The 236,300-nt window shown below is 44.0% G+C and overlaps 3 protein-coding genes and 2 long non-coding RNA genes across 10 annotated transcripts; 4 read left to right on the top strand and 1 right to left on the bottom strand.

The window, feature by feature from the left end:
• The first annotated feature begins 44,064 nt into the window (after positions 1-44,064).
• Positions 44,065-77,022, top strand: HIF1A (hypoxia inducible factor 1 subunit alpha). 4 transcript variants are annotated; one of them, XM_042799038.1, is made up of 15 exons: positions 44,067-44,377; positions 59,524-59,714; positions 60,658-60,803; positions 60,905-60,989; positions 63,807-63,919; positions 64,906-65,108; positions 66,517-66,623; positions 66,807-66,954; positions 67,874-68,088; positions 68,274-68,554; positions 69,080-69,202; positions 69,431-69,825; positions 70,668-70,776; positions 73,627-73,753; positions 73,906-77,022. In XM_042799038.1, the coding sequence occupies exons 1-15, from the start codon at positions 44,343-44,345 to the stop codon at positions 74,055-74,057; spliced, it is 2,430 nt and encodes an 809-aa protein (XP_042654972.1). In that variant the 5' UTR covers positions 44,067-44,342; the 3' UTR covers positions 74,058-77,022. The 4 variants fall into 4 exon arrangements, 3 of the variants coding, with proteins under 3 accessions (XP_042654972.1, XP_032852241.1, XP_032852239.1); XM_032996350.2 differs by lacking the exon at positions 44,067-44,377 and adding an exon at positions 45,614-45,783; XM_032996348.2 differs by lacking the exon at positions 44,067-44,377 and adding an exon at positions 50,068-50,099.
• A 3,180-nt stretch (positions 77,023-80,202) lies between these two features.
• LOC122154008 lies at positions 80,203-82,074 on the bottom strand. The gene is made up of 2 exons (XR_006165880.1): positions 81,732-82,074; positions 80,203-81,199 (listed from the first exon to the last, which is right to left on the bottom strand). It is a non-coding gene; the product is annotated as an uncharacterized LOC122154008 (long non-coding RNA).
• A 111-nt stretch (positions 82,075-82,185) lies between these two features.
• SNAPC1 (small nuclear RNA activating complex polypeptide 1) lies at positions 82,186-93,265 on the top strand. Of its 3 annotated transcripts, none has more exons than XM_032996395.2 (10): positions 82,194-82,380; positions 83,034-83,193; positions 84,390-84,530; positions 85,009-85,113; positions 86,093-86,251; positions 86,697-86,771; positions 87,410-87,472; positions 88,355-88,496; positions 90,659-90,742; positions 92,625-93,265. In XM_032996395.2, the coding sequence occupies exons 1-10, from the start codon at positions 82,253-82,255 to the stop codon at positions 92,654-92,656; spliced, it is 1,089 nt and encodes a 362-aa protein (XP_032852286.2). In that variant the 5' UTR covers positions 82,194-82,252; the 3' UTR covers positions 92,657-93,265. The 3 variants fall into 3 exon arrangements, with proteins under 3 accessions (XP_032852287.2, XP_032852286.2, XP_032852285.2); XM_032996394.2 differs by having other exon boundaries at positions 82,195-82,380; positions 92,622-93,265; XM_032996396.2 differs by lacking the exon at positions 83,034-83,193 and having other exon boundaries at positions 82,186-82,380; positions 92,622-93,265.
• Positions 93,266-97,763: 4,498 nt separating this feature from the next.
• On the top strand, positions 97,764-215,649 carry SYT16 (synaptotagmin 16). Its single transcript, XM_042799099.1, is given in 8 exon segments — positions 97,764-97,826; positions 156,515-156,633; positions 156,635-156,692; positions 181,381-181,593; positions 189,149-189,405; positions 193,372-193,815; positions 194,905-195,094; positions 206,854-215,649. Coding segments are annotated over 8 exon segments (1,608 nt in total). The 5' UTR covers positions 97,764-97,813; the 3' UTR covers positions 207,168-215,649.
• Positions 215,650-221,972: 6,323 nt separating this feature from the next.
• LOC116962470 lies at positions 221,973-229,723 on the top strand. The gene is made up of 4 exons (XR_004407632.2): positions 221,973-222,154; positions 223,424-223,549; positions 229,126-229,242; positions 229,332-229,723. It is a non-coding gene; the product is annotated as an uncharacterized LOC116962470 (long non-coding RNA).
• The last annotated feature ends 6,577 nt before the right edge of the window (positions 229,724-236,300 follow it).

Below are 236,300 nucleotides of genomic sequence, written 5' to 3' on the forward strand. Positions count from 1 at the left end.
GGATTTATAAACTCTTGCAAAGCTGCTTATGCTTGTATAGTGCTAGTGACATGCTTTAACTTGAGAGAAGGGTGAGGTACAGCAGAGAGGGACACTTCTGCACAGACCTTGCACCACTCTGGAGGTGACGTCAGGGAGCATAAGCCTTTGTCAAGGAAATCACACAGGTACAACCCCCATTACAGCACAGACCCACCAGTATTTACGCGCTCACCTTCTGTGAGACCAAGATAAAAACAAGAAATCAAAGCTGAGATCCACATACAAGTGATACCACTTCCCACCCAAGCCCTCTCTACTTGGCTGAGTGCCTTTTACTTCTACCCCTAAACCATCCACTGAACTGTTTGGCAGGTGGGGCAGAAGTCCAGTTACCCTTGGACTCTTCTTGCATTTGTGCTTGTGTATTATGCCAGTTCTCCCTCTTTCTTCCCTGCATCTTCTCTTTCAAGTAAGCACAGCTTCATCCGCTGGTCTTCCCTCCCTTCCAGGGACATCTTCTGGCCACATCTCAGCCGGTCAGCCTCTTGTCTCTTTGCTAGTCCACAGATACCCAGCTCCTTCAAAGTGGGGCAAGAGAGAAGGAAAGACAGCTTGTATAGTGTAACTGGGAGAAGGAAGAGCAGATATCCAGAAAAATGATCCAAGAACCAGTCATGCTGGCTAGCTTGAATTGCTTTCCCATATAGGAAGAAATGGTACAGGGATGAGTGCATTTGCATGAAGGTGCAACTGTGGCATCTTATTCACATGTGAATTAAGAGGAGTGTTCACCTGTCTGGTGCAGACCTGACCCTAGGCGACTCCTGGCTCAGTTTCCCACCTGGTTTCCCAGCGTTATGACTGCAGCAGTGCTCACTTGCTGGGGGGGTAAGTGCAGTGATGCTGGCCACTGAGAGTGGGAGCACCAAAACTGTCTATGAATTTTGTGTTGACAGCTTTTTGACTCTCCCACTGTCAAGAATTATGAATGACCTCTCCTTCCCGGGAGATCAGTGCAGAAGAGCGGTAAGTGATACACCTTTTTGCCAGCATGTTTGTATCATCCCAGTGTTTCACTGCTTGTGTTATTCCTTGGGCTCTGGAGAGCTGCTGGAATCTTTCCTGCTGGAGAGGGTAGTGCCATAGTGTTGCCTTCAGCATCAAAATGTGATCCTGTCTCCATGGCCCCAGGATCCAAGCAGCTTTGCTTACACCACTGACAGTATGAAGAATGTGCAGCAGTCACCTCTGGAGACCTTTACTGGGGTAGCAAAACCCACCGGTCTGTGTCCTGCAAGCTTGGAGAATGGAAACTAAGACACCTCTGAGACGCTCTGTTAGGATTTTTGTGAACTGTAAATCAGAAAGCTTGTAGATCTCTGGAAGGTATAGAATGGTGTCTAGGGCCACCCTGGGGAGCAGGAAAAGCTCCTGCCCTGGCCAGCCAGTACCTGCTTCGGCCCAGGGCTTGTTCGCTTGGTGGGGCAGGGATCAAATATCAAAGGGAGATTCTTCCCCAGTTTCACTTTTCATTGCCAGCTCCACTTTTCATTGATTTCAAGTGGCGTCAGGGTCACTCCACCCTACCATCACCCTCGCTGCAAAGCACGTGTGCAGATCTGTGTTTGGACTAGAAGCCTAATGTTCTGCTATAAAGTAATTTTCTTGATTTTCACAATTTCACCTGGATCTTGCTTCATAATTTAGGTCAGCTCTTCCTCTCCATTGCCTGCCTGGAACTTGCATATCTACGTAATGATTTCAGCCACTCAAGTCAGCAGATCCTGAGTCAGCCACGTTTGGCTGGGCTCCCTGAACTCTCCCTTCCTTTTTATGAAGAACTGCCGTTTTGATCCTGTTCCCCCCAGACTCTGTCAGTGACATGGATGAATATCAGCTCATTAAAAAGTATCTATGGAATAGCATTGCTTTTGAAAAAGTTGAATCAGTGTTTACACCGTCATTGAATATGTAAAGAAATATTGATTTTTATTTTTATTTTTTTTTAACAAATCAGAGATACAAAAAAAGAGTTTTTCTATGAGCTAGCCTGCCAGCTCTTTTGGTTTCATTGCTTGCCTGAGTGGATTCAAGATGGTTTTAGTCTATTAATTTGGTCCTGGCTTTAGGAGTATATTAAGCTGGCAGCTTTGGGTTTGTAAGGTTTAAAAGCATAAAATGCTTGTATTTGCTCCAGTGTGAAAACTGGCAATAGAGCAAATTATAATTAGTTCCCTTTGCACTGCTTTTGGTGCTTGCATGAAAAGGGGAGGTCCCTTTGATGTCTCTAAATTTGTGTTCTGTGCAATCCTTTCAATTTCAAAGAGGTTCATGAAATTTAGCTATAAAATTCAGTGGCCTACATCTCATTGAAGGCCTTTGAAAGTTGAGGGTGAGAAGCAGATGGTCTAGAATGAATAGATGAAAATCATCTTGCACCTACTCAAGCTGGCTGTGCTGCCAAAAACATCATTTTTAATACCACTGCTTGATAGGCAATGGAAAAAAAAAATCTCATAGACTCCAAGTGCCTAAGGGATTTTAATGTAAAAAATGCAATTCTAGCTGCTGGATGAAGATGCTTTGAATGCATTCTCAAAGACTGGCGCAGGTTTCTTACTCCTTGTGAAGTCCTAAATGGTTTGCAACAGTATTTTCCCTTGAAGCTGCATGCTACTCCTGCAGAAGTTGCTGTTTCGCCAGTTAGATGTGAGAGAGGTTCCAGTGGCTGTGGTATGAGGACTTGATTAGCAATACCCAGAGCCAGGAGAAATGAAGGGGAAAACGTGCCTGGGATCATCTGCTCTGTCCCCTGGCCAGAAAGTAAAGAGCCATTCGCTGCTGCGTGCTCTCTGTTGTTTTTTTCAGCTGGTCAAGTGTGTAGTCAGGAGGTTTCTGATCCTCCCCAAGGAGATCATTTCACAGCTTTTACAACTCTTGCTGTTAAGTAAATTTCCTGATATTTGGAAATGACGTGAATGAGATGAAAATCTGTCTTATCATGCCATTAGGATTCTCATTGGAAGCTGCAAGTCAGGGTTTGTATTACTAAATATATACAGGGCTGCCAAACCGAAGCATTCAGAAATGATGAGTCAGGTTGTCTGAAAATCATAGCTCACTCTGAAATCAAGAGCTTTCCAAGATAATAAATGTCAAAGTCTTTTTTTTTTTTTTTTTTTTTTTTTTTTTTAACATCTGGATTATGAATATTTCATATTCCGACTTGCACTTCTTCTCCACATCAATAGAAGCTAGAATGTGTAATTATAATTTTTTCAGATGAAAGCTGGGGTCTGTGAATTGATGTGAAGCCAGCCTTGGAGGAAAATGCCAAGCACCAAGACATGGGTGATAAAACTGCAAGAACAGAGGGCATGGGTTTTATGTATTTTTTCACCTCTTCCTATTCTTTATGTATAGTCACCACAGTGTGGTCCCTTGCCTCCCTGTCTCAAAACCCACGTTACAGGGCACGCAGCATACAGGAGGCACAGGAGTGAAGAAAGAGAGGAGGAAGGCTGGGGAAGGCATTTATGCACTGTATAGTCACTGTGCGTAGGGCTTGTTCAGCAGCATTTCTGAACTTGTGCATCAGTCCTTGCACAAGCCTGTCACCTTTTGCCTTCTGCAGCCCGTGCTGCCGTTCCCTGCCCGTCCTGCCGTCCCCTGGGCACAGCACTCTGCATCGCCCCTCGGGCCGCTGCCGTCTGGAAGTGTCCTGCTGGCAGATCCAGGCCTGTAGGCAGAACATGAGGTCAAAAAGCATGGAAGAACGACAAGTTGTGTTGGCAGTTGGCTACCTGGGTGTCTTCGGGTCCTGAACGAGATGGCGGGGACTCCAGTGTAGCCAGTGTCCCAGTGACGTCCTATATGCCTGGAAGTTGTGGGAGAAGGTCAGGCTATCTCCCCTCTTGCATCTTGTATTAGAAGCTAGAAAAGAGAGGGGACAGGAGGGTGTCCTCTAAGAAATGGGGTCACAACTCTGGGCCGTGACCAAGAGGGCACAGTGTATTTTAGAAATGCCTAAGGACACTTGTAGGCAACTAGTGAAGACATGAGAAAGTTGCCCTTTCATCCCTGCTCTTATCCACACTGGTTGCGGCAGATGCCTTTGGCTCAGTGAGGGTGGTTTGATCGAGGAGACTTGGGGACCCCAGACCTTGGGCATGATGGGAGTTAGAAGCTGTTGTAGCAAAAGGGTGCTGGGCAGAATTGCCCAGGAACATCCCCAAACTCTTTCGTCACAAGAAGGAAGCTTGAAACGAGCTTGGGTCAGACAGAGACAGAGGCTTTGCTGTGTGGGATCCCACTGGGAATATGTCAATGTGAAGGTTTTAGCCCTGAAACAGTTTTAACTTGCCTGTAGTGTCAGCTCTTCTGCTCCAGCTCTGACCTCCCACGGCTGTTGTTGGCAACAGGTCTTATAAAAGTGGAGATGAGAGATTTTAGCAGTGAGTTCAGGATTGCTCAAAACTAGTGACTCAGTTCCTCCAGTGCTTCCTTCCCCGCTCCTTCAAATGAGGGGTTTATTCATCACCTTGTTTCTCATTTCCAAACGTTTAACGTGGTCTGGGGTCAAAGCCTCAGTTTTTCTACAACAGTGAGAAATAGAACAGTTCCCTCTTAAATGAAACCTGTTTCACCTTCATCTCAGTTGATTCCAGGAACAAGATCTCAAAATATTCAAACCACTGCAACAACAGCACACCACCACCATAGTCACTATACATGCCAAGGTAGAAGAACATTGCAAGAGTTGTCAGTAAAGGCATTTTTGGTGACTAGCCAATGTGTGCTGTGGTTGGACTGGGAGTGAGAAGCAATTTTAAATATCTTATCTGCCTCTAGACTCAGACAAGAAGCAGTTCCAGGCCTCCTAGTCATTACGGGCCTGTCTACTGCCCAGAGATACTGTCTTTCATTCTCTTCCCAAATGCAGAGTCTAGAAGAAAAAGGGTGTTAAGAACCCTTATTAGAGTTTGGTGCTAACCACAGATTTCTTCTGAACTGAGACATAATGTCATGTTCACCCTAAGAACTGGGTCATCGGGTTTGCAAATGCCAACAAGACTCTGGGCGATGTCTCCTCTAGCTTCTGGGATGTTGGTGTCTCCCAAACTTGAAGTGAAGGCTGGACCATCAGTAGTTCAATCCTTCTGACTCGAGGCTGGAGGGCAGTATTACGGCTGAGTAAGTATTTCACCTGGAGCTGAGTCACCATTATTTTTAAGCTGTGTGAAGACACTCTGAGGCTTGGTCTTAAGTATTGTTATCTGATAGACATATCTGAACATGTTGCTCTCCTTGGGGCAACCCTTCTGTTTGCCGCTTCTCAGGCCCTTTATTCTTGCTCATCGCTAACCCTTTCTCCAAGGGGAAGGCTGGATGGTGGTTTTGTTCAGCTCAGTGCTCCTGCTGCTTCCCTGGACAGTGGAGAAAACCTGCCTTCAACTGCCTAAGGAAACTGGTCAGGTGAGCCATATGTCACAGGTTAATGTTTCCTTTCAAATGTTAATCTCAGTAGTTTAAAACTCAAATTTAACTGGAGTTAAAAAGGCAAGCGTGACCTTTAAACCTGCTCAGCTAGGCCTGGACTTTAGCAAAATCCTTCTACTTGTGGGAACCTTCATCACCAGGCTTCACCAGGGCTCCCTGCAGACCCATGAAAATTGCCATGTAGAGCCCGCATCTAAATTACACCCTGGCAATTGAAGGCTGTCTCTTGTTTTTGCTTCTAATGAGCAAGAATTTCCCCTGCCAGCTCAGGATGCCTTCTCTAATCTGTTACCCTCACTCCTTTAATTTTCCTTGCACTGCAACAACTTACCATGGCCCACGGCAGGCATTTCCCTCGCGCACAAGGAGGGGAGCTGTGCTGGTGCTGATCGGGTGAAGTTGTTGTAACCCAAAATGAAGCTGTCTCTCAGCTATTCTGGTGGAGCCTGGTAATTTGAGATGGAAAACCCCAAAACTGCAATCACCGCCTGGGACACTTGAGTGGAAAATGACAAAATTACAACATGGCTCATCTCCCCGTGGTGAATGTGTCTGTGTATAAACCTATTGGCGTTGGTCTGGGACAGCAAACACGACTGTAAAGGTATCTGGGCCTTTGTTTTGGCTCTGTAGCCTCTATATTGGGTTAAACATAGAGGAAGCGAAGCACCCATGACTCTGCTAACAACAGAGGGTTGTTAGACCTGGGTGATCCTCTGTTCCTCTTGGGCAAAAAGCCAACAACTTCTTCTTCTGTCCCATTTAGTCAGGCCCAGGCAGAGGGACTGGGCGGGATGGATGGATGCTCCCTCCTCCCAACAGGAAGGGACATGCGTCCTGGGCCAGAGGGAGGTCTCCAGGGGGCCTGGAGATGGTGGCCAAATTCTGGGGTGACCTCATGTAGGTGTTTCTCGGTTTTGGTGGAGCACAAGTGTATTGTAGGGACTCCTGAGGTCTGACAAATGGCTTAGGAACCCCCAGCAGCAACCGGAGTTCAACATGGGGCAGCTGGCCCTTGGCATCCTGCTTTGGAGACTGGTTCCTAGGCAGACACAAGGCATGAACAAGGAGGTGCCTGGAGTTTCACTCCCAGACCTGGAGTGAAAGCCTACATGCAGCGAGCTTATGAGTGCTCAGCTGGGCTGGACGATACCCATGAGGTCACTTGGGGACTTTGCCTTACTCCTCCACCCACCTGTGTTCTCAGGCCAGGGCCACAGTGAGCAGCTCCTAGGGGAGTGGACTCTGCCTGATGTGCAGGACCCTGCAGCTGGGCATGGTGACGGCAGGAAAAGGCACCCCATCCAGCTGGTTGCTGGAATCAGGAAACTTCTTTTAGACAGTATCTAGCAGTTGACACCTAAGCTGTTGTTTGTGCCAAGACCTTCCCCTGCTCCTTGCTCCCAGCCTCTCCTGCTGGGCACTGCTGCCCGTGAGTCGGTTGTTGGTGGGGCAATGACCACAGGCAGCAGGAGCCCTGCACTGATTTAGGGTCATCAGAAAAAGCTCACACAGGCAACACCTGCGTTTCTAAATCTTGGTGTCTGCATAGAAGCAGGATTCTGCATCTTATTTTTATTATCATCATAAAGTGAATCCCGCAGCTTTCAGAGATAGGGTACAAGATAAGGCTCCAACAAACCCAAGTAGACAAGTTATTTTCTTTTAATTGCTGTTATAGGGCAGTAGAAATGAAAAATCCTGTGTCCAAGGGTATACACGCCCTCATCCCTTGATTAGATGCATATAATGAGATGGAAAGCTAATCTATCATATTTAGAATCAGTCAATTAGAGGGTTAGGGCTGTAGATGCATTTAGCTTTAGCATTAGGGAGATATTTAAACCGCATGCTGTACTTAGTCATTACCATGCTAAGTGATAGGAGATGCGGGTCATCCTATATATGGGCCGTAGTAATCAGCTTGAAGTATTACTAATTAAGCCTTTTCACCTTTGGGCTCCCTTCCATGCCACCATGCATAAAATGGGCCGTTGAGGTCACGGTGAAATGCTCTTTAAAACCCAACACCCACTGCTTATTGTGGAGTGGAGAGTGATTCGGCCTTCCAGTTCAGCCTCTGCTGCGTGGAGAGAGTTGTAAACAAACAGCTCGTTCTCTTTACCAGATGTTTTGCTGCTTAGTTACCAGCAAAATAAGCAGTGGCAGATGCTAGCCAGGCACTGCTAGCCCTTCGCTCGCCTGGCTGCCGGCCTGCCTGGCGTTGTTTGAAGCCCATGGACCATCCAGGTGAATAAACCACGTCAAAGTGAGTGCGGCTCTGGCATCTCCCTCCTGGCGATCCTCACTCTCGTTTTTGAAGTCCGTGAAAGCTGCAAATGCTGTAGCTACTCTGGAAAGCAGCTTGCACAATTAGGTGGAAGGTCAAAAATAGAAAAGCCCACAAAGGAAGGCCTCAGAAATCGTGGGTGCAATGCAGCGATGCCAAGCGATGGCTTCGCTACCTCCCTGCGCACCCCGTGAGACACAGCTGGGTGCCTGAGGTCCTCGGCTGGCTCTGGTACCGGCTGGTTCACCACAGGAGGTCATGGACTCTCTGAGGCCAAAATCTCTTGATTTTTATATGAAGGGTGTTTGCAGCTGATTGTAGGACTCTGCTGTGTCAGGCTGGTGGCAGAGCCCCAGGCCACCCCACTGCAGGTGACCAGGAGAACGGAGAGCTTTGCAATGCCTCCCAGCCCAGGAGAAAGGCAGCAGGTGGCTGTGGAGAAGGAGGTGCAGCATCTCTGGGTGCTCTCCAGCCCAAGAGCAGCTACTGTTTTGGACCAGCTTCTCTCTCACAGTGTTGCTGAGGCATTCCTGGCAGCACCCGGGCCCCACTTTGCTGAGAAACAACCGTCCCGCCCTGCCCTTAAACCTTCACCTCTCCATCCTTTCCTCAGAGGCTAATTGCTCCACTTCTGCCTTTGTTTCTGGTCTCCCAGGAATCTGAGTAAAATTGTCTCGCTTGCAATAGATAAAGCTGAATATGTGCCCATAACAACCCTTTCCAGGCACTTGAAAACCCATCAACCCCATCCCTCTGGGGCAAGTCTTTGCAAGCTGGCAGGAGCTGGTACACAGGTCTTAGAGGAGGTTGCTCCCTCTTTGTCTCAGGAGAACACCAGGAATGGGTGCTGCTCACCAGGAACTGGGAGAAGTCTCGGCTTTGGCATAGCCTGGGACCAGGAAATGATGCAAAATGTTGGGTATTTTCTGGGACACAGGGCAAGCGTTGCCCCAGCTCCTCTGGGCTGGCTGGGGCCAGCTGGCGAAGATGCCCCAGGTGAAGCTGCCAAGTTTGGGGCTGATGGAGACCTGCTCCAGGGAGGTGGAGCGAGGATGATGCAATGGGCCGTGGCTCTTGCACCGCCAAGGAGCCCAGGCAGCTGGTTGGGGCTGGGGCACGAGCGGGGAAAGTGGCCGTGGTGGCTGGAGCAGGCGCTGGGCGATTCCGGGGCGGTGTGCGGCATGGCAGCAGCTCTTCACCAAGCTCGGGGGGGGCTGCCAGAGCTATTGGTGTTCTTGGCAGGTCCCCCGTGCTTCTCTATCTGTCTTCGCATGGGCAATGGACTCTAGATGGAGTACAACATCTTGTTCTATAGGCAATTTAGCAGCAAGCGCCTGTGGCGAGAAGCCTGTGGCAAACATTTTGTGTTTTCCCCGTGTGCAGAGCAGTGCGTTGGTAACACGTACCCAGACTCGCACCGTGTCCCACTTATTGCTCTCCCTCTTCGCTGGCAAAGCCGCTGGAGGTGGCTGGGGAGGCTTGGAAGGGGTGGGAAGCACAGGGCTGGAGCCGCAGTGACGAACGCAGCCGCAAAGCAGCACGGTGCACTGCCAGCCGCAGGAACTGCAGTTGGCCGTGGCTGCCGTAACCCAGATGATATTTGACTTGTGTTGACGGGAAAGCTCAAATGGTCAGGCAACAGCGAGGCCGTGCATTTTTGTCTCATGAGCTGTGCTCTCCAGGGGGGGTAAAATCCTCTGCTTGCTTTTTTTTTTTTTTTTTCCCCTACTCCTTAGCCGGCGACTGCAGGTCTTGTAGGGACTTTCTGTCTCCCGCTAATCTGGTTAGCAAGTCAGGTCCAGCTGCATCTCAGCACTCCCAGGTTGGTCAATCACTGGACAGGTCTTTGCAAATCCACATTAAGTCATGCCAGTCCGTGGGCATGTCTCAGTATCTATATGATTTTTGTATTGTCTTGTTTATCCTCCTCCCTCTCCTTTTGTGTTTTTGCTCAACTGTGATCTTCCAGTGGCATTTTGGCTCCATGTTTGGGGAGGAGTAGCATTGTACCAAGGAGCAAGTATAAATGCGTTCCCTGAAAAATCGAATTTAACACTATTTGTGCCTTAATTTTGGTTTGGGGGGGGGGTTATTTTGTTGTTCATTTACCCAGCTTGCCAAGCTACTCCTGTGCTCCGTCAGCACCGGGAGCTGGTGTAAATAAGCACAGCTCTGCCCGTCTGGGTAGGGACGTGTCCGCCGTGGGTTTGCATCGTATGAGCAGAGTTTTGAAACGCCAGCTTTGGTGATGCCGTGGCTGGGAGCCCCTTCCACCGCTGGCTGGGAGAGCGGACACTGCCCCTTGCTCCGCACCACAGTGGGGCTGGAGATGCTCACCTTTCCCCGTGAAGGGGGATAGGCACGCTCAGCCCAGGGAGTTATTCCCACTCCTGTTGCTGCGGCCGAGCAGCTTCCAGCCCCGCCGCAGCACCTCCCCGATGGGCTCTCCCAGCCGCCCGCACTGGCCCGGGGGGTGCAGGGAGCGTGGAAAGGAACCTGTGCAATCAGGGAACCTGCTCAATCTCCGCCGTGGTGTGGTGTGGGGATCCAAACGATCCACCATCATTTTTTTTTGTTGCCGTTTTGGCTGTTGCCCCTGTCCTGAACTTTGCTGGTGTTCCAGAGGCACCAGAGGTGTCCCGCCAGCCTTCCTCCAAGCCATGGCCCAGCTGCGATAGCCAAGAACAAAGGGGCTGAGGGTGTGGTGGTTCCACACATCAAGACCCCCAGCTGTGTCTCTGCTCAGGAAGATGAAGATTTCTTTGGCAGCTGGGTATTGTGAAACAATGGCTCTGCTGCAAGAGAGTGGGTGGAGCCAACAGGAAGCACACTTGTGTTTTATATATGGGGTGAGAGCCTGAATTTTCAGAAGCAAACTTTGGGTCATGGTTTTGGGAGGTGTTGGGGTTGGGTTGTTTTTTTTTTTCCTGTTTCCTTTCTTCCACTGCAGCTCTAGGTCTCATTCAAGGGGTCTGAATTTCTGAATGGGGGGTGCTTAGCATGGGCTCCAAGCCTGTATTCGTGGCGAAAGCAATAGAAACCCACCTGTAACCTCAAGCACCGTTGGATTTTCAAAGCCTAAGCCCAGCAAAGCCCTATGTGGAGCATTATGTGACACCTCCCAGTGTCTCCCCAGGGAAAAGAACAAGGTAGCCCTCTCCTAACTACCTGCTGCAGGGATTTGGGGGGAAAATAAAAGGCAATAGCCAGGCTGGGCACCGACCCAGCTGCCAAGCCCAGAGCCGAGGTGGTGTGAGCATTGTGGAGACTGGCACAGTGAAGTGAGGGCTAAAGGCAGACCTCCCTCATGTGAGCTAATATCACAGGCTTCGGGGACATTTAGTTGCCACTTGGCTATCTGCCCCCGTTCCAAGGCTTGGCTAGGAGGGGATTATGTTTCTTGAAACGTCTCCCGGTGCGGTAACGTGGGTAGCTAGCAGGATTTGTCTACCGGGACACGCAGCGACCAACCCGGCTGTTTGTCCTGGCCTCCCGCCCCGGCGGCCGGTGCCGAGCGCTGCTGCCATCCCTGCGGGGCAGGGACCCGCGCTTGCCGCAGGGGGAGGCACCTTTGCAGCTGAAGGAAGCCCAGAAGCCGTTTTTTTTGGGGGTCCCTGCTACAAAAGCTGAGCAGATGCTGCGGCGAAGGGGGGGGAACCACCCGCTCGCTGCATTTGCTACTTCACTTCATCCAAGGCCGTTGCAGCCAGCATGCCAAACATTGCAGGTAGTATACTTTATTGCTTCCTTGATCAGCTGCTGCTGAATCACTATTTGTTCTGACTACAAGGCCCTTCTTATCAGGGCTTTTTACTACTTTCCCCCTCTATTTCCTCCTTCCCAGCACACCGTGGTTCCTCTCCTGACCCACCGGGCATTTCCAAGCTTTGTTTGCAAACCACTGGGGTTTCCATCCTGGCCCTGTTAGCCGGGCAGGCTCGGCATCCCCACCGCCTTCCCGAGGTGTGTGTCAGAGCTGGCTGAGGGCTCTGCTTCACCATCTCGGGGATTTAGCTGCAGCATCCAGCATGTTTCTGGCTCCTGCCCACCCGCCCCGTGTGCTGGCATTGCCGCCCCCCTGTTGCTCTGCTCCTTCTTGCCCTTGGTTTGCAGATCCAAGCTACTAGCACAAAACGCCGGTGATCCCAGTGGCATCGCCTTGCTGACTGGGAGGCCAGCAGCCGAGCTCTGCCCAGTGCAGAGCCAGCGCCTTTGGCATCGCGGCGGGCAGGCGGCAGGGCAGCAAGGGCTCGGGCAAAATCCACCCTCCGGCGTGAGTCACAGCCCTCTGCATCCGCTGAGTCAGCTCGGCCTCTTCAACACCCCCGTCTGCTTGGACTGGCAAGTCAATCACTGCCAGCTAGAGTTGCCCAAGAAGCCAAGGATGGGTGCGGACAGGAGGCTGCAGAATATATGCGTTTTCCCCAGTTAAGTCTCTCCTGGGACATTTCAGGCCTCTGCAGCGTCCTGGCTGCTCCGCGGCGTGCTCTGCTAGCAAAATGTACCTGGGGTGTGAGGTGAGAGCATCCCAGAGGCTCAACCCTCCCTGAGAGGAGCCCAAACCCCATGCGTGTGAACATGCCCGGTGTCTCATTCTTCTTCCTTCCACAGGGCAAGAGGGTTGGGGTCCATGGGAGCACGATTCATGACTGCCCGCCTCAGGATGGGGGGCCTCCCCCTGCCCCCCCCCCCCCCAACAGGAGCGTGCCCAAATTTCAGCTGTGACCCCAACCCAGGCGAAACCACACAGGGAGTTCCCAGCCGCCCTTGGGGGTACGCGGCGGCCGTACGCTGGCGAGGCTGCTGTGCAGAGCAGGCACTTCCAGAGCCGCGGTCGCGCCCCTGCAGCATCCAAGAGCTGCCCTCTGGGTCTGGAGGGGTGAAACTCTTCCCCCTCCTGCCCCACACCATCTTGTTGGCTGCCTTACACAGCCCCTTTTTCTCCTCCCTGCCATCAGGGAGCCTGAGCAAGGTGAGGCTGCCTCCCTGCCAGCATCACTTTACTGTGTATTTATGCTGCAGCTGATTAGAGCTCTGAGCTGAGGCAATTATGGGGTGCAGGGTGTATAAATAGGAGGTGCTGGGGTGTCGCAGGTTGGGGAGAGGAGCTGCCCAACCTTGTCAGAGAGTATTTGGGCGTGTTTTGGGGGCTTGCTTCTGCCTTTTTCACACTGCCTCACACCCAGCCTGAGCCGCTGGGTCACCTTCATGGCCCAGTGATTTCCAGTAGTGGTTTGTGGTGGCCAGCACTGGACTTGAGGGATTTTTTGTGTCCCTGACTTAGCGGTGTCTTCCCTCCCTGGCAAGGATGCTTGAAGCTGCTGGAGAGCCTGGCCCTCCTTGTGTAGGCATCCAGGCAAAAGTGGACTATGGAAAACCATGGCCGAGTGGGCTTTGCTCTTAGAGTTTAAGAGTTCACTCTGATTTTATTTTCAAGGACTTTTTCTCAAATTGCAATAGTGAACTAATAAAAGATAGAGAAGGAAAGGCGACCCCAGCCCAGCGCCAGGGCACTGAGCATCCCTCTCACATCTCAGGGATTTTTTTTCTTTTTGATTTTTTATTTTTTCTTTTGGTTTTATTTGGATTTTTCTTTCTTTTCTCCTCACAGGTCAGCTGTCTGTGTGCTGTGCTGGCTTCCATCTGGATGAATCCAGCTTTTCTTACTGCTGCCCCACCTTCCTATCTCCTGGAGCTAGAGAGCAGTTGAGACATGGTATTCATGTGCATATACATGTTGTATATGAAGAGATTCTCTATTAATCTTAAACGTGCTTTGATCAGAAAAGTAATAACTTGCTGGCATGAATTATTTTACAAATTTTGCTTTTGTGGAGAGAAGCTCGTTGGCTTGATCTTTTCCTTCCTAACAGAAACAAGTTATATCTGACAAACTAAACTTGCTGCTTTCACTCACAAAGCAGTAATTTACTCTTCAAGCAGTGGCATCACAACTTATCATCCCTGCAGCACCATTTATTCACCAGCGCAGCCAGCCAGGAGGATAACGTGGGGTGCAAGCAATGGGGTTACTATCTACTCTGCATGGTCTGGCATGACTTTCCCCTTCTTGGTATATTTTAGGACACATAAACTAGAGGGGAAATGTTTTTCTTCATGTGAGGAAATTCAAGTCACCACAAGACCAAGTTTAGCCCACAGAGTAGCAGCTATAGCTCCCAGTAGATCCAGTGGAAAATAGTTGTAGCCCAGCAAATTCCACTTTGGCCCATACAGCTGCGAAGCCATAAAACACTTGGATATTTCCCTGCACAAAGCTCCTTGTAAAGGCTTCCTGCAGCCTTGACTCCTCGCCAGCCCAGCCTCCAAGGCTGCCTGAGCCCAACACGGACCTTCCAAAGAAAATCCTGTCAAAACCTCCCCAGTTTCTCTGGTTTGTGTTTTGTGCAGCACTCTGATGTGAAAATATTGATTCTGGACTTTAAGGCAGCTGCTTTGTATATTTGACCAATTCAGTGGTACCAAAGTTTGGCCTGAATTGTTCTTGTCTGGTTCCTTTTTTATCTTTTTAACGCAGCCTTAAAAGCACAGTAGGTATTGACATTAGGAAGAGCCAAATATAACAATGATGCAGCATAAATCCTATGACCAGCCAATATTGTCCATCTCAGCTACATGGAGATTTATTTTTTTTTTCCTTTTACCCTCCAGATTGTATTTAAAATGGAAAATTTTTAAAGGCCACTTCAGGAGAATTTTAAGCATTTATGCAGAAACACGGAAAAGCCAGGCTGAACTGTTTGCTGACTGAAAAAAATGCAAAAACCCAAGGAGTGTTTGCAGTTCCACGGTGTTTCTGCAGGCAATCTGGGAGGTGCTGAGCTCTGCTCAAACTGGAGCCAGTTGCTCTCCCCAATGCTGAAGAAGCTTTGCCCCAGGCCAGGATCCTTCTTCACCCCTCGGTGCCGATGCACTGCTGCTACATCTGTGGCCAACAATGAGGGGTTTGGTACAGAGGCTTCAAAAACACAGGCCTAAATTCCTGCTAGTGTGAATTAACACTCTGTGAGCATCGGCCCCTCTCTAGCAAGGCATAACTCATCCCGTGGCAGGGGCTCAGCTCCAGCCCCAGCTCCAGCTATTGCTTTGTCTTCTTCCAGGATCATTACAAAGGGCACGTCCTGGTCTCTGTTATCTCGTAGGGACCAAGGGCTTGATGCTGCCCAGCACTGTCAGGCGGCGGTTTTCTGTCTGTGCCCAAAGGTTTCAGAGGACCGGGGTGTAACAGGCCAGCCGGGAGGCTGGGGAACCGCATCCATGCTTTGCATCTCTGACAACAACCCTTACCTGCTTTAATTGTACTGTCTGCTTCCTTTCTTCCCAGCCTTGCAATCAGCAAATGAAGGCAAGTGAAAGGCATAATCAGCTGCGTGTGGCTTTATAGTCTTCTGCTCTGCCTTTCGGGCTGGCTGCAGCTTGGCAGCCACGCACGGGGAGTCGGGAGCCTGCTCTGCACCCTCACCACCTCGGCCTTTCGCAGGGTCTGATCCAGCCAGGGCACGGTTTCACTCCCAAGGCCCCCACAAGACTCAGGTATTTTTAATAGTCTCATTATATCCACTAACAACTTGAAGAAAGAAGACTCAAAGCATGCTGGTCACAGATGGACCTGCCCATGAATTTCTGTGCCTTGTTTTTTTTCAGCAATTTCTGCGAGAGCAAACCTTTCTAAGGAGTTGAAGCTGAACAGGTTTGTTACAAGGAGCTGAAATGCATCCCTTGCTCGCTCTTCTCTAGGCCCCAGTCATAACTCTTTTCTGTTTGATTAACATCATCTCAGTTCGTGCCTGTGCCTGCTCCGCCTGTGATTTGGGTGTTTGGAGGTGGTCTGGCCCCATCCCCTGCACCCCACGCTCCCTGGCCCGGTGCACCCTCCTGCCAAGCAGCCCTGAGAGGGACTCTGGTGATGAACTCTTTTGGCAAAGCTGCATATGATCCCACCTGCAGCTCCAAAGCCCTGCAGCAAAGAGATCTGTGCACCAAAACCCACTTTGCCCTCACTCGGCGGTGTCCGAGAGAGGTGCCATGCTGAGCCAAGATGAAAATTTAACCCTTGCATGAGGGAGCATCAAAACTACATTTTCTTTAACTTGGAAGTGGTTTGGTGTCTCTGAACCAAAACCTTTCCAGAACTTGGTCCCACTTGAAACTGAGCATGTTGTGTAAATTTTCCTAACAACTGGGTGCCCATGCTGACCCAAGGGCAACTCCCACTGTTGCATCTCCCACCATGGCTCTGCACTGATAAAGGAGACTCACTGCACGAGGGCAGATGAAGAGCCAGGGTGCATTTTCTCTTCTAGCTCTCCATGCGCCATATCAGCACAGGCCAGCCCATAATTTTGCAGCCAGCCTTGAGGACAAGGCATCTGCAGCGCCTGGCACGGGGTCCGGCTGGGGACTGAACATCACCTCTCCCTGGAGCGGGACTGCAAGTGTCTGGGCAGCACGGGAAGGCAGCCTGACCTGCCCCCGCCCCAGCTCCATGCCTGCTTGATGTTAGAGGAAAAAATTATTGTCCCTTGCCACCTGCAGCCTGCTCTTATCTCCACTTGCCAGCATCCTGTCCCCTTACTTGGTCCAAGTCTTTTTAAAAGGCCAAAAGGCAAAGTGGGAGGAAAAAGGGTGGGGGATTTCCTCCTGGGCATGGCTCGGTGACGCCGCGGGTTGAGCGCCCGAGTGTGGCTATTTTGGACACAAAGCAGACAGAGCGAGCCGTAAAGGGGTGGCCCCTTTTGGTGACAGGGCCAGGTATGCCTGGGCCCAGCAAGGGGCCCTGGGGATGCCTCTGCTGCCATCAGTGGGGTCCGTGGGGGCGTGCTGGAGCTGGGGTTGATGTGGGGGCTGTGCTGTCCCCCTCACCAATTTTAGATCCGTGAAATCCAAAAACTTTCTGGATCACATCCCAGTGTCTTAAGCAGCATTGCAGGAGGGCAGGACCGAGGAGTTACCGAAGGCGGATAGTAGGCTTCCTGTTGAGCCCAGTGGCAGCTTCGTGGAGAAGCTGGTGGGTCTTGTGAGGCTGCACCTCACCTCTGCATTTGGGGAAGAAGGAGGGAAAAAGATCCAGCGTTCTGTTTTCAGCCTCTTTGGCTTTCTCACAGAGTGAAAAACACTCAAAGTGTGGGGGAGAGGGAAGGAAAATCTTGTATAAGTGAGACGCATCGCGTGGCCTCCGAAGCTGGGAGCTGTTGTCTCAGTCGCGTGGGAAGCTGCTGGTGCAGCAGGACTGGGTCTGATGCACACCGGGCGGCTTTGCAAGCGTCCTCAGGAGCATCACGGGACACCTTTACTCTCTCCAGTTCATCTTAAAAGGCGAGGAGCTGATGGGAACCTGCCTAGCATGGCTCTTCACAAGCAGCGGGACGGTGCGCCGTGAGCAGCCTGGCATGGCTGCAGCTCAGCGCAGGTATCACACTAGGTTTAGCTCATGCAGGGGCAGAGGGGGAAACCTGCACTTCAGATAACCCAGCAAGACTAAAGCAAGATCAGCTGAGAAAATCATCCCGGCTTTCAACTGCTGCCAGTCCCAGCAAAAAACAGAGATAGAGCAGTCCCAGCTCAGACAAAACAGCTCGCTGGGCTTTGTTGCTGGCTTTTGCCTGCCTGTGGGTGGTTTTCCACAAGGCTGGCTCCCCGCTCCCTGTAAAGCTGTGCAAAACTTGCATATGGCCTCAAAACATGAAGGGGTGAGCTAAGAACCAGAGCTCAAAGGTCTCTGAAACTCAAAGCAAAGGTGAGGGCTGTTCCTGACCCCACATGGGGATTCATCTTCCTGGGGGCTACATGAATACCCTGAAAAAAATGAAAGCAGGGAAAAAAATCTTCAAATTGAAGAGCTTTTGGAGCAATCCCAGGGGCTCCGAGTTAGTTGCTTGGGACAGAGGAGCAGGAGAGGGCTAGAGAGGACTTAGAAGAGAGGCAAAAAATGAAACTCATCACAGTATTTGAAGTTATTCATTCCTTGTCTGAGTTAGTGCTCTTGATGGGTGTCTTCCTTATGGCATTTGGTGACAGGAAGTGTGGAGCTTGTTTAGGCTGTCAGTCTATCCCAGAAGTTTATTTTTATCTGAGATGGCTTGTGACAGTGCAATGGTGTTGCAACACTACAGTTCTTGTTTGTGGTTTCCCTGTACTGTGGTGCTGGAGTAAGTGATGACTTCTGGCAGGGGCTCATTGTGCTAGAAAATAGAGAGATGTTGCAAGAGATGGTTCCCTCCCAAAGAGGCAGCATCTAAGAGAAAAGACCTGCTAAAGCAGAAAGGAGCTGGCCTGGTGTGCAGCCTGCTGCGAAGCAATGCTGCTGGCGATCCAGGTCTTTGTTCCAGCCCCACAGACTCGCTGTGGCACGAGCCATCGACCCCAACCCCAGCACTGCCACGTGCTGCCCAAGTGACCTGTGGACCTTCTCCTTCAAGGGGATGGTGATGAGGGGCTCCTGCCAAGGGTTCTGCCTCCTTCCAGTTCTCCTTCCAGCCTTGCTGTTTCTTGCAACCACTGCAGGGCTTGCAGAACTGCTTAGCTTTCCCCTCCATCCCCTCCATAAGCATGAACCACACTTCTGAAATAGTTGTTCTAACTCCAGCAGTGTCATCATGACCATTTGAAGTGGCAGCGAGGGAGCCAACACAGGATCAGGGAGGAGACAAAGATGAGCTCTGAGGGCCGAAAGGAAATCTAAACCTACAACTCAACACTGTAACTAAATTTGTCTGCAAAAAGCAGACTCCATAGTCCAGCTTCTTACCTGGTGTAAGATATGAAACGTCAAAGGAATAAGGATCTGGCCTTCTTGGTTACTCTCCCTTTGCTTGCATGTGCTTTATGCCCTTGTAAGTCCATTAACTCCTTTGCAGGGCAATACAGAGCAGAATGAGGTGCCTGATCCGCCTCTTTTTAGGCAACACAACCTGAGATTATAGCTGTGCTAGCTTGGTACGCCGCGCTGTAAATCCCTACATGTTGGTTCCCTGTCTCCTCCTCAAGTTTTATAGGATGCTGACAGCTTTCTGCTTGTTTTATGATTTCATGGCAGTTGCTCGACACATCAATATGAGAATTAATTAATCTTGGCTACAGGGTAGGCAGCAGCTTCGGCAGCCCAAGAGCAAACAAGGTCAGGATTTCAGCAACAGCCAATTTAGAGAACTTGCTGGGGCTCAAGCAGAGCAGCCTCGTCTCTCTGATTTTTATTTGGATCACTGCTCTCTTGCCTTGTTTGCAAGTTCTGTCCTGTCGGCGAGGCCAGTGTAAAGCCTAACCCAGGAGACTATGGCAGATGACTCTGCTCCATACAGGGAGCGAGGATTAGGACAGGGGCAGTGTCTGGCTCGCATACAGTCACTACACAACAACTATTGACTTGAAATCCCTTTGCTGATGTCCCAACTTCCATTTGATGATGTTAAAAGGTCAGAAGGAAAATTAGAGCTTTTTTGCCCTAATCCCTTTAAGTGCTAAATTCATGGAAAGCAATTGAACCAACAATTTAGATTAAGTCAATAGCTTCAGATGATGGAGAAACTCTGATCCTCAAAGGATGCCTGAATGAAATGCGGCTTTTCAGAATGAGATTGGAATTGCCCTTGGCCTCCTGTTACAAAGATCCTCCCCGTTGGCTCGGTAAGTGAATAATCCAAGACTACCATGCTTATTGCAGTGCTCAGCTCTGCAACATGCCCTTAGATCATACCGAAAGACTCCGAGTGGTAACAATAAATACAGGGAAAAAGAAAGATCTGTGTCAGACTGGCTCCAAATTAATCTGTTTCCCAAACAAATCGCTACTGCTACTAGTGAATGGCATTTATCAAGTTGGTGCTGGTCTTTACAGTCCTTGGTAGGGCTGAAATACCCTTTTTTTTTTTGGCTTTTTCTCCTCCCTGTCTAGCCTTTTTCCAAACTTTCTCTGGGCCTTCAGGCTGCAGAGTGAGGATGCCCTGATGGAAAGGAGGGATGCCCTCCCTCCTCGGGAAGGAGCCCAGCGAGTACAAAGCATGCCAAGGTGGCAGATGCAAAGGCAAACCCAGAAAAGGGCTTGAGGGCAGTTTGGCTCCTTTCTCCCCTGACCCCCAGTCCCAGACCCTGCCCCAGCTGAACACCCGCAGTGCAAGCAGGCAATGATCCAGCAGGCTGTGAGATGGTAGATAGGATCTTGTACAGTTTAGCTGGGTTTTAGCCAGCTTGTTTCCTTGGTGCCTCTGTTGATAGAAGGGCTTTTACTGCACATACAAGCCTTAGCAGAGACAAAACTCATGTCTCCTCTTTTAATAAGAGAATTGACAGATATGATGCTGTCAGCAAAATATATTTTCCATGTATGGCTCTGGGTAAGGAAAAGAGCCCGTCACTTTAGCTATGCTTAACAAGCAAGCGGAAGGCTTGGGGACATGCTCCCCACTGCAGGGAACAGCCAGCCAGTCTGCGTGGGGGCTGGATGTCGAGGGAGATGCCTGGCTGTACCCCTAAAACCAGAGCACCCCTAAGGGCTAAGCTGATGACATGTCCCGTTAGCTTTCCGGAGCGGTGCCAGTGCCACGGGCTCCCTGGCCGGGCCACCTCTGCCCACCCGGCTAGAGTAGAAGGCACGGGGCTGGAGAGGTGGCTTCTCCAAAGCCCTGCTCAGGGCTGGAGAGGAAACCATGCAAAGAGAAAACCATCCTGGACTTTCACACCCAGCCTGAGGGGTGGTAGGTAGTGGTGTGTGGATTTCTGTGGCACAACCCCTACAAAGCGATCGTTTTACTGTTTTTATTCCTATGTGAGATGACCCTTTGTAATCTAAACAACAACAGCTAGCCGTCCTGGTAAAGGAGAAAAACCATCTTATTAGTAGCAGTGACATGTTAAATTCCCACATACTGCTCTCGAAGGGCAGTTCCAGTCATCCTTCTATCCCAACCTCTTGGTTTCAATTTTCATTTTTTTTTTTCTTGAGTTTTAGATTTTCCTAAAAAATTTCATGTCCTGAAAACAGTTCTGAGAAACATGTTTTCCATGACTGTTTCTTTCAGAAATGTTATTACTGGCCTGGGATAATTCTTATACAATAAGATTGAGTTTCTCTTGCTGGAAAATTCAGACACTACAAATTTTTAATATCAAAACCCAAACAAGTAATAACAAGTAATTTCCTAAGAATTTACACAATCTGTCATTGGTAGTCTTTCATGGGAAAATGCTTCATTCCAGTATGTGTGTCTATTTTTAAGGAAACTAATGGCAAATGGGGTGAAAGGAAAAGCACACAGGATAATTACAAATCCCCACTTATCAACCTGCTTCTAATCATTCTTTGGAGTGGTAGGTAAACATGCAAAACACTGAACCACTCTGTATTTTTATGCTGCTTTGAAGTGTGAGTTCCAAAGAAATTTTAACTCGCAGCACTTTGGCATTTCCATAACTGACTAGTGCCGGTGTCTTTGGGTGGCAGCCACCATTTGGCTTTCCAGAATGAAGTCCGAAACAAATTACCTAGTTGGAGATACCATGTCCTTAATCAAGAGAAGAGCTGGGCAAAGGAGGGCACTGTCCAAGTCTTGCCGGGCAGGTCCCACCTCTGACCTTCTCGTGAGCTATGGGATATTCCCACCATGCAGCCCCCAGTGATCCAGGGTGGCATCTTTGGAGCACAAACAGGTTCTTGTTTTTCAGAAGGGGATCTGAGGTCCTTGAAGCTTTTCAGAGGTGATTTTTCAGGGATGCCTTAGTCGGGGTATGCTCCCTGCTTCAGCCAAGCACGTGCGTTTCACACTCCCCCTTTTCTTCTGGCTGCGGCACATAATCTTGTATAAATCTTCGTGGTGGTGTGGCAACAAGAGGTGCTGGGTGGCTACACTCAGGAGCCTCTGCCATCAGCAGATGCAGGTGTTGGCAAGTGCAGGCGGGCTTCTAAAAATATCCTGCGTGCTTTATTCTTGTTTCAAAGGCCATTAAATATTTCTGTGAGAGTCTTTTTCATCTTCAGCATGGAGAACTGCCTAATACTCCCACGCATCCTTTATAATCCCCTGAATCTCAAGTTATTCCAAATGGGAGTATCTGGGCTGTAGATCTGTGCAACAAAACCTTTAGAGCTGTGCAGCAGCACCAAGTAATAGGGGCAACAAACCTGAATTTCTTCTCATTTCAGCTGTCCTTACAACATTGTAACTCGACTGAGTGCAGGCTGTGGGTTTACTTCCCATATTTGTAAAGAGCACAATCAAATCCAATTACTCTTCCCATAAGCATAATCCACACACGCGACTTTTCAATGCAGAATGTTTAGGTCTGCTTCATAAATAGCAATGAAGTGTCACGAGGAAGTATCAGCTCACCCACAGGCACCGTAACAAATCCAACTTAGAACTGTGCGAAAACAGGAAAGATCAAGAGCCAGCCTTAAAAGCAAAAGCATGTTACTTTCCTCTTGCTCTGTGTCTGCTGCTGTGTTTCCAGTGTGTGTGCTCTGTCATTCCTTGCAGCCTGGGTGTTTTAGTCATCCGAATGTGTTTGCTTAGGCACCAACATTAGTGTCAAACGCACTTAATGTAAAGGAAACTTCCCAGGAGTGCACCAGTCACTGCCAGAGCAATCAGTCTTGCGTTGGGTGCGTATACACCGTGTGGCATTTACTACTGTGGGCTGGATAATGAATTACCCACAGTCTCTGAGTGCAGCTCATATGTTCACTTCCCACCAGTGAAAAGCTGCTGTGCCCCATATTGGATGCCTGTGGGTTCTCCGCCACTCACATCAGCCTCTGATGACAACAAATCTGAACTGAAATTGGAAATATTTCTTCTCAGATGATGCTGCTATCTCGTTTCCAGCTGATGATTCAAACCAGTATCACTGAAGCTGTGATATAGTGCGCCCACCCTGGTCCCTGTTCATGAGAAATCATGTTTCCCATCAGGCTAATTAGGGCTGAGTAATTACAGGTGAGGTTTGGCCACTGGGAGCCCCTGGCAGACCCTTTCCCAGCCCCTGGCAAACACTCTGCCCTGCTGCCTCTGGGGCTGGCTGGCGTTCCCCTTGTGCCCTTTTCTTTTTCAATGCAGGCAGCTGGGTTTGGAAGCGTGGCTTTAAAACACCCTCTCCTGAGCCTACCTGCAGGTTTTGGGGGCGGAGGATTTAGTCAAGAGCCTTCCCGTGTGACCCCATCTTTTAGTAAGCAACAGAAAGACTTTGTGTTTGGGCTCTCCTTAGGCAAATTAAGAGAGACCTGGCTTGCTCACTGCTTTAAGAAGCCCTTTTTCCTTCATGATTTGTTTGCTGCTTTGATTATTTTTTTTTTTTCTCAATTTTCTCTGTCTTTGATGTAAAGGAAACAGTTATGAGGAATTTGAACTGTGGAGGTGAAGAAGTAATTGGAGATTACATTTAAATCTGCTGCTGGAGTTCTGCGGGCAACTCTTAGAGTAATTTTTGGTTTCTAATCTCTTCTTTGTAGCAGAAAATGAGCTTTCTAGGGATTCCTGGCAATCACATCTTGCCAGGGATGGGGGAATCCTCTCTGTGTCCATCTGGTACCTATCAGGAGATGCTGCTTCCCTGTCATTCACCTTCTACAGATCAGCTCTGCCTGAAAGGTGCCTCCAGAGCAGCCTTCCTACCATGCATGCTCCCTTCCCTCAGGGCAAATACTCATTAGCTGTAAAAAGAAAAATACAATAATAATATTAATATATATATATTAAAAAAAAAAAAAAAAAGAAACAAAACAACAACATTTATGTAGCTCAAGTGTTGTGGTTTTTTTTTTCTCTTTTTACAGGTGCCAGTGCCAGAACCTTACACCTGGAAATATCCAGAGCTAATTCATCTTTATAGATGCCAGAGTCGTCCTCATAGCAGCTGAATCAGAAATTTGTTTCCCTGCCCCTGTGTTGTACCTGCGTGTGGTGTTTCTGGGCACTTCAGAGCCCAGCAGTGACTGGCTGCGACTCGCAGGGCGCAGTGGATGTGGAGGGTGGAGGATCCCAGGCCTGCGCGGGGGCTTTTCAGGAGCTTTCCGGAGGGAGCGGGGAAGCGGCGAGGCTGGTTTGCTCTTCCCACATGGCAATTTACTGTAACGCAAGGCAAGTCGCCTCATACACTATCATCAAAGTAGTGGTGTTTGTTCCAGGGGATTTTTGGGGAGGATTTGCCTAAGGCTGGTGCCTGAGCTGGAGAGGCTATTAATTAGCGTAAACAATATTGACTTTCAGCCTCTTTTAAGAAACTGAGGATCATTTTAAAGAGACAGATCCTTCAAAGGGCCTTGTGCCCTCACCATGCCAGGAGGGTCCGAGCCAGCCTGGCTCATCCCATCCTGGGCTGCACCTCCCGCTCTGAGGAGGATTTAACATTGCCACTACAAATCTGTAGTTTTGGGACTAGGGGAACTGAATTTCATTCCATGTGTAGATCTGAGAAAGAGGGAGATGACCACCAACAGTAACTTGTGATGTGAATTTTGCGAGTACTATTTAAACCCCAAATCCCAGGATTCTTCATCCTGTAGAGGGGTGCAAGCTCCCACTTCCCCGGCCAGCTGCCTGGGTTGAAGGCAGTGGTTTTATGCTGCCAGGGAGCAGAATTTGGAGTATTTGGGTGCAGAGAGAATTTCTGCAGTGGCTGTGTCTGTCACCGTGTGCTTTGGCAGCTGAACTGCAAAGCTCCTCATAAGGCACACCGTCAGGTTTCCTGGCATGGTGCAATTACCCAGACCCTTGGCATTTTGCAGCCCTTAGAAAAGGTTTCTTGCTCAGGGCTTTGTTAGTGTTTGATGTTTTAAAAACATTAAGCAGACACTACTCTCCTAATCCTGCCAGACTTGCAATGAAGCAGATATGTAATCCTTCATGGGTATTAAATTTAATAGCAATAAAGTATATTTAGGAATTACATTGTCAAGATGCCTGCCTAAGCAGAGGAAAATATTCTTAATTTAAACTTCTTCAGAAACCCATTTCCAGTTGTTATTGCCTGTGAAAGTCTCTACTGCATGGGTGTGAAGGAAGATGAGAAAAATCAGCAACAGGCAGTCTGAGATCACTTTTTTCTGGACACCTGTGGGAGAAACATGTCCCTGTAATATGTGACCATATTCACATGTGTGCACATACATCTATACAACTGCTTTTTTTTTATGCATATCAGCAGATGCAGATGTATTCGGGGCACCCCTGTGCATAGGGAAAAGCCCCGAGATGCATTATACATATTCATGCCAGCTGAAGGATCTGGGGGGTGCAGGAGGGAAGTGTGCTTGGGGCTAGGAGGGGGAGGAGGTGGGAGCCCTGCTACAGGCAGGATCAGCCAGCTCTGTAAGCCATCCCTACAGAGGTATGAGCAACAGACAAGGGGGGGGAATTGAATAAGGAATGGGGAGCACACCCCTGAGGAGGGGAGCAGCAAGGAAAAGTCCCCAAGCCCCTGGTTTTGGATCCCCTTCTAAGTCAGGAACTGTATCTTGGATTTGCTTGGGGTTTGGCCCAAACGTGGGGGCAAGCAGCTAGGTGTCCCAGCTGAAAAGCAGGTTTCTCAGCTGAGTAAACAGCTGAGTTAACTACCTAATTTAACAATAATTGTAGCAAGTGGTTAAAAGCTTTAACTCGGTCTGCACCATTGACATGAAATGGATGAAAGGTCCTTTTCTGACCCCCAGGACTGTGGCCAGGAGCACCAGTGCAGGCCAGGGCTGAGGTGGAGCTGCTGCGGTGGTGGTACCCAAGGCATGGGTCAGGATAGGGGGTGGTCCTACAGAAAAAGGCTTGTGTGAGACTTCAGGTCAAAAAAAAAAAAAAAAAACAAAAACCCAAAAAGAGGAGGAAAACCTCAGCTACCCTGGCCATGAGCTACGCAGCAGGATGTGGTGGGAAAAACACAGAATGGTTGTTTCAGATGCTGAGCGACTTCTCTCCGAGCAGCAATTCCCATCCTCCTCCCACCAACCATGGCTCAAGGCACCACGAGTCAGGAGTGGAGAAACACTTCAGAGGTGAGACCTGCTGAAATCCAGCTCATCTAGAGCCTGTAGCTTCCTATCAGGTCATCGCACAAGAAATCCTGTCTGACACGACTGCCCCCTCTCCACCTCCACCCACTGCCCCCCCCCAGCCCGCCTGGTAGTCAGGCAAACACAAGGTTTTGCTGTGGTTTACATGAAAACTTTTTCCATCTGACAAAATGAACCCTGTGGTATCACCCAGACCCATCTATCAGTCAGCACAGGAACTGTCTGAGGCCACAGGCTAATTAAGAAGTCTTTAAATACTTTCCACCAGCAATATGATAGAGTGCTGACTCTCAAGATGAGGAAACCTGGAGAAAGGTGACAGGGTTTTCCATGCCACCACCCTCTCCTTTCCTCTCCTACAATCAGCTAGCGGCGGCTGCCTTCCCAGGAAAGCTGTTTAATGCTGAGGCAGTGCTGGAAGATGCACTTTCCCTATCAAATGCACTGATCATCCCCCCCCCAGGGGCTCTGGATGCTGCAGAGGGGACCGCTGCCAGCACGGGGCTCACCCGATTGGGGTCAGAGGCAGCTCAGCCCCTGCATCTCCGTGGGGTTTATTCGCACCCGACCTGTGCCCGGCCAGCGTGGGCATCTCCTGCCTGCCGGGTCTCAGCAGGCTGAGCCTGCTCGAACACAAGCTCCGCATGGAGAGCCGGGGCAAGAGCTGGAGTTTGCAAGTGTTTCCCCTCAAAAACCCGGCAAAGCGGGTGGGAAATCCTCTCCCACACCCCGGGGCTGAAGCAGGGGGGTCAGGCCCAGCACTGAAATGAGTTTCAGTTTGATCTTGATCAGAAGAGGGCAGGAGGAGCCTCAGCCAACGTGGCCCCTGTTGCTCTTAACCTCAGATGACCCCATGTAAAATACCGATTGTTAAAGCCCTGCAGCTGCAGGAACCAATGGCTGCTGGCAACTTTCCTCCCTACCGACCCCCATAAAAGTCCTCCGGAAAGATTCTGGGGTCCCAGTGAGGAGTTTTCGTGCCTTAGGTTGGAGCATTGGATGTATAATTGGTCTTTTGCTGTAAAATAATATGTTATGGGGACAAATCTTTGCAGGATTTGCAGGTCCCTCGTCATCTTTCAGGCATGTGCTGGAAAACCATCACCTAGATAATGATGCTGGGTCCTTTTTAAAGCAACACAGGTATTGTATTTCCTACATAAAATACATACCTCTCAGAAATCATTCAGTCTATACAGTTTGACATTAGCTAAAACCTGTGAGATAAACGTCTTTTGGATGGAGAATTTGAGTTGAATTCCACAGTGAAATAAGGAGATTGAAGTCTCCTAAACTTGTTTTTTTACAGAGTTAGAAATGTATGATAAAAGGCACATATTTATGTGGCTGAGTCACCCCTTGCAAACAGAGTGTCACATTAATGTTTGCCTAGAAACACCTTGCCTTGGAGCAGCCAGCCTTGACCCTTTCAGACAGCATGAAAAAAAAATATATAATTTCAGTGGCTTTTCATACTGTCCTACCAACTGCCAGAAGCTGCTTGAGGCAAGGACATAAACAGAAATATGTATTATGTCCTTGATTACCTCTTAAAAGGCAAAATGGACTTTTTAACAAATTAGAGAGGTTGGCTGATCATGGACTACTATGTGATGGATGCTGTGTACCTGCTGACTGATGAAGGCTGTAAATCTGCTCCTGATGGAACAGCACTGATTTCATGGGCTGAGGATTGGGACCATCAAATTTATGTTAGTGTGACTTTTGACTCCCAGTTATGTCCCGGGGAGTGAGGGAGAAGAAAACTTACCCGAGAAAAGGCGGCTGCTCGCCTCCATGTCTGTGGCAGCACAATGTTGGCCTCTTAATTTCCTACTGATTAAACTGTAGGAAAACAAAATCTGCTTTGCCTAGAGCGATTTGGCTTCTGCTCAAAAGCTTTCTCATCAAAATGAAATATCATTTGCTGTGAAACCGTTAGCAGGAGAATAAATGTAGTTATAAAAGCGGTTATTTGTAAAACGCAAGCGGGGAGCAGCAAAATGCTGTAATTTAGGGCGAAATCTCCGCAAGAGCTCTGCAGGGCAAAACTTCTTATAAAGGCTATGTTTCCTCAGGATTGTCTAGTTAGTGGGTTTGCTTGGCTGCCCATCCTGCAGATACAGAAGCATTTTCTTTGCTAACATCTCTCTTGGCTTGTCTAAAGGATGAGCTGGTTGGCGTGGGGCTGGCCGGAACCTCCAGTTTGACATCGGTGTCCCCAGGCACAAAGGTGTGGTTGGTGGCATCTTGTTGGGAAGCACAGGGGCAAGAAATGGTGGCGTAGCCTCTCAAACACCCATGTACTGTCATCAGCGGGGCCTGAAGCTGGGCACTGAAGTGTTAGTGAAAGAAGCAACCTATATAATCCCATATAATGCAGAGTAAATAGCAGGTTGTTTTAGTCCTGGGAAGTAGCCACAAGAGGGAGATGTGATTGGATGTATCAAATCTATGTCTGTAATAGGCAGAAATATTAAGGAATTGAATATTAATTCAGAGATCACTAGAAGCCCAGAAAGAAATTTCACTGCAGGAGCACGCAGTTTTGGGTTGACCAAGTACCTGATCTGAATTTATGAAGTACTTTTACAATAGCAAAATTCTTCATGATGATTTTTTTCCTTAAAATCTCCTTAGTCCTAAAGAAAAACTGTGGGTTTTTTGAATATTGCCTGAATTACATTAATAATTTTGAGTGAAAAAAGGAAAATGTCAACTTTGCCAAAACCCTAACAAAACAAGGGGTCATATTTTCATTTCAGGTTGATTTAAAATAAATTTTTGATCAGTGAACCAAAAAAAATCCCCCATTCAGAGAGCACAGCTGTAATTATCTCACCCTTAAGTGCAGACTGACCGGGTGATGTTGAGGCATTTCGGAGTGTGTTGTGGAGATGACTTGACTCTGCAACCTGCAGTCTGTGCTTTAGGTTTAAACAAAATGTTTCCTGAAAGATAACAGTCTATCACCTCTTCCCTGTCATAGAATAATTTCTACTAAAAATAAACATTTTATTTCTCCTCTTATTTTTTCCCCTGGCCCCTACAAACCCAGACTCTAATATTAAGAGCCCTCTGGGGCTAAAGATTTAGAAAGAATGGTCAGTGCTGTGGATGCTCCCTTTAAAATCATCTCTATGCCTTTTAAATCATCTGACTCTGGACTGTCATCATAACAATGGGGAAAAAAGCAGCATTTTTTTCTCCTCTTAGTGCTGTTTCTGTTACGTAACTGCTAACACAGTATCTGGCTCATCCAGCCCATCGGTCCTTGGGGCTTTTAGACCTAGTTACACATAAACAGACTAACATCCATCTGAAAGTCATCTCGGGCACAGAGAAATGATCCTTTTGCCTCCCTAAAATAACAATCCTTTTCTGCAGAGCACTGAATAACTGTTTGGCAAAGCAAGTGCCAGGTTGGTGCTTAGATTAAACTACTTAGATCGACTAACACAGTTGTGCAAGCATAGAAAATACCCAGTCAAGTAAATTACATCATCCAGGGAAAGGCTATTCTAAAGAAAGCACGCTTTATAAGCCCGAGCAAAATCCTGCTCGGTTAAACATTTACATATATTTACAAGCAGGAGTAGAAGCTCATTTCTTCCCTTGTGAAAAACAATATGGGATCTTTGAAGTTTTGGCTAATAGAAAACCTTCTGACTAAATTAATCACTGGCCAAGATCCAGAATGAATTAAAAACACATTATATTTTTTCTCACGTTAGTAGTACTAAGTAGGTAAAGCCCCCAGCCCAGAAGAAAGGAGATCAAGGTGTTGCATAGCATTGCATATAAGAAATGGCAAGGCCTGGGCTAAAATTGTTTTTGAAATGTTGCATTGCTTCTACTGTCAGATTGTCTTTCTAACAACTCCCATCAGTTGATGCTTCAGTCCCTGCAGTCTTAAATATGAGAGGAAAAAAACTGAACTTTGAGGGGAGGAGGGAATTTAGAGCCCCTAACCACATCTGGATTTAAATGCTTAAATCCTGATGGCTTGGTTTTTATTCTTAGTGAAAGATCTGTTGTCAGTGGTGAGACCTGAAAACAGCTGATGGTGCAGCGCTTGGCTGCAAGAAGCTCTCAGGTTCGATCTGAAAGCATTCACCAGAGGAACTCTTCAGGTTCTAGCAAAATGAAAGATGGGATCAAAACATAAGGTTTTGTCTTACGACGGGGCCTGGGCTCTTGTCGTCATCCCCAGTTGCAGCATGGAGGTGAGCTCTCACAGCATCCCGCTCAGGTGTGCCGTTGGGAATGACCTCCCAGCCGGCGAGCACCACAGCGGCCCCAAAAAAGAGGGAAAACTGCCACCACGAATGTGGAAGGGTAGCAGAAAGCGCTGGAGACAGACCAGATCTTGGGGTCTCTGCTACATTCCCTGGACCAGAGCCCATTCCAGCCTCCCAGACCCCTTGCTGGCAAACCCCAGCATAACAAGGCAGCGTGCCGGAACGGAGCGGCGGTTGTGCAATAACAGCCAAACACAACACACAGCCAGGGCCACGGCGGGTCAAGCTTCGTGCACAGACCCCTGACCCCAGCCTCGGCGGCTGCACCGTGCCTCTGTTTTGGTTTTGCTTTTGCAGAAAGTACTGCGTCATACCAGGAGCTCTGCGTTGGCTTCCTGAGGTTTTCTTGAAAGCTCTCCTCTAGCAAAGCTCCTTGCCTCGGTTTGAGCTTTAGATTACAGTTTGGGCCCAAATATGCAAGTGTGTCACAGGGGAAATTCCCACCGAATGGAATAGAAGTATATAATGTGGTTGGAGTAAGACTATATTTAAACTTGTTGGCTTTTTTTTTTTTTTTTTTTAGCCCTGGTTGAACTTCAGCTTGATAGAAAATTAGATTTAGGTTAGAATTATTCTTTCTTTCTTTCTATTCTTCCTTCCAAATTCACCTGATCAAGCCCTCTTCAGTTTTAAGAACACCTAGATACTCCATTTATATTGATTTTATTTTGGAATAACTTTTGTTTGATACCTTTTCCTCCCATCCCTTTTCATCCTCTTTTATCCTGTGGTCTTGATTCACTTTAGCTTAAACTCACATGAAATAAGATCAGCCACATTAGTAACAAAACATGATAAAATCTCTGCAAGTGTAATTGAGCCTTTTAGGATTTTATCTGTCTGATTGTGTTACCAGAAGGACTATTAAGCTAATGTGAATTTTAAAACTATGTATTGTATATTATATATTGGTTTCTACAGTGTATGCACGTGATCAACTGGGAGCTAGATGAATGATTCATCATTATAAGACTTAATATTGCTCAAGAATTGAACAGGACAGCATAAATCAGGTTCTTCACACTGATTGCCCTGCCCTGGCCTGCTTCTCTCCAGCTCTCCTCTGGATCCTCCTTCCCGCTTACGCACTGGTTTGATTTCCCAGCTACTCTCAGATCTAACTTCATACCAGCACTGCAGATAATCACGTCTATCCAATGTGTAAGTACAACCATATACGTGTCTTTGCAGGGTGACGGTCATAATATCATGTACATATTATTATGTGTTTCATACAAGAGTCCTTCTGTTTACAAGAATGAGGAAAGTCCTTAATAAGTGTTATTACTACTAGTAGTATTTAGTGACAGTCTTGTCACTGGCATAAGTGTTCCTGTGTAAGTGTATATGAAATGCACATTTAAAATCCTCAGTCTATTTTCTCTATGCTGGAAATGAGCTGATAAATGATTGCAGGCTGTTGGGATTATAATGTGAATTGACATTTGAAAAAAAAAGTTCCAGCTCCATCTGTTTGGGTTACATAACTCGTGATCTCAAGCAATCTCAGAGGCAGGATTTTCTGCATAAATAGTACAATTTCCAGTAAGGAGATTAAGGCTTCTTTGCTGGGAAAGGAAGAAATTACCAGAAAAGCTGTCATTTCAATGAATAGAAATAAATCATGTTCCAAAATACACAGGAAGACAAATTTATGTCATTGAGTCCCTTTGCCCCAGATGCTCCCTCCCCACCTGTCACAGAGAGCAGTATTTTGCCACAAAATACCATTCATCTTTTAAACAGTTATGAAGTGTGGTCAGCTATATTTTCTACATATGTTAACTCTTTTAAAAATCAGTGCTACTATTAATATTGTACATTTTTACAGTTTTAATCCTAGTGCCTTTTTTTAATATCCGGTGGCTTTCCATAAGTGCTGGACTTCACTAAATCCAGGCATTGGGAAAAATATATTCCATGAGTATAAACAGAGGCACTCAGAGCAGCTACTATATGGCAGCCTGGCAGCAGATCCTGCTGTGTGTGATGGAGAGAAAATCTCTCCCCCAGCGGCTGACAGCGCCGTCTCTGTGCTCCGTGAAAACACGTGAGTTTTTAATTTAAAAAAACACCTTTATTTTTTTGGTGTGATTGAGGAGAAAACTCCATGTTTGGGCTGTTTCTGCAGACAGACAGGCAAGTGTTTCTGCAGACAGACTTACCACACGTCACATCCTCCAGAGGCAAAAGATCCCATTAAAAAGCTGTTTGCCAAAAACATTTATTAAAGCAACCCGCAAGGCCAGCTTTCCTGATGGCAGTGATGGCAGCGCAGCTCCAAAACCAGCAGTGCATAGCGAGCAGCTCCTGGATACCTGCCCCAACACAAATTCTCTTTTCTAGAGAAGAAAACCAAGGGGACCCCACCTGGGAAAGCCCCAGCTCACGCTCGGGCTCTGCGCGGGACTGGGAGGTCACTTCCCCAGCGCTGCCCGGACCTCTGCCAGGCTGCGGGCTTTCACCTGGCTCTCTCCAGTGCTGTCCCCGTTTCCACCCCTGATTTATGTTTTATTGCCTGCTGCAGCTCTTGTGTGTACCCAGACCCCTCTGGGCTGTGATAGGAGTTTCTCATCTTTTACATTTAAGGTAACGTTTTGGCACCGGTCGAGCTATGGCTCCTCAGCAGATCCCTCCTTCCTCCCCCCGGTGTCTTTTCCTTGGAAAGCCGGGCAAGTCTGGTATGTGGTTAACAGGAAATATTGTGCTGGTAGGTCCCATTTTATTGCTTGTGCATTACTATCCCTCTGCTGAAACCACTTCATGCCTGAGTCATGTGTTTACCATCCCTGTGCTCCCTGAACACTTCCATCCTATTACACGTCCCCCGCATGGTTTAGGAGCTCGGGGACCTCCAAGGGCAGTTCAGCAGGATGTCCCAGGAAAGCTTCCCTTTTCCCAGTCTTGTCTCTTTCCTTTTCCACCAAAACAGTGTGTAAACAAGCAAGGGGGCCCTCACCCTGCTCTCACACAGGTCTCCAGGACTTTAAAATGACTCTATATCTCCTTATTTCACTACAGGGAAATGAACTTGGCCGTGCTGATATACAGAAGAAATGGAGCAGCAAAGGGGGAACGGCTTGCCTGGAAGCTCGTGTGTTCATCAGCACTGGCAGACCGACTCAAACTTAACATGCTTTGGAGAAGCGTCCCGTTTTGTACCCGGGGAACTGCTGTTTATGGCCTGCCACAGCAAAACGTCACAGATGTTACTTGGGAGAGCATAGATTATTTGTGTGTGGGAGGGGTTACAGGGTCAGCACCTACTCACTGCCCATCCTTCCCTCTGCCACATGTATCCCCTCGACTTGGCAGCGAGAGAGTCCCCGCTCTGCCCGGGTTATCACACCTGGTTCTCTCCCCAGGCACTGCAGACAATGGCCTCCCAAAAAAACACATTTGCCTCAGCTTCACAAAAACCCCACTCCAAATTGCTGTACACCCAGCGAGGTAAATGGAGACGCAGGTTTCCACGACTGGTCCCTATATTCCTGGAGATACGGTGAATATTGAAGGGGAAAGCCCAGGGTTTCCCTGCCCTGCCGGGCTCTGCAGGCAGCATGAGTGCCTGCACAGGTGCTGCAGCAAGCACTAACCGGGGAGTTGCAATATGCCATCACATGTATGATGGACTATGAATGCTTTCCATCATCCGCAATGAGAAAGGACAACTTCTGGCTGGGTCAAGCGGAGAAGAAAGCAGTTGCTGGGGCAGGAGCTGCCTGGGAGCAGGGAACAAGGACAGCCACCTGAACCTGGCCCCATTTAACACCACACACCCTGCGGAGGCTGCAGTCATTTTGTAAAGGTCAAAATCGTGTTATAACGGGCCGTGAACTCTGACGTCGTTTCAGAGTGACTGATCGATATTCCTGGCATGGGAAAGCAGCCAGCAATGAATGAGGCAGAGTCCCACTGTCACGGCCAGGCTTGGCAGCACCGTGTGGCTTGTATGCAAGTTTATAATATGGAGTTGCTAATGTATGTATGCTTTAATTGCTATTTAGCAATGAGGCATTTGGGAGGAGTTGCCCAGGCAGGAGATCTTAGAGAGGGCCAACAGGAGAGATACTAATCAATGAGATGATTGACTTTCTCTGGTCAGCTGTGTTAGCTAACTCCAGGAAATTATATTTTCCTCACACCCCTCCTGTGAGCCTGCAAGAGCTTGGCCTGATTTCACTGACACCTAGCACTTCAAAGCTGGCCACATCCAATCTCAGGAAGCATACCTGTGTCTGACACAGGCCATAACCCTGTGACCAGCATCTGGTCAGCAGCATTTTTTAGGTGAGCATGCATATGCACCAATTAAGTACTTGTACTGAGATGTGCAGTTTTATAATTTACTTTAAAAAATAAATGGGTTGTGTTGTCTCAGATATGATAGACAGAACTTACTCTTTCCAAGGGGCTGCAGTAGCAATTTCTTTACCATCGTACGCAGCGGAGGCTGCAGGGCGCTCACACACGCTACAGAAACTCTGAGGTCATGCGGAAACTTTTTAAATTAATGAGGTCTCCTGGACATAAGATGACTATGTTTTGCAAAATAAACATTGCTTCTGGGTAGTTTTCAGCTCATTTAAGTCATTTTCAGCCCATTTTTTAAGACAAGTTTGCTTTACAGGGTAAAATAATAAAAGTTGCATGATGCAAGCTACTTGTGTTTTCCTGATGGGGTGAAAACATGTGAGGGACTTTTTGTCTGTAAAAGATCCCTGCTAGGAAGATTGGTGGTTACTGCACAGATCTGTGAATTTGGAAACTTGGGATGTACCCCTGAGAAACTGACTGGCTGCCTACGTGATCTTGAGGAGGCAAGGAGTTGACCTTTGGATTGAGCCAAGCCTGTGTGTCTGCATTTTGAGGGAAGAGGGGGTGTATTCTGTTGAGCTTTATCATTGTGGCTATGCTTCTCTGTTTCCAGTTTTCCACTGAGGAGCTGCACAGTTGGAGCAGCCTGCCTGTCCCTGCCCTTCCTGCAGCCTGACGCGCTGGGGGCACCTCGCACAGACTCTGCTCTGCCCCCCCCGGCACGTACCCGCGGGGAGGCAGGATCACAGCCCTAAGAGGGGCTGCTCAGTCAGGGAGGCTGGCTATAGAGGAGCCTGAGATGTCACCGAGGTGTTTCCTTCCCCCTAACTCTGTCCCTGGCAGTCCTTTTTCTGTCTGTCTGAGCCTCAGGGATGCTTGGCAGGTGGGTGAGGGTGAGGTGCTCTGGACATAGACTGTGCGTTCCTGCCCAATAAATTATAGTGATACATACGCCTCTAACAGCTACTGAGATTCTTTGGCTTGTGAATTCTTCAGCCCAGTTCACCTCGATAATGTCTCCTATGGATCTTGGTACCTAAGGGGTTGATTTTTGTTTTCAAGCTTAAATCAATTTTAAACCCTGCAAAAGTGTTCCTATTACACCAGAATGGATTCTTCTCCAGAAACTATGCTCTATTCTGCCAATTAGATTTCTTTTGCTACTGCTTTGGGAGGAGATGATTTAATGTTCAGCCACTAGTCCTATCAATAAACCATGAGCTGCTGTATTTAGGCCTATGCTTGCTTTTACTTGGAGGAGATTTCGTGCAGTACTGTCTTCTCTCAGTTTTGTGTAGCTGTTCTAGTATTATAAATAAGTAGTAGTGATGCTATTGCTATAGTCCTGTTGCATTTTTTTTTTTAAATAAATGCAGCAACCATGAAATAGTGATGAAATTTAACTGGTTTCTGACTTTGCTGTCTAGTTTTTTTGGTGAGGTATTTTGTTCGTGATGAACTGAGGGCTTCTCATCTGTCTAGAAATGAAAAGTACATCTATGAACTAAATTTTTTTCTCCTTTCCAAGACAACAGAAAAAAGATTAGCTTGTGTGTATATCTCTCGTATCTCTCTGTTGGGTGCATGAATACCTATATGTACTAAAGGCTTGCACTGAGCAAAAGCTGGCAGCATAAACAAATTTTCATTTGGTTTTGAAAATGGTGAGGTCTGTGGTCATTCTTATCTAGATCCAGTTCCTATGAGATCTTTGTTTCCCACGCTCATGAGTTGCCTCTTATTGATAAACAGTTTCATTACATGTGATCTCAGATAGCAAAGAGAGGTTTGATGCACCAACTTTGTCATTATGGTTCTGAATTTTGCTTACTCAGTTCCTTGGCAAATTCCTTCCATCCTGTGTTGACATCTTTTGACAGAGGAACCCAGGGTTTTCCTGGTCTCTAAAATGCTGTGCTTATTACTTCTTACCTTAATCTGCCAGGATTGCCAAATTCTTCACTAACAATATTGGAATGCTCCCAGTCCATTCTATGCCTCAGCTATTTATTTGTGGTTTTTTTTTTTTTTTTTTTTGATTTTTCCCACCTGCCAAAGTGCCCTGATGACCCAGCACTTGTGGTCCTTGTTTCACCACCCTGCACTTCACCTTTCCTGCACTCCACAGTGTCTCCAGCTAAAGTCCTTGGGAATGAAGAGTTTGAACCAAGAAACAGCTTGGAAGCGATCAGAGGGGACGTTGGTCTCTGTTACTGCTGGCTGAGGCGGGTAGCACTGAGGAGAAGACACTGGGCAGAGTGCTCAGATGCTGCTTTGTGGTCAGATACCCTGGAGCTGTTCAGTCGCTGCCTTCCCTCAGCTCTTGCTTGGTCTTTGTGTTCCGTGACGGGAGTTTCTGCAGTTCTCCTGGAAAGTACCTATTATCCCATTCGTAAGTGGAGAACTCAGTCTCCCTTCCAAAGAACCAGATCCACAAACTATTTATGCATTTAAGTCCCACTGATTTTTATCTCGGTTACCTGAATATCTTTGCGTATCTGGACCTAAGTGTTTTGTCTGTGGTCAAGCAGGAAGTCTATGGTAAGCAGAGAAGTTAAAATACAACCCAAGCTAAAGCTGTAACTACTTGTGCCATTCTTCCCCTCACTGGGATTTTTTTGGGGCAGGAGAATATCTCAATTTGCTGTGACTAACAGCAGTATTTTGCCTTTGCATTTTAATATTTGGCTTTAAAATAAAAACCCGTATCACTGCTGCAAATGATGCCTATTGATTAGCCTCTCATAAACTGGAGAGCTCATTTCAGCTGGCATTGCCATGGCTGGAAGCCAATACTGCAATTGATCATTTAATTAACTGGAAGAAAATTAAAGGAACTGTAATCTGTGTCTCAGCTCTGTTGTTATCAAGCTGGCAAAGTGCTTACTTCTGCCTAGAGCAACAATCAGTTCCTTGACCCTGCAACTCAGAAATAGTGATTTAGGCATCCCCCCTCACCTACCTACCTGGCTTTCTGCAAGGCAGGAAGCCATGCGACCCCGTCCTTCCTTCTTCTGCCTGTGGATCCCAGACTCTGCGGTACCTGACACCTCTCACAGCTGGCTGGAACAGCTAAACTCACGTCTTCTCACTGCATCTGTGAGGGCTGTGGTTCTAGCTTAATGGGTGGAAAAACTGAGTCTGGAAAAAAAAATGGATCTACTATACAAGTAATTTTTTAGAAGCTGAAATGAGAACATGGGAGCTCTTGAGTTTACTTGAATATCAACATTTCCTTAAAGGGATTACAATACTGATTTTCATTTTGCTATTTCAAATAAGTAAGAAAGAACAGTGTGTTTGATTGAGAAATTACTGGTCCTGAACATATGGTGAGCTCTTAAAATTTTGACTTAAACAAGCAACTTGAGTGGTTTGTGAACACAGAGAGGGGAAAAAAAAAAGATATAAGAATCCATTGTTTTAACGATTGTGTTGCCATATCAAAAGAAGAAAGACAGCTGCTTCCAACTTGTCTTTGCATGCCCAAGTAATATATTAATTACCTCATTCCCCCATAAATGCCTACAGTCCTCTAAAAGGCATGTTAAAACAGACATAGTTATTAAAGCTTGCACTGCATTTTCTAATGTGTTGTGGGACAACAAACAAACAAACAAATAAAACCTCAAGTCCTTTGTGTTTCAGCGAGATCCAAGTTGGGGAAATGTTAGGTAGAAACACTTAAGAAACTGTATCATTAGAAAGAAAGTGTGGTTTAATGTCAAAACAGGGAAAAAAAAAAAAGAAAAAAACCAAAACCCAGAATTTGAAACAGTTCTCAATTTTGGATCAGGTGAAATAGTTTGGTCCCCTTTACATTTTAACTACAAGTGAAGTCCATTCAATTTCATCTTTGGATTTATTTCCAAATCTTTCTTGCTCTGTGTGAGAAACTCGTGGTCCAGTCTGTAAAATAACAAAGGGCTTGGTAGGAGGGACGAGAAGGATCAAAAAAAAGGAAAAAGAAACCTCTTTCAGAACATTCCTGCGGGTCATAACTAGCTGTAGAAGTCAGAAATCTGCATGAAATTGAAACCACGTCTCCTTCTGAGAAACGCATTTTCCCTCTGCTCTGGGTTATAACTTATGCAAAGAGTGTCGCACGGTTCACGCTGCATCTGCTGACTGGTTGTCTGGTTTCCCTTACGTGTCCTCAGAGCATTTCACTTGTGTTTATAGTACCTTCAAAAGGGAAGCTGGGCAGAGAAGAAAGTAAAACTAGCCTGGTAGGTATGAGGTATTACAGGCTGATTGGCATATTGGGAGTGTCTTGCTGGCTCCAGAGATGTAGGTTAAGAACACTTTGCTGGTCACAAGCAAAACCAGCCGGTGGCCTGCTTACTGGTGTGACGACAGACTGTGCTGCGCTGGTCACCGTGGCCTCACGAGAAGGTCGTGCTTGGGATGTGTGAGCAGTGGCAAGGGGGAGGAAAAGGAAGTGTTTGTGTCTCCATCTGACACAGGAAGACCGATGGCCATGAAAACAGCGCTTGGTATGCTCAGGAGTGCTCAGGACCAAGATGAGGAGCACCAAACCTGCTGCTCAGTCAATCCTGCACCCTCCAAACGCGGCAAACCTGTGCCCAAATCTCTCTTCTGTCTGGTTTGGAGAGAGGATTTATACCCAGCTCCCTCAGGTCCACAAGTGTCTCTGTAAACAGCAGTTAGGGGGCTAAAGTGCAACAGCTCCCAGAAAAGAGATGAGCTTTGCCCAAGTGGGTGCCAAATCCTGGTCTGAGCTGGACAGGACAGAGATTGAACAAGCATCTCCGACCTCCAAGACAGCACTTTGACTACTCTTTCCAAGCCCCATTGCTGTGCCTTGCTGCAGGGCGGAGTTACCAGCTGAGGATCCTGTGAAGAGAGAAATATCTTGAAGGCCCAAAACTGGACCTGGCCTTGGCAAGGCCGTGGGTCGAAGCGGCACTCCTTTTTCCAGTGTTTCCATTGTGGTTATCTCAGTCACTCCCTCCTCAACCGGTTTCTGAGGCTCCTGCTCAGATCCCCAGATCCCCGGTGCACTGCATGGGGAGCTGGACTCCACGCCCGTCACGCAGTCAGCTCCTCCACTCGGCACTGTGGCAAAGGATTGCAGCACTGAAGTCCAAAAGCCTTTCTCTAAGTGATTGGGTAGAGTCCAGTGGGAGGCCTGGAACCAAACCCTGGCTCCCCGAGTCTTCGTTCAGGGCTTTGACCACAAACCCATCTTTTCTGTAAGGACAGTTTTAAAGTTCCGTCCTGCTTTTTGTCCACATCAGGAAAACTACCACACAGTTGGCAATATCTGCTCAGCAGTGGCCTGGGCTTGGCAAGATGCAGCCAACTGGTGAAACTATATGGCGTAGCCTGCTGAGCGCCTGCTTGCCTTACGCTTTCATCTGGCAAATTCCTTTCACGGGTAGAAAAATCCTTCCCCCAAATCTAATTATGCTGAATTGGACATAGTGCTTTTACTATACTGCAGAATTTGTTATCCACATTGCTGTATGTCTCTGTGCAGAAATCACAGTCAAGACAGTATTTCCAAATGTCTAAATGGGCACTGAGTCAAGCACACTTTAGGAGATGGTCATAGTTTAAAAAATGTGGATTGTGCAAATGCAAAAAAGAAAAATAAATAAGATCCTGGAACAAGAAGGAGAGAAGTACTAAGGTTAAAAAAGATCAGAGGAAAGAACAATTGCCAAAGAGAGATTGACTCCCATCACGTACCCTGTTTCAGAAAATATTTCATGTTTGAGAAACAGCAGCATTAGGCTTTCACCACCAATGTTTTGGTTTGAATTAGATTCAAATTTCAGTTCGTCTTTCTATTGTGAAAGGAGTTGACTACCAGAGATCTCAGATTCTTGCATTGTTAAGCATAGTAAGTCATAGTAACGAGCATTAGATCATTGGCAGCTTGTGTAGCAGAGCCACAGGTCTGCACAGTGTTAGAGACCTCGTGGCACTTCTCTTTCAAGTAAATGCTCCCACAGGGGTGCTGTGGGTAAGGCAGGTTTTGTGGTCAAGTATCGATAGACCCTTCATTATAGCACCATACTTATTTATTGAATAAGTGACTATTAATTTCCTAAGCGTAAGGGGCTGTACTAAGAAGCAAATGCCCAGGAATGCCAGTGCTGCAGGCGGGTTGTTACAGTGACATCCCACGTGTTGTGAGCCGCCAACTCAAGAGAGATAAATGGAGGGAGTCCTCACTTCTCTTCAACACCCTCCACCTGGTAAGTCCATGCTCAGAAATGGTAAGTGTTCTTTGGAGGGAAGATGCCTGAGACAATTAAGCTCCTGATCTCCTTCCCACTGAAATCGGCAGAAGTTTTACCAGTCGTTACTGATGGGGATGCATTTGGGTACCGAGAGTTAAAGCGTTCAGAGCCCATCATGGTGAGATCTGACCCATCAGCAAACGGATCTGAAGCCACAGGCGGGAGCATAGCTCACACCTTCACATTGATTTGTTCTGCTGCCGAATCCCTGCCACTGTCCTCACCAAGCTGTTTGCTGACTCATCACCTTGTTCATTTGCCCTAATTAGTCATAAGCAAACACTATTTCATTCAGGTAGTTCTTTTAACGTAAGTTGGAGCATGAACTTAGCACAACAATAAAGGTCAAGAAAAGTGATTAAGGCACTATATACTGTAATAAGTTTCTGTTATCAGCCACTGGCAAAGCAGGAAAGAAAATGTATATGCAGAATTCCAGTGGAGTGAAGCAAAAGTCAAATAAGGGGGAGGATGTGTGTTGGGGAAAGCGTTTGCTTAACTTCTCTCTAGAGATGCTGTAGTGTGAAATGTTTAACTGCAGAACAAGTTTCCACTAACCTCCTCCTGAAACACAGTTGGGTTTTGAAGTAGTATTCTTTATTATGAGATTGGGGTAAGCACGTTTGGCATGAAAGCAATGTGTCTAATAAGGAGACCACAACACTTACTCACAGCTCCTCAGCCAGTTCATGCTGGGAAGTCTGACATCTTTGAACAATCAACTTGAGCAGTGTCAGTAATTTGTAGACCGAGATTTTTCTGCGGTGTCTTTTACTCAGGGATTGATAACATATCTCAAGCCTTTGTGCCTGAATGCTTTAAAATGATCAGACCCTAGTGTGAGAATAGTCAACGAGGAACCCTTTTGATGTATTGCAGAGTATGTGAATTTGGATAATGGTAATAATGGTGCACAAGTGGATCTGAAGACCTCCATGGGCACCGAAATTGTCATTCAAAGGAGTGACAGCTGTAGGATTGAAAATAAGAGTTTACTGGGTAGGATAAGCTGGGTTCTGCAGTGTTACAGCTAGGCATCCCTGGTCTGGACTGCATTGGTGTTACTTGGTCTTTGGAGGGGGTGTGAGCACTGGGGATGCAGTAAAAGTGCAAAAGAGGCTTTCACTTCTGAGTGAACCGGGAACCGTTTCATCCTCACACTCAGGTTAGAGAAGATGCAATGGCTGCTCCGAGTGGCACTGGCCTCCTCTGAGGCATGGGAAGTACCTCTGGCAGCACCACTTCACTACTGAAACGCCCCTGATGTGTTTCCCATGGCAGGAGCTCCCATGGAGAAGGCAGCACAAAGCTGGGTATGTCATTTCTGCACCTGGTAGAAGATCTCCCTATTTCACCACGGAAATTTGTTAGAGGCTGTTATGGTGACTCCGTGGCTGCACTAAAATAATGCATGGCTGCCATGCACGAGTGAATTTCTTTCTATGTTTAAACTGCCTATACCTCATTTTGAAAGATGAAGCTGGCCATGAGCTCTTGTATGGGGCTTCTTGGTAGTTATGCAAGAGTTTGAGTCCTGCTTTGATTAATTGTCTTCTTGAGGCTCCAGTGAGCACAGAACAACAGAAATATCAGGAGTCCACAAGCACACTGCTGTGGGCTACCCTGTTGTCACATCTCATAAGCTAAGTAAAGCTGGGCTTTGTCAGTGTTTGGATGAGAAACCTTAAAGGAATAAAAGGAGTCTCTAGCACCTGTGCCTCTTCTGTATATCTGACTGCTGCAGGCAGAAGCAATTCATTTCATATAGAAACTCCTTGTGATTTCAATCAAATGTCATGGTCACTGATTTTTCTTCAAAAGAAATTAAAAAAAAAAAAAAAAAATAACCAACCAAAACCACAAGACACCCATGGTTGTATGCAAAAACGACTGCTCATTACCTGGCAGTTTGGACCCCGCCACAGAAATTTTCGGAAGGCGCAGTACTGAACCGACATCACTCTGCCCTGCAGGTGTTTCTTACATCACATGCCCACACAGCAGCGCAAGGATGTCTCTTGTGCCTGTCAGAGCTGCTTTTTTTGAAGGTATCGTTACCTCCGAGCTGCAAACCGAGTAGTCTCATACGGGTCAGCTCCATACGATCACTTCAAGTCCTTGCTGGAGGAAGCCCACGAGATGTAAAGGAACCCGTGAGCGCTGTGGGGTCCCTCCACCTGCAGCTACACCCTTCCCGCCTCCCCACGGTGCTCTGACACATACCACTAAGGGTACATAGCTAAGACCACTGTAGACCCTTTAATTTTAAACGCGCGGGCTCTGGCCCCGATTTCCCTCCCTCGGCACTTCCACGGCTGCGGCCTGGCTCCCGATCCGAGGGGCCCACTCGAGAGCGCCTGCGTGGCCGTGTCCAACGCCAGGCCCCCCGGGAAGGTTACAGGCCCTCCCTCCCTTGTCCAGCTCACTCGTGAGGAGCCTCCAGGGCCACCCACGGCCGCGGGGTGCCCCGGATCGCTGAGGGCAGCAGCGCCCACGGCGCGGGGGGGGCGGCCGCGCCCTGAGGGGAGCGATAGCGGGACCCGCCCCGCCGCCCGCTGGCTCCCCCTGGCGGCCGCGGCTGGAGCCGGGGCAGCAGCGCCGGGGAACGCCGCTGTGGGGCCGCGCTGGTCCTAGCGCCGCCCGCCCGCCCCCGGGGGCACGGCGAGGGACCGGGGCGCTCTCCCCAACCGCGCCCCGGCGGAGCCCGCGGTGCGGCGGCGGGCGGGGAGACGGTGCTGGGACCGGCGCTTGGCCGGCGGCGCTCGGGCCCGTCTGGGTGTGGAGGGAGGGAAGACAGCGGGCAGCACTCCCGTCCAGCCTCCCGGCTCTGCCTTTGCGCGGTGGGGGGGGAGCGTTTGAAGTTGTAGAAGTTGCGCGCAACTCGCTGCGCGTTGTCCTTCTGGCCCGACCGGCGGTGCGGTTGCCCATTTCTCTTAATTAATATGGGGGTTTGAACGCTTTAATTGAAAATGTCCTTTTTGGGGGACACACACACACGACTAAGGATCCTTTGGGAAAGTGAGAGGAGTCACGCCTTGAAAAAAGTTCAATGCAATTAAAAAAAAAAAAAAAAGAAGGAAAAAACCCAAAACAATCTCCACCCGATATCCCCGTAAAGGCGCAGCCGTGCCGGCAGGCTCTCGGGGCCGGCGGGCTCCTTTTTAGCGATTTTTGAGCGCTCGGCACCGGCGTGAAACCCGCCCAGCGACCCTGGCTGAGGGGACGCCGGCCGCTCGGCGGGCCGCGGCCGAGGGTCCGGGGCCGCCGGCGGGGCCGGTCCGGGCGGCGGCGGTCCCGCCCCGCACACAGCGCCACACGTGAGGCGCCGGCCCCCTCCCAGCTGAGCGCTCAGCTGACCCCGCCGGCCGAGGGGCCGGGCCGCGCCGCCGCTCCTCACTGGCGCAGCGCGGGGTCCGGGCCGGCCGCGCCCGCCCCCGCCGCCGCCTCCTCCTCCTCCTCCTCCTCCTCGGCGCCCAGCCCACCGCCGCCGCTGCGCCCTTCGCCGCCCGCACCTCCCCGCAGCCTGCCCCGATGCTCTGAGCCCGCGCGGCCCCAGACCCGGCCCCTTTTCCCGGCCGCGCCGCCATCTCCCCGCGCCCCGTTGGCGGCCATTGGAGCCGCCCGCCTCGCAGCTCGGGCAGCCGGCGGGAGGACCCGCTCAGCCCGCCGCCATGGAGAGCCCCGGCGGCGTCACCGACAAGAAGAGGTACCGCCGGCCGACACCGCGGCCTCCCGCCCGCGGTGCCGGAGCTGCCCGCCCGCCCGCCACCCCCCCCCCCCCCCCGCTCGGCCCGGGGGCCGCCTCCCCCCCTCAGCCCGGTGCCGCCGGCGCCGTCCCCCGCTTTGTTACCGCTGCCCCCTCCCCGTCCTCCGTCCCCCGCTTTCCCTCCCTGCGCTCCCCCAGCCCGCGGAGCGCTTCGCTCTTTCATTCCTCCTCCTCCTCCTCCTCCTCCTCCTCCCCGCCGTCCACGTCGCCATTTTGTCGGCGGGGGGAGCGGGGCCGGGGCTCCGCCGCCGGGGTGAGGGGGTCGCTCCCTGCGGTGCGGCGGGAGCTGTCCCGCCGGCCTGGCGCGGCGTGGCGTGGCGCTCGGGTCCGCGGGTGGGAGCGCGCTGCGTGTTTTTTGTTTTTTTTTTTTTTTTTTTTCCCCCGTGGGTCACGGTTGTGTGTGGGCCCCGCTCCTGCTCCCCGCGCCTTCGCCCGTTGCGCCCGGGCGGCCTGCGGGCCGAAAGCGGGTTAAGCGGGTTGGGGGGGGGATGATGAGGGGAGCCGGGGGGGGGGGGGGGGGGGGGATGAGGGGAGCCGGGGGGGGGGTGATGAGGGGAGCGGTGGGGGGGGATGATGAGGGGAGCCGGGGGGGGGGGGGGGATGATGAGGGGAGCCGGGGGGGGGGGTGATGAGGGGAGCCGGGGGGGGGGGGGGATGATGAGGGGAGCCGGGGGGGGGGGGTGATGAGGGGAGCCGGGGGGGGGGGGGGGAAGAAGCGGGTGGCCTGGGCCGAGCAGCGGCGGTGCCGGGGAGCGACTCGGGGTCTGTGGGGCGGGGGGGGGGGGGGGGGGGGGCGCTGCCTTTGCCTCTGAAAACGAGCGGGTAGGAATTGATTGAGCTTTATTCCAGGCGGTCACCGAACCTGTGGTGGTCTGGTTTTGTGCAGAAAAGGGCCGCTTTGGAGTCTGGAAATATTAAGCTTAAAAATAATAATAAAAAAAAAAAAATACCAAACCCCTCCAAAACCCACGACGGTGGGGGGCGGGGGGGGGGGGAAGGCGGGGAGGATGGCGGCTGGACAATGTGAGTTGAGGAGTATGAATAATTCACCAAGGGTTGTTAGCTCAAATTAGGAGGGGGAAATAAAAGCCTTAAAAGCCTTTGTTGCGCGGTGAAGTTAGGGAGTTTGAGTATTTGGGTGACCAGATTTCTGCGTTGGTGCTTCATCGGTGCGCTTTGTGGAGGGATTAATTGCCATAATCGCCATCTGCAGAAGACGCCGTTTGTTTATATTGATACCTTTTTTTGAGTTTGTTTTTTTTTTTTCTTTTTTTTGAGATGGATTTTTGCTGCTGTTGTATTGGAGGGTCATCTGAGTAGGTTAAATGCAATAAGTATTAAAGCATGTAAGTTGTGTTGGAAAGGAGACAAGCTGGCTTTTAAAATGGATGGTGAGCTTTGTGTTGAGCTGGGAGTGTGGAGTGCCGGGTTGGTGAGCAGGGAGCATTTCACCTCTAGGACAGCAGCATCTTGCAGGTGATGGGGAGTTGTTAGGGCAGTGTGGGGTGGGGGAGAGGCAGTTCTTAATCTAATGAAATCTGTGCAGAGGGGCACCTGGGGCTGGCACCCAGTCTATAACCTTTGTTTTTTCTACTCAAAGCTAATGGCTATTGAGAAGCCCGGGAGAAAATGGAGAAAATGTTGCAACAGAAATGATTATTCTGTGCTTTGCTCTGCTGCTCTAATTTAGTGGCAGGTCTACAAGAGGGAGTTTGAAACTTCAGTTGTTCTGTCTTGCTGGTTTCTGGGTTTGTGGTTTTTTTTTTTTTTTTTTTTCTTCTCCCTTGAGTGTTTGTTATTTTTTACTTACCATTCTGTCCCACTTGGGTACTTTTTTTGCAATTTCCTTATCCTGGATGTAATCTGCTTTCTTCTGAATGTAAGAATCAGTATGCAAAGCTTATCCTTCCTTCCTAAAGGCAGGGCTTAAGACAGAGAATTTGTTGTTTTCTGTTTCCTGTAGGCTGAGTTCAAAGTTGGGAATGTTTCTTATAAAACAGTAAGGAATATTCAGATTAATTCTGTTGTAGGGTTTTAATCGAAAACATAAAGCTGTATCTGTGGTACGCTCATCCTGGGGGCTGTGAATATGCAGTTGAGCAAAGATGGCTAAGCAAAAAAGGAAGGATATGAGCTCACCAGAGAACTTATTGAAAATCTCAAGCATTTCTCAAGAACCTGGATTGGTTTAGAAGGGTTTAGGTTTGGTGTTATCCATGTTCAGAATACCTTTAAGGGAGAAGAAATTCCAGTCCTCTTCTTTGATGATAAAGCTTTGGTTGATTGTATATATAGTACACCTCAATTTTGGCCTGTGTTAAGATCCTTTAATTCCTTGTCTTCCCCTGTGCTTGTATTTGAATAGTGTTTAGCTCTTGATAGTTAAAGTGAAGCTTGTTTACTTAATTATGTGCTGTGAGATGCAGAAATTATGGACCAAGTGTGTGTCTCGGTCTTACATAAATTAAATTTAGTCATAATAGTAACTGGAAGTATGGATTCGTTTACTGGCTTGTTGAATCCATTCTCTGATGTAGTCCTATGCCTCTCATATACATAGAGGGGTCCAGATTCCATAAGAAACCAAGTATCAGCAGCATGATTAGGTATTGAGCTGTTTGGGTTTTAGGTATTCTTCAGTACTTGTATCACTTTCATGTGCTTGGGGGTTTTCCCCCATGTGCTACAAGGAGTGAGTTTATTTCAGTGCATGGGGTGGGTAAAACAGCGTTGTTAGGAACTTTGCTTGCTTATTGACTCTCATTTGATTAAAATTTAAGGCTTTTGTTGAGAAGTATGCTGTTTTTTCTCAATATTCTTTTAACAAACTCTAGTACACGGATGGCTGATGCTATGAAAAGTTTTTCCCCAGGTCTGTGGTGTGACATCTCACTACTAGCAGAGTAATTCTTGCACTATTTTAACTAAATGAGCCATTTAGGGTTACTGTTTACTTTGGTAGTGGCTTGCAGCTGGTAAATATACAAGAAAAATGGGTCTTTGATTGTTTTAAGTCCTTATGTGTAGTATCAAGTATGTATTTTTAATGATACAGTTGCTAATTAAAAATGAGAAGTGGAAGGTTTTTAAACAGTGATTTCTTGAGTGTTCATTCTGAGTCTTAAGATTGTATAAAACAGTGGAATTTATTATCCTGAATTGAGTGCCTGGCAGAAAAACTTCAGGTATTCAGTTTCTCAGAGTTGGGCTTTGAAACTTCTCATTTAGGGTCTAAGGGGATGATTTGAAAGACCAGGGGTTTGCTGCTGGATCTCTGCTGCTGAGGTCCAGCTCCAAAATCAGTTTGGGAAACGTAGGTCCCATGCTGCTGGCTCTGAGGTGCAGTGGTTGCTGCTGTTTTTTCTTAAACCTGTGTGAGGTCTTTGGGATTGTACATGTCATTGATTTTTGTCTGCTAACTTCTTTCAATACTGGTGGAACTGAACCACCATTACTAAAGTCGAAAACGAGTACAAAACCCTTTTGTATATACTCCTAACTGTACCTCTCTGCGTTGTAAGAAGAGGAGAAATCCTTCAGTAAATATCCTGTAGAGTCTCTCCACAGGTATGGGGAGGGAAAAGTGGTTTTTGGTTTACAGAATGGTGTTTTTACTGCTTTCTGGATTGTTTGCCTTGCCATAGGGCTCACCTGGTGGTAGCGCTTGTATTGTCTATTCTTTGCCATGTTCTCAAGCATGAAACAGTTTTGAATTCCCTCAATAAAGGTGATCAGAAATTAATTTCCAGTGCCCTGCTAAGGGTGAAGGCAACAACATAGTGATAAGGTCCTTATTCCTTGTTATCAAGTCACTGAAAATCAGGAAAGAATAGCTGTGGAGGATTTGCCTGATGCAGATATTTTGCTCTGTTGGTGCTTTGGTTTCCTTTTATCAGTGGAGGTCTGAGTATTTGTCAGTATGTTGATGGAAGCAGTGGGAGAGTTTTCCAGTTTTTGTTTACAGTCATGCTTGCTTTGCCCTTTTAAAACCTAGTATCTCTAGTCTGCAGCCTGGGTCTCTTCGTTATCATGCCTAAAATGCCAACAACTGCTCCACACTTAGCGGAGAGGTCTAGTGTAGATGTGATCAGATGGTCCAGGTTGTCAGCTGGTCTGTAATAGGGTGATGGGATGGTAAGACATTTTTATTTCAAGTGCTTTCAAGCTTTTTTAGCAATTCTGCTTTCTAGAGAACCATTCTTCCTTTCTGGTGTCTCTGGAGGCACGTTCTGGACCACTTTTGGGGATGGGCACACAAATGTAGCTGCATACTGTTATCAGCAACTTAAGTCTGACAATTAAGTCAACTATTGGTTTAAAGTTGGAGGTGTGAAGTGGGTAATCCATTTTACTCCCTCATTTAATTATCCCCATTTTCTGGGATTTAGGTTAGGCTAAGATCATGCTAAAGCATGTCCTTTGTAAGCCTGGAGAAGCATAGTTGTGTGCTGTGTTCCTTCTGCCACTAGAGGAGAGGCCAGAAAAGACCATCCTGCTATCATATGTAAGACCTTGGTCAGAAATGTAACAGTGTGGATTTACTTAGAGGTGCTTGCTTCCTCCTCTGCGCACTGTGAAAGCAACCATAGACCTTTGTTCCCCCCTATCCTTGAACTCTATAATGTGTCGAGTTTATAAGGCTGTTTCCAGGATTCTGATTGCTGATGAAGTGGGGAGGAAAAAAAAAAGTAAATATTAATAACCCTAGCAAATGTCAGCAGTGTTTCAGTATAAGCCCAAACCCTTCTGAAGTTCTTAGGAAAGTGAATGTTCACTTCGGTGTGCTTCTGACCTGAAAGCCTCGAAGACTCTTGCTGAGTCTATGTAACACAGTGAATTGAATTCTTGAGTGTGTCCATGTTGTTCAATAGTAATATTGCACCAATTTATGTTAGGAAATGGGATTTCAAGTAGGCTCACGTGAGGTTTTTTGGTATTAAAGGGGACAGTGAAGGAAAGAAATGGCTGATCTTTGAGGATCTTTCTTCTTTTTGCACCACAGAAGAGTATTTGGCAGTATTATTGCAATTTATTCTTGAAGAGCTTGGTGCTACGATATGCCAACAAAATAATTCTTACGTGATTGTAGAGTATGCATTGTTAAGTAAACCCAGGAGGGAAGTACTGCATGGTTCAGTGGTGGTATATGAGAGCATCTAGATTTTCCTGATGATACTGCTCTTTCAAGGAGATGCAAATACCGATCTGATTACAAGATATATTATTTAAAAAACAAACAGCTTCAAAACAAAAACAAATCTTGCAAGAACCTTAGCAAGAGGGTGCAGTAACCTGTTTCTAGCAAGCTGATGTCCAAAAGGAAGGAATGTTCCAGATTACAAGTCATCAGCTCAAGTGTTCCTTTTATCTTCACATACACAGTTATATAGGCAGGTGTTTACATGCCTCAAAAAAACCACCTAGGTAATGCATGGAAAGAACTTGGACCATAATCATCTTTTCATGTTATAACAGCCCTTCCTCTTTTGAATTTGAGAAAGTTTGAGCATTTTGAGCCTCTCCTGAGAAACTTCCTTTGTATTAGAGCAGGCAGAAGAGCATTCAGGAGAATCTGAGTTTTCCACTGAGTACTGCTCTGAAACAGGAAACGCTTGGGAGGTTTATGACATTGGGGAACTACAAAAATGGCCCAGGAGAAAAGGTGAGCCTTTGTACTTTAATGACTGAAAATTCAGGAAAGATACAGGTTTCCGAATTACCATTGGATATGAAGGCTATTAAGGTTTTCCTCTACTGAGATCTCTGCTATATAGCTTAGAATAAAAGTCTCTCTGAAAATTAAGCTCTGAAGTTATTAGAAACATGAACATGAATTCAAGTGAATATATGCCAGCATATGTCTTTTTTTAAATACAGTTTATGTAGGTGACGAACACTTTAGGGTTCTTTGATGTGGAGCCATAGCCTCAGCTGAAGCTACGCCTGTTCCTGCCAGCCTGGGGGGTTTGGTCCAAGATCTCAGAATAAGTGCATTGATAAAGAGGAGTTTGATCATATGCATGATCTGTCATTTCTTTCTGTTGAAGCCTGATAATATCAGGACTTTTACAAAAATGTGGCCTTTTGAAATGTTGAGATCTTTTAGTACTAAGACATTTGAAATGGCTCTGCTGCGCTTGAGAACTGGTGCTTCAAGATGATCCATTAGTTGTTCCTTAAAGATCCAATACATAATAAACTTTGTGTGTGTAAGGAGAGACACTGTGCAGCTTCTGTTTAATTTGGTGTTGTGTGAATGAGTGCTCTTTAAGCGTTCTGAGGAAGAATATTACAGCAGACCTTGTAACTCACTACATAAAAATAGAGCCTGAAGTTCAAGTGAAGAATTGAAGAAACTGAATCAGCAGCACTGAACTGTGCTATTATATTTACATCAGTGGAAGGTTTTACCAAGTAACTTTAACCTTTTCAACTCAATTTGTAATAACCCTGGAAGTGTTACTTGAAAAAGGTGACCCATTTTGTTTACCAGAATGAGTCATTTCACTGTCAATCCTGAACCAGATTGGTGTTACTTTATGAAAATTCTTGCATTTCAAGAAGCAAAACGATTTGACGCCAACGCTCCCATTTTTGTGAAGTTATTTCATGCTGCTCGCAAGTGAGAATAGTAAAAGGACTGTTATGCTAGAAAGGGAGTTACTAGAGGATTACCTCCTTACATTCTACCCCTGCTCACATCCATTGGAAGGAGATGAGAATGTGCTCCAAGGAACAGAAGACTTGAGTAATCCACATCAAATACAAAGGCTGCAGCCTCTGCTAGCTGAGCTAAAGAATTGAGAAGCTCAGTATGGTTTAGCTGAGCATAGGAGTATTTGCTCAGTTCTTCAGAAAGGACTTTTTCCTTGCACCCTACTCAATCTACTGGATGTTGAGCTGACATTGCTGCAGGCTTTTTGTCCTAGCTATTGTTGTAAGTGTTTTTCTTGATGGCTTAGTCAATCTGTTTGTTCTTTATTCATACAGAAAAATAAAATTTTCTGTCTTTTGTTTTTTTAGTTCTTAAAACCTTTGATCACAAAATACCCTCTTAACTGAAAGCAGTTGAAGAATGTGAGGTGAAGGGACAAGAGCTTGGAAGGAAGCAGGGAGACAGAATGTCCAGCCCATAGTCTGGAAAACCTGAACGCAATGATGTATAATAAATGATACATTTTAAAGCCATGATTTAGACTACAATTAGTTACTTTAGCAGGAGTCCGCATCTGTCCGAAGGTAGACCAGTTCGTAGCTAAAACATTGTTAACTGAGAGCCTGACAGATACCGGGGGGATATGTTTTGCATCTTTTTCGGGAGTTTGGTAGAAGGAAAAGCAGGAGGGCTGGAGGGAGGGGAGCACTTGGTGGCTAGTTCTGTCAAGCCCATGTCCAGATATCTCTTTTGAATAGCTGTGGTTTTTCTGTAATAATAAACACAATTTAACCACCCTGTATCTTTCATCCTGAAGGGCAGAGCAGAGCTATTTAAAAGAAAAAAAAAGAGTAATGCTGTATTGTAGGAAATAGCCAAATAACCCAGTTGAAAAAAGTTAGAATTTTCTTACAAACAACCACTGTATGCCATGTGGTTATTTTGAAACAGTAGGTTACTGTGCAAAGGTATAATATCAGTGGGTTATACTGTATAGTAAGACAGCAGAATTACTTCACCACGTCCTGAAATAGAAATACTAATTTTGGAAGCTTTTACCTTTTTACACTTTCTAAGTGGGGAGGGAGGTGGGGTTTCAGGTCAGTTCAAGGCCAAATCAGGTGACGGATAATCTTGGCAGTGTGGTCCTGTGCTGGCTTCAGAAGTTTCAGGCTCTGCTGCTGGCTCTTACGTGCCATGATTTACCTGTCTGTGAAATGGCTGTTTATACAGACTTCATGGTCTTGATAGTAAGACTTTACTTTGTAAGTTAACATGTAGCTCAGTGGACTCTCTTCTCGCTACCTCTCCCCACTATCATTTTGCAAACGGCAGTGGGTTTCAGTGTTCACTCAGGCCGATTGTGCTGCTGCAGCTAATTCAGTCTGAACTGCCTGCTTGCTCTCTTAATTTGTTAGGGTTTTTTCAGTTAGAGTGTTTTTTAGTGGTAGTCAGGTTAGTAGTAAACGCCTGTTACTACCCTCATGTACAGAAAATGGTTTAAATTGCTGTGTTAGAAGGTAATATACAAAGGAGTGAATTTTAGTAGTTTACATACAGAGGTGTTGTCTCTGGATATTATGCTAGTTTCTGCAGTTGAATCTCTCAAGTCTTTCCGACTGTATGTAAGAAATTTCTGATTTCCTGAGTTGGATTACTGGGCTGTAGTGGTTGTTAATTCATAATGACCAAGGTTTTCTTCTAGAAAATCACATGCTCGTGATTACACATGAGATTCAGGTGTGGGTGTTATTTTTGTTCCTCACAAGAACTCTCTACATAAACTATAAAATAAGGAGAATTGATAAAATTGGTCATAATGTTGAAAACAATCATACTTAAAGCAAATCACGTCAAAGCATGAAGAGACAAAGCTGTAACCCCGATTTAATTGTGAACTGGTAGCTGAGAGATTGCACTAATTCTGTAATGCAGCTATATAGAAGGAAGGAGCACCTCTCCTAACCAGTTTGGAAAAAGTAAAATTAGTGGAGAATTTGCAAATATATTACAGTTCTCAGAAAGCCTGACTATTCAACAGAAAATTCAGACTTTGCAGTAAGTGTTTGGGAGCGCAGTCTGAAATACTTTTTCCCCCACTATTGGGAGGAGTGTTTGGATACCAGAAACAAGTAGCCCCGTAAGCTGGCGCATGAGATGAAGCTGGTCCTCTGGCCCTTTCCTTCCCCACTCCATTGCCTGGGTTTTCTCATCTTTAAACAGCAAAGATTGGGGCTCCCTTGCAAGACCAATTGTAGTAGTGACCCTACTTGTAACCTATTTTATTGTTTGCCTGCTGGGCGATGGACAGTCTGGGCTGCTAGTCAGGCCAGACAAGTATGTTACTGCTGGGCTGGGAGGTGAGAGGGAATGGGGCTTTTGGGGCTGCCTGCGACTTGGGGCAGTGTTTGTGTGGGTCTGTCTCAGGACTTGATAGTGTTAACACTACACCTCTGTTGCCCCTAGCTGACCAACTTCAATTAAAAAGTGTTTTTAAGGGGATAAGGGGGCTCACTAACATGTTCTCCATCTATGCTAGGTGGAAGATGAGGGAGTTTTGGGTTGGTTGTTTTGGTTTTGTTTTTCTTTGGAAGAACGCTTGCGTCATTAGCTCACCATATATTTCAATAATTGGAATAGATTGAGCAGTGTTCTCTTACACTATAAACCCGTTTTTCATATGAAGTTGTCTTTAGGGAAGTTGAATCACACTATTTTAGTTTCTCTGTGCTCAGCACTGGGCTTGCCTGGAACTTCTTTCCATGGAAGAATAATTCAAGTATCATGGTTTTGTACAAAACAAAGATCTAACAAACAGTGAAGAAAAATGAATGGCTGCATATTCAGCACTGTCAAAAGAGCAGAGCTCTGTTGTAACACCCTCTGGCAGGCTGTGCCTTTTCAGTGAGCTTGTGTCTGGTTGGTATTTTCTTGGTGTGCTGTTGTGCTGTGGGTGAGAGCGGTTGGCATGGACGTGCCGAGCGTTAGAGCTCTTCAGATGGTCCATGTGAACACAGCTACTTACACTGGTGTAATGGTACCAGCGTTAGGGTGTTCTGCTGGGGTATGACTGCAAAGTGGGAGTTGCACCTCTGTCCCATACAGCTGTACTGGCAGAAATACCTGCTTTAGGCTAGGCATGAAAAGACAACCAAGTTTGTACCAACCGCAGGAATGAGTTCAACTTTAAAAGCTAAATACAAGGCCACTTAGAGGTCTACTTTCTAAGTTCCAATACTATCATGATCACATACTGTTAATTTATTGCTGTACTGTAATAGCTTTATTTTTTTTTTTATTTTTTGAATAATAAAGAAAAATTGAAGCTGTGTTATCGTGGATATGGTCTTTGTGACTCCATTTTTAAGCCAGATATTTCCCATACTAGTTTTACAGTCTGAGCAGGGCTTGTATCTAACACTGAAGTATTATATGTGATTCTTGTACTGTGGCAAATGATGGGGATGAATGACAGAACTGAAAACTAGTTAAAGCTCAATAATGAGATGTTACCAGATTTGAGAAGTGTTATTCATTTGGACTAAATTGTTTCCACATAGTATACTTCTATGAAACTTCAAGAACAGATACCATGATAAATACAAAGCCACTCAATTGTAGAAAACAATTCTAGAGAAAAGGGTGAATTACTATCAGAAGATGGTTGTATTTTTTTTAGTGTTTTCAAAACCTGGATCAAGAAAGATGAGCATGGATTAATTAATACATGCACAATAGCTATTTTACATGGGTATTAAAAACACCTATAGGGCAAAATCTACCTGATTAGAGAAACAGTAAGTTAGAATGGGAGAAAGGCTAGAAAATAGATAACAGTAAAAAAACATACAGGAAACCCCCTGAATTCTTGTGTTAATCTAATATTGTGTACACAATGTAAAAGTTTTCTTAACGCTGGGTGGTGATTTAGAAAGCTGGAAGGATACAAAGTTGACATGCTACATGTTTTAAAATATGTCCACTGACCATTTTTAATCTAGTTATTTTTAGCTGAAATTTATCAGTTACTGATGATATTTTCCAGGGATCTTTTTGGTGGTGTTTGCTGGTAGTAAATAATCAGGAACAAGTCAGATTTAAATGTGGCTATTGATTCGTTTTATACTTAGGGAGATGAAAACTGTGAGCTGTATTTAGACAATTGGGAAATCACTTGTAGAAATATGCAATGGTGGGCGAAGGGGTCTAGGATGATATGGGGAAAAATACATTGAGATGCTCTGGCCCACATGGTTCATATGACCATAATGACAGGAGCTGTGCATTCGAGTGGAGAGGCTGTGTTAACATCTGCAACTGGTGTGTGGGGATTGCTGCTGGCGTGCTTGGTTCTGAAGGCTGTTGGGCCAATTCTTGCTTGCTGTAAAACTTCATTTATATTCACCTTGCTGTATATTAAAGCCTTTTTGATTTGAGGTAGTGAGTGGGAGCCTGGGTAATATCCTTCAGCCAAGCTCTCTGTTCAGCTGCAGTGAATCCCGATGGTGAAATACCTTTTTGATCTGGCTTTCTAACTTGAATACCTTTTGGAACTCTGATGTTTATTCAGCTATTACGTGTAAATATCTCTTACGTATAACAAGTGCCTAATACTGGGTTTAACGCTGTCAGTGAAACACTTCTTGCTGTGAGCTGTGATGCATAACCTCCTTTGGATTGTGCTCTACTTCTGTATTCTGGTGATAGAAATACAAAATGGAAATGAATGTCTGGCACTGAAATTGTGCAGGAAAGATCATACCTGAAAATGCATGCAATTTCCTGTGTAGCACTGGCATTTCTGATATTTTCATTGCATGTATAATCCGCCCTTCAGCTGAGATTTTCTTCTGAGTCTTTAGGTGTTTGTCTTTCATGCAGGACTGATAGCAGAAGGTTGCAATGAGTCTCTTAAGTTTGGCGGTTCCTGTTTCTGCAGAATGGTATTTCTGTTCTGAAGACCATGAGATTTATGCATGGACAGTTCTGAAAATCTGTCTAAATGATGCAATTTATTTAAGCTGATCTTAAGGTAGTTCATGTCTTGCTGTTTAAAGCCCTCTTCCTTGAGTTTACTTTTTTTCTCTAGGTGAGAGAGGGACCACTTAGGAAATATATTTTCTTTACAGGAATTCAGCATACTTCAATTGACTGCACAGACATTTGTGGGCAGCTACATATCCCGATTGTGTGTTTTTTCTTTTACTTTATGCAACTGTAAGTAACAAAGCTTAGAGTAGCTGTAATGGTAAAGGATTTTATTTTGGGGGGGCTTTTTTTTTATTTGGTGGCATCCTATGTTGAGGCAACTCTGACTTCACTTGGTAATTAAACCTCATTTGTGAAAGACCTTTTCCCTATTAATTTGATCCATTAAAGAAATGCTCTTTGAAGCTAGTAGTTAATCTTACTATTTAAATTGCTGCGTTTTACTCAGATTGGTTACAGCTTAGTTTTAAGCAGCAGCTAAAAATAGCAAACTGTTGTGCTGTATAGTTTAAGTATCTATCTATAGTAGCAGCCTTTCTAGAAAGGAAATACCTGGTAAGAGGGAGAAGAGACTGTTGCTTGGACAGCACCAGTTGGTACCAACTTTGCACTTTTCCTTGAGTTTTGCCCACTACAAAGTCAGGCAGCGCTCCAGCAGGCAGCACTTGATTCTCTTACTCCAGGATTAATTTTTAACAGAAGCACTATGAGCTCGATTTGAGTAGTGTTTCAGTCAGTAATTAGTAATTCAATGGTTGTGAGAACTTTTGACTGTTCATGTTGAAGTGTGCTAAAACCAGGCAAAAATCTAGATACTAGCTGAAATATTTTCCAGAACATTAGGCTTTCAGAAAGAAAATACAAGGAAAGGGCCCGAAATCACAACTTGTGAGGTTAGCATATATTTTCATCTCTTATCCTCTATATGTCCTTTGTGATTCACACAAGCCTGACAGACTTGAAGTGCATGGCATCATTGCCAAAGCATGGGGTTTCTAACTTGGTGTCTGCAGTTTTAAAGGAAGCTGTGACAAAACTGCAGGCATCTAGGCAAATGGACAGTGATGACTTCCAGTAATTACGCCTCGAATTTCTATTGTAGGACAAACTTTCTGTGGGTGAAGGGATCTCGAATGAGTAGCTAACAAAGAAAAATCAGAGGTATAAAGGTGAATCTGTCTAAGGCACCATGATTACTTGTATTACCTTTGTCAGTGAAATCTGTGGTCCAAGAAAGAGGACAAGGAGAATCTGGCTGTTTTTTTCACCTCCACACTTAGTTTTCCACCAAGTGAAAAGTTACTTTAGGCCTGTCTTCAGTAAGAAATGTTTAATTAGTTAGATTATATAGATAAAATATGCTTTTGGTATTGTTGAAGGTCAGACTTCTTGTAGTGGCTGATTCCGGATATACCTGTATGTCAGGAGCCTCGAGCTTCTCAGACCAAGATATCCATGACTAGAGCAGGAATATCTGTTGTCACAGGGAAACTGAATGTGAAGAAATCTGTGAGATGGGAAATATTATCAGATATTTTAGGCAACATGTCTGAGGAACATGAACTTATATTCACAGAAATCAATAAACTACTATATGTCTGGAATTTTTTAAACTGTAATACCCACAAGTTAGTTTTCCAAAGTTCCCCATTGCTATTACGTTGATTTATTAATGTTTCTTATTACATAGAAATAGTATTTCTGTGATTTAGTAGCCTGAATTTGCCACCAAATGAGAAAACATAATCCTCTCTTATAAAATTTACGACTCTGAAAATCAAGCTTCTAGTGCTTCCTTCTGCTGGCAGTGGCACAGGGTAGGAGGAGAGGATGGTGGGGCTGGGGATGCTGTACAGTTTTATGAAGCTGGAAAAAATGAAGGTAATCATAGAGATTCTGATGGCTTGCTTTGTCTTTATCGCAGCTTACTAAACTTCTTTTGTCTTTCAAGCCATTCATGCTTCCAATGTCAGTCTTAATAGTATTGTTGCTTGCATGTTTCTGCACAAACTAAGCAGGTTTTTGGCTATTAAGGGTAACACATCAGGTAAAGGACTGAAGAAGTGTTCCTTTTGAGTATGTATTTGACTGCTTACATTGAATCAGGTTCATTATTTTCCTGGCAATATCAGCTTGTGAATTGCTTTCCTCTGTTATTTGTGATACCTCTTGCAAGATGCATGCTAATTAAAAGGTGCTTTTGCACAGATCCGCAGACTTAGAAATGTGAATTTAGCGGTGGTAGTGTGTGTGACTTAAGTCTAGTGAAATTTGAAAAAAGTAATTCCTAAACTGTTAGTAGTAAATAATGCAGTGGTTTATTTTCTGTCTTTTTCAATTAGTGACACTTAATCTCTTTATGGTAACATTAAAAGGCATACAACTTTGAATTCTAAAAGCGGTGTTTATAGGCATGTGTTTATTTTACAACTTTCATGTAAGTCAGTGGAAAAAAGGGATCTTACAGATTAGTGCACCTGCCTTTGTATCACAGGTGTATGCAAAGTCAAGATAGGGTGCCTTCAGAAGACACAAAAGTATAAAAAGAAAAAATGGACAACAATACCATATGGTTTTGTGTTGCACATTTAACTGCAGTGGCATGATTTCCGTGGGGACCACAGCAGCATTGAGTTTTTGTTCAAATGTAAGAAAAATTTGGAGCTCCTGTCTCAAAATGCTTAGTTCAGAACTCATGGGACAGATGAACAAGACAAATGTGAACTGGTTTGGCTACTGGTGTGGTTACTGGGAAAAGGGAGAATTATCCATGTTATTGACTGACAGAGGGTCTCAGTTGTTAATGTGCTTGCTCTTCCTTTACTTCATGTGTCCTGGGGGAGGCAAGTTTAGTGGAGGCAATGGGAGAAGCATGAGGCAACTTCTTAACAGCTGGAGTTTTCCATTGTAGGGGAGAGTGTGGAAGAGGCTATACTGGAGAGAGCGAACTGGGAAAGGGACTTTTTGGATCACTTGAGAAGCAGGACACCTTATGCTAAATCAATATCCTTGCTTATCTGACCCATTAGATGGGATTTGTAAGGATGGTAAAAAGGGAATAACTTGGAGAATATACGTGATAGTACCGGAGCATTGAGCTGGAAATAACTTATGTGGTAGTATTTGAATGGACTTAAGGGGTTAGGAAAGAGGGGGGAAACAGGATTTGGAGGCTGGAGAGGCAGCAGTCAAGGTACAAGATAAGAACTTCAGGAATGGTTCCGAGTATGTAGATGTCTGAAGAACTGATCTTGTTGGAAGACTCTGTGGGTTTGAATTTAGTTCTGGCAGGACTCTATACACAGAATTATATTTACACTTTGAGATTTTAAATTACTCAACTTTGATAACTGGTTAATTGGCTACTGGGCAGCTTAGTTTCAAATTTAACTTGCACAGAGAACTCTGTTTCCTGTATTAACGCCAAACTTTGTTTACATAGGATTAGCTCAGAACGCAGAAAAGAGAAGTCGAGAGATGCAGCCCGGTGCCGAAGGAGCAAGGAATCGGAAGTATTCTATGAGCTTGCTCATCAGCTGCCCCTGCCCCACACCGTGAGCGCACACCTGGACAAGGCATCCATTATGAGACTGACCATCAGCTACTTGCGCATGAGAAAGCTGCTAGATGCTGGTAAGCATAGCAGAATCTGGAAAAAGGGGCTGGAGGTATATTGAGGAAGAAGCTATTTCTCAAACCTATCAGCAGTTGAATAAATAGTTGCATCCTTTCTATGGAAAAGTGGAAGGCCTTACAGTAGGAATAGGCTGTTGGTGATGGCACAGGAAAAACATGGCCACTGTTCAATGGACTTTGTTTTTCCCTTTCTAATCTGATGACCATAGTTGGCACATCACGCCTGTAGTGCTGTTTTCAGTCTCATTTTCCCCTTCTCCTACAGTCACTTTCTTTCATTTAACCCTCTTTTCCCCCTAGAGTTATTTGTTCCAACTGTTTTACTAAACTGTAGGTGGTTGGTGCAAGTCTGGCTTAGCTAACTGTAGGTGTTTCTCCTTAATGTAAACTGCAGTGAATTTTTTTGTAATGTCTACTCCACTGAAGGCGGAGTTATCTGAGGATATGTCTGTCTCTGCAGTTACACCTACCCAGGCAACTGCAGGAGTATCTGAGTTATATAGATACTGGTTCATAAGCTAGCATGCCATGGATGCTGTACTGGTTATTTGTACTCATGCATGCCTACCTGTACTGTATGGAGAAGTGACTTTGGTAGTCGTACTCTGAAATGTCTCCTAGGAAGCCCCTGAGAAAAGTTTGCAATGCCTTTTTGAGATAAATAATAGTACTTTTGCTACATAGACATTTTCCTTGAAGGGGAAGGTTTACTGGTTTATACATAAAAGCACAGAGCGTTAACCTCACTGATTTTTCTGTGATTTGTGATACCATTAATAGAGCTTGAAGAATTTACTTGATCACTTATCTAAGTGAATTATACTGGTTTGGAACAGTCCTGCAAGATTGACTCCTTGCAGACTGGTGCCAGAAGTCACTCCTGATGGTAAGTGAAGAATGGCTAAAGTTTACTTAAATGAAAATGTGTGGCTGCTTGTAGGTGAGCTGGAGACAGAAGCCAAAATGGAGAAGGAACTGAACTGTTTCTACTTGAAAGCTCTTGATGGATTTGTCATGGTTCTGTCCGAAGATGGGGACATGATTTACATGTCTGAAAATGTGAACAAGTGTATGGGACTCACTCAGGTGAAACACTGACATTTCCTAAGACTCTTTCAGATCTGTAAAAGTTGTTACATTTTTATATGTGTAAAGTTAGACACCCATATACCTCTTATTTTTTGCAGTTTGAGTTGACGGGGCACAGTGTATTTGATTTCACTCATCCATGTGACCATGAAGAGCTGAGAGAAATGCTTACACACAGAAATGGTGAGAAGAAAGAAAAAGTCAATTTCATTTACTTATCGATAGTTCCTGTTGGCATTAGTACAGTTGGCTATCTGCCAGAAAAAGGTGTTGAGAGAACAAACTAGTTTGTTTTGCTGCTTAAATCTCAAAATAAACCTTGTTCAGAGATACTAACAACAGAAATAACCAGAATGTTTTGGCAATATAATTGTAGGAGACATGAGACTTCACTAGTACTCTTTAAAACAAAATTAATGACTAAAATGGAGTTATTGAGGGTTGAAAAAATTGGTGCGCCTACAGGAATAAAATTAGAGGTAGGTTGAATGAGAATGATCTTAAGCAATTTCTGTAGAAGGATATGGAGAAGTTAAATTGGTGCATTTGTCTTGGTCTGGGCTTGCCTTTACAGGGCAACCTAAAACCATATGCTTGCTTCCAGAAATCTCTGGTGGTATACTTAGGACACAAAAAAGATACTATATTTAGGACACTGAAAAACTAATCAGGGAATACTTGGACAGTCCCAAAAAGGACTTTGGTACTGATGCTTCTCTGCACCTTTTAATTGGTGCATGAAATTGGTATCTTTTCACAGATTTCTAACTCTTTTCTCTGTCCGAAGGAGTAGAACACTGTGTTCACATGTTCCGTACGCTTTTGAATTTAACAAATGCCCATGAATTACTGCTTTTATGTCTTCTGAAGGTTTCTTAATGACTATAAAGACTTGGCAGCTTGCATGCCTCCAAACAAATCTTCTTTACTCGGTTGTTAGAAATCTAAAATCTGACCTCTTAATTCCTGTTTCATCAAACAAGGGTTATATGGACTCTGAATCTAGATAGTGATAAATTACCAAGCCTGACCCCTGCTTTTGTGTAGCACTGTAAATCAGAAGTCTTTTATGTTGTCATTCTATTTAATTCAGTGGAAGAGACCAGATATACCATAGCGTTAAGGGCCCCAACTTTGATATTGTAAGCATTTTCTAAACTTGTCTGCCCCTAGTATTGAATTAAGTTTCTAAGGCTAAATTAGACTTGTCCCCTTACCCCTTTTGGAATACTGTAATGCATGTGGGGAAACAGCTTCACTAAAGCAGTGTAAAAAAAACCTGGTCTTGTTGCAAAACCTTATTGTTAAAAATGTCATTTTACAGAGTTACATGCAAACCAACTCGAGCGTGTCTAAATTGACCAGACTGGAATAAGATGTCTAGAAAGGATTATTACAAAATCTGTTTTGCAAATGAAGTTGGCAGACAAAAGTCTAAATGACAGTAATAATAGTACATTTTTATATTTATTGGTACTCCTAGGTTTCATTCTACTGCAGCTCTTACATCAGTGGAATTATTTTGGTTTTGAATTAATTACTCCTCTTTGGGATTGTACTGGTGCAAATGAATGTAAATGTGATTGGCAGAAACTGAGCTGCATTCTGATTTTATGAAGTTGATTTTTAAAAGCTTTCAAAGCTGGTGATTTTGAAAATAATGTCAAATACTGAATCAGACTTGAGAAAGTTGCTCCATCTTTTACAGTTGCTGCTTAAAGCAGAGCTGTAAGGAATTGGTAACAATAATGTTGTGTGATCTTCAACTATGAATTTCTAGATTGGTTTAACTCTTTCTAAAACATACTGAATTAGTTAAGTTTTGGTGGCTGCTTTGAACTCTGCTTTATTTTCTTTTTTCCTCCCTTCCTTTTCTGAGGATATTTTAATGTGGCATAAAATAGGCTTGTCATCATTAGTCTTTGCCTCTGCTAGAAGCAATAGACAATGTAGCATAGGGGCTTTAATGTTTTTCTAATAAGTTTTGTCAAACTCTAGTACCTGCAGTGCAAGCCACTGTGAAGAATTTCATAGCTACTATTGTCTGTGGAGGATGAGAGCAAATTATTGTATAAACTTGTATCAGAAATAAGCCCACATGTTCTAAACTTCCACTGTCTGCCATGATTCGCTCCTCACTCCTTAGCATGCCTCGGCAAACTCTGTCTTCCACTGCTCCTTGTCCTAGGTGCTTTATTTCCTTATTCCACAGTGAGCTGCTTGCAGCTCTCCTGATAGGATCAGTTTGCATTTTCTTTGCCCAGAATAGCCTAGCTAGTAATGGACTCTGAAAAGTTCTCCCCTGTAAAGGCAAAAACTTAGTCTGCTGTTAGCAAGTAAGACTTAAAAATGAGTGCCACTAATATTGATTTATATTAGGATTTCTTGACTTTTTTTTTTCCCCCTAAGAATGCTAATAATGTGTTTTAAAAACTTGGTCCCTGTTTAAGAGTGTAAAGCATTGTGGAAATATTGGGATACATGAAAACAGCAGAGTTGTTAATTCTGAATTAAAAAACTTAAAATACTGCAGTTCTGAAAAGCTACAGGCTCAAAACGTTTCATTTGAACCTCCCTCCAGCAAGTTACTGATGCATTTTAGTGGACACCAATTCAGCAGTACTTCTCATTCTGCAGGTGCTTTTCTTGTCCTCTGTCATAATTTAAAATATATTAAATTTTCAAGCAGTTTGTCTCCCCACCCCTTTTTCCTGAAATCTGGGAGTGTGGAGTTGGCTACAAAATGATACTAATCTTAAAACACTGAACCTTCATTTTTTTTGCCTACCTCACAACAAAACTAATTTTGAAAAGTGTTATTGTCAAAATTTAAGTTTTTATCAGTCCTTTTAATTTATTTTTTGGATCTTCCCCTCGTCTTAGCGTTCTATAAGATGTGGGGTTTTTTGGTGTTTGTTTTTTGTTTGGTTTTGTTTTTTTTAATGCCTTTGGAAGATGATCCATGAGCTTAAGAATTGGTTTACTATTTGCTTTTGCTAGGTCCTGTGAAAAAGGGCAAAGAGCAAAACACGGAGCGCAGCTTTTTTCTCAGAATGAAGTGTACACTGACTAGCAGGGGAAGAACAGTGAATATTAAGTCGGCTACATGGAAGGTAACTAATGCAAAGGAATATTTACGTAGTTTGGCAGCTTCCTCTTCAGATGTCATAACACTGTATTTCAACATTTTTACTTCGTGTAACGAGCTTGAGTTTTAATAAGTACTTAACTAATTTAATGACTGTGCTTCAATATGCTGAATTTTAATGCTGAATACCTCACGGAGGTAGCTGAAACAATTTTTTAAAATTAGATTTTCAAAACTTTTAATGAATTCTCAGTTTTAAATTATAGAGGTTATTTACTTACTAAAAATTATAATTAGTAAATGTGTTTGCATAAAGCCTCCTCTGAGGGAAAAAATACTCAACACCACTTATGCTGATACCTGATTTCTTTTGATTTCACACTGTAAATCTGACAGTTGAGGTCTCTGAAGGACTTCAATATTGTTCTTTCTGAAGCTGCTGGCTATCCCTTTTGTAACAGTTGGAACAAAAAGAGCTCAGCCTGATAACTTTCTGCAGTGAATGCACTTTCTCCTCTGGACAAAAAGTAACCTTTTACTGTATTGAGTGGTATTATGCTCACAATTCTCTCTTAAAACTCAAATTTAATTATTCTGGTTCAAACAATTTCTTCCTTTGTGGCTAACTGTGAACAATTTCTACTTATGAATGGTTAAAAAACAAAAAACAAAAACACAAAACAACAACAACAAAAAACCACCACAAAATGCAAGACTTGAAGGTTGATATTTGATCTCTAACATTGCTTCTGCAGAAGATCTGAAATGGAGGTTGCCATAACTTTCAAATTTAAATAGTAAGGTATCTTTTGGTGAGCGAATTGCTTATCAGTGTGTTGTCATTAAGGTAACTTTTCAAAGAACAGCAGTTCACAGAAATGCCTAGTGTTGCTTCAGCCAGTGCCTGAGGGGGAAGCGTTGGCAGCCTGTGTATTTGTCACAGTCTGCGCTGCGTGAGGAGAAGTGCTGCTCTCCTTTAGCCATCCTTTTTAAAATATAACTTTCCCACAGGTACTTCACTGCACTGGACACATTCGTGTATACGACACATGTGGTAATCAAACTCACTGTGGCTACAAAAAGCCTCCCATGACGTGTCTGGTGTTGATCTGTGAACCTATTCCACATCCATCAAACATTGAGGTCCCCTTGGACAGTAAAACGTTCCTCAGTCGTCACAGTCTTGATATGAAATTTTCCTATTGTGATGAAAGGTAATACATATTTTGTACTTTGAAAAAGAATTAATTTGTAGGATTTGCAGGGTTGGTATGCGCTGACTAATGTTGGCCTTCTACATTTATGTAGTCTTACTCATTAGCTTGATTCCTCTGCACAGTGGAATCATTGGTAGAATACTTTGGCTTTTACAAACTGATCAGGATGCCTTATTTAAAAGCCAGATTTTTAAATCAAAGGAGGGTGCAGGGTTATTACTTTGGAATAAATCCTTTGCCTGCAGTTAACTGCCTGTTCAAACTGGTCTTTAGTGTAGTGGCAGCGGATAAGTTGAAATTAGATTTTTCTGGATGCTGAAAAAGCAGGAAGGATTTAGGTTTGTCAAATACGGTGGTGCGTTTTAGTAACTGAGAAAAATGTGTGTGTAATACTTGTCAGATGCATTTTATTGCTACCATTTCCCCCCTCTCCCTTCCTCAAGAGATCAGTGTCTGCTTTGTCCAGTCCAAAAAAACCCCAGAAGTTCAGCTGTACTTTTAATGCAGTACATCTGCTGTTGAAAGAGATTTTGTGTTCTGGGACAAATCATGGAAGTAGTTGAATACATAAGACTGCTTTGACTATGCTTTGGAAACTTAGCTTGACAAATATGAAAAACAGAAGTGAAGGAAATCATTGGCCTGAGATTTTTTTTGTTGCTTAGGGTTTTTTGTTTGGGTTTTTAAATGTTTTTAATTGGGTATTATTTGTTACTGCCTGTTTCCTTTTCTTTATAACAAAAACCTACTTCTAATTAGTTGCTGCAGTTAGATGCAGAGAGATGCTAGGGCAGGTTATTTTCTGTCCTCTGCAGTAACTACCTTTCTAGGACTGATGGTGTCACCATAAAAGGGACTGACTTGGTCACATTCTGCATGTGGAATAGGGCAAAATGAAAGGGTTCCCCCGGTTAGCACTGCCCTCTAGGGGCTGAAGAAAATACTGTTTTCTTGAAAAGCTGGCAGTGGTTGGGTGGGAAGAATAAATCTGATTCCTACTTAATTGCAGGTTTAAAACTGTTGAAGCATGTCTTTGTTATTAAATTCTCATATTTGTGTAAGATGGATATGCTAGTCCATAAGTAGCTGGTCTACCTTTAAGCAAAAAAAAAAAAAAAAAAAGTCTAGAAAGCAGGGATTTACTTAATCCTATCTACCACAGGACATGATTTATAGATCTTCAGTGAGAAGTAAAATCCTATGCCTGCTGAAATTTCTTTAAAAATGAAGCATTAAAAATAGCAATTTATTTCAAAATGAAAACTCTCAGTAAACCAAAATTGCTGCTAGTGAGTATGGAAGTGACTCTTAGGATTTTTCTAGATGTGCAGGAATCCAAATGCTCTAGTATTTCTGCTAGTCCACATCTGCTTTTACTTAGCAATTTTTTTCCCTTGTTTTAAAGAATTACAGAGTTGATGGGGTATGAGCCAGAGGAACTTCTGGGTCGCTCAATCTATGAGTACTATCATGCACTGGATTCTGATCATCTCACCAAAACACACCACGACAGTAAGTGAAAAGATGTATTTAAAGCCCTCCAACTACAAGAGATGAGATACAGCACCAGGGGAAAGCAGCAGAAGAACAAGGGCTTTCTTTTAATTACAGATAGGAATCTATAGCGAATACTTATCTTAAATGGTTTCTGTTTTTTCTGCCTGTAATTAAAGCTGGTATCCTTTCTGCTTTTAGTGTTCACAAAAGGGCAGGTGACAACAGGACAGTACAGAATGCTTGCTAAACAAGGTGGCTACGTCTGGGTTGAAACTCAAGCAACTGTTATATACAACACTAAGAATTCTCAGCCACAGTGTATAGTGTGCGTAAACTATGTGTTGAGGTAAGTTGAGTGGACGTTGCTGTTCTTTTGTCATCATTTTTATTGAAGACAAAGTCAGGTTTTGATGGCACTACATCTTTTTTTCAGCTTGCTGAGACTGTGATCCCTTGTTGAATATGTTGTGATGTTACTGTTTCCCACCAATGAAATTTTGCTTAGAATACAACTCCTAATCCTAGGACTGGCAGTATTTGAAAACAAAACACTTGTTTGATCTGGTGATGTCAGTAGGAAGATCTCCACAAGTGAAAGCGGGCCAGCCTCTTCTGTACTATTGCAATGGAAGCATTTGAGAATTGGTGTGCATTCTAGACAACTCTCTAATCTCTGTCCGCAGTTAATGTCACTCATAACTGTTAGTCAGGGAGTCAGGGCAGCAGTAATGGTGTCTGTCTTAATCCCGTTTATCGCTTTCTTCCTTTTAATTTTTCTTTCACTTGAAAGCCTCAACTGGAGGCAGACTTGTTAACTGTTTTTCTGCAACTGTATAATAGTCCTAAACTATTTTTTTCAAAACTTTAGTGAATGTACCAGTATCAATCCATCAACATATTGCACATTAATTTAAAACAAACGTGTTTTAGGAAATAGCAACTTTCTTGTTTACCTTACTTTCTCAATGTTTTCAGAAAAGCATGTTTATTTTTGTTACTGTTTTTGATGGCACCACAATTAGTGCTTGTTTTGCCTATTACATTTGAGGAAAGAATGAGTAAGAAGAAAAGAATCCTTAAAGCTCCTATCCTTGTAATTTTGTGGTGTGTATAGTGTTTCGAGTTTTTTGTTTGTTTGTTCTTTGTGTTTTGTTTTGGTTTTTTTTTTTTGTTTTTTTTTTTTTTTTTTAACTTACGAAACTGTTAAGCTTGAATTTATTCCTGTAGCTGTTCTTTTAACAGTTATCTTCCTCTCTGTCTGACAGTGGAATTGTTCAGAAAGACTTGATTTTTTCCCTTGGACAAACTGAGTGCATGTTGAAACCAGTGGAGTCTCCTGATATGACCAAAATATTCAGCAAAGATGACCTGGATGATACCAACAGCCTGTTTGAAAAACTTAAACAGGAACCAGATGCTTTAACTGTGCTGGCCCCAGCAGCTGGAGACACAATTATCTCTCTAGATTTCAGCAGTAATGGTGGGTGTGCGATTAAATTGGAGAGCACGCTAGTTAGTAAAGTTAGTATTTTACAATAAATTTCAAAAAATAAGATCCCACTATCACTTGTCTAGTGGTATTTCAGCCGCTGTTTAAATTTAATGAGGTCCATAGACACGCACAGTATTGTTACTTAGGTTGATGGTTTCTTTTAATTTTTATAGAGTCTGATGAACAACAATGTGATGAAGTTCCTTTGTATAACGATGTAATGCTCCCCTCATCCAGTGAGAAATTGCAGAATATAAATATGGCAATGTCCCCACTACCTGCCTCTGAAACTACAAAGCCACTTCGTAGCAGTGCTGATCCTGCACTCAATAGAGAAGTTGTATCAAAGCTGGAGCCAAACACAGAGCCACTCGAACTTTCTTTTACCATGCCTCAGGTGCAGGAGCGACCAACCAGCCCTTCTGATGCAAGTACCAGCCAGAGTTCACCTGAGGTTAGTTATGCAATTTGGATATGCTGTCATTAAAATGTATGTGCTGTTGGGGCATGTGGGGAAATCTAGTTAAGGATGCAGTAGAGACAGGAATTGAAAACTATTTCTGTGTTGTGACCTAAGCTCCTCCTATGATCCTGAGGAGAAACACAAATTTTCATACATATTTTCATTAAAGTGAGTCTTGCAAATGCATGCAATACCACTCAATAGAAATATGAAGAGCTTGGGACTGGTCTCTGAACCATTCTTTTCTAGAAAGACAGCTTCTCTAACAGCTTCTCTAAACAGCAAATAGTTCCAATAAATTACTGTAGAGGCTACTTCCAGATTCCAACTAATCATGTGCTTCCCAAGTGGGGTAGATCTGAATCTATGCTGGTAAATGTGTTTTCCCATTATAATGTTGTGCGACTATAGTTTGGAATTAGTTTTTACATTAGAACATTTTTCAGAGAATCTGTAGATACAATACAAATGATGTACTGACAGAAAGTTAAAACTGTGCTCAAAATGTTTTCACAGCCCAGTAGTCCCAATGACTACTGCTTTGATGTGGATAATGATATGGCTAATGAATTCAAACTGGAATTAGTGGAGAAACTCTTTGCAATAGATACAGAAGCAAAAAATCCATTCTCCACTCAGGTAATGTATATTAACTTAAAATTCTGTATCATCTTAATACTTATTTTCAATGCGCTTCTCTTTCTTAGAATGTCTTCAGGAACTTCCTCTTATGTAACATTTTCATTACAATAAATTGCAAAAAAAACATTGTAAGGATTTGGTAAAAAGAACAGCCTTAATGAAGCCATGAAATTGTAGCTGAGATGTTCTTACATATTACAATTTTTTGCCTCTCATCTCTTCCAGGAAACTGATTTAGATCTGGAGATGTTGGCTCCTTACATCCCAATGGATGATGATTTCCAGTTGCGATCCTTTGATCAGCTATCTCCTCTGGAAAGCAGTTCTTCTGGCTCTCAAAACGCAGCCACCATTACCATATTTCAGCAGACTCAGACACCGTCAAGTACTGCTGATGAAATAAAACCAGTGACAGAACATGTGGATGATGTGAAGACGCTAATTGTTCCTTCATCTCCTGTCCACATAATGAATGAAACGAGTAGTGCCCCAGCATCCCCTTACGGCGGGAACAGGAGTCGAACTGCGTCTCCGGTCAGAGCAGGAAAAGGAACATTGGATCAGACGGAAAAATCTTGTCCAGGAGCGCCCAGTTTGCTAACAGTCACTCTGAATAAAAGGTATTTTTAAAAGTGAAGCTTAAGCCCTAGTATCTGTTAAAGAAATAAGATAAAATATACTTTTAAACACTGTCCACTATTGTACGTTGTCTTCGGCATTCTACTTCAAAGTAGAAATTGATACACTTAAATTTGGACATTTCAAACAAGGTCGCTTTTTTATAGCAAGCTTCCCTAAAATTAATTTTGCAGTAGCTTTTACATAAACATCTTATGTCATAGGCAGCTACAACATGCAAACCATGTTCGTAATTTTGTTCCACTCTTGTATCTGACATGTAGCTTTTTAAAAAGAATGCAGTAGGCAATTTACAAGTACCCACACAATATTTCTGGTGCTTTTCTTGTCCACTTTCTTACGAGGTAAGAGGCGACTACGCAGTCTTGGTGCTACATTTATTGCTTTTAGAATGAGCCGTATTTCATAATAATGGACTGTGGCATATGTAATAGATGTTTAACATGATAAAAAACTCTACAAAATCAAACATCAGACTTTTGGTACGTAGAAGATTATATATACGTAGAAATACTCAGAATAGACTTTTCCTCACCCTTCCCTACCTTCTTTCTGTTGAAAGTGAATTGCTGAACTTTTATGCTTTTTTTTTTTTTTCTCCAAAGACTTTAAAATTTTTAACTCATTCTGAGCTTCACAGCAAGATTAAAAGCTAACATTTGCTATGCTCATAGACCATGATTGTTGAAATAAGTCAATTATGAAAGAAAAGTAGTATAGTTCATAAACTCAGTACTGTGATATTGTATATAAGTGTCCACAAAAGAAGAATGGCTTAAGGATAGCTGGAAACGTCTTAACAGCCTGAATCAATTTTTCTTAGATCTACTGCAATGGATGAAGAACTAAATCCAAAGATGCTAGCTTTGCATAATGCTCAGAGAAAACGAAAAATGGAACATGATGGTTCACTTTTTCAGGCAGTTGGAATTGTGAGTTTTGTTTTACCGTTTTCAAATATTCACTTTTAACCTTGCAATTTCTGAAATGAGGCATCAGTGCAGACTCCTGAGGTTAGCTGTTGGTATGCAGTGGAATCTTAGGGTCGGAGATAATTGTTCTATCGTGAAATTCCCACATATATTCAGATACTCCTATTTTAGTTCTTTTACTGTTGGTTGTTTCAAGAGTGCCTTCTGTACCCAAGCACATTTCTTGATTAGGTAGAAGATACTCTTTTGTGAACATATATGTTCTTCAGTAAATATGCACACGTGTAAGACACACCACATTTAAATCTGTAATTGCCATATTTATTTTACTTTTGATTTCAAACTCAGTTTTCATATTTGTCAATACTGGACACAGTGTTCTTATGCTGCTATCTATGCTTTCATTTTTTAAATTGAGTCTGAGATTCTTCTATTTGATCAGATAAGACCATCTGAACCATAAGGGAATAAAATTCATATAACCTCAGATATGTATATTACTACCACTTTAATTTCATGCACACTCTCTCTAGTATTAGTGTGTGTGATCTGAGTGTGTTGTTATCTGTCCTACCTATTCAAAAGAAACTTTTTAGGTATTCTTAAACTTCTGTCACTTAATTTGGGCTATCCAGATTGTTACTTTCTACACGGGTACTTTGGCTCCATAATCTTTGTCTCTTACTGTCAGTTCTTAGTAGTTGGAAATCTTGAGCTTTGCCGTTACATACTGTTCTCTCTCTTCTTGCCTTCATTGCAGATTCCCACTTCTCTTGAAAGTTTTGCACGGTTAGTTCTTAGTTCCTCTACTGCAATGTAGCCTTTAAGGTTCTTTTGTTTCTCTAGTGGTCCATCTCCTAGGTATAGTCATCTATCATGTCTTACAGTTCAGGATTATTTTTCCTCTGAACTGTGAACTATTCCTGTATTTGCATTCTGATTTGGGCATGAGACAAATCACTGTAATTTGTCTTTATCATTGCTCTCCTCTAGAAGAGCTGAGAGCTTGTGTATATCCATTTTTTTTCTGAGGCAAGTAAACTTTATTTAAAAAAAGAAAAAATCATACTTATGCCATTGTTTTCATTCGCTAAATGCTTTGCACTTTCATGCATGTTGCTCTGTTGCTTTCAGTAGCCCTGTAAGAATTCACAGCTCTGCAATAAATTTTACTGCCTTCCATGCCTTTTTCTCATGGGATGGTTCTACAGCTGTTCATATAGTGTTGCTGATAAATACCCAAAGTAGTGTGGGATGTCATTAAATACACAGAACACAAGCAGTTCTGTATTAACTGCTGTCATCGTGTTCAGACTTCTATACATAAGGCCATTTTAATACTTATAGGTTTAAACTTCATCCCTTGCTAAGCCTTTTTCTTTTTTCTGTATCTGACAAAAGTGTTATTTTGACGGTTTCTGCAGTCAGAAGCTGAATTTTCAATGTAGCTGGGTCTTACTGACATTATTTCAAGCAAGTGCTTTTGTTGTTTGGCTTCTTTCTCCACAGTGGATTTCTGAGAGGATGAACTAGGCTTTGCACATGCACAGAAGAAAAAGGATGTTAAACCCAGGTTTATAATACATGGTATTCTGAGATTGTGCAAAAACTTGCCACAGCTGCTTAGCTGTAAGGAACCAGGACTTACTTTGCAAAGAGTAAAAATAAGTTAAAACCAAAGTAAAGTACTGCTTTAGTTTTCTAGGAAATAAGAGGATGAGACAAGGGCAAGATGTGTTTTAGTAAGATTGTGAAATAATGACACAAATCATTACATTGAAAAAGATAGGAGCCATGTCTTTCTTAATATGAAGGTCTGTATTGCATTCACAGTAACAGGAAAAAATAAAAAAAAAGAAAAACAAAACAACAAAACCCTAAACCAACAAACCCCCAAAACACCAACCAAACCAAAACCAACCTAGCAACAATGTAGGTGATTGACCTTACTATGAAATGCAGCTTCTAAATTTGGGTTGTTTTAACTATAACTTCTGTTACGCAACTGTCCTTTTGACTTGCATGGATGTTCTATAACCTGAAAATGTATGTTCTTTACTATTTTCAGTGCTCAGGGTAACGTCAGTGTTCTGAAATACCTTTTCCCCTTTTTGCAGCAGTCAGTACTACTAACAAGACAAAACTTTGCAGATTTAACTGTATTTGCTAGCAAACTTGATACTAAGATGGTGTTTCTTCCTTCCATCCCATCTGTTTCAGTGGCAGCTTCTTCTTACTTATCCTAATTATATGGAGCCCTTAGGAGCTTTCTAATCTCCATATCTTCTATGCTGCTGTCAAAACAATATGCTTAGGAGCCGTATCTGCAATAGAATGGCTTAGGACTGCATTCCCTGCAAGACTTGGGTCAGATGGCTTGGTGGCAATAACTGGAATGCCAGCAGAATTTACATCTTAAATTTAGATAGAATCAACCTCCTGAGGTTCCTGGGTCTCCTGTCTACACTATTAATTCCAATGCAGAAAACCATTAGAGACTTCAGTGAAAACCTGATGCTTACTCACCCAAGAGCAGTGGTAATTAAATGGGTGTGTATGTGTACACGTACATGCTAACCTTGAGCATGGTAACTGATGATAACCAGGATTTAGTAATTGTTTTCTGTAAGGGAAGGTCTTGAAATCTGATTCAATTTTTTTTTAAAATAATTTTCAAGGCCAGTGTACTTGGAAATATATTTCTCCACAAGATCTGAATGAAGTCCACTTTAAATTATAACAACGCCTACATTAGTGATTAGTGACAGGAACTGTTGGTTTGGAAGAGGGATGAGGAGGGCTAGAAAGATACGGTATTCAATAAAGAAGATTTATTTTCTGTCTTTCTAGGGGTCTTTATTCCAGCAGACAGGTGACCGTGGAGGAAATACATCACTTGCTTGGAAGCGTGTAAAGGGATGCAAAACAAATGGTCATAATGGAGTAGAGCAGAAGACAATCATTCTTCTATCAACTGGTTAGTATCTTTTAATATGTGGAGGGGGACTGCGTGAAAGGGAACTGAGTGACAAAAACAGAGCCAAACTTACCTCCTTTATGAACAATTTTGGATGAAAGGTTAAGCATGGTGAATAAAGTACACTTTTTCTCCTTCCCCTCCTTCTTTAGACATAGCAAGTAAACTTCTAGGGCAGTCGATGGATGAAAGTGGACTACCCCAACTCACGAGTTACGATTGCGAAGTAAACGCTCCCATACAAGGCAACAGAAACCTGCTACAGGGTGAAGAATTGCTCAGAGCTCTGGATCAAGTTAACTGAGCTTTCACAATACTTGTTCCTTTTTTGGACACTGGTGAATCATCACCTAAAGCAGTCTATTTATATTTTCTATATCTGATTTTAGAAGCCTGGCTACAGTACTGCACTAATTCAGTTAGTTCAGTTTTGATCCCCTTTCTACTTATTTTGACAGTCTTTTTAATATGTTCTTTATGTAACAATAACTCAAACTACAGTGCATTTTTATAATTCTTTGGTACATACACTTTTAAGTCCATTACATTTAAAACACACTTGCAGTAGCAGCTTTGAAATATGCACCTGATTTTAAAAAAATATTTATTTTTTGGCTGGGGAGTTAGTCACCAAAACTTACCATTAGTAAAATGCCAACACAGGAAAAACTGGGAATACTTTCATCCTGCTCTTCATAGGTAGGTGGAAGACTTGTGCTCTCTTACTCTTTATGTTCAAATAAGTTTTTTATTTTAATAGCTTTTGTAAGAACAACAATGCTTTGCAGCAGTGCATTGTAGCCACAATCGCACAATATATTTTCTTAAAAAATACCAGCAGTTCCTCATGCAATATATTCTGCATTTATAAAAACTAGTTTTTAAGAAGAATCTTCTTTTGTTCGCCTATTAAATCATGTTTAAACCTGGATCATGTCATTATTTTAGTCACGTTGTAATATAAATCGTTCTTAAATGCTGTCTTATGCTTTTGACTTAAATGAGTGTGGTTAGTCAAAGGAAAGGCTTTATCTGGAAAGGGCTAGCAGCATTTCATTTGGATAAGTTCTCAATTTAGAGAGAGATTGATGTTCTTAAAGTAGTCACTTTGCCAGCTTAAAAAAAAAAAAAAAATCCCTGCCTGTAGTTGTTGAAGTTAATGCTAATATTGTGTATGATCTTAAATCTAAATGTTCAGCTTACCCTGTGTGGTATAGGTGATATTTCAAGCAGATTGTAAAACATCTTGCATTGTTAGCAAAGTTTTATCTAGTACATCATTGAGTTGCTCAATATTTTGATGTTTTGGTTTTATGCACCTTGTTGCTATTAACATCCATATGTTTTCATGTAGATTTCAGTAACTTGAATATATTTAGAAGCCTTTTTATTTAGAAATATATAGTTGTCACAAACATCTTATTTTCCTATATGTACTGTACAAAACCTTCATTCACTCATTCTTTTGCTCTTTGTGGTTGGATCTAACACTAACTGTATTGTTTTCTTACATCAATAAACTATATGTGGACCAGGCCCCCCTGGGGAGTGTGTTATCTGAGAGAAATGAGATAATTTATATTTTTGTTAGTGGTTATTGTTCATCCGTGTTCCCTTTTTAACTTAGAGTTGATTGGAAATCACTGCTTCTTTATTTTGATTGTAACATCTCTGCATTAATTATTTGAGCCTATTCAGTACTGAAGTCTCCTAGACAGTGTTGTACTACTGCTCGCCAAAGATGTTAAACTTTTGAATCTGTTGTCACACCAGTTAGCAAACTTGAAAGTGAGAAGACAGCACATTTGTGTTACTTCAGAGTGGGAAGATTCTTCCTTATGAACAGCTTAAAGGTTTGTCTCTGGAAGCTTTATCAAGGTAACACTGGAAAGCAGGAAAAAGTAAAATTCATAGGAGTGATCAATTAAAGATGGATTTTTAATCACAAAACTGCATGATTAAAAAATTAACCTGGTACTTGATGATAAAGCTTGTTCTACATCCTTGTGCTGTTGACTCAGTAACTTTGACTACGTGACTCTTCTCATTTTGCTGTCATAAAACAAAATGCTACTGATATAACCTTGTAATGTGTAAATATGGGCAAAATATTCTGTGCATTCTTCAAACTATTTTTAAAAAACCTATCTCCATGTAAGAAGTTAACTGTGGAGTGTCAGAAGATTTATTCTGGTTTTATTTTGGAGACTTCATTTTCATTAGACTTGAGCGTTTTGAAATCAGTATAATGGTACATAAGCTTAATGTGTTTTCCAAAATTACTGTTTCACTGAAATGAGCACTTTTCAAACTGACACAACTGTATTAAACTAAATGGAGACTATTGGCTATCATCTGAAAAAAAAAAAAAAAAAAGGCACTGGTAACAGAAAGCAGTTGCATACTTCTTAAAGTTTGAGTAGAAGTTGCACGAAGAGAGGAGCCTGTGTAGGTGTATTAAGCTAGAGTTGAAGCTCATGCAGAGAACATTTTGACCATATACACCTGTTACTATTAAAGATTTTTAGTGCAGCCTTTACGTGTGCAGAGTTTATAAAGTTCTCTGGATAAAAGCAGCAGAGCTACTGAATGCCTGCTGTGTGAGGTCTCGTGGATGGCATTCTTTCCATGGCATCTCTCTCTGTCAGCAGTTAGAAGGTTTAATAGTGAAGTTGCTAAAGGCTTAAGCAAAGCACCAGCTGTTAGGGGTATCCCTTAAGCTTAGCTCTGCATGGATTGACCTGATACTTTGCTGAGATAGTGAGGAGAGTCTTGCAGACTTGTGAAGGTGTTCTGCTTTTCTCACTGCCCAGGCAAGCTCTGAGCTGGCCTGGCAGGTCATCCCGTTTTATCTTCATACCATCTTGTTTGATGTTGTTCTGCTATTCTCTTGACCTTATTTTGGAGGAGCCTGACCTATTTGGATCTGCCAGTTCCTCTTCAGTGTACTTTAAGAGGGCAGTAAATTTTCATAGAGAAAAATCTATATTAAAAAGAGGAGGAAAATTTAAGTGACCCACATCATTTCTGGTTATGAGCCTGCTGGAATCATCTCTGGTCTTAATGACAGCAGCTGTGGATTTAAATGAGCTATGTTTCATCTAAGAATCTTCCCAGCTGTTGTTCTTGATTATACATAATAACAAGGCATAGCATTTTGTTTGCTGTCCTGGTAAAAGTGACTGAAACAAGCAATTAATGGAATGAACTGCAGTAGCTGTATTGATTTACTCTAGGGGAGAAAAAAACCCAAACCAAAACCCCAACCACCAAGCCTCCTAGAGACACTGAACAAAGCATGGGAAACTAACAGTAGTTGCTCTGGCCTTTAGAGCTTTGCTAAATGCAGGTGTGAGTTTGCAAAATCTACAGTTAGGCCTTTTAGGTGCCTTTTTTTTTTTTTTTGTTTTACTTTTTTTTTAAAAAAAAAAAAACCAAAACCCTAGGAATATACAGCCTGATTCTAAACCTACTTTGGAGGACAAGATTCTAGAATACATTACTTCCTAAACATTTTCTTAGTGATTTTGAATAATTTATTTTCTGACTTGCTACCTTTTAAAATGTTGAGCTACTACACTAGAGCACTTATTCTGTGCCAGTAGTAAAGAAGAAACTAGATAGTGTTTCCTTCTGTATCTGAACCATGCTAGATCGTGTGGAGATGATAAATTGAGAATAACAGAGGTAGCTTCCAGAAGGTTATTGTAACTACAGCAGTAGTCAAGCCATGCCCTCTTCATGGCATTAGCACAACTACTAGTTTTACATATGGATTCTAATTGATGTTTTTATCAACAGCAATAATGGTTTTGTTAAAAGGTAAAGGAATTTTTAAACTAGTATTTATGATGACATCATTCATTCCTTTACCTAAAAGTAGTTTTAAGTAACTACAGCTGTAGATCCCAAGAAGTCACTTAAGCCTGCTGTCCACTAACTTGATCTCAGATGTAATATCCTGAGTAAATTAAGGTGTCCTGGATCCAAAGTACGCCTTTCTGCCATACATTGCTCCCGTCTAGTGAGATAGGCTTGAACTATTTTGACCTTTGAAAACCTTGGGGTGAAACAGTAGTAAATTGCTTCTAAGTTTCCTTTCCTGAGCAATTACTGAGTACAGATTAAGGTCAGAAAGAACAATTGAATCTTTAAACATAACACTAGTGACAAGCTAAAGGGTCAGAGCTTATTTTGGATGAATTAATTGGCTCTGCTTCCAGTGAAATACAACTGTAGGATCAAAAATGTCCAATGATTACAGGTTAAACTAATGCATATTTAGTAGTAATTTTTCTTTCTTTAAAAAGCTGTTCAATTAGCTACTGTTGTTTAGCTGTGTCAAGGTAGGAAGGTGGGCTGTTTCACCTGTATCTGCTGGCAAGCTTTCTCCCCTGCGAACCTGCTGAATAAACCGTTTCCTTTGACAAGCAGTGCTGTGGAAGCTGGGAGCTGTGAGTACCCTGCCACTGCTGCCCAGGCTGGACAAGCCCAAGGTCAAACGTCTGTCCTCATCCCCGCTGACTAGCTGCTACTGAACAGAGCACACATCTCACACAAATGTCACTGCACTTAGGCACATTATTCAAACCATAATTGTCCAGCATGAAAGTCAACATTTCAGAGGCCAGGACTACTTTGTAGGAAGACCGTTTGAGTTGGGTACCCAGCTTTCATTAAAAATACCATTAGCAATTAGGCACTTGACTCTCTGGAATTAATTTTGGAGAACTGTGATTTATTTTTTTAATCTAAATTCTAGAAATGTGTTGTCATTTTCCTTCTGCTTCCCTGTTTACCTTGAGGAAGTCTTGCCAAGTTACCAAAAAGTTAAAGAGTTTGCTACTGGATTTATACAGTATGGTAGATTTTGTGAATAATAGCAGTATTCTCTCATTAAGAAGTGGTATATTTTAATGGAATTCTTTTTTTGGAACCAAGTACAACGTATTGCAATTGATATTTCTCTTGAAACATTTTGACATACTTGTGACTGTATTTCTTTTTGATTGTGTAACAGTATAAAATTCAATAAAAGAGAGGGTTTGTTTCTAATTTGTGTCATCTGTGATCTTTCTCTTCATCTGTTATCCCTGTTCATAGAATGGTTGGGGTTGGAAGGGACCTTAAAAACCATCTAGTCCCACCCCCTGCCCTGGGCAGGTCCCCCTTCCCCCAGCCCAGGGGGCTCCCAGCCCCGTCCAACCTGGCCTTGAACCCTTCCAGGGAGGGGGCAGCCACAGCTGCTCTGGGCACCCGGGGCCAGCGCCTCACCATTCTCACAGGGAAGAAAGTGTTCTGAAAGATGGAGATGGCAGGAGGTAAAAGCACTTTTTAGTGAACTAAATAACCGTGATGCAGCATAACTAAAATGCCCTACGTGTTTGAGGTCTAACTTGCCTACTACTGAAGTCAGAAACTTCGTCACCAAGCATGGGTGTGTTCTATTTTTCAAAAGTATGTATAAATTCTGTCTTGCATTTTTACAGCTGAAGCCTGTTCACCTTAGACATGATAGTTATCTCCCCTGCCTTAAGTAGACTACATGCATGAACAAAAGAGGTTAAGCATACAATTTAACAAGACAGATATTAGAGATGGTGTAGGTTTTCCTGCGGAGAGCTAAACTGAGAAGAGAGCAACAGACAGGGAGCCAGAACATTTATGAAAACTCTGAGTAATCACAAGAAGAATGCCCTTTGTAAGAAAACAGAAACTAGTTTGGATCCAAGATGACATCTCCAGGTGATTTCAGTTGCTCTCAGTACATGCAAATAACTTGACAAGAACTTGTGACTTGCTGTCTTGTTGAATCAATACCACTTCCTATTGCACAGATTAAAAGTCTTTTGCAATGTTTTTGGTTGGTTGGGAAGTCTGAAAGCAGAAGGCATGTGCAAGTGCTGTCGCAGTAGAGTATGATCCTGTTATTTGGCATTAGTGATAGGTTTTTACGTACAGAAGTTTGGATGTGGTATTTAATAAAACATATCCATTATTTATTTTAATGAAAATCCATTAAAACATGATTTATTTTCATGTTTTCAATTTGAAAATGTGTTCTAATACAATAATGCAAGCTATTAAAAAAAAAAAAGTTGTGCCATGTGCAACTGGTTATTTATGCAGGATAAATGGCTTTTTAACTTTCAACTTACAAGTTAGGAATTAATAGGGCAAACAAGACTTCATCTTTTTGTTTAGGAGTTAAATAAGAATACAAAGAAGATACAGTAACCAGCATATAACCAGCATATTCTTTACATCGTCCAATTACCTTTTTTGTTTTTACTTTGGAAGGCATTCAAATATACTAGTGAAAAATCTGACAGAACACTAGACGAAAACACACAATTTATCAAGAAGAGTAGAGTATTAATTAGCCTAAAATTTGACACTGTATTTAATTGTATACACCCCAGAAGGGGAATTTTACAAAAGAGACCCTCTTGCTTTTTTGTTTTTATTCCTCTGCATTTTCATTCTTTACACTGTAGCCAAACTTTCTGCAAGGAAAGACTTAGCACAGGTTAACATATGGGCACATCAGCCTCATCCTCACCACATCTTACGTCATCTTACATAATGTAAGTATCATGACATGCAGCTCCATCTGCCTTGTCAAAAAAAAAAAAAAAAATTTCCATCTAGCGTTCTTGAAACATCATCTCTGAGAAATCTCAACACTCACTGCATGCCTAAAATCCCCAAATCAGAAGAAAGACACTCAGGCTTTACAAACTCGGCATCACTCCAGAGCCAAGCTCCTCCACTCCTTTTAAATTAAGGGAGAACTCCTGTAACCAAGTAGGGCTTGGCTTGACCTGTAAGTAATGATGAACTTGCTCGTCCTTTGAATCCTTAAGTCCATTGGCGGGGAGGGGGATGTACTTTATAACCGTTTCCCAAGAGCACTGGCATTCTCTTTCAAAATCAGTACAATCTGTTGAAGACAGGGTCACGTACAGGATGAACACAGTCACTGCCCTATGTCTCTAAACAGGAATCCATATGATAAATAAAAATGTCCTGTCTTTACAGGAAAAAAAAAAAAGGCCAAACCAAACCCCAGCAGGTGCAGCTCTCCCCCTGCAGCTGCTAAAACCTGTCCAGTTCATATGCAACAGCTCTGCTAATGGTCCTGTTCCTATAACCAACGACGGCGGTGGTCAGTGGTGGTTAAAGACAACAGCTGTTTGGCTGATGGCCGTTCATTTCCTACTCATCTATAAAGGCTGCTAAAGGTTGGATTCCAGCAACCTTTTGGGGAAATATAATAAATATGGAAAGATGCTTTTGTGCCTGAAGCATTGTGGAAGCTGGTGCCATTGTAGGAGCTGATAGCTTGAAGCGCCTAGCTTTAAGGAGTGAACTTTTGATCGATTAGTTGATGCTAATGGTGAATTGGAGAACATCACGGTACGGGAGCCAGAATTTAAAATCCATCTTGTAGCGCGTGATTATTTGAGAAAGCGGAATGTGAATGTTTAACCCGGTCACAGTGCAAAACTCCTGCAGGTTTCAATATCCTAAAGGCAGCACCCAACGCACCACCCCATGCGTATGCGCTATGCTTTTTCTCCCTGCCGTTTTTTACCTGTCAAGGTTGCTCCAGCGCAGGGGCAATCTCCCCCCCCCAAGCCGAATTCACAGCTCCCCCCCCCTCTCATCCCTCGGATGCCGAGGAATTCGGGCGCTCTCCTGCCAGCCCCGGGGGCCAGCGCGGGCGCTGCTGCCGCCCAGCCCCGCTCCCACCTGCCCCCAGCCCGGCTCCGCTCCAGCCCCGCCCGCAGAGGCGATTCCCCCCGCTCCCGCGGGGGCTGGTCGCGGCAACGACGCCCCCCGAAGCCCCGTCCCTAAATCCCCTGGGGAACTGCTGCGGGGCTTCCCGGGAGAAGGCGGCACCAAACCGCCGCCCGCCCGACAAGGCCTCGCCGCTGCTCGCCCGCCTGCCCCGGTACCGCAGGTCCGTACTCACTGAGGGCGCGGGGCTTTCTCCGTCGCCAGCGCTGCTCTTCCCCAGCCGCCTCGGCAGCCGCTCGCCCCTACGGGCCGGTCCCCGCCGCCGAGGCCGCGCCCACCCCCCCCCCCCCCCCGCTACGTGCGGCTCGGCAGCCGCGGCCCCCTCCCCGCCCGCCTACGTGTGGCCGCGCACGCGGGGCTCGGAGGGGACGGCGGCCGCGCTCCCTCAGGCGGGAAGAAAGGGCCGCCTCGCCGAGGGGGGCTTCTTGCGGGGAACACCGGCGGCCTCGAGCTCCCCGCGGCTGCCGCCCCTTTCCCACCCAAACCCCCGCCCCTCCTTCCCCCCCAGGGCCAGCCGAAGGGGCACGGCGGGAGGCGGGACAGGCGGCGGCCCCCCGGGGCGGGCGGAGCCAGCTCCCGTCCCCGCGGAGGCGGCGCCCGCCTGAGGGAAGCCCCGCCGCACCTCCCGGCCGCGGCGAGCGCGCATGCGCGGGGGGGGGAAGAGAGCGGTGTGGGGGGGAGCTCGGTGCCGGCGGGATGAGCTCGGTGCCCGGGCTGCAGGCCGACTGCGAGGAGCTGCTCGGCGCCTTCCAGCAGGCCGACACCGTCCGCTTCGAGCGCTTCGCCGAGCTGTGGCGGGAGCGCCGCTTCCACACCATCTTCTAGTGAGTGAGGAGCCCTGCCCGCCTCCTCCTCCGCGGCCTGCCCGCTGCCAGCCGCCATTAGCGGCCCCGGCTCCGGCCGCCCTTTCTCGCCTCTCTGCGCGGAGCTCAGCGGCTGAGTCTCGCCTCAGGGAGTCGGGCATCCCCCTCCCAAAGCCCTCAGCTCCCCCTCCGCTGAGCTTGCCCCTTCGTAGTGCGGGGGAACCTTCCAGGGGGCTGTTGGGGAGCCGCGTTTCCTTTCAGGCGTAGCGGTCGGGAAGGGCTTGCCTGGCTGGTGTGTAGGTAAACGGCAATGAAGCGTCAGTCCCTGTGTGATACTGAGAAGCAGATATCAGTTCAGTTTATTTTGTGCATTAGTAATGCATGTGACTTTAATACTAGTGCTTTAGGGAGTTTGATGCAATGCTCACGTTGTGAGATAGAAATATGATTGGGGGGTATTTAATTTTTAACTTTATGTTTAATTTGATACAAGGAATTACATGCAGTGTTGTGTGAGAGCTTAAGGTCTGGCCGTCTTTGAAAATGTCCCAAAACTTGAGCTTTGTGGTAATATGTTTTAAAATACCTAAAACTTGTTTCTGCATTATGGACTTTCTAAAGCCTTCACTTTCATAGTTACTTGCTTTAACATGCTTCTTTTTTGTTTACTTTAGTGGTAAAATAAGAGCTTTGGAGAGGAATAAGCTCACAAAGAAGACTTTAGAACTGGCACAGCAGTACTTCCTGCCCCCCTACGCTTTCCAAATTAGAGTTGGTGCTCTGTACCTTTTGTATGGGCTGTATAATACACAGGTTTGCCAGCCAAAACAAAAGGTAATTGTTCTTGAGGTTTTATTGTCAGGTCATACTAGATGTAAGATATATGGTGTAACTGTCTACTTTGTCAGCATAAATGGGTAGGACATTTTCTCTCGCTGTCTTAAAATAAATATACTTAGAACCAGATGGTCCCTTTAGAAAAGGTCACCTTTCAAGTACCTTTGGATTTGAGAACTTACATGGTGGTGACTAAAGTATTGTGTATACCTCCTAAATTGTAGCTGTGATCTCAGAAGCCTAGTTTGCCAGATAGGAATCTCTTCTCTATTTAAAAACAAAGATGGCAAGCTTTCAAGATGGGAACAGTGAATGTGCTCATCAGCTCTGTGGAGAGCTCCATTACAGCCTCAGTTGTTCCTTAGAATATCAACAGAATGAAGACTGGCTTAATTATTTCCAGTTCCTGTTAACCAGAAGCAGAAGTGGAATTTGTAAATAGGTTGAAAGGACAAATGCCTGAATAAAATGTCTCTTTGCTGCTTCTAGGACAGGAGATCAGTATGTAAAGTCGTTGGAAACTCGCTACAAGGAGAAGTGTTTTACTTGGAAACTGTGATGTATTGAGTCCATATGCACAATTGAGTCCAAATTCTTTAAATAAGAAACTGAAGTATTCTACAATGATGCAATTACATCTCATATCTGAACTTCAAAGAAGTCAATACGTTTTACGGAGATGAATTTAGGAAATTTTGAAACTACTGCTATATAGCAACTGTTAGAGAGTCCAGGAATTATTAAAGAAGCTAATTTGGGTAGAGAGAATGAAGTGGACAGAGTACATGGAGAGGAAGGAAAGCAAGGAGCTAGGGATACTTTTATGAGCATTTCACTGACAACAAATCATGGTACAATTATTATTTCCTAATCATCTAGTGAGTGAGTGAGTGTCTCCTAGGTGTGTATTGTTTCCATCATCTTGAAATGTGAAGAGTTAACTTTTTCAAATGTCAGAGAAAGCAACTGCAGTGAGAATATTTAACACAACACTATAATAAGCTTATCTGAATAAAATTTTGATAGTAGTAACTTGTTATAGTAGGATCCTTTCTGTAGTTCTGTGATCACGTCACATGTTACACCCTAGACATCCAAGAACTGCGTGTAGTATAACATGATCACAGTAGTCAGCTGAATTAATTTTGTTGAAATATGCAGGTCAGGATGACAATATACAACTTTTGTTGCAGATCAGAATTGCGCTCAAAGATTGGCCTGAAATCCAGAGATTTCAACAGGATCTGATAGACTCCCAGCATTATGACGCAGCATTCATATTTAGGACACTGCGACTTGCCAGAGCATTCCATTTCACAGCAATGCCAAAGCTGGTGAGTTATTACATTAATGATTTGCCATTTTTAATAAAATATCTTCAGCTTTCAATAGCTGACAGTTCAACAGCACTCATGTATTTAGTTTAGCTTTGGGGCTGTGTTGAAATGTAGTAAGTCTTGTTCTGTGTATCTAGGTACGTGATGTAAAGCTTCAAGAATATTTGAATGTGTCATGCTTCTCACTTGAAAATATTTTTTTGAGTATCTAATGTTCTTATTAGGTTTGAGATGACTTATAATTTCTAGAAATGTCATCCTCTTGAATCTGAGTGCTGGATTAAATTCTTGACTAGGGAGTAATTTTTTTTAAATGCTGACTGAGCACTCGACAGTAAAGCTGCATGGTATTGTTGATGAGATGGTTTTATGCTTTTTGGCATCTCTTGATGGTTGGGTATGCAGTAAGAATTTTCAAGAGGGGGTGTCATTTTTAGTTTGCTTTTAGGTTACAAATCATTGTTTCCTGCTATAGCTAAACTACCGAACTAAGAAGGTGATTCAGGAAAATGAATTTAAAGAAGAATTTAAGGACCCAAGTAACAGAGTAAACAGCCTCATCACTAATGATGTATTGGAGGTACAGTAACTTTTAAACTACAGATTAATCATGTTTTTTTTTGTTGCTTTGTTTTATTTCTTCTGTTGTCCAAGGGCTAGAACTTATCTAATGAGCACAGTCTTGTCCTTTGTAAATCTTATGGAATGCAGACTAGGGTAATCGTCCATCCCAGCAATTTTACCGAATGCTCAAAACCACTGCATTTATTATGGAAGATTTGTGGTACCATTCTCAATGCTGAAATATGCTCTAATGTTTTGTGATTTTGCCTCAGTAAGATGTAAAAGGGGAAGGGTATAAATAGTTAATTGTCACTAAGATAGAGAAAGGGGAAGCGTGTTTGTTTTGATCTGTCTGCAGGTTGCAGCTGGAAGCTTGATACTTGAGGTAATACTGAATTTGGTTATCTGCAAGTTTATAGCCTTCTCTAACCTTTATTTCTCCTTTTAAAACTTGGTTTTGTTTAATATATAATACATTTTATAAAAAATAGGGAATTTAAGCTGGGTATAGGTTCTTGTATTACTTGTTATGATGCTTTGTTTACAGGTTTTTCCAGGTGCTGTTACCAAATAGGTATCATCAGTAAGGTTCACTACAGTGGTACAAAAATCAGTAATCTGTGAAATGTCGGGGTGAGAAGACCTGCTTCCTCAAAAGGAGGAATTAAAATGTTGTCTCCAAAGAGATGAAAATAGACCACCATATCAGAATGAGACCTCTGTGAACACTGATCCTGAATATCACTGAAACTTCCTTCTTAGTTTAAATAATTCAAGATACTCTTTCTTTTTTTTGCTTATTTAGTGGACTGATGTGACAGTGCTAGGTAGCATTATTGCTAGGCTCCCTAAACCTGAACTGATCTAAACACTCCTGCTAGTTCCATGGTCTCCTTAGAGTGGTTTGTATAACCCTGGTTTTGTTCATTGAGGACCAGTCTTGTTTTACTGCTGGAATCTGTTTTTCCTGAGAAGAGTATCTTTTTCTATTTTAGGAACTGATGAATATTCATGACCACTATCAGAAAATGAAGTGTGTCATTTCAGCGGACAAATCCCAGCCAGACAAGGCGCTGAGCTTGATAAAAGATGAATTTGTAGTTACTCTTAAAGACATAACTTTAGAACATCAGGAATGGCAGCAGAACCGAATGGTAGGTGAAAACACCACCTGTGCTCTGGCAACTTAACAGGTTGTGTGAACGTGCCAGAACTGTCTGTCTTTGGGTAACTATCTCTGAACATACTTTTTAAATATCAGATGTAAGTAGAAGGAACTGTAACACTGAAGATATGGAATGAGTTAAAACCCCAGGCAGAGTTATGGTGGGGGGGGAGGGCTGTGGACTTGTATGTGGTACTGCCTCTGTGATAATGTAAATGATTGTTGAGAGGTAAGCCCTGGAAGATGTGACTTTTGGGCAGTATTAGAATGACCATATGAAACACCTCTGTAACATTTATTCTTGGATCAAGGAAAGGCTGTAGTTTAAGATTGATGAGGAAAATGGGCATATGTATAAATATTTGTTTTTCACAATTCTTGGATTTTAGCTGCCTTGCATGTGACAGACATTTAAAAGATGTTTTATTTTTCAGAAATTATTCCTAAATGCTCAAGAAACTAATGAAGTATCGAGCAATAAGGAAGAAGGGACTTTGCTAGAATCAGAGGTAAGAAAAATTAATTAGTTTGCTACATTGCGCAGGCCAAATCTGTTAGTTTTTTGGCTTCTGATCACCGGCTAAGCAGGGCATGTCAGGGCTTGATAGTGTCAAAGTAGGTTCCAGGAATAGCTAGTGGGGCTAGTTGGTTGTTGTTTGGTTTGTTGGTTTTGGTTTTAAATCACATTGTTTTCTGTTAAGCTGTGAGCATTCACTGCTGTGATAGGTTTTTGATGCTTGTAATAAAAAGTCTCTTTCAGGTAAGGAGGAGAAAGAGCTGTATTTCCTTGGCCAGACTCCTTTAGGTTCCTCCTGGAGTTTCAACTAAATGCAATATCTGTTTTTTATGCTACAAAATGATTTCATGTGGTTCTTACCTGCTTATTTCAACTTTGAATTTGAGTAGGATGTGAAGTTTCAAATTTTACTTTTCTCCTGGGCTTTGTTACAGTGAAGGTAACAAAAATTATGGTCTGTTTTGTGAAGTGACGGTTTGGTGGCATTCTAATTATATAGGACTAATTCTAATTCTAGAAATACAGCTGTAGTGGGATACTGCTCATGTGATTCTCTGATGCGATATTTAATTTCAAGACTGCTATAATAGAATATGAAGACTTTTTCTGACGTATTTTTTTTCTTTGCAGGGTTCTGAAAGAGCAAATGCATTGGCTAGAATCAAATACAGGTCTTACTCTGCAGTTGTTGAGGTAGGTATAAAATTAGATGATAGGGATGTATTTATTTTTAAAGAACAGTTTTAAGTACCAGTTTAATGTAAATGCTGGGTTGGAAGGGAATGAGTTAAAATTGCATTCAGTAATCAGTGGAGATATGGTCTATGCTTGGGGGATTTTAATTGATAAGGTAACTTTTAATGTCTGTGTTCTGCTTAAGTAGATGGAGTAAAAATACTTGTGAGTGTAATTGCTCAAATTCCTTGAAGCTTAGGTATTGGAATTTCTGAAGAGGCTTATGAAAATGATCTTGAGGGGTTTAAAGTCAGTTGTTTCTCGAAAACATTGTTTCAATAACTGCTACTTTAAAAATATTGTTGATTTGTCTTTTTCATAGCAGGCCTCTGAGAAACATCAAAAACTTTCCTTGTTTATTAAAATCTCTTACTGAAAAATGCATTATTAAATGAAACAGAGCTCTGGAATGTATAACAGTCCAGAATTTTGAATATGCAGTGATAAAGTGTTCTAGGCATCTGAGGAAAATATGAAAGTAAGGAGGCTTTATGGTTCACCAGTTTTCGGAAGTGTTCCTTTTGGTTGCACACGGTCGTGTGTGGCATGATGTAGGTTGATACCAAACAGAGAATGGTTTGAAAATAGATGAGTGTTTCATTACCTGAATTTTAAGTGATATACCCATTACGTCATAGAAAAATGTTGTCCTGTTAAAACTGAAGAACAGTAACTAGTGGGAATCCTCTCTCCCTCCTCTTACATCCCTTCTCCACCCTGACATGAAAGTTGATACTTTGGTCCTTGCTGATCTGTAAAGTACTGGATGTCATAGAGTAATATCTGGCTATGGAAGTTTAGCTTTTTTTTGTATCATTCGTGTGTATGTTTGGGTTCTAGGCTTCTAAATCGAGAAGACATCGTCAAGTAAAATTAGAATCTTCTGAATCAGGATCAAATTACGGGAAATCTCCAAGCCGAAGTAAAAAAAACAGTAGGAGACCACAGCCAGGAAGGGGAAGAGATTCTTTGGAAGTCAAAGGTATTTTTCCATTGCATTTGTGAACCTGGAGAGACTGCAGAAGTTTATCCATTGCTTTGCAAGCTGATACAGTTAGGTTAAATTTTACTGTTGATCAGTGGAGGAAGAAGTTCAAAGAAATGTTCTGTGATGCCACTGTCGTAATTTAATCTTTTTGTGTGTTTTTCATGGACTGGTGAAGTAGAAAGACAACCTGAGTGCATGCAGTTTATTGTTAGTCTGAAATCTCATACATTGTCCTGCTAATTTTTCTCTGAAAAGGCATGACCTTGGAAAAGCATGTCCTGTGTGGCAGTGGCCTAATTTTTCCTATTGTCATAAAACAAACACACTGGAGATTAGGATATGCGTCTGTTTCTTTTCTGACAGATAGCTTCTCCATTTGAAGCTATCTTTTTGATGAAAGTCAGCCTATCTGATGGTTTTGGTGGTTAATTCTATCTTCATGAACTCCAAAGTAAACCTTGCCTTTTTCTATTCCGTTCCTGAGCTCTTGAAGGAATATCCTCTAATATTTCTGAAGAGAAAATGATATTGATGTCAATGACGATGATTGCTTTGTAAAACCTTAATCTCAGTGTTGCAGTTACTACGTTATCACAGTTCTAGATTTGTGTAGTTTATAGCTAGACTTAACTTCCCTTGTTGACAGGAGGGGTTTTTTATACACCTCTGACTTGTTTTTTGTGGTTCTGTTCGGTAATTGTTTTATTTCTCCTGAGCATTATAACTTTAGGAATAAAAACAATTTTAAGGGGCAAACTTTTCTTTCTTTGAAATGCACCCTAGAAGGAAGTACTTTTAACTGCTTGTACTTGATATCCTTCTGGTTTATCTGTACTGATACAAGAAGCATTGAGATGCCCCTATATGTGGTCCATGAAGGCCCTTGGTTAATGTAGTCAGAAAGACTTCCAAATTTTAACAAGAGATATTATGAAATATTAAATGCAAATGCCTGTAATCTCCCCTTGAATACCGTGGAGAAGATAAAATTTTGTGCATGAGAAGAATGGCTGCCTACAGAGCAACATTGCCTGTAGGGAGAAAAAGTACAAGCAGAATGTAATGGAGTAAGTGAGGATATGGTGAACATTTTTAGAAGTAAGGAAATTGGACTAGGGACTCCCTTCTGCCTCAGACCAGAAGTTTTTTCAAAAAGATTTACTTACCTGATCCAAAGCTGCTAAATTAATACCTTTTAAATTTCTTTTATTTGTCAAATTTGTTGAAAGTATGATGCTGAGACCAACAACTTAAAGGATTAGCTATTTATATGGATTCTTGTTGTATGGTGTTATCATTTATGTTAATACATTCTGAAAGAGATCAAGTCTCAGAACTTGAGGACTGACTCATTTTGATGTGAGATAAGACTGGGGCTGAGGGTACTTAGCTAGATCAAAAGAGGAGGTGAGGAAGGAGAGAGAGATTGGCTATCTCTTTCAGATCTCTGCCAGAGAGATTCTGTCTAGTGTTGCTGATCTTTGGCATATCTGAACGTAAATCAAGTGATTGATTTACCTATTTTACAGTCGTAGCATTTATGTCATCTGGATTAGTGCAGTTTTGCTTTCTAGGTATTTGCGCATCCCTGTTTATGCATCATTTTTTTGTCTTCCAAGACTTTCTTTAGATCTCTGTCTCCCAGTTCTGAAAACATAGGAAAATACTTTTCTTAAGGAAATCATCTTTCTGATATCCAACTTTTAAACTGATAGAAGTTGCTCTGCCATTTAAGTTTTTTTTCATTTACTTATTATATATTAAAGGTTAAGTGAAATTGAACAGCAAAATAGTTTTGAATGAACTTTGAAGACAGGGATTGTGTTTCAAAGTTTCAGACTGTTTTCTGACTTCCTTAGCTTCTGCTAGAAAATAAGGAATAAGGCCATTTTGAATTATCTCTGGATTGATTTGGTGATTAATATGCTTTAATCTTGTAGTGTCAATTACTTGTTATTGTAGGTTTCTTTAGTGAGCCATATGAAGGTACTGTGGAATGTAGGTGTTTATCAACAGCCTTTGACTAGAAAGTCAAGAGAGCAAGGGAACAATCCTTTTAACTGCTGGACCTGAGATGCAGAAGAGAAAAAAACCAACCAACCAAACAAACAAAAAAACCCCAAACCTGATAGTTTTCCATAAAAATCTATTCACAGGTGAAATGCAAGTGGCAAAAGAAACTGTTACTCGGCATATTGGGATGCCTATAATCACAGAAGAGGAGAACTCAGATGAAGGAGGTACAATGAAATTCTAACAAACCAGTGACTTGTGTTTTAATAGCTCTCTACTATGATGTATTTTTCTGAAATGAAAGCTGATATTTTGGACCATGTGTTGCTGCCTTGCAAAAGCTAGATTAGTTTTTAGTGTGTAAATTGTCACATGAAAATTGAAGCTTTGATTTGAGACTTTGTTACAAGCACACATGTGGTGGCAAAATCCTGAGTCATGTTTTTCTGCATATATTTCATTATAGTGTGTTCAGAGTTAAGACTGGTCCAGTTAAAAGGAGACTTACTCTTCTACAGTACAAATCTGGCTTGAAGAGTTCCAAGTTCAGGGAACAGTGATTATTTTTTTTTTTTTTTTTTGATCATTCTCCCACTTGGAGAAGATACCTGTTCCAGTTGCTCTGGGAACTTAGGTAACCTGTGCTCGAGGTCAGATTAGTCCTTGCTGCCCTCACCTTTGTGGAAGTGAGGGGATACAGAAGTTTCCCCTCTAGCCTTAGTTTTAGCTGGGCAGTTCTTCAAGGATTAAGTTCCAGTATACGTGTACAGTAATAGTGTCCTCTGCTGTATTACAAGTTGTCTGACATAGTTGGGGTAGGATTCTGGGAACTGCAGCAGAAGAGTGGATGACTTTGCTATCACTCACGTTCCTGAAAATAATGTAATTTTTATTTGGATGCAGTGGTAAAGCAGGTTTCTCAAAGCTGATGATGGCATTGCTCTACAGATGCATCAAATGGATGTAGTACAAATTGAGATGTTAGATGATCTTGAACTGCTCTACAACTCAGAAGCTTCAGGGTCTGTTTTCAATATTGCTTGAGGAGAGCATAAGCACCATGGAACAGACACTGTACAAAGAAAAGAATCCTATTTATCTTGAGGTACCTTATTTAGCTGTGCTCTGGGAAGAGCCCAGGGTCCTGCTTTGCTGTCATGTCTCAAACATGGGTAGCATTCCTGGGAAGAGGATCTGGCCAGCTAAAGGCACAGTTTCCACTGGCAGTTCTAGCTAGTCTAAGACGGATGGCAGGCAGACCTGATAGACCAGAGGTATTGCTTCTTAATCTGAAAGGGTAGGATTTAATTAGGTTGCTTAAAGGGGGACCAAAGGGTTAAGTACAACTTCTGGAAAGCTTTAATGACATTGATGAGTGAGAGGAGTGTATTTTTTTCAGTTAATTTACAATCCAAAATTGTACGTAACTGAAGGATATTTCATACAAGGGAGCATAATAACTATTCAAATACATTTGTAGTAGTAGCATGTTTATATTTGCTCTTTTTAAAAGTAAAAGAGTATCTTGCAGTACTGAAATTAGATTACATTCTCTGATCACCTCAGTTGTAAACAATGTGAATTTGTTCAATTTTAAATGGTCAGATTGAAGGCACAATGGTACATTTAATACTGTACTTTATTTACTTTTCCTTCAAGTTGTTGCAGACAAAAGGTTTCTTTCTAAATCAGGGCCATTCTCCATTTCTCAGAATTTGCCAGCAAATTCTGAAACATTAAAAATATCCAGAAGCAATCTCCTCAGGTATTTTGTGCTTAATTTTGTGAGTATTCCATTGTCAAATTCATAATGAAATCTTAAAGGTGTTCCTGAGGAGCAGAAAGCTCTCAAGATTGAATAAGATTTGAAGTATAGTATTTTGTTCATCAATGGAATTTTAATTGATGTTTTGAATTACAGTGTGCTGTAGAATCTAGAAAGATTTTTCTCTTGTTTAAAACCGTGGGGAGAGGGATTGGGAGGGGATCTCAAGAGCTCATCTAATTTACTTCCTTTGCTAGGCAGAATTAATTCTACTTTAATCATTCCCATGAGGTAAGATAGATTGAAAAGCTTGTCAGAAAAATCTCTTTATTTCCTTTCAGAAGTATCTCTCCCCAAGAGGAAAAGAAGATGTTAGAGGACCCTGTTGGAGAAGCACTCATGTTAATTTTTATGTCAAAATGTAAATGCCAGAGGTAACACAAAGTACTTGTTTTGGATGCCTTTGAATGTACAAGAAGTGGTGTCAGGGACCAGAACTACAGGTGATGCTGTAGTACTGGTAGTGACTGGTATACCTTAGCTGTCTCATGGTGCCTTTATTCACCTAGTGACTGCTTCTTGGGGGAGACAAAGTGCGTCATTTGAGATGGAAAGAGAAGATGGTTGCTTGTTGTATTTAGCTTGTACAATGTGAGTTATCACGTGGAACTTATGTCAATCTGCAATGATGGTTTTAGCTGAAACTGTTGAAAGAACAGCTCACACAATATTTGTCCATATGGGATATGTTTGTAATCTTTTATCTCTGAACATAAAATTAAGGTTACTGACTGTTGAAAATTAGTACAATAAATTATTTTTCACAGTTTACTTGATCCATTTTATGGCGTGTAACTTCAGCAATGTTTATCATGGTTTGATCCCACAGGTGTGGGAAATTAACTTTGTGATAAGCCTTTTATTGTACTCTGTCTCCAGCAGATCTGGAATAATTGTATATTCAAATGAAGAAATGTGAAGTGCATTTATTAATTCTGCAGATGACTCTCAGCTGTACAATAGCAGGACTGGAATTCAAAATGATCTTTATAAATTAGAGAGGAGTGGAAGAAGTGGGTGTGGAGGTAAACAAAGCTCAGTACTGAGAACAGGTACAGGATGGGGAAGTGATTGCTAGGCAACAGTACTGCAGAAAAAGCAAACAGCCTGGGAATCATAAGTTGGAGTATTTTCTGTAAACAATAACAAGCACTAGAATTTGTCATTCAGCCCTAAAAGTCTATAGCCTTAAATACCCCCATCTGACACAGCAATTCAAGAAGAATGTGGATAGTTACTGTCATTATTTTCTCCAGCTGATCATAGCCATACTGTCAGGAAAGGCCAAAGGAGTTGAGGTGTTCTCTCCTACAAGAAGAAATATAAAAGTATAAATTGGAAATATTTTGAATATAAAAGGGACCTAAATTGAGTGATTTTGTTTGGTAGTATGACTTGTAAAAGCCAAAGGAATTGAAGTGCCCTTTCCTAGAAGAAAAAACACTAAGTGGAAATATAAATGATTTGACTACAAAAGGGGCCTGTGTAAATGTGTTGGTTGGTAAGGAGGAGTGGGCCTAAATGACAAACAGGTTGATCACTGGAAAAGCTAATAATTAAGCACTAGTGTTGCACTCAACCTTGTAAATGGGAAAAGAGGAAACACTTTACAGTAAAGTTTTGGCTTTATTATGAACTGAACAATTGAATATTCAGTTAAATAACCAAAATCTTTACAGTCTAATCCAGAAGTCATTATTAGTCCAGATCTAAGCATTACAAAAAAATAATACTTCTATACAGAAAAAAATCTCTATAGTGGTAATAATATAGTTAAATTTATCATACATGCACTTCATTTCTATCCCTTTTCCTGGTTTAACCTTCATAGCACTTCTGGTCCTAAGGTTGTTGGCCTTAGTCTGTGGCTAGCACATGCCATAGATGTGGTCTGTTTAAAAAGGTTCCTCTGTAGTTAAAAAGGTTTTGGAGGTGTCGCTTCTGTAAGTTTTGAACAGTTTGATTTTAATTGTTTTTTTCTGACAAAAATGATGCTTGTGCTTTTCTGTTACCAGCACAAACTCATTGTCCCTCTATGCATTTCTGCTCCTAATTTTGATGAGCAGATATGAGACAGAGAGACTTCTCAATGAAAACTTAACCAGACTTTTTTTGCTCAGTGTTTTCTGCTTGTCTTGATGTGATTAGGATCCTGTTGGTAATACCGCATTTGTCAGTTTTGTCAATTCCAGCTGCTGCTTTGGGTGTGGGTACGCAGGCTTATGGAGAAGCTTTCTGGGATCCTCACATGGCAGGGGATGGTTAGCAGTGTAGGTGTAACAGGGGAGCAATTTGGAAATGAGCTGCAGTGGAGTACTTGAATCTCTTCTTGGGAAATTCCTGGCTGGCTAAGAAAGATATAGATGAAGAAGGAGAGTTCTTTCTAGCAGATATTGGGACTACAGCTTTAAATTCATCATTTCTTATGAGTGTCTTCACTTAGGGAGTTGCTTAAGGATGAACTTTACAGCACCAATCCTCTTCTGCTATTTCTAGGCACCAAAGTTAAGGCACGTTTTCCAGCTACAGGGTATTGGGTTCTTCCCTTGAAGGGAAACCTGAAAGTTACCTCTTTTTCTGTTTCCTTCCAACTTGCAGGTATCTTTCTCAGGGAAGATAAAGATTAAACACAGCTACAAAAGCTTATTTTTCATTTTCTCGACAGGCTATTTTCAACTAAATTATTATTCCATATATATGGCATAAGTTTAAGATATTTAAGTTTACTTTAACATATTTAAGGAATATATTTAGTATTGTACCTTGAAGTGGTACTTTTTCATAATGTGACCATCTTTTTTTGCCTGTCCTTGTATATTTGAACCATCCCAAGAGCTGAGTAGGAGAATTTTTCAGAATTTTTGATATTCAGTGACATGAGTTGTGCCTGGACTTGCTTTGGAAAATTGTTTGCAAATCCACATCGGAAGCATGCCAAAGCTTGAGTAGGCACAAAGATGGGTGCATTTAACTGTTATTTTAATATTGTAATTATGAAAACAAGTGTTCTTTGTTTATAAAATTATGTAGATGTAAAATGGAAGTTAGGCTTAAGAATAGACTTAGAGCTGCTGACTCTACACAGTGGTAATATTTCAAAACAGTAATTGTGAGAATGTAAAGGCAGCTGTAAGCAAAGTTTTATAATACTGGTGTAATATTAAAAAAAAAAAAATCTCTTGCTGCAGTCTGATGGGCAATTACAGGCTTTTAAAAACAGGAGAGGGACTTCCTAAAATGCTTCACTGAAGCAAGGAGCTGTCATTAAACAAAGCCCCAACCTACCCCCACCCCTGCTGACAACAGTAACTAGACTTCCAAGGATATTGTTTTCTAGTATCTAAGTTCTCACCTGGTTATAGCCTCATCTAATACAGCAGCCCAAGGCTGCAAGGAAACTTTGTTGCTGTAACAGCATTCTAACTTCCAGCTGACCTGGTGGATGGGAGTGAGGCAATGTGAAGTATGTATCTTGATGTTGTGATAGTTTTCAGAAGTAAGTTAGAGAAATATGGTTCAGCTAAAACTTCTTGAAGATGGATATACAGCTGACTGAAGAACTACATTCATACAATAGTAATCACCATTTCTTTGGCCAAGCTAAAGGATCCTCGGAGGGGAGGTTTGAGCTAGTGCTATGAAGTGTTTACAAGTATAATGTGGGTGAGAAAAGCAGAATAAACTTAAAACACTTAAATGTAACATCAGTTTAGAAACTGTTTACATGGAAGACATTTTCCTGTATAATTTTTATTCTTATAATGGGAGAAATCAACAAGGTCTAATTAAGTAATGGTAAGTGCAAAAGGCTGCAGTTGGGAGGACAGATTAAATGCAAATACCAGCTTGGGAGTGCTTGTGTAAGCAGCTGTTCTCAATCTGGAGATTTTTGCATCGCTGAAGGTGGATCGGCAATATGGGGGTGATGTGAAAAACTCCAAATGCCATGGATGGCAGCGGTGATCAGTGTTTAGTTTGGGGAGGATGTAGACATCACCTCTAGAATAACTAGATAATTCTAAAAAAGGGGACAAGAACAAAACAGATTTGTAAGAGTTTAGTCTGGAAAAGAAAGGGTTTGAGAGTGAATAGAACAGTCTTCCTGGTAACAGTCTCTACAGTTTTGTAATATGTGTTTATGCAAATAGTGATTAATTGTTCTCCATGTTCACCAAGGCAGAGCTACACAATTTGCAGCAACATGAATTTACTTAAGAGATTTTTTTCAGTTAAGTAAACAGTTTGGCCTTATAACAAACAGCAGAATCACTTTTACTATAGGAGTTCAAAACAGTGTTGGAAAACATTAGTGATGAGGTAGACCTAATCCTGCTTTGGAGGCAGGAATTGGACTAGATGATACCTTGAGGTTTATTCTAGTATTATACTTACATGTTTTACATAAGAGGAGCCTATACAGAGAGTTTATATTCTCTCATCACACATGCATAACAAGTTCTTCAAATGACAGATACTTTATCCCTTCTTCTCTGGAATGTTCATTCTACTTCTAGAGTTGCCTATTCACATTTTACAAATCTGCCCTGTGGACCTGTCTTCCTCACCCCATTTTTTATCTTTGTCCTCAAAACAAACAAAGCCTGGTAACGGAATACTTCCCTCTTCCATCTGTATGCAACCCAGTACTTGGAAAAGGGACTGCAAGGACTTTATCAGCTGCAAGGGGTTGAGACTCTGTCTTGGTCCTGGTACTTCAGGGCTTGGGTCAGTCTTTTCTATGCTGGAGTTTGGCTGCGATAGAAACACAGGCAACGCAAAATTATGTTACACCACCTTGAGCTTTCTGTAACAGACACCAAACTGCTTGCTCTTTAGTCATAGAAATGTAAACTTGGATATGGAAAATAAAGATGGACATAAGGGCCAGCCATCAGCTATTAAGTGTTAGGAGAGAGGGGGAGTAATTTATTTGTTTAGAAGAGATGAAAAGTGTGGTAGCATTTAAATCTTAGAGACAGGCTCAGTGCAAGCTGTTCTGTCTCCTCCACCTTAGCTTGGACAGAGGGCTGCGTCTTGACCCAGGCCACCTGAGCGCGGGTGGGGCTGGCTGTGGTATTTTACACGCCCCTAACAGGTCAGGGGAGCCCCGAAAAGAGGGGGCACGGCATTTCGGACGACGGGGTGAAACTACGGATTTTTTTTTTTTTTTTTTTTTTTTTTTTTTTTTCCCTGGGAAATGTCACAGATTCCCGCCTGCGCAGCCGGCGTGTGCCGCCTTTCGCGCCTTCCCCCCCCGCCTGACCCGCGGGCCGCAGGCTCCCGGGGGCAAGAAGGCAGAGCTGTTCCTTCCCGCACCCCCCCCCCCCTTCCCCTTCCCGAGGTGGGCAGGCGCCGTGCGGGGCAGCGCGCCCCCTCCCCGCTGGCGGCGGCGGCCCGGGCCGCCTCCCCGCGCTCCGCGGGGCTCCGCCGCCATCGGGCAGCGAGCGCGGGAGGCCGGGCCGCCGCCGCGGCCATGGCGACGGACGGTGAGTGCGGGCGGGGGCGGCCTCCCCGGGGGAGGGGGCTCAGGCACCGGCTGCCGGCCGCGCCCGGCGCTGAGGGCGAGGGGCTGAGGGTGACGGGGGGGGGTGGGGGTGAAACCGGGCCCTGCCCCTGCGAGCGGCGGGGAGCGGGGGCCGGGTGGGCGGGAAAAGGGGCTCGGCGGGGTGTCTGCCCTTCGCCCTAGGGGGGCCCGGCTGCCCCCCCCCCCCCATCGCTCCTCCGGGGTCGCACGGGGGATGCTGGTGCTGGGTGTGCCCCTCCGCACGGGGAGAGAGGGGCAGGTGCACGCGGACGCGAATTTTAGGGGGAATAAAGGGATAGGAAAGCCTGCTCTTAAGATATTAACGAAGAGCGGGTGTTCTCGTAATTATGGGAGACTTGTCTGCGTCTGAGAGACTTGGAGTCGCTGGGTTTTCTGGCCACGCTACAATACAAATGATTTTAGGGGTGATCGCTTTCTGTGTTTTGATTGATCAGGTTGTTGCCCGATGACACGTACCACCCCGTCTTAGGTCTTGGCCGCGGTAGTGGTGCTGCTGCACGGAGGGCAGGTATTTATTTCTCTTGATATTTCAGATCACAGCGGCAGTGGGTTAAAACCTTAATTGCTACTGTTAGCCACAGTCATGGCAGGCTCCTCCAGATTTACTATAGAAACACCAACATCAACGCTTATTGAAGATTGCTGGGTTGATTTTGCTACATCTTTTGCCAGTTTGGTGGAAATTAATCACGTGAACCTTCAAGAGATGTCAGGATGGCACATAGTTTATAATCCCTCAGGAACAAAATTCTAGGTTTGAGCTTTTCAAAAAGGTTGGACTTAATGGGACTCTAACTTCTCTTTTCCTTTCGTCATTTGCTGATGTTCACTTGTGTTTGCTGACATAGTTTTCTTTCAAGGCTGTGTCCCTAAGGAGGGGTCTTCTCAGGCAAGGCCCAGGCTGATGTGATGTGGAGTTGTTCAGTGCTTCAAGGTGGCCTTAGGAGAACTAAGAACTGATCTTGTTTTTCAGAGTAGTAGTGCACTTTTACCTAGCAGAATCTGTCCTTTTATTAGTTACATCCTCAAAGCAGAGATCCACAGGCAGTGATAGTGCTCAGTACATAACTGAATTATCATTAGTTTATATTTTATAGCATTTTACAAATTAATATAAATATTGTGGGTTGGCTTCTCACCTCTGTTCCTGCTGCACAAATATGAACTGGCTAATTGTACAATATTTAATTAATTAGACGTTCTTCTGACCCAAAAGTCAGCAGAGCTATTGCTTTGTTCCTTAAACAAAACCAGCTCTGTCTCCTCCAAATACTTACGGGAGTTATCTATTGTTTAATGTACCTCTTCTTCTCAGTCTTTGGGCTGAGGTAGTCGGTGAGCACCTGGTTAAGATGTGGGGACAGCTGAGCTCCTACCACTCCAACCCTGTGCTCTTGGTTTTGGGTGTATGGGGCACTTGGATCAGGCGTGTGGACAGGCTCTCCCAGCCTGGGATTACTGCAGGAGTGAGAAGAGCACCGAGTAAGACTTCATTTCGTAGGTTGTAGCTTTTGAGATCAGACCTGATCACCCACAATGTTGGTGTTCTTTCAAGTCAAGGAGAATTCAAGGAATATTTTTCTAGAATTTTAACTTAGTTACATTATGTTCTTTTTTCTCTTATTGTGAGGAGATTGAACTAAGGACATTGAGCAAACAGCATGTTAAGCAGTTACTTACGGTGGTGTAAATTGATTCCTCATAAGCCTAACAAATACGAGGGATGGAATTCACCATGAAGTATGATCAGTGCATTGGTCACTGCAATGGTGGAATGTGGATACAGTGATTTCAGCGTAAGAAGGCAGCCTGGAGATGTATGCATTGTCTTACGGTTCAGCTGCTGAAGCTTTGGTGTGGATCATCATCTTCCAACCTACTTTTAGTTGAGTTTTTCTTGAGAAAGTTGGAAATGTTTGTGCTTCGTTGATTGATGTTCCTTGTGGTTCCTTCCATGTGTTGCTGTCCTGGGGCTGCCACTGCTTCTGACTGGAGCCGCAGTGAGACCCAAGCTAATAAACCCTGCTAAACTCATCTGACTTAGTCCAGAGCCACTGGAGTATCTTGCACTGCCTATTGTTTTGTGTGCCAGTCCAGATTTGACAAACTTATTTTTTTCTGCCCTGCTCTATGTCTCAGCCTTAGTTGTCTTGTGGAGCTGAGATACTTGCTCTGGGGTGTCCTGCTTTCAAGGCTACCTATGTGTTTTTCATTCATCAGGTTACTGGGTGGCTTGCAGTATCTAATCTTGGTAAGCACATCTGACAGTTAATTTATTAACATATTTTATTATTATTAACATGTAGTAATTTGTTTCAAAATTACTAAATGTTTTGATTGAGAAATAATGACCTGAAGTAAAAAAGACTGGAGGGAAGCCTAACATTACAGTGAGTAAGCTGGCATTCCTTGGACTTGGTGTACTTGTATTAAATTCTACTCAGCTATAAACTATCATTTTTATTGAAGTGGGCAAGTCTATATTGTCATGTTTTAGCTTTCTATACAACAGACAGCTCAGCAGATGCCAACCCTGCCTGTACTTGCGTGGAGCAGTGGCATCATTGGCAGAACTCGGGGTGGTTCTTGATTGGGGAGCTTTGTGAGGAGCAGGTAGTGTTGACTTCTGTCCTTGTATCAGAGCTGTTCCTCAGAGAAGGGAGTAATAGGCAGAGGGTCTCTCTTCCTCTGTGATTCTGGGCTGCCAGAAGCGGTGGTGGTGATGACTCGAGATGATCAGAGATTCTTGTTACAACAGTCTGCTCTGATTTTTATTGTTAAATAATTCATTGCTCTTGCTGGCTGAAGGATCAGAAGTGAGGGAAGTTTGGTCTCCAGTACCTTTGGCTTCAACCCAATTTGAAATGAGTACAGGTTGGACGCAGTTCAGGTCAGCGCTGAAGGGAACTGTGGATTGTTTGAATGCACTTCTAATGGTATTAAAGGCACAGGAGCAGGCTGTCCCCATGTGCTGAAAGATGAGATGGTGGAGAAGACTGGCCTGGCTGAACAGAGAGCTTTGTCTGGAACTCAGGAAAGAAAAGGAGAGTTTATGACTTTTGGAAGAAGGTCAGGCAACTCAGGAGAACTGCAAGGATGTCATGAGGTTATGCAAGGAGAAAATTAGAAGGGCCAAAGCCCAACTAGAAATAAATCTGGCTACTGTCATAAAAGACTATTAAAAATGTTTCTGTAAATACATTAACAACAAAAGGAGGACTAAGGAGAATCTCCATCCTTTATTGGATGCAGGGGGAAATATAGTGACAAAAGATGAGGAAAAGGCTGTGGATGCCTTCTTTGTCTCAATCTTTAATAGTAAGACCAGTTGTTCTGTGGGTACCCAGCCCCCTGAGCTGGAAAAGAGGGACAGGGCAGAATGAATCCCCCATAATCCAAGGCGAAACAGTTAATGACCTGCTATACCACTCAGTCACACACAAGTCTATGGGGTTGGATGGGATCCAACCAAGGGTACTGAGGGAGCTGGTGGAGGTGCTCACAAAGCCCCTTTATCAGCAGCCCTGGCTAACCAGGGAGATCCCAGTTGACTGGAGGTTAGCAAATGTGGTGCCCATCTACAAGGAGAGCCAGAAAGAGGATCCGGAGAACTACAAGCCTGTCAGCCTGACCCCAGTGCTGGGGAAGGTTATGGAGCAGGTCATCTTGAGTGCCATCACATGGCACATACAGGACAACCAGGCAGTCAGGCCAGTCAGCATGGGTTTATGAAAGGCAGGTCCTGCTTGACTAACCTGATCTCTGTGACAAGGTGACCTGCTTAGTAGATGAAGGAAAGGCTGTGGATGTTGTCTACCTAGACTTTCATAAAGTCTTTGACACCGTTTCCCACAACATTCTCCTAGAGAAACCAGCTGCTCATGGCTGGGATGGATGTACTCTTCACTAGGTAAAAAGCTGGCTGGATGGCCAGGCCCAAAGAGTGGTGGTGAGTGGAGTTAAATCCAGTTGGTGTCTGGTCACGAGTGGTGACCCCCAGGGCCCAGTACTGGGGGCAGTTCTGTTTAGTATCTTCATCAGTGATCTGACGAGGGGATCGAGTGCACCCTCAGTAAGTTGGACGATAACACCAATTTGGGCATGAGCGTTGATCTGCTGGAGGACAGGAAGGTTCTACAGAGGGCTCTGGACAGGCTGGATCGATGGGCCAAGGGCAATTGTATGAGGTTCAACAAGGCTCAGTGCCGGGTCCTGCACTTGGGTCACAACAACCCCATGCACCGCTGCAGGCTGGGGGCAGAGCGGCTGGAAAGCTGCCCGGCAGAAAAGGACCTGGGGGTGCTGGTCAACAGCTGGCTGAATATGAGCCAGCGGTGTGCCCAGGTGGCCAAGGTGGCCAACGGCATCCTGGCTTGTGTCAGCAATAGTGTGACCAGCAGGACTAGGGAAGAGATTGTCCCCCCGTACTCAGCACTGGTGAGGCTGCACCTCAAATACAGTGATTGGTTTGGGGCCCCTCACTACAAGAAAGACACTGAGGTTCTGGAGCGTGTCCAGAGAAGGGTAACAAAGCTGGTGAAGGGTCTGGGGCACAAGTCTTATGAGGAGCAGCTGAAGGAACTGGGGTTGTTTAGTTTGGGAGAAAAGGAGGCTCAGGGGAGACCTTATCCCTCTCTACAACTACCAGGAAGGAGGTGGGGGTTGATCTCTTTTCCCAAGTAAGAAGTGATAAGGTGAGAGGAAATGACCTAAAGTTGCCCCAGGGGAGAGTTAGATTGGATGTTAGGACAAATTTCTTCACTGAAAGGGCTGTCAAGCATTGGATCAGGCTGCCCAGGGAAGTGGTTGAGTCACCACCCTGGAGGTATTTAAAAGACCTGTGGATGGGCACTTAGGGACATGGTTTAGTGGGACTTGACAGGGTTAGGGTAACAGTTGGACTTGATCTTAAAGATCTTTTCCAATGTAAATGATTCTGTGATTCTGTGGTATCCTTACGGTATTAAGTACATTCTGAACATTTCTAAATTAAAAACCTCCCAAGAGAATATATTTAAAAGAGAGGATATACATGTGAGTGTTCAGAGTAGTTTTTAAATACTGGAAATATATTGGCTTTCGTTTGAAATTTCATGTCATTGTATCTGGATTTTGTTTTTCCTGGCTTAGGATGTGTAGAGAAACTGGCAGCGTTATGGAGATGCCCATGTTCTCTACCACAGGTTGGTGGTCCTGGGGCTTAGCCACATTTCACACCAGCAACCCTGTTCATTGCATGGATGAGTGTGCTGGCTGTATTGCACCCAAAGGCAACTTCACTTTGCTAAAGGTCAATTGGTCATTTGAACAAGCTCTTAATTAAACAATCTATACCTGTGTATTTGTATCACTTCATGTACATGGCTATCACATTGACCTAATGTGGCACTAATACTTATTAGTGCAGTAATAAGATCCCAGGCACAGTAACTGAATCCTGAGTGAGTTATTCCCTTTAAAGGAGATGCTAGGAAGGGGATGTGGGTCTGGTATAGCAATCCAGATACTCTTGTTCTCTTGACTCTTAAGATCCTTGTTAATATGAAAATACAGGCAAGACTGGAAGATGCTTCTTTAAAGAAAAAAGCAAATAAACTGCCAACAACAATTCAGAGTCTTGTCGATAAGCTTCCCATGTCTTTCTGGATGGCATGAATATGTGGGTCTTGAATTTTTATGGTCGTATTAGGAGTTAGCATGCCTGACGTGCAGTCTGGGAAGATACATACCTATGACAGCTCAGTGTCTCTCAGGTGCAGGTAAAACTCCATTCTGTGGCAAGGATGACCCCTTAGTACTGTGTTTTCCCAGAGCATAGTACTGTGTTTTCCATCATAGCAGAGTGAGCTCTGTCTCCTGTAATGTGTGGTCCTGAGTGGCTCTGGGAGGAAGGAGCCTGGAGGATTTGTTCTGACCATAAACCATAGTGGTCGGGGTGTCTTGCCTGAGGCTATGACTCAGCTGCCCTTGTGAGCTGACTGCCCTAGGAAATTACCTCCTTCACCTGTGTTCTTGATGCCTGACTGTAAAATTTCATTTTAACTGCAGAAGGCTTTCTTGACTACTGCTACACTGGTGCATATGAAAAACCTGCTACTGGAAAATAATCAGAGCTGTTAGAGTCTTTTTTTTTGTTTTTATATGTGTTACCTCTCTTGTTTCATTTTGACATAGTGTTGCTTAAAGTCTTGCTAATAATAGACCTGCATCACATCTGGCTGTGTTGAAAGCAAATCTTGAAAAATGCCTGCTTTGTGGAAAATACTGAATGCAATTGTATGTTCTTTTCTAAATACATGAAACAGTTACTTTTATAAAGAGCTTGTATTTGTGCTTACGCCCATGTTCCCATGAGAAAACATTCAAATGCATAGTCAGACTTCAAAATAGCTTGCAAAATACATTGGAGAACATTTTAAATCTGTTTCCTTCCTGCTTTGATTCAAGTGGGGGATATTCTCCAGGGATGCTGCCTCTTAGGAGAGTTTGTTTTGGGCATTATTATTTTCAAAGATAGGCAACTTTATATGCCTAGAAGGAGAGGATGGGCAGTGCTTCACGTGAAGAACTGGGATGCAGTTGCAGGGGTGTAGGCAGTGTTCCTTCTTTGACAAAGTAAAACCTAAAGGGCCACTGGGCTTGTGGACACTAGAGCCAGGCTTTTAAAAAAATATTTTTAGAGAGTTGAATACACAAGTGAGGTACTAAACCAGACATTTTCGAGCATGCAGGACAACTTAAATAAAATCTGGCCCTGGAGCCTTACTGATAATGGCTGTAGCACTGATTTAGTATGCTTAGGTCACCATGAGATTGTTCCCGTTCAGTGCAGACAGGCAATTAAGGAGGAAGTCTTGTGAGTGTGGTGGTGCATCTGTGGATGTACTGAGGCTCCATGCTAGAAGCACTGCAGCAGTGAGAGCGTTGTGAACTGTGTCAGGGTTTGCCAAATGAAGTGCTGTGGTTTGCCTTTGCTCTAAGTGATCATGCCAGCACTTCCTGAGGGACTCATCTGCAGTAGTCTGTAACGGTTATTGCACGTTACTTTCTTGAAGTGTTCTTTTGATTCCCATGCACCTGGGAAACAAGTGCGTACCATCTGGCCTGGTTAAGTCCTTCCATGGTGCTGCTCAGCTGTAGGGATGACTCTTAGGTAAATAGGAGTAGTCATAATTATCAGGGGAGGTTATCTAAAAACATCAGGCGGCTTTATTTTGAAAAGCAGCCTCTTATGTGCCTTAGATAGGTTGACGTCAGGATCTGTGGGGTTAAGTAGTCATTAAGGAGACCTTGTGTTCACTTTCCATTTGTATGATCTTTTGCTGATTGATCTGATAGTGCACTGAGAAAGTTTGATCAATTATTCAGCAAGGGCTCAAGTCTAATCTGTCTTGGTGCTGGGAAGACATTAACTCTACAAACTGGTGTGGTTAGTTGCTATTTAGGCACTCAGACTTTGCAGTGACTGCTCTGCATATAGTTTTGGGAGATGAATTCCCAATCAGAGGAGAATACAGTTATCAACCATTTATCTGATATGTATGTAGTCAACCTATTACAGTGCCTGTAGACAAATCCAATTAGACATGTTTTAATTAGACACGAATACTATGTTAGCTGTGCCATCCAGAATGGGCTTCTTGGATATCTTCTTTTTTATGTGTAAGATAGACTGGTTTTGTGTTAAAGGCTTAAATGAGTGGGTAGACAGTTGGCTAAAATTGCTAACAGCAATGTTACCCATCAGCAGTGTGACCAGCTGCAGGACTTGGTTAAGTCAATGGCAGCCTTCCCAGTGGGTATGAGGAAGACAAGATGCCATTTGTGAAGTCCTGAGAATAGCAGATTACAAGAATCAAAATGGGAAGGACTGGGAAGGGAGTTGAGAGAGTATGGGTAGTTTTCAAAGTGCATAACCGTACAGACATTGTACAAAAACTAGGATGCTTCCTCTGTGTGAAACCCCAGAGCAAGTTCTGAGACAAGATGATATCCTGATTTTGGGCCAAACAAAATTAGGAGCTGTTCTTTTAGCCGTGTTGGAGTTTCAGCTGATTCACAAGATGTATAGCAAGAGCACTGGAAAGGCATGCCAAAATCTAGTGTGGATGGAAAGATAATCTGTGAGTGGAGGCAGAGCTGTGGGTGGTGAACAAAAAATAGAGGCCGAGACTGGAAGTAAGGTGAAAGGGAGAAAAAGAAAGAATAGTTTCCTGGGAAGCTTAGGGAGATGGGGAGGAAGGGAAGATCACACAGAGGAATGATTGGAGGTGTGAAAGGAGGGTTGCATAAGCCAAGAGAGGATATAATTTCAAGAACAAAGTTTGTGATTGCATCAGAAGCAACTGACAGGTCAAGGAGGATGTAGACAGAGTGCTGGCCAAAAAACGGATATTGGAAGGGTACCATGGAGCCTGCTCTCCGTATGCAATCACAAAATCACATTTATTCCTTCTTCTGCTTGTGGGATCACAGCTGCATTGCATGCATGTGTGGAACAGCTGGACGGCATCTTTTCATTAACACAGTCCTGATTTCTGGCTTGGAATAAATTGTACAGTGCTTCCTGATGAAAGCTTCTAGGGAGAGGAGTTCAGGGGGTCCAGGCGGCACTGGGAAGGGGTGAAGATGGAATGGGACTGGTTTATTTTCTTACTTAGGGCACCTCTCACCATTCTGATGCCTCCGTTTTGCAAGTACCTGTCATGTCTCTCTTGGCCCTATGCGGAAGGCATGGCTGAGACTTGGGCTGCTGAGTTCTTCAGAGACCATGGCATTTTATTTCCCTGCCCCCCCTCCCCATTTCCCTTTGCTGTTTGTTGTAATGAAATGTCTTACAGATACGCTAGGTATTATTACACCTATGTTGTTGTTGTTGTTATTATTATTATTGAGCTTTTGTGACTCAAATGTATAAGATACTCCAAAGAGTGTGAGGGGGGGATCAGCCTTAATTATCCTTCATTGGCTTTGATAGGATTTCAGAGCATCTGGGAACTTGCAGAGAGTGCTTATTCCTACAGCTGGCAGACATGTTTTCAGATGGCTGTTATTTTAAAAATATAGTTCTGTGGATATCAAAACTACTTATTCTGGTCAAAAAAGGAGTTTTGAAACACTTAAGCACTTCTTATGAAAATGTGGAAAATCAGGACATGGTTTACATCTCAGAAGTGTTTAGAGAGCATATTCAAATATAAAGTATATAAATTTAAAAAAATCCCCCAAACATCTCTTATCACATCATCCTGAGAACCAAGTGCTTGTGCAGTTGAAATAAAAATGTTTGGTGACTGAACTAAAACCCAGTAATTTTTACACAGATCTACTTGGCTCTTTGTGGTATCTCACTGTGATTGAAAGAAAGTAACTTTCTAAAAGACTTTATTGTACCTGTGGTGTGGTACTTTTTCTCTTCCTAAGCACTAGTTCTTCAAGTGGGGCGGGGATTCTGCAGATGGAGAGCCTCTGCACACTGCTCATCCTTGCTGGTATTGTGAATTTGGTCAGAAGGATTGGAGCCACTTTAAAAAAGGTAATTATCAGGATCTTGCAGTTGGTGTCAGCAGCAAGCAATTTCTAATAGATCTTCTATCTTTTTCAGTAATTAATTTTGCTCTGAGAGAGACAAGGAAGTGAGGCGTGCAGCAGAGTAAATCTCAGGAGCAGCTATTGAGGCCACAAGCCTTGCCAGCAAACAGACCTGGGAGGAGGTGGCAGCTCCTTGACCTGCTCTGTTGCTGCCTTGGGGGCATTCCCTTTCCACAGCATTTGCCTGCTTTGCTCATTTCAGGTTGTTTCAATAGTTTGTGCTGCTTAAACTGCTAATGTGAATTATTAACTAACTAATTAAGACCCAGCACTGGTTCATGGACAGATTCAGGTGTGCCTCAGGTATCTTTGGCTGGCCAGATGTGCGTGGCTCGCCTGGGAAGCAGAGAGGGGGCCAGTGTCCTGCTGTGCTCTGCACTGTCACGTGGCTGGCTGAAAGAGGTGGCAGCATCCAGAGGGATTTTGCAGTGTTTGCTCTTCACTTCTGTGTTTTGTGGTTCTAGATGGGGCTGCAGTTTCTGATGCAAAGATCTCTGGATCTTTGCAGGGTCCGAGTTCTGAGATATGGTGACCCTTGTTTTTTAATGTACTATTTAAGAATCAAAAGTATGACTAAGATACCTCATTGTCTGTGTGTTGGCTGCAGATACAATATACCTGCTTCATTAAACCTGTGTCTCAAAGGCTTTAGTGGTTTTAGACCAGGTGCTGTAGTGGTTTTACAGTGAGTTGTCACTGAAGTTACTTGGTCTCTCTTGAGAGCTAACTGAGCTATATACAGCCTCTCTTAGCCATCAGTATAAATTGCTGCTTGTGCATGGGATGTTTAGACGAGGTGAGCTTTGAAGTGTAGAAGGAAGTTAGGCACTGACATTGCTGGCCTGGTGGGTGAAGGGGAAAGGTTTTTTTCACAGCTGGTTAACAAACTATCAGTAACTCAGACTCAGGACAGTCATTGGTAGAAGACCCTGGCAAGTCAATGCTCAAGAAACACAGGTTTTAATAAAACTAAATGTGGGTAGAGTGTTCTCCTTTGGAAGAGTAGTATAATGTGGTTTCTCAAGTTGTGAGATTATAAATTGGAAAAAAGCATGGGAAGGAGTGTGGGGGGGAAAGAGGAGAGACAGTGAGCTAAACAGAGGCTTTTGGAGAAAACGGCTACTTGCTTCTGCTGGCAAAGATCTCCTTCAGTGATGTTAGGGTGGGGATCTTGTCTATAGACTATGTGGTTTTCCATAATATCTTTGCATACATCTCCAAACCAAGTAACTATGTTGTTTAATGTTTGAGTTGTAGTAAATAAATGAAAAAATTCATTCAGCCCAGTTTTTGATAATTATTTCAGAGGACTTGCAGTCATGAGACTTTCCAATTGGGAGGACCAGACAAGACTTAAAACTGGGGAGTGGGATTCTCTGGCAACACAAAACATCCCAGGAAAGTTCAGAAATACCCACACGGTAGCAAGGCCACTGCTCAAGTCAATTTGAGAGAAGTTAGTGCAGGACTGATGCTTGAAGAAGGCTTGTCTTTCTATGATAAGCACTAGTTGGAATATTTTGGCATGTGTCAGAACTGTGGGTTAGAGTATCTGGAACTCAGGAGTTTCCAATTAATTTCTGAGAAGATGTAGTGGCTTTTCTACATTGAGGCTGGAGTGAGTTGGTTTGTTTGGTTGGTGTTGGGTGGGTTTTTTTGGTACTCTTTTGTACTGGACAAAATGAGCCTGAAACTTTTTATCAGACAATGGCAGAAGCGGATGAAAAACCTTTCTAGAGTGGGTATTTCTTATCTCTTGTTTCCTAGTAACTCTTTGGAACCAACATTTTCTATCAATAATTTTTTTTATTATTATTACTTTAGAAGCTTCGCTTTTTGAAGCTGTTTTGTATAACATGCTGTGGTTATGCTTTGTGCTTAAAAACTTTGAGTCAACCCTGAAGCACAACACAGTTACCATGAAAATCACGCACAAAATGTTTAATGTGTGGGAGGTTTGTGTCCTCTTTCTTGTTTTGTGGCACTTGAAATCCTCCGAGTTTCTTTCCAGAGGAGCAGATGAAAGGAAATAAGGCATTTTTTCCATTGCCACAAGTACTAGATAGTTATTTGCTATAGCAGCTGAGATTCTCACCTCATTTACTTCAGGATCCACACATTTAGGCAAAATACCTATTATTGTTCAGTGAAGGTTTAGATTTTAGTTGGTGAAGTTGTGATAGTTACATTTAAACAGGCCTTTAAAAAAATGTGCATGGTCAGTGAAGCATGGGTATACTTACAAGTTATTTTATTTTCAGTTGCAAAAATGACTTTAGAAGTTCTGTACCTTTGACCCTGTGATTATATTAATTGGTTCTCATCTGGGTGATACACCTGTGCGGGGAGCCCTGCTGAGAAATTAGTCCAGGTGGTTCTTTTGCTGTACTTCAAAGTAAATGCTTGTTAGGGTTTTACTGAAGCTGTAATAGATGAGATGTACAAATGCTGACAGCATTTTGCATCAGTGATTTGATTTTTGTTCTGCAGTTTTAATTACTTGATTTGTTACCTGCATTTCAGTATAAAATTAGTAAGTGTTCCCCCCCTTAACTTGGATTTTGTATGGTTGTATATGGTGTATCATAGACTTTTCAATGGAAGCAAAGTGCATTTCGTGATGCTGAAGTCAGAAGACAGCCTGTAAACAAATTAAGGTGTATTGCCATAATTTCTGTTGGGAAGTTCTGCCACATTTTTTAAGGCAGTACATGATGAAGGATCTGACAGTCTGCAAGCTTTTCTGTCTATGCTATCCATCATGCTGTGTATCAAGGGTGGTCCACCTGCCTGGCTCCAGAAGCCACATGCCAATGTTTTCATGCAACTTAGAACCATGTGATGTGCACCTAAGATCATGGAGAGCCATCGTGAAGGACACTTCATGGGTGGGAAAATACAGTGATCCCACTGCTCAGTCACAAAGTCTTGACTGTATCTGATGATCCTCTTGTTTTAGCCCAAATGCTGGCAACTTCCCACCTTTTTGATTACCCAGGAATCCTGTGGCTGGCCACATGGTCTGTTTGTCCAAAATGACAACAGGCTCCAAAATGACCAAGGAGTTGTAATTTGGAAACGACAAGTGGAAAGTGCTACCCTGAACAACGGGTCCTCAAACTGATGGTTGTACTGGCTATGCTGATACAGCTCAACATGTCTTGGTTTGGTGCTGCTCATGGATTTCCTCTTTATCATTGGGGCATGCTCTAGTGTGTGCTGAGAAAGTCAGAAGGGGCGGAGGAGGCAGGAGGTATGTCCCTGTCACTCTGAAAATTGGTTTAGGTGTGTCTGAATGGTATCCTTCAGGCCTCCTGAGGAGGTTAAGGTGACAGGACTGCCACGTGCTCCAAAACCATGACCCAGGCTTCCCGAGCTCCTGTAAGCTAATGTTGAAGAATAAGTAGTTTCAAGTCTCAAAGAGAGCACGCGTCCTGACTGACTCTGAGCTTTAGCCTGCCTATCTCTGTTTTTTGGGTATTTTTCCTGCAAACATGCGAGCTAGAAACAAAAATATAAAACAAAGCTGAGTTTCCCTTTTGTGATTACATGGTTCCAAGTGTTACAGAGTTAAGGAAACCACCAAATAACTTAAATCTGGCAACAGAGCTGCACCCCTTTTAGGGTAAAAGGAGTGGATTAAAGGTTTCCCAATAGGCAGTCTCAGCAAGGGAGGAGTGATTCTTGTGAGCACATTTGTTTTCAGCATTTCCTCAGCAAGAACTGTGCAGGACACATAGTCACTATTTGCCCTGCTGAAGGCACAAGGACAGACCTCCAGAACTGTTCTTCTTCCCATTTGCCTTCCCATTGCTTTCTTGCCGCTTCCCAGTTCAGTTCATTACTCTCCTCCAAACTTTCCCTGTCTCCTGCCTGGCAAAGGGTTACTGTCAGAGCTTCTGCTGTTGCCTTGGTTTGTGGTTTGTTGTCACTTGAGACCCAGGAGAGCCGTGTAGAGCTGGTCCCTTGGGAAGGAAAAGGAGCAGTTGCTCATATGGTGTTGCTCAGCGACCCTTGTCTGCCGGGAGTCACTGAGCACCGTTCATGAGTGTCCCTTGCTGAAGCCAGGATGAGTCATAGGCAGTCTGAGACTTCTCACGTTCATTTGGAACATTAAATCCATGACTAGATGGTTCCAGAGTTGGGGCAATGGAAAATTAGGAGTTGTGCTTGGCATACTTGCTCACGAGTTGGAGATGCTGGAGGTATGTTTCCTTCCTAGACAGTGCAGCAAGATCCATGACGAGCTCTTGTCAGACCATAGTCACACAGATCCAGTGATCAGCCAGGCGTCCCCATGGGAAACCCTACAGCCAGCAGCCTGCGTGTGAATCGCTTTAAGTCAGTCAGTATGCAAACTGGAGAAGCATAGCGTGGACATGTGCCCCCTTCCGAGACTGGAAAGAGGAGGCTTCAGGCTCCTGAACTGTTGCCCACGTTCTCAGTGGTTGTCATCAGCAGTCACGGCAACACCAGCAAGAAGTCAAGCTTGCTTTGTGTCAGGTAACTCACTAATGCATGATGGAGTTTTTGCTCCTTTGGCATTTTTCTTTGATCTGTTGAGCATTTAAATGGAGCAGCTTCGTCAGGGTGTACTGAGAGTTACTGTGCTCCAAGAGGACTCCTCAGGCTAGGGCAGTGTGGATGCTGGGGTTCAGATCTTTCTAGGCAAACCCAGGACTTCCACTCAGGGCTGTCCTGTCTTCTAGCTGTAACCATGCGACTGCTGGAGGAAGGATGCTGCCCACTTGATCTAATAAGGTGCTTCATCTCTTTGGTAAGAGATAAGCTCATCAGGAAATGTAGGCAGAAGTTTCTGTGTTATGGGAAGGGTTAGGTATGAGGGAGTTCTGGTGCTTTGGTTAGTGCTGTCACAGTTTCCATGAGCAGGTGGGTGCCTGGGGAATTGTAATGCAAAAAATGTCAGATCCCCTAGGATTAGGTGTCAACTGACTGATGATTTTGAGGACGGCAATTTTAAATTTGGTACCTAAAAATAGGAATTGTGTGGGACTTTGTCAGATTTCCTTCGAGAATCAACTCTTTTCTAAGAACTTTAACTTTGGGATTCTCTTGGCATTCAATTCTAGTATGTAAATATTCATTCACCAAATCTCACTCTTTTGCACTCTAACCCCTATGCCTCCTTGTAGCATATACTGTGTAGCTTCAGCTAATGGGATGACAATAGGTTACATGATGCATAGCAGGGTGAGGAGTGTAAGGCCTAAACTGCACATGGCTAACAACATGTTTGTACTGTGATAATCACAAGGTAGCATCTGTCTTGTCCTCTCTTTTTATTTTTATTTTTGAAACCTACTCCACTTGGTTTATTATTACTTGGGCTCATCATGAAGGTAAAAATAACTTGCCTATTTAAAGAGAACAGATGGTTTTTCTAATGGTTTTTCCTTAACATTGAATGAATTGTGGTTGAGTCAGAAACTGCCAGCCCAGAAACGTATGTTTTCATTAGAGAAATACTTGATTAGGTTAATTGAGTGTGATTCAATGTGATGTACATTTGGCCAACTTAAATGCTTTCCAACCTCATCTTGGACCGAGATAACAGTATCTCAGTGTTTACAGTTTACTCAGCAGTTTCCAAAACATTGCCTAAGGAGTAACAAAATATTGAGGAGACACTACTCAATTAGCTGAGGGAATAGAATCTTTTGTAAAAAAACAAAAAAAAAAAACAAAAAAAAAACCAAGCCCAAACCAAACCCACAAAACAGAAATCCCCCATTTTTTTTTAGAATGATGCAAACAGGGAATGTATACTTAAGTCATGTCCAGACATAAAACTTGCACTGATTTAATTATGCTAATGTTGCCTACACAACATGTTATGCAAGGTGAGTGCTTTCCCAAAGAGCCCTCACCTGTATGTCATTTTGATGGGTCTGAGAACAGAGGTGAGATTCAGCGCGAGAATAAAGCAACGTGGAGGTGTGTGGTAGGCATCTGAGCTCCCATTACAGTTAATGGGGATCTAGTCGGCACAGCCCGTGGGGCCTGGACGGTGATTCATCTCACTTTGAAGGAGACTCATAGTGGGTGCTCAGCTGAGAGGCTCTCTGAGCCCCTCAGGCTGTGCTGGGTGGCGATCCACTGGCTGAGGTGGGACCTGGGATGCCCAGTGCACATCCACCTACAGAAGACTGGGGTTTGGTGTCTTAATTTTGAACTGAGGCTCACCCTTGCTGTAACATTAATGTGACAGCTGTGTGCCTGTAGCTTCAAGGAGCTGCTGGTAGAAAGACCAAATTCAGTGTGTCCAGATATTTCTGAGGACAGAGAGGCAGGAAAGAGGGCGCAGGTGAAGATGGATAAGCCAGAAGAACAGAACACTTTCAGAAACATTTAAAGTACTAGGACGTGTTTGTCCATCACATCTTGTTCCTGACAGTGAGATCTTTGCCATCATTACTAAACAGCAAACTCCTTCCCATTTCCATCAGAGAGTCTTCAGAAGTACGAGCTGAGTTCAAACCCAAACCAAGAGACAGCTCAAGGCAGTCATGGGGACCCAGCCTGGAGGAGAGGGGCAGAGAGCATAACTAGAGTAGGATTGACTTTGGGAAGTCCCTGTGTCATAGGATGTAACAGGAATTTGGTTACACTGAGCCTTGTGAAGCTAAAGACTTGAAGGTTGTGTTTGTGATACCCAGCCTTGTAGCAGATAAGTCACCTTTTCTGACTTGAATAGAAAAGATGATAGAAGATCTCCTGGGCAGCTGCAGTTGTCACGGAAGGTGCTTTAGTTAGGCCACGGGGTGAGTTTAATGTGCTGTAATTTCCACGCAAGCTCAAGCCTACCAGGACAGGGTACAGCAGGGAAAACAGGCAGACTTCAGGGAACAACCCTAAAACCTCAAATTCTTGACTCTTTTATGATGTTTTCTGGAGACTAAGGGATCACGATGTCACCTGGAGACCTCAGTTCTCCTCCAGACACTGGCATGTAGCCAGAGAAACTCTTAAGAGCCATGTTCTGTGCCCCTATCCTCCGTGCCTAGAAATGGCATACACAAAATACAGTCCTCAGTGTTCCTAATGACTTGCAGTGGTTGGTCTAGGCAGTGTCCAGGACCATCTTCTAGTGATGCTTCATTTTCCATGACTGCTTAAGGCCTAATATAAACTTCAAGTTCTTTGAGAGGGGTCCTGACAGTCCTGGTTTTGTAATTCACAGCATGTCTTTTAACAACTGGGCAGTCCTTCTTTTTCTTTTTTTCTTTTTTTCTTTTTTTCTTTTTTTCTTTTTTCTTTTTTTCTTTTTTTTCTTTTTTTCTTTTTTCTTTTTTCTTTTTTCTTTTTTCTTTTTTCTTTTTCTTTTTTTCTTTTTTTCTTTTTTTCTTTTTTTCTTTTTTTCTTTTTTCTTTTTTCTTTTTTTCTTTTTTCTTTTTTCTTTTTTTCTTTTTTTCTTTTTTCTTTTTTCTTTTTTCTTTTTTCTTTTTTTCTTTTTTCTTTTTTCTTTTTTCTTTTTTCTTTTTTCTTTTTTTCTTTTTTCTTTTTTCTTTTTTCTTTTTTCTTTTTTCTTTTTTTCTTTTTTCTTTTTTCTTTTTTCTTTTTTCTTTTTTCTTTTTTCTTTTTTTCTTTTTTCTTTTTCTTCTTTTTTCTTTTTTTCTTTTTTTCTTTTTTCTTTTTTTCTTTTTTCTTTTTTTCTTTTTTTCTTTTTTTCTTTTTTTCTTTTTTCTTTTTTCTTTTTTTCTTTTTTCTTTTTTCTTTTTTTCTTTTTTTCTTTTTTCTTTTTTCTTTTTTTCTTTTTTTCTTTTTTCTTTTTTTCTTTTTTTCTTTTTTTCTTTTTTTTCTTTTTTTCTTTTTTCTTTTTTTCTTTTTTTCTTTTTTCTTTTTTTCTTTTTTTCTTTTTTTCTTTTTTTCTTTTTTTCTTTTTTTCTTTTTTTCTTTTTTTCTTTTTTTCTTTTTTTCTTTTTTTCTCCTCCAGAGTTCCTTACTCCTACTCCCTTTCTCCCATCTGGTTCACGAGGCTGAGACCTTCTCCAAAGCTGAACTCTCACTGTTATTACTGTGATGTTGAGAAAGTCAGCAGGTCAGCTGGTAATGAACAGCAGGAGGCTGGCTCAGCCATGTCTCTGTGTTCTTTCAAGGGTACTTTGCATGTGTGTACCTTCAGGCATGTATCTATTACATATTTGAAATGAATCATCTCCCACAGCATTTGTGCAATTTGATGTGGACAGTGACAAATCAAACAAAATGGGGTTTATCCTTATTTCGTCCCCTTTTTGTTCCTTCCTTAGGCTCCAAGTGATTTTTTTAGGATGTAAGCCATCTCTTACTAGGAGCTTACCAGGGAATCCTGAAATCAGCTACAGCCTTTGAGTACTGTTCAAGCACGAAAAATACAGTTGTGTTTTTAAAAACAGAGAGATGTCACCTGGTGGGACAGTATATGGGCTGCTCAGGTGCATAACTAGGAGGGGTGAAGCAAGAGGTCTGAAATGATGTATAGAAAATGCTCTACCAATCCCAGCGTAGAAAGACAAAATGTATCTAGACCACCTCCTTCTACAAGGGCGATGCAAATGTGTGCATGTGGTTGTTAGGATGTGGTCTCAGTGGAAGATACTTGATGTAGTTTTGATATGTTCAGGTTCAGGTATGTTTTGTCCTCTCCCTGCCAACTTATGAATGGAAAAAATTGATGGTGATTAGCTGCATGCATGTGGATATGTATGTATAGTAGTGAGCTGTGTTGGGAAATATTTCATTATGAATTTGAAAGAAAGGAACTGAAACTAATTTAAAATCATAAAGCACTCATAGGAGCAGTATCTATCCTTCTGTAGCATTACACAGAGTTTGCACACAGCAGGTCTGAGTGCGGCAATTTTCCACCTTGGAGGGAGCCAGGTAGATTTTTCATCCTGTGATCTGAGTTACAGGAATACTTGTGGCTTTTGGGAAGGGAGAAAGTGAAAATACAATATTTGGTTTTACCTTTGTTAGTGTCTTTATTTCTGTAGGATATAGAGATACTGATATTGAAAGTCCTTTGTAAAATGCAATGCCTTGTTTTATAGGTACGCCTTTCTAAGTAGAGGCGGGGACAGTGGAGATATTGTCCAGAATAACACTGAGAACCACTTGAAGAGTCTGAATCTGAACTCTTGTCTTAATTATTGGCCGTGCTTCATGGCTGGTAGACAGCACTCCCCTCTGTGATGTATTTAAAGCCAAATTTGTGAGAATCTGTATCTAGATGCTGGAATGAGTGACAGACTCTAGAGGGCAGTGCAGCATCCCTGTGATAGGAGTACCTCCAGGGTTTTTTTTCATAGCAATCTTACTCGGCAGGATAATTGCTTAAAATAGTTAAAAATAATCTAGAATTAAGTATAAGTTTTTGTTAATATTTCACAGAAAGTTTTGATTAATGAAAATTTTTGTACCAAGAAGGACTTGACCCTCTTTTTACAGGAACTTTGAGCACCTGACTGGCTGTACTAGTGTTGAAAAGGTTTTAATCTATTGAAAACATTTTTAGGATATTTGTGCATGATTTAAGGAAACAAACAAACCAAAACTCATCCCTTCTGTGTATCTAGCAGTCCACAAAAGAACTATTAATTTTCATATTGCTTTCCCTCTAGTCTCATAATGTAACACATCTTTTGACTGGAGGTGCTCTGTTTCCCTTGTAGAGAGATAAATCAATAAATCATCATGTCAGCAGAGCACAGCTTGAAGTGAATTTCCCTGTACTGGAAGGTTTCAAATTAATTTTAGATGGGAGCTCAGATGTGCCATACACACATGTCTACAGATAATATTACAAGGCTGCATTCAAAATGACAGGGTGTTGATTCAGTATGTCAAGCTCCTCTTAAGGATGTTGAGCCGCAACCTAGAGGCTGCTTGTGCTGTCAGAAGGAGTCAGGAGCTCCTTGCTGCCCAATAAACAGTTTGTGTGCAGCTGGCTGATTATCTAATGAGCATTTGGCATGGATTTTTGCTTTATGAGAGAGTTCACATCTCCAGCCTGTGACCTTATATGTCTCTGCAAAGTGAACCTGAACTCAGACGCTGCAGCACACGAGACCTTCAGAGCCTGTCGTCCTCCGAGCACTTGCTTGCTGCGTGTTAAATTGAGGAAACACACTCAGATGCCTCTGCTTCTCTTTGGAAAGGTGCACAAGCACGTGTGCACACGTGCACACACTTACCTCGGAGGATGTTTTGGAGGGTGTGCTTGGCTTACATGACCCTCTTCCCCTGCCAGCTCTGAAGCAAATAATAGGCACCTACAGTAACATCTGCTGTTTTACAGCCATCAGCAAGAGTTGTCGCTTTGTCTCCAGTGCCCTTCCGGAGGTGCCACAGGCTGCCTTTCAGCGCTCACACAGGTGCATGTGCTGGGGATGTGCCCAGGGTCAGGGCACCATTCCCGTGGCAAGTCCCTCCAGGGATGGACAGTGAAGAGTCGGTGCTGAAATCCAACAGCCAGGTGCTTGAGCAGGGATCGTGCTACCAGCATCACTCTGTAACCACCAGTGGGTGATAGATTTCTGTTAACTTTCACAGTAGCTGTGCTTATTCTAAATTAAAATTGACTGCCTTCCACAGCAGGGAAGAGAAGATTATCCCAAATAGTTGCTGTGGTCGCATGCAAAAATCTGTATGTGGACTCATCACTGAGCAACTGACTCTCCTTTGCCATACATTGTTTATGTTTAGGGACCCTTTCTTCCAATAAAGTAATGAAATACAGCTGCTACCATATATCTGTTATGGAAATCACATAGCACACATGCCTGTGCAAAGTGTTTTTAACTCTGATACTTTTGAAATACATATTTGTTTTCTAAGTAGAGTGCACCTTGTTCATCTGTGCAAATTAGGGATGATAGGAAAAGGAGAGCTGTGGGTAACAGAGACAGGACTTTACATGACTGAGCTGAAAGATAAGATGCAACATGCTCTCATTTCAGCCTGAGTGAAGGAAAATTGCTTATCCATACTTGTGGAATAATAATTTAAAAGAAGTGTTTTCCCTCTCTCTTCAATCTGCTTTCTTTATTTTTTTCAGTTCTGCCTTTAAAGAAAAAGTATATGAGACCTATAAACGCCACACTTCTGCCATGTCTTTCTTTTGTTGCAGCAATACCTACCCGCCCTCTCTCCAGTCTTTGGAAGCGACTAGTGGCCTAAGGCTGGAGACCACATCTTACTGCAAAAGGTGGCTGTTACAGGGGAGAGATCAGGGAGTACTAAGGGGACTCTCCTGCTCCTCTGCCCTCCACAAGGCCATGCAGTGTCAACAGCGAGCAGCCAGAGGAGAGGACTCCGCTCCAGCCACCGTATGATGTGGCTCAGGCCCTCAGCTCCTGGCTGTGAAGCGCAGGAGTGTCCTGCCCTGCCCTGCCCCATGCAGGGGGGATGCTGTAGTTGGGAAGGATGCCTGCAGACTGACGGTTGGACAGCGCAGCGGTGCCAGGGATGTGTTGTGCTGCAGAGAGGGCAGTGAAGGTCCATGTGCTTTGTCAGTGAACATGAGATATCGTTGCAGTTTTGTTTGATATGGTCTCTTCCAGACCACTGCAAATGCACTGCTTTCTTTCATTTTCTTCCCTTCAGATGTTCTCCTTGGCCTTCCTTGAGCCCAGCAGACTTTCCCTGTTAGGTTTTCTTCCTTCAGATTCCAGGTCTGCCTGAAGCCAGGGGCAGGTATTGCAACAGTGCAGGTATGCATCAGTCAGATTGATTTTTTTTTTTTCCCCCCTGCCCAGGAAGTGCGGAGTGTTTTTCAGGGCTGGTGGTGTGGAGTTGGTTTGTTCAGCTGGCCAGGTGAACTGAGCAAACTGCCTGTCGGCCCACCCTGGTTTTCAGACACTGAAATGTAGTGTTGTCAAGTAGGAGACCTATTGGTGAGAGTCTTTTTGAATCTGACTGCTGCCAGATGAATTTTGCATAGGTATTACATAGAGATCACTGTTAATTTGCGTTCATACCAATTAATTTCCCTATGTGTTTTCTAATTAACTAAGGTGTGTCTGTAAAGTGGATTAACAGAATGATGCCAAATCCCTGGCTACACAGTCTCCTCCTGAATGAAGGTTGTTATTTCCTCTCTAGTTTAAAACTGAGCCACGTTTGCTGTCTTACTTGATTTAGATAAAAGAGTATGAAATCAGCTTAATTTTATGCTGTTATTTGTCTGCTTTGATTTTTGGATGAGAGATAGCCAAAGGGCATAATGCCATTGAACTGATACGCTACAAGTTCTTGTCTTTAGCATTTCTTTTGTGAGCACATCTCTGTCAACTGCTTTAAAATAAGGGACCTCTTCTCTACTCCCACTTCTACCCTTAGTATCTGCTTGGCATTCTCACACCATTCCTTTGACTGCCTGATGCTCCAGGTGTTCAGAAGCACGTGAATAATGTAGGGTGGGGAATAATTTTCTTCCTAAATTTGAGAGTCAAAGTGCGGTTCTCAATTTTTAAACACAGTGAGGCTTCTTGCTGCCCTTTTTTCCCCCTGCATGATTTGGTCTCCTGTTAATGGGAGTGATCTGCAGTGAACTTGGCTGAGTTCTGCCTGTTTTGACAACAAGAGGTAAACACCCCAACTGCCTCTAAGGAAAAGTTCAAAAAATAAGATTCAGTATAAGAAGTTTGGCTATGAATGAAAACATCTCCCATGCAGTGCCTGGAACTTGTATCTACTGGACACACAAAAAGTTACTTGTTCTACTAACAAGAGATACTTCTGCCTCACTCAGCTGGGTCAGTTGGGATTTTAGAGGATTAAGCATGATGACTCTGGGCCCTAAAGCTTGTGCGGGTGTCACTGCTTTTGTAATTCTTGCTCCTGCAACCAGCAGAGAGAATGATGTCCATTGGGTGGTTAATATTGTCTCTCTTTATGTACTCTTATTAAAGATGTGCTCATGGTTTACAGGCTGGATCTGATGTAATCATCACAGCTCCCTGACTTCACTGGGAGATCTTACCAAGGTTTTAAAATGAAATGCAGCTCTCTTGAGCTAGTTGCGAAGGCTGTTCCTCACCTGCTGGGGCTACAGTCATGTGTCAACCTCAGATAAAATCTGGGCAAACACCTGAAATGGAAAAGCTGAGTTGATAGCAGTGCTAGGAAAGGTACAGCACTCTCCTGTATGGTCACATTCAACACACTTGTTCCTCACATACTGCTTTCTGGTTTGGTACTAAGTGAAACACTTCCCTGTCTAATATGTGAGGAAGCAACCGTCAAGTTGTGTGACGGCGGGACACATCCACGTGTCAGTCATAGTGTGGCAGGAAACCTCCTTTTTATTGCTGAGCTGGTGACACGGGAGAGAGAGTGTGATGCTGAGGCTGGGGAGAGTCCTTTGATGGTGGGTCCTTCCCAGGGAGCACAGACTCATTGGTGCTTTGCTGGGAAGGTGTGATTTGCTGCTGCTAGAAGAAGAAAGTGCAAGACAGGGACTGGTGGGCGTCATGAACATAAACCACTCAGAGACTTGACAAGTCTGTTGCAGTTTTGCCAAGATAAAAGGGCTGGTTCCTGGCTCATCCCATGAACTTGCCTTGCCAGTAGCAGGGAGTGGGGGAGCCATCCAAGCATGCTCTGTATTTTTGTGCCCAGTGTCCTGATTTTAAGGGAAGGAAACTAGGGTGGCCAAGCAAAAAGGGATCGTGGTGTGCTCTAGACGATTACTATAACAGGAACTTGCAGGTGCTTCAGTGTGTGTCTGCCCTGGTGTTTAAATATGGTTGTTGCCAGCTCAGTGTGTAGGAGTGGGAAGAGACAGAAGGACCAGCCTGGCACACTGGCAGAGGGTGGATGCAGGGCCCATCATCTGAAGCACTGGCAAACGCATAGAGATAATGGTTTTCCAGTCTGCCCGTGGGGCTGAGGCAGGAAGCACGACTGCAGTGGTTAGAAGAAAGATCTGTCTAGCCAGCATCTTGTCTCTGTCAGCAAGCAACGTCTGGTGGGAGCACAGGAGCGGGACTGACATGAAACCTGCTTCTGCTTTCATGATTTCTCCCAGCTTTCCCAAATTGCAGTTCAGGTACTCCCCGAGCTAGGGATGGCTATGTCTGCTGCAAGCTCCTGCCACGTTGCTTCACCAGGTTGCAGAGATACAAACTTCAGGCAGGCAAGGTCACACTGCTTTCCTGTAAATGGCAGGCATGTGCAAAGTGTAATGGATAATTCCATGATGTCAACGACCAAAAGCAAACGTCTTGCAGGGTGTAATTGGTTTTTCTATAGTGTCAAGAGCTTTTATGTGTTCAGCATAAATATCTTTGCATTGATTGGGAGAAGGAGATAAAAATCAATGATTTACAATGCAGAAGTGCTTAGAACATGACATTAAAATTACTCTGGAAGACTTAGCTCATAGGGGACATAGTAAATACTCAAGAGATACAGGAAATGAAGAGACTCTTCCCAAGTCCTGAAACCAAGCAATAAATTTAATAGAGTCTGTGTTTTTCTGCCTAATGGATTTTAATACTGACTTTCCTTTTGTAGAATTACTCTCTTTTTTTGTTTTTTAGTTGTGGTTACTTCTTACTTTTTTTTTGTTTGGATGTGTAGGACCTGAGGCTAAACAAAGACATTATTATTTTGTGAGGAAACTCTCTAGCCTGAATAAAATGGGAACCAAATTCTATTTTGGCTGACTTTATACAGTAATCGGCAGGAGGGTTGAGTTGAGCCATGAGTGTTGAGGAGCACAGATAATCATACAAGATAAAGCTGGAAAGGACCACAGGTCTGTTCCCTTGCCTCACATCCAGATGAACTGTATCTAACTCACTCCTGATGGGTTTTCTTGCTGCAATTTAAGCAGAGTATCTAGTAGATACAGAGATCAGGTAATCCCCCTTCTATCCATAGTGATGCTTTATTTCCCCCTCTCCTCGTTTCAGCTTAAATGGTCTCCCTTTCTTTGTATCTCCTTGTGTGTCATGTTTTTCACAACCTTTCATTTTTGTGTTTTTTTAAATGAGCATATAAATTGTCCTTTACTTCACCCTTAGTATGCTACCAGACACTAGATGCAGTACATAGCAGTTCTGAGAAGAGAGGGGAGGAACTGCTTCTTGTGCCTCATGCAAGGATGGTCACAGCTCCATACTGCCAAAGGCAAAGGCAGCCAACCTCATGGGATGCCCCCATGTCAAATCTCACCTAAGTGGAAGAGCAAGAACGTGCAGCCCAGAGGTGTCAGCTGGACATGGCACTGGTGTCTCTTGGCTCTAAGTGCACCGTAGTTGTAGGGGACTCTACAGATGAAAGGGCTAGATCTCAGAGAAGCTTACAGGCTTTTCTCTGTCTATCCTACAAACTAATCCTTGGCAAGGTTAATTAGCTGTGCATTTCTGCCAGGGCTAGACTGTCTCCACTACTTGTGCAAACTAGCTTGAAGCCAGCTGAAATCTCTGCTGTATCGTCTAATGCAATGCCATGTTTGAAGCAGACAGACAATAAGCCAATCTCTTGATCCTCTTTTGCAGAGGTTGTTCTATGCCAGGCCAGGGGTGCCTTGCTAAAGCCCTGCCACAGCCGAAGGCTTTTGCAGAAAAGAATGTTTGATTCCCAGTACTTCCCCAAGACTAATGTGTTCACTTTGCACAAGAGCGTCCCAAACTTTTTGCAAGTATGATCATCTTGGGGCTCATCTGGGTTTTTTTGGTGATCTTTTCACTTCCACCTTCTTTTCATATGAGGAGAATTTGATTCATCTAGGTCTGGAGAATGAGACACAATCGTAATGTTTTTTGCTGAAAGTATTTATATACTATTTTTATGTTAATCAGGAAAATCCTAACTGCCTTTCATTGCTGTCAACAACTTGTGTGATGAGCTGTTCCCTGGAGAGGATAAATGCTCTGAGCTTCCTGAGGACTTGAAACCCCTTGTCTGAGAATCTCAACTTGAGTTTGGGCTTTAAAGTAGAAATAAAATTGACAACTTGAGAATGAAGGATCTGGATTTGAAGTATGCAAGTGGATTGCTGGTCTGTTTAGCTGAAAGTCAGATGCTGTATGCTTGCATTTATGTGGGGAGTAGAAAGCAGCATGTCCCTGAGGTACTCTGCTGGCATTGTGCATCAACATTAGCAAAAGACAGCATAAAGCTTTACTCTATTCTTGAGATATCTGTAAGTAACAAGGGCAGGAAGTCATCTGGAGGGAATTGTCAGTGATATTTTCAAGAATTTGCAGTATGATTGCATGTGGCTACCTGCAGACACAAGCTAAAACATCACCTAGATCTAGTGTCCCCTTCTGTCTTCCTCAAGCCTGTACTGGGGAAGGAAAAACTGTTTGGTCAGGGCTTTCTGCCTCTTTCCTGCACAGGTCTAGTTTGACTTTGGCTGCCTGCTTTAATTGCTGTTTAATGAAAATGCTGTAAAATGCCTGTGGAACAACCAATAAATCAGGAATATATATGGAAAAATAAAAAAGCGTGTGCGTTCCCAAAGTGACATGAGAACAACAGGGGATGTGATATTCTAAGATCTTCTGACCTTTTTCCCCAAAAGCTCTGAGGGAGCTCTTGTTTTCCCACCTGGCTGTTGTCAGAATTGATGATTTGTGTCTCTTCATATCCCCAGCCGTGAACTGCCTTTGAATCCAGTCCAGCCCAGCTCCTCTGCCAGGCAGACTGGTGTGGGTGGTGCTGACTGTACACTTTATCTAGCACTGCCAGTAAACTACTGCCCTAGGGTGAGGCCAGGAATACTTTTATTGTTAAGTTTTTAAGGGACAAGTCAAGGCTACTGCTGAACTGAGGATAGAAACATGCTGTGAGCTGAAATAATTAACATTGCTTTGATCACAGAAATACAGATTGCTTTGAGTATGGCAATGTAAGTATTAGAGAGTTACAGGAAAGAGTAGAAGGTGTTAATGATCATTAACTTAATCCTTCAGATTGGCGTTTTGAGTATGAGGTCCTGGTTTCTGTCCCCGCCACCAATGTTGGCATGCAGTCTGCGTTCTACCCCTTCCCCACTGTACCTGCCAGCTCCTGCGCACAGGCAGAGGAAGGTGCTACACGGGCACTCCATATAGCACCCTGAACTGCAGTGTCAGTCTTGGTTGACATCTTGAAAGTGTTAATGCAATGCAAGTTATCATTTTATCAAAATTTGTTTGTTTTTTTTTTTTTTTAAAGCACTTGCCTTCATCTGTCACAGAACTCTAGATGAATGAAGCGCGTCCGTCTGAGAAGGCAGGCTGCCTCTGTCCCTGCAAGGGATGCCGGCTTTTCGGCTCCCTGTTTCTCACTGAAGGCTGGCTGTACTGTTGTGGGAGCTCTGGTTTCTGGATTCCTCCTGCAGACAGGATGACTGGATTACCTGTGTTGACTTGTTTATACCTGCATAACCATGAAAGGTGCAAGGCTGCCTTCTCTTTGGTTCTTGGGCAAAAAGCAATTCTGAACAAAGAGTTAATGATGTTTTTTTTTTGTTAAGTTATTAAATCTGTTTTTCTCCCTCCTTAGTGCTGCTTCTCTTCGTATGCCTTTCCCATTGCTCTCCCTAACCTGTGGTTTGATTAAGAGTGATGCTGGATCACTGGATGGAATAAATTAATGACAGTTCAAAGCACAGTTTAGGTGGTCTGACCATGTGGTTGCTACTGGTGAAGTAAAATCAGGCATAGTGAGCTGGTGCTGGATGAGCATCTGGTCTGCCATGTGTTATCCCAGCCTGCTCTGTCTAGCCATTGCTTGTTTTACACTTGGGTTTCCAAATGCCAGCCCAGCTCATGAATATCTGTGCTGAGTCCACATGTTAATTAGCATGCCAAGGGATGATCATACAAGACCATCGAGGAGATAGGGTTGCAGATGCCATCTGAAAGCAGCCAAACCCCACATTCTCTCTACTCCTGTCCCAGCCAGTTCAAGACTGGGAAGGTGATGGCTGGACACACAGCTGGGAGGTCATACTGACTGTTAGGAAGGCTGGAGATGTGTGATGCAGCTGAAGGAGGAGCAGATACGTTCTGCCCACCACCCAGGCACAGATGCTCAGCAGGAGGAGCGGCGTGGGCTCTGCGGTGCTCCGGGCTGTGGCAGACTGCTCTGGGAAGGTGCAAGCCTGCTGACCCTTGTGCAGGGCCTGCTGCCATTAGTGGAGTTGCTCTATGTGCCACCATTTCCCCTTGGTAAGCCTGCCCGTGTTGTGCTGCCCTGGCCCAGGGAGCAATTCGTGCCTGATCTGACCGGTAATCGGGGTGTCACTGCTGCAGCAGCTCCTGGGTGCCGGTGTGGAAATGTGCTTTGGCTCTCTGGAGGGGGAACGAGAGGGGATGTATTGGTTCCTCCTCCTCTGCCCCCCAAGAGATCTGGAAGGCCTGTTCCTGGTGGATGCTTTGGCCATTTTATGGAGTGGTGCATTGTGTGCATTGGGTTGGCCCATGTGTATTTGATTTCCTCCGAAGAGAATAAATCCTTCTTTATCCTGTACTCCATTTTTATTCTTGCCTGGCCATTATCACCTGCTGCTCACCCCTTCTGTCTTTTGCAAGCTGTGGGCGGCCAGGCTGGGACAAACCATAAGCCCTGTGGTATTTTCCCTTCTCCCTCTCCTGTGTGCCCTTGTAAGAGCCCTAGAGAGGACTGATTGCTGTGCGAGCACATAGGAGTGACTGGGAACATCTGTTCAAGTGAAAGAATAAGCAGAAGTAGTAATTCTTGCAAAGCTGCTGAGGGTTTTGGACAACGGGGGTGACAGATGAAAAAGCTGTAAGGTTATATGCTTTTAGGAGAATGACTTCTCTTCCTTCTGCAAAAATTTGCATACTGGTATTCAGTTAGTGAAATCACGGATAGCCTGGGGAGAGTCAATAGCTTCTCTCCTAGGTTTCTGAAGACTGCATCTCACATAGAACCAGATTCCACGGTTTGCTTGGGGCTGTGGTTTTTGGATTTATTTGTGTGCATTCTCTTTGTCTTTACTTTAAACCAGAGCAGTCTCCTTGAAACTATTTCATCACCGATCCCCAAGTGGACAGTAGAGTCCACTCCAGAATGATGCGTCACGATCACCCAAAATGATACAAATGGTTGCAGGAAGAGAGATTACTGTGAGCAAACAATGAGTCCAAGTCTCAGTGGTGGACTGTGTGTGGTAGCATGCATCGGGGTGTCCTGCTGCCAGCAGACAGAGCAGCCCCAGCAGCAGTGGGCAGGACAGGCAGCATCCCTGTCGGGGCAGCTCCCCTGCCTCTCTTTGGAGACCCGTCGGTGGGGAATGGAGGAGGTGAGCAGAATGAGGTGAGCAGAATCAGCGCTGCGCCGGCGGCCTGCCAGCACCTGCCAGGCGCAGAGGAGGCACAGATGCTGCCAGTCGAGGGCATCTACCTTGGAAGGGCACAGAGATCCTGTGCAGGAGTCAGCATCCACTGAGCCTGTCTGGAAGGCTTGGCTGGAGGAAATGAGGTTAGCAGAAGCAGAATTTTCTACAGCATGCCTACCAAGTGGCGGCTGAAGTTGGCCCAGGATGCTGGAAACCACTTTTTAGGCTGGGCACGTCTCCATCTACATCCGATCTGTGCAGCAACCAGCCGTGCTAAAGAGCAGGGATGTGATCTCCCAGGGCCTGTCTCATAGAAGGTAAAGCACCATATGGAAACTGATGGCACAACCTGGCTGTGAAAGGTGTCTAAAGACAGAGAGGAAACACAGGGCCCACACCATTAAAGATAAAGAAGGGTGCGTGGGTGCCATTTCCTCAGCAACCGAAGCTGTTGCAGTGTTTGATCTGTCTGTGGTTTCAGTCTCTCTTCAGTAGCACTTCTGATAAGGGGACAGTTGCGAAGAACTTTCAGTCCACAGTAAATTTTCCGGGGAGATCAGATTTGAGATCAGAATGTGATTTTTCTTGTTTAGTTCATATTTTCTCAGCAAGTGCTGATTTGTTCAGATTTGATTTCTTTGTTTTTGTCCATGAGATTTCTGCTTTGAACTCTGATGGCAGTGCATTCCTGATATACCCTTGGGTTTATTTTTTAATTTTTATCACTCTCTCCTTTCCTGCTGTTACTAGATTTTAATCCCCCCCTCTTACTTTATGTCTCCTCTTGTTTTTCTCAAAAGTTAAGCACTAGAATTTTTCTCTGCTGAATCCAAACATTATTTCTGCTACAGTGCCTTTTTTTTTAATACCCTGGTAGTTGCTTGATCCCAGATTTCTAGACATCTGTCTCATTTGCAGTACCTATGTTTGATGCTCTTTAGACTCAGCTTCCTTATGTAGAAAGTTTTCTGCAGGCAGTTACCCATGGAAAGTATGGGCACTTAGGACTTTTGAAAATTGAGTTTCTTGTGTCTCAGGGTGGTCAGACAGAGATTAAAAGTGCTTGTGAGCCTGGAGAACTTTTGGAAAATGTTTCCTTCCTCCCTAACTATCTTCCTATGATTTGCAAGATTGGGGTAATTATGCTATGAAAGGTAGCTGTGGACATAGTGAATTAGTTGGCATGTTCATAGGTGGTCATTTTTTGTGCTCTTGCCATTCAGAATGACAAGAGACATCATTAAAACTCAGTGCATGTGTACTTGATATTAAACGAATTGGATAGCTCTGAGATTGCTTATTTCTTCCAGAGATACAAGGATGAATTGAACCAAAGCAGTTTGCAGCCTGGCATGTTTCAGCTCAAGGCTGCTAATGACGCATCCTAGAAACACAGAGCATCAGCAAGTCCTTTGTACTTTGCTAATATTTTTCCTGCAGTAACATGAGAGCAATTACAGCTTGGAAGGATGGGAGCTGGAAGACTGGAGGAGATGAAAAAATTCGAAGAGGAAACCAGGATTTCATGAAGTGAAGGCAGGGGCTGTATGTGGCTGGGTGAGGGAGCAAGCGTCTGTAAATAGTTGGCACTGAGAGCTGCTTTTGAAATATGTAGGAATTTGGAAAGAGAGCGGTAGAACAGCTGCATGTGTGTGTATGTTTTATGGAGAAAGGAGGAGAGCAATGTGCCTGTGAGGGAAGGAGCAAAAGAGCAGAGCTAGACAGGAATCCGTGGAAGGCATGAGAGAAAGTGGAGCACAGACAGAGTGAAGTTGGGGAAGAAAGAGATTAATTCAGAGAGATTTTCAGGAATGGGTATAAACCACAGTGCAGCTGATGTAAAATTCACTGTCTTGCTAGTGACTGCCAGAAAGGGGAAAGCTGCTGTTGCTGCCTGCTTGCTATTCCAGCCTTTCCTCCCTCCCCCTATTTTATCTTTTGATTTATAGTAATAAGAAATTGGCCTTCCTAAGAGCAGGTCATGGGACTCTGCTGAGGGATTAAAGCCGAGTCTCTGACCTCTGAGCATATTGTAATGCTTGTGAGTCATTGACTCATCCTCTGTATTGGCAGGTTGATGGATTCCTAACTAGGTTGTTAGTGGCATCTCAGTGTTGCTGCCTGAGATGTACCTTTTGTGTTTAAACTCTGACTTGGAGAAACAAGTTCATTTCAGGCTCTTTGTGTTTCTCTCCTCCTCCTTTTCTCAGCTTTTACTTCTTTAAATGTAGACTTCTTTTGACAGATCATCTCCATGGTAACTAACAGGACCCGGCTGCCTACAGAAATTGTAGTAATAAAGTGATTGGTTTTTACACATGATGAAAAGATGATGAAGCACAATGATAGGTGATAAAGACACAGGTAATTGCTCTAGAATAATATTGCTGCCAAGAAGATGACTGAACTCCCACACAGAAGATGAACAGATGGTGTATTTATTGAAATTCATAGGCTGTGAGAAGAAAAATGTAATTGATGGCTGTGTAGGTTTTGTTTCAGTTTACTATATACTGAGCAGAGCCAGGAGAGCAGTGTGCCAGCAGATGGAGCCCGTATGCAGAGCCACCGTATTTTCTCACTGGAGAGTCAGAATTCCAATCAGAGCCATAAAAGCAGCAGAACTGCTAATTGCTCTGATGCATTTTGCTGTTTTAGATCTGTCACATAGCCCTGTTTTATTTTAGAAAGGGTGTAACACTTCCATAAGAACAGTGGTGGTAAATTATACTAGCATACCAGGAATGTCGAAGTAGAAAGTGGAAAAGCAAATTCTTGCAAAACTTGTGCTCAGTACAGGTTTTCCAAGACCAGGTGCATGTTTGGGTTAGTAAATGGCAGCTGTAGCTTGTTTGCTAACCTTGCTGCTGGAGGCTCTCTTCTGGTGGGGTGGTCTGTTGTAAAGAATCCACAGGAAGGCAAAGGCAAGGTGTTTTCCTCTGGTTGTTCTCTCTCTGTTTTCAAGTATAAGATAAAACTGGTCAATTTGACGTTGAGGCTCTTGTGAAAATATTGTCTTCTTGTATATGGCAGTGCTATGGCTCTGGTTTGAACAGCTACATTGCTGCTTTGTTGTGTGGTGCACTGGTCCTAAGCGTGGAATGCTGTGGCGTCCCCTGCCACTGGGCTCGGTGGCTTCAGGTTCCCAAAAAGATTACTTCAGTGCTGCCTGAAGAATGTAAATGTTTGTGGGAATCGTTGTCTGAAAGGTCTTTCTCTGAGAGGTGCAAATAACCCTAGTTATGACAAGGAGTGCTAGCTCTGGAGTGTAAAGATTTTTTTCCCATCTCTAACAAATGCTAACTGTCGGGAGAAATATTGTTGGGAGGAACTGGTTGAGCTAAAGTGCTGGTGGCAGACTGTTACCTTCCCAGGGGTGCTCGCAGCTCCTCTGTTTTCAGCAGCTTTAGCACCCCTGTTGTGCCTGTGCTAACTCCCATAGTACCGTGATTTATTGGTGATAATGCCTGGGTCCTGTTTAGTACATTACATGATTCTATCTTCTTCTGCAGTCTGGTGATACTTTATTGATTGCATAACTCATTTTCTCATCAAGTTTGGTAAGGAAACCACTTCTCACTTGGGTTTACATTGACTACATTTGTAGGGCTTGCATGCAAGGGGCTTTGAGAAGGCATATAAATAAAAGAACAAACAGGTTCTTTGTCTTACAGTAGGAATGTCAATGAGAATGAAAATAAATATGTAGGCAGTATGGAAGAGTGTCTCCAGCACACTTTGCCCTAGGGAAGAAACTAAAAGTTGTGGGTTCATCATTTGACTGTGTGTGTGTCAAATTCACCCTTCTTTTTATTTCTTCCCTCCAGATTGACAGTGCCCCCACATCTTCTGTGGCACCTGGAAAATCTGATTTGCATGCAAATTTCTCCCATTTAGGTTAAAACATTGCTGTTACTCTTTTTTTAAATTTCTTTCATTTTTCCTGCAGAAAAGGAAGGCTAGAAAAAGTTACTGAAATGATACACCTTCTTCATAGAAGATTAAACAGAATTGTTCTGGAAGTGAAAAGATGTGCTGTTTTGAGACCTGTCAGCCAGCCAACAAATGAAGCGTTAAGTTAGAGATGCCAGAGAGATGTACTACATTACTAAAGAGAGAATAGGAGAGGAAGGGAGGAGCGTGAATCTGAGCACGGAAAGGCGATTGGCCTACTAGCTATATCTGAGCAGTTACTTGGGTGCATGAAGCGTGCTTAGGGTCATATTAACCCAGCTTGGTGACTGGTTCCTAACAAGCCTCCTGATTTATTTTCAGCACCAGCCATTCCTTTTGCTACATCCAGGCACCTGAGAGTCTCTGCAGACTTTGCTGGGGGAGCTGACAGGGCCTGAGGGACCTACGGATCCTGGTGGGGTTCTCTGGAGAAGGTGGTACAGGGCATCATTCAAAGGCTAAGCCTTACTTGAGATAAAGGGCTGGACAACACAGGTGCTTGGTGGCCTGGGTGCTACCAGCTTCCCTCTGTCAGGCTGGCTTCGTGTGCTGCCCAGCTTCTTTTCTTGCCCGCCCCTCCCTCCCCCCCCCCCATTCCTGCTCTGCCCTTCACCACTAATTGAGTGTTTCAGGCAAAGCTGATCAAAACATTTTTATTCAAAATTTAGTTTCCTGGCAGCTGAGCTTGGCAGCATCAAAGAAAAAGGTAAATAAAAAGATACTGTCATTTTTCTGGGAGAAACTCTCATTTTCAAATTTGGAAGCTGAATTGTTGTTACCCAGTTGGGGGGAGGGACCTTTCCAATTGTTTTTTCCTTTTCGTTTACCTTCTCTCCTTAATTCCTTCCATCTCTGTTCCCCCTCCCCATCTCTTTTTTCCCTACTTGACAGTAAAAACTGCCAGAAAGGTCAAGGGAATCTAGGCTGATGGAAGACTTTCTCTCCAAGTTGAGTGTTTTTCATTCAAAAAATAATTGGATGTTTTCCCAGTCTTCCTTTCCCCCCAAAATAACGATTATTCTTGGACTGGTTTCGGCCTTGGATGGGCTAAGGGTTCTTTGGTTTTCTTGCCCATCAGGGCAAGTAACAGCCAGTTGGGGCAGAGCTGGGCTGGTGCTCTGTGCGCTGCTTCCCAGACCTCTCCAGCAGACACCAAAACCCATCCATGAAACTATTGGTGTCTTTTGACTATCCTACTGATTACATGCACGTGGCTGAGGCCGAACGAAGGATCCTGTTTTGCCTTTGCTGGGATGACGTTACCTGGCCAAGAGAACTAGTGCTTTTAAATGTTTACACTTGTGAGCTGGAGGAGGTCATGGCCTCGCAGACAGTTCATTGCTAGAGCAGTGACCTTTTCCTGTGCTGCTTGGCATGAGTTGAGAGCACCTTAGTAAAATGAGCATGAATAAAGATAAAGCTCCAGATTAATGCCTCACCCTAAGAAAGCTGGGATTATTCAATATCCATGATACTGTTGTATGGTTGAGTTGCAGGACCAGGGGGTTGGTATTGACTGGTGTCAGTTGGGCTGTTAGTTGCTGGGTGATTAGCAGTGTGCACTAGCTTTCAGATACCATTTCTGGTGGGACTGCTGCCCCTGAGCTTAAAGCAAATGATCAGGAGTTGACAGGTAAATCTACTGGAGCAGGTTATTTGTTTGATCTACTGAGAGAAAGCTTCAAACCAAGTGGTTAATTTTTCATCTTTTGTTAACAGCTTGCAATCTTATGGGTTCAGATTATTTTTAAATTAAAAATAATAAAAAAGTGAAACAAAAAAGCAATCTGTGGTACACTGCCAGAAGAATGGTTGTGCTGCATCAAAGCAAAGACCCTGATTCTGGCGGGTAGCAAATACCTGGGGAGAATGTTTAAGAACAGAGTTTGGCAATGTGTTCTGAGCTTCTGACAATCAGCAGTTTGGGGATTTTCTAACCCAGAGGTTTCAGTATGACTTTTATGTTTGATAGCCCATAATGAACCCATACTCCATTTATCTGTTTGTTATTTGAACCCATTTGTGCTTCCAGCCCATGCAGTGTCCTGCAGCAGTGAGTTCCATAGTCTTGTGTTGCACTAAACATTATTTTTGTCCATTGTGTTTTGTACCTGATACCTATTCATTTTGTTGTGTGCTCTCTAGTTGTTTTCTAGAAAGTACTTACAATTCATTCCTTATTTACCACCTCCATACCACTTACCATTTTATTACCACTCCATCCCTGCCCTGATCCCATAATTACCTCTTATGCTATCTGAAAGTCAAGTTTTTTACTTGAGTAGAAGCTGTCTCAGACCCCTCGTTATTCAAGTTGCCTGTCTCAGTGTGGTTCTATTATAACCTTTTAAAGACTTCTACACTGCAGTGAAGAAAGGGGCTACAGTATGGATTCATAGTAGCAATACTGGTTTTGTGGTCTTATTCACTAGTTTTCATAATACACCTTTATTTGCCTTGTTACTGAACACAACTATTTTCAAAGAACTATTTGGGCTGTCACTGAGATCCCTTTTCTGAGTGAAAATAGCTGAATTATGTCCTTCAGCGTCTCCGCAGGTAACACTGGTGCAAAATTTGGCTTTCCTACTCTAGGCCTATCATCATGAGTGTTCCTTTTACACCTTCATCATCTGTGACCCCTCGAGCACTCAGGAAAGCATCCTGTTTCTGCAACACTTGAAAAAGAGCAGTAATTAAATTTTTATGCCATTAGGAAGTTGCTTACCACAGCTGTTTTTTGGTCTGCCCTCCTATGAGTCCACATTTAACTTGCCAGAAGTTCACGATCCTTTTTTCTTTTCCTCCTCTGAACATGATATTCACATTCTGAAGGATATTCTTTTTCCCCCTTTTTCTCTTTACTGCCAGTAATTGCCTTAATCTGCCGTTCAGCCCCAAACAACAAATTGATTCTTTTGGTCCTTTTAAAGTATTTTGAAGTAATGATGTAAGTATACTAATGTTTTCCTATAGTACCTGTACATGGTCTCCTGTAAGTATTTCCACCTTTCTGGCTATTTCTTTTTACTGCTACACTGATTTTTTTATGTAGCTCTTTTTTTTTGAATCCAAGTTTATTGCTTAGATTTCTGTGGGCTATTTTTCTTCTATAGGGTGTTAAAGAATAGCTGTTCTCATGTGTTGCTGGGGACTAGCTGCTCTTCTATTACAGGTTTTTAACTAGTTATTTATAATGTCTAAAAATACAGTGTTTTCATCACCCTGTCAAGATAGTTTCCCAGTCTGTGTGGGGTAACTGTAGTTTCAAATACTTTCTGTTTGCTGTCTACATACCCAGTCTCCTGTAGCCCTGTGGACTGTGACACAATCTGATTGGTTTTAAACTAATCTTAATCCGTGTTTTTTTTTAACACATTGCACCATTTCCCCACCGCCCTTCATTGCTCAGATGTTCTCCTGCTTCTCGTATTCGCAGAGTTACAGCTTCCCACTGGGTTTTGTCTTCCCTTGAGCCCTGTCTTGCTGTGTCCCCTGTATGTGAGTCCCTCTTCTCCTGCAGCAGCACAGGGCTTGCCCATTGGGAGGTGGGACTGCGGTAGATGCAGCCTGTGTCACAGCACTTTTTGTCTCTGAAGATGGGGAGTTGCCTGATCTTGTAAGCCAGCTGTCCTTTATTGTAGGAAACACCACTGCACTGTTGTGTAAACCTAGAGTTTACCTTGAGTACTCCGTGCAGTTGTGGCCCCTTCAATTCCAAAAGGATACAGGCAGAACTGGAAGAGGTCTCGCATAGGTGGCTAAGTCAACAGCGTGGACATTTCTGATACCGGGCATGACTGATTGACTCATAAACTGGGAGAAGAAATTAACTTTGGGGGATCATCAGATGTACAGATTTATGGATTAATGGAGAGGTGGGCAGGGAATGCTTGTTCACTGCCTCACCAGGTCTGAGGGGTCTCAAAGGGAGCCAGCTTCAGGAGGAACAGAAAGAGCTGGACCTTCATGCAGTGGGTGGTAGATCTGCAGAGATCTCTTATCAAGGGTGTGTTGGGTGTGGAAAGTTTACCTGGGTTCAATGCAAGGCTGGTTAACTACCTGGAAGGAAACAAGCCAACTCAGGCTCAAAAAATTCCTTGGAAATGAACGTGGCTGGAGGTCAGAAAGCTACCCAGGAGAAGGCACCATGTGGGTGTCCTGCTCTTGTTCCTTCCTCATCACCCACTTACGGCTGTGGTTGAAGAGCAGGCTGCCAGGGGGAGAGGGGTCCTTGCAGGGAGGAAAGGCTGCTGATACGTTCTCATCTTGTGCTGAAGCTTTTGCTGTAGGTTTTGATTTACATTTCTGATCTCCACTAGACCTTCACCTAATTGAGTAGATTGACCCTGGCTCTTACACAGCAGGCAATTAATCAAAGACTGACTAATCATCTCTCTCAATGGCTGGCACCTTGCAGAAAGGCTGAGAATCACTTATGTGCTACCTCCACAAACCAGTTTTATCCTCTGAGATTTATAGCCAGTTAATTCTATTGAATTCTGTGGATTTACTGTAAACTTTAATTATTATAAGCTCTGAAACGTAATAAAAGTTACCTTACTTAGCTACTGTAAGTGGGAATTTAAAAACTAAGTTCTCTAGGTGCTTTAACTAATTGCACTCAGTAGTTTTACCACACTGTTAAAATTTAGCTGAAATGTGTCATCTCTCCCTGAAATTAAACACCTTTAAAACTGTCTGGCTGAGCAATACAGTCTGAACTTATTCTTTATGGTTTAAAAGTAGTTTTATTCCAAGGTCTTAATTTTCATCTAAATCACTTCCTAAGTTAACGTTTGACACTGTTGAAATCTAGAACTTGGTTTTTGAGCTAAGGTTCTCATTTACCAAGGTGCAGTAGTTAATAACTACTCAGTGATGTTAACTGCCATCTATTAAGAGTTTTAAATTGAAGATGAACTGTGAAACAAGGTAAAATTAAACAAAGCAGAATAAATGTGAATGAACACTTAGTCTTTCTGCACAGCCAACCTTGTTTATGTTAGTGTGGTCTGTGCCAGGGCAGAAGCAAAGGGCAGCAAAGGGGTCTGGTTGGCGGCTGTGGCACTGTCATGAGGGGAGCAAACCACTGTTGAAATCCTTATCAAGAATGACATTAGGGGTGATTTTTTTTTTTTTTTTTTTTTTTCCCCCCAGCCAGCCCTATATACCAGCTCCCGGGTGGTTCTCTGAGCCCCCTCCTGACTTCATTTTTCTGCAAGAAGGGGGTAAGCAGACGGTAGTTTTCTTGTTTTATTGATGATGAGTTTTGCCATAATGCTTCAGAAAATCACATCTATTCCCTTTCTGGTAACAAACGTTAAAATCTCTGATTTACCAGCATTAATACACTTAATTAAATAAACTAAATTCCCATGGGCAGTTATGTAGGCTGGCTCTTAATCTACCATAACTTTCTTTTGGTTCATCTTCTGAGAAACCTGAACCAAGAACTCTGAAGGTTCTCCACTGACTTTTTCCATTTTTTCCCACAAATGATTGACAAGTGGAGCCCAGACATACTCATCTCTGCTATGTTGTTTATGGCCCTTGTTGCCTGTACTGTAGGAGCTTCCTGCTTGACTTGGCTTTCTCTTACTGACTTTTGTGTCCTTTTTGTCAATACGTTGCTATCACTGAAAGCACAGTCTTTTTTTGCCCTCCAGTCAAATCCTGGGCTGGACTACCCTTGCAACTGTGTCTTTACTGATGGCAAATCCCCCGTGCATATTTTGCCTGCACTGTTAGTCTCATGGCTATCTTTTCACCATTTGATTTTCTTTTCATTCCTGGTAGATAACTACATTGCATTCAAGTGGAGTTGCACAGCCTCTCAAAGCATAGTTGATCTGTTTAAAGTGTGGATTCCCTTCGTGTTCTGGGGTATGTTACTGAAAGTTTTTGAGGACCATTGTTTTTATATTTGTTGTTAAAGTATTAATTTCCGCCCCCCCCCCCCCCCAACTTCCCCCATCTACATTCGGACAAATCTTGGTTTCAGAGCACGGCTGGAGCTGGGCTGGGTTGGCAGCTCAGCCCTGGCATCCGCCTTTCTCCTCTTGTGTTGGTGCTCCAGGCAGACCTCTGGCTGTCATTCCCATGCACCGAGCATGCACGGATGACAGTGCTCGTGTGTGGCCAGTACTGTGAAGGTTTAGTGATAACATTCCTGGTGTTTTGGGCTCCTTTTTGGCCACCTGCATTTGCTCATGCCTCTCCAAATGGGTTTACTGTGTACTGTGAGCAGCTGGTCCCTTTCCTTCAGTCTGAAACTGCTGCTTATCAGTGTCGCTGGGATTAGATTGCAGTGTTTGTACATGGCAAGTGTTTGAAGTAGCTAAAGACATTCTGGAGGCATCTTCCTCTTATTTGGCAGTGTTCTCTGTCAGTGCACATGTTGCTGTTTGCTGGTTGCTTTTTTTTCTTCCTGGGGAGTTTGCTTCTGTCAAGATAGCTGTTAGGGTGGGTATTTTCCTCTCTGCCTCTCATATCACTTTCCATGGTAGAGTGGTTGCTATTGACTGTATTCTGCCTGTCTCCTCTGTCCAGCTACACTGCTTTAGCCTGCGTGCTAAACATATTGCCTCCATCTCTCTGCTTGCATTTTTGGAGATTTAGATCTGCCCTTCTCCATAGTCTTCCTTGCAAGCTAGATTCATGTAACCCACAAGCTCTCAATTTAGTTTGATGTTTCCACAGCAGTATGTGGACTCAGTTGCAAGGTGAAAAACACTGATCATATGTTTCTTGATTTCTGATCAAAACCTGCTGTTTTTCTGAGTAATTCCAGCCTCCCTTCATCTTATCTGCAATTGCAATGGTTTTAATTGTATTTCTGGCAACACTCTCTTTCAATGCTGGAATATTATTTATTAAAATAGCCCACCCATCTTTAATTAGAAAAAGAAAATCCTCACCACTGATTTTCAGGTCTCTAAATAGACTTGAACCACCATAGTGTGCATAGACTTTTCTTTGGAAATCCATCTCTTATGGAATTTGAGTTGGCCTGTCTGCTTGCTTTGTTTCTGGGAGTTGATTTGCCTGCCAGCCTGTCTTTGCTGGGCATCCCACTGGACTGAGTGCTGCTCCAGACTTTCCTGCTGTGTCACAGTAGAGGAAATGTGGATTGCAACATTGATCAGAGGCCCTGGGGTTCCCCTAAAACTTCTGCAAATTTCTGTGAACTGGACCCCTCAGATGTACTTCAGATACAATTAAATTAGTAGGAAACTTTTTCACTGGAAAAAGAGACCCAAAGTCCAAGCTAGGGGTAGAAGTCAGGATTGGATCCGAAAACCAATCTGAGAAGTGTGCAGGTACACAGGATTATAGCAAGCCCGGCCATGTATTGGAATACCACAGGGAAGCTGTTTGATCACGTTACTTCTGATTTAATAATCTAAACAGACACAATTTCTCTCTTTGCATACTTTGGCAAACCAGGTCAGATTTCTCTACTACAGGCTTAGTGGGCACGTGGATTTTGTTGATATTTTGGACTTTGTTTGTGGGTAATGGCTTATAGTCTCATTTCAGTTAGTTTTAAGTGTGGTTTCAATAAACAAGACTCTGCATTTGGTCTGTGCCACTTTATAGAAATTTTTGTGAGAAGATGCCATGGAGTCTAGACAGGTGTTTAATTGAAACACTGCTTTTGCTAAGACAGTTTCCTCCTCTTGAGTTCGGGACCTTGTCATCTGTGCCTGGTGAATATGACTTAGGCAGAAATGTGTTATGTGAATATTTCTGCCTTGATGCTTATCTACCACAGGCATCTCCTTTCCAGTATAGTCTGCTGCTGTGTTCTGTTAGCCCAAAGGAGTGGAGTATTGGGCAGATGCTGGGTGAGTTCCAAGATGTTTCACTCATATATTCGTACCTTTGTAAGAGGAGTGAGAAGTGCACAGACCTGAACTCTGTTTCATAAGGTTTCCCAGATTTGGGGCTCTTGACTCAGAGGCCTGACTCTGTTGTACACAGTTCTCTCTTTTGCGTTGTATTTCTTTGGAATAAGGCTTGGGGCAGAGAGGGGAGAGTAATTTTACTTTGAGCCCAAGAAGTGGGAGATGTATTTGTTTTTGCAAGTCTAGAGAATGTTGAGGAAGGCTTTATGTAGTGAACAAAGTAAAAGTGCGAGTCATTTCTGCTTGTGTGCAGTTTTACTGCTATCCTGCTTTTCCTGCACATTAATGACTTCGTTTAGCCACCTTTACCTCTAGCAGTGCAGTGATAATTGTTTTGCAAACGAACTACCGTGACAGTGGTGCATCTTAAATACCGGTGGAGTGTTGTGGCAGGTATCCCATGGCTGCTGCTCTGTGAAGGAACAAAATAGGCCGTGCCAGTGTAAAGCCTCTTTTTCTTGGCATTACTGGGCCGTTCTGGGGTTGATCTCTTGCCCGGGCCCCGGGCGCTCACGCTGTCGGGGTCCCTGTGAGCCCTTTGCTCTCCAGCAAGGCGTGCGGGGACACGCGGCCCGGGGATGGGTGAAGGGCTGCGAGGGTGGCAGGGGCAGCCAGCAGCACGAGTGGGGCTGCTGAGAGCCCTCGGGAGGGCTGGGGTACCCCCCGGCTCCCTCCTCCTCCTCCTCACAGGATGTGCAAAGTCTCCTCTCTCCCCTTTCCTCACCACTTGATAATGGGTCTGGGTCAGTGCAGCTGTTGCCCCATGGGGTGGCTTTGACAACAGTGAGCTGAATTAATTAATTAAAGGGCGAGATGACATTCCCTGGCTGGGAGGTGACTACTAGGCATGTGCTGGCCCAGTTTGTACTCCAGGTTCCTCACGGGGTGACATGCCATCGGGGCAGAGGTGGTCTGAATGACGCTTGTCTCGGTTGGGTTCAGCGCGGCGAGCCACTGCCTGTCTGGGGAGGAAGAGCGTGGCGTGCGAAGGCAGTGAGGACTTTGTGTGGCTTTAAATTAAAAAGGCAAATTCAGATCAATGAAGAAGCTCAGATGAAATGCCCTCCCTCCCCCCCCCCTCCCCGAGAGATACAAGCGTGGTGCACTTTGAAAAAGAAGAATTAGAAATCAATTTATGAGGGGTTCTCTCAGAGGCACCTTGACAAAGGGCTTTCGGTGGAGCTTTGAAGGAGAACGTGGCCGGCTGGGTGCCGGTTCGGCGGTGGACGCCTGAAAAGGATCTTGCTGCTTGGCCGGGCTGGAAGCTCGTCACATTGCTGGGGGAACTGGCCGTGGCGTGGCTCCCAGGTGAAAGGATTTTTAATCTTTAAAATAATGGTGTAAAGGTTTATGTGAAATACATTGTCTGGGTTTTAAAAATAGCGGCTTGACATTTAGCGGGACATAAAGGGAATATTTCTAGAGTTTAGCTGGTGGTTGACAAATGATAATAAAAATGTATTTGAATTTCTGCCAGTTTTGCTCTAGCTCTTTTAGCAGAATGGTTCTGAAAAAAAAAAACAACCAGAAGAAGGACAGTGTCGAGTTGACAAGGATGGGAGTTTATTCTCCTAACATTATTGTGACATTATTTCTGGATTATTTTTTCCGTTGGAACTTTATAAATGATGGATTCAAAAATAAAGTTTAGAGTAGAAACTTAATGTGGGAGAGCAAGGAAAGCAGCTGAGTATGTGGGAGTCAGAGTGGAAGACTTTTAAATGGTCTCCCATTTTCCTTCATAAATATGACAGTCCTAATGAATTTGGAGAAATTTGCATAAAAGTGAATAAATATCATATTACCACTGAAAAGATGTCAGAGGCTACAATGAAAGTTTAGAAGGGAAGAGTTCAAGAGTAAGGGAATAGCAGAATAATCGGTGGGAAGAAGTTTGGAGTAAGTGACTTCTCTGGTGCGTTGCTAACTCGGTGGCAGTGGCACGGGTGGAGGATGGTTTTCCCGAGTGCTGGGTAAGATGTGTTGAACCTGAAACCTTCCTCTCTCTTTGGCGACTCATTTTGCTACCTCTGTTCTGGAGCTGCTACTCAGACGTTGGTTTGCAGTCATGCAGCATTGGCACTAAGTGTACGTACAGGGAATGAGGCACCCACAGACCTGCGTGCTGAACTGCCCTGGCCCCTTCCTGGTAGCCCGTCTCTGCAAATCTTCAGGGGATTGGTGCTCGCTTCTAAATTAGCAGGGAAATTTCCAACTGGCTTAGCAGACAAGGCAAGTCTCTTGGGCAATGCATGAAACTTGCTCAATCAGTTGACTTCAGTGACTAGTCTGACATAACTAGACTTTGTGTTGCCCTTGTCGCTCTGCTGTGCGCTTACGTATTTTTATCACAGTGCCACGGCTGCCACCTCCTGCTCCGGGACCTCCTACGGCTGATCAGCATGATCACTCAGCCATGCCTGATCTTGGCACCACGGAGACAGGGGAGAGGCTCTGAGTCTGCAGTGAGCCCTGTGGAAAGGCTCATGTCCCCAACAGTGCCCTTTCACCAGGGCTCTGCCCATCCTAGGCCTTTTGCCTGCAGCCATCACAGAGCTGGGGAAACCAGACACCCTCTTCAGTTGCCCCATCCATGGGGAATCTGGTGCAGAAAGACTCATGTAAGTCAAGGGTCTTGATGTTTGCTGGAAAAGGTCTTTTTTCACCCTCTTGAACTCTAAGTAGCTTTTATTTTGAAGATGCCAGTCTGAACTACTCTTCAGGGATCTGCCAGGCAGCAGCTTTTATAAACAAGATCATCAGAATGTCTTTTTTTGGGGGGGAAAAAGAGTTGCATTAGGAACACCTACATAAAATTGCCTCAGGGAGCAGTTTACCTTAGAGAGGCAAGATACTCCTGATAGGTGATTAGAGCCAACTTAAAAATTGCTGCAGGTAATGGGGCCAGAAGCCCTTTTGGTTGTGAGCAGCCAGGTCTGCAAATGCCGGCTGAGTGAGGAGTGTACTCCCTTCCTTCCCTCTGTTTTCTGTCCACCTTCCCCACGCTCTCTCGTTTTCATCATTGTGACTAGCTGGGTTCAGATGTGTGATTGTTTGATTTTATTTTACAGCCTTTCCATGCTGTTTTTGAGGAGCACCAGGTATTCTAGAAGCCAAAACCAAAATTTTACACTAATTAATAAATTGCTGGGAAGAGCGCCAGTTTCACTGTAGAGAGACCTTTTGTAGGCAGACAGTGGGGATGGATTTGCCCTGAATGCTGGGGAAAAGTAACCCTTCGTCTACTGGGAATCAAATCTGCATCCAAAATGCACATTCAAAGCAGCAGTTGTGTGGCTAGTGAAAACAGGATGCGATCTCACAGTATCACAGACCCTTCCTTAAAATATACATTAGATTAAAAAAAAAACAAACCAGCAGAAAATAAAACCCAGGAGTTGAAATCTATTCTGTACTTGACTGGAAGAAAAAAAAAAAAAAAAGTGACTTCATAAGAGACAGTCTCCAAGAGGAAATCTCCAACAATTCACAGGTGTGTAGTGGGTATATGACCTGGTAGGCATTAGGATCAGTGCTGCGCTTATACCTTTTGCTCTAAGAACAGGTTTTACCTTTGTGTATACAAACCCCATCAGCAGGCACAGAGGTGCTGGCACAGCTTTGCTCTTCCAGCCTGGGAGCCCAGAGCAATGGAGCCGGGCCTGGCGGGGTGGGCAGAGCTGCTCAGGGAAGTAGTGGCTGGCTGGGACCCAGCAAGTGCAAGGGGTAGACTGCTCCCTGGAGAGGAAACAATTTGTTTTACACTGAATGCCCGCTGTGATCGTTACTTCACTTTTTCACTGCAAATCTGTGGGAATCCAGGATGGAAAAGGTACATTTCTAAAGTGGATCCGGAATATTTATGATCAGACTATGAATTTAAGCCGAGTAATAAATTATATCTCTGTACAGGAAAGAAAAGCACTTAAAATTTCATGATAAATGAATGGCAAAGTTTTTTTTAGGCAAATTCATCAGGAAGATAATTGTTCGAATAAAGACCTAGCACTCATAAGGTGAGAGCAGTAGGAAAGCTATAGGTGAGGCAGTAGTTTTTAAACAAACCCTATCAGAAGCTGCATAGGCTGCTTTATCTTGTTTCGCTGGCTAGCATTCCTTTGGTGGCTGTCACATGTTTACCATCCAGCAGCCTTCCTTCTTCCTTGGGACATTAAATCAACAAGTGCATACAGAGAAAAGAGCAAGAGCAGTACTCCTGTTTTTGAAACTCAGGACTGTGCTTCTCTTCAGCTTTGTCCAGCTCGTGTGAACACTGCAGATCCCAAGGACTTAGCAACCTCTCCCAGGAAGAAAGTTTTGAAATGTGTTATTTGTGACAAAAGTGTTCTTAGGAAATTTTATTGCTGGTTTGACTTCTTTTGCTGCTTTATGTCAGTGTGATTAGGTAAGTCTCATGTTTTGAATGATTTCTTGGTGAGAAGATAGCTTTCCTAGTTTATTACTTTGATGACAATTACAGTGTGAAAACCAAATCCTGTGTTACCAACACTTGTTACTTTGGATTTGCATGTTGCTTTGGTTTTCTTGAAATGCAAAGGTCTTGGAAATTGTGAGTAATGAAATAGGAGTTAGCCTTTTCTTCTGTTTTCTGCTTTGACATTGTGCTGTTTCCTGCTGTCATTTCAGATTTTACTGTAAAGCAGTAGAAAGACCATAATTCTGTATCCATAATGAGTAACACAAGTGTAGAGTGTTTGCATTCCTGTTAAGCAGAGGGCACATCTGATCACTGTGCAAGGGAAGCCATGGATACTTGCAGGTATTTGTGACTGAGGTAGGTTAAAAAAAGGACCTAAATGTAGCATGATGTCTGTGGGAGAAAACAGCTGAAGAAATCCAAATAAAGTAGTAAGTAGACTCCATCGTTTGGCTCAGCGTGTCTGAAAACATCCAAGGAACATGTTGCACTTTATTCTTGTGGTGCTTTATGTCAAGTGTTTTGCAGAATGTGTGTGGGGATGTTTGCTCACGTGGGCTGGCCTGGAGCTTAAGAACTGCAGAAACCCTTGAAATACGTGGAAGCTATTTTAGTCTGTCTCCATTGCATCTGTTTTGGCTAACAGTTGCCTCTATCTGCTTCCCCCCTTCTCACTCTTCTTCTGGCTCTGAAGTGGCATGGCTCTGCATTTAGCCCTGAGAACAGTCCGATGTCACAGCTTTTGATTGAAAGAAACTGCGGGTGGATGCTTTGAAACTTAATGCTAATGAATCCTCCAAGGCAGCATTGTGGTCGCTTTCATCTGGAGGGGGCCCTTCTCACAGGTTTTGTGGTGCTGGGATCCTGCCCTGCATGTTGCTTTTACAAAGGAATTATGGAGGGTGTCTTGAATCATCAACATTTGTTTTCTCTGAGATCATTCCTGCTCCACATTAGATCAGTGACAGTTCTGCTTTTGATTTCCGTGCTTTTGATTTTCCATGCCCTGTAGAGAGAGATATTTTGGGCATAAATCCCAGGGTCCATCTTTGATTCAGTTTGGTTGAACTGAGATTAGGCAAGGCTGAGGGGTACCTGGAATGGAAAGAAAGCGTGATACAGGAAAGAATAAGGTGGGAAAGCACACATAGGGACCCAGCTGTTCTCCTGGCCATTAAAACCAGCTCTGGTTCCCTCTTCCCTATTCTTGAGGGACTTCATTGCCTTTCCCTTAGCACAGAGCCCTTGGTTAGCTCAGCGATGACTTCAGTTCACGCCCTTCTCTCTGCAGCCCTAGAAACAAGTTAACTGGTTTGTTATACTAACGTGGATAGAGAAATGTTCATGGTGACATGGTAGAAGGTGTCAGTACTTGCTAAGATCTTTGCTTTATTAAATACATGCCTCTAGAAACCACTGGTGCTTTTTTCCCCAAGCATCTGTTTTAATGGCTTTTGTTATTGCGGGAACATATTTTCCCAGGGCGTAGGTCACTTGGTCGATACCAGAGGCCTAGAAATCTTCCACAATATGCTCTTTCTTTGAAACCACACCCTACTTTATGAGCAGCCTTCTTCCGCTTCAGGGCTCCCTTTCAAATACCAGCAGTTCCTCCATCCTGTTCCTCAAGAGCTGGAGCCTAGATTGGTAGCTAGCCCAGGTCCCAGGGAGCTGTGTGGGGGGCAGCATCTCCTGTGCAGATGTCCTTCATAGCAGGACAAAAAACATCTAGGGGTCGCCTCCACTAATTGTGGCAATACCATGAGTTAATCTGGCAGCAAACGTGTGTGGAGTGAGACTCAAGTGTTGGGCTTGTGGCTTTTAGGTTCAGAGAGTGGTGGGTCAGTGTCCTCTGCGGTGCAGTAAAGAATGACCCAGGAAGGGAAGGAGAGCCTGAATGCCAGGGTTGACTCTGCTGTTCAAATGCCCTGATTCCCTTTGGCAGCTGTGTGAAAAGGTCTTAGTCAGGGCCATTTTAGGTGATGTGACACTGGGGGTTGTTAGATGGTAATTGGTGGCTTCTCATGGCCATGGATCTCATCACCATCAAACAGAATATCTTGTCTCAGCAGCAACGTGACTAGAAAATTTCTCTCCTGTTTGCTGTTCATGCCTCTTTTTGTGGCCCATTGGTTGTGCTAAATGCCAGACTGATCGTCTGTCTTTGAGGCTGGGCTTAAATGCAGGGGCCAGAAACCTCTAGTAGAGCTATAGAAAGGTTGGCCTTGTTTCTACTTAAAAAAAAAAAATCAATTACTGGTTGTGCTTTCAAGGCAAAATCAGCCACCAAAGCTGTCCTTTTAGCATTGCCAATTAGAAGTTTTAGAATAAAGCAGGTGTTCTGCACTGCAGTTTCACAGCAGTACCCTGTCTAGGAAGGTCAAGAGACACACGGTTGTCCCACTTTTACTTTTTGGTCAGCAGTTTGCCACTGCTGTTAACTGGATGTGTTTGATGGGAGCTGAAAAAAGGGATAGAGTGGCTTGAGAAGGCTCAAAACATGTCGCACCGGGCCTGTAGGGAATGAATGTTACCGATACTGGAAAATTTATTTTTCTTTCAAAGGTCAGGGGTTGATGCGTGGACCCTGTGAGGGTCCTGCTACCTGCAGGCAGCTCTCAGCAGCCTGCGGTCTCCTCGCTGCCTGTCCTCGCTGCAGCCTGCGAGGCAGGGGCTGCGTGCGGGCGTGGAGCTGCCGTGCAGATAGCGAGCGTGTTGTGGCCTCTTGCCGCCCCCTCATCTCGGTCGGTGGCTGCCAGGAGATGTCCACGGCCTGCAGGGAGCCAACAAATAATGGGTCAAGAAGGAGCCAGGGCTGTGTTCGGAGGGTACCCTGCTTTCCGTGGGCACGTGGCCTGCTCTCCGCGGATGGGAAGTTGTCTAAGTATTAAGAGGTTTGGTTTGATTAGCTGAAATCTCCTGTTGGCAGCACATTTCCAGTCCCTGGAGCAATGGAGATCAGACAGGTTGCCAAGGCAACGGACAGCCTTCAGCAAGTTTACTGCTGCATCGTCCTTGGTCAATTGATGGAGTAGGGATTATTTAGGTCTTTGAGAAAAAAGCTGCTGTCCAGCCTTTTGCTGTGGTGAGTCATTCTGCCTTGGGTCAAATTGGTGGAACTAAGAACAAGGTTTTGTGGATGAGAAAAATAAGTATATGGAGCGTAAAGATCCCAATTAGATTCCTCTTTGAAGAGGTGAGAGCACTTCAGTTCTGAGTGGAGACAGCTTATTCTTTGTTATCCCCCTAAATAAGAGAGAAGCAGCAACTGAGATACCCTTTTCTTCTCCCACTCCTCCCCTTTCCTCTCTCCCTCAAATGTAAAATACTTATTTTTGTTTGCTAGAGGACTCTGTACTCACTGTTGAATTCTTGACCCATACCAGGGATCCTTCCAGTTTGACCTCCTGTCTCTGCTTTGCTTGTTGCTCTCCACTCCCTCCTCTATTGCAAAAGCCTTGATAAATTCAGCTTACATAAGTTTTCATTTTGTTATATTATTCCTCCTTTTGCACACCTGGGAGATGAAGAGCCCATCATGTCACCACTGTGAATGCCACTGCGGCAGTGGTGGTGTGGTGAAAGTCATCGTGTCTGTTGTCTCTTCATTGATCTGGACTCAAAGTCAGGGTGTGTGTTGGGACCTGGGAATCTCTCACTGTGACTGTTCCCAGGTTTTACTGAGGTAACAGGGTTGTGTCAGCAGTGTGCAGAGCTTTCTCTGAAATTTTGTGAGGGACCTGATGCAATGTTCTCATATGCATGGTCAAGGAGGGAAATGCCGTTGTGCTGAGTGCAAGGCCTTGATTTGCTCAGTTAGTAAAGGTTTCTTTAAAGTAATTCTGGCAGTGATAGGAAAGGCATGCTATGAGGCTTACAAGGCCACACATGGTGAGTTGAAGGTGGTATATGGGAGACACCATAAGAGTGCCCTTTTTCGTTTCTCTTACTGTTGAGATAAATGTGGGTTGTGCTCAGCAGTAAATACCTTGCTAGTTCAGGAAGAAATCATTGTTCAAGTAAGAATTATGAGGCAGTCACCACATGGTTTAACACGAGGAAGCAGGATGGCATTTGCTGAACATGCAGGTGCTTCTGTTCTCCTGTGAGTGAGTGCCTCAGCTCGTGTCATGTGGCATCAGGAGAAGAGAAGGAATTAAAAAACAAACCTAGACATTGCTTGCAGAGAGACAAGTGCTGACTTTCTCTGATATAAAACCAAGGCATGACCTTTGTAGACAACAATTTGAACATGAAAAGGAAAAGTGCCAAGTGCAAGGTCCTGCACATGGATTGAGGCAATCCCCAGCACAAATCCAGGCTGGGTGGGGAGTGGATTGCGAGCAACCCTGCAGGGAAGGACTTGGGGATATTAGTGGATGGAAAACTGAACATTAGCCAACAGTGTGCGCTCATTGCCCAGAAAGCCAACTGTGTCTTGGGCTGCATCAAGAGAAGTGTGGTCAGCAGTTCAAGGGAGGTGATTCTCCCCCTCTGCTCTCGTGAGACCCTAACTGGTGTACTGCATCCATCTCTGGAGCACTCAGCACAGGAAAGACATAGGCCTGCTCGAGCAGATCCAGAGGAGGCCACGAAGATGAGCAGGGGGCTGGAGCACCTCTCCCTTATGAGGCCAGGCTGGGAGAGTTGGGGGGCTTCAGCCTGGAGAAGGGAAGGCTCCGGGGAGACCTTATAGCAGCCTCCTAGTGCTTAAAGGGGGGACAGGAAAGGAGGGGAGGGACTCTTGATCAGGGGCTGTAGGGATAGGATGAGGGGTAACAGTTTTAAACTGAAGGAGGGTAGATTTAGATTAGATATTAGGAAGAAATTCTCCCGTGTGTGTGGGGTGAGGCGCTGGCCCAGGGTGCCCAGAGCAGCTGTGGCTGCCCCCTCCCTGGAAGGGTTCAAGGCCAGGTTGGACGGGGCTGGGAGCCCCCTGGGCTGGGGGAAGGGGGACCTGCCCGGGGCAGCGGGCTGGGACTAGATGATCTTTAAGGTCCCTTCCAACCCAAAACATTCTATGATTCTATGAATTAAAAAGGGTGGAGGAGCCTTTAAAGGTCTACAGTGGCATCCTTACTTATTTACCCCTTTTGAGAGGATGACAGTTGATAGATGTGTCACTGTGATGATGCATGGTTATCTTCTTTCCCTGTCTCAAAATACTGCATTAGTGATACCATGGCAACAAAGAAGTTGTCTTTAAGGAAAATGAAAAAAAAAAAAGAAGCATGACTTCAGTGTTCAAGAAAGGTGGCAGACTGACAGCCCTAGTCTTCCCTTTCTACCAGTAAGGCAGTGATGGTGTCAGCTATGACAAAATGTATCTGATTATGAACTCTTGTGTTGTACTGCAACTGAAAACAAGCCTGGGACATGATCAAAGACAAACCTACTACAGTCAGAGTGGGCTGAGAATCTTCTGAGCAAACATGCTCTTGTCAGACATTTAAATTCTGTTCAAATTATAACTTTTTCTAAGAAATACATAATCTGGAAAAAACTTTCCTAGACCCAAGTTGAGTCCTTATTCAGGATGAAATTCCCCTCTGAGCAGAGCATGGTGACGGTGAGAGAAACCAGCTGTCCCTTGCCCTTCAGTAGGATTCCTAGAGGTCAGAGAGTCGAAGAACATATGGAAGGGGTAAGTTCAGGTCTCTGTCCTGCTTGATTCAGACTTGCATTTGAGTACAGGTATCACCTCCAACACAAGAGTCCTAAGCATCAGGAGATTGGCTTTTAGGGACTAGCTTCTTTCTCTTAATTGATCTAATCCAGATTGTATAAATAGTTATCACTACAGCCTTTTTCTTGCTTTCCGACATCTTAGGTGAAAGCTTTGACCACTAAGTTAGTCCCCTCACTGCTTTGTGTGATGGCTCTTTTTACAAAGGAAAATAGTTCCAGAATGCAAAACTGAGAATTTGAGCATAGCTTGGAGATCAGGGTGACTGCTGAGATAGAGAAGAAATGACAAAGCAAAGACTTGAGTGTAAGGGTTTCTCATAGATTGTGGAAAGTAATTTTCTGCCCAGTTCTAATTTTTATTCACTGGTCTGGAGAAGGACTGAGACAAACAGCTGTGAAGGCTGTGGTTTTCACTTTGTTTACCTCAGCTGTTGGCCAAACTCTGAGAAAAATCCTGGCAGAGACTGATGGTAGTACAAGAGGACCAAGGCCTGGATGGGTACCATGAGGTTCCTCATGCTGTCCCCATTAAACCTCTTCAGCCCTGAGGTGGAGGGGACTAGCTTGCAGTTCTTGAATGGCAATTAAGTGCTGTGATGCTCAAATTCTCAGTCTCACTGGCCCTGTTAACTTCAATGAATTTTAAATACCATGCTGAATTGGAGCCTTTTCTAAGTTTATTGCTAAGGTTGACAATTAGTCTCTGAATCACCCTTTAGAGGCCTAGGTTGATACTTGAGTCACCTCCGTTAGACGGCGTGAATGCTCCCCTGTCCATTAGGACACACTTCTGTTCCCTTGTTTCATCCGTATTTGTGGTATGTGTGCTTACAGACAGAGGAACAGGGTGAGAGCCGGGACTCAGTGCAGAACAGCAGGCATCATTGTTTGCAAACACCATGTACTTGTTGTTGACTTGAACTAGTGCTCACAGCTGTTAGAAACACATGCAGCAAAACTAATACTTCATTTTTTCTAACTAGAAAATGCCTTTTGTTGAAGGCAGAGTATTTCACAGAACCATGTCTGCTTGGTTGCAAACGTCATCAGGAGCATTGCTCAAGGCCAGGGTGGGATTTCTGATTCTGGAAAAACAGTGCTGCCACAGGGTCGTATATAGCAAGTTATATAGCAGCCTTTGTAAGGTGGAAAATCTGGCCTCAGGGAAAGCCTTCTTGAACTTGGGCCTCCTCATTGCTGGTTTATGGCTCTCACAGGTGAACTGCTGGATGCCCTGAGGTTGCCCTCCCAGTGTTTGTCTTGGTCATTTATCTACAGCAGGTTCTCAGTGAAGTCCAGACTGCATCCTGAGAACTCAAGTCTGAGTCTGCCCTTTTTGAATCTCAGTGAGCAGGTTGAAAATATCAGGTGTATCCAGTGCTGACCCTAAAATGGGCTGCACAGTGAGCCAAGTTCAGCCTAAATGGTAGAGGGTGCCCTCCTCTAGTTATTCACCTGGGAGATACTACTGGGAAAAAGAAAATGTGAGTTTAAAGAAGAATTTCTCTGAGGCCTTCCATTTCCTAGATGAGTGCTTTTGCTTAATGCCACCGCCTCTGTGTCCCCTGATGTGCCTGATGTGCCTGCCTTCCCTTGAACTCAGTGTTGCCAGGAGCTGTCAGGCACCTCTACTGGATTGTGTCCCTAAGAGGAATCAGGCTTTGAGGGAAGAAATGCCATTCCTGTGGCTTTCAGGTGATCTGAGGTGACAGGTGAGATGCCTGGAGGCCTGTGGCTGTTGCTTTGTTGCTTGATGTCATCACTAGGAAGATGCTATAGATGTTCTATTTGGGAGCCTCAGCCTTGGGGTGAAAAGTGACGTATTTCTAGACACTGAAGTGCCTGTGTAAACGGATGGGACTTTTCTTAATTGTTCTTTTGGGCCTAACTTCCACCATTTTGGGTTTCGTCAGTGCTGTGGCTCCTCTTCTGTGGAGCAGTTGTGTTAGCATTTCCCTGCTTCACAGAGTTGCTGGAGGGATAAACACATGGAAGCCTGTAAGGTGTGTGGGTACCGTGGTTATGTGGGTTGTAGGAAAAAGGGAGATGAAGTTTCTGTACTGTCTCTGAGACCTTTGATATTGCATGGCCTTGTCATAGGCTATAAGGGCAGCTTAAATCCTTAAAGGTGACCTGCAAATACATCAGCAGCAGCTATGAATGGGCCCATTCTTTCATACTTTGATCAGTCAAATTTTGAAGTCAAAGTTGGTATGACTGTAGTCAGGCCGTCATATTCCTTACATAAAAGGACTGGAGAACTTCCTCATTCTTGCTATCTGTAAATCAGCACATAAAAATAAAGTGTGTGAAACTGAGCTTTGATGCAGGGCAAGTCCTCCTGCCTTGGGTGGGAATTCCACCCTTCTGCTACAGCGCTGAATGTGGTCTGATTGCATTTCTGATAATGTATTTGCGGATCACCTTGAGGAGAAGAGGAAGAGTTATACAACTCTTCCCTCACAGTGCTGTTAGGAAGGGTCAGGCTTTGTCTTCTTTGAAATAGATAATCAGGAGAGAGCTGCAATCCTGTGAAAACACACATTTATTTCTGAAGTGTTTGTGTATTGTGTGTGTGGTGCACATGAATAGAATTGCCACCTGTCCGAGGCTGATAACGATGATCTGGAGAGCAGTGGTCATGCACTCCTTATTCTAGCAGTTTGCTGTATGAAGAGCTGGCACCTACAGCTTCTCTTGGTCTGCAATTATGAAATGCTGCATGTACTGAGTCGCGTTACCCTTTGTGGCACTTTCTGAGCTTGCATGGATAGGGATTTGTTGGAGGTTTTGCTATAATGGAAATAGTGTTAGCTGTGGCTCATGAAAACCCTTTACTTTTTGTCTGTGTTCCACTCACATAAAGATTCCATTAGTTATCCTATTCCTTTAGGAATCCACATATGGCACTATTTTCCTTTATAACCTTGGCCTCAGCTTATGAGTGGGCAAAGTGACAAGACCCTGATAACCACGTGCTTTGGTCACCAGGTAGAGGAAGTGACTGAGAAATCACCTTGGTGTTTCCACTGCACCCAGCAGGGAACTTGTCCTTGCAGTGGGGCTGCTGTCATTGTTTCACCCCCCATAACTTTCCGTCAGTAGTTGCTGAGCCTTGCTAGGCACCAGCCTTGTCACAGACGGACCCCTGTGCTTTGCGGCGCTGTGAAACTGCTGATAGGGATGAGGATATGTAGGTATGCAAGTAGGTGGAAACTTTCTAATACATCATAATAGTAATAATAATAATGTGCACTTCTACTGCCTTGCAGCTTTCGCTAGAACTTCTGCCCACGCATCAGCCTACTTGGTTCACAATGCAGTGTGCATGCTAGACAATTAGTGGTTGATAATGAAAAATGTCATGGGAACCAGCAGGAAAATCATAGCTTACTCCAAATATATAATGAAATGTAATTAGCACAGACAGTAAAACAGACAATTTATGGTTTTTTTCGTAATTAAAAAGTACCAGTAAACATTCTTTTTGCAGGAAGCTTGGTATCAAATGGAATTAAAGAACTATTGTCTGGAATAGGGTTTTATGCAAAATTTAACCCTTGCAGAGCTTAATGGATTAAAGTTTTGTTAATTGCAGAATCTCCAAGTGTCACAAGTATTGTGACACTTCTTCCGTTCATTCTCCTGGTCCTGGTCTGTCTGGAGGGGCCAAATCTGATAGCAGAATTGCTGTGAAACCTACTAAAAGCCAAATATCCAGACAGATTCAATGCATGTAACAGTGTGGCTAATACTTTCCTCCTGCTTTTCCAGACAGTCTCTCCCCTGAAGTCATCTTGTAGTGTGGAGGTAGCTTTGAGGGAGAGATTGGAGCAGGAACATCATTGTAATGTCTTGTGCTTCCTGTGTTCTCGATCAGATGTCTTCTGTTGATCTCTCTTCCAACTCTGATCTGTTTCCTAGCTTGGGGCCCTTCACACTGCACCTTTTTTGTTCTTAAGCAGTGTATCCTAGGGAGTGATGCAGTTACGCATGCCCTCAACTTGACAGGAGTGCAAGCACCGTTGTTTGGCTTGTGCTCTCACCTGGAGCAACAAAATGTGTGGATCCACTGTGGCATTGCACAACGGTGTCTATGGTATTAATTTCTTAGCTTAACAAAGGGTGAATCCTGGCTGAACAGACTGTTTATGTCCCAAAGCACATGGTGGCCGGGTCCTTCCCTTGACTCGGGTGCCCAGGGTTTGAACCAGCAGTTGGATGCCTCACTACGTCTCCTTGCCCTCCAGTACATTTTGTTGTCTGTTGCCGTAAGACTGGGCATTTTACTTGTGTGAGAAACTCTGATGCACTAATCATGCTTTAGCACAAGTGACCTGTGTGCATTTCTGCTGCTCTTCCTCATCAACACCTTCCCAGTCTCAGACATCTCACTGCAGGCCAGAGCTCTACTCCAAATCGGTTTTACAGTAATTTCCCAGGCACAGTCTTAGCCTAGAGTTTCAAGTCATCAAAGAAAGCCCTTCAGCTGAGGGTTGAGGAGAGCTGGGCCATGTGGTCAGGGCCGTATGCAGGTGCAGCATGTTTTCTGTTTGGTGATGGAGGAGCGGAGAGCCAGCATGCCTCCCATCGCAGAGGAAAATGAGCTTTCAGCTGGAGTCAGGTGCACAGACTGTAACGTTTCTACCCACGTATGTGAGACAGTGCTCAGGTGCAAAATCACAGCCCTCCCTCAGAGTCGCTGTGGCACAAACCTCTAGTATCTGGCACAGATAACGTAGGGGAGAGAAGAGGAAATTTCTGCTTAAAGCTGTGGGACAGGATGCATGAGCTCCTTTGCCTTGTGCTGCAGAAGTCACAGCCACCTCCTTGCAGTCGGGCAGACCCTCTTTAGGAGAGGGACTCTGTGGTTTGCTGCGGGAGCCAGCTGTGTAGGAGGTGTTGGTTCTTGCCGGAGCTGTGGTGGTTCTTCTGGAGCACCTTTCCTCTTCGCCTCGTGCCTATGGTGAAGGATGGGGTGGTGCAGGGATACCAGCCCTTCTTGGTAGCTGCCTGATAGTCTTTGCTGTTCAGGGTGTATGAGGAGGGTTCTGTGCCATCCCTTTTTACCTGTGCTCCTCAAACCTCTGCCTCTGTGTGGTCACAGTTGCTAGTGTCCGGCTTTGAAACCTTCCTCCTAGCTGGACCTTTTGTGAGCTCTGACAAGAGATGCCTTTTACATCTTTGCCTCAAGGAGTAGGGGAAGCCTGGAGGGTTCCAAGTCCTACGCCACTGCACTACTGCTTTCTTGTTCCTCCGTAGCTGACCAGGAAACAAGAATAGATGGGGAATAATGCTGTTGTGCCAGTCTGAGATCCTTTAGAGCAAGTGGATAGCAGCTGATAATTTGTCTCCAAACTTTCTTTCAGGATACCTGGTTTAGTCAAGGGTCTTCTTTTTCCTCTGGGATTTTGCAAGGTACCATGCAGGTCTGCTGGAGAAAGGGGCACTTTGAGGATTTCTGCAGCTGGGGGTCATGTAATATATTGGACCATGTGTTGCACAATTTGTGTTTAGAAATATTGGTGACTTGCTTGTGCCCTGTCTGAGAAGGGGAAACCCTGGCATCTCCTTGGATGCAGAGCCAAAATTTTATAGAAGGGCTTAATAAATAGTAACAGCGGTGACCTTGCCACCCCTTTACATCACGCTCTCTGCAATGAAATCACTCACACAGAGCCTTTAAAACATCATTGTAAGTTTGCTACATATCTGCTCCAACCTCACATACACATGCACACACAGACTCTTGCGTGCCGAGGTGTGGTGGACATAATCCTTCTTCCTGCCTATGCTCAAGAAAAGGAGTCGTCTGTAATGGGACCCAGCCAGGCTGTCGTGTATATTGTGGGGTTATAGCTACTTTGAATTATCCTCAGCTCTTTTGATTTATACTTGGCTCCAACAGCCACTTAATGGTGACTTCAGCAGCTGAAAATAGCCAGAGTAGATGTATCACTTGGCCACTCTCACGTCCCCAGCCCTGCTGCCTGGATTTAGGTGTGAGGAGAAGATAGGGAATATAGGTATGTTCCCGCCAAATTGTCCAGGGAAGCTGTGGAACCAAATTTTGGTGCTGTCAGGGAAACCTACTGTCTTCATGGACCCTGTTTAGTGCTGGTGTGGCACAAGGGGGACGCAGAAGTAATCCCCAGAGAAGTGATTGTGTTTATGCAGAAGAGAGCAAGGGAAATGTAGACTTGATCTTGTAATTTAAGCTGCTCTGATTCAGTGCATATTTCTGTTCCTTGCTTAGGCTGGAGCGAGCAAGTTCAGAGCCACCTCCAGAGTTTGTGTAACCCATATTCCTCTGGGTTCAGTCCCAAACACTCCTCTGTTTTGCATGTGGGCTGCTGCTGTGCATTGGTGATTTTTGTTTCCATTTCAAGCATGTTGGCTTGTATTGATTTAGGTTTTTTAGATCCCCTAGGTTGTAGTCCTACTGTGCACTATCAAGACTGTAACTGGAGACAGTGTAGTTCTTCTAGCCCAAGTCTTTCGCTGAGTCAAATCTTGTAAACTCCCAGTGGGATGTTTCACAGGCAGGGCTGGCTCTGTTTACATCCTTTCCTCCAGCTCATCTCATCTGTGAGCTGCAGCTTTGCAATCACAGGCATCCCTGGTGTGCCACTGATGCTGCTGATGTTTCATTTTTATGGGGTCTTTGACTTGAATTGAACAACTGAACTTCACCCCTCCCTGGTGAAATAATTACCAGAATAACAAGTAATTTTTTTTTTTTTTTTTTTTTTTTCAGATGGCACTTACAGTGTGTGCCCTTGCCATCCACATCAGATGATGTATATAGTGTTTGTCCCTTGTTTTGGCATTTTGATATGTGTGAGAGAGGTGAAATGGCTTTAAAAGCTTTTTGCTGGCGCCTGCGGTTTGTTGCAGACCCAGTGATACAGGCAGAACATGATAAATTGAAATAAGACCATTTCTCTACAGTTTGACACAGGGATGTTGATGTATAGGACTAGGTTGTCAGCTGGTGCAAAACCACTGTATTCCTTACAAGTGGCCAAACCTGACACCAAGGGATCTAAACTGAATTACCTGAGCTAGAGGCTGGTCTTATGCAGCAAAGAATGGTAATTATGTAATGTAGTAATATACTTCTTACTTAAGGATAAAGTAGCAGTTGAATGAGGATCATAGGCCATACATTAACCTGGTTCTCAGTAAATGTAATTAACTTAGTGAGTACCATTATGGTGTAATCTGATGGTTTTAGAGAAAATACACAAATTGCAAAGGAAGTGTTGGGGCCATTTACTTCCCAAGCTAATCCTTCCCACAGCCTCCCCTGAGAATTTACTGCAAGCTGTTCAGAAATGGTTTATCACCAACTGCCCTTTCATGGCTGGATCCTTGTTGCAGTATAGACTGAGAGTGTCTCTCTTGAAACTGGTGGAGTTCTGCATTGATACGAAAGTTTATTAAAGTCAGCTGGAGTCATTCCTGTGTTGAAGTTCATCATGTGACAGAAGTGAATACCTTAATCAGAAACATTTTTGGTGTGTGATGTACCCTGTTGTTGATGTCCTCACTAGACTGTCCCAATGTGGATGTTGAATCCATTTAACACAAGTCCAAGTTCTGCTGAATTTAATTGTTATTTCTTCTGGGGAAAGGATGGGATAGCAGAGCCGTAGATACAGATGTTGTTAAACTACATCTTTCTCTGGACAGTTTTTCCCGCTTGTGCTGATGTTTTCTTTATGACTTTCTGTTCCTAGTTACTCCTGAGGCTGTTGAGTTTTTGTCCGCAGCTGGAGTCTTCATTATCCTCCCTGCAATCCTCTTCCACTTCATCATCAAGAAGCTCTGCTTTGAAAAGAGGTGGACTCCCATGCCTGGAACAACAAGGGAGAAGAAAACACTACAAAGAGAAGTCCAGAGTTCATATGGGCCTTGGTAAGTATCACAGTATTATAGTGCCTTTGATGTACAGAATCTTCTTGAAGCTTTGATTGCTGGGAGGACAGAGATAGATCCATTTGCTGTGTCTCGAGTTGTTTGTGTGGAAAACAGCAGGGTTTTGGATAGACTATAGTAACCTCCAAAACTTGATCAAATGGATGTGCAATTGCTACCATGCTCCTATTATCTTTGTTGTCTGGAGTAATCTCTTGAAAAATGAAGGGCAACTCTGGGGAAAAAGCACACTCCCCACTCTCTGTCTGTTGTGGGAGTGTTTTGTTAATCCAATGAAGAGCAAAATGTGAGCAGTTCTGAGTAACTATACTGCCTTTCTGCTCATGAAGGATATGCCTCTCCTGGTTTTCTTGTAGTAGCTATTACACGCTCTTTCATGCATTTATTCTTCTCTGAAAACATTATGTCTTGGGTAAACACATGAGTCCTGGAGTCAAAATAATGGAGAATTTTACCGTTACACAAAAATACCATTTTAATGTTTCTTAGCTATCAAAAATGCATCCATTCTGATAATGGTGGTAACTGAGAATTTGGTAATGTTGTCGTACATTTGTTTGTAAATTTGCGTGTCATAAGTGTATAATCATTGACGTAATCAGCAAGGAGGCCTCAGAAGCCTCCCAGTTAAAAGGTCTGCTTCTCAGTGGTTCAGCCTTAAAGCTAATTGAAGAACAATAGCAAAACAAGGAGCCCTTGGAGGTGTTTTTTGTTGTACATTTTGCCTTGTACACGGACTGTTGCAAAGGGCATGGTCTAGTCATATCTTAAGAGTCCAGGATTTATGAGCAGTTGAAGGCCTGGCTGCCACATGTGATAGGAAGTCACTGGGACTGACTGCTTCTTGCTAAATGTGTTAGTGAGCCAGGGACAGGCACCAAAAGATTAAAAGTACAAAAGGTACTTGAAATTATTCCCAACCCCCCACCCCCCTCCATTGAAAGTCCTAACTTTAATGTTTCTAAATAAAGACTGGGGTTTTTTTAATAAGTTTCCTTCGTTGATATTATTTTTAAGTCTTTATTCCCTTCTCTTCGCCTCCCATCAAGTGGTGTAAAAATGTGGCTTTTATTTCGGTTTTTGAGATGACACATTTCCCAGGAGTGTGTGGGCGTTGACATTCTATGGAGCTGTCACAGGCTATCATGTAAACATGTATTTGCAATGCTTTTTAAAATGTGAATTATTAATAAACAGGGTGGCTTGCTTTTTTTTGTGTTTTGGTCCTTCCAAATTTTGAAGGACAAAAAAATTGCTTCCCAGCTGACACACTCGATGGCAATTTTCATTTCAGACTAAATCTTATGTGTCTGAGTAATAAACCTTTGAAAGCATGGGTTTATAATGGAAACACTAATTTAACTTTAACTACAGCTGTGCCATACAAGCAAAATACCACACACATTAATGAGGTGCTAAATCTGATACGGCAGAGGAATATGTTGTAATCATTAATTACAATGGAAGCTTAAAGCTGGAGCCTGCTTTTTCCGTTCAAACAAAATCAGCTTGGCAAGTTGGAGCTAAGAGCTATTTAAAAATATGATTTCTATATTTAGTTTAAATTTTACCATAGCATTTTGATACTTGTAAGGCCAATATGGAATATGCGTGTAGGAAATGCTAATGCTTTTAAAGGACAGCAGCGTGAGCGAATAGATTAAACCCTGGGCTAACATAGCATGTCATATGGCGAACATGGAAACCTGGAGCCTGAGCTTGGGCTGGGAAGCCAGGAAAGGCTGTTTCTAGCATAGCAGTTGCCTGGTGAGGGAGCTCTCCCAAGAGGAGTGTTGACAAGCAAGGGTTTGTTTCAAATTCGGAATCTGACTTTGTTGGGTAGAAAGGAGCAGGATGGGAGTGTTTGTAACATGTAAGTTACTAGTTAGTATTCACTTTTCCTCTTCTCAACTTCTGGTGAGCTGTGTTTGTCACAAGGAGATCCTGATTCTAAAGACTCTGCTGTTCTTTAACATGTAACCCACTAATGATAGTTCTTCCCAGTTCTGAGCTCTCAAATTGGGGAAATCTTTATGCTTCTCCACATCTGGAATTAAGAGTGTTTAGAACATATCTGTCTGCTATGTTTATCAGCTTTATAACTGTGTAAATAGGAGAGAAAGCATGTTGCATTTTGATCCCTCTGGCATGACTATAACATCTGCAGTAGGATAAACACCCATTTGTAACAGCATAGGTAAATGAAGGCTGTAGCCTGAGAAGGAGCGTGGGGGTTCATTGCATGAGATATTTCTCTTGTCCTTGGATCTAGTTGATTTTTGAGTTATCTACCAATAAAAAACAGAGTTGGTATAGAAACATAAACAAATCTGTCTACTTTGTGCTTTGCAGGTGCACAGGCTGACATTCAGAAAATGTGCTGTAAAGTGTCAAAGTTGTTGGTTCTGCTTTTCTGTATAGAGCCTGACCTCAGAATGAGGCAAGTTACAGAATGGAATAAGTGTTTCCATTGTCATGGCGCTAGGATACATCTGTCTGGTTTGTTCCTAATTTAATTTTAATTGCATAGTTTGTGTCCTTATGAAAGGAACAAGGGAAGGATCTTTGTAAAAATGAAGAATTAATTGAAAACCTTTCAGGAGACTCCAGGACAAAGCCTCTTAATTACTGGGACACAATGGATAATGTTTTTGATACTTGAGGCTTTTGTGGATCCTATTCTTGACTGCTTCATTGACCTGAGCAACGAGCCCATCTCCTGAGCAAGGATGTGCTGCCCTGATTGCCTCTCTCAGCTGAAGGAGTCCATTCACTGTGGGTCTGGAGCTCATCTGGACACAGCCAGCCTGTATTTAGGATGGACTTGGCACTGCAAGGGAGAGCTCAGAGCACTCTGCAAAGCTTGATAGAGAAGTCAGGTAGACATGTAACTGGTAGGATGACAGCACAGAATCAACTTCAAGCTTGCTTGGCTATGCCCAAGCATGTGCAGAAGGAAGTGATGGCAGCATGAAGCAGTCCTGAGCTGACTGGAGTGATGTAGAGCCTTGGTGTAGGTCGTGCAGAATTCCTTAGCAAGGGAAAGATTAAACAACACACGCTTGGCCTTAATGGAGTCGGTGGGAGTGGTTCCTCACAGCACTGGTGATCTTTCAGGTGGTGGGGGAGTGTATGGGGTGGGTGAAATTTCCATTTGGAGCATCTCCTCATGCAAGGAAGGAGGACCTTCCCTCAAACAGAGGCCTGACAGATGTCACTTGGATCTCATGTGAGACCTTTTGATGCTGTGGTGGTTCGGTGTCCCTTCCTGTAGCGTGAATTTCAGGACCAAGACGTGGTGATGGTGTTCTTATGTGTGGTGTTTATAGTGTTGCTTAGCCCTTTGCTTCAAAAATTCATGGATGAAATGAACTTCACAGAAACAGGTGACAGTGCTGGGCAAACCCTTGTGTAAAGAGTTGTATCTAACCTTGTGCTTCAGTGCTGTGACTCAATGAAGAAAAGGGTCATCTTCGTTCTATACCGTAGTCTTTTTGTAATGATGTGACCTGAGACAGTGAAAGAAATTGTAGTTTCCTGACTGTGCTTTATACAAAAATATTCCAGTTGTGCCTTGCCTCTTGAACACTTGTCATGATGTTAAGCATATACTCCTGATATGTGAAATCAGCTTAAAAATCATGAGGTTTGAAGAATGTTTTTTTTCCATTTTTCCCTTCTGTTTTATCAGCCTCAAGAGTGCTTTTAGTTCATGTTCTCAAGCTGTTCTGCACAGCCACTGCTCTACACTCTGGGGCTAGCAGCACACTTAAAAGGAATAAATGGGGATGCAGTTCTTACATAAACCACTCATCTCCTGTAGCAGCGGCTTTAAGGAAAGCATCAACACCTATAACACTCAACAAAGGCAGGAATGTTAGCAGCACTGCCTGGTTGTTGACCTTGTCAGTGCAGCCCTGAGCCCAGCCAAGCACTGGGGACCTGTCATGTGCAAGCAGAGGCTTAGCTTCATGTTTAGAAACATGTAATGTGGGTGAGCGTGACGGTACCAGTCCGGCCTGAGCAGTAGACTAGCTTCCTCCGACAGCGTGGTAAGTCGTGGAAAGCCCAGGAATGTCCTTCTCCAAAGAAATACAATTGTGGTTGATCTTTGTAACCCTTATGCTAAGTACCTAGTAGCTCAGTTGTCCTTGGCAAGATGCAGATTGGAGATGAGTCTGGGGTTATTCATGTCACCTATTTGAGGTACGTAGCTCAGCCAGGGTGTTAGGTTCCTTGGCCGACCAGTCCTCTTGAAAGGGAATTTTCTCAGTGTCCAAATGAAGCCGCTCTTCTAAATTGCTTTTTCTCTCAGTTCATTCTATTGAGACTCATAGGAAGAGTGGCTGGACATGGGACAATGTGACTGCTGCCACTGATGCCTGCCTCAGACATCAGGGCCTGGTTTGTAACAAGGCTGAATTAAATGAAGGATGAAAGTAGCTGAGGGAGCAGATCTGAAGTTGGTAGGGACAACCGCCTGCTCAGATCTATGTCTCTGAATTATTTTAAATCATCTGAAACTAGGTCTGGTTCTCCCAGTGACCCCTTAACCTCCCAGAACGCCCGGCTGGACTGGTGGTTGACTTAGAGAAAGTCAAAGGAAATGGGAGCTATGGACTTAGCCATGTGTGCGCACAAAGACGGATAACCAGGAGTGGGTAATCATCCACTGCATTTGCCACTCTGGGCTGTGGTTCCCAAAAAGCACTGTCTGCACTGCTCGATGGTGGTCCCTACAGAGTCATTTCCATAGGCTGAGGAACGATGGAGTGTGTGTGTGGGAAGAAGGAGTAACAGTAACTGGGTGACTCCTCAGAATGTTTCTAAAATACCTTCATTGTGTTAAACAGCTAGACATGCTCTCCCACTGCTAATTTCCATGCAAGTAATTGCTCTGATTGACCCTGGCTTGTTCAGTTGCTGCAGGCTGGTTAGCCTGATTGCAGACAGGGTGCAGACTCGGTCTGTTGGGTCTGCTCTATGCAACAGCTTGACAGCACAGGTGGGTGTCTTCAAGTGGTAGTGTAAATTGGTGTTTCTCCAGCCTTTTGAACTTGTGATTTCCTTTTGGCTCTTCTGTCTTCATGCAAGCTGACAAACTACAGCAGCTCAGTTGCAGAATGTGCTCTAATTTCTGTCTGCAGGTTTCTTCTTTCATTCCCCTAATCCAGTAATTACAGATGTTTCTCACTCTAACTTGAAAGAGCACAGTTGCCACTACTAACACCACTTTTTTTAATGCTCCATTGATCTGTGACTTTCTTTATGACCTTTTTGTAACCCTCAATTTGAGAAGTATAAAGTTATTAATTGTTGCTTTTTGTACTACCACTTGGCACAGAATTTTGTTTTGTGCCTATGGTGACAAGTGGCTCTTTAAATGCAAAGGACCTTATTTTTATTTGGAGGATGTCACTGGCTTCAGTGGAGTGACTCTGGATTTAGCACCAGTGCCAAGGCAGAATCTGGCTTGCTGGTATATCCAGGGCAAGTATTATGATCAAGGAAGGTGTTTCCATTTTCTCCCTCCTGAAAATTCCCTCAAGTTTTGTATTAATATTTTGGTGGCAATAGTATCTGGCAAAAGAGTTCCTCTTTTGTGAGTGCACTGGACTTACATGAAATAAACAAACTTCTGAGTTCAGGAGGTCTTACAGTCTAAGCAAAAACAAAGGTGTGAAGTGGTCAGCGTAGGAAATTACTATCAGCTTCTCAGCCCCATTGCTGGTGGAGGTTCAGAGCATAATATTTGGATGCTGGTCTTTCAGGAGCATTTTTTTTCCTGAATTTATCACCATATACTCTCTATGGTGGTGAGACCTGGGTTTTTTGAAAAAGGCTCTGCAGTTCTGAATGATTAATGTCACATTTGCATAATTCCTTTTTTTCTCCTGCCCCTTTCCTCTTCTCCCCATCCCACTGAAACTGTGAGAATCAGTAATTGTTGTCATTATTTTTGACAAAAGGAGAGCATGCAACAAAGGAATGGGAAGAAAGCAGGATACACCATGGGGCTAAATATTCTGATCAAAACCACTTCTGTCATTTGGGTATCAATTTTTACAACTAATTTGGCACAGCATCACTAGTAGCGAGCTGCCTGTAAAGACATGAGATGATTTGGGAGTGAGGAATAAGTCTGCAGGCTTCCTCTGTGTAGGCTAAACCCCATGCAGCAGGGGTGCACTGCTGTCTTTCTGATCTCATCTTTGCTTTCAGTTCACCCTTTTGGGGCTTGCAGGACCAATGTGTTGCAGCAGTGGGTTGATTGCCTTTTTGATTTGTAACCCATGAATGTTTCCAATGAGAGATGTGTGTATTTTATTGGCATAAGCCATTAGATCTTCCTTGAATGCCCTGGAGTTTCTGAATCACCAGCTGAAAACTATTATTACAGGCACATAATCACTTGGAAAATGCCTCTGTCTTATCTTTCTTTTAAATTCAGCTACATAAATAGCATTTTTATGGCACGTAGGCCCAAAAGTTACCAAGATGTTCTGTATTTCTGTTTTGTTTTACCTTAGGTAAACTTGGTGAGCAGTGATGCCCACAGTTGATGTGACCCTTGGGCACTGTCTGTGAACTTCCCTAATAATGCTTCTGCAAGAGCCTCCAATCAACTGAACAGCTTCAAGTGCACAGGCTAGTTTTGGCACCGTGACAATTTTAACTGGAAATACAGTTTCATCACAGCAATGTTAGGTTATCCTTCACTGTGAGGATGGAAGGGCTTTGCTAGCATCTTGTTAAACATGATTCTGGCAAAGACAGGAGGAGCAAAGAGTCCAGATTGTTCCCAGAACTAGAATAGAGGATTTCTTGGCCCAGTGCTGCTGCTGCTGGCCTTCAGTGGAGTACATTTCTAGTTTCCCCTCTGCTGTTTTACATGTGTGCTAACTGGGCTCTAGTTTGAAAGGAGGATCAAGCTCATTATAGTTTTCAATGGCTTAAAAAGAGTTATTAAATTATGTTATCCCTCCAAGCCTTCCTTGCTTCCTCCTTTCAAGAACAGCAAAATGGCCTTGGCTTTTGCACAGAACCTTGATGTTCTGCATGTCAGCTTAGATTCACACCTTGTTTTAGGTCTTTCCTCCTAAGCTTGGAGCAAGGCTTCCTGGTGGACCTGTAACGCTGCTTTTCCTAGGTGTCCACACAAATAAAGCTCCTGTCCATGGATACAATCTGTGGCATGCCAGGTAGGCATGAGGGGCTGATGCTCTCTATATCAGATCAGAAAATAAAGGTAAATCATTATCAGTGTCTTAATTAAATTTCTGAGAAGTGGGGAAGGCAGGAATCATTCCTCTGGGTACATGTAATGTGGCTGTCTAAACTGGTGACCCAGCACAATGCTCAGTTTCAGTTATGGATTTAGCAATTTGCCATATTTTCTAAAAAATCTTCTTGATACATTTTTCTTGGCAGTGGCAAAAGAAGTGCATCTTTCTAAAACAGTGATGTGACAAAGATGTCTTCTGATCTTTGCAAGCTGGGAGCTGATTTCTTCCTCTTATGTCTCTACACAGGACAGTACATTCCCAGGCAGAGAGGTGAGACTGTGGATTTCTTCCTCATCTAGGGTTTTGGAAATAAGCACTCACTTGAAAATTGTTCAGTTGTTATATGCTATGACACTATTTTCAGCCTGTGGTCTAAAGCCTGACTACAAAGGAGGAGTTTGGTAGAAAACTTTTGCAAGGCCACACAAAGTGACTGAAGAAAAGAAAGTGTGAGTACACTCTACAACAGCTTGAATAAAGGAAATTGTTGTAAGAAATGCACATCTGATGGCAGTTTTTTAGGAACCTGCATATCAAGAAGATTGAAAGACACTTTGCTAATATTACAAACCTCTGCATTGTGATAGTATTTGAAATTCTTCTAATAGTCTTCTTTTTTTAGCCATACAGTAATTGCACCTCTCAATGGGAACGCTACTAAGGAATAATGATCCTATCAAGACAAGGGAATATAGATTGTAGTAAAGGTTATGATGGTTTTTGTGAGAGGCTTAACATTGATCCTTTTAGCTATCTGATTTTCCAAGAGGGGGAAAAAAAAAAAACAAAACTAACTTTGAGTTAAGCAGGCGATTCAGTGTGAAAATTCTTGTGGTTAGTTTTAGAAGATGGAACTTGAAGTGAATTTGGTAAACTGTTTTTTTCCCCTCTCATTCTTTTTTGATGAATGCTTTTAAAAAGAAATGGATTTTTCTTTCCCACACATTTTAAATGCTCTTCTCAGTTCTTTTATTTTTTTTTTTTCTAATGCAAGTCAAAATTGTTAGAGAATTCAAAAGTAAAAATCCATTATGTTGAAAAGGCCATGTTGGGAAATAGATCATAAACACCGTTAGAGCAGTGCCTGCTAATTAAGGGAGAGAGCTCCTGGGAAACAGCAAGCTTATAACAGAGTTCATCCCCCTTTGATCCTCTGTTGAGTTTGTAAAAACGTTGCCCGCCTAAACTTGTCTGCAGCTTGTTACACATTTTATCCATCTGCTGCAAGGCCAAAAATAAGCAATTTGTAATTCAGTTGAACTCCAGTTGTTCAACATATCACTGACTGTGGAGTCTTCTCTAAGAGGGAGATGATGGGAGGAAAAGCCGAGCAATGGCTAAACAGAGAGTCAGGCACCCTGGAAATTGCATTGCTTTTGCCTGTAGGGATTATGTAGGCACTGGATTGCAAGTTGTACAGATGTGTTGCAAGTGTTACTGCAAAGCAGTTCAGATTTTGTGGTGAAATATAGTTCGGTGTCTTTCCATTGTCTATAAAAAAAAAAACATTTCTTGGGGCTCTCCAGCTTTAATCCAGACAAATTTCCAGGTCTCGTGTAGAATTGGGGATGTGTATGTATGTGTGTGTATGCATCATGTTTCCCTCCAGCCTATTTACAGCAAGATGATCGGGGCAACTGCTTGGTGTGTGAAAGATGCACATTCAGGTCTTATCTAACTCTTCAGATGCCTGGGGGACTTCATCCAAGCCCTGTGGGTGACTGTAGATCACTGCTTTAATTCCATGACTAAAGCAAAATCTTGCCTTGAAACCACCCCCCACCCCCCACCCCCCCCCACATCTTTATGATGCCAACCTCCCTAACGTGGAGTCTTGTGCAGGACTGCGATGTTTGCCTGAGCTATGGTGCAGTCAGCCACAGTATCCGGGAGAGCTGAGGTGGCTTTGTTGGACCAATTGGGTGTTAGCTCTGAAATCTAGTAACAAGAGGAGCTAATTATTCCCTTGTTATATCACAAGTCTATGTTCTGTTGATTTTTAGAAGAGATCAGCACTTCATTTTAGCACCCGTGTGTTTTATCTGCTTTGGTTAGCTGTCACTCCTGGATACCTGCATCCCTCCAAGGGCTACTGCTGTCATGTATCTTGCTGCTGAGATGAGGGCAGAGTGTTATGAAGTTCTTCCATTCACCAGAAATCAGAGATTAATTTGCTGTTGCCTGTAAATAAATGACAGGTTGAAATTGTATCCAGCATTCAGTACTTAACCAAATTTATCTCCTTCCATGCCTGGGAGAATCTCACCTTTACAAGTGCCATCTCCTCCCAGTGACTCCTCTGGTGCTGTGACTTACCAGTTGCAAACCTCCATTATGCTGCAAATGTGTTGTTTGGAGTGTGTAATCACTTTAGGTCTATGAGAAAATAAGTTGCACAAAGCAGAGAGGCTTTGCCAGGGGCAGGATGGGAAAGAGGAGAGTTGATGAAGGGAACAGCTCACCGGGAATGTTACGCCATGATGTTGTCTGTTCTTTGTCAGAGATTTAATGCATGGCAGGGAACTTTACCTGGGTGCCAGCAGCTGAGCCAGAGGCCAGCGTGTGACAGGTGGATACTGAACCAGTGTATCCCCTGAGCCTGGAGAGTTTCTAACAGCCATCAGCTTTTAAAATGGCTTTAGTAACCTACATTCACTTACCACCCTTGTTAGGACTGTAATTCTTAATACATACTGAAGCTGATAATAAACTTGTCAGAAGTGTCTGCAGTGTAAGTCAACATCACTGAACAGAATAATTCGGCACAGGTGTTTCAAAAGGTAGAGAGACCTCTTAAGTCACTGATCTCATCTGTAAAAAAGCTGCTCAACGAGCAAGGTGGGATCTCCTTAGTCCATGCTCCATTTAAAAATCCAATTTCCGCTGAGATTCCCACTACATTTCTCTGGAGACCATTTCACAAGGCAATACACATGGCTGCTGAGCTTATTTTCTAGCCCCTTGTACTGTGTTTACCCGTTTATAGTTTGATTGCTCCTAGACCTCTAAATTCATCAAGACACTGGTATCAATTTTTGAAGCTTCTTTTTAGTTGTCTTCTAGCCTAAAATCTGCAACTATTTAGTTCTTTCTTCCTAAACCCATCATCCTATTTGCAGGTGTCTCCTTATTCTCAGAATTCCTAAAAGAATATGTGTCTTGTGATAATGTGGGAAGATGTATATCGGGCAAAAAGGCACCTTAACTTTCTGCATGTTTTTATTTAGGGTTTAGATGAGTTGTGAGAAAACATCATACTGACATGATACCAGTGCTTTTGTTAACTTGCTTCTGTTCCCAGTAATTTCATACCTATAATATTCCGCCTCCTGTGTGTTTTTTTTCCATTTCTGTGAAGGGCAAAACAACTCTGACTTGTGTTACTCTTTGGGCAGAGATGTCTCCTGCAGAGCCTTTCTGGAGCAAAGCATTTGAGATAGTTGTCTGCCATGGGTTGGTTCTGCAGTCTGTAGGCCTGTCACTTTAATCAATCAAAACATAATTCTCCCCAGATTCTCCACCATTTAATTTTCCCATCTGGACATGCTAATGCTAAGGATGTTGTGGAACTCAGAGCCAGGAGATTATTTGAGATTTTTGACTGCAGGTTGTTTTGTACTTTTTTTACCAGGCCTGTTGACAGCTGTAACCGGAGTGTGTGCGCCTCAGAAAAGGTACTTCTCTTCTGATGTTCAATGTTTTTAATTTTATATAAGGTTTAGCAGTTGAATTAATTCTTTCCAGATCTCTGCAGGAATATGTGTAATTTGTCCATCATTTCTGGATTTCTAGTGCTATTCTCAATCTTCTCAGTTCTAGACATCTTGTGTAGATGGTGTGTCAACAGGTGTTGATGGACAAGCAATTTACAGTAATCTCTTATGGTGCTTATTCTGTAGCTCCCTGAATTGTAAGTGTGATGCTGGCAAAGCTGAACAACTGATCACCAGAGACTGGCATAGTGTTAAACATGGCTTCTGAGGCTGCTCAGAATTTCCTTCAGCCACTGTCTTCTTGGATGTCTCAAATATACGAAGCTATCCAACAAGCAGGAGACTCTATATCTGCTTCACTTCTGAATTTGAGTGGAGTGGGTCGTAAGTCAGAAGAAGAGAGAAACCAGGACTTGGAAAATAATGGAGGAGTTTCTGAGGATTTTTCTGAGGAATCAGATGATGAGCAACACCTGGACATCTGGGATGAGGAATACTTATATCCTGTTGAAGATGGTCACTTTGGGGGTCCTGATTTTGCTTCCCAAGACCTCCCTCATGGCTCTGATATGGGTCGGCAGAGGCAAAAATGGGTTAAAAATACCAGCAGCTTACCAGAGCACTGTGTTGAGAGCACCAAGTCTTTGACAGCCAATGGATCCTACTGGATGAATGAAGATCTCCAGCCGCTTGATCGGCTTCCTCCCATCGCTGAGGAAGAAGGTGAGCCCTCTGTGAGGATGGGAGGTCATGAGCACAACCTCAGCTTGGGTGGCTCCTTAAAAAGTAATAATGGCAAGGCAAGTTTTGCAGGTAAGCAGCTAGCACGCACCCTGACAGTATTATCCAGACCTCTTTTCTGGTATTGATTTGATTTAGTTGCTAATCTGCTCATTATGTTCTGTGTCGTCTTTGTTTCCCACAGCTAAAATAAAACTCCCCAAATCCCAAAGAAAAATCTAACCTTTCCTCTTCTGTTTCCAATTCTTCTCTCGTTTGTAAGACTAATCTCATTGAAATAACTGTAAATCTCCAGGGTTTAAGGCTGTATATTAGAAGGCAGTCAGGCCCTGTTGCTGTAGCAAGGAGTATTTTGCTCCCCTCATGTTTTGTTTCTGGTAGCAGGACCCTTCAAAGGGAGTGTTTAGCCTTAAGCCTTTGCTTTGAGAACCATCTGCCTTTGCGTCATTGCTATTAAAGATATATATAATCTCAAACCTTGTTTCTTTGTGCCAGGAATCTCAAGATGTTACTGTGCCATGTGCTGTGAAATGCTGTACTAAAAAGCCAGCCATATCTCATGATTTTATGGATGAAAGGCTCCCAAATCGCTTTCCTCCCCTCCCACCACCCACACAAGCTTTTCAAATAAGACTGAAGAGGACAGCAGGCAGGAGATTGTGGGAAAGAGAGCTGAATTTGATATTTTCAGTTTTAAATAGGCCTAACTATGACTTCTGATCGTTAAGTGACATGAAGATCTTTTCAGGTGATTGTGTTCAAGACTGAATTTCAGCCATCTGACTTGTACTCACTAAATATCGCCATAAATACAGCTGGAAGTCATGTGGGTCGTAGAGGACTGATGGAGATGTATGTCCCAACCACAAGCAGGAAAGCTGCAGTCCTGCTGACACCATCCTTGGGTCTTGCTGGGTTAAATCTGCTCTTTCTGAACATCCTTGGAAAGGGGAGGGGGGAATGGGTCTACAATGCAGAGCTAGTGAAGAACTTGAGACTTACTGAGGGTCTTCAGAATTTGGCTTCACATATCTAAATTTCTTTTTTTGTAGCAGGCAGTAGATGCTCTTGAAAATGTTTAGTTTATAATGTCCAAGAGCTTTTAATCACTCTCGGCTTCTAGGGAAGTCTTACATATTTAGCCTTTTCTGTGCAGACTGCGGAAGATCAGCCTGTTTGTTTTCGTATTTAGTAGGAATATCAGACAGGGAGGTATAAACCTTGACGGTGTTCTTTAATGAATGTTAAAATTAGCTCTTTATTACTATTCCTCACACTGTTACGCCGAGGGAGTAAATAATTTAAAAGACCTTTAGATCTAGCTGTTTTGTCTCCCAAACTGGGACTGCTTGTTTCATATTCCAAATGAATGATTGCCAATTCCCAGGTTAAACACCCCAGAGCTGTATCTCTTGGATATAAGTGCTATCCAGGGCGCAACCTTGTCTCCTGTACCCCCAAGAGGTGCTGGTAGTGCGATTCATGGCAAATCCTGGGGTTCCTCAGAGTAGGCTGGGGAGCAGCCACATGCTGAACGCATTATTCTGATGGTGGCCTCCATATCGTTGTCCTGTCTCTGGACTACACCCTTGCTCACAGTGGGTGGGAGAAAAGGTGGTGAGCACTTGGGGAAATGGGGGCCACGAGTGGGCTGCTGTCACTGTCAGAGTAGTTTCTCACCTGCGGTCTTGTCTGCAGGGACATCTGAGAAAGAGGATCGTCAGGAATGTGTGATGGACCACTTGAATTTTCCTGGTGAGAGATACAAAGAGTGACAGATGCCAGAGTAACCCATCATTGCAGCTAAAGGAGAGGGTCACTCTGAGCCCCTCCCCCAGCTGAAAGCGGGTACTGATCGAGTTGCTGTTGGACTCTTTCAGAATATTTATTGGCTTTCTTTCTCAGTAAGCTGGAGCCACTGGACTGAAAGGCTGGCCTTACAGAGCTCCCTAGCACCTACGTTGCTGCTGCCTAGAGCTCTCTACTTCCACATGAAGCACTTTAGAGGGCATTGCATAGCTTTTTACACCAGAGGGAATGTCACTCCAGATGCTCTCAAATAGTTTTACGTCTTTTTATCTCTGCAGTGCACTGCACAAAGGGCCATCCAGTGGCCTCAAGACTTTTATAGTCATGAAGTTGGCTGTTTGAGAGTTGGAGGGCTGGGAGCTGATGCCTTTTTTTCTCAGAACTAAGTTGTATAATGGGAGAGAAAGTGCTGAACTGTGATTTGAAAATGTCTTCCACAAGATCTTTGATGTGGAAGAACTCATTTTGCTCTTCTAAGTGACCTTTCACTTCCAAAACACACACATGCTCTTTGTATTTCATTTTTCAACTCTATTTCCTCTTTTTCCCTTAGATTCATTCTCTAACATCAAGAGTGTGAACCCTTTTGATGGTAACCTAGACATGCAGAGAGGCTGTAATACCCTGGCAACTTAGATTTCAGTCATGGATTAAAATGATCAAGAGAAGATGTTTGAGATATCCTTATTTCTGTTAGCTTTGTTACCTAACCCTAAGTGACAATGTAAGTGAGCAGATGGACTTGCTGACATTCAGCAAAGGCGTTCAGTACCATCAATATTAGCTTTGAACATTTTTCCTTCCATTCGGCATTTTTTTCCCCATTTCTGCAAAATACACATTTCCTGTTTATCCTTATATTCTTTTCAGAACATTGCATCTTGACTTTATTTCACTTAATGTACCATATTTCTCTCCACAATAGAATATTTTAAAGCTAAATTGGCACAAAACAGTAGCAATGCTGAATGCTTTTTGTTACCATGGAAATATTTCTGGGCACTTACTGAAGACCTGGTTGCCAATAGTAATGTAACAGAGAAAATAGATATGCTTCATTTAACAGCCACTGATGATTAAAGAGCCACAGAACCCTGTTACAAGGTCATTCCAATATATAGCTTACTGGGTTTAGGGTGAAAAAAACCCCACCAGCCCTAGATGAGAATCATCTTGTTTTAAAAAAGATGTAAAAGAAAATCCAATAGTTGCTCCCCTCTCTTAAGCTTAGACCATGCTTCTGAGATGAAATAAAATAAAATTGCACTTAAAAACTATCATTACCCCTTCTCCTTTTTATCAGATATGTTTTTGATCACATTTTTGCCTCCTGGAAATGTTTCCTAGCTCCCAGAGTAGCTTTTCTGAGGCCCCAAAGCAGCACATACATTATTAACAACCATTTTTAGGCTTAGGGATCTAATAAAGTGCTTGAGCAATGAAGTTCTTGGGTTCTTAAATCAAACGTCTGTTAGATACTCTAAAACATGCTAATCGGCAGGGTGCAGGTTTGACTGCCACCAAGTCCTGGTCTGTACTTAAATGATGCTAGCAGTGTGCCAAGGTTTCAAACAAATGTAGGGAAAAGTTTTTACTTTGGATGCTTTTGATCCACAGTTCAAAAATGAGGAGGCAGTTCAGCAGGAACTATTGCAACACCAGGTGTTTGTTTTCAGAGGTTAATGATGGGAAGGCAGACCCTTCCGTGCATGCAGATCCCTCCCGCCATTTGCACATCAGGTAGTTGTAAATTTTGCAAATACAGATGAGCTTGCTCTTGCAGCTTCCTTGAGACCCTCCTTCATTGTTTAACCTCATTGTTTCTGATAGAGAAACTGTCTCCCATCGCGGAACCGGGAGAGAGCAGCCTTTGCATCCCCCTGCTGCTAAGATAGTGCTGCTCAGCTGACTGGGGGTGGCTGGCAAGAGTGTGGCTTCCAAATCCATCCTTGCACATTTGGTATAAGAATTGAAAAAAAAAAAAAAAGCAGTGGAGCAACAAGCCACTTCTAAAAGTAGTGCACTGCAAGCAGAGGGGTGGAGCTGGCCAGGCCACCTATTTCCCAGTCTGAATCTGTAGAGAAAAAAAAGTAATAACAGGAAAAGTGAAGAGCAGTAATAATTGTGCCATGAATGCAATGGCTTTAGCCCACTTTTTCCTCAGGGCCTGTGGCCTTTGCAAACAGGAAGTCAAAGTGACCATTAAGTTAGCACTTTCAGCTAACTGCTCTGAAAAGGCATGGGGACAGACAGACCAGGAGAGCTTAAGTCTTCTGAATCAGAGCTGAACTATTTTTGCACAGCAAATTCTGTGATTGAAGAGTCTCCTGAGCTGTCTGACAATATGTTCATAACACTGGTGTAATATATAGGTGAGCACTACACTAAAACTGCATGAAGTCCTTGGAGATTTTTTTCCCATCAATTAGACAATCTCAGTGCTAGCTAAAGATTGGGTTTCAGTTGCACTAAAATAAATTTTTTGACCTTGGAATGCTAGGAAGTTTTGATGTCCTAATAGAAATCTTCTCTAGATGGCTAGATAGTTATCCTCAATACATGTGTTAGGGGAAGCATACCTCTGAGGCTCTGGGAGTTTTTAAAACTAGAAAGCACTATTGCATTTACTTACCTTGGCCTCCAGCTTAACAGGGGTCATTGATTTTTGCCAGTAATTGCTGTAGTAGAGGAAATTATTCTTTCTGCTGTGTATGAGCGCTCGTGACCTCAGTAAATGACCCTTCATATGGCCAGGAATTCCTAGGCAAGAAGTGAGTTTTCATTAGGTCCTATAAACCCCATACAGCAAAATATACCTGTAACAAAAAGATGCTCCTTGTGTGATAAATATAACTTCTGCTTGAGCCTGAGACTGCAATAGATAGATGGCCAGTTTCCATGTAAAGATCCTAAGTGTTTATGAATTTTATCACCTGTCTGACTACGGAGCCAGCCAGTGTTCTAGTCAGAATGTAGCCCTATAAAAATCAGTGCCTGTATTCAAAGCAAGACATTTAAAGAGGCTACACTGAATCAATAGCACCACTAGGACTGAGTGAAGGAAAGCAATGATGAACAGTGGACAAAAGCACTTCACAGCAAATACTCCTGGCTGCTTGAGTGGGAGAAAGCACTAACGTGACCAGGGATATGCATCTGGTCTCTGAAGAATGTGGTACAAGTCCACAGCTTTCTGAAATGAAGTGCAGGAGTGAGTTTGCATTGAATACTTTCTCTCTGGGAAATTCTGAACCACTCAAAAAGTGTTTGTGCACAGATTTTTGTCTTTGTGAAGGTGGTACCATGTTCCTTTTTTATATTTAAAGTATTCCTTTGCAGTTCTGTCTTTTCAAAGTTTCAAATTATAAGGGATCTTCATCCATGATGCCAAAAGTAAGTGGTGATGAGAGTATGCAGTAGCCCTGAAAGGAGGGTGGATTCCGGTATGTCAGCTTTACAGCTGAGGGAATGAAGCCCAAGAGTGGTTCAAAACACAAATTTTCAAAGGTGCTGCCATTGCGGGCTCTGTCTCAGACCTGTCAGTATTGCTGTTCATCCTCATTTGGTGATTTTGCACACAACATCTTTGTAAGCCTGCAGTGGATCAATGGTTTGGGTTTTCATCAAGTTCCTTGTCAGCTGAACAGAGCTTCCTTGTGCCTAGCTCCCTAGGGGGCATGAGGAAGGATGCTCTGTTCAGGAGTACTTGTCATCTGTTCTTGCCATCTAGAAGGTTGCATAAACTGTATGGAGAAGGTTGTATTTGAGAGGAAGAAATGGATTTTGCCATTCAGTGCAGTTACAGAACAAATTGTGTGAGCGTATGTGTTTGTGCATGTATTTTCTGATCCACTTTTGCTAAGTGGCATCCTCTTCCCACTCCCCATATGGCCATTGCAAATCTATCTTCCTCTGGGGAGGTTGTTTAGGACTCAGGAGGCTTCATTTACCAATAAACAGCATCTTGGCAGCATCTGGGAAGTGCTGCCTCTCTCCTAGAAACCCTGCCTCCTCACCTTCCATCTCCTACTACAGGCAAGGCAGGTGTGAATGATCTCACTGCGTTGTGGTGGAGGTTACGTGCAGGCATACTAGCACTCGGTGCAGAGCTGGAACATAGTATTTCTGTGTGCTGATACAAACATTAGTACTTTTTGTCTTGTCTTTTTTTTTTTTTTTTTTTTTTTTCCCCGTCGCAGTTGTTGCTAGCTTGGCCTGCTTTGTAGAAGGCTCCTTATGCCAATCCATGGTGGCAGGCAAATGCTTGCAGAAGGCAATGACCATTAGCACTTTCGGAAGCATGGATAAACCATTTTTGTTTTCTCCTAGTCTCTTTGCATTGCTTAACAGCAGGAAACCCACTAATGTAAGCTTATATGAGATGGGATCACTCTGCCAGAATGTGAGCTGCTGTTGGTCCTCACATCTTGCCAAATAGGGGTGTGGAAATGACTTTCTTGTGCCCAGTTCTTTTTTGGCTGTTGTAATGACCTGTTGGCAGCAGCCGTCATTTTGAGTAGCCTCAGTTTTAGTAATCAAGTGGAGAGACTGCAGTGAAAGAAGAGAGGAAGATTACAGTCGTGGAGTCAAAAATGTGCAGTTTTATAGACAGTGAATGGCATTGTTGGGCTGTGTGGGTCTTCCAGGTAATGAGGAAGGTGTGGTTGGGCTGTACCTCTGTAGATACTATTTGCGTGATTCTCATGCAGTTTCCTCAGACTGAGTTAGGGAGGCTTCATCAATATCTGTTTGTAGACCAACATGAATGACTTAAGTTGAATCTTAAACCAGTCCATAACAAAATCTGTAGAAAATCCCTACCTAAAAGTTCACTGATGTTCAGGTGGGCTCTCCCCTGTCTAGAGAGCTCAGTATCCATGTGAGATGAAGCATCCCTGAAAGGATTCATTGCGCTGAGTGTGAGTGCTTGCCCACACAAAGTGGGCACTTGGAGGCATTTCTCTCCTCAGGCTGAGAGATTCAAGCCCATACAGTCTATATGTAGCAGCATAATCTGTGTGGGAAGTATTTTCCAGCAAATAGCATGAGAGTGGTGGTGCTGTAGAGAAAGCCTTGAATTTGGATTAATGAGAGCGCTGAGGTTTGCTGAAACTCTGGGTCACAGGGTCGATTTTGAGGTCTAGACTTACTGCCGTAAATAATGTAGCTATAAAACCTTTGGGCCTGAGGGTGCAGTTTTGCAACTGTCAGTAGCTGATGTAAAACTGCAGCTGAGATATGTTGTCCTTCCCCAGTCACACAGCTGTGCTATTTTCCATGTCTGGCCGCACGAGCATGCCACTGTGTGGTGGACTGGCCCAGCTCATTGCTTCTGCTGCGAGTTACCAGCCCCTTCCCTGTTACTTTTGAATCAGGTGAGTTGGCCGCACGATTGCTGAAATTGAAACAAGGGGAAGAGGGGAAGGGGAGGAGGACAGGGTTGCCCCTTTTGGGTGACAGCTTTGGTCCTGAGTGCATGTGAGTCTTGTTGTACCACATCCTCACCCACTGCTGCTGCGATTTTCTGTGAAAATCTGTGATTTTCCCGGGAGTGCCATGGAAACTGTGGTGTTACAGCGGTGGTAAAGGGGGGCTGTGGTGAATCAACCCTCTGGTAGCAAACAGAAAGCTTCAATTAGAGAAATCAGTGGGAAAATAAATATCTGCCTTGTTGCAATGCAGTTGTTATCCGTAGCAACCCCAAACAAATATCTTTGTGAGGGAGTTGATTTCTACCCTGTTAATCAGCAAACAAAGACTTGAGGGTGTGAAGCTGATGGTTGCAGTGTTGGGTGCTACAAATGGTATGTAATCGGTGTGCATGCGCTGGGTCTCGCAGGTTGCGAATGTGGCGTAGTGAAAGCGCTTTAAAGTGGAGCAAGAGCCAGTGTCTTGGGTTTCCTGGACATTTTCTTGGCCAGTCTTGATTTCTGCTAGGTGGAAGCCAGTGTGAATTCAGAGAAACTTCCTTAAATGTAGTGGAAAGAGCTTCCAAAGTGACTGCTTTGCATTAGAAGGAGCATGTATCCAAGCCAAGCAAACAAGTAGAAGATGTGATTGATGGGTAACCTGAAGGAATTGAACCCATTGTGGTGTGAAAGCTACCAGGAAAATTGTCATAAAAATAACGCTTATGAAGTGAAAGTTGTTTTTTGTTGGCAGGACAGTGTTTTCTAACTCTTCAGCCATTGGGATCCAGCAGTTTGTTTAGTGTCTGAGTCCATGAGCATTTACAGCCCCACACCCCAGAGCATACACAGCTACACATGTGCCCTGTGGTATCCCCAGCGTAGACACGGCATCTGCTGACAGAAGGTGCTTTTCTGCCTCTGCAGCTGCATGTTTTCTTCAGGCAACCTAACCTGGGCTGGCAAAGGGGTGTAGGCTGACTCACGGATATAACTGCATCCACACCTGGGGTTTTCTTGGCTTAGCAGTGTCTCCTACAGTGTGTAATCTCTTTTATTCTTCCACTTTTTCACAAATCCCAAGCCTGTTCTAATAGAACCCAGTAGCATAAATGAAGCCTGACTCATGTTTACTCTACATGTAAAATGTAAAGCAGGTGATTGGGAAAATCAGGAACGATTGTTCTTCTGCTTCTTGGCTGCCATTTCCTTTAGCTATGGAAGAACCTTAGGCAGCAAAGTGAGTCAGTTTGGAGCTGAATCCCATGTTCCTATTTTTATAATCCAAATTTGGGAGTAGGAAAAAAGTAACAGGAAAGTATGTTGATTTTCATGCTGTTTTCTGTGGGCAGTTCTCTATTTCTTTGCACAGCAGTGTGCAGAATTGGAGTTTATTGCTCCGACTGCTGTATTGTTCAGCTATAGAGGTGCTTGATGGTCAGAGCCAAATAATGTCTTGTTCCTGATTACTCTCTGACTTCTGTTTGCTTTTTTTTCTCCTTTTAGTTGGAAATGTCCCTTGGAATGAAAGCTGCCAAGCTGTGATTCTCTCTGCCTGCACTGCATGCAAGCACCTTAATGTGCCTCAGAGAGCTTCCTAGGTGGTTTAGGCATGGGGCGAGGACAGATGAAGAGGTAGAGATTGATGGGTTGCAAAAGCAAGACACTGTCACTGGACACCGAGCAAAGAGGGGTGAACCTTACCTTTAACACTGGGCACCAAATGGTTCCCTGGTTGGTATACATACCAGAAAGGGACAAAAACACATAGGTCTGGGTGCAAGGAGAAAACCCAGCTGAAGGCTGCCTTCTGTTTGTAAGTGAATGACCAGCCCGTGTTAGTCAGTGGTGCACAGCCACTGGACACAATCTCTTTGTCCATAATGGCATGTGTAGAATCGTGGATTTACTGTATCACAGCGCATTCTCCATCAGTTTCACATTCATTTGAGGTCTAGGTGGATGTTTTGGATTTTGTTTCTATTTTATAAAAAGAAGACGGGGGATCAGATTGTATCTCCAAGTAGTTTTGAGCATAAATGAAGTATGGGATGCTCTCCTCTTTAGTCAAGCCCATAAATCAGGTAGTTGTGTTACTTTGTACTTCAGTCTGAACTCCCAGTTCAAATTGTTGACAGCAAGAGTGAGGAGAAGACTCCAGATTGAAGACAGTACAAATCAGAGCTGTAGTTGCATGGGAATTGGTGGTAGCAACTCCACATGTGTTGCTGCACGTTCCCCTTACAAAATGTTCCTCCTTTTTTTTCTGAGAAGCTTTAACAAATCCCCAGTTTGCAGCAGACCTTTCCAGTTTTCCAAAAGAAAAGCCCTTTTCTTTCTGTGTGCGGTTCTGAGTTTTGCTGAGTTAGGAGCCGTTGCAGATCACTGTTTCTCTATGTCATCTTGATAATGAAAATTTTAAGGCCTGTGTGACTGCTTCTATAACAACAAAGAACACAGTACAGAGTGCGCTCCTGGGATCCTCTGAGTATGTGCATTATGCATAGATATACTGATATTGTCTTTGGTTATACGATCAAATACACTTTTTTGGTATAGTACTTCTGCTTCCTTCAGGGCTTGGTGATGCTCCCATTGAAACTCTCACTGACTTCTGTAAAGCAGAATCAAAATATTTAAGAAGAAAGTGGACACACAAGGGCAGCATTAAATGCATAAGAAAGCAGAAATTTGGCATTTGCAATTTTTTAATTGTTCAGACAAAATGACTGCTGCTTTTTCTTCGCATGCAGGCAGACAGGATGCATGCAGTACATCTGTATTTTACACCTACACTACGCATTTTATTTGGTAATTTTTTTTTCTTGGATAAGCTTTGAGAAAATGATAACTTATTCTTTATATTTGGTAACACTGCAGAAAATTCTTGAATTATTTATTTCATGCATTTTAGCTTAGTGTATTTGGATGCCTGTAAGCTTACTTTCTAGCTGATTGGGTGTTTGAAATTTCTAAATAAATAGTGGTAGTTTGAAATACCTTGCCAGAAAAAGAGGTCACCCTCCTTCCTCTTCCACTGTCTCCTCTGGGGAAAAAAAAAAAAGAAATCCCACATGCCTTCTTACGAGTGGTGGGAAGTTGATTTGTAAAACAGATGCTGCATAGAAGTAATTGAGTTGAAGTTGCTAGAAATATGTATATGCTACACAACATCTGCAGATCTCAAGATGTATTCATTATCTTTCCAGAATTTAGATTGTAATTATGGGTCCTTTATTTAAGTTTCCATGGTGATATAGAAAGTGTTTCCCCCTTGTCCTTTCCTAATCAGGACACTTGTATATTTGAATGGTGAACGTTTTTCTCTCCCCTGGGTAAAGTTAGTTTTATTAATACAGAGATATTAAGTTGACACGGAGCTGTCTGTTGCTCAGGAAGAATTTCAGCAGCAGACTATCAAGCGTTGGCTACAGATTCCCCAGTGCCACCATTTAATTAGCCTGTATGCTTCCAAATGCCAGTAAGAAATAGCATCCAGTGTCATAACGAGTGACGCAGTCATGCTTTGGGGATTGGTAAAGTTGAAGTCAAAGTCAAGCGGTCAATAACATATTAAAGTGGGCCAAACTCCTCCCCCTCCATCCCTTCAACCTTCTTCTCTTGTAGGAAGGGGGCTCCGCTCTGTTCTGCAGGGAGTTGCACGCAGGTCGCCCAGGGAGTGCCTGTACGGTCCCGGAGAGCTGCATCCATGTGGCCTTTGCAAAATTTCTTGCAACAACCAGAACTGAACACTACGTTAATGCACATTTATTTAAGTATACAGCCTCATGCCCATGGACCCAAGATTTTAATATTACAGTTGTTTTAGAAAATGGTGAAAAATGTGGCCTAATTACTGAGGATGGTATCTTACCTCGGATTTTTGGCAAACTCTTTGAGTGAAAAGTGGACTTCTGTTTAAACTGGAATAATTTTTATTTTTTATCTTAAATACCCAAAAGATATACACATCTAAATACAACTTACTGGCACTTACTGAGCACTTAAATTAATTTTGTAGAGGTTGCATGAGCTGCAGGTAGTGAATTGACAACACAGTTAGATGAAAAGGAATGTTTAGTTTTTTATGTTTTGGTTATTTGAATAGACTGTAACACATTTAGGCCACAGGCGCCTGAAATCATTTCTACTTAAAAAAAATTCAAAGAAACATATACAGCTTACATAAAAATAATCAATTTTTATGATAGCTGGTCACTGACCATTTACAAACTCGTGTCTAAAACTTCTTTAATTTTTATCAGAATAGGAATGCTTAGCTTTTCCCTCCATCTGAGAGCAATTTTCTAGAGGGAGCAGCAGGCGTATTGTCAAGCTGTGGCAAATCAGAGCAGAGGGTCAAATCTACTGGCGCGGCGGCACGGCAGCAGCCAGCTCTGCGGGGCTGGCGGGGGGAGCGGTTTGCCCCGGTACCGCCGGCTTCCTCCCACTGTCCTCATGGCCCGGGGTGCCGAGAGCTGTCTTCTGTGCCTCAGCAGGTGAACTCAGGAGCAGCGACAGCAGTTGTCATTTAGTTCATACTGCAGATTTTTTAATGGACCTAAGGCAGCGTGTGAAGGCAGGATCCAGTTTCCCTACCTGTGGCTGTGTGGTTGATGTGAGATTTGAGGTGGAAAAAGGTGCTTTCCTTCCCAAACGCGGGCTGCCTCACTGAGAAAGCTGCCCTCCACCCCTTCGCCTGCCGTGTCCATTCGTTCAGCTGCTCGGGTTTGCCGTGGCGATTATCAAAGCGAGTCTTGGCAACCGTATCATACGCTTCATGCTCAGGAGCAAGCGGCAGACGGACCGCACCTGACAGCTGCCTTGCTCACACGCGCGTACGCAGACATGCCCGGTGTCCCCACTGCTCCCTCCTCTGTGCACGTCGGTGGGCCAGAGCATCCTGCTGTTGTGCTTCCTTGACGCGGGTGGCAGGAAGATCAGCAAAATGCCTCTGTGTTTTCATCCTGGCAAAGCAAGGCCAAGTCTATCTAGTACGTACGGAACCCTCCTCCCCCCGTCTGGCGGGTATTCGCGCACTGGTGAGGGTGCAGTCATCTCACATTCAAAGCACATGTTGGTGGCGGGAGGGGAAGGGCACTCAGAGGGACATGCTCAAATGTGTATCTTCACTTTTAAGGGTCACAATTTACATTGGTCTCCCGAGTTGCTCTGCTGCTGGCAGGTGGAGTCAGCAATGCCTGTTAGCCACGTGCCATATTTCTGTGTTAATGATATTACCCAGAGCGCGCTATGTCTCAGTTGCTTTTTCTGCCCAGAAGTTCCCTCTCCACCTTAGCAGGAGCTGCAGGGGAATGGAAGCTTGAAAAGGTTTTTCAAGTCCTTTGCGTACTACTTTGTCTTTGCATATGCTAATGATTTTACAAGTGGTTTTCTGTGTTTTGTGTCTTTCTTTGTGCTCTGCTCTGTTAAGTATCTTAAAAAAAAAAAAAAAAAAAAAAAAGGTAACATGCAGTTGGGCAAAGTCTAATAATATGTAAATATTGCTGCTACAATATGACATTCACAGACTTTCCAGAGGTTTGAAGAAGCAGATGATTCTCAAGTTCATTCCCCAGTCCTCCCTAAACCTTTGGTCCCCTTTTTCTCCCCAGAAGGTTCATCTGAGAGCCAGATGAGTGCCGTGTCATCTGTCTTCTTGGCCAAGGGCAGCAGACTGTCTAAAGACTGAGTTATGTTTTTCTCCCAGTAAACAGTTACGGGGAGGATGAAGAACAGACAGCATCTTCAGGCTGCGATGATGGGGTGATTAAGCAGTTTGAGAACTCTGTGTCATGCTCACAAAGTTTTCGATCAGAAGTATCTGAAAAAGCAACACCACCGGGCGTGGAGCATAGACCCAAATTCAACCATTTGCTCTCCAGCCATGAGGAGTACAGTACAGAGGTATCTGAATGCAAAGGTACTGTTTGCATGAAATGAGATTAAAGAAGTTTGAGTCTAAGATCTGTAGCCTCAACATTGAGATGTTCTTTTGTTTTGGAGAACAAGTCCTGAATCTTGCTTTCTCTCTTACTAAACTTGGTTTCCATATTAGTTACTTGCAGCTCATTTCTAAAATACTTAGAGGGAAGAGTCTGGATCCAAGCCCTGCCGAAGTCCATGGAGATCTTTCCATTAACTGAATATGGCTTTTGAATACTAACTCCTAATACACAGGGGTTTTCATGGATTTTATTGCCAATTTTGCCAGAGTAAAGACTGCAGGACTTCGTCTAATTATTTTTGATCTGTGCCACTTAAGTCATCTCTTTAAGCAAGCCTTTTAGCAGAAGCTGAATGTCTCCTTTTGTAACAGCTTTGCAAACACAAGGTGAACAGTGAATGAATTATGCTGTATCATTTGCCAGCACATATGCCAAATGTCAGGCACTGACGGAAACTAAAAATTTATGGCACAGAAGGAAAGAATTTTATGATCTTCTATGGACTAATGTAATGACTCTTTTATACAAACAGAGATGAAATGCATTTAAAAATGTAGCTACTTAGAAAATTGGCCTGAACACATTCTAAAATCTGGAGAAGTTCATTAGAGGGAAAAGCCATGAAAGTGCCCTTTGTTTTTAGTTCCGTAGAATGTTTTAATTTTGAAATACAATTGCTTGATTTTGATACACCCTCTGATTAGAGCGATCATTTAAAGATATGGCTCCATTGAACTCTTCTTCTGGCACAACATGGTGCAGAGTTGCTCTTTTCTTTTCAGAGGTTGTATTAATATTGTTTAAATAGCTGTTCAGAAACTAGATGAAACCAGATGTTGAAGCCTGCGTTCACTAAGACATTCAGTTCTCTGCCTCATTACTTAGTAAGCTCAAGATTAGACCCTTTGTTACTAACAAATGCCTATAAACTAATCTTTGGGTATGTCAGGTGTCCTTCAAACCCAGAGAGGCTTCTGAGGCATGTACAGCTGTTGTTCCTGGGAATACAGCGATAGCTGCACACCCCCACAGCTCCCGATACGAGACGTTCATCTGGGAGAAAAGCTGAGTGGTTGGGGTAAATCCTAGATAACCCCACACCCTGCTACCCCCCAGTTGCTGATCCAAGAACTCCATGTGTGTGAGAGTCCATTTTGGCCCCTAGCAGGTGCTGTGATCACAAAACACAGAAAGGTTTGTGGGTGTAAAGCCATAATTGTGCCCAGAGGGTGTATCGCTCAGCTGAGCAGATCCTCTGGACCTTTCTGGATGGGAGGGATGAAGGGTTTTTGAAAGTGCTGAGTCCAGACTAGGATCATGGCACTTTCAGACCATCTTTAGACTCTGCCTGAGACTTCTCTTCTGCTTGTGTTCTCTTAACAGACCTTTTACTCGTAGAGCTGGTAGTTTTCTTTTCTTACAGAATCAGAAATCTATAACAAATTTAGGCATACAGCAAAGTTGAACATCTCACTTCTCTCCCACTCAGCCTTGACATACGGCAAAGTCTTCTCACATCATGTTCTTACATGAGATTTTCCTTGACCCTTTGTTTCTGTTATCAATGTCATGACAGTCTGCACTTTGGACTCATTTAGCATTAACTTTTCACCTGTGAAAAATCTTTGTAGTAACCTGAATAGAGCTTGGAAAGAGGAGTACACACTGCAGGAAGTAAGTGTTTGGAGGATGCTCTGGGGAGCTGAATGGCTTGAATGCCAGCTCTGCCCACAGCCTCTCTGCAAATCACCCTGTTAATAAAGAGCCCATTTTAGTTCTGGAAACATGGAGTCTTCTCAGGCTATTACCCAGCATGTGGTAAATTAAACAATCTTGGCCTGATTGCATAATGTCACTTGAAATTTAAGATCCTTTTTCTCTTTAACCCCTAAAATTTACAAGCCATTTTTGTTTCGATTTATTGTAATTAGATAATGATTCTGCTCCTTTGAGGCTCTTCTAGGAAGTTTTTTAGCACCTTTTGATGGCTAATCTCAAAATAACCAGGGGCAGGAGCACTGCTCGGTCTGCCTGCATCTGGTTTGGTTCAGTGCAAGGGAGAATGTGGTGCCAGAGTACTGCAGAGTGATTTGGAACTGGGGCTGTAGCAAGGGCCAGGCAAGAGGATTCCTGCTGTATGAGGGCAAATATGCCTCAGTCCCACTAACTTGTATACTTGCTGCTGCTACTGTCTTTTAGGGAGAGGGGTTTGAAAATCACTGCTAGTAGTTAGGAGGACTTCAAGTCCAGAAGTACCTAGATCCATACTGATATTTTTTCCTCCTCTGGACCATATTTAAACAGATTATTAGCTTTCAGCATGTGTTTACATACAGTCTAGAAGAAGGAATCAAATTTCATTAATTTTCAAAACTCACAAAGAAAAGACATACTTTTTCTTGTAAAAGCACAGTGTTTCACTGCAGCCCACAGAGTAAACATCACCTCAGTCAGCACAGGCACACATTAAACTCTTCATCTTGTTTTTTCTTGCTGGTCAATGAACTGTGTGGTGTTAATTTAGCAAGATCTACTAGGCTTCATCTTTTAACTCTGGAAGTGTGTTTTAGGAAGTGATGAGGCCTCTCAGAACATTTATTTGGCACGTGGTAATGTTTCATAGAACTGAGAGATTGTGTATCATTAAAAAAGAAGAAAAATACTGTAGGTTAACCATGCCATTTACCTGCCAGTGTGAGGGCGCACTTCACAGTATTTTCGCCTGATTTTCAGTGTTTGAGGTGCTGAGCTTTTCCTGTATCTTTGGAGAGATGCTTCCATATCCCAGTACCTGTTAGAGTTCTATTTGGAGGTGATGCTCATGCTTTCAACTGACAAAAGTTACAGTTTCTTCATAGCCAGTTCACCAATCTTGAATACAGACTTTCCTGATTTATTGGTGATTTCTTTTCCCCAGTATTCCCCTTTCCTCCTTCCTGGCTTGTGGACAGATGTGACACAACAGGGAAAGGCTGGGGGAGCAGGGCTGAAAAAGAAAAAATCACACTCTTTTAGTGTACAGTACTATCTGCCCTTAATTTTAGAATTGGCTGCTATTGCTCTGTGGGGACTCTTGACTAATTAAAGTTCAGATAGTTAGATAATGCTGTCTCAACCTATATCCCTGAGGCTGTGCTATTTATTCATGTCAGGTATTCATAAGACAGTTGACATTTTCTTCCTTAAAGATCTCTCAGGTAAATTACAGGCATTTTACTGCTCTGACCTTTTCCTTTACATGAAGAACTTCTGTTTTTTTTGTGAATGTAATGTTAGAAAGGATGTAATTGGAGAGGTGTAGTTGTTCGAGTCTGTGTAGTTGTGCTATTACTTGAAATGATTCTCTAATACTGGTATTTATAAGTGATTATCTCTTACCAAACTACTTCAAATGTGAAGAAAAAGCTAGACTGTTTCACTGAATGGTTTCGGTGAATCACCTTTCCTCTTCCTTTCCCTGAATACTACATTTGCTTTCCTAGCACACGCATTTTGTGCCCGAGTCTTAGGGAGATGGCTTGCTCTATTAATATATTTCTGGAGTTCTCCTGTTATGAATAGCCTTTTATGGCTTTAATGTAGTTTTTGAAAATTCCTCTATTATTGATCTAGATATTATCCCAGCAGGAGTCAAAACCACAAGACAATTGTGTGAGGATAATTTCTTACTACAGTAGCATTTTATTCTGAAAGCCTGCTGCGTGGTGTGTGCTTTGATGGATGACCCACTGTTTAAAATGTGTATTAGACATTGGCTTGCTAATTAAATGCCTTAAGGAGCGCCTGTTCCCATTCAGTCTCAGTAAATTTGTGGAATTTCTGTTATTTTATTTCTTGCTTATGTTCTTCTGTTTACTTCTTTCTGTTTTCTGACTTTGTAGAGAAGAATAAGAGTGATGGCAAAAAATCAAATTACTTTCTGCTCTCATTCAAGAGTTTCAGCTCACGGCAGAGGTGAGATAGTGAAGGCTCTCAGTTTCAGGACTAGATCTACCAGATAGGAGGATGAGAAAAGGTGGGTTTTGCATTTCAGAAGGGAATGAGAAGACCACTCACCTGGAATTTGAAAGATCTGAATTTGGATCCCTCTTCTCACCTGAGGGACTAGGTCCCATGTCTCAGAAGAGGACCATAATTGCAAAGCTGTGAGGTGCTCTCAGACTTCTCTGTTGAAGTGCTCATGCTTGAAGCATTTTACTGGGAGGGAGAATGTGAGACCATTCATAGTTGAAGGAAGGGCATAAAGTTATTCGCCTAATCCCTGAGCTGTTAAGTTAAAAGAGCAGCCAAGGGGAGGGACAGGGACTTGTCCACACCTCCAGGAAATGTTTCCTGAGTATAATCCCCATTCCTCTTGTTGGATTTTTTTTGTTTTTTGTTTTGTTTTGTTTTTTTTTTGTTTGAGCAGGTATGAATCAGAAACAGCATATTTGCTGCTAAGGCCAAACATAGAATTTCTTACTCAGAAAGATCTGGGCTTTTTGTTCTAGACAGGGGGATGTTCAGATAATCATAGAACAGCTTGGGTTGGAAGGGACCTTTAGAGATCATCTAGGCTAAGCCCCCTGCCATGATCAGGTTGTTCAGAGACCCATCCAACTTGACTGTGAATACTTCCAATGATGGGACATGCACAGCTTCAATAGGCAACCTGTTCCAGTGTCTCACCACCTCATAGTAAAGAGTTTCGTCCTTAGAGCTAATCTAAATCTACCTTCTTTCCGTTTAAAACCATTACCCCTTGCCCTACCACTACAGGCCCTGGTAAAAATTCTCTCTCCATCTTTCTTATAAGCCTACGTTAAGTACTGAAAGTAGCAAAAAGGTCTTCCTGACAACTTATCTTCTCCAGGCTGAACAACCCCAACTCTCTCAGCCTTTCTTCACAGAAAAGGTGTTCCAGCCCTCTGACCATTTTCATGGCCCTCCTTTGGACCTGCTCTAACAGGTTGATGTCTTTCTTGTGCTGGGAGCCCCAGAGCTGGATGCACTCCTCCCGCTGGGGTCTCACAAGAGCAGAGTAGAGGAGGAGTATCCCCTTCCTCGACCTGCTGGCCACACTTTTCTTGATGCAGGCCAGGATAGGGTTGGCTTTCTGGGATGTGAGTGCTCACTGCTGGCTCATACCCAATTTTTCATCCACCAGTATCCCCAGGTCCTTTTCTGCAAGGACTTTCTCAAACAATTTATCTCCCAGTCTGTACTGATACTGGGGATTGCCCTGACTCAGGTGCAGGACCTTACACTTGGCCTTGTTAAACTTCATGCTGTTCACATTGGCCCACGTCTCAAGCCTGTCAAAGTCCTTCTGGATGGCATCCCTTCCCTCACGTGTATCAGCTGTGCCACTCAGCTTGATGTCATCTGCAAGCTTGCTGAGGGTGCATTCAATTGCACTGCCTATGTCATTAATAAAGATATTTAACAGGACTGGTCCCAATATGGACTCCTGAGGGACGCCACTTGTTCCTGATCTTCATTTGGACACTGAGCCAGTGGATGCAACTCTTTGTATGAGGCCTTGCAGCCAACTCCTTATTCATGAGATAGTCCATCCGTCAAATGCGTATCTCTCTAATTTAGAGACAAGGATGATGTGTGAGGCCATGTCAAAGGCCTGGCCTTACAGAAGCCAAGTTAGATACATCTGCTGCTCTTCCCTTGTCCATCAATGCAGTCATTCCATCATAGGCAGTCACCACATTGGTCAGGTAGGGTTTGCCTTTTGTGGAGCGATATTGACTGTGTCTAATCACCTTCCTGTCATCCATATGCCTTGACATATCTTCCAGGAAGATCTGTTGCATGATCTTACTGGACACAGAGGTGAGACTGGCTGGTTGGTAGTTCCAAGGGTTGTCATTTTTATCCTTTTAAAGAATGGGTGTGAAGTTCCCCTTTTTCCAGTCACTGGGGGCTTTGCCTGACTGCCATGACTTTTCAAGTATGATGGAGAGGGACTTAGCAACTATATTAGCCAGTTCCCTCAGAAGGTCCCAAACCTGATCTTCTCCTACAATGGGTGGGACTTCATTCCTCTAGTCTCTGCTTTGAGGTTCAGGGACTCAAGAGATGTGGGATGAGCAATTGCCAGTGAAAACTGAGGCAAAAAAGTTGTTGGGTACCTTAGCCTTCTTCATCTCAGTTGTTACCAGGTTCCCTGTCTCGTTTATTAGATGGGGAATGAAAATACTTGTTCATCTAAACTGAAGCAAACTAATAGTTTTTTATTAAGCACAGTATTTAATACTATTTTGTAAAGATTTGAGTTTGACGCCAAATTTAAAAAAAATGATCATTCCATAGTAATGATGTTCTGGAGAACAAACAAGCAGGTAGCCCTGCTTTGACAGGGTCGGTGGAGCAGATGACCTCCAGAGGTCCCTTCCAACCTCAACCATTCTATGAAACCTTTAATCCCTAAATAGTTGTGATTGAAAATGAGATAATTCTCTTTTCATTACTGTCATCAGCTGTCTGGAAGCACAATTTGTTTTCTTCCACTGTGACTGCTCTTTGCTTGTTTGGAAGAGATGGAGGCAGAATCTAGCAATTTGTGTTCCTAAAGCAAGGTCTGGCATCAGTTGCATTAGGAGGAAGGTCCCTGGTTTTCTTCTGAAAGTGCTTGCAGAACACATCCAAGGCCAAATCATGATGTTATTTTCATCTATGTCCCTGCACATGTAATTATCTGTGTTGTTCCACCCAGAGAGCTCACACTGATGTCTAGTAAAGAAAAGTGCTGTGTGAAAATAGAGACTTCAGTGGTGCAGAAAGAATCTGTGGTCTGAACCAAAGATTATTTTATTCTCATTAATGAACCTTACTTTAACCCATGGAGTAAGAATTTAAGATGAGATGAGTTAAAGCTAATAAAAGCAGGAAGAATATTAGGGAACACATCTCTCCTCAGTTGCCCTTGGGACAGTTTAGCCCAAACATGGGATTTGGAGGTTCCTAGTTGGCTTGTGGGGCTGGTCGTGCACACCTGAGCTCTCAGGGATGGGTGATAGGGTTGTGGTGGCACTCTGTGAAACTACTTTCCTCACCAGCACCATCCCCTCTAGGGCAATGCTAACTCCTGTCCTTTCCTCCTCCTCCTCTTGCATAGAAGGAAGTTGCTGATACCTGTTCATCAGGCCTATGCTATGCTTTTCTGTAATTTGTCTGACCTGTGCTTTTATGGGCGTAATTGCTTTGGGGTCACAGAGCAGCCCCAAGGCACTTGAGTGCCCCAAACACTTCATTGATAATGGCATTTGGTTGTTAACTTCTTCAAGTAAAGTCAACCAGTTTCTCAGTTCAGGATGGAGTGAGAAGCAGCCATGTCCGCTCTATCAAGTGCTGATTTATATAGTATTTGTTAAGTCAAATGCTGCAGTTCTTAGAAGTAGAAACTGTCTCTTGCATACACTGGAGATGAGGGGAAAAAAAAAAAAAATAAAAAATAGAAAAGCACATTTTGGGAGGGAGAGGGGGAAGAATGCATTCTAATCCCTCTGAAATTATTTTCTTTCTGAAAATTGTTAGATCTGGATGGACTAAGCCAGCTGAGTTACCAAGACAACCTATCCTACTGTGAAGATGGCCATGTATCTGTTGATTCAAGAACAACGTCTGAGAGTAGGGGCACTGGGCAGCATAAAGGGACAAGGATGGAGTGTGGCACTGCCGATGGCGTTAGCCGGCAAGCCACGGAAGGACGTTTGGAAATGGCAACGGCATTTACGAACCGGGGATTTGAAGTAAATGATGCCATTGACAGCTCATCAGCTTGGAGCCCTGAGGTATGGTGAAATGTCATTTGTAACACATGATGTAAGCTTTTGAAGGATATTGGGGGCCAAAAAATGTTAGAGGAGAAATGAAGCAAAAAATTGATCAGCACAGCACAAGGCAATAGTACTCCTGTGTGCATGTGTGCATAAACTTAACCCCCCCCCCCCATGTATTTCCCCTTTTTCTGGTATTTTACCTCTTGCTACTTAAACTCATTTAGAGAAGCTGCTTTATTGCTTGGTTTCTAACTGCAATCTCTGAACTGAAATTGGAGTCATTAGCTGTCTAACAGCATTTACTATAATTTAGCAAAGAGCACTCTGTGGTGGCCCAGGGCTTTGTTACTGGCTGTATGTTCAGGGTATGTGTCCAGGGACATGGTGTGTGGTCACTGGTTCAGATCTGTGCCTCTTTTTCTGGGTGGTTTCTATGGCTTAGGCAATTGGAGGTATCTGGAAGGCTGGAGGCAACTGGTGGGGGTGGCCCTTGACTTGGCCAAAGTGACCATCACTCTGGTCCCCATTGGTACCAGGGATCCCCCTAGGGAAGGAGAGAGCCGGAGGTTGGAGCTCCTCTGCTTACCCTTACTTCTGCACCATTATTCTGAAGCCTCAAGAAAACATTACAGATTTTAAGGCATTGTAAACACCTGATGGCTTAGCATCCTCCTTCTCTCTCATAATCTTTCTGCATGATGTGTTGGTTTTCATTATTATTTTACCACAAGATTAAATTTCTGAAAAAATATCAGCCTACATCAGACATAATAAAAGAACAGCACAAAGGTCACATCTTCTGCCTGAGTTAAAAGAGACTGTTTTTCAGCTGTGGAAATTAATACCTCCTTCGCACTCTGAGCAACAAGGCTTTGAGGGAAAGGTTCCTTTCCTTAGAGCATGCTGCCTGCAGCCACTTAAAGAGATGGAAGGCAGCTCCTTGGTGCACGTGCTCCAGCCCTAAGGGGTGTTTTGAACAGCATTTTGGTTTGCTGCACAATCCAGTCCCACAGAATACTACACAACACATGGCAACTCGGCGCGGCAGCAGCCTGCCCCTTTCTTTGCTGCGTGCCTCTGACGAGTACTGTCTGTCTGCTCATATGAGGCTCATTTCTTCTTTTCTACATTTGATGTACATTGCCGTGGTTCACATGTGCCGCAGTGTCTCCAGTGTCCTCTTGTATTTCTTTGGAATACATCTCTCGTTTTGCTCCTGGTATCTGTATTTTAAAAATGCGAAGAGTGGTTATGTCATCAGGGGGCAGATATGCCCAAGTCCCAGTTTATCTACTACAAGCATCTTCTCATCCAAACGTATTGTGTGGATCAACGAAAGACTTCTTACTGCAGGAACTAAATGTTCTGACAAGCCAGAAATGTCCAAGTGCTATTATGCTCCACTCAAAGGACCCCTCTTTAGAGACAAAAATGATAATTTTATGCCCCTGAAGTGGAACTACAAGTACCATTTCAAGCCTTGTCTGTAATTAGCGGCTCTTTCAGGTTTCTCTGGCAGAAATGGACTTATTTTACCTAGTGAATTGGATGTTGGCAGTCCCGAACGGCCTGGTTAGACATACAGTATCAGTCGGTATACTTGGCTTGACCTCTCATCTGTGCTGGGAAGAGGGAAAGAAAGAAATTCAGATGAGGTATCTAAAACCCACAGTTTCCTTGGATTCCAGTTTAAGTGTCTGGATAACCAATATGTTCACAAAGGACTCATAGCCCCAGCTGAGCTCCGAAAGCCTAGGGGAATTCTGTCAGTGACTTCCATAGAAAGGAGATTGAGTATCCGTAAGCTTTGTGTGCTGAAAACCTGGGCAGGGGTGAGTCCCAGATAGCACAGTGCTCTCTGAAAGGGCCAGCCCATGAAGTCTCTAAAGCTTGGTAGCCCACGGAAAGTTTACTGCCATGGAGTTTGTCATTTTCATTTCCCTCTCTGTCTCCAGTTCATGCAGTTTTCTCTGCAGTGGATGTGGCCACAGCTATAGTAGCACAATTTGAGATTTCCTGAAATCCAGATCCTTTCTAGCTGTTCTGTCAAAAAACAGATAGCAGATCTTCAGTCTGCCCTACATGCTGCCAGAAGATGAGATGCTCAGCCCTGTTGGGGTAGGAAAGTGCCTCTTGGATCTTCATACCTGTGGGTTTATGATGACGCACGGGAGTTCACATTCTCCAGATCAGACACGTAGATGAAAGCACAGTTGTCTCCACCCTTTAGCAGCAGTTCTCAAATGTGCCTTGATTCCGTCTCCTCAATAGCAAATGCACAGATGAAAGTGGGGAGGAATGAACATGTGGAGGGAGACATGAATCAAGTGCAATCCCATTATGTTCCCTTCTTAAATATTATTTCATCAGCCAGACAGATATAACTTGACAGCTACGCAGCAGCACTTAGCATTTGCATAACATCGCGTTCTCTCCAGGCAACCTGGCCTGCCTTGCTTTTTTGTCTTTGCAGCCTGCTGTTCATACAGACAGGCATTTTTATGGGCAGCCAAGTCATTTTGTGTGCTGTCCAAGCGGTGATTTTTCTCTCTTTGACATTACTTCTGCAAGATGTATGACAGCAGGTCTCCATCACTAATGTGCACACGCATGGACTTTTGTATTCACATGCCTGAATCTCTTAAACACCTATGAAAAATGAAAAGCTGGAACTTTGCATGACATAACAGATGAATCTGAGCACTTGAAAACTAGGCTGACAGGAAGTAGATATAAATTTTGAGGTTTGTCCGAGGTCTTGTCTGAGACATATACCACCCTAGATACTTCTGAAGGGAGTTACATCAGAAGTCCTATGGTCCATCATCTGTACTATAAACAATAAGATTCCTGTGTTGAAAACAAGTGTTACTTGAAATGCAGAAGAAGATAAATGTTTGAGGAGGAGGGTGACTCAGAGTGCTAGTGACAGGCCTTAATTCACCTTCTGGCTATTAACTGAAAATCTTTCCCTAGTACAGTGTATACTCATGTTTAAATACAAATCATTGATCGCTATAGCAACCCCTTTATCACACGAAGCACATTCTAGCTCTAAGATAAAAAGGCACTTTTGAACAGAAATGCGCACGCCCACTCATCAAAGGGTAAGGTGAGCATCCATGTTTTTTATCTTGTTTTGTCAAGATGATTTTTGTTTTAAAAGTAGGTAAAAGATTGTGTGTGAATTGGTCTGCGCATGTTTTGATTGTTTATTTTGAATTTTTATTCTGAATGTATTAGTATCCAAACTGAACAGAAGGAACAGATGCTTCTTTTGGGAGATTTAAAAAGGGAATAAAGAATCAATATGTATTTAATCAGACTGTTTTTCTTGATTATCATTGCTTTAGCTGTAGGAAATGTATTGAATTATAGGGTAGCATCTAGGAATGGAATTTCCATTCTGCAAGAAATTCTGATATGGTGATTTCCCCTCCCATCAAATTGAGCACAGTGCTTATTTTTTTTTTAATTTCCAGCAGAACAAAATACCCCCAAAATTAGCAGGCTTGACTGAATTGTTTGATTTTGGTAACGTAAGAAAATTCATTTTGAAAAAAATCCAGTGTGTGTTCAAAGTGATAGGTTAAGTTGTTTTTTTTTTAACCAGATGAAACCAGAAAGTGTTACTAATGCCTCAAAATTGACTTGAATGAAATTTAAAAAGTTCCTTTGCTCAGTTCTTCCCTGTGTAGAATTTTTGCCAAATTAACAATATTTAAATGTTTGAATGTTGAAACTTTTTGTTGGAAGTATTTCAACAAGTGCTGTTGCTTACTAGATTGTATGGGGAATATTACACAAAATCAGGCAATTAACTCTCACTGGCCTTTCAAGAAACAGTGAGGTCCTATTTTGCAGGGCATCTGCCTACACTTGCAAGCACAAGTGAGAATAACAATTTTTTTCAAGTAGAGTTGGGATCACGGACAGTTGACCTCCAATGGAGGTTTTACTTCTTTCTTCTCTTTGCAGGAACATAATGAAGTGAACAGTGTACCAGCTCATCATGGTGCTCATGAGCCCATCTGTAAATGTGGTGATCTAGATGTCATCTTCAACTATAAAGTCTCAAGTCAAAAGCTTGTAGTAACTGTCTTTGAGGCCAGGAATATCCCAGACAAAGACCGCAGTGGTGTGAACACCTGGCAAGTGCACACAGTCCTGATGCCTAGCAAGAAACAGAGGGGTAAGACAAGTGTTCAGAGAGGACCCGTCCCCGTGTTCAAGGATAAAATTACCTTCAGTAAGCTGGAGCCAGGGGAGTTAAGCACCCACGCCATTCGCTTCCGCCTCTATGCGGTGCACAAGATGATTGGAGAGAAGATGATGGGAGAGCAGTTGTTCTATCTGAGCAACATCAGCCAGGAGAGGGAAGTGAAGGTGACATTGGTCTTGGAGCCGAGGAGTAATTTGAGCGTAAGTTTGATGATAGAAATATGGAGTCCATAAAATTGTTCTTCTGGTGAATGGGGACCAGCTGTGCCTGATATTTTTCATTCAAGGCATGTTATGTTAGGATGTTAGGATGCAAGTGGTGGATCTGTCCTACTGTGACTTAAAAAGTTATCAGTAAGGGGAAGCACAGGGCATGTCTTCCCTACACAATGCTGTGCCTTACTAATAATGGCTCAGCTAGCAAGCTTACACAAAATCATGTAGGTGTACTACATCTACACAAGTCATCAAATGCTCTGCCATGAAGAAATAGTAGGTTGGTTCTGGAACCACCGAGGCTGATTAAGTCTTAATTTCAACGAGGACAGTATTCTTGTGCACTGTAATGTTGGTGGACCTGTACTACTGCCAGTGCAAGAGCTGCCTCGCTTGGCAGTAGCTGCTAGCTTGTGGATCTCTGCGTTGTGCAGTTTCCATGTTACCAGAAATGCTTAGTAATGTTCCTTTTCATGACAGATGGAAGTGGAGATATAGGTCATGTGAGGAGGAACTGGCTCTGCTGCTTCATAGTCTTCCGTGCACATCACAGTTATATCCAGCTCTGGCTATGCCAATCAATTTGTGTAGATGAGCTCTGTCATGATTCATTGTCTACAAAAAGCTCAGTGAGAGGTTGTGCACACTAAATGAATAAAACATCATACTCTGGGTGAAGAGGGGGTAGAGGGAGCATCATAGTAACAAGGAAAGAAAGTAGGAAAATACACAGTACATGACCCAAAAAACCCAAACTGCAAACTGCATTCCATCCAAAAGTCATTGTCAAGGAGATTTACTGTGCAATGATGTACTAGGATATATGCTTATCTCAGAAGCTTTGATTTACACTAGTGGTAACACATTATGCAGAGTTCTTCATCTTTAAAGAGAAAGTTCAGAGAGGTGTTTTTGTAAAAGCGATGCTCTGATTCTTCTGGTGTCCCATAATAATTAATTCTTAGTCATTGTCATTTCTTAAGAGAGATCTTCCTAAACAAGGCTACAAGATATAAATTAAGGGAGGGTGGTGGTGAACGTCCTGATGAGACTTTCAGTGCTCTTTCCCTGCAGAGTGCAGACTCTCAGCTTAGTCTATCAGCAATCTCTCACAGTGATAGCGCTTCTTCAACACAGTCCCTGTCGCATGGAGGGGTGCCAGAGCTGCTCGTGGGATTGTCGTACAATGCCACTACGGGGCGGCTGTCAGTGGAGATGATCAAAGGCAGTCATTTCCGAAACCTCGCAATTAATAGGCCACCTGGTAAGTACTTTCACTGCTATTAAATAACACCATTGAGTCAAAATTTGCTTTTTATTTTCTTCCTCAAGATACTCAATTATGTAATTTCTGAGCTGGGCTTCCTTGCAGAGTATCTGATTGAAAATTAAAAGCATTATTTCAAATACATGTACTGGTAAATTTTACAGTGTAATTGGAGGCAATCATATGGAGACACAGCTGATGGGACAGTAATACCTGAATGTCTCTTTTATTGCATATACCTTTACAACATCTGATTATGGCAAAAGTGTTATTATACCCAAAGCACAGAGTAATTCTCAGCAGATCCATAAAAAGAAGTGCTTTTCCAAGTGATTGTGTATTACCACGTGAGCTGCAGAGGCCCTGCCTAGTGCTATTAAGTGTTTCCCAGGGCTGTACTTTGTTTAGTCCCCTTGCTGTGCCGCTGAGTGCTAGGTGACCTGGTCCTTTGGGGATCCTGCTGCTGTGAATTCTCTGCTGCTGCACAAAATAATCTTCTGCAGAAAGATTTGAAAGTTGTTCTTCTGGGTTGAAACAGTTGAGTTCCCTTCCTCCTAGAGGAAAAAAATGGAAATTGCCTTAGAGTAGGTTTAGTTAGTCCCAGAGCTGTAGCTAGTTGTTGAGTTGTATGGTGAATGGATGGTGCTAATGCTTACAATATAGATGGGGTCATGCAGCCGCAGTGCATGGTGCTATCTGCTTTGCTGCTGGTGTGCCTCATCCAGGGGTTGAATGGCAGTGCTGTGGTCATCTCGTATTGTCCTTTTGCCTCCTGTCTGAAACCAGCAGCTAATGGCAGTGCAAAAAAATTTTTTGTTTGTTGGTCTGTTTGCTTTTTGTGATGTGATTGCCTGCCTGTTAAAGGTAAAAACCTTTGTGTTTGGCTGGATTTGACATAGCATCTCCAGCTTGCAGAATGCTAAGATTGCTTCTGCAAGTTGCTGTGCTCTTTGGCCCAGAGCTAGCAAAATATTTACGTAATATAGTTCAGTGTATGGATGGGAAAACTTAAATTTCCACTAGACTATACTTCAGTGTATTACAGAAATAATCTGTCTCATGAGTCAGTCCCTTGAAAATTAAGGGCAAGTGTATGCAACAGTAAAACACAAGACCCCAGTCTGTGTAGCTCTAGGTAGTCTTACATTAGCTGTGGCAACATAGGTCTCCATGTTACTTAAAGACATATTTTTGTTTGCATGTGCATGTTTTATTAAAAGGTTTCAAGTTGGGACCACAAAGGTAGACTAAGACAAGAGTCTTACCACATGCTCTAGCAAGCAAGCTCACCTGTGTTTATATATGCTGCAATGTAGATACGTCCTAAAGTTTTGTTCTCAGAAATGAAATTAAAACAGTCCCAATATAGGTCTAAGTTAATTTGCTGCCTTTTTTTTTTTTCTGGCATGTTTTCAATTATCTACCTGTGGTATTGGAGTTTTGTCTCTTAGCTGCCCGAAGATGAGGATTATGATGCACTTCCATTCTTAAATCAGGCCCTGAATAAGTTGTCTCGTATCCGGTTGGGTCAGGAATCTGTAATGCCCCACTTTTTTTCCCATAAATTAAATGTCTTCACCACAGAGAACTCAAATGATTGCCTTCCAGCTTACTACCTGCAATATCAGGACCAAATTACTGTCATTTTTTGGTATTCTAAGAAATGTCTTTCTGGGTGCATGTTGTGCAGCTCTGTGTGTTGCAGTAAGCAGAGCAACCCTGCGACTCACGGTCCGTGAGTGCTGGGGAGTTGTGTCTGTCCTGGGCCTCTGGTGGGATGGGGTTTGGCAGATAGCTGTGTGTGCACAGGTTAGCTTTTTTTAGATGCCTCATTCAGCTTTTTAGTTGGCTAGGAGCACAGGAGTGCAGTAGCTTGTTTGGCAGCATCTTCAAACCTGGTAAGTATTTTGTGTTTGTTGATGAGATGAGAACAGGAGCCGGATATGGGAAAAGGAGGTGTTCCTTGAGGAACCTTTCATTTTAAATTCTGCCTGAATTTTCTGTTTCTGTGTTTTCAGGGCTTCGGATAAACCTAGTTCAATTGGTTTGATAAGCTGGCCAAAGTCTTCTGTCAGCCACCCAAATTAATAGTTCTGACATTGTTTCATGACAGCTCTTGCACCTTTGCTGTTAAGGCTATCTTGAGTTGTTTCTTTGCGTCCTTTCTGTATCCAGATCAACTTTAGCATTGTCAGACCAGTATCTCTCAGTGTGAGATCAGTTTTTAGGTGAAACATGGAAATTCATAAATGATTACAGTCAAATTCTGAACCTATCACAGTCTGCTTCTTTTATTCCAAGTCACATTGTTGCTTCTGCATTCTGCATTGTTCTTCTGTGCCTGTAAAGTTCCCAGTAATGTGGTGAGAGAAAAGGAAAACCCAGTGAAGCAGAAATTGAAAGAAGTTAAAAAGAAGGAATAAAACCAGCACTTGTCTCAGATGCTGTGAGACCTGATCGTTACTGTCTGAAACATGCTGGTGGCAGAATGAGATGCTCGATAAGTCCTTCACTAGGTGAAAACTAAAACTGCTATCTCCCTTTCTGGAGGGTGAGCAAATAGCCCTTGTATTTTCTCAAATATGACCTATCTGTGGTTCTGTTGTTTGAAGCTCAGAGGGAGTGATTTATTTCTTTCAAGTATCATGGGGATTTCAGATATTATAGCGCTTCAGGACACTTAAATACCAAGCCCAAACTGCTATTCAGGGCAGCCATTTATGGTAAGGCTGAGAGAAGTCAATGGGCAGAATCCATCTCCATTCCTAGCCCTGCATGCACAGAGCCTATACAGTGCCCATATGTGGTCCTGTTGCAGCCCAGTGGCTTTAGTATTGTCTGCTGCTGGCAGCTGCAGCTGTGGGGAATGACAGGAGAGCCTTGCATGACAGCAGATTCTCCAGCTGTGCTTTCTGCCCACCTTGACCCTCTTGTCTACCACCTGCGGTCCTGCACAGCTGAGCTCAGCATCTCCTGCGCTGTACGTGCTCCCTCCTTGTCACCCTCGCACTGGGATTTCACTGCGTGCAGAAGGAACTGGGTGATTTTAGGTGTTAAAGATTTCAGAGGCTAAACCAGATGGTTTTCTGGAGAAGGAAAGGAAAATTGTGCACGTGTTTCAGTTTTTCCTGGGCAATCATCTCTTTCACTTAAACCTTTAAACTGAGTCAGTTTAATATCAAAGTGGTGGGTGCTTACATAGGTTAGAAAACAGCTGGACAGCTTACAGAGACTTAAATCTTGCAGGCAGTGTCTTCTTTTCAGGTCACATATGTGGGATTTAAGGATAGCCTGGTCAAGAGTAAGCGTCCAGGTGTTGTTCTGGGGAACATGCTGAGTTACAGGCCTGAGTCTACAATCCCTGATCACGCAAATAGATGCATTATCACTCAGAGCACTTAAGAGCACTCAAGAGTATGGCTGCAGCATCGGACCATAAATTATCAGTGTGTGCCAAAAAGCCTCATGCAGAAAAGCATCTACAGTTTTGTCAGATGTGGACACCCTTGGTATTTTAGCGCTAATGGCTTGTCTGCTGTGCACCTCATTCTCTTTGGTTCTTGTAAAAATCATTAACCCGTGCTAGCATTTTGTAGGGGTTCATATTTTGGTCTGTGATACTGTATCTTCTTAGAACAAAACACAGCATGTTCGTTTAAAGGATGTTTACTATAAAAAAAGTAACAAGAGAAGCCTACACCACTGGTAGTCATATCTTTAAAAATTTATAACTAGTTACATACTATATGCATGGTAGTAGTACCTTGGGATTGTAGTGATGGACCAGGAATTATTTGTGCTAGTCAGTGCATAAACATGCAACAGAGAGATGGTCTCTGCCCACATAATGTTTAACCTTCATCAGCTGCTCTGCTGGGTGCAACTCTCCTCTAATCCAGCCTTCATTCTTTCCACTTTAGCATTTCTTTTGGGGTTTATGTCTGTGTGTAATGCAATTTGAGAAGGACTATTGTAAAGTTATTCCCTTGCCTAAGAAAAGTCCTCTAAGCTTTTCAGCAGCTGCGGAATTAATCACACATAATAATTACATCCATACATGATCATTATTATACCAGCAGCATATTAACCTCATTAAACAAATACAATAGCATTAATGCTAGAAAAGACAGGAAGGAGAGAACAAGCTATCAGGATTTCTGTTGAGAACAGGAGAAATTCTTGAAGTAAAGACTTGTCTGAAAACAAACATCTACCTGAGCCACAGATAACAACACCAAGAGTACAGAAGATGCTCCCGTAGAAAAAGTAGGATCCTTACACAGTAATTGTTGCTCTGGTATCAGAGTGCTTGAAAGCCATTAGTGGATTTTATTTTATTGACTTGTTTGTGAGGGATGGAAGGTTATTATCCCTGTTTCATTCCTGGATAACTAAGGCACAGGTTAATTTATTTGATTGCTCCCATTCAGGCCAGGAAGCTGAATAAAAAAGAATAACTTTTTACCTGCATATCTTGTTCTGAACATCGAACTTGCTTGAGTTCCTAAAGCTTTGTAATTCATGCTTCCATCTCATCAGTAGTAGAAGGTGGGATCTATTTTAGAGCAAGCTGGGGTGGATTCAGTCCTCCAGAGAGCTTGGTTAACAGAACAGTAGAGGTGCTGGGCAGCTTCTTGCTGCCGAGTACTTGCCAGTCAGCGACAGTAAACTTGTACAAGACCACCTCTCCTTCTGCACCTTTTAGTTGCCCATCCTTGAAAATATCTTGAATAAACTTGCAGTAAGATCTACCAAGAAAGGTGGAAGATGAAATGTGGATGAATGTAAGGTATTGCATGGGGGCAGGGGTGGAATTCAAACTTAATCTGTATGGGCTCAGAGCCACTTGGGAGTGAAATATTAGGCTTCTAGTAAATAACTCCAGGAAAGTGTCCACTCGGTGATCAGCAGTATCAGTGAAAAAAAAAACCAAGTTAAAGGTTAGAACTATACAGAGGACAAAATGAAAAATTGATATTTGAATGTAAATATACAGTGTACCAGTGTAATGAATACTGTGTACAGTTCTGGCTCCTCTATTCAAAAAGAATGTGGCAGAACTGGAAACATGTAGTGAGGAGTGTCAGAGACAATCGGGGGTATGGGAACAGCTTCCAGTGAGCTGCCGCGGAATAGACTGTGCCTCCTGTGACAGAGACGGGGGGAAGAGTTCACAGAGGTCTGTGAAATCATCAGTGTTGAGAAAGAGAGTTGGCAACAGTTACTTGTTGTCTCTCCTGGTACAGAACCAAAGGATCATAAAATAAAGCGAGGAGGCAGTGGGTCATGAAGAGGAGACGGCTCTTCACTAACGCTGTTGAGTTCCTCGCTGCAGGACATTGTGGACCTTAGAAGCCTGCTTGAGTTTGGTCCAGCACAGGACCCGTTCACAAAGAAGGATCCACTGGGGGCAATTAAATAGGAAAACACTGCCTCTGACTGAGGAATTTCTTGAGTCACAAATCGCTGGAGCCTGAGAGAGTATTTGGTAGAGAGTCAGCATATGCTATATTTGCCAGATTTTTATAGACTTACTAAGACATGTGGTATCGGGTGTTGCTGGGCGGATGGACTGTCTTGGTACAGCTCTTCCCACTGCATGTGAGATCTGGGACTGATTAGGCTCAGAAAAGCAAGTCACAGAAAAATGGACTTTCAAGGAGTGATTGTGTGATTTTGTGGGGAATGTTCCAAGATAACTAGACATCCAGTGATAGTGTGCAGTCATCCAGTAATGTTTTCAATAGTTTTGTATTTCTAAAAGGTCTATGAAAAGTATAATCCATGTTACACTTGATGGGTATAAAAATGAAGATATTTCTGAATCAAAGGAGTACATTTGAAGTGGAATGTATGCTGATGCCTCTCCCACTCCTATATCTCTGACCAACAAGAAAAAAAAAAAAAGAACAACGGAAGTTTTTTCCCCTCCCAAAATAAACAGAAGCCAAGCCATTGCTTCCAGGGTAGAACTCTCCTAATTCCAAATTTCAGTTGGAGCTGAATGTTTCGTGCAAATCTGCAGTGACTCTACAGAGTAGTGTTTGCAGGAGATCTGATGCCAGGCTGTATAATAAAGGCATGCCTGTGGGCACCACTGCTAGAGGTGTGAGAAGCCAGTGTTACACATCCTTACGTCACGCCACTGCTGTTGCTGAGAAGTTGTGCAGTCATGCTTTCTGATGCGCTCTCGGGTAAAGTTCCCACCCCTTCGCGGAGGCAGCAGCGATGCATAAAGCCCAAAGTATGTTGTGGAAAGTGTTGAAAAGCCCTTGTTAGAGGAGAGTCACCTTGCACATCAGGAGAGGTGTCTGTGTTCTGCTTTAGCTGTGTAAGCCCTGACTAAAGCTGCACCTCCCCAGGGCTGGAGGCGGTAAGCTGGCTCTGCAGCCTCTCCCCGGTGAGGGCTGGCACTGTAAAATGGAGTGGACATGGGGTGTTGTGACAGCAGAGGAGGATCACCAAGGAATTGAGCTCAGAGGCTCTCTGGAAGCAGCTTTCCTTCCTGAGAGACCTGGGCATTGCTTCCAGGGAGCCCTCATCTCCTTCCCCTCCCAGCCTGTCCCTCATCTCCTGCCCTCTGCAGCCCATCCCTGCATGAAACCAGTCACCGATGCTGGCAATTCCGTCCCCTCAGGCCAAACAGTGCTCCCTGGGAGCAGTATACTCCTTTCTGCTGCATTTTAAATTAAAGGCGCTGCTGGTCTATTCCCTGATGACTCACATGTTGTGAAGATTGCCAGATACCACCCTCTCCCTGGTGTGAAAGCTGCCAGCCATGGGAGAGGGGACCTGAGCAGCAGAGATTTGGTGGAATCAGTGAAGAGAAATTGGCTCCTCAGCAGTGTATTAGGCAGCTCTCAGCTGTTGTATGATTTATAGAGTAGGCCACAAGCTGCCTCTGGCCTAATCCAGACTTTCACGATGTGGGGTTGGGAACAAAAGCTTGGGTCTAATTCTCCTCTTTGCTCTTTTCCCAATCCAGCTGCAGTGAGCCAGTTTCAGAGTGTTTCTGCCCCACTGCTGATTTAATGGGGAGGTAAAGCCATGACTAATGGAGCAACAGTTTTCTGGGTCTCAAACTGAGACCTCGCTTTGAGCTGCAGTGTACAGAGTAGCACAGAGTCAAGCTCTGGGGCTGCTTTGCCACACAATGCTGCTATTTATTATGTAGGCTAAGAGCGTGGGCATGCCAGCTGGGTGAAATTAAGCTCTAGGCCCAAGGCTTTATTTTGCTGTGGCTGTTATTAGTCTGGATTGCAGCATGCTGACATGGTTATACTGCTTTTGGAAATGAGCTAGCTTGCCTGGAGTGCAGGTGGGAAAGTCTGTACGGCACTGTGTTGTACCCTGCAGTCCACAGACCTGAGGGGTCAGGAGTCTTTGGCTGTTTATTTCCTTTCTAAATATAAATTCAAGCAGGGGGTTAGATGCTTTTGTATTGGCAGTGGTTTTGTTCACAGGTCAGCTTTATTAATAATGGTGGAGCTTAGGGGAAATGAAAGCAGAATGCATGCTATGGTCCCTGCTCTAAAAACAGGAATGTATAAATTATAGTTGATTATTCCCCTGAGTTGTCATTATCAGTTAGTTGCCTTAGAAGGATGATGACAGAAATGGGTCATTAGAAGAATTGCAGATAAACTGATTGCCTTTGCAGATGAGCTCTCAAGAGGTGTTTTATGGTTGGGGCAGTGTTGATGGAGACAGAGCAGTCTGCACAAGAAGAGGTTTGGCCAAACCTCCGGAATAAGATTATGCAGTGCCAGCCTAAAGTATGTCTGGCTTCTTGCAGCATTCCTTGATTTAGTGCTTTTCACGATGGTATTAAATGCAGAGGTGTTGATATTTTATGTGTATGTGAACATTGTTCAATCCACTCATACCAGAGGTGAAGATGAGTTTAGAGTAAAAATGATCTGCAGCAAGAACTTCTGTTCCAAAGCTTATATGGAAAGGAGAGCCTGGTGGATGCGATGCTAAAATTGATCTCAGCAAAATTAGACTTTGTTGTTGCTTCTTCACAGACTTTTGTGTAACTGTGGGCAAGATGCAGTTTCAGACACCTCCAGATATTAAGAGGTCTCACTCTTCTTCATGTCAGTGAGATAGGTCCCTAAAGAGAAGCTGAGCACTTAGGCATTTTAAAGAATATAAGCCTTAATCTCTCTTCTCCTTTTGTGCTTGACAGAGGTGGCATGAAAGTAAATACACTGAAGAGTGTAGAGTGCTGAGATACCACAGTAATGAGGCCATTACTGAATCTGAGCATGTAATTAGATGGAAAATGTTTGCCTTCATAATGAATAGATGCTCTCACACATACATTCCTCAGTAAATTTTCAAGTTCATCCTTGCTGTAGTTCCACTAATTTCACTGTGTATCTGGGGATGGATTTTCTTTGGCAAAGCCAACCAGAAGGGAGAATTTTCCATCTCAGAGGAACATACTGGACCACGGGAAGAACTAGGAAGCGTTTCCTGATGAGACACCTAAAAAGATGCTGCAAGGAGCACAATGCAGTAAGGGCAAACCACAGTCTTAAAAGGTAGTTAGTGAAGCCGAATAACAGCACAGCCTCATGCATACCAGTTCTGCAAGGCAAATTTTAGATGCTAAATATATTATCCACACCTACTCTTTTATTTCTGTTCAGGCAAGCTTGATTCTTTTGGCTGGTAAAATGCACCCAGTAGCATAAATTTGAGAAGAATTAGCAGCCTGATTTAGTTGTCACTTGCACTGGTTTTGTGCCTGTGTTTATACGGGGATGAATAGGGCTCCTGATATTAGCTCTGCCCTGAGCGTAGTCTTCTTCCAGCCTGAATGTTCTTGCCTGATCCAGATGATAGGTGCAGAATTCCCACTGACCTTGGTACTGTATAGGCAGTACTGTGGTATAGAAATCAGTAGCAGATCTGATGATGTGTATTAGAGAAAAAGCCTAATTTTCTGACTGATCTCAGAATCAGCTATATTACTCCTCACTTGCAAAAGTTGAGGCCTCAGTCAGGGATGTGACAGCCTTGAGTTTACGACTGCAAGAAACTCATCCATTCATTGCCTGGAAAATTAACTGTGACATCCTGAAACAGCGTCATATGAGGTGTTTTAGCTGTGGCACTTGCTCTAGTGTGAAAACCTAAATCATCTGTAAAGGTAGCATTGTCTACTAGATCGCTGCTGAATTATGCCACGTGTTTCTTTGGTGGTACTGATGATAAATGGGTTGACTCTTTTGGGGACCGCTCGAATGAATGTGCCTGCAGCTAGGTGTGATGAATCCCTCCTGAGCTGCCAATACTGGTGGCAGTCAGAAGGAAGGATGATAGGAATGTTTACTGAGAGGAAAATCTAGACCTCAGTCCTCTCCCTGTCTTCTCAGAAAAAGAGATAATCATGTGTGGATGACCTTTCCCTCAAGTGGCAGGGGAAGATAAGCTAAAAAAAGTACTTAATCTGCTGTTAGCTACGTTGGACATTGCCATGCTCAGGTGGGATGGCAGCGAGGGTGTTTGCAGCAGTCCCTGACTGTGTACTGCTGCTCCGCTCTGCTCATCCCCTGCCCCAGCACCGCCGGGGAAACCCTCCCAGGAGCTGCCGAGGGGCAGGACCTCGCCGGGGCTGCTCCATGCTCCACCTCTGCCCTTGCTGACCGTACCCAGCCCCTGCTGTGATCCCAAACAAATCCCCTCACCCTCAGCAAAACCCTCAGAGGGTACTGGGGAAAACGACATGACTCCAAGAATATATCTAGAGAAAAATGGAGGGTTTGGGCCAGGAGCAAATAGGAAGGGTCTCGTCTCCATTAATTTCTAGGTCTCGCCACTCGCCTCTCTTGCATGTCAGCAGAAACAAGCCCCTTCAGCTTTCGGCCTGTAAATGGGGATTGGTTTGGAAATATACTGAAATTTTGTAGAAAATGTAAGTGTTCAGTTTGAAAGAAAGAAAAGTTTTAAAATTCGAACAGGGAATTGTACTAATTAGCTGTTTGTATTTAAAATTCAGCCTCGTGGAGATCTTTCACTATTTTGAAATCCCCTCCTCACAAAAAAAGGGTGAATATATGAAAAAATAAAACATAAAACCTCTACTCCCCACTTATATTTATTTCCGGGGAGTTCCCCGCAGCTTCAGACCAGCAGCCTTCCACATGAAGAATGCTTCAGCTCATGTTACGCTTTGTCAGTGCAAAGCAAAGTGACATCTCTATGAGTACTGGAAGAGATTGTGGCTGGTAGTTACCTTGCGTGGTTTCACGTTGAGTCGAGCCAGAAGAGAGAGTCGTCTCTTGGGCTTTGTGTTTCTGATGGGTCTGAAGTTGTTACAGATTTCAGTCCCTCAGTGCCACCAACATTGAATATTGCTGTGGGAATTAGTCCACCTCTTGATAAAGCAGTTCTTTCCTTCCCAGATACAATCAGGAAACTATTTCATGTCAGAGCTCTGCTTTTCTAACGAGTGCGTCTTTGTTGGCAAGATCTACTTCATCTCCAGTGTTACACTGGGAGCCAAGCTGGCACCTCCAGCTAATGATTGGACTGAACTTTCTGTGCAGTAACTTGATAGCTGTACAGCTGTGCAGGCTCATAATTTGCTCCTCGATTGTCAGTCTCCTGACAGCTTTTTCAGTGGAACAGTTTGAGAGGAGCGGAAAGCCCTGCATTGGAGACACAGAAGTGTTTTCACACCTGAAGTGTAATTTCACACCTTGTGTTGCTCAGTAGATAAGTGCGTAAAATAGCACATCAGACGGGAACAGAAGAGGATAGACATGCTGTAGACAAGAGACGGAGGCTTGTTATTTATTTCCTATCTTCAGCACACTCTGAAGTAATACTCACTTGCAGAAACCCAGGCACAGATTTCGAAGGGGTTAGGAGGGGACTTTTCTAGCCAAGTGATCGGTTACTGTCATGTGCAGAGCAAGGTGAAAACTTACACTGAGCTGGGTCTGTGGAGCTTTGGGACCACAGAGTTCTGCCTGAGACCACAGTGTTAACGATCACTTAACAGAGGTGAACTAATTAAAACAGGAGTCAGCAAGAGTTTTAAGAGTGGACTTACAGGAACACTGACTTGGACCATCCCTTCCTGTCTCTACTAAGAATTTTTACTCCTTGTATTGACTTAAATAGTGAATAAAATTGACCTTGAGTCCAAAAAGTAAGATGAGAATTTTGAAAAAGCCTTGAAACTGTCACGCGAGATCAAATAATTCCACCGTCTCTGCAGGTTTCCTTTCCCTCCTTTTTAGGACCCTTTTTGTTTGCTATCTCAAATAATAGGTCATAGAGGCATCCTTCCAAAGGAGGGTGGTGGAGGGGCAAGTGCAGCCAAGGGAAGCCCTGGCAAGACAACCCCAACAAAGCTTAATTGTGAGGGAGAAGAGGGGAAGGTAGAGACACACCATTTGATGTGGAAAATCTGTAGTGATGCTCATAGTTAGTCTTAGACAGGTTTGCTAGGCTTGGCAACCAGATTTCCTGTTCTTTCCAAGAGAGCAGGGCTAAAACACACATCAGTTTTCTTCCTTTTTCTCCCTAGCTGAATATGAGAAAATCCAAGAGGTGCTTTCACCTGCTGATTCTCATCCCACAGATTTTACTAAGGAGAACAGTCCAGACCTCATCTGTTATTCACTGCAGACAAAGATGCTCTACTTGGAGTTTTTTGGGGTGTTTTTTGACCACTTGGGGCTTTCATTTAGTCTGTCATCTGTGCCAAACATATTATTTCCTCTTTTTTGTCCTAGACACCTACGGGAAGCTCTGCCTGCTCAACTCTGTGGGTCAGGAGATGTCTCGCTGCAAGACCTCCATCCGCCGAGGACAGCCCAACCCTGTCTACAAGGAAACTTTCATCTTCCAGGTTGCCCTCTTCCAGCTCTCTGATGTCACGCTAATGGTCTCCATATACAACAGGCGCAGCATGAAGCGCAAAGAGATGATCGGCTGGATTTCTATGGGTCAGAACAGCAGTGGAGAGGAAGAGCAAAGTCATTGGCAGGAAATGAAGGAGTCGAAGGGGACGCAAGTCTGCAGGTGGCACACGCTGCTGGAGTCCTAGGGGTTAGCAGGGCAGCCTGCGGGTCCTGGGACTGTGGGCAGTCTTCCCTTGTCCTCAGTCAGCAGAAAACAGCTATCCCATGGCAAGCGCCATGCTCTGACAGGTCGCATACACTTTAATCTGACTTTTCAGTGTCAGCAGTCATGGGTATTACAGGTGGCAAGGCCTGGGAAGCAAGTTCAGTTCTTGTCTTTCCAAGTTATCCTGCGTTTTCTACATCCAGATAATTAAACCTAAGGAGAAGCAATGGGAATACCTACAAAATCCTTTCCTTGGTCATTGTCTTGCTCATTTTGTTGTAGGCTTAACCATCACGGACTGATTTTAATGCTGTTTTCTTCTGGGGTAAACTCTTCCCTTCCTCCCCTTATTTATATTAATGAAGTTTGCAAATATTCTTGACACGCAGATAGCTCACAGAAAGGCTAACCTGCATGCAGATCACGTTCTCTCCCTTTTATTATCATATTTCTAAGTCCTAGAAGTAAGCATTTGATACCACTGTAGACTGGATGATATATTTTTCAGCAGCATGGGAAAACACTCTTGAATTCTCTGTCAACTTTTAAGTGCCTAGACATTACTACTGTTCTGTACTAACAATTGATATTAGGACTAAACACTATCAGTATTTTTAATTAGGCATCCTGTGCACTTGTTAGCCTGCGTTGCCATAGGTTTGCACGGGAGATAACTATCATCACTTTTATATTGGAGTTATACAATGCATGTGTAGATGCTTACTCGAAGTTCATGGCTTCTGTCATCACAAATACCAAAAAAGACCAGAACAAGCTGCACATACACCTTTGTGCCTGAATCACTCTTTCCTGCATCATTGTTTTGCCCATGTGTTACTTTGGTTTTTAAAAGTGAGGTTCATTCAGGAAAGCGTTTCTGTGAGCATTACACAGGAAGGCTTTAGATTCATGGTTTCTCTGCAGTTCAGTTAAGCACAGCTCAGTTTGCTCAGGGCTCGTCTTCAAATGTGCAATCCTGTAATATCTGCTCGGGACCTGAAAGGGGACCGTTTTTGGCACACTGAGCAGTAGAGGGTGCCAGACCATGTCACCTCGTCTTTGGGGCGAGCTCTCCTGCAGGCAAGGAGTAGGGTCCAGGGGACCCCCCTAAGGGGCTGCTGGCTCTGCTGAACTAATGCCAGAGAAAAGTGTTACTCTTCCTGCCTCTAACTGCAAATGTTGCAAGGAACAGGCTTGCTGGAAGAGGTGATGACACTTCTATGTAGTTACTTTTCAGACAGTATTTTCTTTTCCATTTTAATCTTTTTTCCCCGACTCTGTGAGTTCAAGTCATGGAGACAATGAATAGGGGGTGTGTCTTAGTCTGCTGCTTGACCACTGAAAGTTTACTGGGTGTGAGCTGTCGCGACGCTGTGTGCGACACAGAAGAGGGTGTTCATCCTCTAGTGCAGTGCTGGTGTGTAGACAGTAAGGTGCTGCCACCTTCAAATGCTGTCAGCTGCCCAATTTCCTGTTCTCTGCGCTCTCTAGGAGAGGACTGGCATTTCTCCACTCCTGCTGATAGCAAGACACAGGAAATATTTTTCTTTAAAGGTTTGCCTGTACTGAATCACTTCATGTTTTGTTTTTGTCATTTACTGAGACCTGGCACCAAATTCTGCTTCCTACTGCACCACAGCTGTCTCCTTCCCTTCAGCGGTGCTGTGCAAATCTAACTAGTGCAAGGTTTGGCACTGGCTGTTTGACCAAAACTGAGCCTGGGCGCTGGCTTGCATCGCATCCAAGCTAGCCAGACCCTGCAGGGCAGTGGTGTGATACACACGGGTTATCACTTGGTGTCCTACACACAGGCTTTGTCTGTCCTCATGAGGCAGATGGAATAATCTGCATGTAGCAGGACTTCTGGTATAGGTGAGACAAATTATTCTACACACCATGGTTTTATATATTCTTATCACTTACCTCTCCAAGCATCGTTTTTCCAGTGAGACCGGTGGGTATGCTATGGAGGAGGGTTGCCCTCCACTGCCTAGGGAAGCTAGCGTAATATCTGGCTTTGCTCTACTGGGGCTTTGTGTCACAAAGCAGGATCTAACCCAAATAACAGCTCAGCAAACAAATACATTTTTGACTGCACTGTTAATGCTGCTGTATTACCAATGCGAGATTAAATGAGCATTTGAGTGGTAGCCAGCAGAATAGAAATGGGTTTTTATCATGTACTTTTCTTCTGCGAAAAAAGTAGAGGAAACAGCCCAAATCAAACAGTGCATTTGCTGGTTTCAGTTGTTTTCCAATCTCTGAGTCTTTTTTCCTGAACTGCGTCAAATGTATATACAAGTGTTTATAAGTAATCTTATTACCTGGGATGTGTATGTATAATAAATTTACTGAGATTCTCTTCATAACTTCTTTAACCTGCAAAGTGTTGCTTATGCTTAATGATTAGCTAAGGGAAATGTGTAAGTTGATAGTACGTTTCAGCAGTGAACTGGAGATAACCCAGATTTATAATAGTGTGATTAAAAAAAAACCTTGGAAAAGTTAATTTTAAAAAGCAATGAAGCAAACTGGTTTTGGACTTCCATGCTGTTTTCACATCAAGATCTTTTCTGAAGATACAGCATTAAAGGAATTGAATTTTAATATATAATTTCAGTGTAGAATATTAGGAGTCAGAGGAAAGCAAGTGAAAATAGCTTTCTTAGAGTAAGTTAATATCTGAGCACATTTTAAAACTTTGCTTTCAGATAGAAGCAGGTTGCTGCATCACTGCAAAATTTTGGCCTGATATTTTACCAGAAAAACTTGGAGGGAAGGGAAAAGGGGTGAGACGAGGGGAGCACTGTTTTTTTGGAGCTGCGGCTGAACCTGTTGGTGCATCCACGTGGAGCAGTGCATTTGTGAGGTTCATTAAGCTCCTACAGAAGCAATGGAGGAATTCAGGAGTCTTGGGGTGAACACAGTGATGAGGGTGCTCATGCTTGCTCGCCATTTTGGGGGGATTTTTGTTGATTTTGTGGTTTCTTTTGCTTTTCAGTATTGACACTCTGTGAAGTGAAGGCTTTGCAGCAGCTCCACCGTATTCCAGAGCTCCCGTAATTCTTTCCATTGACAGATTGAATTAATCATTGCTAATATTGATACAGGCTTGGCTTGTGCTCATGGTCTTTCTTATGTAAATACCACTGCCCTTTCAGTCACTGCTTTAACCCCTTGTTTCCTTTAGAAATGGCTGACAAGACTGAATTTCCAGAAAGATTTCCATTCCCTGGGAATCGTGACTTGCAGTTGGCTCCCAGCTGGCCATAGTTGATAGAATTGGGGCCCTGTGCTCCACTGGCCTCCGCTCACATGGGTGCTGATGCTGATACTTGATCTCTGCTTCTGTGGGGCTCCAAGAGGGGGGGAGAGCCGTGGGACATTCAGCGTGCGGGAAAGCAGCGGCTGCCCTGGTTCTGGGACTGCTTGGGCACTTGCAAGTCCAGATTATGGAGGTTCCTAATGCACTCATGTTTTCTAAGATAATTCATCCCCTTTTGACATCACTGCCTTGTAGCTTATTTGAATTTTCTTCTCTTGGGGAAAAAAGAAAAAAAAAAAAAGCCTGAAACCCCACGAAACTATTGTGTGAGAAGGAGCTAACTGCACTGGCATAAGCCCAGGATGTGGTGGGCAAGTGCTCTGGATGCATCTCTATCTCAAACAGCATTGTTCAGCTGGTTGCAGTCTGTTCCTCTCTTGGTGTCTCTCCAGCCAGCATGCCCCTGTCCTGCTAGGCTCTGTGCTGTTACTTTATTTTTTGTTTTTAACGTGTATCAACAACAGAACGGAATGATCTCCCCACATTTATATTCCCTGACTTTCAACTGATGCCCACAGAAACGAGTACCTCTTTTAGCCCATGGACCTACAGCTGTAGCTTACTGAAGTGCCCATTTGTAAAGGCTTTACCTGGATGGTCTGCTATGTCATTTGATTTGTTTGGGTTTCTTTTTTACATATGTCTTTAATTACCTGAACCATGCTGTGGGCAGCTCACTCCTGTCGCTCTGGCTTCTCTGTGTTTCCCTCGCAGGGCAATATGAGTTGTGCAGCTCCTGGGGCACACGAACAATACTTGGATATATTCTTAGCGGCTGCAGATCCTGAGAAGTTATTTGGTGCTTTGCAAAGTGGGCTGATCTTCAGTCATGAATGTCTGTAGATGATCTTGGACACACAGAACCAAAGGCTGCCAGCTGCTGTTGATCAGCTCTCCAGCATAAAGGCTAGGGTGGCAGCTCGGCAGAGGAACAGGCGTTTCCTCTGGTGGCAGTTCATTTTCTCCTTCAGTTGAAGCTGGTCCTTGGTGACCTTGGAGTTAGTGTGCCTGCAGAGCTTTCTTTCCACTCCCATATTTATCATCATCTTTAATCTGTATGATCACTGCACTTCATCTCTCTGCCTCTCAGCTGCCTTCTGCCCTTCACCACAAAAGGTGGACAGGAAGGCTGAGCAAAGAATGTGGCCTTCCCTATCGCATTATCCCAGGGCTCAAGGGAAGCTGACTCCTGGAGAGGTCATCTTCAAGTTACGATGCTCATTGTCAAGACCTTGCCTCCCTGATCTCTAGTCCGCTTGTGGAGTTTGAAGCTTGTTGGTTGGGCTGTGATAATTTAGTAATCACAAAGTAGTGACACCCTTTCACCTCAGTGTGGACTGAGTTAATGACAGAGGAAACAACCTGTTCTGTATTTGCTTTCTTCTGTTTTTGTTTTTTTTTTTTTTTTTTGGTTTGTTTTTTTTTTTTTTTTTTTGTAAGCATTGTGTTCTCTAAAAGGACAACAGAGCCTGAAGGAATTAGTATGCAGGAGCATCCACTTTCCATTTAAAATGTATTAAGTGTGAAGTTTGCAACTATGGTTTGAGGGGGGGAAAAAAAAAAACAACAAACAAATAATAAAAAAACAGCCAGAACAGCCAGGGTTTGTAGAAGAGCTCACACTTTGAATGAGGCAGGTTTTTCCCTTCAGTGTGCGCTACCCCAGCAAATACGTTCTCATACCCCAGGCAGTGACGCTGGCTTCCAACTGATCTGCTTCTGTGATAAAAGCAGGCAGAAGCTGACAGATCCTAAAGCCTGGAAAGACATACAGGATAATTCAGCATAGCTGGTTTGAGTGTTTATTTGGAATCTGGTGCAGATTTAACAAGCTGTCATGCAAGAAATGAAAACCCCAAGCAGTGGCTGGGGAGGCGGTGGGGAGGGAAGGCTCTCAGTGTGCTTGTGCTGTGTAGAGCTGAGAGTTTGCTAACTCTGTACTCCAGAAAGCAGCACAGCCAGGCTGCAGTGGCATCAAGCCTGAGGTGAAACCCGGTTTCTCTGCATGATTCCTGAGCTCCAGATCTGCTGAAGGCACACAGCTTTTTTTCTTTTTTTTTTTTTTTTCTTCCAGTGCAGAGTGAGCTTGTGTCTTCCTGCAGCCTATGCTGTAGGCCTTAAGAAATGAGTGTGTAAATATTTTGTCTCTCACAGCAGCCCAAGGTCATCTTTCTGGAACAGCAAACAGGCACAGAATCCAAAGAAGATCAGTCTGTCATGTGAGTAAGGTTAGCATCTGCACTTACAAATGACAAAGGCTATTAATCCTCATGCTGTAATCCCCAAGCTGTTTGCCAGCTGGCAGCAGGAAGATGTTCCCGCTCAACCCACACAGCTATCCATGTTTTTTCACCTTTATGAAGCAGATATAGGTCAATACTGTAGCTTGGATAAAGAACTTGGTAGATACCATTCATCTCTTCTGGCGTTACAATCCCTCTCTTCTCCACACAAGCCATCTGTACAAACGAGGGTGTAAGAGGATTGCTGCAGGCTGGGCTCTCCCTGTGCTGCTCCCCCAAAATAGAAGGATGAAGGTGAGATTTTTTTTTCCCTCCTCTGCTCCTGAGTTTGTCATGGCAGGATGAATTTTAAGAACTTGCTGCAGAGCTGAACAGCCCAAGAAAAGCTCTGTCACTAGACAGGTCTTTATACACAGAGCAGGGAAAACCCAGTGCTTGTAAAAGGCAGATAAATGTCCCATGTTGAGACTTTTTGATCCTAATTTGGGAACATGCATGGGATTTGGCCGTTGCCCATCACAGGGACCAAAACCCCTGAATCCTGTGAAGTACCACTGATGAAGCACAAGGAAGCCTGCCACTTGACAGCAATGCAGACAGGCTGTGATAATCCATACGATCTTACACGACAAAGAACTGTGCACTCACCATGTTGCATCCAGTGAGCATTAGGCAGCTGAGGTTGGAAAAGGTTGAAGGCACCCAAGAGCCAGATGGGAGCTATGAAGCTCCATTCAGACCTGTTAGTCACTTGTCTCCTTTAGAAAATTGGAAAGCAAATTGTTGGGTTTTACTCAACAAAAGTGATTTAACAGAAACCGCAGATCCTTGGGCAGCTGCAGGTGTGAGGAAGTGAGGACATCACCTCTTGGCTCTTGCATTTCCTCCCAGCTGTAAATGGGTGACCACTGAATAGATAGCAAATACTCTGGCAGTGTCTATCCCCTGTAATGTCATACCCAGTGTGGGCTGATCTCGTTGAGTAACAAGAGACAAAAAGCTGATCTAGGCCACGGGTGAAGAACGAGAAGGATTCAGGATTCAGACAAAAGCTATATTCTTTCCTGACTCCCACAACCATTAATTAGCCTTGACCTCCAGGGAAGGCATTTTACTGTGCCAAATACTTCCCTCTCCCTTAATTTCTCAGACTTGGGAGAACGTTGCAAATCTCTCTCTTCATTAGCAGCTGGGAAAAATCATACAATTTTTCCAGCTTTCCTCACCCCTGTTATGACCTGTTAACGGTTTCCAGGTGCTTTTCCTTCATGCTGTCTCCATCATTGCATCTCCCATCCTCTCATTAGTGTCTATAGTGCTCTGCTCCAAGTCAGGTCCATGCCTCATAGCAATATTTTATGTTCACGGTGCTCAGGATAAAACCTATCCTCCAATCTCTTCCTGTTACTACGTGGCACCTCAAGCACAAGTTTTCCAATTAAACTGGTACCACATCTCTCCCGTGGTCCTCTGCTGGCATCGCTGTGGTTTTTGTCCTGCTGTATTCTCAGCTGTAACCACTTCATTGACTTTTTCCCAGCAGAGGGTTTTGTTTGTCGAGAAGAGTAAATGAAGTAATCATTTGGTAGACTTACCATTTAAATACTGCGTGGCATTTATATGTGTGTATATAAAAATGTTTTTTTGTGGTAGAGTGCTCCCAGGCATTTGCATGAAGCACATCTCAATGTGTATTTGACTGTTGATTTAAATGTCCTGTATATAGTAAGTTATTTTTAGTGTGCACTGGTGTTCTTTCTTATATTGGAACGATACACCATTTCTGACAGGTATGAGTATTTGTTGTCCCACCACTGCACTCCCAGCTGGACACTGGCGATGGGGTGGCTGGGGTGTGTGTGTGCATCTCCTCTTCCCCCGCGCGCCCGGTCACGCAGCGGTCCTTCCCCGGCCTCCCCCCGCTGCCGGGGAGCGCGGCCGCAGGGCAGCGTTGTAAGCCCACTTCCTGCATCTCCCTCCGGGTGTTTAGTAGAATAATCCACCCTTCAGGTTTTTCCTTTCATTGCTCTCGTATCCTCGGCACAGACCGTGGGCAGGTAGCGAGCAGGTTGGTTTTCTGAGTAATTCAGCCCCGTGGCTGAGGGTACGTCAAGAGTAATAGAGATCTCGGATCTCCTTTCCCAGCCTGAGATGTACAAGCACAAAATTTATCTATAAATTGATGACCTTAAATAATAACAGTACAGACAAATTAATAAAAATGCTGGGTCCCTAACTTCTGTCGGTACAAAAGCAAGGCTTCTAGAGCTTGAATTTATTGCTGAATTATTTTTATGATAAATACATCTATAAAAGGAGAATTGCTCATACTGTGAAGGTTATAAGAAACAAATTCATATACCCTTTTCACTTTTGTAAAGTTCAAAGATATGCACTGAAAATTGTACCTTCAATCTAGTTAATAAATGGCTGATATTGACTGGTGAGGCCACCGGAATGGTATGAGCATCAGTTCACTTGCTCTGTGTGTGATTGAAAGAGATATCCGAAGTGCAAAACTGTGATAAAAAAGATGAAAAATACGATGAAAAGATGTTTGGATATTCAACAGGAAGAGTGGTATGGGTTTATTCTTAGCTTTTCATGTACTTGACAATGAAACATTTTTATTCTACTTAAGTGCTAACGTGCATGATCATACAATATATTGCCTTTCGCTAATTATATGCTGCGTTAGGAATACTAATGTCTAGATGATATCTGACTGGAAAAAAAAAAAGCTGCATCTTCTGCAGAATTCTGAGCTGAAATTATCCACACACACATACAACCATCCACACCTTAGAAACAGTCTTATTTTGTTATGGTGAACGCTGTTGTTACAGGTTTTTATCAATAAAATAGAAGCAGATGGCTCATGTAGACATGCAAAACTGGTGTATCTTCCTTTTTGTTCGTATTGTGGCAGAACCGAGTGAATATGCATCAAGGAGAGGTGGATGTGTTTTGTTAGGAACAGAGATGCAGGTGTCCGGTGCATAATGCATAACTGGGAGGAATGGGAAATATCCCCCCCGCCTTGGTCCCCCTGTCCACCCGCATGGCCAGAGGGGCCCTGCAGCAGCAGGTGGAAGCTGCTGGGGGGGCTTTGGGGGACTGATGAGGTTCCCATGCCCCACTGTGTCTCTGCCTCCCCCTCTATACCACTTTCCAGCCAGCTCTACGTGGGGAGGGAAAAGTGCTGGCTACGCGTTCGGCATCTGCTGTTCCCCCAGCTCTCATCCAGCCCCTGGCAGGACTTGGGGGAGCAGCCCCTCTCCCCCAGCTCTGTGGTGGTCCCCCAGCCATCGGTTCTCCTCTACACCCGCAAATGTGTTGGTGCCTGCACCAGGGCACGCGTGGGGCAGTGTCACCCGTGTGTCTCCTGTGTGAGGATACCGGATTTGTGGGCATCCTGGCCATGTGTACGGGACGCGGAGGGATGCCCCTGTAGCGGTCGGGGTGGCCACGGGCTGGATGTGTTTTGCTTTGGAAACAGAGGTGAGAGCTCCAGTGTTGGGCTGGAGAGCTGAAATTGGGCTGATAGGAGGCCAGGCACATCACCGGAGCAGTGAGGGGTATGTCTTTATCTGGCGGGCGCTTGTGCTTGCACGTACCTCTGGTCATGATGTATTTGTGTGTGTTGTGTACTTCTACCAGGTTGCAGCTGTAATTATGCCTGCGTTAAGTCAGAGAAAGAAGTTAAAAAAAAAAAAAAATTCCAAAACTGTGTTTTTTGAACAGGGGTTAGTTTGTTCCTCTCAGAATAGCAGTGCTGTCTTTGAGGGAGACATGAGAAACCACGATTTCTGAATCCCTGCTGGCATCCGCAGGGCTGGCTTTCCAGGACCAGCCCAGAAATAGAGTTTCTTTTTCTGGTGACGGTTGGTAGCTTCAGTCCCTGGAAGCCTCAGCAACAGTGGCTGATACGAGCCGCGCCTGGGTACACGGAAAACTCAGCTTCATCTGAAAGACGGGGGGAAAATGGGGGGTATTCTGGGAGGCTCAGAGAGACACGAGGCAGTTTGGAAAAACTTACCCGCCTTGGTGCAACTTGGTGATGAAATATGTGTTTTGTGGAGGACTAACGTTGGTGGGATGACCAGCTGAGAGGGGTGGGAAAGGGCTGGTGAAGTTTTACGTATTTGGAGACCTGGGGAGCGGGGCTGGCTGCAAAGGGGGGGGCTGGGGGGGTTTCCTCTGGGCTGCAATCAGCCCCCCGGCAGCTCCTCGGGGCACAGAGCGGGGTCGGCAGAACCAGGCGCTGTCTGCGACTTGCTCGGGGGGTTGGGAGCTGGGGTGGGCACCGGTGCCGAGTCAGGGCTGGGCTCTCCTGGCCTGGTTATTCACCGCGCTGTTTCACCCCACGCGTTTTTCTGAAAACCCCTTAAAATTCACCCTGCCCATCAGCTGGCCTCAATTCCCCTGCCAACCCCACCCTATGTAAACCCCAGGCCGAGGGGTTCCGGCAATTACCCTGAGGGACTTGGGCACCCCTGGGCACTCCACACGTGCTTCGCTGTTCCTGCAGTCTGGCGCTGTCCTTGTGGGAACGTCCTCAGCCGCTGTGTGGTGACAAAGGAGCTGGTGGTATTGTCACAGTGGGTGGGTTTTCTCAGCCTGATCACCAGCACGGGGTTAGACAGAATGGGTTTTGTTTTATTCCTCCGGGCAGAGCTGCCTTTGTCCCCGTGTGAGCTCGGCACACTCTACGCTGAAGCTGCTGGCGTTGAACTTGGAGCAGGGAATGGGCCATATGTCTTGGTGCCAAGATTTGGGCAGCTTGGCCCGAATGAGGCTGCCCATAAAATCAGTGGTGAAATACTTGGGCTTTCTATGTGCTTGCTGTATAACACTGCCGTGCAAATACGACGGTGGGCTTAGCAATCCACTTGCTGCTGCTCTTGCTGGGTTGCCCGCTGTTCAGCACGAGCACGTGTGGGTCTTGCCAGGCTCCCTGGGGGCTCTTGGCTGCGTTTTGTTTTATTGTTCCGATTATCCTGTTCTGCCTCCAGCTGCGTTTTAATTCCTTGCTCAGAGCGGCTTCATTCCTTGGCAAAGCACCAAGTATTGTTTTGCCAAGACGTTCCTGATGTCATCCTAATCTTGACCAGTTGGAAAAGTCACATTTTTAATGTCAGGAAACTAAGTTTTGAATTTCAGCAAAAGAGTGATATCATTTTTCATGAGAGGGTGAAAGCATTCCCACTTCTCAATCAGCTCAGTTGAGGCTAAAGAAGCTGAGCTGTCTGCCATCTGTCTCCTCAACAGTCTCTCCCCCACCATCATAATTTTTGAACAGGTTGGCCAATTTCAATCACATTTGAAAGAAGGGTAACTGTCTCAAAGACAATTATGCTTCTACAGATTTCGTCACCTGGCAGAGGATCATTTACAGAGAAGCAGAAGTAGGTTTGATGGCCAAGGGTCAGTCAGCTGGTCCATCACGATGGCGTGCAGCTCCAGACCAGGGACAGCTGGTGCCTCTTGCGCTGTCTCTGGTTGAGTTGGGGGTGTCCCAGGGGATGTGGTGGGATTTGGTTGTTGGTGGTGGGGAGGATGGAGGGGATAAAGAGCACAAATGTGTAAGAAAATGGGCTTCATTAGTTCTGCTCTTCCCCAGCTTGTTTCTGAAGTTTTTTGAAGGTTTTTTAAATGTAAAAAGGTCCAAAAAAAAAATAACAAATTTAAAAATACCAACAAATTTTCTTGCACAATGAACTGGAAGATAGAGCAGAAAAATAGAGTTCTAGTACAGAAAAGAACAGAAAAAAATGGTCTTTTGGGATGAAATGCAGAGGCTGCATTTTAGGCGCAGGCAGGATTAGCCTCCCAAGTCATCTGGTCCCTCTGAGGTTGGCCAACCGTTGGGAGGCACGAGCAGGGTCCAGAAACTGGAGCTCCTTGTCTCTGCTGTGACAAGTCAGCGGCTGGGAAAGCCTTGGGGGGGTCTTTGTCTGTTGGAGGCAGCTGAGCAGGCCAGGCCAGGGATAAAAATTGGTCCAGGATGTAACTCCTCACATCTGAAACTGCTCAGCCGTTCAGGTACAATTGCTAAACGTTTCAGGTACATCTTATCTTTTGAAAATACCTTCTGCATACTGTGTTTAGAAATACAGCACGTGTGTAGGTATATGCTGCCTGGGAGGACTGGTGCTTTTATGCACACATCTGAATGTTTGGTGCTTAGATTCAAAAGGGCACATTAATTTAATTCCTTTTTCTTTAACAGTTGGCTTGAGGAGATGTAACTGCTTTGAAATGAAGGAACTGATTTTTTCTAATTCTGTGAGGCAGTTAAATAAAGTAAATGCTAATGTTCTGGGGTTTTATATTCCCAATTACTCTAAACCATTTAAAAACATATATTTATTATAGCACTGACTATGCTAGGCAATCTTACTTTCAAAAGACTGAAAAAAAATAAAAAAGAAAAAAGCTGCTCTTCTTTTGTCTGCCTGTCCAGGCTTTATCTTGTGGAGTACACATTTAAAGTCTTATCTTTTCAAATAATATCACTGTCAATAGAGACTTTGGTCCGAGTTCACAGTTCTGTTTAATTTCCATTGCATTAAAACGTTGTGTGCTTCAGCTGGGCAGCGATTCCCGACCAGGCGTCCCTGGCAGAGGGGAAAGCTCTTCTTCAGACGAGAAGGGGAGGTCATCTCTCGCTCTCCCATGGCAAGAGGAAGGGGATGGGATGGGGTGGGATGGGATGGCATGGCATGGCACGGCATGGAGCTTCTGCTGTTCATCTTGATGGAGGTCCCTTTCAGCTAGCAGAGCATTGCTGCTTTATACTGGCAGGGGATCTGTTTCCCTGTGCTCTCTGCCCCTTCAGAAAGGGGACAAAGAAAAGCAGCTGGACTTGGATTGTGTAAGAATCTGCTCTGGGCTGATCAGGGCGTGGAAATGCTTCTTGGAGCCAGCTGGAGAAAGATTAGCTGACCTTTTGGCTGTAAATTATTGCCAGCTAAGTCGTCCTGCTTGTGTGCTGACAGGAGAGGTGAAGATGTGTCTTTGCAGCAGAAATTGTGTTGAATGTTAAAAAAAAATACAATCAATTTCAGGAAGAGTGGAGTAAGTAAGCCTGTCGTTCATTCAGCTCTTAGACACAGAGTAGGTGCTTCTGTGTCTTCCTTTTCTATCTCTGCTTACAGAAGTGATATTACTGAATTAATTATGACATCTTTGTGAAGAGCTGAAGAATTGCTCAAGTCCTCTATTCAGCAGCAGAGAAATGTCAGATTCATCTCACAGTAAATTTAAAATTACACCAACCTGAACTATCACTACTGGCAGCATAATAATAAGGTGGGTAATCAAAATCAATTAAATTCCAGTGCCTTCCTATTGTCCTTGAAATTCAAATTTGAAATTACTTTGAGTTCATTTGACTTCTCAATAAAAGAAGTAAAGCTTCAGAGATAATTTGAAGTAAGTATGTGGCCGTGACTGATCTTTTCTCAAACTGTGAGGACCAGAGGAGCTGTGTGCGTGCACATCAGTGCGTGCTGAGCTCCAAATACAACCAGGTACTCAAAGCCAATGGAGTGACTGGTTTGAGGCTGCCGTGCTGCCATATGTTAGCCGGGAGTCAGGCCTGCCAAGACTTGGTTTGTTAAAATCTGGATGAGATACTGATCGAGCGGATGCCAGATGAAGTTTGCCTCCACTGTGTAAGAGGGAGGAGAACTGAGCCTGGTGCGTGCTGCTCTGCAGGACCCTCGCGGAGACCCTGGAGCAACCAGAGCTCAGTGTGTCCTACCGGCAATGACATGCCCAGACACAACACGTGTGAGGCACTCGTCTTCCAGATCACAAGAGAACAGGGGGTTGCCCAGGAGCTTCAAATGCTGCCTAAACAAATGTGTTCCCAAGCACCTTGCCTTGGGTTTTGCACTGGCTGAGAGTTTGAGTCACCTTCAGTAGTAGGATAGGATAACCTCGGTAGCCCCTTTTCCAAGTCTAGAAGTGGCACACTTCTTCCAGAGAAGACCTCTACACATAGCTCATAGCTGTCTGGAGAAACTGGTTTTGAAAAAAATACACCTTTTTTTTTTTTTTTGGGGGGGGGGGGGGGGGGGCGTGGCAGAGAGGGCGGAGGGTAATCTCATATCTGTCAGTATCTAGCTGTAGAGTTAGGATATTTGGGACAAGCATTTCCCCTCTTTGTGCACACTGCTTTACACAGGGAAGATTTTACTTAGTCCTTTTAAACTTTTTCTGAGCCTTGCTGGCTGGACCCTTGGTCATGGGGGTGGGCTGAGTCTGATATCCCACCTATTGCCAGAAGGAGGGTGCTCACTAGTAAAATCCCCCTTTCTGCCTGAGATACAGGAGCTGTCCCACCCCACAGTGACCTGCTGTTTTGTCTAGGAGGAGGTTTGGGTCGTTTTGCTGTGCAACTTTTATTCCTGCAGCAATCCCAGTTTCTGCCCGTGGGATTTCAGGGTGCTGTGGTGCCTTTTTTAGGTCGTCACGGGTGTATATGCCAGGGGGAGGCCCAGGGCACCGTGATGGAGCATCCCAAAGGCTCAGGGAAAAAAAACGGTGTCCCAGGATCTGGTGGTGGCCACGGAGGAAGGAAGGGGCAACATAAATCGGGAGGGAATTGGAGCTCAGCTCTCAGCTCTTACCACCAGGAGTCCCAGATCGGACTCACCGCTCCCCCCAGCCTTTCCAGGCCCTGGATTATGTTTCTCCCACTCTTCTGAAGCGGGCAGAGCTCTCGCCCTCTCCCCGCGCTGCAGCAGGCACTGGCACCCCTGCGGCTGCCGATCCGCTCCGTGCATCCTTCAGCCTGCCCTGTCGGGAGGTTTCACATCCGTCCGTGCCCCCTCCCCACCCCGGGCTCGGAGTAGAGCTGCCCCCCCGCCTCCCTAGCTCTGGCGTTTCACATCCCCATCCCCTGCCGCGACGCCCCAGGCAGCTCCTCACCGCCTTTCCCGCTCTGAGCAGCGGCATCTGCTCCATCCTCTGGCTCCCCGGGCAGCCCCGCGTCCCGCCCGTCCCGTCCCGGTGCTGGGACCTCCCCCTCCTCCCCTCCCCTCCCCTCTCCTCCCCTCCCCTCCCTCCCCGCGGCCTCAAGTCGCGCCAGTGATGGAGAGAGCGTCACCGTCTCCTAGCAACGCTCCTAGCAACGCTCCTAGCAACCAGGCAACATCTGCTCCCGCTGGACCAATCCGCGCCGGGAACATGTGGGCACCCACCTCCGCGGGCTGCGGCCGGGAGGTGATGCGGTCCTCAGTGGCTGCAGGGACCCGCAGGAGCTGCCACCTCCACCGCCACCTCCACCGCCACCTCCACGGCCACCACCTCCTCCAGGAGCAGCGGGCGGCTCCGGGCAGCGAGGGAAGGACGGGGAGCAGCCCCCCCTCTGGAGCCGGGGCTCGCTGGGTGAGTGCCACTGAGCTGGCGGCGGCGGGGGACGGCGAGCCGTGGGGTTGTGGGTGGCAGTGAGGCTCTGCTGCGGGGCTCTGCCGGTGCCTAGGTGGCTTTAGCAGGTGGTTGTCGGCGCGGAGTAAGTTTTGTATTTGTTTGGGAGCTCTCGGCTTTGCAGCGTCGCGGAAGAGGGCAAAGAGCTGAGGGAGGCTCGCCGCTCACCCTGCGGTGCCGTGGGCTGTGGGCAGTGGTGCCTGCTGCCCTGCCGGGCTCTTAGCATGCTCTAGGAAAGGGGACTTTAACCAGAGTCATCTTTTTACGGTCAAAGCTGAACTCTGAAAAGTCACCGTAGCTACTCTTTCATTGCCTCTTAATGAAGTATCATCCTCTGGGATGAGACAGCTATCTAAATATAGGTGTCTTATAGCTGCAAGACATGAATACGCACACATACATGCTCTCTGTTTCTTTCTCTCTTGCAGGATTTAGACTTATTTCTTTCCATCCATGCACATAAAAAGTGCGGGTATCTCTGCACACACATGGAAAAGTGCAGAGTTTGGGTATGCACATGCATATCTGTGATCATTTTCCCCCTGGAGTGGGAAATATTCTTACCACAGTGTGCCAAATGCTCTCCCCAGAAGGCAAGGCATCAGCCTTGCTGCTGCATCTACTTGCAGCCTAGAAACCGTACTGTGTGTAAGGCAAACACTGAAACATGCACGCTGCAATAATTCTGTTAAATAAAAATGGTAATCTGCCTTTCCCCAGACCTGTATTACTCTGCAGGCAGTGTGGGTGTGTATGAGTGTGTGTGATAGGAAATTAATGCTACTACTCAAAATAATGGTGTGGTTTTAATAGTAGCCCTTTAGCTTTCCTCCGAGACTGGCAAGAATTAATGGAGAAAATAATGTGCCATTTTAAGAGGTGGTGTTCAGGGCAGTAATCATGTTCTAGTTCAGGAAACTTCTGGATATTTAGAAGAGCAAGCTATATTTTTTGCAGCATTTGCTCTGAGAGGATTACAGCTGTACCACTGAGAGACTGAAATGATTTTTCTTAATGTTTTATTTCACTTTCCCAATGTTTGAAAGGGAGTCCATGAAGCAAGGTCAAAGTTAGAGAATTGCATGTGACATCAGAACTCTTATTTTTCCTGTTACTAAGCCCTGCGGGGCTGCTGAAATAGCACTTTCCTCTCTTGCAGTCCAGCTACTTGCCATGTATGTCCTGACTTTGCCACCTGAACCATCTGTGTTTCTCCTTGCTCCACCACAGCAGGTACCCGTTCAGCAGTGCTGTGCTGCCAGAAATGCTCGCTGAGCCCGTGCAAGGCCGAAATCTTACTGAAACTGCTGAGATTATCCCAGAAAGACCCTTTGCAGATTGACTCCGCATCCTCAGGTAACTAACAAGTTTGCAGACTTCAGCTGGTCGGGCTTGCCTTCAGAGTGAGAGGAATTACTTGGGTTAGTGTTAAGAGAGGGTGAAGCTGGAAATCTGATTTTATTCTATTGCTAAAAGCAGTGGGACCACAAGGAATGAGACAGGAATAGTGAGTCATTAAGTCTCGTGTCTTCATGCACTCGTGAGAGCTGTTCAGATGCTTGTGCCTTGCACATGTGTGTACCCGAGGAGAATCTGTGATTAGGGAGATCTGCAAAACAATTAGCAAATTAAAAGAAAGGCAGTTTTAAAGTGCAAAGCCAGCAGCTCCAGCCAGGAGACAACAGCATGGCTGTGGGTCCCCACCTTTCTGTGGGTCAATTAAGGGGGGCTCGCTCTGCCTGAGTGAGGAATAAGACTTGATGCTCCTGAAGGACTGCAATCGATCGGCAGCCTGTATGAAATCCTGGGGCTGGCATGTGTTTTCGATCCACATGTTCATCTGTGTGTTGTCTGGTAGCTTTGCATTATCAACTGGGAATCCCACAGTGGGACCAGCTGCTTTTCCTGCCCCTGAAGAAATGCAGCAGCATAGCGTGTGAAATCAGAGGAGGGTTTCAGCTGAGCGTTCCCTAATTGTGAGTGCTGCTGAGGTTAGAGATGGGGGAATTTATCACTGCAGTTTGATAGCAGTCGCAAGGACATGATGATATGTCCTGCCATGTCAAAGTCACGTCTCCTGCTGATAATAAATGCCAATTTCTGTGTGCTCAGGTTTTCTATTTGCGCATGCAAGAGATGCTTAGAAATGGTTTCCATCTCAGCCAGCTTTAGCTTGCATATTGATTATCCTCTCTTGCACTGCAAGAGGAAACCCTGCAGGGCACCGGCACATTTGTCTCGCCGCCTTCTGCGCGCAGCGTCGGCAGGTCTGGCTTGGCCAGCGAGCCTCTGTGCTTACCCCCTGCAGATGTCTGCATCACCAAGCCAACAGTGCCGGCTCGTACAACCCCTTTCACTGCAGCACCGAGCAGGCAGGGATGAATTTTCTTCCTGGGGAGTGGTAGGAGAGGTGGCAGCGCAGGCAGGTGTGGGAACGCTCCCAAGGTCTCACGTACGAGCTCTGGGACAGAGCTTGCAGGTCCCTCTCCGTTGCCTGAGATGGAAAAGCACAAGCTTTGGGTTTTTTTCCCTGGCTGTTCAATCGTTTGTTAAATTCTGCCTTGCCTCCCGTCTCGGCTAGCTTGCAGCCCTGGGGAAATCACCCGGCGCTCATTCATGCCGAAGAGGGGCTCCTGTCGCTGGGGTGATGGGGAAGCACGGGAGCCAGATGAAGAGAATTTCTTGCAATTTGCAGTTCAACTGTGAAGTTGCTGCATTGTAAATCTATTTCCAACCCAATTTAGATAAGATAACCCTCTGTCCAAACATGCCTAATAACTCTGTGGGTACCATGCCGTAGAGCACTGTAATTAGTCCTGGGGAAATAAATAGGAACAGGTGCATTTTGCTCTTTTGAAAGTACAATTAAAGGCCTCGCGAAGCTGCATGCGAGAGATCCAGGCTTGAGACAGAGGCGCCTATTTCCTCACTGCCGCGTGCGGGATTTATGTTGCAAACTTCCATTAGCCTTAATGGCAGCTACAGCCGCCGTGCCCCAGTGTGCCGTGCACTCAGAGCAGGGCGTTACACCAGCGGGGTGTAAACACTGGCCAGCGTGAGCCGGCAGCCCCTGCCCTGGGGCTCCTGAGCCCTGACAGCGCTGCCCGCCGCTGCAGATTTCACAGAGTCCTTGGTGACTAGCAGAGGGCTTGCAGCTGAACGCTGGCGGGATGCTGAATGCGCTTTTCTGAGGTTCATCCAGGCTGGAAGGACAAACCTCACGCTCAGGACTCAGCGCTACGCTGGTTAGTCCCCGTGGGGAAATTTGGCCCTGTGCCTTGACTTGTGGTGTAGCGCTGAAAAAAAACGTAATGTGATTAAGATATAGCTGTCTCTGAGCTTGACTGAGGCAGAGGCAGTGACTCATACCACCTTGCTGTAACTGTCAAAACACTTGGCTCACAAGAATAGCCTTCTACACAAAAAGCACTGATTCAATATGTTTATATTTAAACAAAACACTAAGGGTCTGATTCACTGCGGCATTACTACAGCCTTGTATGCCTGTAACCCCAGCCAGGCAGCTCTTAGGCACACACAGACCCAGTCCGCTCTGACTTTCAAGACAAATGTTAGAGAAAGGCTTGGTCCTTGCAAGCCTCCTGCAGGGAGAGGTGCCCCTTGTAGGCTTTAGCATCAGTGCCGGTGTTGGGGGCACAGTGCAAGGGCACAGTTCATGCTCTTGTTCCCCTGCACCTGCAGACAGATGTGTGGACATCACCAGCAGTCCCAAAAGATGACAGTGACGATGAGACAGTTGGTGGTGGGATGGCAGCTACACTGAGCACAAGAACAGACCTTCATCTTCCGTGGAGCAGCTGTGCCACGGGCAGCGCTTGCCTTCGGTTCACTTTCTCATCCTGTTGCTGCAGGCGTGCAGGCATCACCCCTTCCCTCCTGGGGAGCAGAGGTGGAAGTTGAGCCACCCGTGACAACCCATGGGAGCTGCTGGGCTGGGGAAGTGGATGCCCCAAAGCCCTGAAGGTCTGGAATTGTTGGAATTTGCTAACAGCTAGCATGGTGTCGAGCAGCTTGTGGCTACTTTGCTCTAAGAGCGTAGCCTTTCACTTACAAGTGGGTACATATTTAAAACCAACCTTACAGCCCAGAAGTGCTCTTGGTGTTCATTTGCTGCTTGTTGCCCTTCCTTGCTACTAATCCGGGTTATGGGGGGGTTCTTATAATTTTGCCACTTTGTCTGATGTAAGGTCTTTAGGAATTTAAATACAGCCAACCACTTTGCACCCAAGGGATATGTCCCAGGCTGGTGCTGAGTGTAACCCCAGAAACGGGGTGCCTGTTGGGTGCTCGATGAACCCCATGACAGTATGGTTGTATGTGTCCCTCCAAAAAATACAATTTTTTTTGTCTGCTTCTGCCAGCCAGCAGCAGCCCCCAGCCCATGTTGTGTGCTAAAACACATCCCTCCCTCCCTCCCTTCCAGGGCCAGGGTGCCAGCGCTCCAGCGGCTCCTTGCCTTGTCCTGGCTCCCTGCTCTTTGCTGGTGTCTCCAGGGCCACCCGTGCTCAGGGGACGCTGAATGTCCCACTGTCACCCTCCATCTCTGGGGCAAGGTGAGGAATTCCTGTGGCCAGGAGTAGCAAAGGAGAGGTTTGCAGGGAGCTGGTGGAACTGAAGGACTGAGCTGCAATGCTCTGCCCGCTGTGGTTGTCTGTCCTGCCCCTGCGTGCGGGCTGATTTTCTGCTTGCACTGCACAGAGGCAGTGCTAGGTCTGTGCTTCCAGCCCTTTCACTGAAAACCACTAGGGAGCGAGTTTTAGCATTTAGAGGGTTGGTTTGAAGGGGAAGGATGGGCCTGTGGTTGTCTCATCAACCCGTACGCTGGGTTTGGCTCCTTTCTCAGCCCTGACAGCCTGGGTGGCCACAGGAATGTCACTTCATCTTTCTGTACCTTTGTCTTCCTCAGAGCAATGTGAGGAAAAGTGTAATACTCTCCCATCCCACGGCACTGGGAGGATAAATGCATTTGTGATTGCACTCAAATAACACAACAGTGGGGTTTTCACCTAGGAGGACCTAATATCAGAGTAATTAAATGTCCACAGTGTCCAGGCTCTGGTGTAATTCAAATACTAGAATAAAATCTGCAAGCAGTGAAGGTTGCTGCATATGAATTTAAACCAGTGTTTGCAGCTACCCATTGCTGACAGAGTGGTGAAGACCGTGGCTGTACCCCTGCCCACGAGAGCTGGGATGGATGCAGGGAGCATCTCTCGTGTGTGCAGTCATCCAGGCTGACTAAAACAGCGTTGTCCCACTGCAAGAGCGATGGCTCTTCTCCTGGGGGAGTGCTGCTGTTTCATGCAATCCGTGCCAAGCCCCATCCCAGAGCAGGGCTGGGGGTCTTGGCTCCAAATGAGGTGCTAATCCATCAGTCAAGAGTTTTCTGACCAGATTTGTAACATCCTTTATGGGAAACCTCCATCCGCACAGACTTGAAATTCAGGGAGAAAACACAAGATGACTCTCTTATGAGGGGAGTTCTTCTTCAGCCTTTTCTTGTGGGTTTTTGATGTAGATGAAGGGAGAGCACATTACTCCTTCCTGCCAGTGAAGGAGAGATGCCACCAGTCCCTGAACTAGTTGTGCGGGTATCTTCACTCCCACCTGCAGGTAAGATTCAAGGAGCCCTCTACGCCCTGTGGCAGGATCCTTCCAGCGACATGAGGTCTGTGTTTTGGATTTTCTAGTGTGGCAGAGAAGCAGTCCAGAACCAAGTCCTTTATTTCCTCAGAAAACCTAAGTTTCAAATGCCTTCCGTAAGGAGATCTCAATTTGGGGGAGAAAATATGTCTCATAGGACCCGAATTTTTCTAAAAAGTTGGTCCAGATACTTTCTTTCCCTGGATTGTCTTAAAATGCCAGCATAATAACTTTTTAAAAAATAGTTCACTTAAAAGTAAACAACAGAAATTTCTTACAAAAGAGAGGGCTTGGGAGGTGATGATGTCACCCACAAATACACGGGCTTCCTTGTATTGTCTAGTGAATAGAAAAGCAAAACCCAGTCGTGGGTCTCACAGGGACCCAGTGTTCACCAGACCGAATACCACCGAAGTTACGGATCTCATTAAGACTATGAATTAGCACCATGCCACCTCTCCATAGAGGTGAGTGGACCCGGAGCAGCCAGCCAGGCCTGGCTGTGGGTGTGCAGAGAGCCCTGGTCCCCTGCAGGGCTCTGCTCTGGGGCAGCAGACCTCCACGGGGCTCTTCTCACAGAGCAAAACCCCAATAGTCCCTTCTCTTAGCCCAGAAGTTGAACCTCCATCCTCTACGCCCTGAAAAACTGAAGCAACCCAGGGACCAAATCAGCTCCATCACCCTCTCACCAGGCTGGGGCTCTCCTGCTTCTCTGGGACGACACTACCATCTAGTGAATACGCTCTGTATTCAGTTTCCAGGGAAAACACGGAGCTCTGTGTATGGTGTGTGGAGATTAAAACCCATCCCTAGTCCCACACAGACCCCAGTGTGGCGCAGGGACCCATGCTCTGCAGATGGGTGGTCCCATCCCCGTTCCTTCCGCAGTGCATGGAGACCTTCCCAGCTTGGGCATCTCTCACGCCCTGCTCTGTGAGGCTGTGCCTGGCTGGGGGGGTACCCGCTCGGTTGTAGGGCCTGGGCACCCTGCCCGGCGTGGCAGCCTGTGTCCAGTGCTGTGGTTGTCACTCTGGAGCAGGATTTGCTGTGCTGGCAAGCCTCGAGGTGGTGGCTCACAAATGCCTGCACAGTTGCCAGCCTCTCAATTATTTTTTCCAGTGGGTTGAGGGCGGCAGGTCGAGGCTGAGTGTCGGCCTGGCTGCATCCCACCTCTGGACCCCTCCTTCCCCTACACCCCCAGACTGTGATGTTACAGCCACCATGGCAGCAAGTGTTAATGAACTTCTTTTTCTTCTTGTTTTGTGCAGAGCTGATCTGATCGGGGCCTACCAAAGACATTAACGACGTCGAAAGTAGCCTACTTTAAGAGAAAATATGCAGAAGAAGAACATTTACATCAAGATTACCATGAGTATTGTCCAAAAGTGAGTAGCTATCTCATTCCGTGACCCCATTCTCCCCTGTTTTCATTCCTTGATGCTAAAGACCCATTTGCTTACTCTTTACTCCCCAGCACCTGATACTACCTGAGGACCGGACTTGTATTCTAAAACTTTCTCTCCAGAAACTCCGATTCCTGGATGACCCTGAAGCTTATCTCCGTAGGTCTGTATTAATTAACAATCTGTTGAGGAAGATTCATCTAGAGACAGAGAGGGAGAGCTATGAATACTTTAAGGAGGCTCCGTGTTATAGGACTGCTTACTCTGATGCACGAAAACGGCTGAAGTTTATGGTACAAGAGTGCTGTTCCCAGTCGCTCTATTATGAAGAGCTGCATTCGTATCGCATCGTGCCTTACTCTGCAGAGAACGCCGTTTACGGAATGGGCTACACGAGCAGCCACTTGGAGCAAAATTCTCAATTGCTTATTTATAAAATGAATTAAAGTAGCTGTTAGACCCACTGATGTTTGTTTCTGAATGCTTGAACTGCTTATTGAGATGTTAAGATGAGGCACTAATTGCAGATATACTTGTGATCAAAGGCGGATGAGTTCAGAGCTGAGTGGAAGGTACTTTGAATAATGCTCTGCAGTCCCCGCTGTTAACCCCCTGGTCATGAAGTACCTTGGCATACACAGAGGGCTGGTGCAATACGGAGGCCCTTACCCACAGAGACTGCGCACAATGTGTTTTGTAGAAACCAAGCTGCATTTAAGTTATCTGTGTGTAGAGATGTTCAAATTCACTTTGCAGTTAAATTATGCTATCCCCAATGGAAGGGGAGCCCCCAAAGCGGTTGAGTAGTCTAACAGTGAGGAGTAAAATGCAAGTTATTTACTGTAAAGGTATAGATAGAAAGTTTCTTTGAGAAATGTTTTGACCATGAAGGAGTCAGTGCCAAAGGAAGCAGCCTTCTGCTTAGGATTTTCAGAGACTTGTTACTTACAAGATACTCTATACTGAGATTTGCAAGGGTTTGTGTTGTTTGTGGTTTTGTTTTGTTTTGTTTGGGTTTTTTTTTTTTTTGTTTTGTTTGTTTTTTTGTTTTTTTAATAATTGCATTCACCTTTTGCTTATATTATCTCTTAGCTGGTATCTACTTTGCTATTTTAATACAAATCAAAATGACTCACAGGAAAGATTGTTTCTTCAGCCCGTCATCAGTGTTTCCTTAACCTCATCTGATTCTTTCCCTAGCTGTTTCCCTCATACTTCTTTGCATGCTTATTTGCTGTTTGGCCAGAGGCTCATGTTGGTGCTAAGGGATAGACAGCAATTTCTTTTTTATGTGGAATATAAAAGGCAGAAAAACAATGATAACTGTTATAGATAGAGAATGACAGTATCTGACAGTTGCTAGTAAAACCTCAGAGGCTCTCCTGATGTAACTGCTCAGCATTAGTAATAGTGTTTCAGGTTAAGTGAAATGCCTAATTTCAATCTGAGAATTAACATTAAAATATGTAAATATGTATTTCACAAGCTATGACATGAGAGATGTTCAGCAGATTGATAACTAAAAGTGGAAAGTTTTATAGCTGCCAAAGCTATGTCATGAAAATACCAAAGAGTAATACAAGGGGAAAAGATGATGCTCCAGCAATGGGGTCAAAAGCAAAGATTGCACTATAACCTGGGGAAATGTGATTAATGAGCCTGTAAACTAGCTGTTACCGATACACCTGCAGGTCAGCTGCGGGTGACTTGCATCCCAGAATTGCTGAACAAATATAGAAGATGATCCAAAGCCCATCAAAGTCCTACAGGTCTGCTGGCTTACAGTGAAGAAACCGGCTTTGCCTCGCTAGCTATCACTACTTTAAAACTTTAAAGCAAAGTAAATAATAGTGCACACTCAGCTGGAGGCAGATACGTATCTAAGAACTAAATCTTTTATTTTGAAAGGCTTTGCTCATGCAGATGTGGCTGATGCTATTTCCAAAGCATTGTACAGTATGAACAAATGCCATTGCTTGCCAGGGATGTGCTTCATGTAGGATTCCTCCTGTAACCCTGCTTAGAGTATCCTAGTCGTGTGTGTCGCATGTATCATCGCAGCTCTCAGGCATGTTAGTGCAGGAGAAAAGACAGAAGGGCAAAAGCAGGAGGTGTGAAGAGCAAAGTTAACTCCGATATCAACAGTTAGAAGTCAGTACAGGTTTAGGAGACAGAAGGAAACAGTGAAATCCAAATATTTTTGAAAATGAAAATAAAATTAAAAAAAAAAAAGGCAACAGTCTAATTCAAAACAAGGATAACCTGCAAACTGGAGAACATAAACAGTGCAGATACTGTGGGAAGGCTGGAGAAACAGGGCAGTGCTGTTTGGGAGGTTCTGTTAGTCATGATGAATGTTCAGGTTTTTGTTTTTATTTTGAGACAAGGCATATTTACTCGTCTCTTACAAAAGGGTGTCTTTAAAGCCTCGGTCAGTATAATTCTGTGCCAGAGCTGCTTGGCTAAGTGTGGTTATATTCCTGCTGGCCCTGGGCTTGCACCAGCCCAAAATCATGTGAACAATTAAGCTTGTGTTTGGCATAGTTAGAGAAATCTCCAGCTGTAAGTGGCCACGTCCATCTCGACAGGGGCTGGCTGAGAAAGGCGAGGCTAATTCTCAGGTGTGTGGAACAGCCCTAATACCACCAGCAAAAGCTGGCAGCGAACCCCACCTGCTGCGTGGGCTGTGGGCTGATGATACGATGGATGTTGTGAGAGGTGCCGTTATCCCCCCAAAGAGCTCTCTGGCCTCTGCTGGCACCTTGCACACCTCGTGCAGACTAAAGGGCTGGGGTAGGGACATTAGAAGACTGCTAGGTGGTAAAGGAAAATTACCTCTGTCTTCTGATTGTTCAAACGATGTAATTTTCTGCTCTGAAGTGATCTGATTTATGCATAGTTTGTGTCCATTTTCGCTTAAATTCATAATGATCTAGCAGCTACATGAAATACTAAAATGCTTTTTTTTTTTTCCTTTCACTGACCTACTTTATTATATTCATAGAATGGTTCTGGCCTGAATAAACAAAAAGTTTTACATAAAATTAATAATGTTTCAATGGAATGAAAAAGCATAATAGGAATAAAGACTTTAACCTCACCTGAAAAAAAAAAAAAAATTTTCCCCTGTCAGAGTCATCTCTGAAGAGTAACTTCCTTGCCTGCTGGAAGAGGCAAATACTTTCTTGCCCATTGAAAGCTTCTCTGATAAGGTGTTACAATAACTGAACAGATATAACACACAAAAACCTGTATCAGACAACAAAACTCCTTGGGCTACCTGTGAAATAGGAGGATATTTTACTCATGTTTTTCTCATGTGTTGTTTTCTTGAACAAAAACATTGTCTGATTTTTTTATTTCTACTTGCTCTAGGAGCTGTTAAAATGGATTATTTCTTTCTAGAAAATGAATTGTTTTTTTATGGTTGACTTTTTGATATGAAATTGAATCAAAGGTCCACAAGTCTAAATACTTTGTCTGCTCAAGTTTTTACTGCCTTCTGCTTTGCACAGTGATTTGTGCTGTTGAAAAGTGGGTCTGAAACATTCTACTTTTTAGTGCTTAAACCCCATATTTTATGGGGTGATAAAGAAGCGCAAAGGTGCAATTACATTGCAAGTTACTCCCCAAATATTTAATTTGACACTTTTTGAATTATATACTGATTTTAACATTTAGTTACCAAGTTACTGGGTACCAGCATTTTAATACAGCTACATACAGTGATTTTTCTTTTTTGGGTTTGTAGCTACAACTCGGCTTTTCTGGCTTCTGATGTGTGAATCTTCTGTAGGTGGTCAACTTTCAGTGATAGATATATATATCTATATTCTATTACGACTGCATTAGGAACTCCCACATATGGGCTATGTTTGCACTGAATGTAAAGAAAGTCCTTCCTTCCCTTTGACTCGGTTGCCTTGGAGATAATATGTTCATCAGAGAGAATATAGACGAGCCGGGTGACAAGGACAGCCTTGGTAATGACAGCTGATCGTTTTGAAAATGACTGGCTTAGGACAATTAATTTTTGTCTTGGATCAGCAGCACACCTGACTGTAATTAGTGTTTCAATGAGTTAAGTTTTCTTCTCTGTAAATGCCGGGCCCGATCCTGGCCGCGGAAGGGGCGGTGGGGGTGGGCGTGGGGGTGGGCGTGGGGTCCCCACGCGGGGCTGTGGGCCGGGGGGGTGCACACGCGGGAGGCAGCCCTGGCTCAGCGGGGCGGCTCCTCTGCCGCTGACACCCCGACACGTTACGGCCCCGCTCGTGTAAACGCAACCGCTATCAGATCTAAGTCTCTTTGCACAGATCCTCTCGCCGAAGCCAGAGGGGCTCCTCGTGCACTTGTCGCTCGGCGTGGGTATGAGCGTGGGCAGGGCTGGGGCTGCTGCGCACCGCAGAGCACTCCTCAGCTGCCTAATTATCGGTGGAAGCGATCATCGAGCTGCCGCTTGAGTTCTTGAATACATTTATATTGCACTGTAAATTGAACTTTTGTTTTCAATGAATGTGTTGAGTATATGGACTATCGTGCCTTAAAGTCCCATCCTCATACGAGCCTTTGTATATGTTCTGTAAATCTGCAAACCGTCTATAGTTGATAACTCCGTGCACTCTATACAGACCTAGTTCGGTACTTGGCGGGGCCTTGGGAAACATGGCCCTGACCTCTGTTTGCCATGAACACAGAGGGGATATGGCAATTCCCTCTTCTCTTCTTTTTTAGATTGCTTTCCTCTTCGCTGTTCATGAAATTCTGTTTTTCTGGTTTCTGTCATAGCTGGGTTCTGGGTCACCTACAATACCAGGCGCCCCTCATGGGAACTCAGAAAGTTGTAAAAAAGTTGTCTCCAGCTTTTAAACGCCATCTGTACAGCGCGCTCTCAGCAGGGAATTACAATTGCATATAACAACTGTGGCAGGTGTTGTCAAGTATATCATCATATATTTGACATGATTAACAAAGCAGAAAAGGGAACACCTATTTCTATTGAAATGCATGAGCCTGCATTATGTTAAATACATGGTGATTATACACCACTTAATTGGAATAATACCTACTGGTTCTATAATAAAAAATGGCTTTTTAATGTTTAAAATTACTTGGGACCTGATTAAAGGTTTTTATGAAATTGTTTTCTAAAGTGAATAGTAGAAAAATGTATATGTATTTTAAATATACATATGATGTGCATGTTATTAATAAAGATCTATTTCTATTGAACCAAATGGACTGTTATTGAGTATATGCTGTTTGGTTTACAAGTTAACATGTAATGTTACTAAAGAAAGGTTTCTAACACCATCCATCCCCTGAAAAAGTTATATCCACAGATTCTTTGAGGGATCTGGATCCTGGCGGGGGGAACCTGGACCCATCTGACCTATCTGACGTGCAGGGCTGGGGAAATTCCTCTGAATGCTGTGCAAACCTTGACATTTATTTGTCCTGTCCTGATCCCATCATTTGCATTCCAACTTGCTTATGGACTTGCAAGATCCTTCTCCCTTTCCTTGTTTATTTAAAAATCTGCAAGGAAACATTTTTCTAATGATGTTCTGCAGGGTACCTTCCAGCTGCTGCAGAAGGGTCAAAAATAAAATAGGTGGCTATTGGAGCAGTTCAGGAATATAGGAATTTTTACTAAAAATCCTGATTATAATGGAAAGATCATGCTCTCCCCCATCCTCAGGGCTTTTCTTTAGGATTATTTTCCCCAAAGAAACTGAAATTAAACTCTGAAAGCATTTAAGAGATATTAATAAGGAGAAATATTTACAAAAGCATGAACAGGCAGGAGTGCCTTGAAGTAGCTACAGGGAAACATCTTCCAGGGCTGGGAGCTTCAGCCCCCGTCCCCACCTCCCCCCAGGGCTCAGGTACCATGGGGGGAGCTGCAGGCCCGGACTTTTAAAGACTGAGCATTGCAACCAGCTGCCACAGGCACAGCAGTAAATTAGCCACCTCCTCTAATGGTGCTGTGTTAAGAGAGAAGAGCTGCGTGCTGCCAATCTGAGGACAGATCTGAAGCCACTGGCCCCCAGTCCCCTACATACCTTGTTTGAATGCAGTGTTACCAGGATTAAGCAGCCACCACCCAAATCCTGAGATGTTCTTTATCAGACACAGCCCTTTACCCATCTCTGAACTACTCCTCCTTTTAACCAAAGACCTCAACATGGGTACGTGCATGACTTGAAGAAATGGGCTGCTTAAAAGAGGTAGGCTGCGTGTTTGCAGGTCTGGCCTGTTTGCCCCCCATTACAATGGCCAAGGGCCTCTGGGGTGGCATGTCCCTGGCACAGAGAGATGTATTCAGAGGGCCGAAAGTCCTCCTAGGTTCTGGGTGGGAGCTACTACCTCTGAGGATATACCACACTGGGAGGAGATGCTGAGCCTTGGGCTTGATCCAGTTGTGGAGGCAACTGCTTTTGTGCAGAAATAAAAGGCAGTGTAGCAGCTTCCCACCTCCCAGCACAGTTGTCCAACCCATGCAAATACTTTCTCACCGTGGGTATTTTCAAAGCCGTGGGAATCATCCTGCCACAAGACAAATTCTGCTGCAGACTGAAGGTGGAGTCCTCTATGCCAATTCCTCTGGTGCTAAAGGAGGTGTTGAAAGCACTGTGGCCAGACCACTGTGGGCTTGTTTTGTTCTCAGCTGTATTTCCTTTTTTGCTCATTATGGCCATTTTCAGCCGATTTGAATGGAAGCAGCTGCTGGGCTGCCCTACCTCAGCACTGCCAGCCCAGACTGGTGGAGCAGCTGGCTCTGGACCCAGGGAATCCAGCTGAAAGCTGTAATTCACCATTACATCCCACACTCCATGCATTTCAGGGCTTAATTAATTCTGGCCCTAAGATATGCAGTGCTGCTCGCCAGACTAGGCAATGCTTTGAGCTCCCGGCTGAAGTGTGCTGCAGAGCATTGCAACCTCTCCTGGCTTTTCTAACACAGCAGGACAGTCTACACTGCCTTGCTGCCTGCAGGCTGATGTGCCACTGATAGTAAATTATCCCCAGCTGGGCTGAAT

Source organism: Tyto alba, unplaced genomic scaffold, assembly GCF_018691265.1.
Source record: "Tyto alba isolate M040663 unplaced genomic scaffold, T.alba_DEE_v4.0 Super-Scaffold_29, whole genome shotgun sequence".
Classification (NCBI taxonomy): domain Eukaryota; kingdom Metazoa; phylum Chordata; class Aves; order Strigiformes; family Tytonidae; genus Tyto; species Tyto alba.

Bases quoted from the DNA above. Each gene is read 5' to 3' on its own strand.
- HIF1A (XM_042799038.1), top strand. From the start codon at position 44,343: ATGGAGAGCCCCGGCGGCGTCACCGACAAGAAGAG. The intron at 66,624-66,806 runs GTAAGTGAAAAG...TTCTGCTTTTAG, and splicing joins CACCAAAACACACCACGACA to TGTTCACAAAAGGGCAGGTG. The intron at 69,826-70,667 runs GTATTTTTAAAA...AATTTTTCTTAG, and splicing joins ACAGTCACTCTGAATAAAAG to ATCTACTGCAATGGATGAAG.
- SNAPC1 (XM_032996394.2), top strand. From the start codon at position 82,253: ATGAGCTCGGTGCCCGGGCTGCAGGCCGACTGCGAGGAGCTGCTCGGC. The intron at 87,473-88,354 runs GTAGGTATAAAA...TTTGGGTTCTAG, and splicing joins CTTACTCTGCAGTTGTTGAG to GCTTCTAAATCGAGAAGACA. The intron at 88,497-90,658 runs GTATTTTTCCAT...ATCTATTCACAG, and splicing joins AGATTCTTTGGAAGTCAAAG to GTGAAATGCAAGTGGCAAAA.